Source organism: Anabrus simplex, chromosome 4 (genome assembly GCF_040414725.1).
Source record: "Anabrus simplex isolate iqAnaSimp1 chromosome 4, ASM4041472v1, whole genome shotgun sequence".
NCBI classification, from domain to species: Eukaryota; Metazoa; Arthropoda; class Insecta; order Orthoptera; family Tettigoniidae; genus Anabrus; species Anabrus simplex.
In genome coordinates this window covers 415,446,018-415,734,375 of record NC_090268.1, presented here as the reverse complement: position 1 = coordinate 415,734,375, position 288,358 = coordinate 415,446,018, and the positions used below count along the sequence as shown (strand labels likewise).

At 39.3% G+C, this 288,358-nt stretch overlaps 1 protein-coding gene across 2 annotated transcripts; it reads left to right on the top strand.

Moving 5' to 3' along the window:
- Positions 1-47,680: 47,680 nt before the first annotated feature.
- On the top strand, positions 47,681-211,703 carry simj (simjang). 2 transcript variants are annotated; one of them, XM_067145896.2, is made up of 9 exons: positions 47,681-48,024; positions 75,882-75,950; positions 97,076-97,376; positions 114,685-114,975; positions 129,354-129,480; positions 129,566-129,705; positions 164,438-164,533; positions 172,008-172,215; positions 209,020-211,703. In XM_067145896.2, exons 2-9 carry the CDS (start codon positions 75,901-75,903, stop codon positions 209,679-209,681), a joined length of 1,875 nt encoding a protein of 624 aa, XP_067001997.1. In that variant the 5' UTR covers positions 47,681-48,024; positions 75,882-75,900; the 3' UTR covers positions 209,682-211,703. The 2 variants fall into 2 exon arrangements, with proteins under 2 accessions (XP_067001997.1, XP_067001998.1); XM_067145897.2 differs by lacking the exon at positions 164,438-164,533.
- Positions 211,704-288,358: the final 76,655 nt, after the last annotated feature.

The window sequence follows — 288,358 nt, the reverse complement described above, 5'->3', positions numbered from 1 at the left end:
GTATCTTAGTAAAGTTGGGCCAGTAGCTCAAGGATTGTGATTGTGGGGCTCGAAGCCCAGACCTTGTAATAATCCCCTAACACTTGTAATTTCTTTGTATCTGATTTTGGCTTGTTGTTGACTTGTTAAGTTTTCGAATTCTATGTTACCATTGTTAAGTTTTGAAAATATAACCTTTATTGAAATTTTAATTCGCTTTTCGGACTTGTAGTTAGACCCATTCCAGCCCGCACCTTCTTTCCCATCTGCCTTCCACGGATAACTCCGTAACAAGTGGCAGCAGAGCGTGGTTGAATTGGGTCTCAATTTAGCACCTTTTGACGGCTAAATATTGCTTTTGATTCGAACTCTAACAATTTTCTCCGTCGCTGGAATTTTTCGATTTTTCTAAATTTGTAAAGTTGTGTCATCATGCCCGGCCCTCGCGATGTCCGCCATCCCGGCTATTTGCGCAAGGAGGAATTGATTTATGAATTAACAATTAGAAATGTGCAATCTGGATGCACGGTTGCAGTAGATAGCAACAAGCTTAAAGAGTCCCTTGATTTGCCTATTTCCATCCCCAGTTTGGGAGAGAAAGAGATTGACGACGCTCTCTCCACGATCATTTTTAATAGTACTGAGCTAGCATCTGTAGTTAGTTTTTTTGAAGAAAATGATCTCTCTCCAAATCAACTTAAACGTGTGCAAGCTAGATTGTTTCATTTTTACAATAGGGTCACTGATCTATTGTCTCTTAAGTTAAATGACAGTCCAAGGAAGGAAGCTAGTGCAGTTCTCGAAAACCTTTCTGAATTGTCCAGTAAGGTTAGCCCATTGTTAACTGGGGCAGTCCCCCGCAAAACCGACCAACCCTCTCTGGTAAACATTGTAAGCGAGGAGCATTCTCCCACGGGGGAAGAAAGTAGGAAAACTGTAGAAGTCCGACAAACTTCTGTTCCATTAGAAACCGAGTCCATTCGTCGCACATCCGTTTCACCCTTTGTTTTGAATAATGCACCTTCTGAATCTGCTTCTCCGCCACTTAGGCCTCTACCTACTGTGTCAACTGGCTTCAGCAGTTTGCCCCATCCTTTAGCAATGTTGCTCAGAGGTATTTCTAAGTTCTCCGTCAATTCTACTAGTGATGTTATTGCTTTTCTAAGATTTTTCGTTGAGTTTCAGGATCATGCCCTTGTTTTTCTCTTTCTCCATGTCAAATTTTGCAGATCATTTACCCCTATTCAACTGGTGTTCTATCTGACAAGATAGTTAGGGCAATTGCCGACCAATCAACTATTGAAGAGTTTCATGCACACCTTCTGGCTAATTTCATTCCGGCTCGAGCTAGGTCATCACTAATTCAGAAGTACTATTGCCGTGTACAGCGGCTGGATGAAAATCTTGCCGATTTCATCCAAGACATCAAATTCTACACCAGGGTATTTGCTCTTTATTTTCCTGAAGACCAGATTGTGCAAGCCATTGTGGAAGGTATTTCCCCATCATACAGGCCATATTTGTGCTTTGCGTCGCGTCCTCAAACCTTTGCCGAATTAGAGGCTATGGCTGTCTCAGCGGAAGGAGTTAGATACGCCGACACCTTACGGGTCGCGAAAGAACCCCCTCCATTCTCTAGTAATTTTCGGGTTCCACATCGCCGAACCGTAACACCCCGCAAATGTTATGCTTGTGGGTCATCCGACCATCTTCGGAACAAGTGCCCCTTGATTAAATCCAATGGGACAAACAAGGGAGCAGGGTCATCCCAAGGGTGTTTTAAATGCGGCGCTTTCTCCCATATTGCCAAAATTGCCCGAATTCGAATAGCACTCCCTCCTGCTCAACTTCGGGTGCAACTTCCACCAACAATCATAAGTGACTAGTGGCTCCGGCTGAGTCGGCAGATTCATCTTTCAAGGCTCAGCCCAGGTTAAATCCGACGAAAATTCAGGGAAAAGTCAGAACTGTTCTACATTACCATTTGAATGTCCCAAAGAATGTCTTAGGATTGCGGCAGATTCACCCGCACCTGTCCCCTTTCTCAAAATTGAATTGAATAATGAGCCTGTAACAGCTCTATTAGATTCTGGTAGATTCGGCCGAGTGGTACTCCAAATTAAAATTTGTTTGTAAACTTCCTGATTATTGTTCGTCTTTGGTTCAATGGGTTTCGGCAAACTCCTCTCCATTAGAAATTTTAGGGTTTCTGTATGCCAAAATTAGAATTGCCAAATTTACTTGGAAATTTAAATTGTTTGTGTCTAAGCACTTGTCTTGCCCCATTATACTAGGAGCGGATTTCATGTCACACACCGGTCTTGTGCTCGACATTCAGAGCAAGTCGTGCACTTTCAAATTTGATAGTAAATTCAATATCCCTTTATTAAAATGTAGTTCTGTGTCATGTTCATCTGTTTCGCCTACCCAGGATGAGATGTTGTTAGATCTTAGACATCTACCTGAGGAGCAGGCTGATAGTATTCGTAAGTTGTGTCAGTCGTTTCCAGAGGTTTTCTCTGATACTCTCGGTGTTACTGACCTCATTGAATACAAGATTGAGGTTACGGATTCGATTCCAGTCCGGTTTCCGCCTTATAGGCTGTCTCCACCTAAAATGAAGGCTTTGAAGGAAATCATAGATCAGATGTTGAAGGATGGTATTATTCGACCCTCTAAGTCGGCGTATTCTTCGCCTATTTTTCTAGTCCCGAAACCCCAAGGTGGCTTCAGGCCTGTGATTGAGTATAGGGCTCTTAATCGGAAGGTGTTATTACAATCTGTGCCCCTTCCAGACCTTCACTCTTGTTTTTCATGGTTTCGAAAGGCTAAATTCTTCACCATCTTAGACCTCTATCAGGCTTATAACTAGATCCCTCTGGCGGAAGAATCCAAACATCTTACAGCGTTTGCCACTGATTGGAACTTGTATGTATACAACCGCGTGCCTTTCGGGCTCTCCACGGGAGCAGCCGTGCTTACGAGACTGCTAGATAGGGTCTTCTCTGACATCAAATTCGAGTACTTATATCATTATCTGGATGATGTCGTATTTTCTGAGACCTTTGAAGAACACCTAGATCATCTGAAAGAGGTCCTGAGTCGCCTTCGTAAGGCAGGGTTAACGGTGAAGTTGTCGAAGGTTGCCTTCGCTAAACCTTCCATGTCTTTCCTAGGGCATATTGTGTCGCCCGATGGTGTCGCTGTAGATCATTCTAGAACATAGGCCATCCGTGATTTCAAGCCTCCTAAGGACGCCAAAGGTATTGCCAGGTTCATTGGCATGGTGAACTTCTTCAGGAAATTTATTCCAAATTTCGCCAATAGAGCGGCGCCCTTGAACCTTCTTCGTAGGAAAGGCGTCAAATTTGAGTGGGGGCCTTTTCAACAAGCCGCTTTCGAAGACCTCAAATTAGCCTTTTGTAATGCCCCTGTCCTCGCTATGCCCGATTTCTCGAAGAAATTCATCGTCCAAACCGACGCGTCGTCGTCGGCCGTAACCGCAGTCCTTCTTCTAGAGACTGAACTAGGGAGGCGACCCATCGCCTGTGCCTCTAGGACATTATCTGCCCAAGAATCCAAGTATTCCATCTACGAACTTGAAGGGTTAGCAGTTTTGTTTGCTCTAGAAAAGTTCCGCCTCTATCTGAAACATGTCAAGTTCGACTTGGAGACAGATAACCAAGCTTTAAGTTGGGTCTTAGGTAGGCCGCGTCGTACTGGTCGCATAGCCCGCTGGGCCATCAGAATTTCTGCCTTCCAATTTGATGTTAGGCATATAAGAGGAACTGAAAATTTTGTGGCAGATGGTCTAAGCCGTATGTTCTCTAATGATGTAGAGCCCCTTGAACAGGAAGACTGTTCTTCACTTCCCGAGTCCACACCTGCGGGCGTAAATGCCATACTAACGGATGCTCCCATGTTGTTTAGGGATCTTGAAAAATATCAACGTGAAGATCCGACGCTTGCCCCTATCATGGAAACCTTTTCTTCTGGGGAACATGTCGTCCCTTACGTATTGAGGAATGATGTTTTATGTTGCCCGTCGGGGCATGATAAGAAGATGAAAGTTGTGGTTCCAGCTGTTCTCGTGCCCATGATCTTCAAGTACTATCATGAGACCCCATTAAGGGGGCATTTAGGTATCTTCAAAACTAGAGAAAAGATCCGCTCACTGCTCGAAACATACCGCTTAATCAAGCAGCTCGTTTCCTCACTCCCAGGTCTTCCCGGCCCAAAGTTTGAGACATTTTTGTAACACTACTCTTTTTTCGAAATTCACCCCAGAACAAATCGTGCTGCTCTCCTCTGGATCGGTTCCAGTTCTCGAATCAAGTAATCCTGGTGATGGTCCCATACACTAGAATCATTCTCTGAATGGGATCTTACCAGAGATTTATACGCCCTCTCCTTTACATCATTACTACAACCCCTAATTACGCTCATAACCGTATGAAGATATCTGTAACTTCTCTTTACAACCTCCATAATGTGATGACCCTAATGAAGATCTTTCCTTATATTAGTCTAATACCTAAGTACTTGCAGTGATCTCCATTAGGTACTTTTTACCCCTTGACCACAGTAAATACAACGTGTGTCTAAAGAGTACGGTGAAAGGACCGATATCGCAATGACCATGTGTGGTAACACTGCGTGCATGTGAATAGAGAGACATCTCGACAAGCCCCACGTAGTGTTGAACACACGTAGCTGAAACAGGTTTGTCTGCTGCGGCCATCGAACGTAGTGAGTGTGAAGACAATGTCATAGTGCAATGGAGCAAAGCGTAAACATCAAGTTTTGTTACAGTTTGGGACAAAACCGCGATGGAGACGCATGTGATGTTGGTGCTAGTGTACGGAACAGAAGCCGTAAGCATAAAATGTGGTGTACGACTGGTTCAAACGCTTTCGGGATGGACGGGAAACTCTTAATGATACTTCACGTCTTGAACATCCACCGGGCGAGTTGGTCGTGCGGTTAGGAGCGCGCAGCTGTGAGCTTGCGTCCGGGAGATAGTGGGTTCGAGCCCCATTCTCGGCAGTCCTGAGATGGTTTTCCGTGGTTTCCCATTTTCACACCAGGCAAATGCTGGGGCTGTACCTTAATTAAGGCCACGGTCGGTTCCTTCCCACTCCTAGGCATTTCCCATCCCATCTTCACCATAAGGCCTATCTGCATCGGTGTGACGTAAAAAAAATTGTAAAAAAAAAAAAAAAAATCTATTTCTCCGCTCGAGTGAATGCTGAAAGGCACACACTGTCCTCACATACCAGTTATCTAATGACCTTTAAAATCAGTGTTTCGATCAATTCGAAAAGACGCCTTGCTGCCAGATTCCAGCAGCTATATACACAGTGCCAAAAGTACGAAAATATTGTAACCAATGGACAGGGCTATAGTCGAGGGTATACGCGGGTATACGCCGTATGCCCTCTGGTTAACTCCATTCCTTAGAGTGTTCTGATTTCTTGCATATACCTTCTATTTTGGCCTCTTTTCTTTTTAATTTCGGCATTCTTATCAGTGAGTTTTAACTCTCCCGCTACACTCGTAATTGTGAACATCGAAGGCTCAGCTTGATGAATAACATTATCAGCCATCACTAATTTAAGGTCACCACTGCTCGTTGCTTACGTCTCCAGTCTTATGTTCATGCATTCAAATGTCTCACCAGTTGACCGATTTAAGCCTGAAAAATATATATGACAACGTGGCTGCAAAACCACCGTGCAGCAACGTACATCAGTTCAAGAGTTTGTTCCAGTGAAAAGTGTGATCGCAAATTAGAAAAGGCGCCTTGGATTGTTTTTTTTTTAATAAACAGCTTGAAGTAGGTCTAGTAAAAATTACAACAAATTAAGGTTTCCGAACTAGTGCATTAAAATATGGGTTTCTTCGTTGTCATCATAAAATGCCTGTTGTATGCCAAATTGAGAGAAGTTTGTTATAACTGTCTGTAACCCATTAATTTTAAACTTCAGGGTGATCTTTCATCCGGGATTTGTCATGCCCTGTCTTAGAGTATACCCTGTGAGAAGTTTAGTACTACAGAGCTGCCAATGGAGAGAACTTTGAAGACAACTAAAGGTATTTTGTTTGTAACTTCACTTTACTTTGTGTTATGGTATCATCAGCAAACTTTTTAGACGCAACTCGTACAATTGCGAGCTCTTTTCCTCTTGATGAAACTTATAACCTGACTATTCACCCCTCTACCATCTCGCCATGGTTTGCTGCTGTTAGCAGTGTGTCGTTCATAAAGGATGATGTTACAAACTTTCAGGGATGATCAATGAAATGGCGTATGGCTTCTAGTGCCGGGAGTGTTCGAGGACAAGTTCGGCTCGCCAGGTGCAGGTCTTTCGATTTGACTCCCGTAGGCGACCTGCGCGTCGTGAAGAGGATGAAATGATGATGAAGATAACACATAAACCCAACCCTCGTGCCAGAGAAATTAACCAATGATGGTTAAAATTCCCGAAACTGCCGGGAATCGAACCCGGGACCCCTGTGGCCAAAGGTCAGAACGCTAACCATTTAGCCATGGAGTCGGATTACGGATAATGGAGAAGAGCAAACGGACCAATTTGAGATAAAGAGCCGTAGTCCGGAAACGTTCGATTCAAAAGTTATTAATAATCCAAGTTGTTTAACGTCCCTCCGTTCTTAACGGACGCCGGGATGTCGGAATTTCGTCCCGTAGTAGTTCTTTAACGTGCCAAAAGCCAACGACATGGGATCATCACCTTTAAGCACTCTTAGAAGACACAGACCTCAATCGGGTTTGAACCCGTTAACTTGGGATTTGTAGACCAACGCCGTGTCCACTACTCCACTGCGGCCGGCAGTCAAAAGTTGAAGCAAAAATCGGTCTAATACCTCTAATACCGGTTCGATTCCCGGCAGTTTCGGGAATTTTAACCATCATTGGTTAATTTCTCTGGCACGAGGGTTGGGTTTATGTGTTATCTTCATCATCATTTCATCCTCTTCACGACGCGCAGGTCGCCTACGGGAGTCAAATCGAAAGACCTGCACCTGGCGAGCCGAACTTGTCCTCGAACACATGTAGTACAGTATACTACATGTGCTAACAATCCCGACGAGAAGAAGAGGTTTAATTTTCCATCCATCCATCCATCCATCCATCCATCCATCCATCCATCCATCCATCCATCCATCCATCCATCCATCCATCCATCCATCCATCCATCCATCCATCCATCCATCCATCCGTCCGTCCGTCCGTCCGTCCATCCATCCATCCATCCATCCATCCATCCATCCATCCATCCATCCATCCATCCATCCATCCATCCATCCATCCATCACTACTGTTCTGCATTTAGGACAGTCGCCCAGGTGGCAGGTTTCCTAAGTTGTTTTCCTAGACTTTTCTTAAATGATTGCTAAGAAATTGGAAATTTATTGAACATCTCCCTCCGTAAGTTATTCCAATCCCTAACTCCCCTTACAATAAACGAATATTTGCCTCAATTTGTCCTCTTGAATTCCAACTTTATCTTCATATTGTGATCTATTAAATACACCACTCAGATTTATTCGTCTACTGGTGTCGTTCCACGCCATCTCTCAATTGACAGCTCAGAACATACCGTTTAGTTGAGCAGCTCGTCACCTTTCTCCCAAGTCTTCTCAGCCCAAACTTTGCAATATTGACTCGATCGTTTCCGGAATATGATTCCTTATTTCATATTGCCACCTGTTGCCATTTCTTGATGGATGAAGTATTTTTGTATCCGTGACTTGGCACAGTCCAGAACAAAGTGTAGCTTCCACCGAAGTCCCAGTCTCATCCATGGCTGTGACAATATGGAAGCAGCTGGGGTATGGGTGGTGCTGAGTAATGACATTTGGAGCACAACTAGTGTCCGAGTGTTATGAAAGGTGTTGCTCATAGGGCCTGTCGTGCTGCAGGGGCACCTTCTGGTTCAGTGAGGAAAGCAATGGCAAACTACTTCACTCCTCATCTTGCCTACTACGCCTCATTTGGGCTCTGCCAGTGGTTTTTGCGGTTTCGCTGTAACTGCATAGCCTTTGGTGTTGTTAAATGAGGATCCAACCAGCCTTTGGGCTGATGACCTAACAGACAGACATTTCAGATTGTTCCATTTGCCGTCCTCCATCATCCCTGAAAGTTTGTTACATCATCACGGATACACCCGACCCAGCTTCTCAACTTTACTTTGTAATTGCATATAATGTTGCAAATTTTCTCATTCTGCAGCTCAGGTTACGTGACTCTATATTGATACCTTGTTGAACCATTTCCAAGATTGTTTTCGGAGTGATGGGAAAAGTATCAGAAATAATCATCCCCCTGTGGGTGGGGGCGGTAGAATAACACCCACGGTATCCCCTGCCTGTCGTAAGAGGCGACTAAAAGGAGCTCCAGGGGTTCTGAATTTTTGAGAGCGGGTTGGCGACCATGGGGCCCTTAGGTGAGTATTGGCATTGCTTCCACTTACTTGTGCCAGGCTCCTCACTTTCTCTATCCTATCCGACCTTCCTTGGTGAACTCTTGTTCTTTTCCGACCCCGACGCTATTAGGTTTGCGAGGGCTAAGGAGTCTTTCATTTTCACGCCCTTCGGGCCCTTATCTTTCTTTGGCCGATACCTTCAATTTTCGAAGTGTCGGATCCCTTCCATTTTTTCTCTGATTAGTGTAATAGAGGATGGTTGCCTAGTTGTACTTCTTTTAAGACAATAATCACCACTACCCGAGAAATAATCAGCTTACAAATTAAATATATGTACATTTCTCCACTATACGGAAAATCATAGAATCATGGACTTGTTTTGGGGGTTAGAAGACGAGAAAGCGAGTACAGATTCTTTGGTTGTTTCCCTTTTAGGGCCTAGTAGCCTCTCCAGTGGGTATAGATAATGAATGTATCCTTTCGCTCCACCCATAGGGGAGAGGAATTGTTCCGATAAATCGAAATAAAAATACCTTTCTCTTCCTTACGCCGTATTCAGAATTTTTACTTATGTTTTCCCGTTAAAATTATTATCAATTGCTTTCTTTACAACCTCTCTTTATAGGTCTAATACGTCCAACACCAACATCTTCCGAAAACATGCTTTTCCGTCCATCAGAATAGCGTCGTTCTTCCATCGATATGACGTACACTGGTTACCTGGTTACGGTGACGACGCTAAATTGCTTACGCTACTTCCAGATAGATCACAACCCAAAAACATTTCCATGTTAAAAAGTTAATTGGTCTGAATTGCAGTTAGTTGGGCAATATTTTACTGAATTACAATTACAAATTACCTAAGTCTGCAAAGAAAACTGTATTACATCATATTGTCTTTTTTATAACATACTGGCTGATGTACCCGTGCTTCGCTACGAAATTCTACATTGTATACAGAATTCTAGGTTAGGTAGTGTACACGTCGTGAGCAAGATTGTATTAAATTGCATAGCACTTAACGTTACCTTAGAAACGCGACGGGGAAGTCACCAAACGTCTTTTCTCATATGAAGACTGGGATAGGGAATTTTCATTGTAATGGTAGGCCCCCTTGCTTACCATCAGTCACAATCAGGTTGGAGAGTTTTCATTATAATGGCAGACACTTACTCTCCACCTGTCTTTTTACATCCTCAGAAAGACTGTCTTAGTAGTTTTCCAAACTGAAATAAACATAGGACATTACAATGACGTCAGTAGGAATGGCGCGATTAAAAGCAATCTTTTCATATGAAATATTCGATTAAATGAAAACCACACATTTTCTCACTTTTAACGAACAGTACTACGCTGCCGATCTAACAGTCCACGTTCCAGAGCTGGAATGACCAAGCAGCAGAAAGCCGTGATCCGTGAACATTCTTCGTATTTTTTCGGCGGGGAGGGGCGTCGAATAGTGGAGAGTCCCAAGGGCAAAAACTATGCCCTTTTACTAATCTGTTTCCTAGGAATACCCGATGAGTCGGAAAATCTCAATTCACTACACTAGCGGCGGAAAAATCTATCTGACTTCGAGGCAAATTTTTCCTCCAAGCTGGAGGAGAAACCCCCTCTTCGCTGCTAATTTGGAATAAAATGATTGTAAAATTTAACAAAAGTGAAGAGGAAGAAGCTTTTCTTAATAAACGGCTCTTTTCAGGGTTGAATTTTGAGTTATTTAGTGAATCGTGGTGCTATTATTTGGAATATGTCTAAATGGTAATTCTAGACCAGGTCATACAACTACTGCTGCTACTATTACTACTACTACTACTACTACTACTACTACTACTACTACTACTACTACTAATACTACTATTAAGTGAGCCTCTGCTGTAAGAGTGCACACTGCTCATTCAAAACGGCGCGTCAAAGTAGGGATCGAATAGGTGGAATACTATGATAAACCAGTGAGTTACGTACCAGCAGTACGGTATCAGAAAATGTACGAACCAGAGGAACAACATACTAAAGAAGAAAGTTTTCTAACTCCCCAGCTATTTCCCGCCAATATTCAGTCAGGCTGTAATACTCGGTACGCAGCAGTAATCCCATCTATCTGAGTTGAGCGGCAGCATAAGAGACAAAGAACAGCACAACAAACAATGGTCAATGTAATGTTATTGTTGATCAATGTTAAGCGCTTTCGATATTGTATGCCTTCACATTTAGTTTTCTTCCGACTCTGAAATACCACTCTTATCATAGTCGGTACGGTAAAACTGAATACAACATAAATGGTCGGAAATTGTATTATCTATAACTTTTGTTATGTAGTACTTTTCGACAGAACCAACAACATAGCTATTTAAAAATTAAATTTCAGGCGCCTCCCTAAACTACAATTTCATCCAGGGTGAATAAAATTGTTTGTAACTTAGACTGTAGTTTCTTATTCTCCGACTCTATATACCGACTTTCATTAAATTCTGTTAACCCATTTTCTCGTGGCTCGTCGTTGATATGGACTTGGCAACAAAAATACAAATTCATGAATATCTGTGTTATGAAAGCCGGTAGGGTAACAACGTATGACATAAATGATCGGAAATGCAATTCTATATAACTTTCGTCATGTAGTATTTATCAATAGGATCACTAGTAATATTAATATTTTGAGAATTAAATTTTAGGGTTTCCCGTAAACTACCATTTCGCTCAGCGTGAGTAAAATGATTTATAGCCTAGATTGTAGAGGCTCATCCCCCGACTTCACATACCGATTTTCATTAAATTCTCTTTAGCCGATTTCTCGTGATGCGTGTGTATACATACATACATACATACATACATACATACATACATACATACATACATACATACATACACACAGACAGGCAGGCAGACAGACAGACAGACAGACAGACAGACAGACAGACAGACAGACAGACAGACAGACAGACAGACAGACATTACGTAAAAGTAAAAATTGCATTTCCTTGTTACTATGGACATGACCGATACAGAAATACCATTCTTTTCGAATTATGAGCAATGTACAGACAAAACTCTTATTTTATATATATATATATGGACATAGATATAGATAGACATTAAGTGGCTATCATTACTAAGTGAGACGATACCTACCTTGGAACGTTAAAAACGATTATTTCCTGTTTTTTCTTTTTTTTCTTTTTTTGTGACTTTTCGCATTTCGTATAATTTGCTACTTATTTGACAAGATAATTGGTTCTTGAAATTCTCATCACAAAGCTGTGACATCCTGAGGGGGAAGTACTTATTTGCATTTGCTGACAGACGCTCTAGAGGGGCACTTGAAAAAATACTTATGTTTAATTGTAAGAACATCCCCAGCACTGGTGGATATTGTAGGTTAAGTTGAATATCATTGGAAGCAGAGGTAAGAAAGTGCAGCATCCAGCCCTGTTATAACAGAACTGAGAAATAAATAATAATAAATAATAATTTCAAGAAATAAATTATTAGTAAAACTTCTATTTCGACCGAGGGAATTGGCCGTGCGGTTAGGGACACGCAGCTCTGAGCTTGCATCCCATTGCAGCTCTGAAGATGGTTTTCCGTGGTTTCCCATGTTCACACTAGGCAAATGCTGGGGCTGTACCTTAATTAAGGCCAAGGCCGCTTCCTTCCCACTTCTAGACCTTTCCTATGTCATCGTGGCCATAAGACCTATCTGTGTCGATGCGACGTAAAGCAGATCGTAAAAAACCCTTCATTTTGTAAAAAAAAAAAAAAAGGTAACGATTATAAGTAAAAATTACCAAAATAAATATTCCTTGCAAATAATTCTATTACTTTTACTCAGTTACTTTCTATTTATTTCAAACCTTGCAACTCTTTGCTTCGATATCTTTCCTTGAAACTCTGGTGCAGGTATGTCGAGGCCACAAGCTAGCTAACAGCTCTGCGTGCATGAGAAACAGCTGTTGGAGCCCAGGATGTTATAGGGCAAGAAGCCTGGAAGGGTGTACATTATACGTTCAGCTACGGTACTCCGTGCAGTACATGTACTGTACATAACAATTAAAGGTGTTCAACATGGAGTTTGCATTAAATGTACGAAACAACGCGCTTTGTAATCACCGTGTACCAGGATAAGAAATAATTACTTCAAATAATTGCCTTAAGTAATGAGCCAACGGTCGTAGCCGTGTTTAAACACCGGATCCCGTGAGATCTCCGAAGTTAAGCAACATTGGGCAAGATTTGGATGGGTTGCCACGCTTTGTTGGTGGGGGAAAGGAATGGAGTAGCGGAAAGGAACTGGCCATCCTACCGTACGTAAACTCCGGCTCAGGCACACCTCTGCGGAGGTTTGGACCTGCCTTCGGTCAGAATACACCCTTACCTTTAAGTAATGAAGAACGAAATAAAAAACATGTATTGTTTTAGGGGCTTGTCATGCTCAGTTCTCCTGTGAACAATTATGCAGAATAATGCCGCTTCTGCATCATCATATTGTTATTAACTTAAACAAATAAAAATTGGCTTCGATTAAAGCACGTTGATTAAGGCTACGGCTGCTCCCTTGGCACTCCTAGCCCTTTCCTGTCCCATCGTTGCCATAAGATCTATCTGTCGTCGGTGCGATGTAAAAAAAAAAAAGTACCATCTCCGTGTCAATAGAAAAGTACACAAATACCAACACATTAACAAACTACTGTGTCAATCCTTACGTCACAGCCTATGTAGCTGTGTGTTTCAGCCATTAACTTACAGACCAAAACAGGTAACCGGAGCCCGTCACCGATAGACGTGCACAACCCTGAGTCAGGGGGAAGTACAAGCCGACTGAGGGGAAGAGACCTGCGTCCGCGTGCACAGGTATTTCTAGCACGGGCACTAAGGTTTGACACCCGTGCGTGTAGTGCCTGGAGACACATGTGCGATACGATCCAGTAGTGGCGCTAAGAAGCTCGCCCCCACTCTCCCTATGCAATAATTGAATATAGACCCCTCATTCCCTGACGAGGAAAGTTTCAAGTTTATTTCGTAGTGCAGGGTTTGATATTATTACACTGAACAATAATGACGCAACGATAATATTAATAATAATAATAATAATAATAATAATAATAATAATAATAATAATAATAATAATAATAATAGTAATAATAATAATAATAATAATAATTTAGTTTTCAAATTAGTAGGAATTAAAGTAATACACTTGTATGGTACAAACACACACACAAGAAATGCATATTCCAATTATAGTAACCAAATCACGCTGACTGTTACAATATTAAGAGATAATCTCGTTCCTAGGACCGAGTAATTCATAACTCAGCCGTCCATCGTAGGCCTACTCAGCTACACTGACTGCCGAGAGTTATAAACAGGCCCAAAACTTCAGTATTTGAAGTTTAGATCAGGAGGCTGTCCTTGTTATCGCATCTTCGCTAACTACTGGGTTCTCAGAACTGGCTAATTACTTAAAGAGCTTTGATTGTTGTGAGTGGCAGCAAGGGATGGTATTATTGGAACAGGTTGAGAAAGGCACATTCTTTCATAAATAACTACAGTACCATACTTCTATTGACGAAAGAAGCTCCGCACTACGACGGCCTAAGTTTGGAAAAACCCTCTGTAATACAACTAATACTGCGTTGTGAGCTCTAGCTTTATCAATATGTAAAATCACTCTTCAGCTACTGAATTAATAAGCAATCGTGCCCCCCCCCCCCACTCCGCCCTGCGGAGTTTGCGGGGCCCTTATCGCCGCCACTGACACAATCCTACAGCCGTAGGAGGCAACAAAACCTTGACCCTGATCTACGTAGTCCCTGACTCATTAGGAATCTCCAGCCAGTGTGTCTGTGGGAGTCCGCAGAGAACATTTTCCCACCAACTATCTTACGAACTAACTTCAGTTTTTTTAAATATTGGTTTTTCACCGCACAGATTCAAGCAACAAACAAGCTCGCTGACTGCTGATGTGATCATAGCCACGGGACCTCCAACTTTACGTGAAATAAAAACCACAGGGACGAGAATTTTATTTTCAAAAATCCCACGAGCATTGGTGGAGATTCAAACCGCGGCCACCTGGGTGAGAAGCCAGTGATTACGTCACTCGTCTATCACGTCCGCCTAGCACCGCCTGGACAGATCTAATAGCGACGATGGGAGAGGACAGGGCTTGGACTGGGAAAGATACAGCACCAGCGTTTACCTGGTGTGGAGATGAAAAAATACGGGAAACAATATTCAAGGCTGACAATAATGGGTTTCGAACCCGCCATCTCTCGAAAGCAGTCTCACAGCTACGTGAAACACAGTAAAAAACCAACTCGTTAATGACGGGTACAAGAGTTAGTATTTTATAAATCTAATGTGAATTCCTATGCGATTGATTGTTGATTATTATACTTTACCACTCGTAAGTAATCTTTAATTATGATATATTTCTTGTGTACATTTCTTGTTTGTTGAATGAATGAAAACCTACAAACTTTTTTTCCAGCCAGTGACCGGGTCAGGGATGGAATGAATGAAGCCCCCCATCTTGCGGCGAGGATAGGAATTGTGCCAGCTGCCGAAGCCTGTCGCACTCCCCTGGGGCAATGATTAATGACTGACAGGTGAAATGATACTGGAGAGTGTTGCTGGAAGGAAAGATGACTAGGAAAAGTGGAGTACCCGGAGAAAAATCTGTCCCGCCTCTGCGGGACCGGGATTTGAACCACGGAACCCAGCGGTGAGAGGCCGACCCGCTGCCGCCTGAGCCACGGAGGCTACTCCGCTTCTTTCGTTATCGTGGTTTTTATATAATTCCTTGTTATATGTTATCGTTCCCTTGCAAATGTTTAAATTGTATTTGATGTTACACATAATGAATGTTTATACCTCACATCATTGCTGTGATATTGTAAGCGATATCTCCCAACTGCAATGTTTTTTAGTGGTGGTGATTATTATTTATAGAGGACATACAATCGCTCAAAACCAACAATGAGCGCATGGTATTTTATGATATGATTATAAACGGAGTTAAAAGTCAGGTTGTGAGTTTCACAAATAGGAAAAGTCCTCTCAGTTTTAACTACTGCGTCAATGGGTGTGAAAGTTGCTTATGGGGATCACTTAGTACCTAGGTGTTCATATAAGGAATGATCTTCATTGGAGTAATCATATTAACGAGGTCGTTAAGAAAGGTTACAGATCTCTTCACATGGGTATGGGAGTATTTAGGGCATGTAGTAAGAATGTAAAGGAGAGGGCATATAAGTCTCTGGTAAGACCCCAACTAGAGTATGGCTCCAGTGTATGGGACCCTCACGAGATCTACTTGATACGAGAACGGGAAAAAAATGCAAAGAAAAGCAGCACGATTTGTTTTGTGTGATTTCCGACAAAAGAGTAGTGCTACGAAAATGTTGCAAAGGTGAGAGAAAGGAGGCGAGCTGCTCGGCTAAGTGGTATGTTCCGAGCTGTCAGTGGAGAGATGGCGTGGAATGACATTAGTAGACGAATAACTTGGAGTGGTGTTTTTAAAAGAAGGTAAGATCACAATATGAAGATAAAGTTGGAATTCAACAGGTCAAATCGGGGCTAAAATTATTTTATAGGAAGACGAGTAAGGGATTGGAATAATTTGCCAAGGGAGGTGTTCAATAAATGTCCAAATTCTTTACAATTATTTAAGAAAAAGAACTAGGTAAACAACAGATAGAGAATCTACCACCTGGGAGACTGCCCTAAATGCAGATTGATTGATTGATTGATTGATTGATTGATTGATTGATTGATTGATTGATTGATTGATTGATTGATTGATTGATTGATTGATTGATTGATTGATTGATTGATTGATTGATTGATTGATTGATTGATTGATTGATTGATTGATTGATTGATTGATTGATTGATTGAATCGTATTTGGTAAAACAAACAACACTGAAATGTGCGTTGGCACAGTGTGTGTACCATCACTACCCACACATTGTTCGTAACTTTTCTGAAGATTGTTGAACATATTGATGAACAAAAGTGGCTATAAGGAGACAACAAATGGTTTCTTTTTTACAAGTTGCTATACGTTGCACCGACACAGAAAGGTCTTATGGCGACGACGGGATAGGAAAGGGCTAGGAGTGAGAACGATGCGGCCGTGGCCTTAATTAAGGTACAGCCCCGGAATTTGCCTCGTGTAAAATAGGAAATCACAGAAACCCATCTTTAGGGCTGCCGGCAGTGGGGTTCAAACCAAGTATCTCCCGAATACAAGTTCACAACTCCGCGCCCCTAACCGCACGGCCAACTCGCTCAGTAGAAATGACATAACGCGGGAATACTTGTAGGTGATTCTTTAACGTGCTCCATGGTTAGGCATCTCGGGAGCTGTCGGACACAATTTTGACGATCACTGTGTACGAGACAGAAGTGTGATTAATCCCTAAAGATGTTAGTTTGAATATGAGATTTAATTTAACTTCAATGCTTGTTGTAGTTATGATGGGATAGGAAAGGGCTCGGAGAGTGAAGGAAGCGAACGTGCCCTTAATTAAGGTACAGTCCCAGCATTTGCCTGGTGTGAAAAATTGGAAACTATGGAAAACCATTTTTAGGACTCCCGACAGTGGGGTTTGAACCCACTATCTCCCGAATGTAAGCTCACAGCTAACTCGCTTGGTACTGTTCGAGTTAACTCGGAGGACACATTAATAAACGACCCATCTGCAGTTTTACCGGGATTTAAAATCTCGACAGTACTCACCTGAATGTATTGATTACTTAGATATTCAAGACATTCAAAACGTTGGTTTGAATTCGTATCATTGTTTTGAAGTATGGCTCCCTGTTCCTGTGTTGGTAATAATAAGAGATATTTTATTTTTTCCAGATCACTGACCTATCCTTCATCGCAAAGGCATCGCGTCACAGATGGGTTTACAAAAGAATATATGCACGTCTTCATTATAGACTGTTACGCCTTTCAGCGTTCCGACAGCGAGCCTCTTTGAATAAACTCCGCGCCTTCAAAATCCTCTCCTTGCAACTAGCTATGTAGCCACGTTTATTTCCACACGTATTGTTTACCCAGCATCGCCTTGGTCTCCCTCTCCTTCTCCGACTATCGACGGCCGAGTTCATTTTTCTCCTACGTAACACATCCTGCTTCATTCGCCTCTCATGACCCTGCCACTGAAGTCTGTCACAGAAGTGTCAGCTTCATCAGTCGAGTTCATTTCTAACTTACGAGGGGAACCCGCCAAGTATAAACAGTAGGGGCGAGTGGGGGGGGGCAAGTTCATTTACAGCAAGAACAAGTACCCGGGTTTGTTAATAATTAAAGAAAATACAGGAACGAATTAGCTGATAAGACAACAGGTCTTGAAAAAATTACTTTTTTTAATCATCATCATCATCATCTGTTTACCCTCCAGGTTCGGTTTTTCCCTCGGACTCAGCGAGGGATCCCACCTCTACCGCCTCAAGGGCAGTGTCCTGGAGCTTCAGACTCTTGGTCGGGGGATACAACTGGGGAGAATGACCAGTACCTCGCCCAGGCGGCCTCACCTGCTATGCTGAACAGGGGCTTTGCGGGGGATGGGGAAGATTGGAAGGGATAGACAAGGAAGAGGGAAGGAAGCGGCCGTGGCCTTAAGTTAGGTACCATCCCGGCATTTGCCTGGAGGAGAAGTGGGAAACCACGGAAAACCACTTCCAGGATGGCTGAGGTTGGAATCGAACCCACCTCTACTCAGTTGACCTCCCGAGGCTGAGTGGACCCCGTTCCAGCCCTCGTACCACTTTTCAAATTTCGTGGCAGAGCCGGGAATCGAACCCGGACCTCCGGGGGTGGCACGCTAACCACTACACCACAGAGGCGGACACTTTTTTTTAATAATTCCTATAATTCCTAGCTTTAGGCGGCTAAAATGGAGTAGAAATGTAATGTTTTCTCCACAAAGTGTCCCCTCCTAATCACCGCCACTGAGAGTGTAACAACCCGATTTGCCAGAAACGTCGCTCAGCGAAAGAAGAGCCGAAATAAGCGAGCACATATTTCGGCTTATCCGTAAATACGCGACCGTTTCCGAGAAAATGACGATCGAAGTTTTCGACGTACTTTACGTGCCTATTAGCGTGTAGTAAGGTCACCTGAAGCGGTGGCGCAGCGGCTTCATACTTTTCCGCCCCGTGTTCAAATCCCGATGATTTTTTGTTTTGTTTGTGTCATTTAGACACTTACGAGCTTTCTTATGAAAACAAATTTGCTCACTTCAAACACTGATATAGGAATTAGAAAGATGTTTCTGAAGACTTTCATCTGGAGCGTGGCATTATATGGAAGCGAAATATGGACGATAACCATTTCAGAACAAAAGAGAATAGAAGCTTTTGAAATGTGGTGTTTCAGAAGAATGCTGAAGCTGAGATGGATAGATCGAATCACTGATGAAGAGGTACTGAATCGAATTGGTGAGGGGAGATCGATTTGGCTGAATTTGACGAGAAGAAGAGATAGAATGATAGAACACTTAGACACCCAGATCTCAGTTTGTTTTTGAAGGAAGTGTAGGCGGTAGGAACGGTAGGATTTAGACCAAGGTATGAATATGACAAGCAGATTAGAGCAGATGTAGGATGCAATAGTTACGTAGAAATGAAAAGGTTAGCACAGGATAGGGTGGCATGGATTGCTGCATCAAACCAGTCTATGAACTGATGACAAAAAACAACAACAACTTATGACCACTGCCGATTACTACACGAATGTTTCTTACCAAGTTAGTGTATACAAGGGCGTTTTGCTCATGGTAAAATTACAACTGGGTTTCACAATAAAAGTGTTATGTATTTATTATGTATAGAATATATGGTATTTTTCAGGAATTACAATGTTTACATTCTTATATTAACGCTTCACTGATATACGGTGCATTCCCTTGGATAATACCGTTCGTAGTAAAATTCGAAACAGATATTTCGTACACCACGAGCATCGCGTGAAGGCAGGTTTGCCGCAGTTACTTTTCTGGGTGGGAACGTCACTCGGGAAAGAAACGAAGTTAGCATTTCACGTGTTGGCAATATGTTTGCGACAAGCCACACATAAGATCATTTTTCCAAAAAACTGGCGCTTGCAATTGATTATGAATCAATGCGTAGATTTTTATTGCAACGCGTCTAGTCGTGCCGCCGCTGTGGTGTAGTGGTTAGCGTGATTAGCTGCCGCCCCCCGAGGTCCGGGTTCGATTCTCGGCTCTGCCACGAAATTTGAAAAGTGGTATGAGGGCTGGATTGGGATCCACTCACCCTCGGAAGGTCAATTGAGTAGAGGTGGGTTCAATTCCCACCTCAGCCATCCTCGAAGTGGTTTTCCGTGGTTTTCCACTTCTCTTCCAGGCAAATGCTGGAATGGTACCAAACTTAAGGCCACGGCCGCTTCCCTCCCTCTTCCTTGTCTATCTCTTTCCACCTCCACCCCCGACAAGACCCCTGTTCAGCATAGCAGGTGAGGCAGCCTGGACGGGGTACTGGTCCTCCTCCCCAGTTGTATCTCCCGACCCAAAATCTCACGTTCCAGGACACTGCCCGTAAGGCGGTAGAGATTGAATCCTTCTCTGATTCCGCGGGAAAAACCAACCCTGGAGGGTAAAAAGGTTAGGAAGAAGTAGAAGAAGCGTCAGGTCGCGATATCTCTTTGACTTGAAATGAGTGTAGAACAACTGATGTTTTAAAATTAATTTACCAGACAGACCATTAATAGACGAAAACGGACGACATTATTTCAAAATACATTGAACAAAACCATTCGCGTATTAATAATAATAATGTTATTTGCTTTATGTCCCATTACCTACTTTTTACGGTTTTCGGAGACGCCGAGGTGCCAAAATTTAGTCCTGCAGTAGTTCTTTAACGTGCCAGTAAATCTAGCAACACGAGGCTGGCGTATCTGGGCACCTTGAAATACCACCGGACTGAGCCAGGATCGAACCTGCCAAGTTGGGGTCAGAAGGCCAGCGCATCAACCGTCTGAGCCATTCAGCCCTGCTGTAGCAATCATGAATGGACAATAGTAAATAAATTAAACAAAAAGACCCACTCATCGGGATTTGAACACGGGGCGCAAAAGTGTGCTGCACCACCGCATCGGTTGAATTTACCACGCGCTATTAGGCACGTAAAGCACGTCGGAAACGGTCGAGCTGCTTTCGCTTATTCCGCCCCTCTTTCACTGAGCGACGTTTCTGGCAAATCGGGTTGTTACACTTGGCGTTCTCCCTTCGTTAGACTTCCCTTTCTCCTTCCTGCTATGTCCGGCCCCGCGGTGTAGGGGGCAACGCGTCCGCTTGTCACCCGGCGGCCCAGGGCTCGATTCCCGGCCGGGTCAGGGAGTTTTTCATTGTAAATGATTAACATCCCTGGCCTGGGAACTGGGTGTTTGTGTCAACATTAACGTTCCTTTCCTCACATTCAACACTTTACACTTCCGCCAATTACAAAATACACGCAGGTTCCCCACATATGGTGCAAGTAGGGGCAAAAGATCTTTCTAGGACGACGCCCCGAACACAAATAGCATTTTTTTAAACTCCTGCTATTATTCCCACCTGCTTGTACCAGCAATCATTCTCGTTAGATTGATGCCTGTTACTTCTAATTTATGATTGATTACACTCAGATTCCATTCCTGTCAACCTGAAAGTAAAGACAGTTTCACCCGAAAACTCGCTTCTTTCCTACAGAATACAGTCGATCGCAACTGCGAGCTCTCTGCATTAGCTTTGCTTCACCTTGCTCCACTTTCACTTACCACATAGTTTTAAGTAACACTTCATACCTAGTAGAGTCATTAAGTTCGTGGACTGGCCGTCTAGTGTCACTGTGGTGCATTGAAGAGGAGAGTTTGCAGCACAGGATGATGTCGTGACAGTTAGTTCTTCGCTAATTCCACAAAGAGGCAGTTGCATGCAAACAGCATAAGCAGAACTACGGTCTCTGTTGTGAAGGGTAGTTGAATGTCAGTGGCGGAAGTTGAGAATGTTGTAGTCTGAGCAAAAAGCAAATTTCAAGTTCTGCCAAAAATTAGGCAAATTCCTAGCGAAACGTCTGAGATGATCAAGTCGAAATCGCTCGGATCACCACGACGGGAAAAAGTCGCGAAAATACAGGTCAAAAGACTACGTGATCCTTGAACTTTTAGCGTCAGTCCACGAATATATTGACTATAGTACGTGCATAGGTGTACTCTGTGTTGCCTACACTGTAAGCACCAGTCCACTGCAGTACGTATTGTACCAGGAAGGCATAGGCCCTGGCACATACGAGTTATACATTTTAGTTATGAGCATACAATTAGTTCCGATGCATGAACAGCTGTGTGAGAGAAGGTTCTCGTTCCCACTGCGCTGCACGAGGGAGAGCGCAAATCGAGCAATATCAAGTGACGTTACCGCTGCCTGTCGCTTACCTCCCCTCCGGAATTTTCTCGATTATTTTATGAACATTTTAACGCCTGGACCGATCAACACGAGACCAACTCTGAATTGTAGCTAATATTCTGGAAGTACAACCCTGTAAATTTGAGGTCAATCCGTCCAGTGGTTTCCGAAATATGATAATTTAAAGTTTGGAAGAAATTCTCGCCCCTTCATCACCTGATTCCGAGCGCTGCTCGCAAGACCTGTATAAATAGGTCAGTGGACAAAGGCCATAAGGAGAACGCTCGTCTTTCGTCAACATCTCTATATAGGAGGACTTGACTTCCACGATATTCCCTATTTTTTGATCGGCCGGGGTGACGCTACAACTATAACTCCGCACCTCGCCGAACCAATTCAGCATAACGGCTGGCACCAAGTTGGAAGCCGGCCCCCCAAACGCGAATGTATACCTGCCTTATTCTCGCCCTTTCTGAAGAAGACATTCTCACCGATCTTCGCACAGCCGGCGTCCCAGCACATGATGTTTTCAGGCTCTTGGATGACTCCACTTCCTTACCGTCAACGCAGATTCTGGTCTATCTACGCAGCGAGGACGAAATGCTAAGCCTCCAAAGCCGTCGGCGCGACTCTTCACCACAGATTATACGAAGTAGTGCATACTCCTTCGTACATCTTCGATCAGCTCTTCGCACACCCATCTTCTCTTCCAACCGTCAACGAATCTCAGCCACCATCGCCTTCCCTCTCCACTTACCCCACAACTACTTCGACCACCACCACGACCATTACTACGTCCGCCTATACCTCATCCCGTATTCCCGTCACCACTACCACAACTTGCCACCCTTCGTCCATCATGTCATCATCCCTCATATTTTCCTCGACTTCCGCACAACTTAGTCCCCAGCAACTCCCTACCACCTCCTTGGATTCGACCGCCGCAGCACCGCCATCGCCATCACCATCTTCACAAGAAGACACCGTAGCAGCCGCCGCCACACCTTAATCGCCCCAGCAGCCTCCCCCGTCATTCCATGCCATGTCAAATTGTGTTCTCCGTGGCATCGAACCTGCCATCTCCGAAAGGGACATCATACGCGAATTTCAAGCAGCAGGCATCCCCGCCCGTCGCACGTTTAGAATTCACAACGCCCACGGACCTACATATATGGTGCGGCTACACCTTCCTACTGAAGAAGATGTCCAACACCTGATTAGCACCGGCGCCCGTATCTACAGTCATCACTACAGAGTGGAGCCTTCTCGGTCTCCACCCCCAACTGTTCGCTCTCAACACAACACTTCCTACCGTCGCCCCCGGCCAAACCCTCCACCTGTTCCATCTGTTCCACCTGTTCCACCCCCTCAACCCGTTCGTCCACCTCTCCCCAAACTAGCTTCTTCCTCCCACCAATTCTGACATTAGACCTCCTTCGCTTTCTCGCAACTTCCCTATCTAACATCACAGCTACCCTTCATCTCCTCACATTGCATCTCCACCCTGGAACTTTCTTCTAACCTACACACCTCGCACACATCATCCCTTTAACCTCATCTACGTAGCCACGAGGCCCCATCCGTTATCATTCCACACTCCTTCTTTTACCCATCTTTCTCCTTCATCACACTTCTCTCTCTCCACACATCTCACGGCCCGAGAGAGAGCGTAACGCCCTATGGACGGAGAATGCAAACTTTCTCAGACAGACAGAAGGCCATAACCAGTATGTGTGCAGACTAGTGTGTGTGTGGGTGCAATAAATGTGCCGTAAGGACAGTATGCTCCGTCGCGATTCGCGAGGACATAGTAGTGGCCACACTCGAACGCTGTTAAATTAGTACAACAACGTCGTACCATACGTAAAGTTGCTGCCGCGCCGCGACGACGGAAACATTCTAGACATTTCTCCGGCTGAATTGTCGTGATATGATACTTGCAATTTTGTTAACTGAGTGAAGCTATAATTGGAAGTGAGAATTGAAGTGTCAAATATTTTACTGACCAGTATACAACATCGTGAACTTTACCTATTTCACGTAATTCTGAACTGTGATAATATTCTAAGTCATTGCGTGTGGTGAACTGAAACCCTAATTTGAGACCATTTCAATCAATCTAAGACGTATTTCTCCAACGATAGTATAACAGTGAACTGTATGGGACATTATTTCACTCGACATTCGTCCAATAACGGGGCTAGAATTGACTATTTTTGTGTGCATTTTCTCGACCTTTCGGTGCCACTGTGAGAAAACCAGTGAACATTAAGGACTTTTTATGACTATATTACGTAGTGCAGACTAGTGTGGTGTAAATCCAGCCATAAAATCGCCTTAATCTGTGAATAATATTATTTCAGAGACTGTGGTAGAGACTGTTATAAATAACATTTTTCAAGTGCTTATGGACTGTGTTCATTATTTTACAGTTGAATCTCAGACATAATTATTGACAATTATAAACTGTGTTAAATCTCAATTCTGTGTTAAATCTCAATTCCATGAACTGTGTATAAAACTGTGTTTTCCGTAGCATGGACTGTGAATCCTAATTCAACACCGTAAAATTAATATAAGGATAGAACTGTGCATTACAACTTATGTCGGTGTGTAGTATTAATACCCGTGATATTTGAGCTCCATTGTGCCAATTGAACTTTCCGTGTTCCGACATTACCTCCAAGAACAACGGAAATCTTGGCAAAATGCTGCGAGATTCTGCTACATCGAACGTCGCTTCCAACGAAGGATTTACGTGGTTTCTTCAGTTATGGTGCCCATCAAGGGATGTCGACGAGGGAGATTGACGTGGTATCTTCACTGAACGCCGCCAGTGCTGAGTTCGAGCCTTAGCTGCACTCTGCGGGATGTTCCAGACACCAAGTCGCCGTACAGCACAACTCCAACACTTGTAAGCAGATCTTCTCGTATTTTGAGTGAGTAATCCAACTGATTGACTTTTACAAAGCACTTAGTTCATTACAGTGCTCTAACAAGTGCTTCCTGTGAATATCAACTCGTAACTTATCATCATTCAAGAGAAGTTCATATTTTGCTTTTAAACTATAAAGTTCTTTTCAAAGTCATTAATTAATTGAATTCATTTTACCTATATGAACTTTAGGATTTACAAGTGCTCTATTAATTTCATTTTTTAATTCAAACGAACTGTAGAGACATACAGCAAGTGATCAAATATTTTATTTAATCTATCAAATTTTTCATGACAGTGTGTGTTCATTTTATGCTCTAAATATTAGAAAGACTGTAGGTAAGCACCGTAAGTGATGAACTTGATAATATTCAAGGTGCTAAGTGATATTTTTGTGTTTGCATTTATATTAGATGAACTGTAGGTTGTACATGATCTCTGAAAGAGTAATATTTATTTTGGACATCCTCAAGCAAATAGACGTCACAAAAGATAGTAACATCGGTCTTTTATTTTGCACTTTTTGGAAAATATTAGCTGGAAATTTAAATTTGAAATTCCAATTGCAGGGTGATATTTCTGTGAATATTTTTAATAAATTCTATCAAAAAGATTTACCATCTATTATTCGCCCTACGATACTATCCGTCTCTGTACCTGCTCCAAAATAAACCAAACACTACCTGAGAACCTTCCCATGCTCTAGCCCCACAATCATTTCCCGGTACATTACATATGTGTACACTGTGTTGCCTACACTGTAAGCACCATTCCACGAACATATTGACTGTAGTACGTACATAGGTGTACACTGTGTTGCCTTCACTGTAAGCACCATTCCACGAACATATTGACTGTAGTACGTACATAGGTGTACACTGTGTTGCCTACACTGTAAGCACTAGTCCACGAACATATTGACTGTAGTACTACATGGGTGTACACTGTGTTGCCTACACTGTAAGCACTAGTCCACGAACATATTGACTGTAGTACTACATGGGTGTACACTGTGTTACCTACACTTTAAGCACCATTCCACGAACATATTGATTGTAGTACGTACATAGGTGTACACTGTGTTGCCTACACTGTAAGCACCAGTCCACGAACATATTGACTGTAGTACTACATAGGTGTACACTGTGCTGCCTACACTGTAAGCACCATTCCACGAACATATTGACTGTAGTGCGTGCGTAGGTGTACTCTGTGTTGCCTACACTGTAAGCACCAGTCCACAAACATACTGACTGTGGTACGTCCACAGATGTATACTGTGCTGCCTACACTGTAAGCACCAGTCCACGAACCTACTGACTGTAGTACTACATAGGTGTACACTGTGCTGCCTACACTGCAAGCACCAGTCCACGAAGATACTGACTATAGTACGTACATATGTGTACACTTGTTGCCTACACTGAAGGCGCCAGTCCACGAAGATACTGACTATAGTACGTACATACGTGTACACTTGTTGCCTACACTGCAAGCACCAGTCCACGAAGACACTGACTATAGTACGTACATATGTGTACACTTGTTGCCTACACTGAAGGCGCCAGTCCACGAAGATACTGACTATAGTACGTACATATTAGGTGTACACCGTATTGAATACACTTTAAGCACCAGTCCACGAACATACTGACTGTGGTACGTACATAAGTGTACACTGTGTTACCTACACTGTAAGCACCAGTCCACGAACATACTGACTGTAGTACGTACATAGGTGTTCACTGTGTTGCCTACACTGTATGCACCAGTCCACGAACTTATTGACTGTAGTACGTACATAGGTGTACACTCTGTTGCCTATTGCTACGGGCTTTACGTTGCACCGACACAGATAGGTCTTATGACATTGCCTATTGCAAGCACTAGTCCACGAACTTATTGACTGTAGTACGTACATATGTGTACACTGTGTTGCCTACACTGTAAGCACCAGTCCACGAACATACTGACTGTAGTACGTATATATGTGTACACTGTGTTGCCTGAACTGTAAGCACCAGGCCACGAACATACTGACTGTAGTACGTATATATGTGTACACTGTGTTGCCTACACTGTAAGCACCAGGCCACGAACATACTGACTGTAGTACTACATAGGTGTACACTGTGTTGCCTACACTGTAAGCGCCAGGCCACGAACATACTGACTGTAGTACGTATATATGTGTACACTGTGTTGCCTACACTGTAAGCGCCAGGCCACGAACATACTGACTGTAGTACGTATATATGTGTACACTGTGTTGCCTGAACTGTAAGCACCAGGCCACGAACATACTGACTGTAGTACGTATATATGTGTACACTGTGTTGCCTACACTGTAAGCACCAGGCCACGAACATACTGACTGTAGTACTACATAGGTGTACACTGTGTTGCCTACACTGTAAGCGCCAGTCCACGAACTAACTGACTGTAGTAGTGTAGTATAGTGATCGTAGAATCACGTGATCAAGAGCTTTACGTCAATCTTAACACGGTGATCATGAGTTACGGGACCTGTAAATTTATGGTTCTTTATCGTGACCTTAATTAACGGAATCTCTAATACACGCTATTTTCAATGTCATTGTAAGCCAGGTGTTTATAGTTACATGCGTTTCTTAATATAGTAATCATAAGTCATGAAATCTCTAATTAAACGTATTTTATAGTGAAAGTGAGTCACGTGGAGAATAACTGGCTCAGGAAGAAAGAGAATAGAAGCTTTTTAAATATGGTATTACAGACGAATGGTGGAAGTGAAACTGACAGATCAAATCACGAACGAAGAGATATTGAATCGAACTGGAGAGAGGAAAACGACTTGGTGAAATTCGACCAGAGGAAAAGGTAGATTGATAGGAAACACCTTTAAAATACCTCAGGATTTGTTCAGCTGGTTTTTGAAGGAAGCATAGGCGGTAAGAACGGTAAGGGTAGTAGACCAAGGCATGAATATGTCAAACAGATTAGAGCGAAGATTACGAAGAAATGAAAAGCTTGGCAGAGGTTGGCCTCATGGCCCATCCCCCTGTGGATGGGGGCGGTAGAATAACACCCATGGTATCCCCTGCCTGTCGTAAGAGGCGACTAAAAGGGGCCCAGGGGCTCTGTACTTTGGAGCGTGGGATGGTGACCACGGGGCACTTAGCTGAGTCCTGTCATTATTTCCACTTACTTGTGCCAGGCTCCTCACTTTAATATATCCTATCCGACCTCCCTTAGTCAACTCTTGTTCTTTTCTGACCCCGGCGGTATTACGTATTGAGGCCTAGGGAGTCTTTCATTTTCATGCCCTTCGCGGCCCTTGTCTTCCTTTGGCCGATACCTTCATTTTTCGAAGTGTCGGACCCCTTCCCTTTTTCACTCTGATTAGTGTTATATATAGAGGACGGTTGCCTAGTTGTACTTCCTCTTAAAACAATAATCACTACCACCACCACCTCATGGCCCAAACAACATGAGTCACTGGATCTGTCCGGCTCCTTGGCTGAATGGTCTGCACCGTGATTTTCCGTTCGGAAGGCACCGACTTCAATTACTGGCCAGACCGGGGACACCGACATTAACTTTGTATGGTTATTTCCTTCGTCTTAATACGCTTATCTTCATCTACACACAACACTTCACATTACATCCATCACAAAGGCACGCACTAGTGAATACATTCCTCCACGTAAGGTGACGTCAGGCAGAACATCCGGTCACAAAGCTGAGTCTAATTCACACACAGTGCCGACCCCAAGAAACTGGGGGGAAATTGTCACAAAAAAGGAAGAACTAGAAGAAGAATAAAACGACGTCGTGGAATTGTAGTTATTTGCGATTGTGTATGTTGGAATTAAGCCTCATAATCTACAACGTATTAGACATGACTCTCAACACGGTTATTATTAAGTTATAATACCTATAACTTTATGTGATTACGCATCAAAAACTATAGTTTTATATGAACCTGGTGAACGCGTGAGTCAGGAATGCTATTCGAACCACAGGAGTGTGACTTCACGATTTTACAATCTCACATGTATTGGCTGGATCGATCGTCCCTTGGTGACAAATGAACGTTAATCTTCTAGCCAAGTAGTGGGGGACAGACTCTTAAGAGTTTGTAGAGGAAACATTGAACAGGTTCAGGTATATCTTGAACACAGTCCCTACAGTAGGAGTCAATGTGCTATTCCAGTAGAGTAAAGTTTGACTCGACCGGGCGAATTGGCCGTTTGGTTAGGGGCGCGCAGCTGTGAGCTTGCATCCGGGAGATAGTGGGTTCGAACGTCACTGTCGACAGCCCTAAAGATGGCTTTCCGTACTTTCCCATTTTCACACCACGAAAATGCTGGGGCTGCACCGTAATTAAGGCCATAGCTGCTTCCTTTCCACTCCTAGACTTTTCCTATCCCATCGTCGCCGTAAGACCTTCCTGTGTCAGTGCGATGTAAAGCTAATTCTAAAAATAAAAAAAAATAAACTGACTTGTGGACCATGCAGTTTATTAAGAGTCTCAGATCTGGCAACATCGTGAAGATGTTCTAAACTATTCTTGATTGAACTTGCTATCTCTTATATTCCACAAGTCCTCCGTTGTGTTAAAGAGAATGACTGAACCTTTTCCTATTTCTTAGATCAAAATTAAAATCGTCGGATCGATCAAGTTGGCAGCGTGTTCCGTGTAGATGTTAGCTTGCATTCGACAGATAATGGGTTAGAACCATACAATCGGCAACCCTGAAGGTGGCTTTCCATATTTTATCTTGTACACACCAGACAGATTAAGGCCATGGTTACTTCCTTCCCACCCCTAACCCTTTCGTATCCCATCGTCGCCAAAATAACTATCTGAAGTGGTACGACGTTAAACCACTAATTATGAGCAAACTCCTTGGATGAGTGGTGAATGGAAACAAAAGTTCTGCAGGACCAACTATGACGGCGATAAACGATATAGTCTGACACCCGGCAGTATCGGCAAACCGCCAAACGTTCCTGTGAAGCAGTATTGTATACTACAACCAAGTACGAATTCGGATGAGCCTGCTTATGCTCTTTCATTTCTGTCTGTGTGCTATGTGTCCCTGCTGGTCTCCTTAGTTTGCCGTAGTATCGTGCCACCATCACCACCACCACAAACAACAAAAACAACATAGTCATACGGTATCTTATTTATGTTTTAATTGCCACTACGAGAGAAATATTTTTTTACAAACTAGTTGTTCCAATTTTTATAAACTAGTCATTAATTTATATATAGTTACATTTTCTAACACAAAATATTGTGAGAATACAAAATGTGCAAGATTTTAATTTTTCAGAGCAAGAATAGAGCCCCCTTGCTTATAGCATTTTGCGACTAAATATTAGAAATCTACCAAAGTCCACGTTTTCTCCCCGTGTATTTATTTATTTATTTATTTATTTATTTATTTATTTATTTATTTATTTATTTATTTATTTATTTATTTATTTATTTATTTATTTTGCTAGTCGTTTAACGCCGCCCGAACACATCGCAGGTTTTCGGCGACGCATGAATGGGAAGAGAAAGTAGCGCCTGTGACCTTAATTAAGGTGGAGAAAATCAGAAATCACTAAAAACCATCTCCAGGGCTGCCGACGGTGAGATTCAAACCCAACATCACTCGAATGCAAGTTCACAGATACGTGACTCGCACGGCCAACTTGCACGGTCCTCGCTGTATTTGGGCACAATATTCAAGCAATTTGAATCGCACGACTAACAGCTGCCAATCTGCTAATTCCAAATTAAATGAACCGGAAACAACCCACGCCCAGACGTATACTGTTTCATCGAGCTTTTGAAATATATACAGAGTGAAACTTCCATACAGCTGAGGAACAGACCTCGTTCACGTCCAAATGCATCGTTGGTGAGAGAACATGTTTCAGAAAGTAAAATGACGCAATACATTGTATATAGTTAGTGTTTATAAAAGCTGTTTCTTATAAATTTGTCACTGAAATATCAGTACGTGTTGACACTTGTATTTACCACCCCCCTCCCCGACTAAAATAAATAAATAATGGAAATAAAAATCCACAGCCTGTTGCCAGTCATTCGACCGGGTAAGGAAAGGAATGAATGAAGCCCTCATCTAGCGGCGCGAGGATAGGAATTGTGCCAGCTGCCGAAACCTGTTGCACTTCCCTGAGGCAATGATTAATGACTAAAAGATGAAATGAAATGATATTGGAGAGTGTTGCAGGAATAAAATATGACAGCAAAAACCGGAGTACCCGGAGAAAAACCTGTCCCGCCTCCATTTTGTCCAGCACAAATCTCACATGGAGTGGCCGGGATTTGGACCACGAAACCCAGCGGTGAGAGGCCAGCGCGCTGCCGCCTGGGCCACGCAGACTTCAAAATAAATAAATAAATAAATAAATAAATAAATAAATAAATAAATAAATAAATAAATAAATAAATAAATAAATAAATAAATAAATAAATAAATAAATAATATCTGGAATCACAGATAAGGGTGTTTGCGGATGACGTATACTGTATAGAGTAGTAAATGAGTTGCGGGAGTGTGAGTGACTGCAGGGGGACTTAACCAATCTTGTGAGATAGACATCAGATAATAGTATGAATGTAAATGGGATGAAAAGTCAAGTTGTTTTACCCACAGGAAAACTCCTCTCAGATGATTGACATGATAGCATATTCCACTAACGAAAAGCGAGGTGTAATTGCGGATTCCACGATAAGGTTTCAGTTGGGAAATGAACAGGATACAGAGGTACAACAAGAAAAGAAGAGTATTTATGAAGCAACAGTAAATTTCTCCAAAGATAAATATCACTTGGAGCCAGTCGAGGTCAATGGTATTTTACTGGGAGCTCAGGGTGCCATACCAAGTTCTTTTTGACGATTTTTAGAAAGAGTTTCGGCTTACCATCCTGTCTTTGATATTCGAATGTAATGATGGTGCGGAAGAAATCCTGACAAATCTTAAATCACCAACTCAATCCAAATATTCGAGTACGATTTGCTATAGCTGTGAATGCACTGAGCCCTATGGGGCTACTTCATTGGGGAAGGCTGTTTTATAAATAATAATAATAATAATAATAATAATAATAATAATAATAATAATAATAATAATAATTTTTTACTTTCGATTTTTATACATTCAGAAAAAACAATATATTTACGAGTCCCCACAGCACACCTCCCCGTGGTGCCTCCTGGGTAAAGCAAAGGGGCTGCAATAGGTATATGGGACTAAACTAACTCGCTTGTTGGGACCAAACTGACACAAATTAATGCAGATGGGACTTACCCGACTGAGACCGCTAATCAAAGTCGAGGCCTTCATGCAACAGATAGAGACACTACTCCATTATGGGGATGGGAGTGGAGGAGGAGAATAGCATTTTGATGCTAGACCTATGGGTACGACGAATAGAACACTTCTACATAATCCCTCCTTGTCGCAAGAGGCGACTCCCCAGGAGCATTCCTCCCAACTCGAGAGCATGGAATGGCGGCCACGAAATCCTAGCTGAGTCTGGTAATGAAAATCCACAGCCTGTTTCCAGTCATTCGACTGGGTCAGGAATCGATAGGAATTGTGCCGGCTGCTGAAGCCTGTTGCACTCCTCTGGGGCAATGATTACTGACTGACAGGTGATATGATATTGGAGAGTGTTGCTGGAATGAATTATGACCGGGAAAACCGGAATACCCGGAGAAAAACATGTCCCGCCTCCGCTTTGTCCAACACAAATCTCACATGGAGTGACCGGGATTTGAGCCACGGAACCCAGCGGTGAGAGGCCGGCGCGCTACCGCCTGTGCCACGGAGGCTTGTGTCTGGTAATGCTTTCACTTAATTTTGTCAGATTTACCACTTTCAACACCCCATCAAACCTTCCTCGAACAACTCTTGTTCTGTTTCCACTTGCTATTTGTGTTATTGTGGAAGCCGTTTTATTTTTAATTTCGACTTGATTATTATTTAAGTTCGATTTTTTCAGACTGTTGAAACTAATACAAAATTAATAAAACTAGAAAACTATATGAAACAGAAAATATTTAGTTCATAACACAATGGGGTATTTCGTTCTTGAAAGAACATCATCAGAACATATCAAATCACATTTCTATTTTCTATTATTATTATTATTATTATTATTATTATTATTATTATTATTATTATTATTATTATTATTATTATTAATAATAATAATAATATTGGAGCCTCCGTGGCTCAGACGGCAGCGCGTCGGCCTCTCACCGCTGGATACCGTGGTTCAAATCCCGGTCCCTCCATGTGAGATTTGTGCTGGACAAAGCGGAGGCGGGACAGGTTTTTCTCCGGGTACTCCGGTTTTCCCTGTCATCTTTCATTCCAGCAACACTCTCCATTCTCATTTCATAGCATCTATCAGTCATTAATAAATCACTTTGGGAGTGGTGACCCCATCGTACTAATAGCCTATATCTGCTTCATTCATTCCATCCCTGACCCGGTCAATGACTGGAAAACAGGTTGTAGGTTTTCATGTTTTCGTTTTTCATATTATTATTATTATTATTACAGAAAAATTCAGCCTCCCCTTTTTTAATCCCCACTTGTTACATTTACCATGCGTGCTATCTAATGTAGGGGCTGCCTGGCCGAGGCGGTAAAGGCGTGCTCGGTTCGCCCGGAAGGACGTGCGTTCGAATCCCCGTCAGGAAGTCGTAAAATTTAAGAAACGAGATTTCCACTTCCGGAGGTGCATATGGCCCTGAGGTTCACTCAGCCTACACCAAAAATGAGTACCAGGTTAATTCCTGGGGGCAAAAGCGGCCGGGCGTAGAGCTAACAACTGTACCCCATCACGTGCCGCGGTTAACAATGGTGGAAGCCTTTACCTTCCACCCCTCCAAGGGCCTTTATGGCCTGTACAGAGGTGTATTTGTCTTTTTTTGCTATCTAATGTCCACCCTTGAAACCTTGTTCTGCCACGACTTGATCTACGGTTTTTCCTTGACATTAGTCTACCCTTTTTCTATCTTGCTCTACCTCTTAGAATTTCTTGCCGTGATAAATTTCGATTTCGGGATTATCTGGATTGTGAAGTTCGCACTGTGTCCAATCAGCGGTCGGCATGTGGAGTCGGCTTTATCCGTAACGGTGGCCCACGGCTGGACCATGGTTCTACAGCTCTGCATTCAGGAGACGGAGAGGGATTGGACCCCACAGCCGGCTGTCCTGAAAATGGATTTCCGTGGTTTCCCATTCTCCAACACTAAGGCGAATTCCGGAACAGTTCCTAGTACAGGTCACGACTGCCAACACCCTCACCTTCTCCAAGTATCACCTTCACCTCTCCAAATCGGTTGCCGGACAATTGCAGTCACGGACATTTGCGGCCACTGCAATAGGGCTAGGGCCTCATTAGCTTAATGTCGGGGTATCCCCGCTAACCTGCCTGAGCACCTGCTCGCTGCTTGCAGATCAATATTTTTCTCTCGCGGACATTATTTAGAGAGTGATACCTTCAGCCACAAACACCATTCTATACCAAAACTTCCTGGTGTGAGTACTGTATTTACTATTGTGTGCTGTAATGAAGATGACAGTTACTAATCAGGGAAATCGTTGTGCACTTCACAACGGTTATATGTACAGAAAGTACAGAGAGAGTCAATCTGGTATCGTCACCTGGGTGTGTCTGAAGGAGAACAAGTGTAAAGGACGGGTGAGGACCAGAGGCGAAGAAATACTTCATCAGTGTGGGCTACCTGAAGAAGCAGACGTCACAGTGAAATAGCGGGTTCAAGCGGCAAAGAAGAGAGCAAGAAAAGAAGCGACTCCACTATCACACATTTACGTGCACGAGTTGGGTGATCTGCATAACAGGGACTACGACTTTGTCACTGATATGCCAGCTCAAGACACTTTCAAAAGAACAATGCGTCGTCAACGAAATCATGCACGTGGGCTTCAAGTAGAGCCAAAAACAAGTGCTCAGATAATTCTTAATGAAGAGGCGTTAAGGATGAATAATGGCAGCCTGTTTCTTTTAGCTGACGACAACATAGGAGAAAGAATTATAACTTCTAGTGCCGAAAAGATAGAGAAAGTCTTAGGCATTGTGCACATTTTTTTTATGGACGCACATTCAAGAGTTGCAGCAAATAGTTCGCCCAGATTTACATCATTCACGAAGGCTGGAGTGATGAATCCAGTCGTCTTTGCATTCCTGCCTAACAAAAATAAAGAAACTTATATTTGTTTCTGTCACCTTATCTTGGAAGCGGTTCCCCAATGGAATCCTAAGAAAATCACTATTGACTTCGAAGCAGCTACGATATCCGCCCTACGAGAGGTATTTCCATAAGTAGAGTTAAGTGGCTGTATTTTTTTTTTCCCACATGAAGCAACGTATGTGGAGGAAAGTACAGGAACTTCGCCTGACGAGCCTGACAAGATGTACGTCTCCACATCTGAATGTGCGCTGCTCTGGCATTTTTGAAGCCAGATGACGTCAGTGAGGGATGGCTTGTGATACATTCTCAGGCTCCTTCTAAAGAAAAGCTTACTGGCTTCTTCGACTATTTTGTAGACGTATGGCTTGAAAACAGCGAGATACCAATCACTATGTGGAGCTGTTACAGAAAGCGACATCGAACAACAAATGCTGTAGAGGGATGGCATCACAAGATCAACTCTTTATTTGGAAATCCACATCCTCGATTCGACGATTTGGTGGTTTGTTTAAAGAAGGAAGCAGAAGCGACGAACTGCATGAACATGAAACTGGAGCTCAGTCTTGAAGGTAAGAGGAGGAAGACGAAATATGTGAAGAAAGATGACAGGATTGAAAGAACACTTAAGAAATATGAAGAAACCAGCGACATCAGGTCCTGCTTAAAGGCAATTTTTACATAGAAAAATTAGCGTAATGTTCTTGCTGCTTCAGGTATTTATAATGTAAATAGGTATGTACAAGGGAACAAAATTATAACGACGCTTACCTAAAGCCGACAAAAAAATTGACAAAGCTTAGTTACAGCTGATTTTAAACACGCCAAAATTGTTTAATACAATCATTATGCCAGTCCAAAGCTTGGATAAATTGTGATGGGAATTAGCATTTTAAAACATATAATTTAGTGTTGACCAAATTATTATATGTGCTCGCGGTATCCCCTGACTGTCATAAAAGGCGACTAAATGGGGTCTCTGGGCTCACATATTGGGAGCGTGAGTTGGCAGGATCGAACCTGCCAAGTTGGGGCCAGAAGGCCAGCGCCTCAACCGTTTGAGCCACTGAGCGCGGAATTTATAATTCTTTCCCATCCCATTTTCTCCGAAAAATGTGTTAGCGTAACGTTAGACTACCAGAAATAAATAAATTAATGAATTAACGATGGATTAACTTTTGTTTTTCTAAAAATGAAGCAGTGGTGCGGAATAAAACAGCGTCTTTTACCTTTTCCTGTCTTTATTTTATTCCACGATAAATAAACAGGAAACTTTTTTAAAAATTAGCCTCTGATGTTTGTATATAAAATTCACTTTGTGGTGCATTAGAGTTTTAATATCAAATATATGAGCTTGTATATCTGCGTGACTGTTTATATCGTGGTAGCCACAAGACCTTTTCGTGATGGTGGTGATTACTGTTTTTGTGATAAAGTAGAACGGTGCCACCATATTCCCTTAAAACTAACTACCGAGCTCGATAGCTGCAGTCACTTAAGTGCGGCCAGTATCCAGTAATCGGGAGATAGTGGGTTCGAGCCCCACTGTCGGCAGCCCTGAAGATGGTTTTCCGTGGTATCCCGTTTTCACACCAGGCAAATGCCGGGGCTGTACCTTAATTAAGGCCACGGCCGCTTCCTTCCACTTCCTAGGCCTTTCCTATCCCATCGGCGCCATATGACATATCTGTGTCGGTGGGACGTAAAGCAAATAGCTAACGAGGGAAACGTACCTGATAGAGGACCTTCGGAACGAGCTGATACTGCCAGTTAATGCGGCATACGAGAAGCTTCTACAAGATCTGAAAGCCAAGAAAATGGAAATTTGGGATTCCTTCTACACTACCGAAGCCATGATGGACAGAAGGTGGATGGGCACAAATTACCAGCTGCGCCACATCGCTACAAGAATGGCGGTCCATGGTTTCCATTTTAAGTTGTGCTCAGAGAAGAAATTCCATGACCCAAGTGATCAGTGTGTGTGCAAGCCTGATAGTGATAGTGATTTCCGCCCGAACTAAGCAGATATGGATGTATATATATGATTGTATTCTTATTTTATGGCCAGTGGCTGCATTAAAACATTATTATTAAAAAAAAGACTAACCAGAAAAAAGTCGAATGGGTCCGACTCTCTTTTAGGGAAAAAGAAGGCCACGAAGGACGTGAAAATGTAAGACTGCCTGGGCTTGGCAAACATCGTACCGTGGGATCGGAAAAGAACAAGAGTTGACCAAGAGAGGCCGGATAGACATAGAATAGAATTTATTTATTTATCATCTACAGAATTCTATGTTACCAAAAACATAACAGGACTTGTTCTTCTCCTTCAGGCACATCCAGGTGACGATTTCATGTTTACTTTCCCTATACTTCCCGTACATATAACCATTTGCCTTATTGGTAACTGTCAAATCCATAACAGCGCACAATAGTAAATACTTACACCAGGAAGTTTCGATATAGAAGTGTGTTTGTGTCTTGAAGGTATCAGTCTCTAAATAATGCCCGCGAGAGAAAACTGTTGATCTGCAAGGAGTGAGCAGAAGCTCAGGCAGGTTAGCGGGGATACACCGAGTTTAAGCTAAAGAGGCCCACCCCTTGCTGCAGCGACCGCAAATGTCCGGACACCTCCAAATCCTCTTGGTCTGAAAGAATGCGTCACCTTTTAAGAGGTATGGAATGAAAACTTTTTGTAGTAGTAGTAGTAGTAGTAGTACTTAGCTAGTGTCTCTTGTACTCCGTCGGATGTCGGGAACACACACACACACACTGCGCGTGTGACTGTGGAACCGCGCCATGTCTGGCGGACTGAAGAGACAGGCTAATAACGTTATTTGCTAACTACTTTTACGGTTTTCGGAGATGCCAAGGTGCCGGAATTTAGTCCCGCAGGAGTTATTTTACGTTCAAGTAAATCTACCGACACGAGACTGACGTACTTGAGCACCTTCAAATACCGCCGGACTGAACCAGGATCGAACCTGACAAGATGGAGGCAGAAGACCAGGCATTAATTATTACCTACGGCCTTTGAAGTGCAAGTATACTACAGTACATCCAATACATTTTATATCATTTCATAAAATATATTGCTCTTATAAATTTCATGTCTTTAATTAAGTGGCTCAGAAATTATAAAATACATGAGTGATAGCACACTGACACAATGGACAGCACAGAAGAATTGTAACGCGAGACGCTGGCACATTCATCCTTCCGCACCAAACAGCTGGGCACGTTGGACTGTGGCTCTAAACTAATGACCTCAGGCACATGCACAAGTTACCACCGTATACGGCATGGCTAATGCATCCCCTTATTACAAAAAAAGAAACACATTTTTCATACTTCAGCACATTCACCTTTTTCCATCTTTGGTCCTCAGTTTTAGAACAACAAACATCTCAAAAATGAAAACTCCGGCTTTTTCCGCGCAACGGGTCACATATATGGCATAAATATTACTATGATCGAAACGTGGATTTCATACTCCAGGCGACGTTATCAGCATCAAATGGATATCAGAATTGTTTTCAGAAAGGTAAGTAATTATAGTTGCATTAAGTGGTAATAAAGTTTCCTACTGAATACTTTTTGTCTTTTATGATTAAAAGCTTCCTATATTGTTCACACTAAAATGCACAGGACTGCATATGTACGGAGATTTTACTTGCTTGGCATATCTGCTTTTGAGTGTGCTTTTACTTCTACATTGTAGACGAACTCGCTAGATGTCGCTAGTGTAGCAAAAATGAACCATCTTTTATTTTGTGATGTTTCTTCCTAGTCCGCCTCTGTGGTGTCGTGGTTAGCGTGATTAGCTGCCACCCCCGGAGGCCCGGGTTCGATTCCCGGCTTTGCCACGGAATTTGAAAAGTGGTATGAGGGTTGGAACGGGGTCCACTCAGCCTCGGGAGGTCAACTGAGTAGAGGTGGGTTCGATTCCCACCTCAGCCCTCCTGGAAGTGGTTTTCAGTGGTTTCCCACTGGAGGGTAAACAGATGATGATGATGATGTTTCTTCCTAATCAGCTGGAGTGGTGCAAATTTTAAAGAGCTCAGGTGAAACATTGAAAATGTCATTTGCCTTAGAGAATTCATGAGCAAGGACATCCCTAAGACTTGGTCTTACTGGCAGACTGTGCTGAAAGCCTGCAGTCCACTATCTTGGAGCTTGAAAAGAGGTGCAGTGTTTGGGTCACGAGTCTATAGACTGATTTGATGCAGCATTCCACGCTACCCTAACATCTGTTAACCATTTCATTTCTACGCAACTACAGTAGAACCTCATTTATCCGCATCCCGTTAGCCCAGACTTCGCTTAATCCGGTCATAATAAAAATACATAAATGCAATAACAATTTCAGATCCATGATTTTCAGTTTCGCGTCTGCTGTCAATGATATAAAATCATCAACTTTGAGGAGCTGCCTCTGTGGATCCGTGGTAGAGTGTCGGCCTCCGGATCCCAAGATAGCGGGTTCAAACCCGGCATAGGTAGTCGGATTTTTGAAGGGCGGAAAAAAAATCCATTCGACACTACATGTCGTACGATGTCGGCATGTAAAAGATCTCTGGTGATACATCTGGTATTTACCCGACAAAATTAATTAATTAAATCTCAGCCATAGACGCCCAAAAGAGATCCGGTTTACTTTGCCATCTAGCGGACCTAGAGTAAAACGGAACGTCGAAATTGACGAGCAGACAGCCAGATGGCGTCAAATCGAAATGTCTGCAAACGGTAGCTGAGGCCATACGATTATTATTATTATTATCAACTTTGAGTAACTCGTGAAACTTTTAATAAATGAAGAAGCTGAACCAGATACGGCTGTGCTGGAAAAAGAGGATTTTCACAACACCCTCCACCAAGGTGGTGAAAATTCAGTCACTGGAAGACATTGAGTTGTGGCTAGAAGCAGATGAAGATGATCCAGGTAATCATATTTGAATAGAGGAAGAGATCGTTTAAAGTGTGATCGCTGCAGAAAGCTATGAAACGGATGAATATGACCAGAATGAAGCAGGTGAAATTATTAACGCTAAGGCAAAACTATTGAAATTGAAGACTATCTAAACATTGCCATTAACTACTTTGAATATAACAACGAATGGAAACATTCCTGCATATTATGAACATTTCAGGTATCTGCGTGAGAAATTAATGTCCAAAAAAGGAAGACAACAAAATATCGCAGTTTCTTCAAACCGGTAAGCGTGTCAACTGCGGTCAATGAAGGTGTGCCTTGATTGCCATGTTCTAATTCTGTACTGCACTAGTTATTCTGCATTATATCTTCTATACTAAATAACCTTTGTATTTCTCAAATTTCAAATACTGTACTGTACACGTTTTATTTTTTGTTTTTTACTGAACGGAGTATTTAAATATGTGCCTTGGTTCATTTCATAAGTTATTTTTTTAAATCCCGAATTGCAATAATTCGGACAACCGAGAGCCTCAATTAGTCAGGAATAATGAGGTTCTATTGTACTACATCTTACATCTACTCCTGTTTGTCATATTCACTCCTTGGTCTACCCCTACAGTTCTTACCGCCTACACTTCCCAAAAACCAACTGAACAAGTCCTGCGTATCCTAAGATGTGTCCTGTCATTATATCTCTTCTTCTAAAATAATAATAATTTTATTTATCTCCTCTTCTGGTCAAATTTCGCAAAATCGTTCTATTCTCACCAATTCGATTCAGTATCTCTGCCTTCCTTCCTTCCTTCCTTTGTGATTCGATCTACCCACCTCGCCTTCAACACTTGTGTAACACCACATTTCAAAAGCTTGTATTCGCTTTCTTTGTGGGCGATTTATCGTCCATCTTTCACTTCCATACAATGCTTCGCTACAGACGAAAGACTCCAAACATTTCTTTTCTCAAGAAAGGCCTTGCTCACTTGCGCTAGTCTGTATTTTACGACCTCATTAGTTATTCTACTCCACAAGTATCAATATTCATCTACTTCCTTCAAGACTTCATTACCTTTCCTGTTAAGTTACAAGATTGTGAGCAACTGCAACGTGACCTCGAAAATGTTGTGAGATGGACAGCAGGCAATGGTATGATGATAAACGGGGTTAAAAGTCAGGTTGTGAGTTTCACAAATAGGAAAAGTCCTCTCAGTTTTAATTACTGCGTTGATGGGGTGAAAGTTCCTTTAGGGGATCATTGTAAGTATCTAAGTGTTAATCTACGGAAAGATCTTCATTGGGGTAATCACATAAATGAGATTGTAAATAAAGCGTACAGATCTCTGCACATGGTTATGAGGGTGTTTAGGGGTTGTAGTAAGGATGTAAAGGAGAGTGCATATAAGTCTCTGGTAAAACCCCAACTAGCGTATGGTTCCAGTGTATGAGACCCTCACCAGGATTACCTGATTCAAGAACTGGAAAAAATCCAAAGAAAAGCAGCTCGATTTGTTCTGGCTGATTTCCGACAAAAGAGTAGCGTTACAAAAATGTTGCAATGTTTGGGTTGGGAAGAATTGAGAGAAAGAAGAAGAGCTGCTCGACTAAGTGGTATGTTCCGAGCTGTCAGTGGAGAGATGGCGTGGAATGACATTAGTAGACGAATAAGTTTGAATGGCGTTTATAAAAGTAGGAAAGATCACAATATGAAGATAAAGTTGGAATTCAAGAGGATAAACTGGGGCAAATATTCATTTATAGGAAGGGGAGTTAGGGATTGGAATAACTTACCAAGGGAGATGTTCAATAAATTTCCAATTTCTTTGAAATCATTTAGGAAAAGGCTAGGAAAGCAACAGATAGGGAATCTGCCATCTGGGCGGCTGCCCTAAATGCAGATCAGTATTGATTGATTGATTGATTGATTGATTACCCGAACTTCATTCAACTGCACTCCAGTACTTTTGTTTTGGATATATTCATTTTCATTTTGTACTCCTTCTTCAAGACTCTGTGTACATGTCATTCAGCAATTTCTCTAGATCTTCTATAGGCTCAGATAAAACAACATCATTGTCAAATGTCAGAGTTTTGATTTCCTCTCCTTGGATTGTGATTCCTTTTCCAAATTCCTCTTTGATTTCCTTTTCCACCTGTTCTATATAATCATTGAACAGGAGAGGGGATAAACTGCAGTCTTGCCTCATTCCTTTCTGGATTGCTGGTTCTTTCTCTAAATAGCCCTCGATTCTTATCACTGCAGACTGATTTTTGTACACAGCAGTGGCGATTGGGAATTAGAAGTAGGGAGGGGGGCACAAAAATCAAAACGTACCCGTGTCTGACAGCTGTGGCACTGTACGAATCGGTTAGCTGCAACAAACGACATTTTGTGCGTATTTCCGCTGAGTATTATTTTTAATAATTAAATAAATTAAAGGAAGGAATTAGCTGAAAAGTAATAGGGATTGAAAAGAAAAACAACCTACAAAATGGTACATTTTTAATGCCCCCTGAGCAAATTTCGATAGAGACGTAAAGGTCTTTAGTGCGGTAATAATAGTCCTATACAATAACACTCATCAAAGGGACAATAATTATACATGTATTACAATTAAATAGAAGTTTGGCGCGACTATACAATTAAAATATCATTTATTATTTGACAACACACTAACAAAGTAACAGACAATAGATAAAACTGCACAGACACATTTACAGAGTGAAACTGGCAAACTAACGAATGCGCGCGGCAAGCGGATGAATCATACCTCAGTGTCCATTATCTTGGCAAAAATACCCACCCCTGGTACCCTTAATCACAGTACATACTACACGCTGCCGCGCGAGTCTCCACTACTTGCTGTGGCGCTGTACGAATCGGTTAGCTGCAACGAATGACATTGTGTGCGTATTTCCACTGAGTATTTTTATTAATAATTAAAGAAATTAAAGGAAGGAAATAGCTGAAAAATAATAGGGACTGTACAAATTGCTTTTTCTTAATAATTCCTAGTTTGAGGGAATTTTTAAAATTTAATGTTAGGTTCTTCAGGCTGCCGAAACTTAAAAATAGTCAGGTGGCTAAAATGGAATAAAAATTATTTTTTTTCCTCCAGAAAGTGGGGGGATTCCCCCCCCCCCCCTGCCTCATCGCCCTTACTGTTTGTTCAGATTGTAGATACTTCTTCTTTCTCGGTACCGGTATCTGATCCCGATCATCTTCAGAATCTCGAATAGCTTGGTCCAATCAACATTATCGAGTGATATGAAAATGAGTGTTTGCAAGACGGGTGGCCATGATCGGTAACATGTTAATTCGTTACGTTCTGACATCAGGGTTAGCCGGTTCCAGTCTTGTTAGTGAAAATAAAAGAAATCTCCATCAGAAAGTTGGCCGGCAGAGTAGAACAGGTGTTGGTACACAATTTCTAATCACTACAATACACTGCGTACCGAAAGCCCGTGTTCAAATCCAAATCTCTTCGCATACAGGTATGTACTGTATGTTCAGTTCTCAGCCCGAAGGTTTGTTGGAATCTCAACAGCTCCACCACTAGCTGTCGTAGATGGCCTAGGCATCACTGAAGAGGCGAACTAGAGAATGCTATTTTTTTTTTTGCTAGGGGCTTTACGTCGCACCGACACAGATAGGTCTTATGGCGACGATGGGAAAGGAAAGGCCTAGGAATTGGAAGGAAGCGGCCGTGGCCTTAATTAAGGTACAGCCCCAGCATTTGCCTGGTGTGAAAATGGGAAACCACGGAAAACCATCTTCAGGGCTGCCGATAGTGGGATTCGAACCTACTATCTCCCGGATGCAAGCTCACAGCCGCGCGCCTCTACGCGCACGGCCAACTCGCCCGGTAACTAGAGAATGAAGTAGTTTCCCGTTGCTTTCCTCACTAAGCCAGAAGTTGCTATTACATATCAGTCTGTCAAGCCCACCGAAATGCATGCACCACCCGACCCTATGAGCAACATTTTCACGCCATTCATAGCAGGAACTGGCTGCATAAGGAATGGCTCGTAGCTCAGCCACGTTCATATGGTCAAAGCCAAGGATACGACTGGGACAGATCAATGAAAGTAACAAATTTGTTCTAGCCCATACGCCAGTAGTATAGTCAGAATCGACTGATAGGGGCGGGGGGTTATACAGCAGTTACAAAATGATGCCAGAACATAAAGTTGCTTGTGCGTGTTTACTGCGCGCATGCATGAGTGAGAGTATAAGGACACTATACTAGAAAATTGGCCGGCCCCACGGTGTAGGGGTAACGTGCCTGCCTCGTACCCGGAGGCCGCGAGTTCTATTCCCGGCCAGGATCTGGATCTGAGGGCTGGTTTCGAGGTCCACTCAGCCTACGTGATTAGAATCGAGGAGCTATCTGACGGTGAGATAGCTGCCCAGGTCTAGAAAACAAGAATAACGGCCGAGAGTATTCGTCGTGCCGATCACACAACACCTGCAGGCATCCGGGCTGAACAGCGGTTGCTTGGGAGGCCAAGGGTCTTCGGGGCTGTTGCGCCATGGGGTTCGGTTTGTTTTTATACAAGTAAATTATGTTGATGTTCAGATTGCAGTACCAGCACACTACAAAAATCTTACATTAAAATACAGAACAAGAACAATATGATCAAGGTGAATAGGTTTACGGCAAATGGTGTGTTCAGATTACACTCTAAAGTCAAACATTCGAGGCTTCTTAGAAAATAGATTCAAGAGACCTATTGGTTTTACAACAGGGGTTTCCAAATGGCGTCGAGGTTGGCAAGCAGTTCAAGAATTGGTATGATCCTATAGCCAGTTTTATAATGGTTAAGACCGAGCAGTGGCATTTGTGAGAGCACAGTTTCCGCCGAAGTTTGAATTTAATTTTTTAAAACCAAATTTTGCGGCCCAGGAGTGCTTTAAAAATAATATTTTAAGAAATGTGAATGAAATTTTCAAAAACTCTTTCATAGCTCGTTCAAAAATTTAATCTATTAATTTTTATACCATTTATAGGCGCAAGTCAGAACTAATTAATTTAATATTATTATTTAATTAATTAATATGTATTTAATAATTATTGAATATTATTTCCTGTTTTTAAGTATTCACTTGGTCGACTCTAAAACGCGTGGCTTCGATTCTATCAGTACACTGAACCATCGAAGTTGTCATAATTTTCTCCGCCGACCAAATTTGGTACGGGTATCCTAAATTGTACTTACAGACAAGACAAAACATGTAACATGACCCCGCCGGGAAGATATTTTCAAGAATTCACTGGTGGTAGTGATTATTGTTTTAAAGAGGAAGTACAACTAGGCAACCATCCTCTGTATAACACTAATCAGAGAGAAAAAATGGAAGGGACCCAACACTTCGAAAAATGAAGATATCGGCCAAAGGTAGATAAGGGCTACAAAGAGCGTGATAATGAAAGACGCCCTAGGCCTCGTGTGCTCTAATACCGTCTGGGTCGGAAAAGAACAAGAGTTGACCGAGGGAGGTCGGATAGGATAGATGAAAGTGAGGAGCCTGGCACCAGTAAGTGGAAGCAATTCCAGGACTTAGCTAAGGGCCCCGTCGTTGCCAACCCACGCTCCAAAGTTCAGAGCCCCTATTAGTCGCTTCTTATGGCAGGCAGGGGATACCGTGGGTGTTATTCTACCGCCCCCATCCACAGGGGGGCAAGAATTCACTATAACAGTAGGAGTAACCTATACCATAGTATCATTTTCTCAGGAATCATCAGAAGCTTGTACTCAGTCAGCAACACTGCATGTGTATGTTTCAAGCCTCCAGGTGAGTTGGTGAGGTAAACAGCAATATAATAATAATGCTATTTGCTTTACGTCCCACAACTACTCTTTTACGGTTTTCGGAGACGCCGAGGTGCCGGAATTTAGTCCCGCAGGAGTTCTTTTACGTGCCAGTAAATCTACCGACACGAGGCTGACGTATTTGAGCACCTTCAAATACCACCGGACTGAGCCAGGATCGAACCTGCCAAGTTGGGGCCAGAAGGCCAGCGCCTTAACCAACTGAGCCACTCAGCCCGGTAAACAGCAATATAGACAGCGAACACACTTTATGTGAAATGGACCTGCCTTCCTTATACTTCTTTTTTTACCGGGTGAGCTGGCCGTGCGGTTAGGGGCGCGCGGCTGTGAGCTTGCATGCGGCAGATAATGGGTTCGAGTTCCACTGTCGGCAGCCCTGAAGATGGTTTTCCGTGGTTTCCCATTTTCACACCAGGCAAATGCTGGGGCTGTACCGTATTTAAGGCCAGGGCTGCTTCCTTCCAACTCCTAGGCCTTTCCTATCCCATCGTCGCCATAAGACCTATCTGTGTCGGTGCAACGTAAAGCCACTAACAAAAAAAAAAAAAAAAAAAACAACTTATCCTTTAAAATTTGTCATAAACCTCAAAAGAAGAAGAAATACAACCTTGACCATCAACACCGTAGTTTTCCCAGCGCCCGTTTTTTTTTCTTTCGGAAAATGAGCCATTCAGGTCTCTGGAATGTACCGTATACTAGCAAAATTATACTGTACTTCACTCATTATTTACAACCCCTCCTTCAACCATCACTAATCCCTTGTTCAGATACAGTATGCCTCTATACAAACGAATTTACTTCAAAATTTCCATATCACTCTAAAGTCCACCTTGTAATTTACAAAGGACTTATCTGGGCTCGATGTTAGAAGAAGAAGCGGAGTGATATCCATTCCCTTTCCATTGTTCTCGGTTTCTGATCTATATAGGATGAATACACGTTATCACAAACTGACAAAATGACATCTTCCTCACGATTAGGACAGGACTGAAAGTGTCAACTTCATTTACGATGGAAAAGCGAGAAGCTTCTCGATAGATCCATTGCATAAGCGCCGCTAGAGGGGGAAAAGTCATTCACCTTCAATGTAGTGCATGCAGCGAAGCTACCGCTGGACAGCTGTGATGTCGGCGCGTGAAGCCAGCAGACCCAGTCGCGGCTTAGCGTGAAGTAACTGGAGGAGGTGAAACCTTACACCAGCTCGCTCGTAGCCCACTTCTGACGAATAGTGCTTATGAATGGATAGGAGCATGCTATCTGTATGGCGCCAGAGTTTCAGAATATTCGAAATGGAGCTCTAAAGACATTCGTAAAAAAATCATAGTAGCATACTTACGTAAAAATTGTAGATATTTATTTAATTAATTACTCTATATTTATTTGTGAATCTTCAATAGCCATCCTAAATTAAAAGCGCGAAATTGAACAGTATCGAGGTAAAATCTGTCGAGGATTACAAAGAACAAACAGTATGTGATACGGATCACTGTCAACCCATATACAATAGCGATGATAACAGAGGATGAAACATGTAGCCGTATTATACGTTCGCTAATTAATTCAGTGGTTAGAACTCACTGTCGAAAAGGTAATTGCAATAGTAATTGAATATATTTTAATTTAAAAGCTGTATTTCAAGGTACATAAGCCTACGGTTTGACGTCATGACGCTCCTTTTATTAGACCGCAGTTCGTGGGATGGGCCAGCTATTTAATTCTCTTTGGTGTGACATTTGACATACCCCCTACGGCTGCGGTCATTCTTCAATGCGAGTCCGGCGGAGTTATTATACTGACAAAAGTAGAGCACTTGAAGTAATTTGTTAAGACATAGCTAGGGTATGAAATAAGACTGGCAGACTATCGGCATTTAGTGAGTAAGTCCAATTTCGTAATATAACCAATAGAGCCACGTGCATTTGTTTATGTCAACTTGTTTACGGAATCCTTGTAGTACACAAGGAAGCCCCGTAGCATACAAGTAGAGACAACGCCATATTGGATCAGTGGTTAATTTTTGCGTGGATGCGTTAATTTTTTTCGTGGTATTTAAAACTTTTTAGGAATGTGAATTAAGTGTGATCCGAAAGTTGTTTTAAGATATGATTTTAGTGATGAGTGTTCATGTGAGCGGGAGTGTATACTTATCTCAGTGCTCCCGATAATTAACACCTTGTCGGTACTTTTGAAATCGATTTGTCAGGCAGTTAACAAATTTGGAACGTCCTTGATTGACCGCCAGGTATGTCCATCATTTAATATAAATATTGCATGTTGGGTATCAAATGAAACGCCTCGTTGACAGTAGTTCGCCTGTGCTACTTAAAGTATCGTGTTTGGTGACCGATTACAAATTATCTTAATTAGTTTCCAGCTTACTTGCCATGATAGCCGACGGACATTCGTAGGCCACAATAGTGTACAATGGAGTCATAAAGGATTGAGGGTGACAGTCAAGGCTAGTTCCTTAATATATACTTTCCACTGGTTATTTGTAGCATTTAATTGCCGTATGTCATCGATTGCATCTCTAAATGAAGTGTATGTATCTTTGCTTCGGATTGTGTTACTTCAACTTTCTTACCTTCATCGTTCAATAAAGTTAGTGTTTAGGCTATGTTATTGTTCAATGTGTAGAATAACATAGGTTTTAAGTCGAAAATTACGGCACTGTTATTTTTCCGATGGGATTGTCCTCATTAAACCTACTAATTATTCCCATCTAGATAGTTTTATTGTTGTGTTTTAGATTATGGTACTGAATTCTTGAATCACATCATCTTGTGTACGTATAATAAATGTCTCTTGGCTAGGCGACCAGTTTTGTTTTACTTAATTAGCTTTGCTCTTTCAAGGTAAACGTAAATTCTTTATTTTGGCTAGGTTATTGGATCATATTAATTTATAGTGGCGAATTTAGTTTGGAGCTATTTTCCAGTGTTCGTAATTACCAATGATATAATTGCACGAAGTGAGGTTAGTCGTATTAGTACCTTACCCTCGCTTAGGTTATTGAACCAACACATTAGCAAAATAAGAATAGTAGATCTATGTTGTATGTTTTCATCAGTTAGTATTGCAAAAACAACCTTGACTTCGTAAACTTCTTGATAATTGTTTCTTATTGCTTGGATTTCATTTTCGAATTCTGTCATATTGTCAGTTCAGCAGAGTATCTATTTGATGCAGCCTGTCATACCTTTTATATACATAATTAGAAAACTTCATTTGTTGTTTACCTTATTAAGATCACTATTACCGGATATTTATTTATTTACTTATTTATTTATTTATTTATTTATTTATTTATTTATTTATTTATTTATTTATTTTTGCCTTTCCCTCTGTTGTGGATGCTTCTCCTTTGGTTGAATTCAGGTTCGTTTTTGTATTGGTTTCTATACCTACCCAGTGATATAAGATAAAATCTTTGTTAAAATCTAAAGTATTTTTAAATTGTTTGTACTTAAATAAGGAAAATTATTTTTCTCTTTACAACAAAAGTAAAATTGCAGATAGATGATGTGGTCATGAGAACTTTAGAACCAACAAGTAAACAACAACAAATAAATCAACATTTAGAAGATAAAACCAGAAACAAATTCACTGCCTATCTTACACTGCCAATTGAAGAGATTAAATTTTGAAGAGAAATGATTCAGAAAGTCATTAAAATTACTAATTAAATCTTGTTTTATAGTATTTGTTGCTTTCTTCGAATATCTTTTCTTCGCAATACTGCAGGTTAGAAAGCAAATCTGGGATCTTATAGGGTAGAGCTTCTTCCGCCAACTTGGAAAACCTTAGAACAAGTTTTGTGACTGTTCCATCAGGTTGTTTCCAATTTTCGTAAGCTATTGCCATATATTCTTTTCCTCAAAGTGGTGGGCACAAACAGCAGATGATGGAGTTGGATGTCAGTCCTTTCGTGGAATGGCATGAATCTATGCCTGTTTTTTTATCTCTTCTTTAGGGAAGGAAAATGTGGACACGATGCCATTTAATTTTACAATGCTGTCATAATTTGACTTGCATCTGGGCACACAACACTTTCTAGGCCCCTGAAATGTTTTAAATAAGTTATATTTGACACATAAATTGGCAAATGTTACTTCCAGGCAGAGGTTATGTAAGTAACAACAGATGAGAAGTATTTACTTCTGCCAGCTTTAAGCAGGTCTCATTATGCCATTAATAATTTCACAAAAGATGAATGAAGGGCACAATTTGATTTCAGTACCCGTCGGAATCAAGTACGCTACAATTTAAAACAAAATATTAGCACATGGCCTAACATGTTTACATTCTGTACAGCCAGAGTACACAGTTGCCAATTCTCCCTCGCAGCTTGTAGTTACAGAGGGCGTTGCTTTAAACCTAAATATCGATCAATAATCAACAATTAAATAAGCTTTAGAAGTTGCACTTATTTTTCAAGGAAGGTTTGTGTTGTAAATCATTAGAGAGCTCATTCTTAACATATCTGCAACATTTAGAACAGTAATTATTGAATAGGGAAGGTTGTGCTTGGATTGTTTTATTTATAGAGATATAATATTATCAAAGGTTAGTACCATATCAGTCCTACACCCAGTGCGTGTGACTTCATGTTTGTTGGCAAGGCTTAGGTAGTTGCTAAATCTATCTGTATAGTTCATAACTTCGAAATAATTGCAGAACAATACTGCTTATGGAAGAGAGAACATTTATTGTTAGCCTAAGACGGGAACAATTCTTGGAATTATGCGAAGACAGCTAAAGCAAGTGAGGTTCTGTGTTAGAAGTTAGACAAACTGCAAATGAGTCCTAGAAGTTTATGAATACTTTCATCCCTGAATATTGCATGCATAGGGTTTTAATTTGGGACTAAGTAATGCGCGCAGTGTGTAGGGAAATTTTGTCTTCTATTTAAAGAACTCTCAGAACTACATTTTCAGTAAATTGCCTGCCATTTGGTTGGTGTATACGTTAAAACTGGCCTATACATTAAGGTTGACAGTTATTTTTTTAACAATTTCTGGGGCAGATACAAATACAAAATCTGCTTTTGTATTGTGTTGTAATTCGTCATTTGGTTACATTGTTTTATACACATTTTAAGGGATAAAATTACTCATTCTACTTACATACTACCTTGTCACTTCATGTTAATTTTCACGACTCCTAAGAACTTAATGTATTCTTGTTCCTATGTGTTCTTTTTCTTCTTCTTTTATGACCACATAGGATCACTTTAGTCAGTCCGTCGTTCAGGTCTCTTTGAAGGGATTGTTCGGGCTTTGCGGTCCTCCCAGTACTTCTTCAGGCGCTCTGATCTTCGTGCCCTTTCCTCAGTTGAAAATGTACGTGTTGTTGGTTTGTTTTGTGTAAGGGTAAAGCGGAGGTTTGTATTCTTGAGTTTTGTATTCATTTTTATCTTATTTGTGGTGTCTTCTGTTGTAAGGCCTATTTCCTTCAGATCCTCTCTTACTTCTCTGATCCATTTACATCCTGTTCTACAACAGATGATTTCCTGCTGTTCCCAACAGTAAAGGTTGTTTGGGATAAAGAACAAATGTTGACAGATGCTTTTATACCTCAACAGAGAAAGGGAAACTACTTCAACAGTGTTTGACTTAGTGGACATTTTCTAGACATTTTTCAAACTCTGTGAACTACTCTAATAACATTCATCACCACGCAGGTGTAAGCCTACCATGTGTTCACAGATACCATGAATTGCTGCAAGCTAAATGGAAATTACATGCTGCAGAAGTGGCATCCACTTGTATCCAGAAAGCACATTGCACATGATTGCAAGGAGTAGACCAAAGAGATCGCAAGCAGAGAGCACACTGATGGGTCACTACAAATTCTATTAGCATATTTTTAAAAAGAAAAATGACGAGTCGAAAAGTTATACAACGTTATTGTTCGTGTAAAACCATAGTAATAATGAACACTGAAAATCCTCTGATTTCTGGGGACGAGTGATTACATCCAAGGACAATCTAGGGACAGATTTCCTCTGGGGATGTCTAATAATCTTACTCTGCTTTCTCCTACCATCCCAGTTGAAGTTATTGAGATAAGAAACATCAATTTCTAAAAAACCAATAAGACTGGACTACACCATTCTGAAATGGTTATTCCCCTTATTTTTTTTTCTGTCCTTTTATTCCTTCCATGAGGATTTTCTGTCATTATCTCCAGGAGGATGCTATCCTCAGGTTCCAACTCCTATGTAAGAACCACAGAACTGAAGTTCCCACGGTACACAGCTTATTCGGTAGATGTTACATGGGAAGGTTCAACTATAAGTACATTATTTTGTTTTTATTTGCAAACTCTGTCATCATGGATACCGTATTTGACTAAATTGTTCATGTAGACTTCTTATAGACTATTGTTTTTTATTTTCTCCTGTTGTTGTCTCTTGTCTCTCAGTAGGTATGCATTAGTGTTGCCATATTCAATCTTGGTGCTTATAGATGACCATTTCACTTTGAGTGATTAAATGCAAGTAAGTTCGGAACTAAATATCTTCAGTGACAATCTAACCTCTTCATTTGTCTCCTCCTCCTCCTCATCGTCAACATCATCATCATCTTTTCCCCTCAATTACGTGGAGTTGCCACTTTGCGTGGACTTCGCCTTGTTTTATGGCCGAATGCCTTTCCTTGATGCCAGCCGTATGTGGAGGGATGTATTCACTTTTCGCATTTATCTGTGGTGGTTTGTAATGTGATGTGTTATATGCAAATGAAGATATGTATTATGATGAACATAAATGCCCGGCACCCACGCTAGAGATATTAGCCATTTAAAATCTCTTTGTGTTCAGCCAAGGAGCCAGACCTCTTCTGTATGAGTCGGATGGGAAAATAACCTACCTATCTCATCTCTTTATGGAAGTTACTGAATATTTTGTTTGTGTAGTATAAACTTCATAGAATATTTAAAACATTGAGTGTGTGACAAAAGCATCAGCTGGGAGACACATTACAACTTCGTCAAATGCTACGTATATTCAGTGCTGCTGTATGGTGCTGAAACCTGGACTCTGAAATGTAACACCATTAAGATAATAAACGCCTTCGAGATGTGGGTGTTCCGAATGATGTTACGGATCTCATGGACTGTAAAAAGTTTCAAACAACTGACCACGTCTCCAGTGCTGGCGTACTCGGATGCATGAGAAGGAAACGAATGTTGGTGTGTACAATCAAGAAAAGAAAGACAGCCTACCTTGGGCATATTATGAAGAATGATAAGTACAAGTAAATTGATCATGCAGGGTAAAATTGATGGACGTAGAGGTTGTGGCCGAAGGTAACACTCTTGGTCGAAGGTAACACTCTTGGCTGAGGAACTTACGGGATTGGACAGGACTGGATTCGAATAGACTGAGACTACAGCCGAACATCGCACAGACTTCACTGCGATTGTGGCCAACCTTAAGTAATGGAGAAGGCACTGCAAGAAGAAGTGGTTAATTTATGGTGGTGTTAAGTTCCTGCAATTCTTTAGTGTAGGTGTTTTGACATGCAGTTGCTTCAAGTTTCAGTTGAAAAGGCTGTAAGAACTGTCCATTGATCATACAGATAGGCATACTAAGAAATGTTATAGTTATTTTCAACATTGTTAGTTTTTATAAATGTAATTACCTGAATATGATATGTTTTAACCTTGAAGAATGAGATGTTTATCATTCACTGCAGAAGTAGTAATGCATCAAGCTTGTTGATCATTACATTTCAACATATTAAATTTTTACTTATGAATTAGGTGAATGAGATAATCACAGCACGTCAGTTACGATGTATTCGTATGCAGATGATGTAGTCCTGGGATCAAGCAACCAGGAAGAGTAAAAAAAATGCAATGGACAAGCTAGAGAACTATAGTACCAACAACGGTCTTGTACTTAAAAAAAAAAAAAGACAGTTCAGATGATATCCTGAAAACGGGGAAGAAGCCCAGCTAATGACAGAACGCAGTGTGGAGGGGAGGGCCTCTTAAAGTTGTGAATTCATTCTGGGCATCACAGTTCAACCTTCAGCTGTCTCTAAGGAGATCTTTGGCAGCCATCAGAATTATGGATGACATCAGGGTACGTCAAGCATAGGCATGATTTTATTTTATACTAAGATTCTAACAGTGCTAATCTATGGGCTATTGAAAATGTTAAAGCTAGGTTCCTGAAAAAAACTCTTGGAATCTCCAAGATGTATCTCTTTAAGATAGTCATATGAACTAGCTTCAAAGTCATTCCTATTGGAAGATCTGAAAACCAGACTGCAGCCCCCATCTACGAGACAGGAAAAGGAACTCCTTCGGATGAGATTATGGAAACGATCAGAAATCAATCCAGACTTTTACTCAACAGATGCCATACTCAATCAAAATTGGACTGGATCAAATAATATAAGAAATGTCTTAAACAGGTTGACGGTATATGGCTTTCATCATAAAATTAATAATTTTCTTCAATCTGGAAACCGGAAACTCCTGATGTCTTTGGTGTGCCATTACATACTCCTGTTGTAGTATTCATTACCTGCAAAATCACTAGTCATTTTAAAGAATCATTGTACATAATAAATTAGGATTATGGTATTTTTCTGTTAGTTGATCAATGAATCTTGGTACTGACATTATTCTTGATGGCTTCTGAAATTACAACCATTTCAAAAAGTGCTTCTAGGTATACTAAGATCTATTCATCAGTATTATTATGGTTGGAGAAACTAATCCATTCCCGTGCAATGACTGAAATATCTGTCATGCTGCAGAAGCTCTTCTTGGTTGCCATGGATACATATTGTCTTTCAATAATGTTCACAATGTACCTTGGAGATGTTGATTTTTGTATGCTTCAATTCCTACTTGTTCACAGCCTGCTTGATTGTTATTTCATTATCAAATAAGTTATGAAAGTTTGTCATGTCACATGGCACGAGAATGTAAACAAAACATCATGGCTAACTCGTGTGAAGTTGAGCGTGATAAAATATGTTTTTTAGAGGACATTGACTATAGTGACACTTTCTTTGAGGTAAGTGATGGTGAATTATCTTCAGCAAATGTTAGTGAAAGTTCTTCAAGTGAATTAGAGAGTGATAATAGAGAATTTGCATCAGTTGGTAATAAGCCTAACCTCCAAAAGTTGAACTGGTCACTGACGGACAGTTAGAGCTTCTGAAATAGGTTTGTGCTGTTCAGCTGCTGAATGCACTTGCCTAGTCTAGTTCTGTTCAGCTCTTGCTCAACATTAGGTATAACCTTCTGTGAGACGTGTAGTTAGCTAACGAGTTGCCTAAAGTTTACTCCAACTGAAAGACTGTTTTTCTACCTAGTATCAGGAGAGAAGTGACCGCTAACAAAGAGTGATACCATGTTGTATATCGCCGTTGCCGGGACAAAACCTCCTATATGATAGTATTTTTGGAGATATACTGACCTGCAGTATTTACATTATGAAGAGCGAGAATGCCTTGACAATATTGCACCTTAGAAGGCATAACCTTACCGGCCATGTTCTAATCTAAAATATTTCACATAGGAGGTTTTGTCCTGGCAGCGACGATATGATGCATGTTTATTAACTTCCTGAACAATGACTACTGTCTGGGAGGAGCTGTTTCCAAACATGGATGGATGTCGAATGTTATCTGAACATCTACCCGTTGTGGCGAAAAGAAATAGTATGTGGTATCAATAAATTATATATTCATAGGAATGACAAAAACGTTGTAAATCACAGCACAGGTAATGAAAAATGATCGACCCACGGCACAAAGGATCATCAAACAGTATACATTTCGAGCTACTCAGCACCTAAGGCAGGCAGGTATCATTTCACTGGTGGGAACTTGTCAGACCACGGAAGGCCGTATGTCAGATACCCAAAACCATACATCTCGTTAGGTTATAGCAACACAAAAACTAATGTGTTAGATATGACATTTATCAATCAGCAGAGTCAGTGGAACTTCGGCGGGCTGACCGAGAGGGCCGTCCGTGGTAAGTGCAGAGCAAAAAAAAAAACAAACAAAAAAAAAGAGAACAGAGGGGAGGGAGCACACAACAAACAAAAATTAAAGAAAAGGGAATCAATTTAAGCAAGTTATATTTCGACCATAAATGATCAGAACAAGCAGAGTGCAACAATCCAAGAATAGGAATCCCAAAGATTTTAGTAAGGGCTCGGCCCTCTTAACAGTAGAATGCAGTCGAGACAAATCTTGATTAAAAATTGTTGCAAATAACACCAATAAGTTTCTGCAAAAATCCAAGACCCGTAATCGGCAGAGAACCACAATTAGTATATTTTTAAAATTTTTTTTTTTTTGAAAATGACACTGCTTAAGAAAGAAGGGGGGGGGGGGTATTAATACAATTTGACAATAGTGATTAAAGGCTACGCTTACAATCAAATATCAAACCCAAAATGGGGTAAGTAAAATAGAGGGTTAGAGCACGTTACAAAACAGAAATATACGAGTTAATACCGTGGAAGAAAAAAGGAGACAGGCTGAGAAGGGAAGGAAAGGGAGGGGGATTTTTCCAGGCTAAGTTGGTAGTGTGAGCGGCCTCAAGAAAAGTTCAGGATGTGGCAACACTTCTAACATTTGTCCAGATGTAGTTTATCATGTAAAGTAGAAGATTAATTAAGATATCAGTCTGAAGGACTCTGTTAGAATGAAAGCCAGAAGTGCATAGAATAATCAATCGTTCAGTCTTCCTAACATTTGTCCAGATGTAGTTTATCATGTAAAGTAGAAGATTAATTAAGATATCAGTCTGAAGGACTCTGTTAGAATGAAAGCCAGAAGGGCATAGAATAATCAATCGTTCAGTCTTCAAGTCTTGATGAAAACACGAAAGATGAAAAAGTTATAACATTTGCTCACCCAGTCTGTATGAAGATTTTCAATGCAGCTTTTCACAGAATAAAAATGTAAAACATCACAACGGACCAGCCGCCTGCAAAATATTCTGTTCTCTCCACTCGGGGATAATTTCACTCGATGTCTGACCGGCGAAACGAAGTAATAGCACGCTTATATAGGTGGTGAAGTGAGTACAGAAATTACTCGAAGAAAAATACGTAGCGTGACATCACAGCGGAGCAGCAGCAGTGGAGTGGAACAGCTGAGTGAGCAAGCAGATGGTGAGAATATGGCAGCAGTAGAATGCGACGGATGGTGGACGGTAAGAGGAAAAAATCTTGATGTAATAGAGAGGCCATAACACCTTTGGGCACTTAGAAAGCTGGACAACTTGAAAAACTCTCAGCAGGCTAAGATCATGAATTGGCTGAACCAAGGACAACCTCAGAAGGTCGGGAATTTTTAAGTCTGACTGTGGGAAGTGTGACTGCAGAGGATGAAACCTCAGGGCACATGCTTTGGTATTTTCTGTGTCTTACATCATGCACATTCAATCAATACTGATCAATCAATACTGATCTGCATTTAGGGCAGTCGCCCAGGTGGCAGATTCCCTATCTGTTGCTTTCCTAGCCTTTTCCGAAATGATTTCAAAGAAATTGGAAATTTATTGAACATCTCCCTTGGTAAGTTATTCCAATCCCTAACTCCCCTTCCTATAAATGAATATTTGCTCCAGTTTGTCCTCTTGAATTCCAACTTTATCTTCATATCGTGATCTTTCCTACTTTTATAAACGCCATTCAAACCTATTCGTCTACTAATGTCATCCCACGCCATCTCTCCACTGACAGCTCGGAACATACCACTTAGACCCACCCTAAATCAACTGAATATTACAAAGTTTTGGGCCTGTATTATTTTACGGACAATGTTTTAATCTGTTCGTTAGTTTTAAGTTTTAGATTTTGATTTCATCCTAATTTATGATCTAAGAAAGTTGTAAATAAAATTGTGTCAACACAGATATCGCGAAGAGTTAGTGGTCATCAGCAAAATTTCATTACACCTGTATATCGATAATCATTGGCAAAGTTCTGGACCTTCTGCCAAACGTTTGACAGCCATAAGATGCTGTCAGCAATGTGGTCTCTATTGATTACAGCAATGGAGTACCCTACTGCTTGCAACACTGATGGAATATATCAGAAAATCTGATGCCTTGACGAGGATGTTTCAACTGAGGGAACAAATCAAAGTTGCAATGACTTGTGTTAGGGAAATATGGAGGATGCTCCAAGACTTCCTGCGCAACATGCCAGTCGCTACTTTTGCCACATGGCAATGCCCATTGTCATGCAAGATGCATTGTCCCACAAGAAATATGCACGTTTTTGCAGCATTGGGGGAAGCGAATGGTGCTTAAGGAAACTGCGATAGTATGCTGCTGTACGTTGGGGTACAGCATGACTAATGATGACACTTTCGGCGTTGTATGTAACTATCAACATGAACCTCATACTATTGGGTTCCTGTTAAATTTTCTTCGGGCAGAGCGATAATGTGTGGCACCATTCACTCGATTGATGCTTTAATTCGCTCCTATGCCCATGTTTCGTCAGTGGCCACAATACAGCTGGAGAAATGCGTCCCCTTCGTTGCGGTATCTGCCGAGGTGGTCACCATCTACAGTATACCGGTGCCATTTCTGTACGTCTGTGAGGTGGTGGGGAACCTAACCAGATGCAGTTTTCCTCAAGTTGAGAATATTCTCCAGCATGTGCCACACCGATTGGTGACTGATGACAACTTCTAAGAATAATTTGTGGACAGTCCATTGGCAGTCTGTGGAAATGAGGCCTGACACTAACTCTACCTGGTCATTGGAAATGGATGGTCGACCTGTGTGGGGTAAATCGATGGACACATTCCAACCCCTGCAGAGTGCACTTACCACATGCCAACCCTTGCAGAGTGCACTTACCTATTGTGCAACTGTACGATATGGTAATGGTTCATTCAGGTTCTTGTCAGCCTTGGTGACATTGCCCTGCAATTTTATCACGGATCACCTGTATTTTGTTTAACAGTTGCTGTTCTACCTTTGTAAACACGTGTTATAGCAGTATAGAACACGTTGCCCACTTTAGCAGTTCACACAGACACCACCACCCCCTACACTAGGGATGGCAAACCTTTTCCAACTAGCATGTCAATTAAGGTCTTGTTTATTAATTTTTACTGTCTAGTGTACCATCATTTATTTTCCTTTTAAATTATAAAACCCCCTCATTTGATTTCATGTAGATATTAGATTGCATTACATATAAATCCATTCGACTGAATGTTTCATGGTTTTATTTTGCAAACATCACTGGAAATTTCATTTTTAAAGACAGATGAATTTTGGGAATAAGATATATTTTTTATTTATCCTAATAAAATTTGTAAAAAGTATGACCAAAGCATTAATTGAGGGGTATAGAAGCAGAACTCGCATTGTCCACTTTTCACGATTTTCGGTAAAGCGAAAAAACTCAAATTGTGTACACCTGGACGAATCTTGCTATATACGTTTCAGTTTACATCTTGAACGTGATAATAAATGCTGGAGAACATCTTTTCTTGTGGAAAGTAAATGTGAAGACTGCAAATTACATTTTAAGTTTGGAGAATGTGAGTTTTGCTCCACGTATTTGGATAATGAGAGTTATGCATCACAGGGTTGTGGATAATGTAAGTTTTGGTATAAACACTCTTATGTTTAGTAGGCTATATGAAGCTAAGAAACAGGATTCAAACAGTGAACAGAAGAATATAAATAAAAGAAAAATGGACACTTGGAGGAGAATAATAATAAAAATACAGTTTATTAAACAGTAATGCGTATTGATAATACATGTTTACTAAAACGGAATTATAGTACTGTACCTCAAGATGTTAACATGAATGACCTACATTCCCACAAATCAAATCAGTTCGGAATAACTTAATTTCCTAGCGGAATAGATACATTGAAAGTTCTTAAACTATTTAAATGAACAGATGTGGAGCTTCTTCCTGTAGCTGGCAATGAAGAACATTGTCTTCTTGTTCATCCTCATTGACATCTGCATTTCCATCTGCAATGCGTTTATAAAAGGAATTCTGTCTCCCTTATGGTTTGGAATGAAATATTTTGTCCTGCAAGACTGAATATTGAATCTTTCTGTGGTGGGCCTCTTTCTTTTCGTGCCTACAGACTCCATAAATTTTAAAACATAGTTGTCTTGGGAAACTTTGTCCTTATGAAAATAGGATCTCTCATGAAACCCGCGAAGGACTTGAGCTCCAATTGTACGACATAAGAAGGCTCCCTGACGTTGTTTGCACTCTGGAATCTTTGGTAACCTCTTTGCAGAATATCTGGAAGAAAACAAATTCAAAACATGTAAATACAAAAACTTGGAATAGTGAAACCTTATCTTAATACTCCACCTCCAGAGCAAGAATGTGCACATCCAACTCGCCTCATTTGTTTAGCCTTGTTTGTTTTCCAGTTAGATTGATCTCTACTCCTCTTCTGACCTCTATCCTCTGGAGAACATTGTTTCACACTTTCTCGCATTTATAATAACCCTTATTTTGGGGAACTATTTATCTTAATTCAACAACTGATGTACTGATAAAGCCTTCATCTAACAATATGACATAGTCTGTAACCTAATGTAAATATGGGATACCCACAATGCACCCGGAAACTATTGTAGCAACACGATTGGTGTAACCGGAGAATGTGGCTTTTGCTTCGTTTGTGCTGGGAAGGGGATAATGTGAGTTTTGCAACTAACCCTGAATTTCAGAATGATTTTATACAAGTAAAATGTTGGTTTAGCTACAAGTATTTTATTGGAAATGATGCCCATTAAGGTAGAGAACATGCCTTCACACAGAACTCAATATGGAAAAAAATGGAGAATGTGAGTTTTGCTTCTGCACCCCTCAATTGTGACATACTTGTTTATTAAAGTGTAATAATGAAATATGCTATGTCGCAAGATTTTTGACCTATTTATTACATGTTAAAAAACCATTAAAATATGTTAGTATGCTGTGTGGCATGCCACAGAAGTTGTGTTCACATGTCACCTAGTGGCACGCGTGTCATAGGTCCCCATTCCTGGGGAAATGGACGGTCGACCTGTGTGGGGTAAATTCATGGACACATCCCAAACCCCACAGGGCGCATTTACCCATCATGCAACAGTACAATATGGTATTGCTTCTTGTCAGCCTGGGTGACATTGCCATGCATTTTAATCACGGATCACCTGTATTTTGTTTCGCAGTTGTTGTTCTACCTTTGTTATCATGTTAGAGCAGTATTGAACGTGTTGCCCACTCTAGCAGTATAATGGTCCGTTATTGGACATTATAAATTTCCCAGCTAACTCATTCTTGGTTGCCTGCATTTCGCCCCAGTGTGCTAAGTTGGTAAATAATACACCCACCAAGACACATGGCTAGTGCACACCATGGAGGCCACTGCATAGGCTATTAAAATGGCGGCAGTGAGTGTGTGATATATTAAGTGAAGTGACGAAAAAACAAATTTATGTGAGTGATATCCACAATTCTTTAGGAAGATACTGCAGATCAGTAACATTAATAACCCAGGAAACCATTAAAACAAAATCGAATTAGCACTCAAACAGCTACAACTAAATAAATAAGATAAACAACATCATGGTGTTCGTGTGCTCCCTGTGTGGCAAGAAAATAAAAAACAATCAACAAGCTGTAGGCTGTGATGGTAAATGCGAACGTTGGTTCCACGTAACATGTGTAAAAATGAACAAAGAAACTCTTCAAAATTTCCGTAAGGAAGAACAATTCCAATGGTCGTGTAAACGTGAAGACTGCATTGCACAACCTAACATAAATGAGGTTATGGTGAACTTTCCCAAACAACTTGAAGAGTCCCTCAAAGTACTAACGGAAGAAAACTAAGAATTACGGAAATTAGCAACTGTTCTTTCCGAAAAATATGATGACCTCAAGAACGAACTAGGCACTTTGAGGAAAGATAAGAAAAATGCGGAAATTGCGACAATGGCAGCCGTGAACGAGCTAGAAGATTTGAAGCAGTATCAACACAAAAACAATTTACTGAAAAGGATGAAAAAGTTTTCCAGAAAGTAACTGAAGTTGGTAAGGCGCTGGGAGTCGATTTAAAGCCCAAAGATATTGACGCTGCACACAGACTTCCATCCACGAAACCTGGACCACAACCTATCATCGTGAAGTTTATTAATCGATGGAAGAAAGAAGAAATCCTCAGTAGCAGACGACAAAAAAAGACACTAAAAACGAACAAAATCGGATATAGTTCGGTAAATAACATCTATATCAACGAGTACTTAACGCCTAGGAAGGAGACCCTCGCCAAAAAATGCCGCAAGCTACGGCAACAGGGGAAAATATTTGGCACATGGATCAGGGACTGTAAAGTGTATATCCGTAAGTTCCAGGACGGTCCTTCAAGGCTAGTGGCAAACCCTGAAGTTCTGCATGAACTTGCTCACTTCGGCTGATCTAGAAACAACGAGGTAACCTTTCCTTGTGTTGTACCCGCTTCAATTCCAAGCTTTCTTTTCTTAATTTCAAATTTTTGACCTTACATAACCAAACCTGGATCCTGAAAACAAATTTCTTAAAGTAGACGAATTTAAATGTGAAACCCTAAATAATTATATTAAAGATAGTTTTAGAAAGTAGATCATGTGATTTGAAAGGCCTACACATAAATGCACAAAGCATGAAAAATAAATTTGATGATATCCAAATTATCTTAGATCAGATTAAAGAAGTAGATATTCTTGCATTCTCTGAAAATTGGTTAACCAACAAACTAACCCACGCTTTTGAAATAAAAAAAACTACACTTCTCATCATGTGGTAAGGGAGCAGATAGGTGGGGGTGTTTCGCTTTATGTTTCAAACAAATGGAAAAGCAATGTCGTAAATGAAATAAATAAATCTCATAGCATACTGCAAGTCATGATTACAAAAAGAAATCAAAGATATGAAATCATTACCATTTATAACCCACAGGAAAGTAACTCGCCAAGTTTAATGTTTGATCTAGAAAATATCCTAAATAGTAGTTCAGGGCATACTTCAATAATACTTGGAGATACAAATATAGACTTGCTTTCAACCTCCAGAAACAGAACTTTGTATGACAATTTAATAACAACTTATGGCTATATAACATATAACAGCAAATACCCAACTAGAGTAACGAAAACAACCTCCACATTAATTGATCACATACTTGTCACAAATAGTAGTAAAAAATTTCATGTATTCAATATAACGAATAACTTAAGTGATCACTACCTACTGGTATGTGAAATTTCTAGTGAAAAATCAGTTCCAGTAGTACCAATAGTCAAAGATAGTGGTAAGCAATTTGTAAATTACAACATATTAAATCAGTATATCCTACAAAATAAATTTAACCGTGAGGAAATGGATATAAACACTAATTATAATAAATTTATTGAGTATATTAGCACAGGAATTGAAACCAGCTCAATTTCAATAAAAAGAAAGAACCCCAAAGACATTCCCCTAAAACCTTGGGTTACCCAAGAATTACTAACAGATAGTAGGTTCGAATCCCACTATCGGCAGCCCTGAAAATGGTTTTCCGTGGTTTCCCATTTTCACACCAGGCAAATGCTGGGGCTGTACCTTAATTAAGGCCATGGCCGCTTCCTTCCAACTCCTAGGCCTTTCCTATCCCGTCGTCGCCATAAGACCTATCTGTGTCGGTGCGACGTAAAGCCCCTAGCAAAAAAAAAAAAAAAAGAATTACTAACACTGATTCACGTCAGAGACTCACTGTTTTCAAAAACTAAAGTAAAAAACCTGTCTGCGGAAGTAATTGAAGAATACAAAAGAATCAGTAATAAAATAACCAAATTGAAGAGAGAGTTACAAAAAAGGTATTATGAACACAGGTTACAGAATTGCAAAAACCAAAAAGAAACATGGTATATAGTCAATGAAGTGTTAAATAGGAAGCTTGGACATAAACATGAAATCAGCCATCTGGTGGTAAATGATGTCAGCATTACAAACACAGAGAACATATGCAATAATCTAAATGAACTATACGTTAACAGCTGAAAATATAAGAAAAGGTCTTCCTGAAGATGAGCAAGTTTATGGCAGCACAACAGCTGAGAGTCAAACTAATAGTATTTTCATGTCTCCAACTGATGAATGTGAAGTGCTCAAAATTATCACTTCTCTAAAAAATAAAAATAATTTAACAGAAGATAAAATAACCAATGTCAAGTTAAAAAGCTGTGTTGAAAGTTTAGTGCCATATATTTTGGAAATTATTAACCGTTCAATTCTCAGTGGAGAAATACCTCAGTTACTCAAATGTGCCAGAATTGTACCTATTTTTAAATCAGGAGATAACACAGATCCATCCAATTACAGACCAATTAGTATATTATCTGCAATTGGAAAACTCATAGAAATGGTAGTAAAAATTAGATTGGTGAATTTTCTGTGTAAAACTAATTACTTTTCCAATAATCAATATGGGTTTCTCAGAGGAACTGATAATGCTGTATTTGATACAGTAACAGATGTTCAAAAGACCTTAGATGAAAATAAATAAGCAGCAGGGCTACTCATAGATCTTAAAAAAGCATTTGACGTGGTTGACCACAAAATACTTCTGAACAAGTTAAAATTAGCAGGAATTAGGGGTTTAGCACCCAAATAGTTCCAAAATTATTTATCAAACCGAACACAATATGTGATGATTAACGATACTAAAAGTTCTAAGCAGCAAACAAAAACGGGAGTACCGCAGGGCTCAGTACTAGGTCCTATTCTATTTTTGATTTATATTAACCCCTCAGCGTCGCAGCCATTTAAAGAGCTTCCTACCCCGCGGCCGGATGAGATTTCAACTACGCGCGGCTGAATGACATTGATTCACTTCAAGCGTTACTACAAGTATAAGAGTAGCCCGATATTCACGAAATTTGGAATTCCGTATGATAGAACTATGTACATGCAGATAATTGCATAATTGTTTCATATTTCCTTAGTAATTTAGTTTGATGTGATAGAGTTCGAAGCACTCTTCGAGACAGAGACCCAAGTCACACTCCTGGCAGCAGTACATCGACTTCTTCTTTTCGCCGTGTTTTGAACATACGATGCAACGTCTCTGAGGTTTGTATTTCTCGCTCTTGGGTGCTAATTTCCTAATAAAATGTCTTCCCTGCAACCTTGGAACTGTATTATCTGATGCGTGCAGGCCTTGAATATTTCGTTTCCCTCCGAGCGAGCGTATTTTGTAAACAAACTTTCCATCAGCTGAACCCGATAACTGCTCAATGTTTGTCCCTGTGACATATCTGAATATTATTAGAGAATTCAGGATTCAGAATTCACTGTTGAAAACTTCCCTTTGTCCTCTATAATTATCTATAATCTCCTACACGAAATCCAAGTACTGGTTCCACCTCATCGTCACTCTCATCATTTACCACTGCATCCGCTACAGCCACATCATCTATTTCATTATCACTGCTGGTAATACTGTCACTACTACTTCCGACTAAACTTTCATCTGAATTATACAATATTTCAAGCACGTTACTGTCAGTCAAACCACGGCTGGAACTAGACATTGAGCGCGGCGCGTCACACGGATTGATGAAGCTGCAGCGGGACCGAAAAGAACAGGATGAAACTGAATGAGGGGAATAACATTTATGACGAAAAAACCAACTCGATACATATATCAGATAAAAGGTCGAGACGTCGTCTTTCAAACGAGATATATATCATGAACAACTGGTTCTCGTATCGTATGACAGAAACCAGCACTAACTCATGCCTACACAGTGCGCTCGTGGAGAGTTACGAAAATATTACAAGCTGAGAATAAAGAGAAATATAACAAATAAACCGCACTCTTCATGTAAAATTAGAGCAAAGAACACGTGAAAAGACAAACTTCTCAGAATATCACTTCTTTATTTTATTCTGTAGGAAAGAATGAATAAAACAGACTATATAAAAAAGCAGAGATTAGTGCTCAGACTTACTTGACAAATACTTATCCTTGCAATAACAACTTCATTTTAACGATTTTCAATTCTTATTTACAACAGTGATAAACCCGAAAATGTCTTCTTGGAAGCAAAACAATTTGCATATCCATAACTCGAAAACTCTTCGCGCTATAGCCGTAAATGCGAAACCATGTATGGGTCTATACCACGTATAGAGGTCGGCGGCTACAGAAGAAAAGAGGGTCTATACCACGTATAGAGGTCGGCGCTGAGGGGTTAATGACATACAATCTTTAACACTAAGGGGAAAATATAAAGTATTTGCCGATGATATCTTAATAACTTACAAAGGACTATGTGAAACGCAAATTATGGAAGATATAAATTGTGACTTGGACAAGTTATCGGACTGGGCTTTATCTCAAAAAATGATCATAAATGTGACTAAAACAAAATACTTAATCTTTCATAAAACAGTCCATAAGACCACAGAGGATAACACTGTTACCCTAAAGGACCAAGTAATAGAGCGAGTCAACTCAACTAAGTATCTTGGTATAATATTAGACTCAACACTTTCCTGGAAAAGCCATATTGATTATGTAATCAGCAAAATTATCCCATTGATAGGAATAATGCACAGATTCTAAGATACAGTAATTTTTCTTATCAACAATTGAAGGGTATATATTATGCTTTATTTGGGGAAGATGTAACAAAGTTTACATTAATAATTTGGAAATCCTACAAAAAAGAGCCATCAAAATCATGTATGGATTCCCCTTCCTCAAACCGTCACATGAAGTTTTTTCAGAGTCAAATATTCTGCCATTCCTTAAACAAATTGCATTTTCATCAGCAGTCTTTATGTATAAGCTAGACAGGAAATTAACACATTCTACTGTTAACTTCTCCCATTTTAGTGAAATTCATGGATATGAAACTAGAGGATCATTAAGGATATATCCCTCTCACTCTAATTCAGTAAAGTATGGAGTGAAAGGCATAGAATCATCAATGTTTAGGGAATATACTGTGTTGCCTCCTGTTATAAAGAACTCTAAATCGGTTATATGTTTTAAGAAAAAACTGAAGAAATATTACTCTTTTACAGATATCTTAATATAATCTCTGTATAACTTGCTTTGATGATGCTTGTTGTTTAAAGGGGCCTAACATCGAAGGTCATTGGCCCATAACTTGCTTTAATACAATAATATATATATTGTCCATAATTAATATATTACAGCCATGCAATATCTGAATACACTTCTGAAAAACTATGATCCTAACATGTAAAAAAAAAAAAAAAAAAAAAAAAGAGGCAATGTCTTAGTTATCCAAAAATGTACTTGTCACTTTACAGAAAAAGCTATTGTATATGAAATATAATTATTGTGTCACCTTAAAAAAAAGTATGTAGGCCTACTGTATTGTCCCTATCACGAGCCAGAGGCTCATGGGACCTTTTGTCACCAGTAAATAAAAAATAATAATAATACTTGGAGCCATCAGCAGTGCCAATGTACTATGAGAGACTTTGTCTCATTTCCAAAAATTGATGCCTGCCTGGCCATCAGATGATATAGATGTTGATTCCCGTAGGGAACATGAAATATTTGTCCTGAATGAGTAAATTTATAATACCAATATAATGGTCCGTTATTGGACATTATACATTTTCCAGCTAACTGATGAGCCCAACTTAGCACACTGGGGCGAAACGCAGGCAATCAAGAATGAGTTAGCTGGAAAATTTATAATGTCCAATAACGGACCATTATATTGGTATTATAAATGTACTCATTCAGGACAAATATTTCATGTTCTCTATAAGAATCAACATCTATATCCACTCTAGCAGCTCGCACAGACACCACCACTCCCTACACTGACTGCTTCAGGCATTCTGTGCAACATCACAAGCTCCACTGTTCACTTCTTGATATAAATCACAGTGGTGTAGTATCATCCCAACAGTGCTGCCACTGTGTTATTTAAAACCCTCATATCTGACATGAGAGTACCCAGAGAAAAACCTGCCCCGCCTCCGCTTTGTCAAGTACAAATCTTACATGGAGTGACCGGGATTTGAACCACGGTATCCAGCGGTGAGAGGCCGACGCGCTGCCGTCTGAGCCACGGAGGCTCTAAATTATCATAGTCCTCCCAGAATTTGTGGGCGAAATGTCTTCAGCCTCACTTTTGCAGGGAGGCAACCTATTGGTTATCTTTCTGCAAATATGTTGTACTCTCATGGTCAGCGTGGTTTAGCAAAAAAAAATTCCAGTCAGTTGCTGCCTCACACCAAGCTGACTGAGATTTGGACACTGCCACAGACTCTGCTCATGCCACCGAACACTCTGGTGTATCTGTTGTTGTTTCACCTTTTCAGGAGAAATTTTACTGTCATAGTTCAGTTTCAAACCATCCTGTTTTGCCAACATAATCTTGCACGGCATGGCATGGGCCATGTAACTGTAAGCATTTGGGAGATGGTGGGTGTGAACTCTCATTTGGTAACCTTGAAGGTATTTTCCCATGGTTTCCAATTTTCACCACTGGCAGATGCTGTGACTGTACCTTAATTAAGGCAATATCTTCTTCCTTCCCCGTTGTAGACTGTTCCTATCCCTTGTTACCAAAAACCTTAGAGTGTGTGGGACGTGAAACCACTAGCAAAAATGTCTGGCTCCGTGGCTAACTGGTAAGTGTGCTGGCCTTTGGTCACAGGGGTCCCGGGTTCGATTTCCGGCAGGGTCTAAAATTTTAACCATAATTGGTTAATTTTGCTGGCAGGGGACTGGGTGTATGTGTCGTCTTCATCCTCATCATGACACGTACGTCGCCTACGGGCATCATTTTAAAAGACTTGCATCTGGCAAGCCGAACTTGTCCTCGGACACTCCCGACACTAAAAGCCATATGCCATTTCATTTCATTACTAGCAAAAAGGTAAAACTTTACCAGTAAATAAGATTTTCCCAATCAGTTTTACTCTAGAGATTCTGAGTCGCTGGTTGTATGGTGTATCTGTTGTTGTTTCACCTTTTCAGGAGAAATTTTACTATCATAGTTCAGTTTCAAACCATCCTGTTTTGCCTTTTGCCTTTTTATATTTTTCTCTTATTTCTTTTTCTTTACAATTACATATATTGGTTTCGCTCCACATCTTAAATCAATTTCTCACGTGAACAATTCTCAGCTTTTCTGTAATTCGACTTTTGTTTTTGTCCTCACTTTTCTCTCGCTGTCAGGATACGTTGTAATTTGTAATTAAAAAGAGAGATGGCTTGCAGCAGAAAATATTCTTTGCACTGGGATCTCACATTTGAAACGTACAGTTTAATGTATTAGTTATTCTGCTTGACATCTTTCTCTCTCATACCTTGCCTGATGTTCTTCTGCAATATACACTTTGTCTGCACTGCTGTCAAGCTGACTCTTAAAATAAACTTTCTCATTCACTTTTTCTTTGCTATTAATTGTTATAGTTCATTGTTTTTTTTTTATGTCACACTGACTCAGACAGATCTTATAGCAATGAGATGGGATAGGGCTGGGACTGGGAAAGAAGTGACCTTGTCCTTAAGTAACGTACAGCCCCAGCATTTGCTAGTGTGAAAATAGGAAACCACAGAAAACAATTTTCAGGGCCATCTCTCAAATGCAAGTATCAGCTGCACGGCCTGAATCGTGCTGCCAACTTGCTCAGTGTTTGCTCCTTCATGAATTCAGCCTACACATAGTTATTTCCCTTTCTCTTTTATGCAGTTATATTTTCCTACCTACTTCCAGGTTTTCTTTCACTAATCTATGATCACCGGACGAGTTGGCCGTGTGGTTAGGGACACGCAGCTGTGAGCTTGCATCCGGGAGATAGTGGGTTCGAACCCCATTGTCGTTAGCCCTGAAAATGGTTTTCTGTGGTTTCCCATTTTCACACCAGGCAAATGCTGGGGCTGTACCTTAATTAAGGCCATGGCTGCTTCCTTCCCACTCCTAGATCTTTCCTATCCCATCATCGCCATAAGACCTATCTATGTCGGTGCGACGTAAAGAGACTAGAAAAAAATCTATGAATACTCGTGTAACATGTATCAGTAAGTTGAAATTTGCTTTTCTTGTCAGCCTGTAATTGATCGTGGTTTTAATTCCTCTGTCTATGCATGTTTGTACAATTAATATATTCAGTTAATTTCTCTTAATGGTGCTTGAGTGCTTCCTTAATGTTGTTTTGAAAGGCTTTATGTATGGTGGATCATTTACTTCCAATTAACATTTTTCTTGTTATTTTCTCTTCAATCAGTTTACAGTATAAGTCGCTGCATGATAGCCTGTTTGAAGATTCATTATCTCTGTTGGCATTCAGGGCCATCTCGGTCCCCTCCAACTGTCATGGAGAAACCTAGCCTGTCTTTGTTTATGCAGCATTAAAAAGAAAATCCTCAATTCCAGCTACTTTCAGAATGTTGAACATCTCCCTCTTAGGCTCTCATATTGGGAGGTGAGCATAGCATTGCTCTCACTTGTGCCAGCCTCCTTGCTTTCATCTTTCCTGTCTGATCTCTTTTGTTCAACTCTAGTTCTCTTGGAATCCCAATGGTATTTTGTGTGTGAGACATTGAGAATCCTTTCATTTCGTTTCCACTGCTTTTGTAGTCTTCTCCTTTTTTTTTCTGATGCTTTCATTCTTTGAAGGGTTGACCCTTTTTCTTTTTCTCTTCTGGTTGGAATTAAGCAGGAATCGTTATCTAGTTGTACTTCTTCCTAAAGTCATTGCTACAACCAAGGTTTCTTTTCTTGGTTCTCTGAACATTATCAAATTCCTTTGCTAAAACTGAAGAAGCAATAACATTGGATTGTTCCTCAGTAGATCCTATACAACAACATAGTCAGTTGGCTATTATATTATATTATATTATATTATATTATATTATATTATATTATATTATATTATATTATATTATATTATATTATATTATTCAGGCTCTTTCTGAAACCAAACTGATATGTTCAATTCGGCTTCTGGGTGCCATTGTCACTGAACAACTTGATCCTGAGAAAGAAGTGAAACAGAGGATAGCAATAGCACAAAGAATATTTGCAAAAATGAAATCTTTCTTTTGTAATGACTGAATTCAAAACTTGGACAAAGGATGGTCAAGTGCTATAATTGTTCAGTCTTGCTATATTGTGTGGAAACGTTGACCCTCAAGAACATATCATAGAAACGCATGGAAGCCTTTGAAATGTGGACCACTGAAGTGAGGAATTGGTAGCTGTGTTGGTGGGTGCGGGTATCCTTGAAATATCCAATAACGGACCATTTATATTGGTATTATAAATTTACTCATTCGGGACAAATATTTCAGGTTCCTTATAGGAATCAACATCTATATCACAAAAGAAACATTTCGTTTTAACAGAGATATTGTTGCTTCTTGGCAACTCCTGTTGCTGTTTTAATTTGCTACACGACTCCAAATGTTGAACATCTACTTAAAGGGTAAAATTGTAAGAAAATGCTCATTCAGGGCCCAATTAAAAAACCCTGGTTTTTCAGAGAAAAGGTGTGATGTTAGTCTTACAGAAATTTGCAAATGTGTGCTCATTTTGATATTTTGTTTATAACATGCTAAATTACATAACTAGACAACCTAACAAAGATTACCGGTAGTTGTTTTTGAAAAGATGTGGTACGTTATTTAAAGGCGGGATTCCACTGAGGCAACATTTGGGCGACATGGAGCATGCGATAGTGAAGCATGCTGCAGTCGTCTTTCAATTGAAGAAACACGGCACGACATGTAGCGTGCGGCTGTGTGGCAGGAAACATGTTGCCATCTGTCGAACACTCTCTGGTGCCGCATGCCTCAAAAATATGCTTGACCGAGCTCGATAGCTGCAGTCGCTTAAGTGCGGCCACTATCCAGTATTCGGGAGATAGTAGGTTCGAACCCCACTGTCGGCAGCCCTGAAAATGGTTTTCCGTGGTTTCCCATTTTCACACCAGGCAAATGCTGGGGCTGTACCTTAATTAAGGCCACGGCCGCTTCCCACTCCTAGCCCTTTCCTGTCCCATCGTCGCCGTAAGACCTATCTGTGTCGGTGCGACGTAAAACAACTAGCCAAAAAAAAAAATGCTTGTCGAACAGTGTCGCCCGGGAATCGACAGTGTGTGGATCGGTGCGACAAAATGAATTGGGCTATTGAAAACGCTGCGAATTTAATTGGGGATTATCATGGGGATTATCACAATGCTCCGGAATTGCGGAATGTAACACTGAGTGATATAGAAATGTTAGCAAAGAAAGCATACGTTGAAACGGCCCCCGGAAAAATATGACTGCATTGTCCACGAACTGAAGAAAATTTAAAAAAGGCGTTCAGCTTTCTACCGAGAGCATAAAAGAATTCAGAAAATGAAAACTGGTGGTTTTTCTCCATTGAGAGGAAACCTGTGGTTCGCGTATAATCTACTTGCCTTTCTTCTTGATGTCGATGCTCCAAACGTCAGGTGACAATGAGGAACGTGAGGTGAAATGATTTTATGCCACTGTTTTCCTCTAATAAATGAAATAAGTTAACTGCTTATGAACTTTTGTAAATAAGATTGTAATTTATTCAATGCCTGCCAGGCTGGGTGGCTCAGACGGTTGAGGCGCTGTTTCTACTTGGCAGGTTCGATCCTGGCTCAGTCGGGTGGTATTTGAAGGTGCTCAAATACGTCAGCCTCGTGTCGGTGGCACGTAAAAGAATTCCGGCGGGCCTAATTTCCGGCATCTCGGCGTCTCCGAAAACCGTAAAAGACAGTGGAGCGTAAGCCATTATTATTATTATTATTACTATTATTATTATTATTATTATTATTATTATTATTCAATGCCTGGTTTTCTCGTTGTTAGTACTGGCAACAGTTTGCACTAGACATAAATAAATTAGAGATAACTATTAAAATAGAATTTAATGACATAGTACTAACTACTACAACAATAATAAACTTGGCAGGGTCGATTCTAACGCAGTCCGGTAGTATTTGAAGGTGCTCAAGTAGACCTACGTCAGCCTTGTGCCGGTAGATTTACTGGTACGTAAAATAACGCCTGCTGAACTGAATTCCGGCACCTCAGCGACTCAGAAAACCACAAAAGTAGCAACGGGACGTAAAGCCAATACCTTTATTGTACAATAATAATAACAATAAATTCTACATATCATTATCTTATGGCATTTCCATGCCTATGGATTTCTCGTAAATACGTCTTTTAATAGCATAACAACAAATGGTTCTCTTTTCTACACTGTTAACACACAACAATTAATCTATTTATTTGGATACCCTTTCGCCGCTACTCTATTTACGCAAAGTCTTCGAACACTGTTTCATCATAGTCTTTTTCTTCCTCACTATGTCTACTTATTGTCAGTCCCGTGGTGTAGGGGTAGAATGTCTGCCTCTTACCCGGAGGCCCCGGGTTCGATTCCTGGCCAGATCAGGGACTTTTACCTGGACCTGAGGGCTCCTTTGAGGTCCACTCAGCCTACGTGAATAGAACTGAGGAGGTCTCTGACGGTGAGATAGCGGTCCCGGTCAAGGGCTGTAGTGCCATGTTTTTTCTCTACTTATTGTCATAGTTGCCATAAGTTATCTTTCATTCTCCTAGTATAACTGTATTAGAAATGTGAACTACAAGGGGGTAAAATAATCAGAATAGGGTTAGGATATTCTGCTTAAAACTAACTTAATACATTTTAATTTTTAAAAATATCATTAAACTCCAGTGAACAATAAGTTCCTAAATCTCCCCTTACTTCTAGGCATACCGATTCTGCCATGGTACATGACCTTCATCTGACAAAGTACTCCATAAACTCATTACTCATTACTAATGGCTTTCGCCTCTTGAGAATTCCAACGTGGTTTGGTTGCCAAGGGCTCCATGCCTTATCAGTTTGGATCACTCCGCGCCATGCACATTTCCGGGATGATTCGTGAGATGATAGGTTGAGAAACTCGAAACAAGTACCGGTACATCAAGGAAGTAGCTATCACCAGCCGGTCATAGTTGAGTGAGGAACTGTTGTCTTGGTTGCCCTGATGGAATAACGTTTGTAGGTGGCGACAAGTTTTCACAAGTGACGCATGCTACACCCGGCAACACATGTAGCATACCACATCTTTTCTGCCCCACTGACAACAAGCCGCATGCTACAAAGAGCAACATTTGTTGCCAGCCGCATGCTCCATGTCGCCCAAATGTTGCCTCAGTGGAATCCCGCCTTAAGAGTGGCAAATCTCGACTGTTGCTTAATATTATCAAATACATAAGAGAGTTTCTTTGGAGAACCAGTGTATTATGTACCCTCATCAGGGACATAATTTATGTTACTCGCATAATACTTCACATCACAGACAAGTTAAACGCAAAGCAAGAGCCTTATGTAGACTTGCACAGGACATGAGAGCTTGCTCACAAAGGCCAAGCTCATCAGTCATTGGTACAAAATTCTTGAAAACAAGCACAGCAGTCGCATAAATGTTATGCACCAAAACCAGAAAGTTGTACTACTATAATCATTGAGACGGGTTGTGTTGGTTCTAATCAAGTAAGAAATGCAGCGATGTATTTCATAGATCGTACATTCAAAAACAATGAGAGTTGTATGTGCTACAAAGCTCATTTGGGAATTGGATTGTCTTTAGGAACTTTTTCTGATAGAATTCTCTAATAGTTGGTGACCTGCCGTTTTGACATTTCTGTGTGTGACTGGAATAATTTGAGTCTGGTTGTTTTGAGTTTCTGAGTTTCATAATGACTTTAAACTTGGGTCAAAAGAATTTGACTTAGTGAACGTAAGTTGTCAACCGAGACATCGTTTTAGGTTTACTGTTTGCTTGCTAACATCAATTTTAATTAATTGTTATATATTTTCTTATCTTTAAACTTGCATATTTAGTATTTTATGAGTGCATATATTATACAAGCATTACCTGCTCAAAGGATTTAAGCAGTCTATGGAGCCCCTGCTAACTACCTGCTTAAAGCCTTTGCTTTGGTTGTAATTGTATTTACCCAGTCTTACCATAAATATCGTTACAAAATTGTGGCACAGAGTTTTGGGGTCTGGAACCACTCTTGCAACTAAGGATCAGGTTTGTCATGGTGAGTTCAGCTACGGAAGAGAAAGTTTTAGTCGTGGAATGGGGTGATTATGAACAATGTTGAGCAGTAATAGCATTTCATAAAGAAGGCAGGATGTTTGTGCATTAAACTGTCAGGAGGTTCACAGAGATTGGGACTATTGATGACTGCTTGAGGCAGGGATGACTGCACACCATGAGGATAAGGAGGCTGAATCAAGCAGCAGCTTGCATTCATTGTTAGAAAGCAGTCTGTGATGGCTCACAAGATGAACATTTTGAAGATTCCAATATCTCATGTGCTAAGAAATGGTCTGGGGGGTGAGATCTTGCCAATGAAGTAGGGGTTGCTTACTTTGATAATGAAGTAGAGGCAGCAAAACTCAAAATGCCTTCTCCAGCATTATGTACAAAATGGGCACAGGAGAATTCTTTTCACAGACAAAAATTCACAATTGAAGAATCGTTCATGATGGTTTATGACTCAAACTCACTAGAAGCTTGTGATTAAGCCCTGAGGGATCATCACTCTGTCCCAGTCGTTGGCCATCCAGCAACCCTGACCTCAGCTCATTGGATTTCAGGTTATAAGCAGTGCTTGAGGGCATGGTCTGTAAGAAGAGACAGCCTGAAATGCTCCCTAGTGAAGGCAGTGCCAGATTTTCCAATGGAGACCATCATAGTGCATTGGACAATTGGTCATAGGGACTGAAGGATGGCCAAAGGGGGTGATATTGAAATAAGTATTATTGGTGTTTAATGTTCAAAATACTTGGAAGTAACCAATATAACTTAATAAGGAAATTAAAATAGCTTTAAAATTGTGCTGATAACTTTGTAACAGTATTTATGGTAAGGCTGTAGAATGCTGAAGAATATTGTTTAAGTATTTGGAATGTGCAAGTTAATTAGAACCTGCTTCTTTTCATAAATGTTATGCAAAAGATTGTAGACCTGCTGTACATAACTCATTGTTTGATTGCAGATTTTTTAAAATTGCTGACATGGAGAAAATGGATGTTGACGATGATGCTGTTGTGGATCTCAGTGTTAAGTAAGTTTGATGTCTAGTTAACTTCATTACCACCACACTGTATAGTAGTAGTAGTAGTAGTAGTAGTAGTAGTAGTAGTAGTAGTACGATGATTCACTTCTCTTGCACAAGCTGGCTGCAGTGCAATGCTAGTGTATAACTGGACTAGTCTATGAAATGTCACTTTCTTTTGAGCGCTCTGGTTATAGCCATAGTGATTTCAATTCTTCAACATAATGTTATATAAAATATACCAAATGAAATAGAAATTTTGCAAGTTATGAATTACATATTCATTTCCATATTGACTTGACAGTTTATGACAATAATTCTTTATAAGAATTTATTTATAATGGTCTACCTATTCAATACAGTGTTGGTGCGACGTAAAGCAAGTAGCAAAAAAAAATTGAAAAAATTTTCAATACAAATAACCCACCTAAATTTAAATGGTATATTTATAATCCTATTAAAAATTAGTACATGGCCAATGTACATTTGTACCTTTCCTTTGAACATATATATGAAACTTACCATCTGAACAAATTGAGATTTATGCATAATAACATTTAGATGATACTCAACAACCTCAACAAATTTCATTGTTGTAAACCTGATGTATGCGATTTTATCAAATTTTAAACGTAGCGATCAGTGTTTACATGGCTTTACATATCTTTATGTTTTTTCTGAAGTCTGCTAATTGTGGCAACTTTTATTGGTAATGTCAGGATATTGTTTACAAGAAGGACAAAGGTACATTTTGCGAAAAAAACCCAAATGTGTAAGTTGCGTAATGTTTGCGTAATATAGTTAAAGGCAATCGTCGCGTGTTTACTTGACAGCGTCGTGGGATTACACACGCAAATCAGTGCTATGGTGACATGGCATGAGGGGCTAATAAATCTTAAACTCCACATCAAATACGATCACTGAATGATAAAATGTATATTTAATATTGGTATATTTAATATCGCAGTAAGTAATAATAAAGAAGGGGTGTGTTGGCGCAGCGGTCAAGCTGCTTGGAACCATCAAGACGGACTGGGTTCAAGTCCTGATTAATGCATGTGTGATTTCGAGGCGAAAGTCACGTCCGGTGGTTATGATTTCGTGTAGAAAATGAGGTCCCATGCCTTATGATACTGAGATTCATTCCTCCTAGTAATAATAATAATAATAATAATAATAATAATAATAATAATAATAAACTTAATAAGGTATATAACTACAGATACCGGTACTGACATGTGGCCTACTTAATAAAGTGTTTTTATGAATTGTCACACATTTATTTAGCACTAATAACAGTGAATGTAAAATGAACTAAAATATTTTAAAATAACTGAATATTCAACGCTTAAGTAGCCTACAGTTTGAATTAAAGTTTGGTCAGGAAAAAATATAATAAAATGAAAAAACAATTATTGTTCATTCTGCTTTTGGTATAGGCTCATCAAAATACCATTTCCCACAAGTAAACCGAGTCACCAGTAATTTTCTTTCGATTTCACTTACATTTAAAAAGCACTCGTCCTTCGTCGGTGGTTAACAAAACAGATTCATCGTTGCACTTGCGAAAATTGGTTACAAAATAAATATCACCATTACTTTCAGTTATGGTACAAACATAATATTTTGAATGTTTATTCCACTGTATTTTCCAAGTACAAAGTCGCCCACTTCAAAAGCCGTATCAGGGTGGATTTTTGTCATCTGCTTTGATCTTGTAGTCTGGATGTAGAGAGTGTGTAGCAGTTTCAGAATATTATTTTCTTGCCTGAACTATATAATTTGGAATGGCCCCACACAATGAATATCATGTGTTCCTGGTAGTGCACAGAAATGTACTTTGGTCGAAGTCCACAAAAAGAAGACTGACCGATTGCGTGATGTTTTTCTTTGTGTGTGTCTTCTTGCATTGTGACGCACATGAATTTAAAAAAAATTTTTTTTGTCCAGATCTGACCTTTACGGAGAAAAAAATCTCTTGCTCGAGGAGATGGCCAACTGATACCATCTGGATTGATAAATATAAGAACTTCTTTATTTGGGAGTGAAGACTTCCTGTGCTTGCCGGAGGTAGATGGACTTAGGCCTACTCCAAATTTTACACTCAGCGCAGAAACAACAAAAGTTCCCCGCTGCCACAACACACTGCCAACAGGATTTAGCGGGGAACTTTCCGGTCGCCTGCTTGCAAGAACGCAGTAAACATGCAACGTATTTTACTATCAGCTTCGTATGAATCCATTTCAAATTTTAAACAAATGATATAGCAGCCTGAAAAGGTGTGCAGTATGACACGCCCCTTCACACAAGTGATTTCAAAATGATGTCCGGCTAGTGACACCATGGGATAAGTGTATCACAACAAGGAAGCAACAAAACCAAAATGCAACCAAAACACAAAAAATAAAATTAAAATAAATGTGGAAGAGAGAATATTTAACACGAGGGACCCATTTCCCAAGGAACAAAGGGTGGGATCAACAAGGGAACCAGAACAAGCATCTACAAGAAAACTTTGTACACCCTTTTCAAAACACTATACTATAATTAATAAAAAAATTAATTCAAACCATTACATCTTTAGTAGCAAATAAATAGGTGAAACAAATAAGTTTTATCTAGTTAGAGAAATATTGAAGTTTCGAGTAAATAAAAATAACTACATAATAATCCTGTTTCTTAAAAAAAAAGAGATTTGGGTAAATATGGTGCTTTTTAAATTAGCATAAATTATTTATAATCCTAAAGTGAGGTTTTTAACAAATATACCATCTCTTAAATTGAATAAATAAATAAAATAAATAAATAAATTATTTATGTAAATAGTAGAAAATTTAAAAAGAATATACATTTTTGAAAATGAAATACTAACCCTAGCAACCTAATTAATAAAGGAGCTCCTTGAATAAACCTAAAATATATTATTTTACATGCTATCTACACTTAAAAAAAAAAAAAAAAATGTCTAAGGACCATTCTTAATGGAGGGTTCACTACACCGAACGCGTAGCAGAAAATGATAAATGCAAAACGCGTCGCACGAATCAATCACAAAGACATCTCTGACGAAAAATATCAGTCACATAGCATACATATCCCAGAAATAGAACCGAATAGCATAGTAAAATTCAGCATCACCCGTATAAAACCACGAACAGAAAGAAACGAGAAGACATCGTTCATATGCCGTACACTTCAAGAGAGAACCGGTCAGGTAATACAAAATGTTAGTAATCACATACTCAAATACATGCTCGTAAGATAGCAACAACAATTGAGATCCATACACAACGGCATCCAGATGCAGACTACACACGCGATAAGATAACAATAATAACAATACAACAGTTATGTAACAACAAGCAAAGATAAGAACAGATAACCAACAATGGCAACCGACACGGTTCGAGGTGATAAGGCCACTCAACAAAGCAAGAATGATGACGCAAACGTATTAAAGCCCTCCATTAAAAATGTCCTTGCATTCTACAGAAACACTACTCGTAAAATGAATAATACAGAAATTTGTTGTCACCAAATAGCCCAAAATATACTTATCTATCTTAAATTACTTTTTAATAATAATAATAATTATTATTATTATTATTTGGGAAAATTAGTGTCAACACGGTGCACAATTCAAAATGTACTGTTAGAGAGGAGAAACTAACCCGTAATAAAATAAAGAAAATAAATAGAAGAAGATGTCACAATAAAATTTAACGTAAAACACCGGCAGAATTTACAAGTATGGGCAGCAATAAATCGAAAGAAAAACACCTGCTTGAAGGGAGCGTCACTAGAAACACACACAAATTTAGCAGAATAAAACTAATAATATGAAAAATAAAATGGGAAAAGACCAAAACACACAAAGGGTTTAACGGACGTCACAATGCACATACTACGGCTCCAAAAATACAAGTCCACATGACGAAAATGAATGAACATAAATTACGTCTCACCAAAATTATGAACGCAAACTACGATGCTCATACAAAATTTAGAAAAAACATATCCACAAATAAAGAGAGGCGGTACTTATGGAAATGAAAATTACATACCAAATAATCCATAATGAATTAAGCAACCGAACAATCACTATCACCCACAAGGTAACACGACACTTTAAAACAAATACCTCGCCATATTCATCTTAAACACTAATGTTATATACATTATTTACAATTCCCTATCCCTGAAAGGGATACAGAATGTTTTTCACCCAATGCCTGAACTAGGCATGTTGAATACGCCAGCTGGCATGAGACACCCAGTTCTCAGTGTCATGCTCCAGCGAGTTCAAAATGCAGAACGCCGTTTCCAAGCGCCCAGCACACTTCCACAGTTTAGTGAGTTATGCGCTATCTGTCTAACAGCGTTCAAACTCACCACAAGTTCCACAGCGCACGCATAGATGGCGTTAACGTACACATTTCAGGCAGTTGAATACACTATGTTACCAGAATAGGAGTGTCAAATGTGCCGTGCAAATGGTCCAACAACACATACGAAAAGTCCAAATATATTATACAGATATACGATGACGTACACCGTCAGATTTCAAGTTATTTATTAATTGTAACGCCACAAGTATTGGCTTTGCATACTAATTTTATTCAAATTGAGCCACACGCTTTTCGTCTACGGAGAATTTTATACCTTTTTTGTCGTGTGTTTACATGGCCTGCAGCAATACATTCGTCGTTTTATTACACCTTATATAAAATGTTAATAACCGAAATAATTATTTTACTGCGAAGAAAAAGAGCATTGGAATTAGCATTTACTATAATTATTTTCATAACTTTTCATCATAATAAACAGGAATTCCTGAAACTATTGAGAAATACCAAATAAATTTAGCCTCTACATAAAGGTTAAATTAAGCACACAATTAAAAACTGAAAGACATCAATAAATTAATACATATCATACAATTAATAAAATGTCATGTTTTATCTATCATAAAAACAAATTGTTGAATTTTATTTTAAACTTTACTTTTTCCTACTTGGGTGGACTATTCTCTGGAATCAGCCACATGTTTCAACCTTTCTTAGGTCATCTTCAACTAATAAACAGGTATGAAAGACATCTTAAAAAGACAAAGTATCAGGGCGGATCAAATATGAACGGGAATAATTTTTAAAAATTTATTGCATCAACCAAAAAAATACACATATAGAGATCACTTTTCTACATAGTGTCCTGCCTTCAATAAACATTTTCTCCATCAGATTGGTAAGTTTTTGATACCGTCCTGATAGAAAGATGAGGGGCGTGTGCAGATCCAGTTGCACACAAACTCTTCTACACTTGCATCATCATTGAACCACTGTCCTAGGTCTTGTTGAGTGGTCCAAACAAATAGTAATCGCAGGGCGATAAATCTGGACTGTACAGAGGGTGTTACAGAGATGTCCAGTGAATTTCCTCCAGTTTTTCCCACGTCAAAGCGGCAGTATGCGGCCTTGCATTGTCGTGGAGAAGAATGACGTTTCGGATTGGTTGCCGGCATCGCTTATTGCGATACACAGCTTTTGCTTCATCCAAAAGGCGACATTAATAGGCTGCATTAATTGTCCTTTGTTCGTGAAGAAAATCCACCAGCAAAATGCCCCTGGAGTCCCAGAAAACAGTTGCAACACCTTTCCAGCAGATGGACTTGTTTTGGCCTTGACCGGACTTGCTTCGTCTCTTCACCACCACTACATGCTTGTTTGCTTTGACTCTGGGGTGTAATGATGCACACAAGTTTCATCACAAGTCACGTTACGCTGCAAGAAATCCTCTCCTTGTTTTTCTTACAAAATTGTACAAAACTATTTTAATCCTCGTAGTCAGTAGTTTATATTTTATGCCCAGTTAAGACGAAACTTTACATATAAATAGACATGTTTCGATCCGGCATTGTCCTCAGTCAGACATGTAAATTGAATTAAAAACATAGGTAACACACAAAGTGAAATGTTAATTAAAAAGGTTTTTTTTTTTTTTTAAACGTAATGAAAGTTAAGAAAACTGTAAAATGTTGATCGTTAAAACAGTCTTGAGCTGGAGATCTTTCTGTTTCAAGGTTTTGTTATCCTTTGATGTGGTTCAATTGGTATTGACTTAGTTTGTGTTTTGACATGGGCTGATATACATAGGCATTATTGAAGTTGAACCGTCTGATTTTAGTCTGTAAAATGGATAATAAAAATCGAATTAAGGTTGAAAAATGGTGACTAAAGGAACTATATTTAGATAAAGTTATGAATAAAGAAAAATTAACTTAAGTTACGTGGCCTGCTTGTATCACCCTTGTTCTCTGACTACAGAGTCCAGCTCTCGACTGACTTGCTCCTGCAGTCGAGATGCAAGACGTGTTGCTACAAGGAAGTGGAATGGGGAAATGGGGTGGGGTTTGCGGGAGAGTGTTGAGTATGTGGCATAATGGAGGCGGTGACTGAAACTGAGTGTAATAATTGTGAGTTCCTGTTTTTTACTACAAATAATTGGAATGAAAGTTTCTCATAATACGTTCTTTATCTCGTTTATCTCGTTTAAGTTGAGGGCTGGGTTCTTACATTGATACATACTGATGTAAAAATTCTTTAAAATGTTGAGTAGTGGACCTTTTCGTTGATGTAGAATTTTTATAGCGATACAGGAGTCTCTGACAAACTTCCTGGTGTAAAGTTTTTTGTTTCTGGTTGAGGAGATGAGGAACCCACCTGGCAGACAATTTTCTGAAATGGAGTTCATCTTGGAGGATGGTTTGAACACTTCCGTAACTTATTCCTACGGCTAAAACAATTTGCAAAATTTTTATTCGCCGATCTTCACCAATAATGTTACGAATGGCAACAATGTTGTCAGCAGTGATGCTTGTCTGTGGTCACCTTTCATGCGGTTCATTTTCCACAGCTTCTCTTACTGCCACAATTTTTTTCAGCCCACTCATACACTCGTGTCTGCGAAAGTGTTTCTTCCCCAAACTGTGTGCGGAGCTGTCTCAAATTTTCGGAAGTTTTGGAGACTTTTGTCTTCGACAGTCCTCTAGTTCCAGCTTATGTGGCACGTTACCACAATTCCAACATAGCAGTTTCTCAGGTACAGCCCCAGCATTCACCTGGTGTGAGAATGAGAAACCACAGAAAACCATCTTCAGGGCTGCCGACAGTGGGGTTCGAATCCACTATCTCCCGATTATTGGATACTGATATAGATGTTGATTCCCATAGGGAACATGAAATATTTGCCCTGAATGAGTAAATTTATAATACCAATATAATGGTCCGTTATTGGACATTATAAATTTTCCAGCTAACTCATTCTTGATTGCCTGCGTTTCACCCTCGTGTGCTAAGTTGAGCTCATCAGTTGGTACTTAGCACACCTACCGAGACGCAAGGCTAATGCATACCGTGGAGGCCACTGCATAGGCCACTTGAACCCACCAGCAGTGCCGATGCACTATTAGAGACCATGTCTCACTTCCGAAAACTGATGCCTGCCCGGCCATCAGATGATATAGATGTTGATTCCCATAGGGAACATGAAATATTTGTCCTGAATGAGTAAATTTATAATACCAATATAATGGTCCATTATTAGACATTATAAATTTTCCAGCGAACTCATTCTTGGTTGCCTGCGTTTGGCCCTCGTGTGCTAAGTGGCCTATGCAGTGGCCTCCACAGTATGCGCCTGCCTTGCGTCTTGGTAAGTGTGCTAAGTACCAACTGATGAGCCCAACTTACCTCATGAGGGCGAAACGCAGGCAGCCAAGAATGAGTTAGCTGGAAAATTTATAATGTCCATTAATGGACCATTATATTGGTATTATACTGGATACTGGCCGCACTTAACCGACTGCAGCTATCAAGCTTGGTGGAATGCAGAGGGAGTGCCAGGGTTGTACAAAGTCAATGGTATCATTAAAGACCCCACAACGTCAGTCGAGGGTTTAGTATTAATTTGTTATTCTGGATCTCGAAAACGTTTTTCACAAAATTCTTCTTGGAAATCATACATTCACACACATACGTTGACCTCCAACATTGTCAGTACATTATTTTTTTTTTAAATTGTGCTAATTAGAGTTTGAATTTCTATCAAGAGAGAGCGAAAATTACAGATCAACTTTCTGTGCCCTTTCTTCTGCCATTTACAGATGTGCCATTTCCATCTGTAATCCTGCCTTGTCACAGAGCTGCACAGTTCAGTTGGTACATCATTCTCCTTGAGTACCGACGGAAAATGGTGTCATCGCAGCCTGAAAAAAGTCTTTCAATTTGTTGAACTGCATGAATCGTTCATGAAATCCTCTCTTCTACCCCATGGCTCTACAGCCCTTGAAGGGCCTTGGCCCACCAAGCGACCGCTGCTCAACCCGAAGGCCTACATATTACGAGGTGTTGTGTGGTCAGCACGAATCCTCTCGGCCGTTATTCTTGGCTTTCTAGACCGGGGCTGCTATCTCACCATCAGATAGCTCCTCAGTTCTAATCATGTAGGCTGAGTGGACCTCGAACCAGCCCTCAGGTCCAGGTAAAAATCCCTGACCTGGACGGGAATCGAATCCGAGGCCTCAGGGTAAGAGGCCTGCATGCTACCCCTGGGCCGGCTAATCCTCTCTCTTTAGTTGGTACCCAAAAAAAATCCTCTTCAGTTGATACAAAAAAATTATACTGCAATTTTTGCAATAAACTTTCATTACAGAATACCGAATGAAGTTGGGAAAAATGAATCCTGTCCTTCTTCAGGTTTTGAATGAAGATATGTAAGTTAGCATGAAAGAATTGTATATCATCATGCAGTCCATGCAACCACCTGGTCCCTGTGAAATAATAGTAAGATCATGTAAGTGGAAAAGTGGCTTAAGAAACTACCCTACTGGATTGTTTTTTGTCGTCGACGAAGTTGATGAATTGAAGTTTCTGTATACTGTCTTTAACGTCATACCAATTGAGAAAACTACTGATTTTGTCTTTCAGTTCAGTGAATCTGGAAAGTTTTGTATGTCAATGATAATTGCTCACGTAAAAACTTGAACCATGTGAGTAACTGTACTCATAACGTCACACAACTCTGGAGACAACTTACTGCACCATGCGGTTTGGAGAATTATGCTGCGTCAAAGCACAAAGTTATTGTTTTGATCTCAAATATGATGCATCAGGCCACTGTATCTCCCACCATGCTACTAGCAACATCTGTTGCCACCGATGACATTTCCCCATTTCATTTCATATCTTACTCGCACGTAATGGTGCATAATGTCCGATAAATGTCTTCTGCACAACTGCCTTGAAGCCAAGCAATATTTCCACAAATCGATCGCCATCAAAGAAACTAATACATCCCGTGGTTGAGCACAGTCAGTCAGCCCTATCCTAAGATTCATCCAGAGCCACAGAGTATACAGTGGCTCATTTCATGTTTGAATTTAGTATGAACATCTATTGGATAACAATTCTACCCTGAGCACATTTGTAGCAGCTGCCAGTTCATGACTTGAGTCACTTCCGCATCACTTGGAAATAACGTGCTGACCATTTCAACAAGATATTCTTTCACAGTTTCTGAGGTGACAAAATTCATTTTTTTCCTTACTTAAAATCCAGGATGGTTTATGGTGTGGATTACTGTAGACACGTCCTAGTTCACGAACCGTGACAACGGCTGAGTGGCGTAGTAAGTGGTCCTGAGAGTCGGGATACCAGTTGCTATGGAATGGGAGTGGCATTTCGGACATATTTTGAGCCATGGCCCTCCTTGTGCTCAAAAGGCTAGGACTATACAATCCACCAATGGTCCCTAACCCGTTAGAGGAGAGATCCTCACTTGGACAATGTCTAAGTACGGTAGCATCCTTCTTCATGAATTTACCGAACTCAGAACATTTTAAGCAAACCTCGGATATATGGGAATAATGGTGTCCCACTTCCATTTGACAGGCGAGGGAGTCCTTGGAAACAACTTGGCGAACAAAATGGAATTCGATGGGGAGCTATCAGTATTAATCGGGCTTATGGAAGAAAGAAAGTAGAACTGGTTGAAACAGCAAAGAGGATGCATCTGGATGTGCTAGGAGTAAGTGATATTTGGGAAAGTGGAGATGATGGAGATAAGGAAGAGATGGGACATTATAAAGTGTACTTGATGGGTGTTAAAAAGAGAAGGGCAGTGAGGGTAGGGCTTTTCATCAGGAATACTATTCCATGCAACATAGTTCCTGTTAGGCATGTAATTGAGCGAATGATGTGGGTAGATTTGGCAGTTGGAGGAATTAGGACGAGAATTGCCTCAGTGTATTCACCATGTGAGAGTGCAGATGAGGATGAAGTTTTATGAAGCATTGAATGACATTGTAGTCAGGATCAACAGTAAGGATAGGATAGTGCTAATGGGCGGTTTCAATGCGAGAGTTGGAACTCGAACTGAAGGATACGAAAGGGTGATTAGTAAATGTGGGGAAGATATGGAAGCTAATATGAATGGGAAGCATTTGCTGGACTTCTGTGCTAGGATGGGTTTAGCAGTTACAAATACATTCAAGCATGAGGCTATTCACCACTACACTTTGGAGGGTAGGGGTACCAGATCCTTAATAGTCTATATCTTAATCGACTTCGAATTCAGGAAATCTGCTAGGAATGTACGGGTTTACTGGGGATTTTTTGATGATACAGACCACTATCTGATCTGTAGTGAACTATCTGTAGTGCTAGGATACAGAAGGTGAAATCTGTCTGCAAACGAATAAGGGTAGAAAATCTCCAGGACGAGGAAGTTGGAAGTACATGGATATGATTAGTGGGAAGTTCCGAACAATGGACTGTAAGCAGGTTCAGGATATAGAAAGAGAATGGGTGACATTCAGGGATGCTGCAGTAGAAACAGCAAGGGAATGCCTAGGAACAACTGTGTGTAAAGATGGGAAAAAGCAAACATTGTGGTGGAATGATGAAGTGAGAGCAGCTTGTAAATGTAAAAAGAAGGCTTATCAGAAATGGCTCCAAACAAGGGCTGATGCAGACAGGGAATTGTACGTAGATGAAAGAAATGGAGCGAAACAGTTGTAGTAATAACCTGGAAAGGCTAGATCTAGCAACAGGGAAACCTTTCTGTTTTGGATAATTCAGGTGAACTCATAATAGATCTCAGGGAATCACTGAACAGGTGGAAGGAATATTTTGAAAATCTTCTCGATGTAAAAGGAAATCTTCCTGGTGGTGTCGTGAACAACCAAGCTCATGGGGAGGAGGAAAATGATCTTGGTGAAATTACACATGAGGAAATGGAAAAAGTGGTAAATAAACTCCATTGTCATAAAGCAGCAGGAATAGATGAAATTAGACCTGACATTGTGAAGTGTAGTGGGAAGGCAGGAATGAAATGGCTTCATAGAGTAATAAGATTAATATGGAGTGTTGGTAAGGTACCTTCAGATTGGACAAAAGCGGTAATTGCACCTATCTATAAGCAAGGGAAGAGGAAGGATTACAACAACTATTGAGGTATCTCGTTGATTAGTATACCAGGCAAAATAGTCACTGGTATCTTGGAAGGGAGGGTGTGATCGATGGGTGAGACAAAGTAGAATGAAAACTAGTGTGGTTTCAGACCACGGAGGGGCTGTCAGGATCAGATTTTCAGTATGCGCCAGGTTATTGAAAAATGCTACGAGAGAAATAGACAGTTCATGTTTCGTAGATCTAGAGAAAGCATATGGCAGGGTACCGAGGGAAAAGATGTTCACCATACTGGGGGACTATGGGATTGAGGATAGATTATTAAAATCAATCGTAGGCATTTACGTTGGCAATTGGGCTGCTGTGGGAATTGATGGTGGAATGAGTTTTTGGTTCAGGGTCCTTACAGGGGTTAGACAAGGCTGTAATCTTTCACCTCTGTTGTTCATAGTTTACATGGATCAGCTGCTGAAAAGTATAAAGTGGCAGGGAGGATTCAGTTAGGTGGAAATGTAGTAAGCAGTCTGGTCTATGCTGACGACTTGGGGTTTTAATGGCAGATTGTGCCGAAAGCCTGCAGTCTAATGTCTTTGAACCAGAAAATAGGAGCAATGAGTACGGTATGAAAACAAGCCTTCGAAGACTAAATTGATGTCAGTAGGTAAGAAAAATTCAACAGAATTGAATGTCAGATTGGTGATACAAAGCTGGAACAGGTAGATAATTTAAAGTATTTAGGATGTGTGTTCTCCCAGGATTGTAATGTAGTGAGACTGAATCAAGGTGCAGTAAAGCTAATGCAGTTGTGATCAACAGTATTCTGTAAGAAGGAAGTCAGTTACTGGACGAAACTATCTCTACATTGGTCTGTTTTCAGACCAACATTGCTTTATGGGAACGAAAGCTTGGTGGACTCGGGATATCTTTTTCGAAAGTTAGAAGTAACAAACATGAAAGTAGCGAGAATGATTGCTGGTAATGACAGGTGGGAACAATGGCAGGAGGGTACTTGGAATGACGAGATGAAGGCTAAGTTAGAATGAACTTCATGGATGAAGCTGTGCGCATAAACCGGCTTCGTTGGTGGGGTCATGTGAGGCAAAATGGATGAGGGTAGGTTACCTATGAGAATAATGGACTCAGGTATGGAGGGTAGGAGAAGTAGAGGGAGACCAAGACGACGATGGTTAGACTCAGTTTCTAACGATTTCAGGATAAAAGGTATAGAACTAAATGAGGCCACAGTACTAGTTGCAAATAGAGGATTGTGGCGATGTTTAGTAAATTCACAGATGCTGGCAGACTGATTGCTGAAAGTCTATAATGATGTATGTATGTATGTATGTATGTTAAAATCCAGGATACTCTTGAAGACTCCTGTGTTTCTTACTAATGTTTTATGGTTATTCTTCTCTTGTATTCTTGGCCGGTCTCTAATAAAGCTTTCAGCTGTTGAACCTTCCGGTTTCTTGTACCAATGCCAAGTGGAAATTGTTAGTCACAACTGAAATTTTATTATTTATTTATGTAATAATAGTAGCCTCCATGGCTCAGGCAGCAGCGTTGCCGGCCTCTCACCGCTGGATACCGTGGTTCAAATCCCGGTCACTCCATGTGAGAAATGAAATGGCGTATGGCTGTTAGTGCCGGGAGTGTCTGAGGACATGTTCGGCTCGCCGGGTGCAGGTCTTTTGATTTGACTCCCGTAGGCGACCTGCACGTCGTGATGAGGATGAAATGATGAGGATGACACATGCACCCAGCCCCCGTGCCAGCGAAATTAACCAATGATGGTTAAAATTCCTGACCCTACTGGGAATCAATCCCGGGACCCCTGTGACCAAAGGCCAGCACGCTGGCCATTTAGTCATGGAGCTGGACACTCCATGTGAGATTTGTGCTGGACAAAGTGGAGACAGGACAGGTTTTTCTCTGGCTACTCTGGTTTTCCCTGTCATCTTTCATTCCAGCAACACTTTCCATTAACTTTTCATTTCATCCGTCAGTCACTTATCATTGCCCCAGAGAAGTGCGACAGGCTTCGGTAGCCGGCACATTTCCTATCCTTGCCGCTAAATGGGTGCTTCATTTATTCCATTCCTGACCCGGTCAAATGACTGGAAACAGGCTGACGATTTTCATTTATTTAATTATTATTTATGTATTATTATTATGTTATTATTATTATTAATGTATGGATGTATGGAGATAGTCCCATCAAACTCAGTATATTCTCAAAGAAATTTTTTTTTTTTTTTTAGAATGTACATATTCTGTAAAGGACAAACAAATAAAGAAATATGTTCAAGATATAATAATAACAGACATGTGTGTTAGTATATTCAAGTCTCTCACTGAAGAGCACAGCCAGCAGCACTTTCACTTAACATTTGCCTGAATGAATTTTCACCAGCCTCATGGTGGTATGTGTCTGCCTTTTAACTGGAGACCACAGGTTGATTCTTGGCCAGCCAGGGATTTCAGTTCTGTAGTGAATGCTGGAACAGAGTTCATTCAACCTCATAAGACCAACTGATGATTGTAAACCCTATGTCGAAAGCCAAGGAATAGGCTGAGGATATTGTCATGCTGACCGTATGGCACTCCAGAATCCACAGGCTATGAAGCTGGGCATCAGTCATCGTGGCAAACCAAGTACACATAGTTTGCGCACTACTCGGCATCAAATAACAGTGGGCTGTATGTGCACAGACGAGAGTGGGGGGGGAGGGGGAATGTTTTGCTGTGGAAGTTAAAATATTTTATAAATACATAATTGTAGGCATCCATATAAGAACAAGTAGACATTGACAGAGGTACTGAAAGAATGTTGTTTCATCGTTAGCTATAAAAAGAGTATGAACAAACACTTTCCCCACAACAACAGGCTGCCTCCTTAGAAACAATAAAGGTAGACTTATTACAGTAGTTCTGGGTAATTTTCATGAGGAGGGAAGCAGGATACACACCAGTAGACAGAAGATAATCTGAAAATGTACTCAAAGACTCTAGAGCAATTTGTACTACTGCTTTGAAAATGACAGAAAATCATGGAAAGCCCATCTGCTTACAATGAAGAGTGACTGGATTCTGTGCAGATCCTTTATATAGGACACCAGCAGATGATGATTGAGGCTAGAACAGGACACTGAGGTCCGTTATGGTGATTTCATCTCAAATGATACAGGCCACTGTGTCACGTCAATATTTCAAAGTTTGCTGAAAAAAATATATGTTGAAGTTCCACAGGACGTCTATCAAAAAATGAAATATTTTAATTTTTTGTTGATTAGTTAAAACATTACAAACCTATTTAATGAGGGTATTTTCAAAAATTTCTTAACAGAAGGGGAAATTTTAAAAAACTGTAATTAAAACACTAAATGCAATTTAGATCTGAAATTATTTTTAATAAAAACCTTGTTCGCAGTTTTGTCAGACATGATTAACACATACACTCTTATGAGCTCTCTTTTCATCTTTAATTTGGAAAAAACAAAATCAAAAGTTTTTAACTTTTTACAAACTCAGAATTGTGTTTTGAAAATATGAGTAGTCATAGGCTGTTAACAGTCTTGAGAAATGATAGCTTGGAAAATCAACTAACTGTCAACAATGACTTTAATGCCTTAACTTCTTAAACTATCAGAATATTTCTTCTTAAAAATGAGAAAATCTCAATGTTTTGATTGTTTACAAATTATTTTCTCTAAAACCCCCATCCTAAACATTCTAAAAATTGTATGGGATGTTATTTGGTCATTGTACTTATGGAAGGTACAATCAGAGTGGGCAATATTTTTCTGTGCAAAATGTGCAGAATTTTTAAGTTAGGTCTATCTGCTGTACACTCAAGGTCAGAAAATCCTGGGCACTTAAATATTTCGAATGTTTGCTGATGATGAGTAAATGTAATGCAAGCTTGGTATTTCTGAGTCAAAATAAGTATGTTTTACAGTGCTATAAGAGAGTGGAAAAACAATTTTTGATTTTGTTCAAGCATTTTATAACAGAAAACAGAGAAAATGCACGTTAGCTTTATGCATTTTTCTCTTTCCGATATTTTTCACAAATATTTACTATCTTCTGTCTTGATTTTAATTGTTTTTACAACATTTCATGAAGTGGAATTGTCTACACTGGTTCAGGGTTTGAAGTTTAAACTTTACTAGGCAATCAATTGATTGTCCTGGATTTGAACTGTTCTTTAAGAAGTCTGCTGAAAGGGGCTCACACTGTAACAATCAACAATGCACTGCTGAAAAGAGTTCATTTCCTTTTTTCATCTGCTCCTCATTGCACTTGTCTAGCCAGGCTGAATTTGCATGTGGACTAGGACGATCCAACAAGAGCAGCACTTGGAAAATGGGAACTGCATACTGATCAGCTGATGATGGCCATTTGAAAGCATTTGCCGGACCATTAGGTGTCATAAAAGATGACTTGCAATGAATGCATGTGCATACTTCCTTGACTGGCTGGCATTTTACGTATTTTGGTCTTAAAGGGTAGAATTTCGCGAGACCAGTTTTTAAATTTGGGTTCTCCCTTTTCATTAGGAGATATACTTCTCTTATTGATCTTGTCATATATAATTTTACCTTTTTAACATTTTCACCATTTTCACTTGCAGAGATAACATCAGTAACATTCCTGCAAAGTTTCATGAAAATCCACAGAGCTACAGAGATAACATCAGTGACATTCCCGCAGAGTTTCATGAAAATCCATGCATTAGGTAAAAATGTATTTTTATCTCCGGAGTGTCGCCTTAACTAACCTATAAATGTGTTCTTGAAACCCACCATGTAAGTCACCGAGTTCTTGTCTCTCAAGGAGCACCTGTTTCGACTAATTTGCAGATTAGCTGACATCAGTCCTCCAAATAGAAATATAGTACATAATGTAGTGAAGAACAATTGCTAGTAGTGTGCTATGTAAAGATTGGAGTTTGGGGGTTATAAGTTCTCTCAGCATTATAGGACTTATATTTTTCCATGAAATTATAAATACTGACTGATGCCTAGACCTCATTTTGAGACCATTCCTTGAATAGCTGATGAACGAAGAAAGGGATCAGGTTCACGTCATGGAAAATAATGCAATTCAACACAGCTGATCAGTCCATGGTAGTAATAAGGTACGTTTTGGAGACCATGTGGTTGATCGTCCTGCTAAACACCCTGATTTAAACCCCTGTGATTATTATCTGAGGGGGATGTTAAAAAAAACAGTTTTTGCCAACAACTCTTTCACAACATAACAACAACAGCAGAACATTTGGCAAGTGATATTGAACACACCACAGGATGAATTTTACAGCATGTCTGAAAACCTGATAAAGAGGGACCAAATATTTTTGGGAGCTGAGAGGCAATTCCTGTAATGTCAAGTGGAGATTTCAGCCTATTAGTTTCATCAAAAATAGCTTTCTGTGACTGTTAATTAATGCTGAATAGTACACAGACACTGTGCACATTTTACTGGCTGGCAGACAAGTGTCAGTGCCGCAACTCATCGTGGCTTGGGTAGTGAGACCACACAGTTATAAAGACCCCATCATCATCATCATTTTCCAGCTCCAATTTGCCGGGTGTGGTGTACAAGCGCTCATTACTTCTTCCTGTTATAGTTTCTGTTCTTCTATGTCCTCCCACTTGAAATTCCTCTTGCTGACCTCCAATTTCACTGTACTGCATCTATCCATCGATTCCTTGGCCTCCCTGCAGACCTCTACCCTTTCACTTCTCTGTCAAAGTAATTCCTTGCCATTCTCGTTCTGCTCATCCTCACATAAATACCCTACATAAGTTAGAAAACACAGTTGTTTCTTCTCTGTCCAATTTCAGGCAAAGGAATGAGGCACAGGCTATGTTTGTAGTTTTAAACGTAGAAAAAGGAAGTTAAGAACATGGACGATTTGAAGTAGGATGGATTTATGCTACAAGCATTTTTATTTCTTTATAATATCAACTGGCACATAGTAACCAAGAGAATGCAGAAATTTTAGCTCAGTACTTCAAGAATTACTTAATAACGAAGAACCAACACAATACGTAGAGTATGACCTTCATTCAAAAAATAAAACACCAATAGAAAAGGTTATGCCACCAGATTACAATGAAGTGTTGAAAGCCATCGATTCACTTAAAAATTACAAAGCTTCAGGGGAGAATCAACTAACTGCAGAAATATGGAAGAATGCTAATACACAAACCATTCAGAATTTACATAAATACCTCATAGACATTTGGAATACTGAAAAAAATGCCCGAAGAGTGGAATATGGCGATAATACACCCTTTACATAAAAAAGGTGATAGATCAGATCCCAACAATTATCGGGGGATATCATTGCTAGATATCACTTACAAATTTTTTCAAAGTTATTATATATGAGAATTCAAGAACAACTTGACTGTGAACTTGGAGAATACCAAGGAGGGTTTCGTCCAGGGAGATGTTGTCCAGATCAAATTATCAGTTTAAAGTGGATTATGAAGCATCATAGGGTTAGAAACAAAAATTTAGTTATCACTTTTGTTGATTTTAAAAAGGCGTATGATAGTATCCATCGTGAGTCATTATTGAATATCCTAAAAGAATTTGGTTTACATCCAAAACTTATTTGCCTTATTGGAATTACCCTTAAGAACACTAAATCTAAAGTCAGATTTAGAAATGAACTCTCAAAGCCATTTGACATTAATACTGGACTTCAGCCGGGAGATGGACTCTCACCATTATTGTTTAATTGTGTGTTGGAAAAAATCATGCGGGAATGGAATAAGATGTATCAACCTAACATCAAGATTGGCAGAAAAATAAAACTCAATTGTTTAGCATTCGCTGATGATCTTGCACTACTTGCTAATGATATGGAAGAAGCTAAATTGCAAATAGAAGAACTTGATAACATAGCAAGAAAGGTTGGATTGCAAATTTCATATGAAAAAACAGAAATAATGCCAACCTTCACTGTTACAGCACCAACCATTACCTTAGCCAATACCAAACAAATTAAAATTGTGAATAAGTTTAAATATCTTGGTGAAATTATAACTTGGAACACCAGTGAAAAATCATCAATAGAAAGCAGAACATTTAAGTTAAAAAAAAGCACAACGAATTACATGACCAACGTACAAGAAAAAAATCTTTTTCAATAAATGCTAAACTTCAACATTACTGTTCCGTCATTAAACCTGAAGCGACTTGCTTGTGAAACACTATTTAAATTGAACACCAAAGCAACAACTGATACACTGCAAAAGGTTGACAGAAGGATACTCAGAACAATCATTAATAAAAAACATCAGGTGGATGGACAATGGAGATTATTGCCTAATGCAGTGGTTTATAGGGAAAGTGAATCTATAATAGATACGATGAGAAAAAGAAGAATTGCCTTTTTCTGTCATCTTTCTAGATTAAATGATAATAGGATAATAAAACAATTATTTAATTACTTTTGGAATAGTAAAACAAAAAATAATTGGTTTAAAGAAGTTCAGAATGATTTAGAGGAGCTGAATATTACAATGAAGCAAATTGAAAACAGAGAAGAAAAAAGGATTCTCAAGAACAAACGAATAAGATTGTCATTAAAAACTGTACAACACAAAAATGTCATATCTGATGAAGAAAGGGCAGCCAGGTCAGCCAGAATGAAGAGGTTTTGGGAAAGGAAGAAGATGATGCAAGCTAAATCTTCAGTTAATTCTTTGTTAACGTAAATGTATTTGGGTTTGATTTAAGTGCTCCAATGTGGGCGTAAACTATGTAAATAAATAATAATCAAAATATCACCCCACTTGTGCTGATGCTAGGTTTCTTCAGTATACTCCCAGCTCCTGAAATATGTAATTTATGTGATTTAGGGAAACCTTTTTTTAATGTTCTGGTGGTGATGGTGATTACTGTTTCAAAAGGGAGTGCAACTTGGCAACCGTTCTCTGTTAATACTAATCGGAAAGAAAATGGAAGATACCCAACACTTCGAAGAATGAAGGTATCACTAAAAGAAAGACTAGGGCCTCAAAGAAAGTGAAGAATCCTGAGGCCTTGCAAAAATGTATGTGTGTTAGATGCATTAACTGCATATATCATTTAATTTGATATTTCCTATACCTTCGCAGATCACGGCACTAAATCTCTGGTGAATCTACTGAAATAAACTCACATTGCAAAGTTCTACCTCACAAGTAGATGCTGCTGCTTCTCTATCAGCCCAGTACCAGTCTCTACTCAGATCAGACCACCACTCCTACACCTCTTTGACGATTCTTAGACCTTTTCATACACCTCTTACAACACTTAGACCACTTCTTAGCTCTGACCACCACTCTTAGACGGGCCAACTATTCTTACCTCAACTTTTATAAACTCGTTAATGCCACTCATCTCCCTGCTATCTGGTCATCCCTTCCACATCGACACACGATAGCTGGCGAATACGAACACACTATCAAAACCACGTGGTCACGCACTATACAAAAGTTGTCATGTGTCTAACTAGCTTCCTCACATGTATAAACCGTCACCACCTTAGATGTGTCAGCGGAAAATTTGCTTGCCTAATACCACCTCGGTTAAACATAGCCTTGGTTGCAAAATATCCTGCCAGCTCACCTACCCAAAGTTACAAGTCACAGCATGACCACTTCAAATCAAGAAATCTTCTCACTTATATGTACAGAATAATTACAAACAAAATTTCCTTATCCTGTGATTAAATGACATAATATGCGTGATACCTAATTATATTACAGTCTAAATGATGAAAATCAGAATATAAAATCTAATGAATCGGGTCAATTAATGATGATGATAATAATAATAAGTGCTGAATGAAATCTGTAACCCTATTATACGGTTACACAGTTTTTAAAATTTTCTATAATGTCCTTGTATTCTCCAATAATGTCCAAAAGCAGCACCTTTTCTCTTTCAGAATATTTTTGCCTCTGTTTCTTATCTGATCCATTTTTTCAAACAGTTCACAACAAAGAACTACGGTAATGTTATTACTACTTCTATATAAAACAAACCGTGAATGCCACTTAACTATACTAGCACATGATGTTACCTGTGTTCAGTGACATCAAATCCACAAGTAAGAAGTGTAAGTTCAAAAGGCCCCTCTTATTCTGCGCATTCATGCAAACACAAGTGTGAGAAGTGACAAATGAATAACAATCTGATTTTTGCTTGACACTTTTCAGAAGATGAAAATAATGTTAATTACACTGCTTACTCGATCTTTAACAGAAAGGGCTTCTAACGATCCGTTAGTTAACTAGGATGTTTCACACAGCAGGAGTTCAATAACGCAGTGTTAAAATGTCAACAAGTCATTAAGTAACGGATCGTTAAAGTATTTTTAAAGGAATGTTGATGAAACCAGCCTATCATCTCTCATGTTAACATTGCATCACCCAACTCATCTGCTGGGATGACGCTGCAGATAACTCTGCTGCCAGGCTGCATGTGGCGAGATCACGTTGTGCCTACAGTGCACTTTAAAATAAAAATGTTATATATTGCTATAATGATAACATGAAAGTAATTGAGATTTTATTTGTGATCCTAAATGTACCAATGTTTTGAATGATTTAGCTTTTCTGTACTATGTATGATTTTTAATTTTCTTTTTCTCTTTTTCCATAGACGAGATAGAGACTTAGTTAAAACTTCAACAGAGGCACCCCAGGACCTATCACGAGTTCACAGGCTTCCAGGTGTCGAAAATATGATACTTGGAGAAACTAGAAGCCTTATTCAACGGAGTATAAAAGACTTCGATGATCGTTATCCACGACGCAGTCTACGGCCTCGTACTGAAAGGAGTTATGCAGAGAGCCCAGACATAATTGTTTTGTCTGATGAAGAACCTAGGATAAATGGATACACCAATGGATATGACAGTGATACCGATGATGGAGAGATGCCACCATTGCCTCCTATAAAGGTATGAACATTTTCCATGCTTTGTTTTTTAAGATCATATTGTACATTCACAGTATTTTCTGGGAAATGTATGAAAGCTTGTAACTTATGTACTAATCTCATGCTACTGTGTTAATAAGTTGTGGATGTCCTTGCTCACTCTTATGATCCTATTCTTTTGATGTACAGCTCATGTGAAATTTTAATTTTAGTATAAAATCGAAGGGTAAAGTTATCACTACAGTCTGTTTCTGTGCTGTTATGTGATCATATCTATACATTGTTTGTCAGGGCTAATTTTGAGAACCATTGGACATTGGGCATTTCTTGAAAAAGGTTTATGTTTAGAAACATTATCTATGATGAAAGTAAGCCAAGCAGTAACAACTTAAGTGAAGCAAGTCGAAGAAAAGATGGGCCATCCGTGCACCTTTTTAGCTTATGTTGGCCAGACTGTTCAAGATCTATCGATACTATTCGGCTAAGAATGGATCAGCATAAAATGTTCTAAAAAAAGTCCACAAGAGCGTATATATCGCACCCGCAGAAGAATAGTGGCACAACTCAAAAAATGACATTTTTTAGTTATGACATGCACCATATGCAAAAATATTCACTCTTTCGATCTAGAAAACTGTCATAAGTGTAAATCCTTTTTTTCTTGCAATAAATCACAAATGCTGTTATACCAGTTCAGCATACTGAATATCGTCAGTTGAGAATATTGACTTAGTTTCATTGAAACTCTATGAAAATGTGATGCATGCTAAATTTTATCATGTAGAAATAATCTGATAAAATATTTTCCTTGATTTGATATCACAAAGTTTACACAATGAGTAATTTTAATACCACCTATTCAATACAATTTTTTTCCACTATTGTGTGGTCAAATACACATAGAAATTACAAGAATTTTAAAGGTACATGTTCCGCCCACTATTTATTGGGCATCATCAGCCTCGTTCAATCTTAAAACACACTCTGGTCTGAGGAATTTTAACAATTTACATGGGCATTAATCGGTTGTGTAGAGGTTATGCAACTTGATACCGGTGGCGCTAAGACAGGGGGGTGGTTTTGCACCATTGCATCAGAACCAGGTTGATTAACAATAGAGGGCTGACACTGAGCCTCAACAGAATTACCAGGTAGCACAGGAAAACTTGTATGGGTACCAACATACAAAAGAGATATATCATTAGAATGACTTACAGATATCCTAGTTCCAGACAATGAAACAGAAGATCCCAGGGCAGCATTATTCACCTCAGACTCCTGTCTAGGTGTCAGAATGCACACTTGAGCAGCAACAGATTCATCACCAGAATTAACACTTGTATTCATTTCAGATGGGATAGACACTTGAATTTCAGAAACTGTGTTATTTAACTTACTGCCTTCAAGCAAACCACTGATTCTGTCGAAAATTCTGGAAAACTGTTCTAGTAAGGCTTGACATTTCTGCCGCTCAACTTCTGGCAATTCGAGAGACAACAAATCCCTAATTCTGTCGAGATAATGTCGTAACTGCCCGTTAACCCGCGCTGATTGGCCATGCGAGGGCTTAGAAGCACCAAAGGACACAAGAATGGCGTTAAATTCAGGTAACCTATCTTTAATCACGGCCAAAGACTCGCGCAACTCGTCTGTAGTTAACTCAGGACTGTTTCAACAGTCTAGTGTCATCTCTGACATTGCCTGTTGAATTAATTTTTTGGATATGAAGTTCATAAACGAGTTCAGCTTTTCTCAAATGGAAAGGATTAGGAACAGCGGAAGCCATCCTGACAGGTAGAAATAAGATTTCAAGCGATACACGAATCACAACTTTTACGGAGTTTTAGGTTAGGTATGATCACGGTTCACCTTTCGTCGTCCGCAACCCAGCGCTTGCCTCTGCTTCTGCTACCAAATGTAACCGCTACTACAGTGGTTACACAAAACAAGGCACTAAAACAGAAAGGGGGGAAGGTAAGAGCAACTACACAATATCAGAAACCACTACACACTCAGAGAAACATTGGCTGAAATTACGCGGATCTCCGCCGACCAAAACATACGTAAATATCAGTAGGGCCAACTAGTGGACAATAAACCAGGAAAGTGGAACCAGCTAGGACCTAGCGAGGGCATGGACATGGCTTAGATTGCAGATTCTGAAATGAATCACCCGTGATCCTTAGATTTGAAAAATATTATTTACAAGTGAAATTTTACAAATACATTCCGAAACAAAATCCACCAACTTGCAACTTACGAACTATAAGCTCCGTGATACACATATCTTAGAGGTTCTTTGATAATGGCTTCACTACAAGTTTCAAACTTCAAACCAACTATACATCTAGTTACAAATCCAGTTGTACAATGCAATTTAGTAGGTTAAAAGCAACGAAAAAAGCAGTTACAATTTACAGTGAAGTGAACGTACTCTCCTAAAATCTAGTGTACATCAAGTGACACTGAACTACCAGAGGCAAACCCCCAGGTAAATATATTAAATTACAATCTACATATTTAGTGAAATAAGAAATGGGAATGCCTCGAAAATAAACAGGCAAGCCCAGCTGAAAAGCTAAGGCGTCTTAAATAATTAATTTGTCAAATCTAGGGTAGGCTAGGGCAGACTCCTATACGAAATAGCAACCGAACATTACGGAAATTTTAGCCGGAACGGAATCCAAGAGTACTTATCCGAAGGTGGCCCATCCCGGTAGCGAAGCGTCGCACACGACGTAAAACTTCAGACAGACTAAGACAGACAAAACAGACCGAATTATCACGTACGCAGCTTCACTCTCTATATATAGGTAAACCCTGGCCTTGGAGTAGCCAGTCAGAATGCATGGGCCGCCCCCCCCCCCCCCATCGCCCCCTAGATTCACCAATCACAACTCCAACTTTAGTCGCGAACTTAACCTACATTCTCGAATACGCGATCACGAACCTTCCACTTCCAGAACAGTTAGAAAATACATTCTAGAATACCTAACCAACAAAAGGCAACACACCCTGTTCAAAAATTCATGTAACTTTCTGGATACTTCCATTAAGTACAGCATTGAAATCTACTATTTACACATACCATATGTTACAAATATTACACAGTACAGGTTAGGTCATTACAAATAAAACATATTACCACACTTTACAAATAAAGGCTTCAATAAACATATTCCACTTCCACTACATTGTTCACCTGCGACAGTAATCTTAGTCAGTAATTTTTAATTTTGGTAAAAACTCGTTTTTATGTAATTTCATCTTTTTTTGAAATAAAACCTTTTTCTTTGTACATTGTTAAATAATTTACTTTTTGTAGGTTCCTTATATTTTTCCACATGGTATTTAATGGTTAGTATCCTTATACCTCACGACCGAGATAGTCTCATTAAATTTAGTTCTTTTTATATCTAAATTCGGTTTCAAATTACATTTAATTTCGAAATCAGTGTGCAATTGTTGTTTATTATGTATATCGGGACTGGTGGGCATGTTAATTACGATCGCCATCAAGTAGCTAGGTCATAATGACAATTTATCTTGTCAGAATTGAGCTTCCTTCCAACTCCTAGGCCTTTCCTATCCCATCGTCGCCATAAGACCTATCTGTGTCGGTGCGACGTAAAGCCCCTAGCAAAAAAAAAAAAAAAAAAAAAAAAAAAAAAAAAAAAAAAATTGAGTTTGTTCGGGTGTTTGATCTGTTAGATTATGACACCATAACGTGGGGCGCGAAAACCTTAATATAGGGAATGGCAAATCTGAAGATAGGGTCTGTGTTTTGTTAAGGGGCGAAAGTGCTATCAATAAATCCATATTTCAGTATAGGTTTGATGTTAGGGAATCATGGCAGATCAGACGCAAGGTATGTTGTTACGTGATGGTAGTGTGCTTAGAGGTGGTTCATCAACTAATGATAAAGATATGGTAGATGAGTCTCTGGAGGAGATGAGAGTAGATAAGACAGATAACCAGGCTCAACATGATGACTCGCAGGGTAATAAATTGGGGGGCGGAGCGGAGGTTATCCCTACCACCGAAGAAAATAGCATTGAGTTAAGAGGTTTTATGCAGTCTATGTTTAAAGTGTTAAAGAAAGAGTTGAAGGATCAGGGGAAGAAAATCAATGAAAAATTAAAGCAGCATGGGAGTGAAATTAAGGTAGACCTAGAGAAAACTAAGAAAGAGCTATGTGACGAACTAAGAGAGTACAAAGCAGATACTGATAAGAAAATGAAGGAACATAGGAAATAAGCGAGCTGTTAAAAAAGAGTGAAAATTGCGATAAACGGTTAGAGGAACAGAATGAGAAGACTGAACAACATAAGAGAGTTGGATAAGAAGTTGGTAGAGCAAAAAAGCAAACTTTTAGAAGTTATTGGGAAGGAAAATAATAAAACCACGGAGAGAGTAGAAACACAGGAAAGTGAGATTAAAGCGTTAAGAAATAAACAGACAAGCATGTTAAGTGAGATAGAAGGTAGAGATTAGAAAGTTGAGGAGAGAGTCAATAATGTAGAAGCAAAGTTGCGATGGGAGATAAGAGAGAAACAAGGTAGCTACGAGGGGGTGAAGCACGGAGGAAATTACGTAAGAGAAAAGAAGCTACCGAAGTTTAACGGGAGGCAAACCAACCCACTGGACTTCCTCAACCTTATTCAGAAGCGGTTTGAGCGAAAGATAAATGAGGGGTATATTGAACGGGAGCAGGTTTCGGAAATTATCAGCAGTGCTTTCATGGGAGAAACAAGATCCTGGTTCGTGGTGTACCGTAACAGTATGAAAGACCTCAATGAGTTCCAGAATAAATTTAAGGAAAAATACTGGAGCGAGACAATTCAGTCGTGAGAGGGAAAGAGTCATTTTTGGCAAGTTTAGGACGAATGAGGGGGGTATCCGGAGTACTTCTTGGCTCACGTCATGATATGCCAGAATTTAGCTGGGATAGCAACGGATACTGACGTAATAAGGCTACTACTCAGGCATGTTCCTGAACGAGTAAGAACTGCAGCGGTGATGCAGAAAACTAGCACTATTCAGGAGATGGAACAGCTGCTCACTAAATTTGCTGGGTTGGGAAATATGGAGAATAGAAACGGGAACGCGCAAGATTATGCCCTGCAGTATGAGCGCAGGGAAAACCGTAGGCAGCCGAACTACGAAAATAGAAATCAAGGTAACCCTAGGAGTAATGGGAACCAAGAACGAGCGGATCAGCAAGCAGGTAACCGACAGGCGGATAGGAATGTGAGCACTAGCAGGACAAATGGTCAAGGCCAAGTAAGACATTTAAACTAAGTACGGGCTGTAATTCAGGGTCTGTATTTCAGCTGTATCCACCGATAACCCAAAGTTGTGTTAAGGAGTTATCGTATGACCTAGATGTAAGAGATGATTTAATGTTTGAGCCACAGCAGGAATATATTAATAAACAGGAGCAAGTGGTTAATCCCATTGTTAAGTTAGAAGTATACCGGGCGAGTTGGCCGTGCGCGTAGAGGCGCTCGGCTGTGAGCTTGCATCCGGGAGATAGTAGGTTCGAATCCCACTATCGGCAGCCCTGAAAATGGTTTTCCGTGGTTTCCCATTTTCACACCAGGCAAATGCTGGGGCTGTACCTTAATTAAGGCCACGGCCGCTTCCTTCCAACTCCTAGGCCTTTCCTATCCCATCGTCGCCATAAGACCTATCTGTGTCGGTGCGACGTAAAGCCCCTAGCAAAAAAAAAAAAAAAAAGTTAGAAGTATGGGGGGGGGGGGGGGATGTTCAGGCACTTATTGACTCAGGTAGTCAGAGGTCATGCGTTAGTTATGAGTGGTATATCAGTTTTGTACGAGGTATTTATGTGGAGGAAATGCCAGTTAAGAGCATGTATATCATCACTGGTGTTGGCAAGATGTCCAAACAAGTATGTAAGCAGGTGGCATTACCTGTAAGTATTGCTGGTTCTATTATGGTTCAGATATGTTTAGCATCTTGTATTTAATATCATCTTGGGATGTGACTGGCTGACGTCACACTCAGCACAGTTAGATTACAAAGAAGCTGTGGTTAACTTAATGTGGAACGAGGCTCATATTAAAGTCAATCTTGGGGGTGACATTCAGGGGAAACAGGGTGATTGTGCCATGGGGTGCGTTGTCAGGGTTTCACAAGTTATCGAGGAAGCTAGAGAGAGCTTCAGGGAAGAAGAAGTTAGTGAGAACTTCGTTCTGTGTCGTGTTGTTGAATAAGGGTGAAAAGGACGCATTATGGGAAGCTGTAAGCAAGAGTTGTTTAGAGGAAGGACGGTAAGACGAGTTGTTGGCGGTGTTGCTTGAACAAGTCAATGTATTTTCAGTGAAACCTGGCCGAACTCATGTGTATGAGCATTTTTTTTCTGTACTGGATAGTAGCCTTTTTATGGCATTCCACACAAGTTTTCCAAAGCAGTAGATGAGCAAATACAAAGTATGCTATCAGACGGCGTGATTGAGCCATTAAGTAATCAGAACGTAGATAAGGGGAAGTCAGCCTGGTTATTGTTTCGAGGTGTTGGTGTGTTTGTGTATCAGCTGTGTGTATGTATGAAGTGGATTTTCCGGATTATGTCTGTAGACAGGTGGGGGGACGTGGTGTGCTGTCTGGAGTGAGCTCACTGTACTGCTGCGCACGTGAGTCATGTCAGTCGGTGCGTATGTGATGCCATGGGTTTTTTTGTAAATGTAAAAGGGATAATTCAGACTTGCCAAATGGGAAGGCCATATTTTAAAAAAAGTTTGTTTTTGTAAAATAGAGTCATCGCAGGCGGATATGTGTCATGAGAGGACTTGCGGTAGCACGGTTACATGTTCCAACAGCGTGTGGGTGAACGTGTGTAACAGTGTTTGTAGAGTCATGTGTGGGGGTACACTTGGTATTGGATGACACCATGTGAAATGAGCTCCCACATATTGAATAGCGTGTAGTTGGGCTATATGTTTTTTGTGCCATTTTAATCTGGTGAAGGCAATCTTAAAACTGATGAATGCTTCAGTGTGAAGAAATCAGAGATGTTGTATACAGTAAAACCTCGTTAATTCAAAGTCGTTGGGACTCAAAAATCGGACTTCGAATTACATGATTTCGAATTAACCGCCAATTCGCAATTCAGAAGTACCAACCATTGCCGCGTTACAAAATATTCTAAGGCCCGTTACTGCATGCAGTTAACCTTGATTCACAGTTTATACCTTTCAAATGCCATAAAAAAAAGAACTATTTCCAAAATGTATCCAAGAAGGTGCATTTACAGTATTCAAATAATGCACTCGGATATCTCGCTGGTAAACATAACCTCACGCAACGCAAGAAAGAAAAAAGCACGATTCAAAGGCGAGGAGAAATCTATGCTGGCTCCCATGTGCAAGTGCTTTATTAATTGGATTACTATACTGTATGCATTTTAGATGCCTTGTATTTACACAGAAAGTACGCGATGCCCTTAAAATCGAACTTTATTATGACTGTATCCTTGTACGATTTCTCGCCATGGCACTTCTCTCGTACTTCAGAAATGTAAACACTTGCCACGTCACAAAGTATTCTAAGACCCATGAATACATGCAGTCACCTCGATTCACAGTTTAAACCTTTCAAATGCCATGGAAAAAACTATTACCGAAATGTATCCAACAAGGTGCATTTACAATGTTCAAATAATGCACTTCGATAAATCACTGACAAACATAACCTCACGCAACGAAAAAAAAAAAATAGCACAATTCAAAGACGAGGATAAATGATGCCGGTTCCCCTGTGCAAATGCATTATTTTTTGGATTTCTGTACTGTTTGCATTTTCAGATGCCCGACGCCCTTAAAACATTGTGCTTATCGAACTTTCCTATGACGAGGGGATGAAGTTTCTCGCTTCCATGTGCATTGCAACGCACTACTATGACCCCCATCCTTCACCATTGTACGATTTCCCGGCTGGCAATTTCTCCTTTAAAACCATAAGACCATTTGGGCTCGCATTAAAATAAAGCAATGCAGTTTCACCGGTAATGACAATATTGTTCGGTGCCTACGAATCTACTATATAAGCCACGTTTTGTTTTTCAACTGTTGGCATCGCCAGCGTTCGCGGATTCTGTTTTTCCGCGTGATATTACAGCGTTCCTTAAAAGGTTGAATACAAAATAATTCCGATTTCATTCAACTTGGCAATCATGAAGCGCACTGTAGACCCACCAAAGTGAGTGTAAGTGCAGAAAGCTACCCCTCCACGTTCCGGAACGCGCGTTCTATTATGACGCAGAGCGGATAAATTTCGAGTTGAAATTACTCTGTAAAATATTGTTTTAAAATGTAAAGGCAGTTTCGAATTAAAAGTCTGAATTTCGATAATGGGGCCGACATTGTACTTCGAATTACGAATTATCCGTATTTCGAATTAAACAATTGTAATAACATGCAAAACTGTATCTCATGTTTCCGGGAACGAGAGCTTCTTCGAATTAGGCGGGATTTTGAATTAACCGATTTCGAATTATCGAGGTTCTACTGTAGTAGTATTTTTAGGTATTGATTTTGTAATTGTGTAATGTGTGAATTTTGATGGTTGTTGAAGGACAGTTGAACATTCGAGAGCGTGGAGGCTGAGATATTTGTATACATGGTTGGCATGTTAAAGTTGGGTAAATAATGTGTGTCGGTCTAGATAGAGGTGATACCACATGGTAGACTGATGCAACTGTATGAGACGTTGAGAGGAGTGTAAATTTGACAAGCTGTGAATGATGGTTCGATGTATGACAAACTAGTATGTTTTCTATGTTATATATAAATATGTTGTGAGTGATTCCGACACTATGCCGTACGCATGTCAGAATGGGGGGGGGGGGTGTGAATGCAGTATCATGGGCGCCACGACATTTACATAATTTGATTGCCCACCTGAATTAATTGTGTGTATATATATATGTATCATGTATCATATGTAATTTTATTCATTACTAACGTCCATCATCATCATTTATGTAATTGTACATAAGAACGAGAAATAATTTTTAATTGTAATATATTAGAATATTCCGTGGTAATGTCAAGACAGATCTTGCGCTAACAGGCTACTTGGTGTCTCGCAATAGTCCAGGAAGGTTAATTTTGGAAGGTTCTTGGAAACGTACGCAACAGCAAGAGGAAGATACATTATTTCATTGTTGGGACGCTAAATCATCCCATATCACATGCTCCTATCAGGAGGCCTTATTTTCTGTCAAGGACAGACACTTCATCTATGTATCGACAGGGTGGTGACGTATATCGGCTCTCATTGGAACGAGATGTCATGTGACATAAAAGGAGGAACTGGGAATATGAAGAGGATTTATATAGATCTACACGGCGTGGTGAACATCATTCTGCATTCTGCATCCAGCTTTCTTGAGTCTCCATTCTCAGGTAGTCCACGGGCTTTTAGAGAGTCACTCTGCTGTCTGAGTGCATCGCTTATGATGTGCTTATACTCAACATTTCGTATCGGCTCTGTGAGACTTACTCAGATTATTTAGAAAGACAAGTTCATATAATATAGAAGGACTGGATGTTTTCAGTCCTCTCTATTCAATTCCGATGTGGAATTTCACATTGTAAGGCTGGTACTATATTTTTGGTACTCAGCACAATAGGGAGTGATAGATTCAGGGTGGAATCCATTCCATGAAGCAGATGCCAAGGATGATGCTGTTGGAAGAGGGACGACAACGATCAACCACGGAAGCAGACGACGAAAAGATCAACCTCCGGTGAGCATGAGTTAGCCCTGTTATCGCAAGTCCGTGCGTGTAGTATTGAATTGTAATCTCAGTCAGCAATTTTTAATTTTGGTAAAAACTCATTTTTACGAATTTCATCTTTTTTTTTTGGAATAAAACCTTTTTCTTTGTACATCATTAAGTTCCCTATGTTTTTCCACGACCGAGATAGTCTCATTAAATTAAGTTTTGTACTTCTTATATCTAAATTCGGTTTCAAATTACATTTAATTTTGAAGCCTGGCATCCAGTGTGCAGTTGTTGTTAATTATCTATATTGGGACTTGTGGGCATGTTAATTACGATCGCCATCAAGTAGCAAGATCATAACGACAATTTATCTTGTCAGAATTTAGTTTGTTCGGGTGTTTGATCCGTTACATGATTGCAAATGTTTCTGCGGTAGAGATGGATGTAATTTGCGGAAGGGAAAACTTGTGAGGAACTTGAAGATCAGGTACACAATAAGCAGCACCTACACCCTCTTGAGTTTTTGGATCCGACAGTATAAATTACTAATTCCTGTCCTGGTGCAGATCGACATATTTTCTTGGGGTATAAAATGGGATGGGATTGTTGGCTAACATGAACATTTGATTAGACCAATTAATGAATTAATAATGAGTTCTATAAAAAGAAATATGATAGGGGAATGAATAAATAGGTAGGGAGGGACATTGTGAGATATTATTATATCTTCTTTTTCTATCGCTTTTTCCCACACCTGTGGGGTCGCGGGTGCGAACTGTGTCGCACATGTGGATTTGGCATTGTTTTACGGTTGGACGCCCTTCCTGACGCCAACCCTGTATGGAGGGATGAGATATTATTACAGTATGAAATCATATATTTTCATATGCATGCACAAGGACAAGTTTTGTGCCTATCCTTTTAGTTTAAAAAATAATAATATTCAGACAAGAGTTTTAATATAGAGAGTAATATATATTGTGCTAATGACATCTTTTTAAGTAAACATTTTTGGGCTAAGAAGTTTCTTCGGATACACAAAGGCTATTCTCCAGTTTCGATTAGGAGTGCATTAGTAGGTTAGAGGCGCGTGGCTGTGAGCTTGCATCCGGGGGATAGTAGGTTCGAATCCCACTATCGGCAGCCCTGAAGATGGTTTCCCATTTTCACACCAGGCAAATGCTGGGGCTGTACCTTAATTAAGACCACGGCCGCTTCCTTCCAACTTCTAGGTCTTTCCTATCCCATCGTCGCCATAAGACCTATCTGTGTCGGTGCGACGTAAAGCCTCTAGCATTAGTAGGTGTAGTTTTAATTGCACCAATACAAGGTCTGAGGGCACTAAGTTGTAGAATAACCAGAGGTTTCAGAGCTGTGATAGATGTTGTACCAAAAACAGGAACACGCCACTCATTTAAATTGCTATTGTTTGAATATATGTGATATGTGATAATATGTGCCTCTCGAGTAACAATTGGTTCTAAATCTATCAGATAAAACGGAAAGAGAAGACCACTGAGAATGTTACCTCGAGGAAGTCCTCGAAAGGCATCGGATGTTGTTGGGTTGTTGGAAAGCCTTGAACAGAAGTCTTCTATAAAACAGGAGTTGCCTCATTATATTGATGACGCAATCAGGTAGCTGCATTCTCCAAAGTCTAAGTAATAAAATATGGATGTCGACGTTATCGTAAGTGCCCCTAATATTGAGAAATACTCCTGTAGTATTGTTTTTACGTAATCGTGCTAAAGGAATGTCGGTCAGAAAAATGCTATGAGCTTCATAAGTACTCGTCCTTTTATAAAAGCATATTGAAATTTTGGGAGTAAATTATAGTGCTCTAGACACCAGAGTAATCGATTAAGGAGTATACGTAGGAATACTTTACATATACATGAACCTAAAGCGATACCACAATAGTTAAAAGAATTGGTCGGATCTGACTTCTTTTTTAGTATAGTAATGAGAAGAAATTATTCTAGTCCTGGGGAGTTTTAGCTGTAGAAAGTATGTTATTAAAAAATCGAGTAACGTTTTTGAGCTTTGTAAGGAAAGGAATTGATCATACTGGAGCTAGTATAGTCTGGACCGGGAGAAGAAGATATTTTTTCTGTGAATCATAGCATCAAATTCCTGAAAGCTTCTGGGTTGGATAAGGACCAGAAAACTTACATTATTTTCATGGGAAGATGGTATATAATTTGGTATCGCAAAATATGGGGTAAGCGTGTTACAAAAGAGGGTATCAGTATTGATAAGACCTAAATTATTTTTATTTTGGGTGTTACTTATTGATTTTATAGCTGCCCAAATATCCTGTGACGTAGTAGGTCAGTTCCCTACGTTTATTATTAAATATTTTCCTCATATTATGAGCTGTCTATTTTTTAAGTTGTATATAATTATGTAATGTAATCATCATCATCATCATTTCCCTCTATCCAGCTGTAGCCGGGTAGGGGCAAATATGGTTCCTCTCCACTTTCTTCGGTCTTTCCACCACTCCTCCTCCAACACTGTGTCCCAGTCCAGGTTTCTTTCTATAATGCTGCGTTGGATGGTATCCTTCCATCTCAATCGTGATCGTCCACGGCCTCTCCTTCCTTGGATTTGCATTTCCATCACCTTTTTTGGCATTCTTTCATCGCTCATTCGCTTTATGTGCCCAAACCATCTTAGTGGGCTCTTCTCTATTCTATCATTAATTTTTTCCACTCCAATTTCTTCCAAGATTTTCTCATTCCTTATTTTGTATCTTCTACTCTTCTGTATCATACTCCTCAAGAACTTCATTTCGGCTGCCTGTATTCGACTCTCATCCTTCTCAAATCAAATCAGATCAAATCAAAATCTCTTTATTTGCAAATGAGGTGTCTACCTCGGTGGCAAATGGTACACTAAAATACATTATTGTCAAGCACTAAATATTAAATTAACAAGAGAAGAAAATTTTTTCTTTTCTTTGTCATTGTCCAAGTTTCTGCTCCGTAAGTTGTTATGGGTACGTAATACATCTTGTACATAGTATCCTTTGCTTCCGTTGGCACATCTTTGTCCCATAACATGTTTCTTACACTATAATAGAAACAACTTCCAGCTTGAATCCTTTTACTAATCTCAGCATCCAGTCGAGCATTCTCCATTAATTCACTCCCCAGGTATTTAAACATTTCCACTACTTCCAGGGGCTTGTCTGCAAGTCTAATCTGACCTTTCCCTTCTTTCTCCCCTCTAGTCATAACAAGAGTTTTACTCTTTTCTACACTTATTTTCAATCCACATTCTTCAATCTTCCCATTCACCACATTCAACTGTCTTGAACCTTCCTATCGTCTTCTCCCCAAATCACAATATCATCTGCAAATAACATGTTCATTTCTCTTCCTCCATATGCTGCTTTTGCTGCTCTCATGATGTCATCCATTACTATTGTAAACAGGATTGGTGATAGAACACTTCCCTGTCTCAGCCCACTAGTTATTTTGAACCAACTTGTCCTGCCAACTTGTGTTTGCACTCAACTACAACATTCCTTATACAGTGCCATGATCATTTTTATTAATCCCTGTCCAATTCCTTTTTGCACCAGACTGTCCCAAACTTCCGTCCTGGGGACACTGGCATATGCCTTTTCAATATCAATGAATGTCATCACCATTATCATTCCCGTACTCCCAATGCTTTTCCATTAGTTGTCTCATAATGAAAATGGGCTCTATTGTTGACCTTCCACTTCTGAAACCAAACTGATTTTCCTGTATCTGATTCTCAACCGTCAACCTTATTCTACTTTCCAGTATCCTTTCCATTATCTTAGCAACATGGGATATTAGAGTAATTCCCCTGTAGTTCTTCAAAACTTTCTTATCACCTTTCTTGAAAATTGGGATGATTATTCCTTTTTGCCAATCCTCAGAGACCTCCTTATTCTCCCAGACATTCCTGAGAACCCGATATGTCCACTGCAGGCCTACAGCTCCAGCTGCCTTTATGATCTCCACTGAAATTTCATCTATTCCAGCAGTTTTTCCATTCTTCATCTTTCTTACTGCCATTTCAATTTCATTCATTGTAATTTCTTTATCCATTTCTTCATCAACTAATTGCCTTTCCTGGTCATCCATTGAATGACTGTCATCCGTTCTTATGTTCAGCAGCTTCTGAAAATACTCTCTCCATCTATTTCTTATTTCTTCTGGCTTTGTTAAAAATTATGCCACCTTCATCCTTCACAAATCTGGTGTTTACTTGATCTCTCTTTTTGTTTATTAAGATACCATACAGTAATTTCTTGCTGCCCTGCATATCATCTCTCAATTTCTGTATGAATAAGGCCCAGCTTTTCCTCTTTTCTTCCTCCACTACTTTCTGGGCCAAATTTTTTGCCTCCACATATTTTCTTCTACTTTCTTCAGTCTTAGATGTTTTCCATGCTTTCCATGCCATTTTCTTTTCCTTCACTTTAATCTTTACCCTATCATTCCACCAGTGTGTTTCTTTGTCTTTCACATTTCCTGATGTTCTACCACACACTTTTTCTGCGCATCCAACCAGTGCTTCCTTAAATCTTTTCCATTCCTCTTCAACATTCCCCACCTCTGTCCTGGGTACCAAGGGTATTATTTCCCTTTGAAATTCTTCTTGTATGCTTTTCTCCTTCAACTTCCATACTTTAATTCTTTTCTCTCTTCTTAATTGGGGTTTTTCAATCTTTCCAACTTTCAGTTTTCCTATTACAACTCTATGATCTCCACCAAAGGCTTCCTCAGGCATGGCTGTTACATCTACAAGGTTCTTCCGGTGTTCTTTCTCTATGATTATATAATCAATCATGGTCTTTGTTCGTCTGTCTCCCCAACCATACCTTGTAATCTTCTGACTGTTCTTCTTCCTAAACCAGGTGTTTCCAACAATCATTTGATTCCTCATGCAAAAATCCACCAACAACTCGCCTTCTGGATTTACATTTCCATATCCAAAGGGCCCTAAAACATCTTCCTTTCCTTGTCTTTCCATTCCAACTTGTGCATTTAGATCTCCCATCAATAGTAATTCCTTATCTTCTATCTGTCTCTCCACTTCCTCTAAGAAGTCATCTAGATGTTCATCTATACAACCAGTTTGTGGGGCATACAACTGAAATAGATCTTTCACGCCATTTTCAAACTGGAGTATCATCATCATCATCCTATTGCTGACGTACTTTGTATATTCCACATATTCTTGTATTTCTCTTCTAAGTATGATGGCCACTCCATTTTTTGCTTCAGGTCCTCCGCTGTAATACAGCCTGTATCCTTCTCTCAGAGGGATCTCCCCTGTACCCCTCTTCTTGGTCTCGCACAGTCCAAGTATGGCTATATCTTTTCTATCATGAATTCAACCAGTTCTTCTGTCTTTCCCGCCAGTGTCAGTACATTTACTGTTGCAATTTTGATGTAGTTTGGTGCTGGTTGCCCATTTTTCACAGTTCCCCCAGTACCTGAAGAGCTGCGCGTCGCTTTTAGCAGGGGACGCCCTAACCTTTTCCGAGGCACCATATCTGCTTTGTCCATATAGGCTATTGTTACGATGGGCTCGCCACACCCAAAGGCATTTTATACCTACTGCCAGGTTCAAAATTAGGCCGCCCCTAACATGGAGACAGACGCCTTTTGTAGCCACTCCTCTGGAGTACAGACGCTACGGGTATGCCCCTTCCGCCTTCTCCGCCGTAGATGCTGTTGAGGTCTTCACTCGTAACCCTGAGCTGGGACCCATACCAGATGTTACACACCGGGTCAGTGTGCTCTGGGACTCACATAGGCAGGGGCGCCACTCCCTGAGTAGGGCTGCCTCCGAAGAGGGTCCCTACCTGCTACCTGCTATGTAATGTAATATTATTTCTAAGTATTTCATTGTATTTTAGCTGACTTCAAGACAAATGAGTTGTGATGAATCTAGTTTTGTGAGTGTATTGTAAATACTGATTTAGTCATCACATTGCACTGCAGATCGCACCATCTGACGACAAGCATTTTATTGAGAAAAAATTGTTTTCATAATTTGATGGGATGATGAGCATCAGGATATTTGTTAATGAGATATATTAACACCAATTTTCTCATAACTTGCTTGGCAACTTATTCTGAACATAGTTCTTGGAGTCTTGCCATTCAAGTATCTATTCTTGAAATGGTTCACACTGTCACTGATAGAATGCAGATGTCTAGATGCAAAATTACTGGCCATTTCCACTTACACACTACATTCCCATAGGTACTGGCATAACTGGAACTGCTGTGGTATTAGTATGATGTAGGTCTACCCTTGGCTGCTATCAAAACCCTTACCCTACTAGGAAGACTTGCCACTAAGTTTCAATAGATGTTTGCAGGTATTTTCTTCTGTTGTTGCTGCAAGATGATGAACAGTTGTGTAGCCATTTTGGGGCAGTCTGGTCTGGCTGTCAGCTGGCACTTTTAGCTCATCTAAGTTGGGTTTAGATCAGATTTTTTCACTGGCCATTTGATTTCATACGCCCTCATTTCAACAAATTCCATGATTATGGCCTTTGCTTTATGAACAGGTTCATTGTCATGTTGAAAATGAAAAGTGCAAGTCCAGATTGTTGCCTGTGTATTATAGAATTGTCCAGTATTGCCTAATAGGCTTTGGTATTCATGGTTTAAGAAACTAAATCTAATGGACCAAGATCAACCCATGAAAAACAAGCGCACACTGTAATGCCACGTCCAGCCAATTTCACAGTAGAAAAAAGGCACTTGTAAGTAATGCTCACTTGGCATTCACCAGGTCCATACATGTCCATCATACTGCCACAACGTGCAGCATCATTTATGATTCATGTTAAGCTCATCCATTTTTAGACGACATGTTTTGCACCACTATAATCAGCAGCTTGCGTTGAGTTCAGGGTTTATGTTCCACAGCTCGCTCATGGAATCCAAGTGAAATTCCTCCCGGTGAATGGTACGGATACTTGCATTGCTTCCTGATACCAATCACAAGTCTAGCAAAGCTTGCCCGTTTTACTTCACCACACATCAAAGGCATTGACAGTTCCTATCTGTTAATTGTCTTTGCTTTCCTAGTTGAAGTGAGGGCTTATGACACCCTGACATTTCCATTTCACCAGTACATCACTCGCTGTTGAATGTGGTATCTGATGTTTTCTAGAAATCTCATGGATAGAATGGCCAATTGGTGGGTGCCTATAATTATGCCCCTTTCAGCCTCACAAGCTCTTGTACTTCCATTTCAGCTGCTGTAGCTAATAACCATTTCTACCAAACGCTCACAGCCTTGTGTAGGCTCGTGGCGATGCTAGAGTGATGTATGGGATCAGGGATTATCTGGTCATTAATGGTAACGAGTGTATCTGGTGCATTGTAACACTTTTTATCCTCTTCTATTTACTTTAAAATGTGACTTATAGTGATTACGTTTATAGAATTAATTATATTTTCATTGTATTTTAGCTGACTTCAAGACAAATAAGTTATGATGAATCTAGTTTTGTGAGTGTATTGTAAATACTGAAGCTATACTAATACGATTTTGTATGATAACTTCTCAGGAACTAACTCCTGCAGAATTAGAAGAAAGAGAGCGCACCTTGCGTAAGCTGCGAGAAGAACTGCGCAATGAAGAAATGAAGTTAGTGTTATTGAAAAAGCTTCGTCAATCCCAGCAGATGAAGGAGAATATAGCTGTCGGGCCTCCTAGCCAGCAGCCAGTAGTTACTAAGCCTTCGACCACGGGTAAACTACCTCCTCCACCTCAGCAGCAGCAACCACCACCTCCTCTTGTTCGGGCAAACCACTCCAAGCAATCCACGCCAAATGCTATTCCTCCACTTTTACGAGGGGTAAGTGTCTACATATTGCCGCCATTGTATGCAGCATTTTAAAAAAATCCTCCTTCATATTCTTCTCTGTGTAGATATTGTGTGTAATGTGTAATCTACTGTATTCCAGCATAATCTGCGTGTTTTGTTAAGAATAAAGCCCTATTTTCCAGTGTCAACTCAGTTAAATGTAACTTAAAAGCTCTTCAGTCTGATGAACACACAGGTTAAATATAAATATTATACCAAAAGATGTCTGTAAAAAAAAAACATTATAACATTATAAAATACACACTATTAAATGAAGAATGACATGTTTCGTTCTTAAAAGATCATCGGATTCTATCAGGTGGAGTGGAGACAAAGCAGGACATTATTAAGATAAATTCTAGAATTTAAGTTCCTTAATATTAAATAGAGATAAACATAAATATTATTTCTAAATATTTGAGTTTGATTTGATAGAATCTGATGATGTTTCTTTAAGAACGAAACATGTCATTCTTTGTTTAGTAGTGTGGATTTTTATCCCTTGTTTAATGTTTTTTACAGGTATATTGTTGTATAATATTATATTTCGTCTGTGTGTTCGGCAGACTGAAGAGGTTTTAAGTTACATATAATCTACATAGTCGCATGTCCCTAAGAAGTCTTGCCAACATGAAAAGAAACACAATAGGATAAACACAAAGACAGGTCATTTTCTGTTTCTAAGTTTGTTCTATGTTCCCAATCTTTACCACCTGACAGCCAAGATTTGAACTTGAGGCAGAATTTTCATATGATAAATATCTGTATCTGGACAGACATTTAGCCATAAATTCTGTACCAAAACGTTTCTGCTTCCCAGCTTCATCAGATGGGCAGCCTTCAATACTCGTTGAGGGGCCATCTTGATAGATCTTCCATCTTGACACTGGAAGTGTGGGACAAGAAGAAACATGGAAAAAGGGAAGGGACCTTGAGATAAAGACGAAAACAGGTGGTAAAGATTGGGAACATAGAACAAACTTAGAAACAGAAAATGACCTGTCTTTGTGTTTATCCTATTGTGTTTCTTTTCATGTTCCTGTATCTCTTTATATGACTTACATGGGTAGAAAGGTGGGGTCATTTCCAAAATTTAGTCAAATCGGAGAACCTTGCACTTAGCTTCAACCTGCCATCCTACAAATTGGTTGGAGGTAGATAATCTGTTGCCAGTTTGGTCAAGTGGGGTATAGCTCAAAACAGTGGACCGATGTCTTGTATCTTTTATGTCTAGATTTGATAACATGTTGAGCTGTCCCACCCTATACTAATTGCTCAGAATGGCCGTATGATAGCAATATTGCAATATTGGCAAGACAACTTTCATCCACTTGAAACTTACTGGAGTTTTTATTTCCAGACCAATTTTATTGAACTGTTCATGAATGGTAAGAAGCTGAATATTTTTGTATTTATTTGATGGCAAAGGTGGAAGTTTGATTTACATAACGTAAATAAATAAATAAATAAATATCACCTTATTTTCTTGACACGGCATAAGCCCAAAAGCCTATATCATGTCTATAAGTACGGGCCGTGAAAGCATCAATGGTAACATATTAAAATAAATTTTAATCAAACAGCGTGAATCTGAAAGATCTACAGTAAAACCTTGTTAAAATGTTTCTGCAGAGGACAAAGAAAGATAAAGTGTTTTAACAAGAAAACTTACTATTGAATACACGAATTAAATTTATCTAACAGTGATATGGAAACACTTGATACGGTTTTTGATGACATGAGTGCATTTTACTTTGTGTATGTATGGGGTGCACTGGAAGCTGTTATCTACTTTTTTTGAAAATGAGAGAAAAATATTAAAAGGTGTGAAAAACACAAGAAAACAAAACTGAAAACCTTTTCCACTGGGGCATATAAAATAACAGCACGGTATTTAGAGGTATGAAAAACACGAGACAAAATGTATGAAAACATTTGCACTGGGGCCCATAAAAGTATCAACATATTATTGAAGGTCACGCTCTTTCTAATATAAATATAATTTAATTAATTATTATTTTAATTAATAGAGAAATGTACACTCAAGTTTGAGCATCAAATAAATTTCACATTTCAGTCTTAGCTGTAGTCTGTAATTGTCCTGGTTCTTTTCGTGCATGTTATGATGTGATGTCTACTACACTTCTGTCCACACAAAGTGCACTTACAATCTTCGCCTGGCTCATGGAACTTCTGGTTTACGCATATCTTGTGGTGAAACCCATGTATGGAGAGTTGTGTTATCATGTGGCGCTGTGTGTTGCACTCTCTAGTCCATCTATCGTCCGTCATCGCTGGTGTGGCATAGAAGTCGAGGTCAATTTCACTTTTCTTCCTTTCCCTGATGTTTACTAGTGCCTTGCTTGCTTCCGGTGATTGTAGGTAGAATTGTGATCGTATGTCTTCTATGAAATACGTCTCCCGCATCATTTCGTATACCATCCGGGATGGCACTGTCTTTCCAACTTGGGTAATCCTCTTCATGAACATTGCTTTTATTATTTCTATTGTCATCAGATCTCCGATCTTCAGCTTTTCCCACTCTATCTCAATTCCATATGTTATCACTGGCGCTACTGTCGCCTTGAAAAGTCTCATCGCCGTGCTGATTGATAGGTTTGAAATGTTTTGGATGCTGTATGAGGCTCTGATTGCTGCTGCCGTTCTTTCTTGAATATGTATACCAAAGGACGCCGCCGTAGTATGTAGTGTTATTCCCAAATATTTGTGATTTCGTACCTTTTGTAATGGCTCTTGGTGTAATGTTATGTTGTCTTTGGGCGTTGATTTCCCACCTTTTCTGAAGGTCATTTGTAGTGTCTTTTCTTCATTTATCTGTAGGCTGTTTTCCTCCGCCCAGGTCTCTAGTCTGCGGACTGCCCCTTGCACCTCCTCCTTTTCTTTCGCTCCGATCAGCATGTCATCTGCTTATAGGATCAGCTCTGCTTTTGATCCTTCCTCTACTGTGCGGTTCACATCTGCTGTATAAATGTTGAAAAGTGTGGGACTCATGGAATCCCTTTGCATAACTCCGTTCATCTGTATTATGTCTTCAGAAATTTCTACGTTGTTGTTTATTCAGATTATGTTCCTCTGTAGACATGCTTCAACTATTCTCACTAGTGGGTCTCTGTCGCCGATTGTCAATTTCATTTTCTCGATTAGCTTTCGCCTGTATATAGGATAATATCTTTTGTTTATTTCCACCTATTCAATACATTACAAGAAGTTGGCATTTACTTTAAAACATTATTCAGATGAGACATGTTTCGCCTCTCACTGTGAGGCATCTTCAGTCATTATCAAAAACCTTATTATTTTACCAGGCATCTGGTTAAAGATAAGGTTTTTGATAATGACTGAAGATGCCTCACAGTGAGAGGCGAAACATGTCTCATCTGAATAATGTTTTAAAGTAAATGCCAACTTCTTGTAATGTATTGAATAGGTGGAAATAAACAAAAGATATTATCCTATATACAGTTTATGAAACTTTCAATACGGACGAAAAATGATTTTCATCACTTGTAATAGCTTTCGCCTGTCGATTGAGTCGAATGCCTTCTTGAAATCAACAAAGACTGTGTGATATTTCCCTCCTTTGTGTCTTAAGGCTTCTTCTACCTGATTTATTAGGTATTTCACTGCCTGGACTGTGCTCCTGCCTTTCATAAAACCGAATCGATTTTCTGGAATGTACCCACTGAAGGCTTCCATAAATACAATGTTAAAGCCTTATGTTTCAGACCAGTGGATTGTCAAACATTGTTTTCTGGGCACAGTTTCCAACCATGAATCATCTGGAGCTTACACTCACCCATGTGCGAGAGAATAACTTTGGCTGCCTGGCATTGGTTCAGGCAGACTTGAGTTAAAGATGTGTTTTAATATTCACGCCAACTGAATGCATTTAAGATGCTGATGCCTGTCCACTTCCTGAAGGATTTTAATTTTGTCTTCATTTCTAATCAATTTCATGACTTTTTCCATATCCATAACTAGCCTATCACAAGACAAAATAATTTACACCATGCCAGTCAACCTCTCATGATTATGTTCCTAATCCGTAGGTATGCTATCACACGGCAAATATTCACTACCCTTCACTGTACCTCTCATCATCAGAATATATTTCTAACTTGTCTAACTTCTAACCGAAACGCAAATACAAGCACAAACAGGCTAACTGGGTTATTCAACAATCTTACTGTTAACCAGCAAGCAAAATTGAACTTTGCTGAGGCTAAAGGCTTACTCCCCAAAGATGCAATTTTCCTCTGAAGTCCATATTTAGGGCCTTTATCTGGAGTTCGTAAATTAGGGCCTTTTCCCATTGTTGCACAAATTTCCCCGACCTGCCTCATGTGGCAAGGGTTTTTATCTACTTTGGAAATATTGTTCTTTTTACAAACGACATTTTCAGGGCTGGGAAAAATATTATCATACTAAGCAGTGATAGTAAATATTTGTGACTCTTAAGTGAGGTGCTTTTTATATAGATCTAGCACGATGGGAATCGGGGCTTCAAATTTATATCATACTGTACGAGAAAACATCTTAATGGGGAACGCACTAACAAGGCTTCACTGTATGTCTATTATTCCTGAGCTTGTAATGGAGTTTGAATAACTACTCGTCATGGTACTATGTTGTCTCTATTACATTCATGCCTTCACATCATTTGTCTGCATCTCCGAGTGTTGAATATCGTAACTGTATGGGCTTTTCATTAAATTGCTGATGGTGAGCCATCTAGTGGTGGATTTAGTACTAACAATTCGAAGTGAGTAGTTGGTGCTGCTATCTGGGCGCCAAGAAGATAAGCTTGCTTGGCCGTGAACCGTGCTCTAACAATCAACGTGAGCAGTTGTTCTGTTTCTTGGCTTTTAAACTGGAAGACGCGTTGAGCTAATCTCTGCTGGTTGTGCCTTAAAGATACAAATTATCTTACAAGAAGGGAAGATGGTGTGGATATTTGATCCCGGCTGATGGATTCTCCATCTGGCATAAGTGCCGAAGATGTGGTTTTTTTTTTTTTTTTTTTGAAACGATTTAATTTTTCGTAAACACCGACCTCGTAAGTAGCTTCATTGGATGTCATGACTGTTTTAACTGAGGAACTAATCCTGTTATTTTATGGTGCTAAGATGCTGACCACTTAAGTCTACGATATGTGAGAATTTCTAAAGGTGATGTTCGGATTATTTGTGGGTTAAAAAAAAAAAAAAAAATTAGAGTCGAAAACAGGTCATTGTCGTTAACTTGTAATGTGAAAATATTTGAGGTTTCAATTTAATTTAAGAAGATAATTATATGTTAATTTTTGCTTCTGCATTCAGTTATATTAGGTTTCGTGCACGAAAGGAATAATTATGTTCAAGGAGCTCCGACAAGATGGTGTACGAATTAATTGTATAACCTTAAAAGCCTGGTTTTATTTCTTTTCTTGTTTTAAAACATAATCAAATATTTATTATTTAAAATATTTTCAAACCATTTCGGGCTGTTAAAAGAAAACTTGTGCTTTAAATGAAAGCTGATCTAATGACTTACTCGGTACATCGTGTTCTCATTTTAATCATGGTGGTTGTCCTGTGTAACACAGCTGTGTAATAGAATGCAAACGCAATGGGGGCGTTGCTGTGTTGAATCTGACATTTGAGTGTCGGCTTATTATTGTGGTCTTGACGTTCATCTGTATTGGGAATAGTTGCGTGCATTGGATCATTTCTGCTGTATTTGACTTACTCCTTCGATTTTAGTTATCGTCTCTGGGGAATTTTGGATTATTTAATCCTACTTCTGTATTTTATTGCATGTTCGTGAATTATTTCTTCGATTTGTGATATTGTGTGTTTGGTTGATCCTTACTGTTTTCACGCAACCTCCGAAAACCGAGATAGTCTATTAGATAGGTTTTCATTCTCCATTCTATAATGGTGGATTTAATTATTTAATTTTCAACTGAACCTCGTTCATTTATTATTCTAAAGAGGACTTCTGTTTTCATTCAGCAATTATTGATATAAGGATTTTACTTTCTACTGGGTTATTCGTTTAATTGATCTAAATAGAATTCAGTATTTATCGTATTTTTAAATCAATTAAAAAAACATTAATTTTGAGGTCGGTAAATTATAAATGTTTTGGTATTATTAAAGTTTTCTTAAATGAATCAAGGAATTATTATTTCAGTCAATTAGTTAAGCTTATTTTTAGTTGATTCGCTTGGCCTCTTGAGTCCAGTGCTTCCTCAATCAGCGACGGCCTTTTGGTTGGGATAATTGTAAGTTTTTCCTTTGATTTATTTATTTATTTATCCCTGGTCGTGCTAACACTCTTGACCTTTACTTACGTTGTGAGAAGCTTTGGAAATATTAACCAACGTATTTTAAGTTAATTCATAGGCAAGAATAAATACGTTCTTTTCTTTACTAAACACCGGTTTGTCTAAACATTGTAAGAAGTTGGAACTTATTCTACTACAGCAAAAGGGAATTGATTATTTTTATGGCTGTAAATTGGAATGTTCTGGAGGATGTAGATTCTTCAACATTTAAAGGTATTCACTGAATTATTTTCTCTTATAAGTTTTATTTTAAAAGAACAAACAACGTAGATTTGGCGGAAGTAATAATAATGGCAGCTGGGCTGATTCTTATTGGCAGTTAGGTGACAGAGTTGCCAATGGGTATGTGGGAAACTGGGAGTGAAATTTCTAGATCCTAATGGGTGGGTAGGAGATAGGGATCTGCGCTCAGATGGCCTTCACTTAAACCGCAGTGGTACGTATAAGTTAGGAAATTTGTTTGGAAGGGTAATAGGGAGGTACATTCAGGAAAACGGGGTGGCCTAGGGAGCGGTGATAAGGGAACAGGGAACTGGAAATCAAGTAGGGATGACATAAAATTGTTAGTGTTGAACTGTAGAAGTATTGTAAAGAAAGGAAAAGAATTGAGTAATTTAATAGATGTATATCTACCAGATATTGTAATAGGAGTGAATCATGGCTTAGAAATGATATAATGGATGCAGAAATTTTCTCATGGAACTGGAGTGTGTATCGTAGAGATAGGATAGGAATGGTGGGAGGGAGAGTATTCATTCTGGTGAAAGAAGAATTTGTAAGCTACGAAAAAGTTAAAGATGAGTCACATGAAATTCTAGGTGTAAGGCTCATTTCTAAAGATAATAGGCAACTTGATATATTTGGAGTGTACAGACCGGGAAAGGGTAGAACTGACACGGATTCAGAATTATTTGATAAGATAATCAGCTATGTAGGAAACGACAAGGAAAGAAATGTGATTGTAGCAGGAGATCTGAATTTACCAGGTGTCAGTTGGGAAGGTAATGCGAATGACAGGAAGCATGACCAACAAATGGCAAATAAGTTAATAAGGGAAGGACAGCTGATTCAGAAAGTGATGGAACCAACCAGAGGGAAACATATCCTGGATGTGGTGCTGATAAAACCAGATGGGCTCTATAGAGAAACAGAAGTAACAGAAGGTATTAGTGATCATGAAGCTGTTTTTGTCGTAGTTAAAAATAAATGTGATAGAAAGGAAGGTCTTAAAAGTAGGACTATTAGGCAGTACCATATGGCTGATAAAGCAGGCATGAGGCAGTTTCTAAAAAGGAACTATGATCGGTGGAAAACGGTAAATAAAAATGTAAACAGACTCTGGGATGGGTTTAAAGAAATTGTTGAGGAATGCAAAAACAGGTTTGTACCTTTAAGGGAGGTAAGGAATGGTAAAGATCCACCTTATTATAATAGAGAAATAAAGAGACTAAGAAGGAGGTGCAGACTGGAAAGAAATAGTTAGCAATGGCTGTGGAAGTAAGGAGAAATTGAAGGAACTTACTAGAAAATTGAATCTAGCAAAGAAGGCAGCTAAGGATAACATGATGGCAAGCATAATTGGCAGTCATACAAATTTTATTGAAAAAACGGAAGGGTATGTATAGGTATTTTAAGGCAGAAATAGGTTCCAAGAATGACATTCCAGGAATAATTAATGAACAAGGGGAGTGTGTATGTGAGGATCTTCAAAAGGCAGAAGTATTCAGTCAGCAGTATGTAAAGATTGTTGGTTACAAGGATAATGTCCAGATAGATGAGGAGACTAAGACTAAAGAAGTATTAAAATTTACATATGACAACAATGACATTTACAGTAAGATACAAAAGTTGAAAACTGGAAAAGCAGCTGGAACTTATAAGATTTCTGGGGATATACTAAAGACAATGGGTTGGAATATACTACCATATCTGAAGTTCTTATTTGATTATTGTTTGGTCAGAAGAGGTATACCAGATGAATGGAGAGTTGCTATAGTAGCCCCTGTATATAAAGGAAAGGGTGATAGACATAAAGCTGAAAATTACAGGCCAGTAAGTTTGAGATGCATTGTATGTAAGCTTTGGGAAGGCATTCTTTCTGTTATATTAGACATGTTTGTGAAACTAATAGCTGGTTCGATAGAAGGCAGTTCGGTTTTAGGAAAGGTTATTCCACTGGAGCTCAACTTGTAGGATTCCAGCAAGATATAGCAGATATCTTGGATTCTGGAGGTCAAATGGATTGTATCGCGATTGACCTGTCTAAAGCATTTGATAGAGTGGATCATGGGAAACTACTGGCTAAAATGAGTGCAATTGGACTAGACAAAAGAGTGACTGAATGGGTTGCTATATTTCTAGAAAATAGATCTCAGAGAATTTTTTTTTTTTTTTGCTAGTTGCTTTACGTCGCACCGACACAGATAGGTCTTATGGCGACGGTGGGACGGGAAAGGACTGGGAGTAGGAAGGAAGCAGCCATGGCCTTAATTAAGGTACAGCCCCTGCATTTGCCTGGTATGAAAATGGGAAACCACGGAAAACCATTTTCATGGCTGCCGACAGTGGGGTTCGAACCTACTATCTCCCGAATACTGGATACTGATGCGGTAGGCTATATTAAAGTCTCTGTGGGCGTCATTAGACCATCATCTATGATCTATCAGAATGTAATTTTATTTGGTCAATTGCCAGAATGTACTGCCACCACTGCCATGATCTATCATAGATGATGGTCTAATGACACCCACAGAGACTTTAATATAGCCTACCGCATCAACATTCCCAATAAATATCATCTTAAAAAGGAACCAGGCCACAAAAAACAACTCTTCAAATCTATAGGCGAATAATGAAAACCAACAGTTATTAACTACAAGAACCAAATTTTTTTTTAACAATACGCCATATGACAACTAAATGGAATGTGTTTTCTGATTTTTATTTTCATTGTAATATCTTTTATTATGTCATAGTCCTCAGACGATTGGCATGTTTTGGACTCCAGTATTGTCACCAATAATGTCAAATAACAGCATACTACATTTTTTATTGTAATAGTTGTCTCCAATGTATTTTATACGACTTAGTTTTTAACAACATTCACAGATTATTTCCAATCAGGTACCTGATCTATTCTAAGGTTGAAAATATAGCTGATGATGGCCACTGTTGATGGGCGAAATATACTAATTTTATGTCAACAATTTTAATAAGGACAATGTCCTAATTTTTAAAAATTGTATTGTATTGAATAGGTGGATGAATATTAAAACATACAAGTGTTATTTAATGTAAGTGGTATGTTCCGAGCTGTCAGCGGAGAGATGGCGTGGAATGACATTAGTAGACGAATAAGTTTGAGTGGCGTTTATAAAAGTAGGAAACATCACAATATGAAGATAAAGTTGGAATTCAAGAGGACAAACTGGGGAAAATATACATTTATGGGAAGGGGAGTTAGGGATTGGAATAACTTACCAAGGGAGACGTTCAATAAATTTCCATTTTCTTTGAAATCATTTAGGAAAAGGCTAGGAAAACATGTAGGGAATCTGCCACCTGGGCGACTGCCCTAAATGCAGATCAGTGTTGATTGATTGATTGATTGATTGATTGATTGATTGAATGCACGCATCGCATGAAAATTTTATCTCTGTTCTAAATTATTCACCATGTTGTTGGATTTAAATCATTATACTTAATGGGTGTACATTTAGTAATATCAAATATTAGCAGGAGATAATTCAGACCAGTGCCACATGTTGTGTAAGTTGCGCCTACCAGTCCACGTATCATTGCTATAATATATTCAGTATTGTGCCCGGTTGTACCAGTTGATCAGTACAGTTTTATTTGCTTCCATGGTTTTATTATTCTGTAGTGTTTATTGTCTTGTATTATGACTTCACAGAAAGGAAGGCTGAGTATTCATGTCTCGCGAGAGACCCTATTTTAACCATGGTGTCACTATCTGAGGACAAGTGAGGGAAATGTTTTATGCTACTAGACAGTCCTCTGTGAAGGAAAATGAAAACATGCAGCGCACCAGTTCACTTGTAATTCTATTTGGTCAATTGGCAGAATGTACTGCCACCACGCTCCATCTAAAAAGATATACTGTTTTAAAAATTACATGAGAAAAAAAGATGATGCTATGGAAATTGGTACATCATGGTTATCAACTCCAGTTGCGAAGCGAGATGCCTTTCAGGAAGAAGCTATCTGGCAATTTGTATGGTTACTTCTTGATAAAATTCTACACTATACCAGAATATAAATTGTAGGATAATTTTGTTAGAGAGGGAAGATACTACCACTTCGGCCATGCACACTGAAAAGGCCGGACAGACAATGCTCCCAAGGGAAAGATGCCAGTACTAATTGAGAAACGAGGAAGATTCATTGTCCAACATGCTGGCATTGCTCAAGGCTTTGTCAACGATGGTCTCCTGCTGTTTAAAGTCAAAGAAAACTGGTGATTATAAGGAGGAGATGAATTACAACCCTTCTTTTAAATTAGAAACTCAGCTTCTGCCGAATATAAAGAAAGGAAAATAGTGTCGTTTTGGACAGTGCCTCGTATCATACCATGCAGACGACAAGGCACCAACAATTGCGACTAAGAAGGGTGAAATGATCGAATGGCTCCTTCATCATGGGATTCAGTGGATCACAGCATGACAAGAGGCGTTCTGCTCAACCTTGTAGATTAACATAAACCTAGTACTGCTCAGTACTATGTCGATGAATAGGCAAAAATACACAGCCCTGAAGTAGTTAGTCTTCCCCTGTATCTTTGCCACTTTAATCCAATTGAATTAATATGGAGTCAAGTGGAAGTCTGTGTTGCGAGAAGTAACAAGACATTTACAATGACACGTAGAAAATCTTATTATGGAAACTTGAAATGAAATTCAACCCTAAGTCTGGGCAAATGCTGTGAAAGACTTCCAGAAAGATATTAAAGCAGCTGTACAACACGAGCAAATTCTTGACTGTACTGTGGACGAACTAATAATTAATGTGCATAATTCATAAAGCTATGATGATGATGATGATGATGAACAATTGAAAGCACTGTGTTAAAATGTGTTGTGTGAAAGGCTGTTGACGTTCTTTCACTTGACACGTCCCCTCCACAAGTGATATCAAAATGGTGTCCGGCTAGTGACACCATGAGGTAAGCGTATCACAACAAGGAAGTAACAAAATCAAAATGCAACCAAAACACAAAAATAAAATTAAAATGAATGTGGAAGAGTGAACATTTAGCACAAGGGACCCATTTCCCAAGGAACAAAGGGCGGGATCAACAAGGGGAACCAGAACAAGCATCTACAAGAAAACTTTGTACACCCTTTTCGAAAAACAATACTATAATTAATTCAAACATTACTACAAACTATTACAATCTTTAGCACCAAATAACTGGATGAAAAGAATTAAATTTGCCTAGTTAAAAAAATATCTAAGTTTCAAGTGAATGAAAATAAATACATAGGGCTAAGTCATACCTACAATTCCTTTTATATATATATAATTTTGGTAAATTTTTGCTTTGTAAATAAGAAAAATATATTTTATAAATACTAAGGTGAAGTTTTTAACAACAAATATACTATCTCTTAATATGAATAAATAAGTAAATAAATAACTAATTTAAGTAAATAGTACCAAATCTACGAAAACATTAAAATTTTCTGGAATGAAATACTAACCCAAGCGACCTAACTGATAAAGGAGCTCCTTAAATAAACCTAAATATATCATTTTAGCTGATATCTACATTTAAAATAAATTAATTTTCTAAGGACCATTATTAGTGGAAGGTTCACAACACCAAACGCATAGTAGAAAATGCTAAATGCAAAATGCGTTGCCCGAATCAATCACAAAGACATCCCTGACGAAAAATATCAGTCACATAGCATATCCCAGAAATAGAACCGAATAACGTAGTCAAATTTGGCATCACCAACATAAAACCACAAACCGAAGTAAACGAGAAGTCATCGTTCATATGTCGTACACTTCAAGAGAGAACCGGCCAGGTAATACCAAAGTTAGTAATCACATCCTCAAATACACACATGTAAGAGAGCAATAACAATAGGTCCTAACACAACGGCATTCAGAAGCAGACTCTCCAGGTGATAAAATAATAATAACAATAATACAACGGTTACGTAACGACCAGACAAAGATAAGAACAGATAACCAACAATGACAGCAGATACGGATCGAGAAGATAAGGCGACACAGCAAAGCAAGAATGATGAATGTATTGAGCCTTCCATTAACAATGTCCTTACATACTGCAGAAACACTATTCGTAAAATGAATAATAAGAAAATTGGTGTCACCAAATAGCCCAAAATATACTTATCTACCTTAACTTACACTATAATAATAATAATTATTATTATTATTAGGGAAAATTAGTGTCCACGGAGATTGCTCGGTGCACAATTCAACATGTTCTCTTACAGAGGAGAAACGAACCTGTAATAACATAATGAAAATAAATAGAACAAGATGTCACCCAAAATATGTCGCACACCGGCAGAATTTACAAGCACGGGCAGCAATAATTCAAATGAAAACACTAGCATGAAGGGAACATAACTAGAAACACACATAAAATTTAGCAGAAATAAAATAAATAATATGCAAAATAAAATGGAAAAGACCCAAACGCACTAAAGGTTTAATGGACATCACAATGCACGTACTACGACTCCAAAATTCGAGTGCACGTGACAAAAATGAACAGACATAATTACGCCTTGCAAAAATAAGTACTTGCAACTACGAGGCGCCTACAAAATTTTGCAAAACATATCCACAAATAAATAAGAAGTACTACTTAGATGAATGACGAACACAATTACCTACTAATCCAAAAATGAACGGTGCACCGAGCAAGTACTATGTCACACGACCAAATTAATACTACCTTAAACACTACATCTTTTACAACAAATTAAATATAACTAAATTTTTATATGTATAATTAATCCCTGAAACGGGATGTACCACTACACTTTATCCTATTCCCATAGCAAAGAAATCTTCTTGCAATATAGCGTAGACGTTACAAAGCATCTAACTCCAGTCGGTTCAAAATGCAGACAACCAAGCAGACAGTCGTTTTCAGAAAGCCGAGCACACGGAGCACAGGTGTGAGTGCAGAAAGTTAGGCGCTATCTGTCCAACAGCGTTCATACTCACCACAAGTTCCACAGTGCGTGGATAGATAGCGTTAACGTACACTTATCAGGCAGTGGAATGCACTATGTTACCAACCTAGGAGTGTCAAATGTGCCGTGCCAGTGGCCCAACAATACATACCACAAGTCCAAATATATTATACAGGAATACGAAGACGTACACCGACAGATTTCAAGTTTATTTATTAATTGTAATGCCACACACTCTCTGCAGTGGAAATAATAGTCTTATTTAAAACTCACTTGTGACAGGTCATAGTGTTGGACATAGGACAGATAAACAATCTGAATAATTACCGGTTAAGATATCTGGTTATCAATTCAGTTTTGAAGTGGACTTGAACTATGAAGTGCCATTTCCTAAAGCCAATGTATGTTATCATTATCACCATCGTCCTATATTCAACAGTGTTGGAATCTTCTGCATTTGTGCCTGTACCTACGGTGAGTGTATTCATTAGACTTGGTATTGCTTGTAGATAATTTGCTAGAGCCTGGTGTTTATTGAATTGTAATGAAACAAAATAATTCCATTTTGATAAAATAAGTTGCAATATAGTCTTCTGTATAGTTGAATATTGAAGCAATGTTACAGTACCTCGTAGATCGCATCTATGGGTTATGGCACCGTCGTTCAAAACGTAAATCAGCTGATGCTGTTGTTGGCAGTGCACCTCAGTTGTTCCAGGCTCCCGCCAAATCTGTCATGTTTGTTCATTAAAAATGAAAACCATAGTTGCTTTACTGTTCCATATTTTCAAATTCATGTGCGTGTTATCTTTTTGTAGCAGCCACCTCCATCTAGGCCGCCAAATATTCATCATCCTCCTCCTCTGATGATGGCTCCTAGTGTTCGAAACTCAACCACTGGTCTGGCGCCCAACATGATGATGACACAGCCAACAATATCTCGTGGTAATATTATTGTGTGTTTTGTTGTTTGCATCCTGGGCTTGTAAATGTGAAACTCAAATTTTAGACAGATTTCTTCTCCTCTTAGGTGGAAGTAATACATTAACTGTTCGTCCGCCTGTGAATACTCCTCCGAATGTGGTGATGGGCTACCCTGTCGGATCAGGGGATCGTACAACCAAGGAGTCACACCATTCACCTGCGCCTTCCATCATTCCACAGCAACAGGTTAGAGTAAGAATAGTTATATTGAGTTAATTCTGGATGTCAGAGGTAAACTAACTGAGCAAGTTGGCCATGTAGTTAGGGTCACGCAGCTCTGAACTTGCATTCGGAAGATATTGGATTCAAATCCCACGGTCGGCAGCCCTGACGATGGTTTTCCATGGTTTCCCATCTTCACACCAGGTAAATGCTGGGGCTGTATCTTAAGTACACGACAACTACCTTCCCAATCCTAGCCCTTTCTTATCTGTCCTTTGCATAAAAAAAACTTTGATTTGTTAGTGCGATGTTAAACAAGTATTAAAAAAATAGATTTATCATAAATGTAAAAATGATAATTTTGAGGTATGTGACTTGTTTTGTTCGAGTCTTGTTATGGTTACACTATTGTATGTTTCACAGGAATGAAGATAAGCTATGTGATACTACAATTGTATGTGCAAGGAGAACCCAGTGATAAGCAATAGTAATTGATCATACAAGAGTTCAACCTTATACTGTCCACCGCACTCCTTATCGTATTGGCCCTTATGATAGTTTACCATGGTCAGAATTGTCAATTCAACCTGTTTTAAAGGTAGCAAAATATGCAAATCAGGAGCTGCTTTCTGCTTTCCTGTGAAGTAAGTGAAATGTCGCTTACAATAGTTTATCTCTGACATCCAAAATTGTCGTACTTATTTAAAATGTTCAAATGAAGGTCACTAAAAATTTAAACAACATTTGCTCATAATCTGTGTACAATTGCTACACTTTACATATATATACTAAACTAGCTTTGGTACCTGTCATTGATGGGACAACCACTCCTCATTGTTCCTCCAGATCTCAAAACACATCAGAGGGCATGCCTCTACCTGTCAGCGGTTTTTTGTAACTTACTCACTTTCTTGCCCTCTTTGGCCCTTTGAATTTTCATATTCTTTTGCATTATTGCTGATCTTGATTTGATCTCTTCCTTCCTATATAAAAGAAAGCCATGCATCGGGTTAATATTCAAAAACTACTAACAGTTTTACAAAGCCTCTAAAATGTTGCTGGAATGATCTCCATAGCAACTCTCTTTACAGTCTAGAGTTAGATTCTTGCTCTTGGACTTCAGTTCAGCACGACTGCCTCTGATATTTCCCTTATTTTTGGCTGTATCCCCATGTGCTATTTTCATGTAAAACGAACTGTATGAGAGAGATTTATACTCTAGCACCTCCTCCTGCTGAAATTCTTTGAACAACTTATAGCTAAGTTCTAAACAGAATACCAAGTTTCATTTAAATCACTTTACAATGGCGAAAAATGAGGGTATCCTCCTATTCAATACATCATATATTCCGTCATTAGACGGAGCAAACAAATTCAGACATGTTTCGGCTCGCTTGAGCCATCTTCAGTGAAAAAAATTAGGGGGGTTGGAATAATTTACATAATATAAGCTGAAAAAATGCTAAAAAAACATAATGAAAGAGTAAACAAAAAAACAAAAGGGAGCTTAGACGGAAAACAAAATTAGCACAAATATACAATATTTACATCAATATGCAGAGCAAAAAGCTTACTGCGACAAAATTCAGTGAAACAGGTGTTAATTTGAAATAATAATTGATACTAAAAACTGCGTTAACCTAAGAAACAAGGGAATGAGAAAACAAATGATGCAGATGGAAACAAATAATAGTAGCGCATGGTGAGGTTGTGGACCTCATAGTTTACAAATTATTGGTTTAAAAATGACAAAACAGTTTGAAATTGCTGTCAAAATCATCCTAGTGGAAACCCATCACATCAAATTGGTCAGGAGGAGAGCGGGAGCAAACATTTTTGAGAGAAACCAAGCCTGAATTAACCTGCAGGCGAAAAGCCTGTGACAAGGAGAAAAAACACCATGAAATTTAAGGCTTTAGAAATAGCAGCATTCTCAATATCTTCTCAATCTAGCGGTCCCTTTCTTCATTATTGTTTCATAATGTTGGCTGGTGTTTTGCCTTATTATAGAGGAGTCGGAAGGGCCGTATATAAAAATATGAGAAGCTGTGTTAGGTAGAAGACAGATGCATAGTAAATTGTAGTAATCTAGTGGAAACCGTCAATGAAGTTCTAATCTGTAATGGAGAAAAATGAGGTTGTATGAGAAACATGGGTTGATAAGTAAAAAGTGTGGAATGGTTGTGAAGAAAGCTTAAACTTACGGTGTGCAGTAGGTGGTTGTCCTCTCTAGTGGCCTGGCTTTCTCAAAGTAACGGTCTCGTTCGCGTGATCGAGTCTGTTGTTGCTAGGATGGAAGGAGCGGAGGGGGAAGGGGAGGTGCAGGGCTGGTTTGAGGAACGCATCAGTTTTTCCTGTGATACTCTAATAGTCATAGACAAATAAATAACTGAATTCGACATTGATCATTACAATCACATTAGTATTCTTTTCAGAGTACAGTATTAACCTACTGGAATGTCATATTTAAAAGCAATGTTATGAATAGCTCGATCAAATGAGAAACAGCGCGGTTTCTCCCTTTTCATGGAAAGTACTATTCTGGCGTTCTAACAGTGGCAAGTTCCAGAGCTGGAATGATCCCGCCACAGACAGCGGTGAACACTGCTCTGACGTTTTCCATTTGGTGCGCACCCTGGCCATTCCTATCAGCGTCTCCCAGCAGGAATCATCAAACAATTCTATGATGAACCAGTGTGTCATGTACCAGTAGTTATCAGAACATCTATGAACTAGAGAAATGGCATGCTGAAAAATCAAGTTATCTAACTCCCAAGCTACTTCCCGTCAGTATTCAAGCAGGCTGTTCAACTGGACATGCAGCAGTAATGCCATCTATTGGAGATGAGTAGGAGCAGAGGAGACAGAGCATATCACAACAGTAGTCAGTGTAATATTGTTGATCAATTTTATGGACTATCACTATTGTAGGCCTTCATATTTAGTTTTCTTCTGACTCTTTGATAGACTTCCTCCTTTTATGATGTTCCTTCACAATTTTTTCTCATTTTGATAGTCATCTTTACTATTTTCCTTGCTGCTGATATGGGCTGATGACCACGCTGTTTTCACCTTAAGGCCATCATGACAAAAATCGCTACCATTGCCAGTTAACACAATTGAACAATATTTCCATGTCAACAAGGCTCAGCGTTGACATGAATTTAACAACAAAAGTCTAAATTATGAAGATCTGTGTTATTGTGGTATGGTAAAAACAATATTAGACATAAATAATTTGAAATTGTATTATCTGTAACTTTTGTTATGTGGTATTTAGGTATTTGAAAATTAAATTTTAGGCCTTCCCCTTAATTTTCATTTCACCCAGCTTGAATAAAATTATTTATAGCCTAGACCAGTGCCCTATTCTATATCTGTTTTCATGCTATTTTGTTCGGCCATTTTTGGTGTGTTGATATGGACTAAGCAGCAGAAATCGAATTCATCAATATCTCTGTCATCATAGTCGATGCGGTAAAACTGTATTAGACACAAATGATCACAAATTGTATTTTCTATAACTCTTGTATTTATCTATATGACCACTAATTACAAGTGCAATTGTTATGTAAATAATATGTACTATGATTAATCCTCATATAGCATCCACTCAGAGCTCTGACTTGGAGATAGAATTCTTGGCTGATGCCTGCAATGCCAGGTGAAACATGTACCATACTCAAACTTAATGTAATGACATTGTTATAGTCATAAAGACTTAACTAGTATTGAATAGTGGTTTCAATAAATTAATTGTTTAACATTTATTAATGACCACTAATAACAAAGATATTTGAAAATTAAATTTTAGGTGTTCCCCTAAGCTACCATTTTAACCAGTGTAAATAAATTTATTCATAGCCGAGATGGTGGTACTTTATTCCCCAACTTTAAACATTGATTTTCATTACATGCTGTTTAGCTGGTTTCTCGTGATGCACAGACAGACATGATGGTAAATTGCATTTTCTTCTTACTGTGGACATGGCCAATGGAGGAATACCATTCTTTCTTAATTCTGAGCAATGTACAGGCAAAACTCTTTTATACATATATGTTGGGAGTTACAGTAATGCATAGCGAAAATCTGGAATAAAGAAGAACTATCAGAACATTGGACTGCAGCTATAATACATCCATTACACACAAACACACACACAAACATACACAAAAAAAGAAAAAAATCAAATCCAGATCCTTCCTGGAGGGTCGAACTCAGTGTGTGGTATACGGGGGGGGGGCTGTCACAACCTATCAAAGTGACATCAGGAGTAGCTGAAGGTTCTGTGATCGGTCCCCTGCTTTACGTCGTGTTTGTGCTCTATCTTCCAGATGTGTAACCGCACACATTGCACAATATGCAGATGACACTGTTCTGTATAAAAGTATAAAGAACATAGAAGAGAGCCGAAAACTACAATCGTACCTACAAAATTTATCTGCATGGTGTTCCATGAATGGGCTAAACATAAATGTAAATATATTAGGATAAGTAGATCAAGAAACTGCCGAGAGAACACATATGAACTAAATAAAAATGTAATACCGCAGTGTGCAAATATAAGAATTCTAAGGATTTGAAATGGAAGCTGCAGATGGAGGAAACAAGGCGAAAAGCGATAATAGTCATAGGATTTCGTAGCAGGAACCTAAAAGGCTTTGAATCAAGGGCCCTACAAACAGCCTACCTCAGTATGGTAAGACCCATACTAACTTCTGGTTTTCCTGCCTACAGTCCCACCACAGTCACAATTCTAAACAAACTTCAGAAAATACAGAATCGGGCGGAAAGGCTAATAACTTACCTTCATTCGGCTAACCTCCCCACAGTAGAAACCATTATCAAAAGAGCCAACTTGATCTTCCTCCGAAAATCCCTCGCCGGCTCCATTAACCTTGACTCGTTTTGCCGCCTTTCCCTATCCTAATGGAAAATTCTAAATTCCCATGGAGGGAATTAGATATTTTTTACCAATAGAGCATGTCAAAAACATATCAGATGTAAGGCTTTTCAGGCGTTTCAGTCTAGTGTCAGACCTAAAACGAAACGCTGGTGAATAGAGCAAATGCCTGAAAAGCTTTACATCTGATATGTTTTTGACATTTTTCCCTATCTTTTCGCTCTGTCCGCAGAGGCGTTAATCTTGTCCCTCCATTTGCCCGCACCACCTCCTCCCAATCCGGTTACCACAGCTGCTCCGCACGTATCTGGAATGAACTACCACCTGAAATAAAAGCCTTGCCTCTAACGCAGTTTACAAACCATGTAAAAAGATGTAAATCTCTGTGTGTGCATGGACGGGAGTGAAAGGGAGAGAAAATGTCGTCGAGTGAATGAATTACTGTACGAGTGTAAATATGTAAATAATGTAATTATTGTATGTATTAGATTAGTAGGTCTGTGAAGCAACTAATGTACATGGGGCTTGACCTTTTTCGCTAGACCATCCATATAATCTGTACGCTTTGTGGCAAATAATAATAATAATAATAATAAAAATAATAATAATAATAGAGGAATTTCTCTTTTGGATCACACATATAAAGTTATGTCAAGAATTTTATACAGTTGTATCAACTTGAATTAGAACTAGGAGAATACCAAGGAGGATTTAGGCCCTTAAGAAGCTGCCCGTAACAGATATTCACCTTAAAATTAGTAATGGATGTCTACAAAACAAGACAAAAAAAGCTGTAACCTTAGTAGACTTCAAAAAAGCTTATGATTGTATCCACAGATCTTCAATGATGAAGATGCCGGGAATTTCGGTCTTCGTCCCAAATTAATAAAAAAAGATAAAATTAACCCTAAAATACGCTGGATCTAAAATAAAATATAGAGAAAAATATCCGAGCTGTTTACAATTAAAATAGGGTTAACACAAGGGAAATGGTTTATTGCTATTACTTTTCAATTAGGTTCTAGAATACGAGGGCAGATCAAATATAAACTGGAATTATTTTTTAAAATTTATTGCATTAACTAAAAAAATACACATAAAGAGATCACTTTTCTACATAGTGTCCCCTGCCTTCGATACACATTTCCTCCATCGGATTGGTTATTTTTTTTTATGCCTTCCTGATAGAAAGAAGGACATATGCAGAGCCAGTTGCGCACAAACTCTTCTACACTTACATCATCATTGAACCGCTGTCCTATGTCTTGTTTAAGTGGTCAACACAAATGGTAGTTGCAGGGCGATAAATCTGGAGTGTACAGAGGGTGTTCCAGAGGTGTCCAGTGAATTTCCTCCAGCTCTTCCAGCATTAAAGCGGCAGTATGCGGCCTTGCATTGTCCTGGACAAGAATGATGTTTCGGATCAGTTGCTTGTTACGATACGCAGCTTTTGCTTCATCCAAAACGAGACTAATAGCTTGCATTAATTGTCTTTGTTCGTGAAAAAAGTCCACCAGCAAAACGCCCACAGAGTCCCAGAAAATGATTGCAAGTACCTTTCCAGCAGATGGGAGTGTTTTGGTCTTGACCGGACCTGCTTTGTCTCTTCGCTGCCACCCCATGCTTGCTTGCTTGCTTGCTTGCTTGCTTGCTTGCTTGCTTGCTATGACCCAAGTTATGATGCAAGGAATCCTCTCCTTCCTCCTCATAGCGATGCAGGAGTCTCTGACAAACTTCCTGGCATAAAGTTTTTTGTTCCTGGTTGAGGAGACGAACGCACCTGACAGACAGTTTTCTGAAATGGAGTTCATCTTGGATGATGGTTTGAACACTTCTGTAACTTATTCCTGCGGCTAAAACAATTTGCGAAATTTTTATTCGCTGATCTTCACCAATAATGTCACGAGTGGCAACTATGTTGTCTGCGGTGATGTTTGTCCGTGATCTCCTTTCATGAGGTTCATTTTCCACAGCTTCTCTTCCTGCCATAAATTTTTTAGCCCACTCATACACTAGACTCTGCGAAAGTGTTTCTTCCCAAAACTGTGTGGAGCTATCTCAAACTTTTGGAAGGATTGGTGCCCTCTTTTACGAGAAATTTGATAATGATGCATTGTGCAACAGATGTGTGCACCTCTTGCTCACTCTGGCGTACTGAAGCAGCCCAGCTCTTCACTGTCGTTCGTGCGCACAAACCCCTTCTCCGTACACCCCCACCAACATCCTGGCAAAGCAGCAGTGTATTCAAATTCCCATTTATATTTGATCCACCTTCGTACATGATGAGGGAATGGTACAAAGAAATTCCTAAGAACATAAAAACTGGATCCAAGAAAGATCAAATAAACGTAAATTGCTTGAGATTCGCAGATTACTTAGCGTTACTAGCTAATAACATTCAAGAAGTCAGAAATCAAATAACAAGTCTACAACATCTAGCACAAAAGTAAGACTCCAGATATCATTAAAAAATACTGAGATAATCATAGCAGATCCACTAGTAATAAACCACATAACAGTAAATATCAGGAAAGTAAAAATAGTGAAAATGTTAAAACATCAATCAATCAATACTGATCTGCATTTAGAGCAGTCGCCCAGGTGGCAGATTCCCTATCTGTTGTTTGCCTAGCCTTTTCTTCAATGATTTCAAAGAAATTTGAAAGTTATTGAACATCTCCCTTGGTAAGTTATTCCAATCCCTAACTCCCCTTCCTATAAATGAATATTTGCCCCAATTTGTCCTCCTGAATTCCAACTTTATCTTCATATTGTGATCTTTCCTACTTTTAAAGACGCCACTCAAACTTATTCGTCTACTAATGTCATTCCACGCCATCTCTCTGCTGACAGCCCATAACATACCACTTAGTCGAGCAGCTCTTCTTCTTTCTCCCAATTCTTTCCAGCCCAAACTTTGCAACATTTTTGTAACGCTACTCTTTTGTCGGAAACCACCCAGAACAAATCGAGCTGCTTTTCTTTGGATTTTTTCCAGTTCTTGAATCAGGTAATCCTGGTGAGGGTCCCATACACTGGAAACATAATCTAGTTGGGGTCTTGCCAGAGACTTATATGCCCTCTCCTTTACATCCTTACTACAACCCCTAAACACCCTCATAACCATGTGCAGAGATCTGTACCCTTTATTTACAATCCCACTTATGTGATTACCCCAATGAAGATCTTTCCTTATATTAACACCTAGATACAATGATCCCCAAAAGGAACTTTCACTCCATCAACGGAGTAATTAAACCTCGGAGGACTTTTCCTATTTGTGAAAATTACAGCCTGACTTTTAACCCTGTTTATCAACATACCTTTGCCTGCTGTCCATCTCGCAACATTATCCAGGCCACGTTGCAATTGCTCACAATCTTGTAACTTCTTTATTACTCTATACATCATAACATCATCTGCAAAAGGCCTTACCTTTGATTCCACTTCTTTTACACATATGTTTATAAAAACATAAAGGTCCAAAAATACTGCCCTAAGGAATTCCCTTTAATTATTACGGGGTCAGATAAAGCTTCGCCTACTCTAATTCTCTGAGATCTGTTTTCTAGAAATGTAGCAACCCATTCACTCACTCTCTTATCTAGTCCAATTGGACTCATTTTTACCAGTAGTCTCCCATGATCCACCCTATCAAATGCTTTAGCCAGGTCAATCGCAATACAGTCCATTTGACCTCCAGAATCCAAAATATCTGCTATATCTTGCTGGAATCTTACAAGTTGAGCTTCAGTGGAATAACCTTTCCTAAAACCGAACTGCCTTCTTTCGAGCCAGTTCTTAATTTCACAAACATCTATCTATATATATAAAATAAGAGTTTTGTCTGTGCATTACTCAAAATTTAAAAAGGATGGTATTTCTGTATCAAACATATCCATAGTAACAAGGAAATGCCTTTAATTTTCTGTCTGTCTGTCTGTATGAACACGCATCACGAGAAAACGTCTGAAGGGAATTTAATGAAAATTGGTATGTAAAGTCCGAGAAAAGGTCGCTCCAATCTAGGCCTTAAATAATCTTTTTCACGCTGAGAGAAATGCTAGTTTAGGGGAAGGCCTAAAATGTAATTATATTTAAAGTTAAGAACGTCATTTTGGTTCGTATTGAATCTAGATTTACACTATAAATTGAGGATAATTATGTCCACCTTTTCAATACAAATACAATGTGACATCATTAACACGTCACGAATTTATTACCTTTCAAAAAATTGGGACCGGTTTCGGCATTATTTGTATGCCATCATCAGCCATAGGAAACTTGTGACAAGGCTTAAGTACAATATTAACATGACATACAACATAAATATATATATATATATATAAATTGATCATATTCTTACATAACTATTAAAAATTTTTGGTGTACTCCTTAAAACTTTAGATTAAAATTGGTAGCATATTATATGCAACATATTATGACTTATTACTTCTATACAGTTTTTGACTAAAGTTAAAGCTTTTGTCAGGTTCTTTAAATACTACAAAATGCTGATTTAGCATCCAGTTAAAAAAAAAAATTCTCAATCTTTGAAATTTTTTTATAACTACTAGGCGTTTAAAGGCAGTTGTGCATTTTGGTAAAAAATACCTAAAACTGACATGTATTAAAATGAGTTCACCTATTATCAAATTGGAAACAGTAACCTATTTGTAGTAGGTGTAGAGATATGTTACAGTACTTTGGTAACTCAATGTCTTGCGTTAATGCAGTTTGGTTATTTAACAACAAATCGAGTAAAGTGATAAGTTTGGCTGATATTATTTTAGACTTTAAAACATTATTTGTCCATTATAGAGGTCCCTTGCAGTAAAGATTTTTAGTGGGCAAAACAGTTCATTTTAGAATTGATTACAGGTTCACTCTGTTTTGGGGTTTTAATAGAATGTAATTCTTATTTCATTATATAATGTTGTTGAGCAATATTCATATGCAGTTCTTAAAATATAGATCGACTTAATAGGAGTGGACTGGTGAACCGGAATTTCTTGGAGCATTACAGTCAAGGACTTTGAGGTTCTAGAAATATCTTGATCCAAGACAGACCTAGGAGAAAGATATATATATATTACATATTAGCATAAGAATAACAAGGTTTGAGAAGAAGGCACTATTTCTATTTAAATAGAAACTCACCCCAAGCACTACATTGTCGAGAATAAAGCCAGAGAGGAACTGTCTACTGGAAAGGCAGATAACAGACAACGAGTACTAGAAGAGGGGCGGAGCATGTGATGTAGGGGAAGGGGGATCGCGGTAATGCGAGGTTATTGGTCGGGAGGGCGTGGATTACGGAGGGGATGGTAGATGAGCATATTGCGCACCATTTTGTGTACTGGTTGATTTATTGGTCTTTTTAGATTGTTGATCACTGAAATGAGCGTGTCAAACAATATCATGGGTTTTTCGGATACCTCATTCAGATTATAATTAGGGTTAAAATACTGGTCCAATGACATGAAAAATTGTTCCGTTATATCAAGTAAGGGTCCTTTTCCCAATATTTCTACGTCAATATCATGATTGATGTCATGAAAACTATGTTTATAGTCATTTATGTGTTGTCCTATAGCTGAAAATCTCCTATATTTAATGGCGTTGAAGTGCTCATTATACCTAACCTTAAACGATCTCCCTGTTTGTCCAATCACAGCTGTTACAGTGAAATCTGTATACGCCCGATTTATCATATGGGTTTGGTGCGTTAACTAGTTTAGCATTATGAAATATGTCAAGATTTCTGTTGTTGGTTTTAAAAGAAATGTTGATATTTTTCTTGAATATTTTTGTAATTCTATATATGTTAGGATTATATGGAGGGAATTTGATCCCGGCCCTTATTTCTAATCCCGGGATTTTGGGATTACACTTGGTAAGGGTGTACACGGGATAATCCCGGGACTGAAAGTTACAAAAAAAAAAAAAAAAAAAAAAAACAAGATATTCTCACAGAATTCAGCTGTTTAATCAGAAAATCGAAATTTAGACAAAATAAACATATTTTACGGTATACACCTAGTTAATCTAATCACTATAACTAATCAGACTTAGAGTCAGACTAACCAGAGTTAAAATCACTCAGTCTCTATGTTAAAATTATTGTTTTCCAAGAATCAGTGAGATCTCTTTAAACTTGCATAAAGTTAAAAAACCCTTATGTAACAAACTATGCAAATAAACTTTAGAAATTAACAACAATCTCTCTGAACATAGACCAAATAGACGACTTTCATGTAACAACATAATAAGTAGGTAAAAAGTTTCTTAGCAAAAATTATTCAAGAATAACGTTAACCAGTCACATTTCACATTTCTCGTAAATATAAAGAAAACTAATTGAATAGCAACATTCTAGTTTGAATTGCAAAAGTATGATCTGAGAAATTACAACGCGTCCAGTGTCTCATCACCAAACCTGCTTCTCAATTTGTTGCACTTATATGCAATTGCTGAGAAAGCGCGTTCAGTTTCGATGGAAGTTGGAGGAATCGTTAGTAAATACTTGTAAGCCTGCTCTAGGTTATAGCTCTGAGTAGAATTTGAAGACTCGTATAGTTTCATTTCTTTCTTTACAATTCTGAAAAATTCATTTACATTTAATGCTTCAGGAGACATAATTTTCATGCTGTTTTCTATTTCCAGCTGAAGTTCTTCTTTGAGCGTCAAATCACTTTTTTTCTGTATTTGTAGGCTCGACTTGCATATTTTGTTCTTTCTCTTCGTCTTTTTTTACCATTTAATCTCTCAATTAAAGAAACAGTGTGTTTTTTATTCAGGACTTTGCTCAGACTTGAACGCCAACGCCACATTGTCACTATGAGGATTTTGGAGGTAGCATAACACGCCACTCAACTCATTTCTTCGGCGATCTTTCATGCGCTTTTGTAAATGTATCTTGAATTTAGAAGCCAACTCGGAGCTTTTGTCATTTAACTGCTTAAAAAGAAACTTTAGGCCAGCACCAGTTGTGAATAAATACGCATCAGTGCGACAAAGTGCTTCTACAGTTAATTTGACTGGAGCCAAGACTTTAATGATTTCATCGATGACCTCGAAATCGGACTCTTCCAACTACACTGGATTATTCAAAGCTAAAAGCGCCTTTTGACGCTAAATTTCAAGAAGGCACTCGCTCATCTCACTCACACGGGAGAGGCAATGTACCAATGCACGCAGTTGTGGTCAGACTTTCACGCACATAGGGGATGAACTCATGCGCTAAACGAGAACGGGCATTTACACACCGAAAAGACGCGTAAATAATGCACTGAGAATTTCGCTTCACGCAGTCTATTTTACAAATTTTTAAAAATGATGTCAATCCCAAAAACATAATCCCAAAAACATAATCCCAAAATCTACGGGATTGAAAAGCGGTCGGGATCCCGGGATCGAATCCTCTAATTATATGTGAATGTTGAGTAGACTTTTGATCTAGTTATTTCTTTTTGTAGATTTGATTTCGGTCTGTGCTTGAACTTATAAATTATTTGTTCTATGAAACTACGATTATAGCCGTTATGGACAGCAATGCTACGGATTGTTTTTAGTTCTCTATTTAAGTGTGATTTTGACATGGGAATACTAAAAGCCCGGTGTATCATACTATTATAGGTTGCCCGCTTTTGGCTGGGTGGGTGTATGGAGTCATTATGAATGGTTGTGGCGGTATGTGTTTGTTTTCTATAGATCCTGTATTTAAAGGAATGCGGGAGCCGAGTGATGGTCAAATCTAAGAAGTTAAGGACTCTGTTATCCTCGGATTCTATTGTAAACTTAATATCTGGATCAATATTATTAAGGTGTACCAGGGTGGTGGGTGCATCTGAAATGTGCTGGTCCATAACTATGAACGTATCATCAACGAATCTGGCCCACAAGAGAATGTTATTAAATTTCTTATCTTCTATTCTAGTATGTTCAAGGAAATCCAGATATATATCAGCCAAAATGCCAGATGCTGGTGACCCCATGGCCAGCCCATCTTGTTTGTATATCACTTTGTCGAATGTAAAGTAATTGCTATTAACTAACAGTTTAAGGATGGTTATAAAATCTGCTATTTCTAATTGACTGAGCTTGCTGTGGGTACATAGGTTTTTTAAAATAATTGGCAGTACTTTTTCTGGTTTTATGTTTGCATACATGTTGATGATATCAAATGAATGCATAGTATAATGGGGTTGCATTTTAAAGTTGTCTAGTTTTTTAACTAATTCTAGAGTGTTAATCACGGATTTGTTTGCTTGAAAAGTATAGTGTTTTCTAAGAAATTGTTGTATAAATTGCGCTGTCTTGTAAAGAGGGCTCGGTCTAAAATTTACTATGGGACGTATCGGTACTCCTTCCTTATGGATTTTTTGTTGGGCTTTGACCGTGGGGAGACCAGGGTTCATATTGATCAGTTCGTTTTTCTCCCTGGCAGTCAACAGGAAGGTTATGTTGTTTAGTATCTGTTTTAGCTGTTTTTGAATGGATTTAGTTGGATCTTTTTCTATTGTAAAAGAACTGTCTGTAAAAAAATTTTTTTTTTTGTTATATAAATCAGTTTTTTCCATTATAACAGTGGTGTTTCCTTTGTCTGCTTTGGTGATGATGGTTTTTGTGTCTTCAATCTTATTCTTAAGCTGTAGGATCTTTTTTTGGTTCTCATGTTGCGTTGAATTAGTATTGTCACATTGTATTTGTATTGAAAAGGTGGACATAATTATCCTCAGTTTATAGGGTAAAATGTAATTCTCAAATTTTTGTTATTAGTGGTCGTATCTTAATGAAAACCGGTATGTAAAGTTCTAAAATAAGTCGCTACAATATAAACTAAATAATCTTATTCACTCTGAACGAAATGATAGTTTAGGGGAAGGCCTAAAATTTTATTCGCAAATATTTATGTTATTAGTGGTCGCATCTTAATTAAAATAGGTATGCAATAAGTCGCTACAATCTACGCCATAAATAATCTTACTCACGCTGACAGAAATGGTAGTTTAGGGGAAGGTCTAAAATATAGTTTTCAATATTTGTAATTAGTTGTCCCATCGTAAATAAAATCGGTATACAAAGTCGGGGAATAAGTCTCTACAATCTAGGCCCTAAATAACTTTATTCACGCTGAGCGAAATGGTAGTTTAGGGGAAGGCCCAAAATTTAATTCTCGAATATTTGTATTATTCGTGGTCTTATTGACAATCTATATATATATATATATATATATATATAAAATAAGAGATTTGTCTGTACATTGCTCTAAATTTAAAAAGGATTTGTATTTCTGTGTCAGTCATGTTCATAGTAACAAGGAAATGCATTTTTTAATTTTCCGTAATTTCTGTATGTATGTACACGCATCACAAGAAAACGGCTGAAGAGAATTTAATGGAAATCGGTATGATAAGTCCGGGAATAAGGTCGCTACAATCTAGGCCATAAATAATCTTTTCCACGCTGAGAAAAATGGTAGTTTATGGGAAGGCCTAAAATGTAATTCTCAAATGTTTGTTATTAGTGTTCTATCTTAATGAAAACCAATATGTAAAGTTCTAAAATAAGTTGCTACAATATAAACTATAAATAATCTTATTCACTCCTGAAAGAAATGGTAGTTTAGGGGAAGGCCTAAAATTTTATTCACAAATATTTATGTTATTAGTGGTCCCATCTTAATTAAAATAGGTATGCAAAGTCGGCGAATAAGTCGCTACAATCCACGCCATAAATAATCTTACTCGCGCTGAGAGAAATGGTAGTTTAGGCGAAGGCCTAAAATTTAATTCTCAAATATTTATTAGTTGTCCCATCGTAAATAAAATCGGTACACAAAGTCGGGGAAAAAGGCGCTACAATCTAGGCCATAAATAACTTTATTCACGCTAAGCGAAATGGTAGTTTAGGGTAAGGCCCAATATTTAATTCTCGAATATTTTGTTATTAGTGGTCTTATTGACAATTACTATATAAATAAAGTTACATAGTATTAAATTTTCGATCATTTATGTCATACATTTTGACCGTACCGGCTATGATAACGGAGATATTCATGAATATGGATTTTTGTTGCTAAGATCATATCAGCGCCGTCACGAGAAAATGGGTAAACGGAATTTAATGAAAATCGGTATGTAAAGTCGGGGAATAAGGAACTACAGTCTACACTATAATTAATTTTATAAGACGGCCTTATATTACAGAGTCAAAAGAACTGAATGTGAAGGCCTATAACACAGAAGGTTCATAACATTGATCAACAATAACATTACTCTGACAATTGTTTGTTGTGATTTGCTTTGTGTCTCTGTTACCATTCATCTCCGATAGATGAGATTACTGCTGTATACCAAGTTTTTAAAAAAATATTTGCTCTATGTCGCACCGACACAGATAGGATCATGGCGATGATAGGATACGAAAGAGCTAGGAGTGGGAAGGAAGCAACCCCTACGTTAATTACGTTATAGCCCCAGCATTTTCCTGGTGTGAAAATTGGAGACAACGGAAAACCATTTTCTGGGCTGTCGACAGTGGAGTTCGAACCCACTACCTCCCGGATCCAAGCTCTCAGCTATGCGCCCCTAACCGCACAGCTAACTCACCCGGTCGTACCGAGTATAACAGCCTGCCTGAAAATTGGCGGGAAGTAGCTGGGGAGTTAGATAAATTTTTGATACTACTGATACGTAACAAACTGGTTCAGCATAGCATTCGAGCTATTCGATTCCTACTCTGAGGCACTGATTGGAATGAGCAGTGTGCATATTTAACGGAATAACGGCAAAGAAGTGTTCACGGTTGTCTGCGGTCTGGTCATTGCAGCACTGGAACTTTGGACTGTTAGATCGGCACCGTAGTACTGTTTCTTAAAAGTGAGAAAATGTGCGGTTTATTAATTTGATTGACTATTTTATATAACATTGCTTTTAACACTACATTCCTGATGACTTCAGGTAGGAAAACCACAAAGACAGTCTTTCTGAGATTCCCGTAGCGGAGAATGCCTTCCCAACGCTTACATGCAATGCATGTCAAACTTACTGGCCTGTAATTTTCAGCTTTATGTCTATCACCCTTTCCTTTATACACAGGGGCTACTATAGCAACTCTCCATTCATTTGGTATAGCTCCTTCGACCAAACAATAATCAAATAAGTACTTCAGATATAGTACTATATCCCAACCCATTGTCTTTAGTATATCCCCAGAAATCTGATCAATTCCAGCTGCTTTTCTAGTTTTCAACTTTTGTATCTTATTGTAAATGTCATTGTTATCATATGTAAATTTTAATATTTCTTTAGCATTAGTCTCCTCCTCTATCTGAACATTATCCTTGAAACCAACAATCTTTACATACTGCTGACTGAATACTTCTGCCTTTTGAAGATCCTCACATACACACTCCCCTTGTTCATTAATTATTCCTAGAATGTCCTTCTTGGAACCTGTTTCTGCCTTAAAATACCTATACATACCCTTCCATTTATCACTAAAATTTGTATGACTGCCAATTATGCTTGCCATCATGTTATCCTTAGCTGCCTTCTTTGCTAGATTCAATTTCCTAGTAAGTTCCTTCAATTTCTCCTTACTTCCACAGCCATTGCTAACTCTATTTCTTTCCAGTCTGCACCTCCTTCTTAGTCTCTTTATTTCTCTATTATAATAAGGTGGATCTTTACCATTCCTTACCTCCCTTAAAGGTACAAACCTGTTTTCGCATTCCTCAACAATTTCTTTAAACCCATCCCAGAGTCTGTTTACATTTTTATTTACCATTTTCCACCGATCACAGTTACTTTATAAAAACTGCCACATGCCTGCTTTATTAGCTATATGGTACTGCCTAATAGTCCTACTTTTAAGACCTTCCTTTCTAACACATTTATTTTTAACTATGACAAAAACAGCTTCATGATCACTAATGCCATCTATTACTTCGGTTTCTCTATAGAGCTCATCTGGTTTTACCAGCACCACATCCAGGATATTTTTCCCTCTAGTTGGTTCCATCACTTTCTGAGTCAGCCTGTCCTTCCCATATTAGCTTTTTTGCCATTTGTTAGTCATGCTTCCTGTCGTTTCATTTCCTTCCCAATTGACATTTAGTAAATTCAGATCTCCCGCTACAATCACATTTCTTTCCATGTCATTTCCCACATAGCTGATTATCCTATCAAATAATTCTGAATCCGTATCAGCGCTACCCTTTCCCAGTCTGTACGTAGGAGAAATTATAACATACAGCTGGGAAAGAGGACCTGCCTGGCAAGAAAGAAAGGATTAATGAACTTAACCATTTTCAGTTCCTGTTAGCTCTGTATTGACTACTAACGATTTAACAACCTGTGAGAAAATAGGGCTAATAAGGGTCCACCAGTCAATACAATTGCATTCCTGCTAAGTTTTTCGTATAATGTATGGATTTTAAGGTGTTTTTTGGTTGTACGGATGAACAACGTTATTGTACGGATTTTGAATATCCGCACTGGTTTTGCTTTTTGCCGTCAAATCAGATTTGTTTGACTTTCGATAGTAGCTGGTAATACGAGATGCATTGTTTGAAATTTGATTGGTAAATGTATTGATAATCACATTATCGATTATCACCGTGCTTTTGTCACCTGTTCGACCTCAACTGCTACTTCATTCAATGAGATGTTCCGAAACAAGTAGCAGGCTGCAGTTTTGAAGAAAAGAAATCCGTGAAAAATAGCAGACTGTGAATTCATATAAAACAACTTTAGTAACTGCGTCGTGCTTCGTAGCAGCCGAAAGGGTTTTTTTTTTTGTGTGTGTGTGTGTGTGTGTGTGTGTGTGTGTGTGTGTGTGTGTGTGTGTGTGTGTGTGTGTGTGTGTGTGTGTGTGTGTGTGTGTGTGTGTGTGTGTGTGTGTGTGTGTGTGTGTGTGTGTGTGTGTGTGTGTGTGTGTGTGTGTGTGTGTGTGTGTGTGTGTGTGTGTGTGTGTGTGTGTGTGTGTGTGTGTGTGTGTGTGTGTGTGTGTGTGTGTGTGTGTGTGTGTGTGTGTGTGTGTGTGTGTGTGTGTGTGTGTGTGTGTGTGTGTGTGTGTGTGTGTGTGTGTGTGTGTGTGTGTGTGTGTGTGTGTGTGTGTGTGTGTGAGACACACACACACACATTGGCTGTAGTTCTAAAACTCGTAGAATTGTGTGACGAATGTCTAAGTGATTTAGTATTTTTAGGGGTGTTCGTAATGATTTACTAAGGAACGATATTATCAGTCTTTTTGTGAGGCATATTCTGCTTAATTTTTTTTTTATATACGACCATGGAAAGTGTTCCCAGTGTTAGAAGTGAAAACAGATGAGCACTCATCAAGATGTAACATTTATTTAATTTCAGGGGTGATCATAACATATACAGTAAAACTTCGATGCATCGTTTTTCAGGGGGCAGGGGGAAAATGACGGATGTGGGAAAACTATAAATGCGGGCAATATAAAAAATAGGAAGAAAGCAAAATAATAAAATACGGGTACTGTATTGGGACATTTTTCGTTATATAAATATTATTATTATTATTATTATTATTATTATTATTATTATTATAAGAACAACAATAATGACGCGTTGCCTCCGGAGCTAGGTGCTGGTCTTTCGAGTTATCGCCTGATAGGCGATCCATGTGCATATGAAAATGCGGCCCTACCTAAGATGAATTTTAATGTTAATTCACTGAACAGATTGCCCCCAAACTGATGGAATTAACCAAAGAAAGTTAAAATCCTCGACCCAATCGAGACCCCTTGAGCCAAAGGCCAGCACATGCTAACCATTTAGCTCATACTATACATAATAGTATCAAAATATTGCAACCATGATATAGGCCTACGCGATGAAAATAAAACTCGTGACTTTTACGCCGTTTCGCTTCACTTTTCTTTACACGTTTCGTAATAATTGCAAACCTTTAAGGTCAGTTCTCTTATTGCAAATTAAAGATATGTGTGGATATTACGGCGATAACCTGTATCTAGTAAAAGATTCCGAAGACCCTTTGCAAACGATAGGTTAGATAACAAACACGCCGCGGCTCCCGCAGCGAGGGAGTAATCTACACTCCCTGCCCATAGCTCGGCTCAGACGATGTAATAGGGTTAGAAATTCAATGCTGCGCATCTCAAATTATGTCACATCGGCTTGTGCGAACTTGCCAACTTAGGAACTAATAACAAGACTAGGCTATGAGAAAAGATTATTAGTCTGGCTTAGTTAGGTCCAGCTTGTAACAAGACTATTGGGCAGAGGGCAACAAAACTGTCAACAGGCCTCTAGCATCCCACACACTCCACAAGGTACAATGCGATTAACCACCCTGTGAGTAATTAAAACAAATCTGGCACACTGCGCGATTTTCGCTTTTTTTTTTTTTTTTTTTTTTTTTTTTTTTTTTTTTTTTTTTTTTCAACGAAGTTGGCAGCCCTAGCCAGCCTATACCAACACAGAAAATGGTGGCAAATTTGAGTTTTATGCTGTCTAAGTTTCAATTCTTGTAAATAAGAATACTTTTAAGGGTTGGTTAGTGGGTCAAGGGGAAGCGTTGGCACCAGGCGGCTCGTAGTGAGGTTGCACGAGAATAACCTGCGCACAGCACTCCAGCATACAAGATCCTTGTTCAAGACTAGCAACTCCAAATCGCTCGTACGTTCTCGCGTAACAGGTTGCCGCTATTATATGCTAAGAGTATTGAGGAATCCCTCTAAATTCAATAATTTTTCGACGATCGCTGCGATAAAATGATAGAGAAATGATAGATGCGGGAAAATTTAACATTGGTTTATATGGAACATTTTTTGGGACCGAATAAATTCCACACTAAATACGGGAAAACAACAGTTCCGGGGGGCGATGCATCGAGGTTTTACTGTATTTGACTTGTATTAGTATTGTTTATAATCCACCCCCTTGCCATCCTTTTTCATTATGTCTCAAGACTGTTACGCATGCACGTGTTGTTTAAAATTTTCCGCTTAAGGATCTTCCGGATTTCGCTTTTCGAAAATTGGCAGGTATGCAATTGATTTAAGCCCACCTGGTGGCCATGATCGTTAAGGCATTGAAGTCTATACGGTCTGACACCGTAGTTAGCTGGTTCGAGTCCTGTTGGTCGAAAAAATGTCACCATCAGAATGTTGGCATTAGGTTAGGGGAGGTGGTGGAATACAATTTCTAATCACTAGATTGTGTGCCAAAAGCCTGGATTTTCAATTCCAAACCTCTCGGCAGTGCTCGTATGGAGTGAGAGTATATGATGCTGTTGATGGTGATTCGTCCGCCGGATGGTGACATTAAGCCTTGAGCAGATCCCTTGGGGCTATTCGACAGGAGTAGTCTATATGCCAGCACCGGGTTTCACAGTCACTTCCTACTATCATGTATCACATCATTAATTTCATCTCCTTAACTCCTCTGATGAGGTTGACATCGGAAAGGGCATCTTATGATAAAAACCCACCGCGGCAGATTCATCTCACCTCGTACCCTACCTCATAGGGGAATTGATTATTCTAACCATAATGGTTCAGTCTAGTCCGTATTGACTTATATTCAGTTTCTATGAAACACTTTTCCGCCTTGTCAGTACTTTTATTATAATTATCTACCGTACATGTTTCGAGAGCTCAACTGCTCTCTTCCTCAGCGATGCAAAAACATCAGACAAAATCCTTGGACTTGACACATTTGTACAATACAGTCATCAACAAAACAAATTATACATAAATCTTGAAATCATTAAAATATATATTTTGTGTCGAAACTGTTCACTTACACTTACTGGTAGTGTCATTTAGTAAAAACTTTAAAAATAGAATAATTTTCAAATCATAAAATGAAAAAACCTATTAAGTTAGTCACTATATACTATACTAAAATTTAAAATGCTGTCTGCTCTGTTCTTGTAAACTTCTCCTTTCCTTAAATCCTTATCTACACTGCTATAGTTCTAAGACCTTTCATATAGATCGGAATTTCTTCTCTTAATCTCATCCGACCATGCGAGCCATTTTTAACCGTCAAGTTCTTCAGTTTCAGCTGGTACCATATTTGTCAAAGTTAAAAACAAAATGACACTTGTCTGAACCAAACAAATATGTCCTTGCTCCTGTGCACCGAGACAGCTACGGTAGTTGTGAAGGCCCTACAGGAGTCCTGAAAAAGATGGCGGCTAACGGGGCTCTGGTGAAGTCATGACAGGCCTAGCAAGCCGGTGATGGTTATTAACTCGCTTTCAAGGAAACAAGGAACGATAAGTGGGACGGATGCAACAGACGACGACCGTGGCGAGGAACAGGATTACGAATTGGCCCACTGTATATACAAACATTGACCGGAAAAGTAGAAGAGGTTGTAGACATGATGGAAAGAAGAAAACTGGATGTACTAGGCAGAGACTAAGTGGAGGGGTGAGGGTAGGAGAGAGCTGCGGAATGGTTTTTGGTTGTACTGGATAGGAAATTGTGAGGGAAAGCGAAATGGAGTAGGAGTGGTAGTAAGAGATGGATTGAAGGAGGAAGTAAAAGGGATAAGTGACAGGTTGATAAAAGTCAAAATAACAGTCAAAAGGAAAATCCTGGGAAATTGTACAAGTGTATGCTCCGCAAACAGGATGCATGCAACAAGATAAAGATGACTTTGAGGAAGAATTGGAGAGACAATTGAATGGACAAAATAACGTGGTAATGGGGGACTTAAATGCCCATGTAGGCATGGAAAGGAAGGGTTATGAGAACGTGCTTAGAGCGGAAGGATGGTGGAATAGGAATAAGGAAGGAGAAAGACTACTGGATTTGTGCAAAAGAAATGGGATGATGGTCAGGAACTCGTGGTTCAAAAAGAGAGAAAGCCATAAGATAAGATCTACGACTGGGAAATGAAGAGGAATGTTATATATGTAAGCATAATACCATCAGAGGCCCTAGATAGTGACCACAGACTACTGGTAATGAAACTGAGAACAATGATGGAAAGGAAGAGAACAGAGAAGCAAGAAAGACATATCAAAATATGGAAACTGAAGGAAAAGGGAAACCAAGGAAGAATACCAGGAAAAAATAAGATTGAATGTACCAACAGATAATACAAAGACAGGAGAGGAGGAATGGGAAAGCTTCAAGAGGACAGCAGTAAAAACTGCAGAGGAAGTTTGTGGGAGAACTAGTGCCAGGAAAAGATGCAAGAAGACCCCATGGTGGATTGACAGAGTCAAAGCGGCAGTTAGGCAGAAGAATAAAGCTTTCAGAGTGTGGTTTTAACAGAGGACAATGGAGACAAGACAAGAATATAAGACGAAAAAGGAAGAACCTAAAAAGGTTGTAACAGAGGAGAAGAAAAAATGGATGGAAAAGTGGACAAACATGATGGAAAAGGATAGCAAAGGAAATAAAAAAGTACTGTATGGAATGGTCAAGATTGAGAGGAAAGGCAAGAGGGAAGATGTTGTAATGATAGACAAAAATGAAAATGAAGAACAGGAAATGGAGAAACTCAAAGGAATCTGGAGGGAGTATTTTGAAGATTTACTAAAACCAGAAGGATGAACTGAGGTGGAAAGTAGAAGCAGGGAGGAAGTAAGAAATATGGAAGAAGAAAAAAGGCAATGTAGGCAAAAGGGGAGCTTGCACTGGACAAGATAAAAGGAGGGAAAGTCCCAGAGTTAGATGAAGTGAGATGGTGAAGGCAGCAGGAGAGGTTAGGGAAACAGTGGCTTTATCGTGTGTTGAAAGTTAGTATGGAAGGAAAGGAAGACCCCTGAAGATTGGAAGAAGGGGGTAATCATACCCATTTTCAAGAAACGGAATAGAAAAGATTTTAAGAACTATAGAGGAGTCGCATTGATATGCCGCTGTACAAAGGTGTTTGAGAAGATTCTGGAGAATAGAATCAGAAAGAGGATGGAAGAAAAGTTAAAAGAGCAGTATGGTTTCAGATCAGGAAGGTCCACAGTAGACCTTATATTCACAGTAAGGCAGCTACAAGAGTGTCATTATGAATGGGGTAAGGATCTAGTGATGGCCTTCGTGGACTTTGAGAAAGCTTATGACCGTGTGTGTAGAAACAAGGTATGGGAAGCCTTACAGAAAAAAAAGTGTCGAGGAACAAACTGTAGAAAGAGTGAAGGAGGTGTACAATTGGGGTGTCAGTTGTGTGAAAATAGGAGGAGAGGGAAGAGGCTGGTTTGAGCAAAAATGTGGATTAAAACAAGGAAGTGATCTGTCACCTTTGCTCTTCGTAGTAACAATGGATGAGATAATGACAAAAGTGGCAAGGAAAATTGGAGAAGGAAAAATGAAAGTGATGATGTTTGCAGATGACCTGTTAGTCTGGGGAGAAAAGGAGGAGGATGTCCAGGAACAGTTAGATGCTTGGGTAGATGAGGTGGAACAATATGGAATGAAATTTAATGCCCAAAAGAGCGAGATAGTGATCACAAGTAGAAAGAAGGAGAGACCTACGAGAGGGATAATGCTTGGAGGGGAACAGCTTAGGAAGGTAGAGAGTTTCAAGTATTTAGGAAGTATCATAGAGGAAAGTGGAAGAAATGATGAGGAAATAATCGAGCGTAGAAGACAAGCAGGAGCATTCCTGGAAAGTTTCAGAAGCCTGGTTTGGAGCAAGGATGTTCCTCAGAGAAGCAAAAGGGTGATATACAGGATGATGTACTACTATATACCTATTCTGACGTATGCAGTTGAGACTTTGGTAATGAGGCAGAGAGCCATGAATAGAACACAGGCAAGTGAAATGAAATTTCTGAGAAGCAGGGTAGGAGTGACAAGATGGGATAAGATGAGAAATGAGAAGTTTCGAGATATAGTAAAAGAAGAGCCACTACAGAATAGGATAGAAGCATCCAGACTTAGATGGTGAGGGCACATGAAGAGAATGACAGAGAAAAGGATACCGAGGGAGATGCACGAAATAGAGATAACAGGTAAACGGCCAAGAGACAGGTGGATAAAAGGAGTGGAAGAGTGTGTACAAAGAAGAGGAGAGGACTGGGCAAGAGTGACTAGGGAGAAGTGGTGGGAAGACAAGAGGAGATGGAGAGGCTTATGTTCCAAGCAGACCCGGCCAACAGCTGGAAACTGCAGATGATGATGATGATGATGACATGTTTCGAGAAAATGGTCATTTCTCTTCGGCTATAATAGAAAAAAACCATGGCATGCCATGTGCCTATTGAGCCCACTTGACACTCAGTTGTCACGCATAGTTATGATTTTGACTTGGAAATGCTTTTAGAAGAGAACGCACCGCCCCGCCCCCAGAAGTACATTTACTTTTAAAACCAAATAGAAAGCAACATTCACCATTGTGTATTCCTGAAGTACGAACTTGCATTCCTATTGACAACCAATCCAGACCAATGGTATTCTGCACCCTACTCTAACCAGCACAGACCAATAGTATTTGCACACAGGAAACTAGAGGCCTAAGGCTGCTTTGCGGCTCCAACGTGGGGGCTTGTCACATCTTAGTACGTAACTCTGCCCCAACTATGTCCTCTGCGAGAAGGCCGCAAAAAGAAAAGAAAAGACGATCACTCCATGAGGACTTAATTATTGGAAGATGCCGGCTTAAGTATTGATAATGACATTAAACAGAATTGTAGATTTTAATGTATGCTTTTGTATTTATTTTTTTAAATTTAGATTTTAATGTGTGTGTTTTATATTGGATATTTTATGGTAAGGTCTTATGTAAGCATCTCCTTGGAGATTTTGACTGGGATTTTTTTCCTTTCTGTTATTGCTGAAGAAGAGAAATGATCATTTTCCTGAAACGTGTACAATAATGAAATGAATTAAATTGGAAATCTTCCGATACTAATTGTGTAAAATAGTTTTATTGACTGGCCGACCCTTATTAGTTCTGTTTTCTCACAGATTGTTAAATCACTCTTTAAAGTCACTCAGAGAAACAGAATCGACAAAATCCTAGAAATAGGAGAATAATAGCTAGTACATACATAAATAAAAAATATCAAAAAGATGGATAATGGTGAATAGTGCCAAATGAAGTAAAAACTTGTGTCCCCATCCCGAGGGGGTGTGCTCTTTTCAGGCACATCCCAAATTGAGGTGAGCTGCATGTACCATTTCAACCACATACCAGCTCTCCTGCCATTCTTAAATTTCGGACAGTACCGGGAATCGAACCTGGGCCCCCGAGGACGGCAGCAACTAATAACACTAACCATTACGCTATGGAGGCAGACGCCAAATGAAATGATGTATAGGGAACTGGAGCCCATCAGAGATATTATACGGAAGCTAAGGATCTCTTTTCTTGATCACATTATGAGGAGACCAGAAACCAGATTACAAAGAAAAATTATAGAGCAACTCTGGAAGCTAAAGCAACAAGTAGGATGGATTAAGGAAATTACAGAGGAACTAGAAATAACTCTGGGCAATTTGCAAAAGATTTAAGCCGAAAATAGACAGACGATGTACAATGAAAAGGGTATTTATGAATGAGGAACAATAGAAAAGATCAGAACAAATGAAAAGTTACTGAGCAATTCAGAAAGAAATATGAACAGAAAATGATTGACTGAAGTGATCCAATGAGGCCGTAAAAGCAACAACAACAGCAAAATAAGAAGATTAGGAGTTGTCAGCACAAAGCTTTTTTAATAAAGTTAAAATTTACCTTCTTTAAACATATACATGACAAGTAAAATTGTATCTCAATTTTTGGAGGAGGGAGAGAGCGAGCATAAACCACCTGCTGGTAACAATGTGGTGAACAAAAAGTCACATTCTCACATCAACGGTCTTCAGGAAATTCATCACAGCATTAAGTACTAAATTGTTTTGTCCTTGTAATACTAATGTAGAATTGGTCAGGAATGGCACTAGATGTTGCAATTCAGATTTTTTAAAAAATGGTATCGAACAGCATCATAGAAACTACATATTCAAATGGGTCCTGTTTGAGATTAATGTCCTCCAGATAGTGACATCAACAACGCAGTGAATCTAAAACTTCTGTACGATAAAGATGTGCATGGTATGAACCATGATTTAACCTCATTCGAATGAGTGAAACATCTAGAATCATAATCGATGAATTTTGGCATTGGTCAGGAACGACACTAGATGTTGCAATTCAGATTTCAGAAAATTGTATCGAGCAGCATCATAGAAGCTTCATGTTTTTAAATAGGACCTGTTTGAGATTGCTGTCCTCTGCATACTGACATCGGCAGCGCACGATAAAGATGTGTATGGTGTGAACCATGATTTAATCTCATTCGATTGAGTGAAGCAGCTAGTCTCTTGATTAATGAATTTTAGAAAACTGTAGATTTTAGGGGATGTTGGGTTGTACCAAGGCATAAGCTGTACCTTTGTGAAGCTGAGATGTTCAACATTCTGTAGAGCATGTGCAATAAATTTGTTGTTGAATGGTGGGAATAAAATCCTTTTCATTGCCTAAAATTCCACAACGCCTTTAACCCGAAGAAATGCTATTGAGCAACCTGAAGAGTAAATATTTAGTGCACAGCCCACAATGTCATACAAGTAATCATGCATTTGGAGATCCCAATGAAGATTTTGTAATTTTTGCACAATACTTCATGAGTCCATAATGAGAGCAGAGTTGCTTGTATTGACAAAATCGAAGTGCAGCATGGATAGCAAAAGTTTCTTCTTTATATAAAGAGGTTTCTTGTGGTAATTTGAACTTATCACATTATCCCAACTGTTGGCAGTAATATGCATATCACACCGATGGAACCGTCTGTGTAGATATATTGTAGGCCGCATGGAGAGAATCAGAGCTGGAATATAGTTCTATGAATGAGTCTCTCTGTTGAGGTAGCTAGGTAGATAGCATACAGGCAAACTATTTGTGGAATGCTGAAAGATGACATCAAAACTGGGCATGCTTCATGGTTAGAGAGTTAATAGGAAAATAGTTTTCAGTTTGTTGTAACGGCATAACAGAAGTTGTGACTGGTATCACGAGCGTCATCCATTTCTCTCATGGATATCGGCCAATTGTTGCTGCCCAGAAAGAAGGGGATGTTGTGATATAACCAAACAATGTAACAGAAATTTCTTGCCGAGCATATCTCAGTGTAGTTGCTAAGATATTTCACTTGCTTCTACTAGGAGCACATTTGTTGGCGTGGATCACACGGCACTCAAACAGCTACGGATTGCCTGAAGTTGTATAATGTTGAGTTTCTGTGTGACATGTGCAGGAGCATTCCCATACCAAAAAAAAGCTCCCATAGTCGATGACAGAGTGATACAGAATCAGTTGTGCAACAGGATCCTCTCCCTACCAGGTACGGGTCACAAAATGGAGAATATTAATCGCCTGTTCAGTTTTTGGAAGAACATGTGCAATATGACAACTCCCAAGTTTGCCGACTATCATTGTGCAGACCCAAAAGGTGTAATGATGGTTTCACTAGGAATGTGGATGGCCCTAAATGAATGTCCAGTAACTAAGGCACCGGACGAGTTGGCCTTGCGGCTAGGAGCGCGCAGCTGTGAGCTTGCATCCGGGAGATAGTGGGTTTGTGTCCCACTGTCGGCAGCCCTGGAGATAGTTTTCCGTGGTTTCACATTTTCACACCAGGCAAATGCTGGGGCTGTACCTTAATTAGAACCACGGCTGCTTCCTTCCCATTCCTAGTCCTTTCCTATCCCACTGTCGCCATAAGACCTATCTGTGTCAGTGCGACATAAAGCAACTAGCAAAAAAAAAAAAAAAAAGCTAAGGCAGAGTCCTCTTCCAAGTAAATATAACCACCGTTGATTTCACTGGAGACAATTTAAGTCCATTATTATGCAACCATTTTGCCAGATCATTAGCCACATGTTGTAAGCAAAGAGATGAGACATCGAAGCTGGAAGATGTGTGTTGATACACACGTCATCAGCATATTGTAAAATGTGAGCTGTGGAACTAAACAGATGCTCATGATCAGCGGTATAAAGTATGTACAGAATCGGGCTGAGCACAGCACCCTGTGGATGTCCTTTACTTAAAAGTAGTGGTGGCCATTTCTGCTCTTTTAGGAAAATGCCAACGTGCTGTTTGTTTGTTAAAAACAACTATTTTCCCGAACAGTTTGAAAACAACAGGTCATTTGTTCATAACAGGTCTCGGTGAAAGATGAGCGAGTCACACGCATAAGGAGGCTGTGAGATAGGAAAGGAGATCTTTCACCACCTTTCGCTGTAATTTATTTCATAATGTCTAGACAGACAGCACAGGCTGATGGCTAACAAAATACCTGTCTGAAGGATACAGGAAGAACGATAAGATACATGAAGACTCCACTCTTTTAAGCGAAGGATATAGTCTTTAATTAAAATAGAAGCTTCAAAGACATGTATTTATCATTAGGCAATTAACTGACATTAGCGTTTCGTGATCGCTGTGGTCTGTTCATCAATACGGTATCACAAACCCGGAGTTGTTAACCAGTCTGTTATTATTGAAGTATCTATAGTAGTAGCATGATTATACAGCATCCATGCTCTTCATATAACACTATAAGGTTATTGTTCAACAAGAACTACTGTAAGAAATAGCAGTTACAGAATTTCATTGATAAGACACACACAAAAAAAGAGGGTATTCATAAGATGCCCAATATTGGGAAAACACTTCAAAATTAATTATTTATATTTACAGTAAGGAACACTAATGTTTCTACCTTTTTTTGTGTGAGCTTAGTTCTTGGCATTAATTACTAATCCAGTTTGGGAAAATAAGTCTTCAGCATGGCACTGATGTGATCACTGTGCTACCCTTTATTATTTTGTTTGCATGATACTGGTTATGAAAAAATACTCAAGCATAAATTTTTCGTATTTACATTGAAGAACATCAACATTTCGACCTTTCTTGATGATATCCTTGTTCTCCTTTCATTAACAATCAGTCCAGTTCGGGAAGAAAGTCTTTCATACAGCACTGAAGTGGCCACTATATTGCACTTTCTTATGAACATTTGTGTGAAATTGTTGGTGATTTTTCCACCAGTCTAAGGGACAATTAGATTCACTTGCTTCATTTACACGAGATAAAATGTCATCTTTCAAATACAAATCCAGTTCCTTGATGGCTTGTGACAGAGGGCTGGTTGGAGGACGTTTATCTACAATAAAGTCGTTGAAAATGCCCCAAGCACTTATTGGACAAGAGGGCTGAAACAAACCAGTTATAGATGGAAGTGAGGACGGAATGCCACTGTTCTGCTTCTCGCTGGTCTGGGCGTTCCTCTCTATTAGGTCCACTACTACATTACGCACCCTCTTTTTGACGTTATCTAGTGCCGCAGGGTCTTGCTAGTGCACTTCTCCTGAAGTAGCTGACTTTTTTTTTTCTCAATGGTGACTTGCATTTCTTGAAGAGCACCCTGGACAATCAAATTCAATTTATGAGCAAAACAGCCATAGTGTTCCCACTTCAAATTTCCTCAAACGCGTTTGTTATATTACTAGCGTTATCAGAAATGGAAAAATTCACTTTGTCATTCAGCTTCCAATCGGTTAGTATGCACTTAATTTCGTTTGCTAACACAACAGACATATGGCTTCCAGGAAAAATAGAACATTTCAGTAAAACGGTTTTGAAGGAAAACTCCTTAATGCAATGCGCTCTTACGGCAGTCTAACTCTCTGCAACTAACGATGTCCACAAAACGGTTGTTATGCACACACACTCTGCTTCATTGCTCACTTTGTCTCTTATTAAAGAAAACTGTTGATGATAGAGTGCTGGAATCATCACATTGGAAATAGTCTTTCTACCAGGTAATTATTCATAGCCAGGGATCCATTTCATAAGTTAAGAAAACCCTCTATCCTCAAACAATACTAAAGGGCTGATAATGTAAAATAAATAAATCAAGTAAGTCATGATCAGTTAATTTCTTTTGGGCAGATGAAACATTTTTGGTGATGAACGGCCTAATTAATCTTTGTCTTTTAGGCGCGACACATGAATTACCCGTCGAAGCTTTGCTATCAGGCCTGCTAGTGCTAGTACTAGGTTCCTCTGTATCATCTGTAGGCCTACTTGATCGTTTTTGCACTGACGGTATTTCCTTAACGCTATAAGACGTTAGTTCAGTGATATTGCTATACGTTTTCTTAGCAAATGTCCTTTCAAAGTAGTAATAGTTGACTTGTAAGAAATAAGTTGCTTGCAAATGGTGCAAAGCGCCTGATCATTTTCACTTTTCGTGAAATAATTCCATACCTCGCTATAAAACAACTCTCTTCCTTCAGCACTCGGCAAACTTAATACCGTTCCATTTTAAAACTGTTTTGAGAACACTGGTGTATCACCCGCCAACAGCCAGCAATAAGCGAAAACGTTGAAGAACTGTTTGGCTAAAAACTGCTTTTCCAAACAGCTCTTGCATCACTACCTGCTAAATACGAGACAAACAGTTGATTTGACAGCGAGGGAATGGGAGTTGTTAACTACTGAACATTACAGATTTCAGCTGAATAGCTCCGAAAGCGCGGATAGGTTCCATTCAAGGTTACATCAGTGTCTACTCACTAGCGAACAGTGAAAGACAAACGTTGGACTCGTATTGAAGGAAAAACTGGTGTAACTTTTAAAAACAGTTCGTTCGTTTTCCACTGGAAAACTGTTTTCTCCAAACAGTTGGGCGTTCTTCTGTCCATAACTACTTAAAAGGCAAAGACGATGCAAATGACTGTGTCCATCTGGTAATATATGTCATTCAGGTAACGATGTCTGAAGACCATATATAAAAGCTGGAGGGATATGTAATGCTTGGAGCTAACTGAAGAGAACTGGTATATTGACGTTACCATAAGCAGAGCTAATGCCCACTGAGAGAGCTGTAAGTTATCCATTAATTGCAAAAGCAAGTTCTATGATATTAGTGGATATTTTGGGATGGTCCAAAGTTCCTTTTGCATGGTGGAAGCTGTACTGTGACTGACGAAGCAACTGATGATTTTCCAACCACCATTTGAGCCATGTTTTCACCATCCTTTTCAGAGTCTTTACCACACACAAGGAAAGAGCAGTTGCTCTGTAAGAAGAACGATCACTAGGATCCTTTCCAGCCTTCAGAATAGGGATGACAGTTTAAGTAATCCAGTCCAGTGGTAATACTTCACATGTCCATTTATTGTTAAAAATATCCAATAATAGCTCATACGCTGATTGGGGGATGTGTTAACATTGAGTACTGGATATAGTCTTTGCCAGGGGCTGTGTTGTTATTACATTTTAATGCCATTTGAAGTTCCAGGTATATAAATGCCCAAAGCAGGAAATGATTGAGATTCCAGATGGGGGATAGGGCTATTGTGGCTCAGACAGTGACAACTGTCCAGGCTGTAGTAAGTGGGGTTTCTCTGTTAATTTCTTTGCTGGCCAGATACCATTTTATTTTCTTTTAAAAATCGTTTGACTTGTGTGTTGATATGTTCATAGGTAGAATAATTTTCCCAGCTAGAAAGACTTTGATATTGCATAAAAGCAAATTTTCTTCTTGCAATCATTCAAGAGCATTCTGTGCCCTACGGCAGTGTAGGGGTATGTTTTGAAGAGCAGATTGATTGTTTCACTGGAATGCTAACATAAAACGCATTAATAGTAATATACTTTCATTATTTTTAAGTGGATCAGTTGGGAGAGTTGCTGTACGAAGATCATAGTCTATTTACCTGTTGAAGGCAATCTTAAGTTGCTTGTTTGGTATTCCATTTTGTGGTAGGGTTGAAAGTTGTAGGTAAGGCATGCCTATCCTTGAAATGTCAACAGGAAGATGATCAGGTCACAGGGAGTATAGTGTTTCCCAAGAGAGGTTGGCAGCAATTGCAGGAAAACAGATAGACAGTTACGTCCACTGCCGAAGGTCAATGTCCAGGGCAAAATATAGGGGTAGGATTGCTGTCGTTGAGTAAAACGTGGTGGTGGCTGTCCATCATATCTTGATGAAGGGTTGTCTGTCCCAGCATGGTTTGTAAAACCACATCCCCAAGCTACACTGTGCATTACGGTCGCCGCATGTTACGGTAAAATACCAGTATAACATTTTCAGGACCTCAGGAATTAATTTGTTATAGTGAAATTTTGTTATACTGAAATAAGTTGGTTCTTAAAAACTCACCTGTTATAAATATTGCAGGATCTACATTACTTCAGCACAAATATTAATTTAAAAAGCGTACTGCGTATTATTTAATAGGATAGGATATTTGTGCAATGAGTAATGATATACCGTAATTGCAAGAGGTTTTCTGTAAATTTTTAACATATCTGTGATATTCTTCTGAACATTCCTAGACACAAAATAACATTCAAGATGGTCAGCAATCACTGCACATGAATTCAAGACACATTCTGGCATATCACTTGGTGAGAGAAGAAAATCTTGAAGACTTCCTGAATGTGCCATATTTGTTGCCTGTAAAAGAGTCAGACTCTGTTGAACACTAAGGCCCAGTTGTATAAAGACATCTGACTGGAGATCAATTAAGAACTTAGTCCTGAAAATGAACTGAGATTACGACTTCATCGCGTTGTATAAAACTGAACTCGGTTTACACATGTGTAGTTCAAATGTAATCGGAGTTCAAGAAAGTGGACGTGGCAACACCGCAAAACAAATGAAATACGAAATAGCTCGGCCCTTTGGATAATACATACATGGCGGGATTGACCTGGCCGTGACTGTAAACAAATGAAATACGGAACTGCCGTGACTGTCGAAGAAGGAGAAGAAGAAGAAATATTGAAATCTCGCGAAGTAAACATGGAAGGAAATTCAAAGGAGCGTTCTGCGAATTTCACACCGAAATAAAAGGACGATCTGGTGGATATTGTACTATCGAGGTACAAACATATAATAGAAAATAAAAGAACCAATATGGTGACATCAAAGTTGAAAGAGAAAGCCGTTGACTTGTCAATTTAAAGAGATCTCCAACAACCATTTGAAAACTTCTTGTAGCATAAAACATACACATGGGTGACAGGGGATAATTTCTTTGATTAGGTTTTTGTAGTGTGTCCCTTAACTTCAGTTCCAATCGTTCCTCAACATCTTTCGAGAAACAAAATCTCATTTTGAACATTTGATCACTCATTTCAATCATCGGATTCTGTCTGTACCGAAAGACGCGAGGAGCTCATCGTAAAATTAACTCTTCTTCATCAAATTGTGAAAATTTAGATTTTATAATTCCACCTTTACAATACTGTAATTGTCTTTATTACAAAGACTACATTAAATTACACTCGTGAAACATGTTTCGTCCTCTTATAGGACATCTTCAGTCACAAATACATAACATTAAAAATAAGGCGAGGACACATTAAAATAAGTAAATGCAAAGTCTTTGTGTACTGTGACGCGGCGTGATGGCGTCTTCTCAATCTTCAATGTTAAAATGGTGCGGTGTGAACATGATATGAAGCATGAAGTGCAATTAAAATCATATGTTAAAACTGTTGTTCAAAACAACGAATTGTCAATTATAAAACTTCGTAAGTGGCTATGCAAATAAAATTATGTGGATGTTTCACGAGTGTAATTTAATGTAGTCTTTGTAATAAAGACAATTACAGTATAGTAAAGGTGGAATTAGTAAATCTAAATTTTCACAAGTTAATACTTTGACAATACGGGCTTTAATATGAAATTTATAACATGTAATCTTCTTCATCAGATAAAAAATCGGAATAATCTGACATCCCTGCTAAAGAAATATATATATATTACAGTTACTTTGTTTTGTAAACTTGAAACATAATTTAAAATAATTCATTATTGAAGCAGTATCATAAAACTAAGTAACAACAACATGTTGGTATGGCAGTAGGCTATTGTTTATATGATATTCACATAACCTCACTTCTGAAAAAATCGAGCGATCTTTAGCAATATTATTTAACTACTAGCATTCAAGATATTTATAACTCATCTCGATATTATTAAGGTGCGGTATTCTTACGCAGATACGATACAAGGAAACACTTCTCAAGTCTTCAGGGCTGGTTCAATGTTTAATATGAATGATAATGATCTAGGTTCGAGGAGATTAACTGACGAATATTCGCCAGTCAAATCTGAACTTTGATCGAGACGAGATGATCTTAGATTAGCATTTATACAACGGAAAATCGAAGTTCAACTTGACTGGCAGCCATTTTTCCTTGTTAAACTCAGATCAAATGTTTTATACAACCGGGCCTTAGAGGCACATCTTCCTCTTCCACCTCATCTTCACATGGATTTATTGTATATCACTCAATATCTGCTACAATTTCATTATCAGTGATTTCTTTTTGCACTAGCAGATCACAATCCAGGTTGACGTAGTCTGTAAGATCCACACTTTTTGGCACATCCAACTTTTTGCACAAACCCCTCCAGCTTTCAGCTGTTTTTGCGTCATCTAACATTTCATTTTCTGTGATGTCTTCTGCATAAATCACTCCAGTTTTTCTAAAACATTTTGCAATGATTTCTTTTTTCGGTGATCTCCATGCAGCATAGAACTGCATTGCTTCCAGTATGTTGACATTTAATGTCTATTTTATGTTTAAATAAAGTCTGATAATTTGGGACATACTGGGTTTGAAACCCATTGTTGACAGCCCTGAATATAGTTTTCTTGGTTTCCCATTTACACTTGACTGCTGGGGCAGAACCTTAAAATAAGGCCACAGCAGCTAACTTCCAATCCTAGCCCTTTCCTACCCCAGCATCTCTGAAAACCTGTATGTATTACGGTAGTGCAACGTTAAACCACTAACTAAAAGTGATCCTACTTTTGAATTCACTTTCAGGAGAGAGTGAGAGTGGATGAGACTCAAACTCCAGCACAACGTCAAGCAGCAGCCAAACTAGCTCTCAGGAAGCAATTAGAAAAGACTCTCTTACAGGTGAGGTAGATCTTTTTATAACTACTGTGAGATAAAATGCATGCTTTGGTACCGAGATGAGAACATTATTACGTTTATTCCTATAATGGATGCCACCATATAATGGATGCACCTCAATATTCCACTGAAAATTTTGAAAACAATTCCCCACGCAATGGATGCATTTCATTTTCAGCTAAAATTGTCTTAGTAATATTTAAAATTGTAAAATTGGATGCATTGCAGTATGCAATAAAACTAATAAATGGATATCAGTGGTTGCCGATTTAATTTTGTTGACCACAGACTAGACTTTCTGTGAAGTATAGCAAGTGTTCCCATAGCATGTTTACAAAAGGGATGACAGTGCACAGCATTTTATTGGCAATGATGGGAAATGAAGGATGGAGTAATATTGTTCAATTTTTTTTAAACAACTATCTGTGAAAACTCAATTTTGATGCAGTAGTCAGAAATAAGTATGATTGCGTTGACAGTAGCAGTGAAATGTTAGTAATGTTTTGTCTTACTAATAGTTACTTGTGTACTTTATTTCTGTTTATAAGTAGTGTGCACTGTATGTCATCTGTTTCATTAAATGAATTACTCAAAGTCCCAATTCTCATCGTATTAAATTTATATAAAAATACCTCGCTTATCATGTCACAAATTTTTGCTATTACCGCTTAGTACAATCACGTTTCCCCTGGCCCTGAAAATGTTATTTGTCACCCCTTGTGAAACATATGATTTCGAACTCAGGTGAGATCCGTTGCCACAGTTGCGTGATTACAAAAAAGGGCCTTACATTCCTGAACTTTACAGGGTAAGTTACACTTTCGGGAGAGCATTAGCCTCACGAATGTTCAGTTTTGTCTGCCAGTTAGCAGCAAGATTGCTGAATAACACAGTGAGTCTTATTTGTGCTTGTATTTGACATTCCATTCAGAATTTAGAAATTGATTTTGTGTTGAGTGGTACAGTGAAGTGTAGCGAATATTTGTTGCGAGATGCGGTAGCCTAGATCTGGATTAGGAACCTATAAACATACCTATCATATTATGAATTTTTGCTATTACCCCTTACTAAAAGTACAATCACATTTTTCCTAGCCCTGAAAATGTTATTTGTCATCCCGTGGAGAAGAAACGTGATTTACAACTCGGGTAAGAGCTGTCACCACAGTTGTGTGTTTATGGAAGAAGTGAGCCTATTTGCGCTTGCATTTCGCATTCCACTCAGAAGTTAGAAATTTATTTTGTGTTGAGTGGTATAGTGAAGTTTTCATAATCTCACATATCAAATGCAAATCAACCACACCAATAACAATAATTATAACATCACTGCACAGCTACAGATGGGGAAAGGAGCCACCACTTTGAATCCAATGCCACTTAAATTTTACGGGTGTCACAGGACAACATGATTAAATGTTAACATAAAACAACAAGATTCGACATACAGCAGAGCTGAATATACATATTTTATCCTAATTGTATCCATACGCCTGGCACTCTTTTCAAACTTGGAAAAGTGTTTTATTCTATGTATATATATATATATATATACATACATACATACATACATTATCATTATCATTATAAACTGTTATGCCTTTCAGCGTTCAGTCTGCAAGCCTCTGAGAATTTACTAAACGTCGCCACAATCCTCGATTAGGAACTAGTGCTGTGGCCTCATTTAGTTCTATACCTCTTATCTTTAAATCGTTAGAAACCGAGTCTAACCATCGTCGTCTTGGTCTCCCTCTACTTCTCTTACCCTCCATAAGAGTCTATTATTCTCCTAGGTAACCTATCCTCCTCCATTCGTCTCACATGACCCCACCACCGCAGCCGGTTTATGCGTACAGCTTCATCCATCGAGTTCATTCCTAAATTAGCCTTTATCTCCTCATTTCGAGTACCCTCCTGCCATTGTTCCCACCTGTTTGTACCAGCAATCATTCTTGCTACTTTCATGTCTGTTACTTCTAACTTATGAGTAAGATATCCTGAGTCCACCCTGCTTTCGCTCGCGTAAAGCAAAGTTGGTCAGAAAACAGACCGATGTAAAGATAGTTTCGTCTGGGAGCTGACTTCCTTCTTACAGAATACTGCTGATCGCAACTGCGAGCTCACTTACTATATTACCATCCTGGGAGAACACACAACCGAAATACTTGAAATTATCGACCTGTTCTAGCTTTGTATCACCAATCTGACATTCAATTCTGTTGAATTTCTTACCTACTGACATCAATTTAGTCTTCAAGAGGCTAATTTTCATACCATACTCATTGCACCTATTTTCAAGTTCCAAGATATTAGACTGCAGGCTTTCGGAACAGCCTGCCATTAAGACCAAGTCGTCAGCATAGGCCAAACTGCTTACTACATTTCCACCTAACTGAATCCCTCCCTGCCATTTTATACCTTTAAACAGATGATCCATGTAAACTATGAACAGCAAAGGTGAAAGATTACAGCCTTGTCTAACTCCTGTAAGTACCCTGAACCAAGAACTCATTCTACCATCAATTCTCACTGAAACGCAATTGTCAACATAAATGCCTTTGATTGATTTTAATAATCTACCTTTAATTCCATAGTCCCCCAGTATGGCGAACATCTTTTCCCTTGGTACCCTGTCATATGCTTTCTCTAGATCTATGAAACATAAACACAACTGCCTATTCCTCTCGTAGCATTTTTCAGTTACCTGGCGCATACTGAAAATCTGATCCTGAAAATCCTCTCTGTGGTCTGAAACCACACTGGTTTTCATTCAACTTCCTCTCAACAACTGATCGCACCCTCCCTTCCAAGATGCCAGTGAATACTTTGCCTGGTATACTAATCAATGAGATACCTCGATAGTTGTTGCAATCCTTCCTGTTTCCTTGGTTGTAGATAGGTGCAGTTACTGCTTTTGTCCAATCTGAAGGTACCTTACCAACACTCCACGCTAATTTTACTAGTCTATGAAGCCATTTCATCCCTGCCTTCCCACTATACTTCACCATTTCAGGTCTAATTTCATCTATTCCTGCTGCCTTATGACAATGGAGTTTATTTACTATCCTTTCCACTTCCTCAAGCATAATTTCACCAACATCATTTTCCTCCTCCCCATGAGCTTGACTGTTTGCAACACCACCAGGATGATTTCCTTTTACATTGAGAAGATGTTCAAAATATTCCCTCCACCTTTCCAGTGATTCCCTGGGGTCTATTATGAGTTCACCTGAATTACTCAAAACACTGTTCATTTCCTTTTTCCCTCCCTTCCTAAGATTTTTTATTACTGTCCAGAAAGGTTTCCCTGCTGCTTGACCTAGCCTTTCCAGGTTATTACCAAAATCTTCCCATGACTTCTTTTTGGATTCAACAACTATTTGTTTCGCTCTGTTTCTTTCATCTACGTACCAATCCCTGTCTGCATCGGCCCTTGTTTGGAGCCATTTCTGATAAGCCTTCTTTTTACGTTTACAGGCTGCTCTCACTTCATCATTCCACCAAGATGTTCGCCTTTTCCCATCTTTACACACAGTTGTTCCTAGGCATTCCCTTGCTGTTTCTACTACAGCATCCCTGTATGCCACCCATTCACTTTCTATGTCCTGAAACTGCTTACTGTCTACTGTTCGAAACTTCTCACTAATCATATCCATGTACTTCTGTCTAATTTCCTCGTCCTGGAGATTTTCTACCCTTATTCGTTTGCAGACACATTTCACTTTCTCTACCCTAGGCCTAGAAATACTTAATTCACTACAGATCAGGTAGTGGTCTGCATCATCGAAAAATCCACGAAAAACTCTTACATTCCTAACAGATTTCCTGAATTCAAAGTCTGTTAAGATATAGTCTATTATGGATCTGGTACCCCTAACCTCCCATGTGTAGCGGTGAATAACCTTATGCTTGAAGAATGTATTCGTAACATCTAAACCCATACTAGCACAGAAGTCCAGCAAACGCTTCCCATTCCCATTAGCTTCTATATCCTCCCCACATTTACCAATCACCCTTTCGTATCCTTCAGTTCTATTCCCAACTCTCGCATTGAAATCTCCCATTAGCACTATTCTATCCTTGCTGTTGACCCTGACCACGATGTCACTCAATGCTTCATAAAACTTGTCAATTTCATTCTCATCTGCACCCTCACATGGTGAATACACGGACACAATTCTTGTCTTAATTCCTCCCACTGACAAATCTACCCACATCATTCGCTCATTTACGTGCCTAACTGAAACTATGTTGCGTGCAATGGTATTCCTGATAAAGAGCCCTACCCCAGACTCTGCCCTTCCCTTTCTTTTGCTAATTGCTTTACGTCGCACCGACACAGATAGGTCTTACGGCGACGATGGGACAGGAAATGGCTAGGAGTGGGAAGGAAGCGGTCGTGGCCTTAATTAAGGTACAGCCCCAGCATTTGCCTGGTGTGAAAATGGGAAACCACAGAAAACCATTTTCAGGGCTGCCGATAGTGGGGTTCGAACCTACTATCTCCCGAATACTGGATACTGGCCACAATTAAGCGACTGCAGCTATTGAGCTCGGTCCTTCCCTTTCTAACACCCGTCAAGTACACCTTATAATCTCCTATCTCTTCCTCATTATCTCCCCTTACCCGAATGTCACTTACTCCTAGCACATCCAGATGCATCCTCTTTGCTGACTCAGCCAGTTCTACCGTCTTTCTTCCATAAGCCCCATTAATTTTGATAGCTCCCCATCGAATTCCATTTCGTTCGCCAAGTTGTTTCCAAGGAGTCCCTCGCCTGTCAAATGGGAGTGGGACTCCATTACTCCCATAGGTCCGAGGATTGCTTAAAGTGTTCTGAGCTCGGTAAATTCATAAAGCAGGATGCTGCCCTACTTGCACATAGTCCAAGTGAGGATCTCTCCTCTAACGGGTTATGGACCACCGGTGAATTGTATAGTCCTAGCCGCCTGAGCACAGGGAGGGCCACGACTCAGAATATGTCTGAGATGCCCACTCCCATTCCATAGCAACTGGTATCCTGACTCTCAGGACCACTTACTAGGCCACTCAGCCGTTGCCCATGGTTCACGAACTAGGACGTGACTACAGTAACCCACAAACATACTTGAAGACAAAATCTTTTATACATCAATCAATCAATCAATCAATCAATATTCTAAAGGCTAATACCTTGTCGATGCAACCACTCTTTTCTTTCGTTGGCTGTTCGTTTCAGTTCCATGTAATTGACACAACCTAACCTCTTCTTGATGTTGTCCAAATACTTCATCCTAGGTCTTCCTCCCCCTTTCTTTCCCAACCAAGTGTACAACTATGAAAATAAGACTTGAACACAGAAGTCAACCGATGAACTGAATAACACGCAAGACACAAACGTTCATTTGCATGAAGTGTTCCTACATATATTGTTTTTATCTTATATATTTATAAGTTAGTTTTAAGTGGAGATAGTGGTTTATAAACTAATTTTAAGACCTAAAGTATATCATTATAGACATACAATTGCATTGTCACACATAGTGACACACACGCCAGTTCCTGTTTTTACATGCCCCATTTGGACGTGACCAAATATTTGTTATCATATGGCATTCCCCAGACAATGTAATCTTAATCATAGCTTCATGATCTATATGTGAATGTATTGTTCCGAGAGAGAAAGCTGCTCCCCTGTGTCCCACCTCACGACCCGCTAGTCTTTTCTTCAGCTCGCATCTATACGTATGTTTGTTAGGAAAATTTTAGTACTTCATTAGCATTAGTCACCTCCTCTACTCGGGCATTATCCTTGTATTCAACTATTTTAACATACAACTGACTAAATATTTCTGCCTTCTCTAAATCCTCACATATGCACTCTCCTTAGACAGTTATAATTCCTGGAATGTCCTTCTTGGAACCCGTTTCTGCCTTAAACCCGTATGATTGTAAATTATGTTTGCCATCTTGTTATCTTTAGCTAATTTCTTAGCTATATTCAATTTCCTTGTAAATTCCTTCAATTTCTCCTGACTTCCACAACATTTCCTAACTCTATTTCTTTCCAACCTGCATTTCCTCCTTAATCTCTTTATTTCTCTCTTATAATATAGTGGATCTGTACCATTCCTTACCACCTTTAAAGGTGCATACCTGTTTTTACACTCCTCAGCAATTGCTTTAAACCCATCCCATAGGCTGTTTATATATTTATTTACCATTTTCCTTTGATCATAATTATGTTTTAAAAAGTAATTCATGCCTTCCTTATCAACCATATTTATGATACTGCCTAATATTCCTACATTTACAAACCACCTTTCTGTCACAGCTTCATGATTTATAATACCCTCTTTCACTTCAGTTTCCCTGTAAAGAGCTCATCTTGTTTTATCAGCACTACGTCTAAAATATTCGTTCCTCTAGTTGATTCTTTCACTTTCTGGTTCAGACGTCCTTCCCACATTAACTTATTATTTACCAAGTGTTGGTCATGGTTTATGTCATTCAATTTACCATCCCAGTTAACATTTGGTAAATTTAGGTCACGAGCTACGATCACGATCCTTCCAGTGTTGGTTTTCCCACATAGCTGATTTACTTATCAAATAATTCTGTGTCAGTCACCCTTTCCAGCTTGTACACCCCAAAAGATCTCTCTCCTTAGAGATGAGCCATACGCCTAGAAATGTTTCTCACCCTCAACTTTTTCATAGCTTAAAATTCCTTCTTTCACCAAAATGAATACTCCCTCTCCTTTTTAATCTATCCTGTCTCTGTGATAAACACTCCGGTTCCGGGAGAACATTTCCGCACCCGTAAAATTGCTTCTTAGCCATGATTCAACTCCTGTTACAATATCTGATAAATATATATCTATTAAATCACTTAATTTTATTCCTTTCCTTCCAGTACTTCTAGAGTTTACCACTAACAACTTTGTCATCTCTGTGCACTTATCACTGCTCCCTAGCCCACCCCGTTTACCTGTATATACCTCCCTATAATCCTAAACAAACCTCCTAACTTATACATACCACTACAGTTCAAATAAAAACTTCTGAGTATGAATCCCTATCTCTTACCAACCTACTAGGATGTACAAATCTCACTCCCAGGTTCCCACCTGTCAGTCAGTATCCCTCGCACTCAACATCCCACTGGCAACGCTCTCCACTCCCTTAAATTTCTTTCACGCTGCATTATAACAATGGAGTCACCCATGACCAGAGCCTTAACTTCCAATCATTAGATTCCCTCCTCCCCTGATCTTCTCTGATGACTGCAGATCTCAGTATCATAGAACCGTGGAAGTAATTATTGAGACATCAAACTATGACATTTATTAAACAAAGCATTATGGTATGCTGGCATTGGTAATAACATAAAAGAATTTGATTCCAAAATTGCTGTATGATTTGTAAGATGAAAAAAACCTTTGTGAAAGATTCTAGAGTATTTTGTAATTTCCTAATGGTAAATATATTTTGTCTTTCAGATTCCACCTCCGAAGCCTCCACCACCAGAAATGCACTTCATTCCAAATCCATCAAATACGGAATTTATTTATCTTCTCGGTTTGGAACATGTAGTGGACTTCATAACCAAGGATAATAAGACTCCTCCGCCCCCTGACGCATTCAAATGCTCGCAATGCCACACAGACTTCACACCTGTTTGGAAGTGGGAGAAAAATCCAACTAAAGGTAGATATCTAATTGTTTCAATGAGAAGGGAAATAGCGGGAATGTTGTTGATTATCTAGGAAAATCAGGGATTGCTCCATGACTGACATAAAAGATGAGATAAGAATATAGGAAGGAGTGCAGTAAGAAAGTTTTGAATTTGAAGGAAGGAGTTGGATACGATATTAACAGTGGTTAAGGTAGTGCCATAATTCTTTAAAATCCTAGTGTTATGGCAAATACAAGATTAATGTAGAAAATACTGCTTTAACACTATAGTCTGAGACAATGTAAGTCTGAAGGTCAACTGGCTCCCTACTCCAATTTCCACCCCACATCCAACAGTGTTGTCAAAATATACTTGAACTGTCACTTGCCTGCTTGATCTAAACATGAGAAGGTGTAGGTCATTTAACCCATTGATTTTGTTAATATTATTATGTACTTGAGAAAGTAACAATCTTGCATCTTCCAGACATTTATTATTATTAATAATTATTTTATGCCCACATTGGAGCACTTTAATCAGTCCATATACATTTAAGTCTTAAGAGCATTATGGTATGCTGGCATTGGTAATAACATAAAAGAATTTGATTCCAAAATTGTTTGACTTGAATGCCCAAATTTTTTATTTTTTGAAATGTTCAATTTTTCATAATAAATATTCTTAGCATAGGGTATTATTCAAGGAAGATCCATTATTTGGAAGCAAACATGTTTAGTTTCGGAAATATAGGGTGTTGCATATATGCAACGCTAGGCGCTGACGTCTGCAAGGTACCAACACGTATATTGTTTTCTTTGATAAAATAATGAAAATAAGAGGACAATGAGCGTGGAGGAGAAGATATTAGTTATTGTTGAGTTGATTATTTAATAAGAGACAAAATAAAATAGTTTATATACAATAAGACATTATTTACATTACCTATTATATATACGGTAATCAAAATAAATATATTTATTGGAAAATTATATTAAAAACTGACAGCATATTCAGAGTTCTTCAGTTTACTAGTGTGGTCATTTGCTGTGGGTTTCTCTGAAGACTCGGTGATCTGTATGTCCCTTTGTATGGAACGGAATGAAGCAACTTATGCAGAGCCCAACGTCACACTTTACACATGCTGTACGGACTATGCTAGAACATTTCTCATATGCACACCGTCTTATTTCATATTCAGCGATATACATCTCAAAGTGGTCTCGCCTGTTGTACCGTACAACTTCATGTACGTGACCTTTCTTCGCGCGCGATAGCGATGGGCGCCCTGCTCCCCTGGGCTCCGTGCCGTAGGATTTAACCTAGTATTGTGCCACTTCCCGTTCGAACTGGAGCTGCGTTATTTTAGGCTGTGACATGTTGCTGAGGTACCAAGCATTTTGCAGGCTGACATCTAAAATGCAGGAAAAAATTACCCATCACCATTTTTTGCTCCTAATTGCCACGCAGAATCTGTTGACGTTCTCGTCCATGAGATCTGTTCCTCCCATAAGTGTATTATAAATTCCAAATAGTGTAGGGCGTTCTACCATGATGACTTTCTTATCTGCCCTGGAACATCTCTTGACCAGATCTAGTGGGAAGACAGGGTGAACTGTAGAAGCAACATTAGTACATAAGGAAGTGATTTGACAACGAATCCACCTAGCGTTGCGAATATGCAACGCCGGGAATATGTGGATCTCACTTGCCCACGAGTTGAAAATGAAATGGCGTATGGCTTTTAGTGCCGGGAGTGTCCGAGGACATGTTCGGCTCGCCAGATGCAGGTCTTTTGATTTGACACCCGTAGGTGACCTGCGCGTCGTGATGAGGATGAAATGATGCCGGGAATCGAACCCGGGACCCCTGTGACCAAAGGTCAGCACGCTAACCATTTAGCCATGGAGCCGGATGCCCACGAGTTATTAATTGTAAAAGGAATCGTGCTACATTCAAACTTTGATGAATTTACTTCCTGGATTTCCTAAAAGAGGTTAATTATTTCCAAATCATAAAATTATATGGCGAATCTTACCTCTTACGGTATGCCATTGTGATAGCTGGAACACACAGTGAACTTCAAAAATACACCTCGTCAACAATCAAGCGGTGACTATTGATTAACCGACTCGTAACAAAGCACAAGACTTCCCTTTACCGAACACGCGCGCAATTTTCATTCTTTTACTGGAGAACAACTTCATACATTGAAAGAAAAGAGCACCGGCACGCCGTTGCACATATGCAACGCTAGGCGTTCATGGGTTAACTACAAATTTGGTTTATGTTTCTTCTTCTACTCCCAGAACTTCTTCATTCTTTCTGACCTGGCTTCCCATTCTTTGTCAGTTATGGTGTACCGCTTGCATGTAAACATTTTTATTTTATATTTTAGTTGAACTCCAAGCTGCTCCTGTGTACCCATTGTAGACCTGAACAAGCTAGCACTTGTCTTGGTGACCACACTTTGATAGTCTAATTTTATAAAATTAGAAAGATAATGGTGTATTTTTCATTTGTTCTGTTATTATTTTTGTTCATAATACAGTTTTTGGTTCATAAACTATCTACCCTCTTAAAAAGATGACCAGAAATGGAGGAAACTTTAGAGAAAACCCTATGCCTGTAATAATAATCACTAGACATTGAATTGATATATACTAAAAATATCTAAAATATGCATGCATTCCCCAGCTGTACTGGCTTGTGTGGCAGAATTCACCATGTGCATTGAAGCTAAGATCGGAGGTCACGAATAAACAAAAATTTCTGATCTTTGAAGATTTTTTCCAAATTTGTGGCTTGTGATCTATTGTTGCTTCGGTTCACGTCATTATGTTTACGCATTCAGTTTTTGTCATTGTACCAGTCATGGGTGGATTCATGTGGAAGGGAGAATGCGTTTGTCACTTCATGTAAATTAAAGACAGGAATTATGATCTAAACCTCAAATTCCAGGCATTACACAAGGCAAAACATACTAATAAAATACAGAATGCAAAGAAGTTTGGTGTTTCTGAGTGGAACATATGATGTTGGCAAAGGGATCAAGAACATTTTAAGAGATTGGATTGGATTGAGAAGCATTCAGGGGATCAGGGACAGCAAAATTTAACTAAACTTTGGCTTGTTACTGGATTTGTGCAGGAGAAACAGAACTGAGGTTATCCATTTATTCGTGAAGTTATAAGAATGATGGAGTTTGAAGTTTGCATAAGAGTTTAAAAGTTCCGGTAAAGACTACAGGTTACGGCTAGACGGGCGCCTTTAAACATAACATTTATTTGTTAGATATTACGTGAAATATGCACAAAGTGGTGTGAAATATGAGGCAGCTAGATGTTATGGAGATTATTATTCAATATCGGAGTACATTGCTGTCCTTACGGTCATAACACAAATGGATTGTGGCCCTTAGTTTTCCGGTAAAGGGCACAACTACTACTTCTTCTTTTATGACCGCATAGGATCACTTTACTTTACAGAAAAACAATATATATACAAATCTCCACCTTATCAATACAAATTTATTTTACATTAAGCAAGTAAATATAGTCAAATAGTCAAGACTAGTTTCGACCCCTAGGGGGTCATCCTCAGTTGACATGCAATAAAAATTGTATTGTTCATAAAAACATCACATATAGTGGTAAAAGTTTGGACTAATTTAGACTGATCATTAATGTTGGTATGTCTAATGCATGACTAGTGTGCATCGTTCATGAAGACACATATCACCTTACTGCTACTACCATCCAATTTTAGGTTATATAATATGGAACACACATATGTTTGTGTAACTCAACAGTGGCAAGTTCAACTATGTACACAATTGGCTATTGATTAGTCACATGAAAGTACAGAACACTGGCTTGAACATTTCTGATTGAGGTATCAATGCAACACCTTGCTTGCATACATCCTAGAAGCTAAATTCAGTTTGTAAGGCCTATTACTTCTGATTGAAACTTAGTATGAAGTTAAAATTTGAATAAAAATCAGTGTACATGTTGTACCGCACAGGTTACGGCTAGACGGGCGCCTTTAAACATAACATTTATTTGTTAGATATTACGTGAAATATGCACAAAGTGGTGTGAAATATGAGGCAGCTAGATGTTATGGAGATTATTATTCAATATCGGAGTACATTGCTGTCCTTACGGTCATAACACAAATGGATTGTGGCCCTTAGTTTTCCGGTAAAGGGCACAACTACTACTTCTTCTTTTATGACCGCATAGGATCACTTTACTTTACAGAAAAACAATATATATACATATATATATGTATATATATATATATATGCGTGTTGTTGGTTTGTTTCGTGTAAGGGTAAAGCGGAGGTTTGTATTCTTGAGTTTTGTATTCAATTTTATCTTATTTGTGGTGTGTTCCATTGTAAGGCCTATTTCCTTCAGATATTGTTTTTCTGTAAAGTAATATCCATCAATACGGAAATGAAACTTATAAATAACAGTAGGGTCACTTTAGTCAGTCTTATCGTTCAGGTCTCTTTGAAGGTATTGTTCGAGCTTTGCGGTCCTCCCAGTACATCTTCAGACGCTCCGATCTTTGTGCCCTTTTCTCAGTTGAAAATGTGCGTGTTGTTGGTTTGTTTCGTGTAAGGGTAAAGCGGAGGTTTGTATTCTTGAGTTTTGTATTCAATTTTATCTTATTTGTGGTGTGTTCCATTGTAAGGCCTATTTCCTTCAGATCCTCTCTTACGTCTCTGATCCATTTACATCCTGTTGTGGTATTTTTTGAGACAAGATTGTGTTGTACTAGTTGTTTCAGAAGTCTCGAATCCTGCATCCTCATGATATGTCCAAAGAATCCCAGTCTCCTCTTATGCATAGTATATGTAATGGGTTCTAGCTCTTTGTACATGACTTTGTTAGGTATTATCTGCCACTGTCCATCTTTCTGGTATTTTTTGTTGATGCACGTTCTTCCAGTCCTACTTTCAGTTTTCTGAAGTCTGTCAGTCTTTGATTGTTTATTCAGGTGAAAAAGTGTTTCTGCTGCATATGTAGCTTCCGGTTTTATAACTGTGTTGTAGTGTTTTTAGTTTTGCATTTATTGATAGACATTTCTTTTTGTAGATATCCCATGTTAATTTCTGTGCTTTAGCTAATCTATTTGTTCTTGTTTGGATTGAGATTTTTTCATTTAGGTTATATGTTATTACTTCTCCAAGATATTTAAATAGGTACTATTTTGATTTTATTACCATTTATGGTAACTTCTTTTAGTTGTGTTGGTTTTTGAGGCATAATTTCTGTTTGTTTGTTTGGGTTTTTTTTTTTCAAATGGTATTTTGAGGCCAATTTTATTTGCAAGGTTTTGAAGTTGTGGTATCTGGGTTTTTGCTTCTGCTAGTAATGCTAAATCATTGGCGGAACCCAGGCAATTTGTTTTGATTTTTTTGGCCAATCTTTATTTTTGGGGGACATTTCCTAAACTATTCCCTCATTACCATTTCTAGAGCACAATTAAATAGTGGTGAGAGCCCTTCTCCCTGCCGTAGTCCAGTTTTAATTTCAAATCTCTCTGATGTTTCACCCCTAAACTTCACTTTTGATTTGGTGTTAGTTTTATCATGTTTATTAGTTTGGGGTGTAGTCCAAGGTGTCTTAAAATTTTAAATGTAAGGCACAACTACAGAAATCAATTCCCGTAGGAAACCTGAAGTATTTGTCCCGAATGAGTAAATTTATAATGTCAGTCAGTATAATTGGTTCGCTATTGGAAATTATAAATTTTTCAGCTAACCCATTCCTATTGCCAGTGTTTTGCCCCAGTGTGCCAATTTATTAGTGGCAACATGTATGTTAAGTAATGCTGTGCACGAGCAACCAGTTCGTATTGGATGAATCTACCCACCACTTTATCTGTCATTTTTGTTTATGAAGTTGTTTCGGCTGTACAGAGCCAAAATTGCCCCCCATGGCTGGGATTCTACGACAGGCCCCCTTTCCTGCTGTCCATAGGTAAGAAGACACATGGGTAGATGAGCATAATTCTAAAAGATATATATTTATTAGAAATACTGTAGACAGTGGGAAAATAAACAGTACTTATTTCATAGAGTAGACACTAAACTTAGGCTTACAGTAAAACTTCGATTCTCCATTTTTGGAGGGACCACATAAAATTAAAAAATAATTTAAAAAAAGTAGGTACAACATAGGGAAACGGAAAATCTGGGAGCGAATTAAAACCACCAACAATTTGGCTAAACATTATAAAAATGAAATATGTATAATTAAATCTTACAAACACTCCTAAACCAAACCAAATTGCAGCTCTAATGGGCCTTTGCCTACCAAGCGAGCGCTGCTAAGCCTGCAGGCCTGTAGATTACGAGGTGACGCACGGTCAGTGTGTCAAATCCTCTCGGCCGTTATTCCTGGCTCTTTAGACTGGGGTCGCCATCTCGCCATTAATTATGGCTCCTCAATTAATTATGTAAGCTGAGTGGACCTGGAACCAGCCTTCATATCCAAGTAAAAATGCCGGACCTTCCCAGGAATCAAACCCGGGTCCTCTGGGTGAAAGGCAGTTAAAAATCTCAATATTTTACATTCAGTTTTACCAGGGAAGCTTTGTCAGTTTCCTGTGAAAACTTCTTTCATTTTAGCAAATTTGATTGGCCAAACTCATCGAAAAATCTAATAACACCAGGCCAAACAACAATCGACCAAAGTAGTTTTTAAATTCTCTAATCCATACCTGCCAACTGTACCGATTTAGGCGGGAGACTCCCGATTTTCGACAGTTTTTCCTGCCTCCCGATTATTCTATTATTTCTCCCAATTTTAGCTTATATTTTAGTGAACTTCAAAAAGAGATTTTAGGAGCTATTTGGAGACAATACTGACTAATTTTAAATCTCAGTATAAATAAAATAAAGAGTTTTGTATGTACATTGCTCAGAATTTAAAAAGAATGATATATTTGTACCGGTCGTAACCACAGTAACAAGAGGAAATGCACATTTTAATTTTCTGTAATCTCTCTCTCTCAAATATTTGTTATTATTGGCCCTATCGGTAAATACTACATAACTAAAGTTATATATTATTAAATTTCGTATCATTTATGTCTTATACATTGTTACCGTACCAGCTTTGATAACTGATATTCATGAATTTTGATTTTTGTTGTAAATCTGTATCAACACCGAACCACAAGATAATGGGTGAACAGAATTTAATGAAAATTGGTATGTAAAGTTGGGGAATAAGGAACTACATTCAACGCTATAAATAATTGTATTCACCTTGTTCAAAATGGTAGTTTAGGGGAAAGTGCCAAAACTTTAATTTTTAATTACCTATCTTATTGGTCATATCAAAAAGTACTACATAACACAAGTTATAGAGAATATAATTTCTGATTATTTATGTCTTACTGAGTTTTACTGTACCAACTATAATAATATTGATGGGGATGGTGATTAAACTGTGAAGATGATTATAAGAATGAGAAAAAAGTCATGAAGGAACGATCGCTTGAATAATAACACAAGAGGGAGTCGTGAAAGAGAGGACGACTCACTTTACATTAGATGCTCTAACATCACAGAGTCGGAAAAAAACTAAATGTGGAGGCCTGCAACATACAACCTGTGACAATAAAATTTGGTAAATGAAGTTAGAACGGTCGATCCGGCAACACTGGCGACACACAACGCTGCACCTGCATAGCAGCAGGTTTTGACCAACCACGTGCTCCCAACGTTATTCAGTTGAGCATCGTGTATATGCCGTGTAAGACCTGTTTGACACAGAGCGTGTTTAGTGCGTTGTTTCTGAACTGCAAACAGGAATATGAACGACCAGAAGATCAATGTACAGTTTTGTTTTAAGCTTGGCAAGACACCGAAAGAAACGCATGCGATGCTGGTACGTGTTTATGAAGATCAAGCACTGTCCTTGAAGTGTGCGTACGAGTGGTTCGCCCGTTTTAGAGGAGGCCGGAAAAGTGTTTCTGACAGCCCCCATAGCAGAAGACGGGCGACCGCCGTCAGTGACAAAAACATTGACAAGGTGAGGACATTAATCACAAACTATCAGTGATTAACTGTGCGCATCATAGCGGATGAACTGCAGATTAACCGTGAATCTGTGCGACAAATCGTTACCCAGAAGTTAGGGAAGAGGAAAACGTGTTCTCGTCTTGTGCCACATCACTTGACTGACGATCAGAAGCAGGCACGTTTAGAGGCTTCACAGGACTTCGTTGAAACGGCGGATGCGACACCAATTTTCTTAAACTGTATTGTCACTGAGGATAAAACTTGGTGTCTCAGGTTCTCTGGGATCCCCTCGTCGGAAAAAAAGTCACAGCTAGAAAGTCACGCATCAAACTCGCTTTGAAAGGAAAGAGATTTGACGATATTCCTGACATCCAACGAAATGTAACGAGGCTTTTGAACACCATCCCAAAGGAAGCCTTCTTGCAAAGTTTTCAGGACATGTATCACCGATCTCAGCAGTGCATAGTTATGGGATGGGACTATTTCGAAGGACAGTAAGGTCACTGTTGTGCATTGTTCATCTATGTTGACAGAACAGAACTATTCACCGATTGTTTCTTTTCTAGTATTCCCTCTACTTTCACCAAATCACCAACTTGATTATTTCCAAAACATCCCCACACCATCGCATTTCCTTCTCCAAGCTTCACAGGTGGAATTATACAGGATTTCATAACCCTAAGACATAAATGAAAGAAAAGTTCCACCTAATCAATACTATTTTATTGTCACATGTAGGACCGGTTTCGACCTCTCAAAAGGTCATCCTCAGCTACACTAGAATTGCATTTACATATTACGCCTCATATTGAGAGCTAGTGACATACTCTAGAGTTCAACGATTTTAAAGTGGTTATACCCATGCTGAGAATTCAATATTATACTATTACAAAAATTAATTGCTCTTATTACACTCAATGTACATATGTAAGAAACTAATATGAGTTCGTCTTTTCTATAATGTGATGAGTATGTCCGAGTATTTTTTAAACATAGGCATTTGCCTAGTCAGTTGAATTGATTTCCAATCTTATGAATATTTAGTCCTGTGTGAAATGAACTTAGTTGAACAATTGTAAAATAATCAGTATTATAGTCATTTTAACAATAAATTACACTAAATGTAGAGATATACATGTTGATAGTTCAATAAAACAAGTAACTAGCCAAAATAAAACATTAGTAAATGTAGTTTAACGTGCTAGGCTGCACTGTTGATTGTCTAATGCGGCAGGTAATAGTGGTTCTTGCGTTGTACACTTCATGTTATATTAGAATAATAAGAAGTTAGCACATAAACAAACAGTTAAACACATTAAAACAATAAAAGTCACAATAAAAATTAGTGGATATGGTTTAACTTAATTGCACTGTTGACTGTCTAAATCGGCAGATAATAGTAGTTCTTGCGTTGTTGGAGTGCGTATTATGTTAGAATTATGCGAAATAACTCGTAAGCAAAACACATTAAAACATTAAAATCACTGTAATGTGCGTTGGATGTAAACTTCAGTTGACAGTCCAAATTAATAAGAGACAGACACTTTCGTATGTTGTTTGCAATTTTTAAGCTTAAATTATTGTAACAATTGCCAATTTGTATTGAAAATTACTCAACCACTTTCCAATTTAGTATTTGTAACTTTTAGATAATCTATTTGTTTGACGTTGATTAATGTTCTAGAAATTGTTCACTTTTTGAATCCAAGGTCGTTAATGGTGGCTCTTTCCTTTCTTATGATGGTGAATATCTGTAAGTCGAAATGATTGAATTAGAAATTCTGATTGTAAATAAATAAATAAAAGTTGAATACTAGTGTGACTTCCATGAAAATTTACTTACTGCTATGGGTTGGTTGAGATGTTTGCTGTTTGGCTGTCTGTCGCGTATTGTACCTTGTATTTCTGATGATGTCGGCTGTTGTGGAGGGGTTGGAGGGGTGTGTGGGGGAAGCCTTGTTGTGTGTATGGGCGGGGCCGGGGGTGTCCGCTGTCTGCGCTATGGCTGGCGTATGACGCTGTTTGTTAACTAATTTGATGTAATCGTTCTTTACAATTGGGATAATTTTATTAAATAAAATGTTGGTTTTCTCAGTTAGTTCGTTGATATTATAATTGGGATTTGTATATTGATCAGATGTTATGTATAACTCCTCGTATATATTAAGCAAAGGGCCTGTCGGATTTGTATTAAATATTTTCAAATCATTTTCTATATCCGTAAAATTATGTTTGTAATCGTGCATGTGCTGTCCTATAGCAGAGAAATGATTATGCTTAATAGCGTTGACATATTCATTATACCTAATCGCAAAATTTCTTCCAGTACGCCCTATGTAACTTGTTAGGCAATTGTTACATCTAATTTGATATACTTCTGATTGAAAATATTTGTTGTTATTGTTATCAATCAAGATTTCATAACCCTTTCGCTGGGGCAGCGACGAACCTATTGGCTGTGTTACCATACATGTTTTTCAAAGCTAACAGGTAATTTCAGAAAAACTCATGAACAATCCAAACTTTTATAAACGTGTTTTTATGTATGTTATTAATGAAAAGACTGTATAGCAAGTTTCCAGTTCCACGATTGCCCCCAATCATGACAATAATTTGACATGTTATCGTCGTATAACATTCTTTGTTAGATCTAGTAATGTTTTACTTAAGTGCGGCCAGTATTCGGGAGATAGTAGGTTCGAACCCCACTGTCGGCAGCCCTGAAAATGGTTTTACGTGGTTTCCCATTTTCACACCAGGCAAATGCTGGGGCTGTACCTTAATTAAGGCCACGGCTGCTTCCTTCCCACTCCTAGCCCTTCCCTGTCCCATCGTCGCCATAAGACCTATCTGTGTCGGTGCGACGTAAAGCAACTAGCAAAAAAAAAAAAAAAAAAGTAATGTTTTATGATTGCATGATATGTTTTATGTGATTGTGTGACCAGATGAAGATGACCTCGAAAGGTCGAAACCGGTCCTTAAGTATTGATTAGATGGAAGTCTTCTCATTGTATGTGAACCTATTGGCGACGATTGGAACCGAATTTTTCAAATTTAGATTTGTCCGTCCAAAGCACCCTTTTCTATCATGCAGCGTTCCAGTTAGCATGCATTTTGACCCATTGTAGCCTTCTCTGCTTGTGTACAGTTTTCAATAATGGTTTCCATGCTGCTATGCGACCAAACAATCCCGCCTCAAGCAGACGATTTTTCACTGTTGTCGCAGAGCAAATATCTACTGCTGTACGCCTTCTGTACCACTTGTTGAGGATTAAAATACGGTTTTCTTCAATTTTACAAGTCTTCCTTGAGTGTATTTCTTGTATTTGATAACTTAAAGCCAAGTTCAAGTTATAAAATTCATGGAGACCTGTACTGCAGAAATACATGCACAACACCACCATGGAACAGCAAGACGCACTCACGAAACAGTCGACAGCTGGCGGTGAATCGCAGCACAATGAGTCGAGTCCAATTAGTGGGGTAGGCCTTAGGTAGTACGGTCATGACTTCCCCGTTTCTTTGAATTTCTTTGCTCACTGTCGGAAGTAGAACTTAACATACCCTGATGAAGGCCAATGCAATTAAGCTGAAAGCTCAGTTTCATTAAATAAATATAGTGGCCTTAATCCAGTATTAATTTATTTATTTACGTTAATACAATGAGTCATGAAAACCTACGTTCATTACTTAGTTGTTGCACTTCTTTGCTGTTCTTTCCCCAGATCACATCATCATCTGCAAATAGCAGTATCTTCATTTCTTTACCTCCATAAGCTTCCTTTCTTTCCTTTACAGTTTCGTCCATGACCATAATAAACAAAAGAGGTGACAGCACAGTCCCCTGTCTTAGTCCAGTCTTATTCCTAAATCATTCTGTCTTTCCAACTGGGGTCAGTACTCTGCTGGCACCGTTGTTGTACATTGCTTGCACCATTTCTAACATTTCTCTTCCGAGTCTCTTTTTAACCATGGTTTCCCAAACCTTCCCTCTGGGGACACTGTCATATGCCTTTTCTATATCTATGAAAGTCATGACCAGATCCTTTTCATATTCCCAGGTCTTTTCCATAAGCTGTCTCATGCTAAAGATTGGGTCCACTGTAGATCTCCCACTCCTGAAGCCATATTGTTCCTCTTGTAACTCTCCTTCAGTTTTTCTTCTCATTCTTCTTTCTAATATCCTGTCCAGTATTTTAACTATCTGCGATATAAGTGTGATTCCTCTATAGTTACCACAAACTTTCTTGTCCCTTTCTCAAACACTGGTATTATCCCTTTTTTCCAGTCTTCTGGTACACATTGGTGTTTACACATACACTTTAGTAGTCACTACAACCATTGCATACCAACAGCTCCAGCAGCTTTTATCATTTCCACACTGATTTCATCCATCCCTGTTGCTTTTCCCATCTTCGTCTTTTGTACCACTAACACCTCTAGCATTCTTATATTAGCCTCTGTTGTTGAGTCCTCACACTGTATTGCTTCCTTCTCTCCTGTACAGTTGTTCACATTCAATAGCTTGTCAAAATACTCCTTGCATCTTCACTTTATCTCCTCTGGGTGTTTTAACAATTCCTCATATTCCTTTTTCACTAGCTCTGTGATAACTCTTTTTGTCCTCTTACTTCTTACAAGTCCATACAGCATCCTTTTACTGCCACTTACATACACTTCCATTTATTGTGTAAATTCTTCCCAACTCTTTCTTCTTTTCTTCTCCTGCCACCTTTTTACATCTCCATTTGCTGTTGAGATACTTCCTTTTGCTTTCTTCTGTTTGATCTCGGTTCCATTCTCGCCAGGCTGTTTTCTTTTCTTTCGCCACTTTCCTCACTTCTCATTCCACCACAGTGTCTCCTTGTCTTTCACTCTGTCCTGTCCTGCCACAAGCACTCTCTGCTGCACTAACAAATCCTTTTTTTTAAATTGGCCCACTCCTCTTCTACATTTTCCACTTCAGTAACTGGGATTTATTGCTTCAGTCTCCTGAAAAATTTCCTGTACATTTTTGTCTTTCAATTTCCATACTTTTATTTTTCTTTCTCTTATCTCTTGGTTTTTCCATTTTTCCCAACCATAATTTTGCCACCACAGCTCTATGGTCCCCATCAAATGCTTTAACTGGTAAAGCTGTCACATCCATCAACTTACTGCGATTTCTTCTTTCCACCAAAAAGTAGTCAATTACTGATTTTGTTCTTCTGCCACTCCACCCATCTCATAATTTTCCTGCTGTTTTCTTTCGAAGCCATGTATTCCCCAATATAAGTCCATTCCTTTCACAGAAGTACTCTAGTTCCTCTCCTTCACGATTCTTTTTCCCATATCTATATGGTCCAATGACTTCTTCCTTTCCTTTTCTCTCATTTCCGACCTGTGCATTCAGATCTCCCATAATGACCTCTACACCTGAAATTTCTCTTTCTACTTTCTCCAAGAATCCTTCAATATCTTCTGCGCGGTTTCCCGTCTATGGTGCATACACTCATATGAAGTCCATCACTTCATTATTCATCTTTAGTCTAATCTTCATTATTCTGTCACTCACACATTCTACCACTTCAACATACTCCTCCAGTTACTTCGAAATGATTAGTCCCACTCAGTTCATTCCTTCTTGGCCACCACTCCAGTATAATGTGTATCCTTTCCTCAATTTCTTCCTTCAGTTACATTTCCCAGGGGTGCCAACAATTACGGATTGTCCATAATTGTTACAGATTTTACCTTACGATACCGGTCAAAGGGAAAATGATTACAGAAAAGTGACATTATCACGAAAAAAATTTCCGCGAAAAGAAGGAACGAAGAAGAACGTTCAATTCTTTGGAGCATACTGCTCGACCCTTCTCTTTTCAATGCTTGTGAGTCGGCAACTAAATTTATTCGATCATCAGTTACTTTTGCTACTCATGAGCGTTGTGAAATTCATCGTGAAAGGAGTAGTTCTAATCTACTCTTCTCCATTATAGAACCTTATGTAATCTATTTACAGCACAAAAGGAGTTTTCAGTGTTGATATGAAAAATCGTAACGATGATTAAGAAAATAACTGTAAATTTTTAGGAATAAATAAAGAATATATTATCATAATTTACTACATTTTATTTATCTAAAATTCGTAGCTCATATCCTTAGGATGTTTTCAACATTGAGTTGCTTCTCTGCAGGGCTAGAACTATGGATTTTTTCTTACCACTTTGCCTTTTAAGAGAGCTTCTCCCAGAATTCAGAATTTAGGCCTACCTTAAGCACAAATACACTGGAATCGCTCATGGTCCAGAAGATGAAAACGTCGCAGTGGGGAAGGATGCTTCAAGAAAACCTACGCTGAAAAGCAGCTGTTCGAGTGTGAAATAAGTTACAATTTTTTTTGCACAGTAGTAACAGGCGATGTGCAAATTTTATTTTGTAATATGATATACTTTAGAACACGTTGCTGTTGAGAAGGGCAAAGGATATATCATTATCAAGAGGAGAAGAGTAGGCTTTGGGTTTGACTCGAACTTTTTTGATGAAGGGGGGGTTGAATTATTGATAACCCACTTCAAAGGTTGGCACCTCTGCTTCCCATTTCACTTCACTCAGCCCCATCATTTCCGTCTTCTCCTTCTCCATAAAACCTACTACTTCCTCCGCCTTTCCTGTCAGGGTCATAAGATTTACTGTTCCTATCTTAATATTGGTTACTGGTCGCCCACCATGAACCTGCTACGCTGGCGTAGCAGGGGGAGAGGTGATACTCCCACGTGGCGCGTCCCAGGTGGCGGATAGGGGGGTCCTAACCGGCTTGCCGGCGGACTTGAGGGAAATAAAATACCTCTCGCGGACCAAACACACTACCCCCTGCGGGTGGTGGACGTACATGTAGAATACACTCGCGGTATCCCCTACCTGTCGTAAGAGGCGACTAAACGGGGCGACCAAGGGATGCTGGTATTAGAACCATGAAACTACTGTTGATTAGTACCATCACGCGGGGAACACCCTGGGTCGCCTTTACTTACGAGTAGTACCACTATATTTGGTACGAAATAGGTTTGTGATTAGTAGCAGTATAGAGCCTGGCCTGGTGGTTTTCCAGTACCCGTGTGTCGTACCCATGTGAGCAACACTGCGGGTCTGGACATTGCCTGTAAGTTGTACCACTATATGAGCGACACCGTGGGTCTGCTTTGCCTGTGATTAGTACCCACTATGTGAGGAACACCACGGGGCCCGTGGGACCAGCACCCGTGACTAGTACACCTAGGTGAGGAAACTCATCAGTTTGCGTTGGCTGTAAGTGGCGCCATTGTGTGCGAAACACCATGGGTCTGTGTTACCTGTGCGAAGTACCATACTTGTGAGTAGTACCATCTTGTGAGTAGTACCATCTTGTGTGGAACACCGTGAGTCTTTGCTACTTTTGATTAGTACCCCAACATGACAAATACCATGGTTCTACTTTACTCCCGACATGTACCATTCTGTGGGGCCTTAGTCGTGGATTTTGCACCCCTATAGACATCCAGCATCATTGTGCTTTATAAGTGGTCCCTTGGTCAGTAATACTATTATTCACGATCTCTTTTTGTGTGTCTGATCCACTGTTTTTGTTTGTTTGTTTGTTTTTTGTTTTTGTTTTCTCTAGGATTCATGTCCATCCATTCATTCTTCATGACATTTTTTTATTTTATTTTGGTCAGTGGATGAATTTGAATTTTTGTTATTTCATTTTGTACCATTAGGGGCCAGTGACCTCGATGTTAGGCCCCTTTAAACAACAAGCATCATCATCATCATCATCATCATCATCATCATCATCGCTGGTCACCCATTTTTCACAGTTCCCCCAGTACCCTGATAACTGCACGTCGCCTTAAGATGCCCTAACCTTTTCCGAGGTTGATTTACTAGTACCGTATCGTGTATAGGCTATAATTACGATGGGGTCGCCACTCCCAAAGGCATTTTATACCTACTGCCAGGTGTTATTCTAGGCCCCTCCACTGGAGTACAGCCGCCTTCTGTAGCCGCTCCTCTGGAGTACAGACTCTAGAAGTTTCCCTCTTCTACCACCGATGCCGATGCTGTACTGAAGTCCACCTTCTCCGCCAATGATGCCATTGGTGTCTTCACCCATACGCAGGGCTTGGGCCATCCATATTTGTGACCCCTGGAGAGAGGATGTCCCAGTATTTTAACACTAGAATCGTGGCTGGGTCATTTGGAGTTCTAGATTTTTGACTTTTCTCAAATAATGGTCTTTAACAACCCCACATAATTTTAGTTTTCAGGGGGCAACCCCCTGTTTAAAAAAATCCAGATTTATCTAGAACCGCGGCTGGGTCAGATTTTGATGGAACAAAAAAGTGGGATCCACCTATTCAATTGTGAGTCGGCAATTAAATTTATTCGATCATCAGTTACTTTTGCTACTTGTGAGCGTTGTGAAGTTCATTGTGAAAGAAGGAATTCTAATCTACTCTTCTCCATTATAAAACCTTAGGTAATGTATTTACAGTACTGTATTAAGTGTATCTCACAGTAACTTTCCCACAGAAGGTGGACCCCACTTTTTAGTTTCCACTAGATTCTCGGTTCAATACGGATTTAATATGAAGTTTTTAAACTTGAATGGGTCAGATTTGACCCCGTCATTGATAATAATGTGTTGACATCTGTTCTTCCATTTAGCTTCGTATACTTTTAGTCTGTGTGTCACCGGGATTCTCTAAGCATATAAACTGTGCCCAAATTGACAACATCGCATTGGCTGCGGAGGAAGGGAGTGGTACGAAACCACTTAGTCTCATCTGAACAATCGTGCATGGACACTACTCACGCTTTGTTTTGCAATAGGTTATTACTTTTGCAGTATCGGTGTGTAAATAGTGTGTGAATAGTTGACAATGGCCGCACATCAACGGCTTACTACTTAACAAAATATTATTGATGCCATAAATGACATTTCCGATGATGAATCTGAAGGGGAACCCTTGGATTTTTCGTCTGATGGAGGATCACAGCTCGTACCTTCAGATTCGTCATCAGAAGATGATGATGTCATGCCATTTGAAGTTATATACTTGAAGCATATATAACTGTTGACAAGCAACTCTTCCCTTCTTAATGCTGCTGTAAATTTACGCAGTTTATGGCCTCTAAACCAGACCAACATGGGCAGAAGTATTGGATGGCGGTAGACAAAGACTCCAAGTATGTTGTGAACGCTTTCACTTATCTCAGAAAAGATGATGCTAGGCCAGATAGCAAGCGCCTTGGTGGTTTTGTAGTAAAGAAGTTGATGGAACCTTATATGAAGAAGGGAAGAAATGCCAGATGTAACAATTTCTTCACCTCCTCATCTCTCTCCGAAACATTGAAATCGAATGAAAAAAATCTTGTCAGTACCTTGTACAAGGCTCGCAGGGAGGTACCAGTATGTGTGAAAAAGGCAAAACACAATTTGCACACTGCAGTGCTGCTGAAAAGCTATGATAAGTCATTGACAATCTATTAGGGAAAGAGCAACAAAAATGTTCTCGTTTTAAGCTCTGTGCACCCTGATGTGAAAATAGAGCGTGGTAACAAAAAAAAAAAGTCAGAAGCAGTCACATTTTACAACGGCACAAAATATGGAGTAGGCCTAGATGTGGCCAATCAAATGGCACGCAAATACTCAACCAAGGCACCAGGTCATACGTTCTAGCAACTTGCTGGATTTGGCAGGAATAAATGCCTGGGTAGTGTACAACGCACTGAACGAAAATAATCTAAACCACAGGGACTACATTCTGCAGCTGGGTGAAGAGCTGGCTGAGAAATATGCAGCAACTAGGATTGCAAATGCTCGCACCATTATTCCAGGTGAGATTCCTGAGAGACAGGAAAAGCACACGCGTTGTCAGGTAAAGTCCAATTGCAAAGGAAACAAATCGTTAGAAGTGCCATTACTGGGAAAAAAAAAAAACTCTTTGCATCATACTGTACATCATTGACATTCGCCAGTTAAGTTACACAATTGTCTAACTGTTCCTTATTAGTATTCTTAATATTCTAAATTTCAAATAAGTTATCTAGCGCATGTGCCAGTATATTCTTTTGTTACCAAAACCCCATCCATTCATTAATAATCACAAAAACCTGCGGTTCTAGGGGGTATACAGATCGCCGCGGTTCTAGGTTAAAGCCTCCTGGAACTGGCCTGAGGAGGGCTGGTATGTGGTTGAAATGGTACATGCAGCTCACCTCAAATGGGAGTGTGCCATGCAGCACCTTGAGATGAGGACACGAGTCTACTACTATGATCCCAAGAAAGTTACCATAGGTAACCCATCTCAGTGGCAAACCTCTTTCAAGTAGAAATGTAATCATATTCAAACTACAAATTAACCCATCAGTGCATAGTTATTTTTTGTGTTTTATTTCATTTTATCTACACATTTCTACTCTTAATATTATTTTGCAGAAACACATTCCAACTATCAGAATGTTCATACAAGTATTAATTTTATTTACACAGGCCGTCCGATATGTCGGGCGGTATGCACTCAGGTCAGTACAATGATACTAGTTACTCAGCATTACATTGTACAATAATGTTGCAAGCTAGGCAGTAATTCTCCAATTTACACTGTTACAATTTCCACTACAGACTTATCACAATACTGTATGTGCTATTTGTGTTCCACAGAAGCATTTCGGATGAAGTTCAAATCGATCAAGCTGATCCACTCATTGGATGCCACTATAAGAATTGAACAACTTTCATTGCGGTACAGACACTTAGCATATTTTTTTTACGCTGGACCACCTTGTTGCACCGCTTTATCTCCATCTGTTTGTAATTCGTACCAGCGATGCACCACCAACACTCCTATAGTCATATGATCCCCTTCTTTTTCCTGTCTACCTTTCTTTGAAGGGGGCACTTCTCTCTATGGTTTTCTTGAAATGTCCCTGTTGTACTCATTCCCTTTGAGGCCAGAAGTCTTACCAGTTTCAGGGATGTAAAGTAGTTGTCAAAGAATATTGTATGCCCCCTGTTTGATTCAGTTCCACCTGCATCAATCAGAGGTAGGACTAGACTACACATCCACCAAGTCCAAATTCTTTCAGCCTTTCATTTTATATTGCTGCATTCACTTGAAAATGTGAAAAGGTATCCCATAGCCACTGGCATAGGGAGAATTCTAGCAGAATTTCACAATTTTGTACATCATCTGATGTGTTTGTGTGTATGGGGAGGGGGAAGGAGGGAGGGCAGGAGAAGACATGAATACAGTCAGTCACTAAATAAGTTGTAGATTGTGATGTTGTCCACTTTGGGGTTGCTTCTTGTGTGTTACAATTCGACCTACTAATGCTTTTGAATCTTCTATCAGGGATATCAGAAACAGAGATACTGGCCCATTCTTATGTATGACTCTCTTTAATTTCGTATGACAGCTTCCTTTTGCACGGTTTTCTGGTTTTTCAGTTACATCTGTAGAACTTACCGTCATATTTTGACTACCGCAGGACCTAGCCTTCCCTTTTTCATATTCTGTTGGAGCAATTTGCCCTTCACAATCACTCAGAAGTAGGTTTCTACCAATGTCATTCAGATTACCCTAATACTCATCTGTCATGGTCATCAAACCGTTTCACATCCATCATTAAGAGGTTTGATGTGCTGCTCCTCTCCAAATGTCGGTTCTTCCTCCAAAATTTCCAATATTTGACTCACCATCGAACTAATAAGGGAATACAAATGTTTGAGACAATAGGACTCCCTGTGCATAGCGTCCGATTTTCAGGACAGCTATATTTACAACCCTCTGTTATATCAATAATAAGACATAATTGACATATTTGTGTATTAATAGATTCATAGGAGTGTCGACAATATGATCTGTCTCAAAGTATACAATTATTGGAAATATTTGTTAATTTATAAATAAAAATCTTGCCTGTGCTCACAACTCTGTGCTATCTTGCCGCCATGCTCGCAATAAGTGTGATTCAGCAATGACTGGTAAGAATGAAGAATGATGTATACTTGGATCTTGTTAGCTACAGCCTTTCTGAAGCATAAGGAAGTATCGCGGGCTTAAAACCATGCATAAATATCACACATTTTATTTTTCTCCGACTGCACTAATCTTCCTCCACTTGTCAGCTTAATTCTTCAGACTTTAAGGAAGCAAAATATCAACTGCGAAATTCTTAGTTAAATGTTCCTCCAGACCTCGCCACTTCAAATAATGTGCTTTATGGTTAACACTATTTTCATGAGGAGGTAATTTATCATACAGTCTCCCAAAAAGCAGGATGTGGAATGGTGCCATTTCTAAGAAGAAGAGATGCACCTGGATAGACAGAGATGGAGAGCACTCTCACATTGAACCCAGGCCACTGGAGACAGTTAAATTATGTTGATGTTTCATTTCTGAAAGAACATAACATACACTATCAAATACCTTTTATCATGTTGAGAGAAGCAGATATTATTAAAAATTTTACATAAAATGGTCTTGTAGTTGTTCATAATAATCACCGCCATACTTATTCAGCAATATTTACACAACATAAACAATACTGAAATTATATGCACATGGAAAAAGTTATTTAATAGAATCTATGTTCTTTTAGGAACAAAACATGCCACTTTATTTATTTATTTATTTATTTATTTATTTATTTATTTATTTATTTATTTATTTATTTATTTATTTATTTATTTTCCCAGATATTTTCTATTGTTTCCTTAATCTTGCATTAGTTTTGACAGACTGTAAAACTTACAGGTAATGTGTTAATCTAAACATTATCTGAAAGTATACTAATAATTAGGGAGCGGATTTTTATGTGCTAAAAATGTGAAAAATATTTATTTTTTATGTGCTGAAAAACTTTAAAATATGTGATAAAAAATTGAAATTATTTTCCTTTAAATATCACATAATTACTAGCTCTCAAGAAGTAAATAAGTATAATGTTTTGTATTAGAATATGGTGCTACCAAACGTGCTCCTTAAGGCAAAAATGGTCTGTGTATGGAAACATGCTGTATGGTATATTAATTTTTGATATGCCAGAGTAGATATTATGACTGGTTATTTTTTAAAGGTAATGTTTTATTTAAATATGGCAAAAGCAACCTATCATCTTTGAAAAAATAGTACCAGTTTGTACTCGCCCATCACACGCTGGAATATTAGTTGCTAGAAGTAGTCTCAGAATTGCAGTGAACAACAAAGGTCATCTCCAAATTGTCCATCACAAATGCATGCCGATTATCTCTAAAGAAAGCCTTATACTGCGAAAACGATCGCTCCACATCACAGGAAGTTATACGAGCATCGTTAAAGAGAGGAATGTCACCAACAATAACGCCATCAATTTCACCAACATGAGCACCCTCTAATACATAAGAAATTTGGCATATTGTTTGAAATCCTCTGTTTTTCCTGAACAAATTTTGATATTTGACCTTTAACAGTCCCTGTACCTGCGAAGCCGGGAGTGAATCTAATTTATTTTCAACAGCGCGCACTTCCTTCACTGTTTCGGACAACAGGTTAGTGGATTTTTCAAGTATGTCTATAGTTTTACACAAGAAGCTTAGATTGGCAGATATAAACGCCAAATCATTCTTCAAAGATCTGTCTTTTAGTATCTCTTGAAGAATCTCAATTGACGACGCGTCGTTTTTATCTAGCACGTTCACAACGGATGCAAAACTTTCGAAATTGTCTGCGTAGTATACCACAGCGCTAAGCCAAGTACCCCACCGCGTAACAATAGACAGAGGAGGAAGCGCAAGATCCAGGTTTTTCTCTTTAAAGAGATCGATTCTATAGGGTGCTTTTACGAAGACTTTTTTGCCATTAGACACTAATTTATCCACTTGAGGATACTGAGCCCGCACAGTTTCACATAACATGTGTAGAGCATGAACAACGCAAGTTACATGCATCATTTTCGGAAAGCTCACAGAAAGGCCTTCGGCTGCCTTTTTCATGTAAGCCTGCACTGTGAGTAAGGAAAAGCAATACACGGTCGTATTTTATACCTTTTGGCCAAAGTAAGTGCATGGCTTCATTGAATAACCTAGCTACAGTGACATGGTTTGCAGCAAGCATTTCTTTACACGCTAGCAAATAAGAATGTTCGCAAGCAGTTTTGTCATTCTTCAACACACCAACTACAACATTTCCTACTTTTCTGCCACTTGAATCAGTGGTTTCGTCAATGCTCACCCACAGTTTTTCGCTATCACATACTGTCCGAATTCTCTGTAAAGCTTTTTCGTAACATTTTGGGAGATAATTTTTCCTTAATGTGGATTCGTCTGGAGGCTCAAAATTAATGTACTTTTTAAGGAAATTTCTCAGTCCCGGATTATTTATTTTACCAAGAGGAATGTCGGCGCAAACAAATGCTCTTCACACATCTAAATAATACTGGGAATATTTAGATGGACCTGCATTTGAAGTAGCTGGTTCAGCTATTAGTAATTGTCGCGAACGCACACATGAAGCAGCCGCAGTACACTTATTTCCAGACAAATGCTGGGTTACTTGAGAACGATCTGCACGAACTGTTTTACCACACGGTTGGCAAAATAATACTTTTCCATCGGTAGTGAAAATGCTTTTAAATTCCACTACATATTGTTGAAGACGCGACCTTGTACTCGACTTCTCTTTTGGCATTATTTTGCAGGTTACGACACACGCATTTACGGTGAATCACTGTTTCAATAAAAAGAATAGCAGCGGACACTGAAGGAAATATTTCTTATAAATCCATACAAAATCACACGACCACGGGAATGATATATGGACCCGAACAGCTAACCTTACTCTTAGGAGTGATGAAATTCCACTACCTAATGGCGGAGCAATATTCTTCAGAGTCTCCCATGTCGTAACGGAATTACGTCACCTTATCTCTCCGTGATTGCCTTTCGCTGATATTCTATGAACAAAACCCGAGAGGGCTGACTCATAAAGAGCTGGAATGACATCATACAAGGAAACATCTTGTGCAGCAAATCAAATCGCTGTCTAAATGTAACGACATAGCCAGTGACCAGCAAAATATAGAACTTCTGGAGGGAGGTCTATAAATAGCCGAAACATTCAGATACATGATGTTAAATACACTGTTAAAAACAATACCGTAACCATAAAATGAAAATATGAGAGTAGTATAATACAGGGATTCTGCGGCCACCGCCACCTCCGGCTCCCAGTGGCCACCTCCACCTCAGCCAGTGGCCTCTTCCAGTACTGCCAACTTAACCTAACTAGCGCGACAGTACTGCCAACTTAACCTAACTAGCGCGAAATTTGAATTTGTAAACAAAGCCACGTGCTTTTTGACAGCTGTCATCGACAACAACGCATCGCTAACCTCAGTACTGCCATCTTGACGGGCCTAAACCTCAGTAGTGCCAACTTAACCTAACTAGCTCGAGATAAACAAAGCCACGTGCTTTTTGACAGATTTGTAAACAAAGCCACGTGCTTTTTGACAGACAACAACGCATCGCTAACCTCAGTACTGCCATCTTGACGGACCTAAACCTTAGTGATACCAACTTAACCTAACTAGCGCAAGGTAAACAAAGCCACGTGCTTTTTGACAGCCACGTGCTTTTTTGACAGCTGTCATCCGCCATCTTTAAACCACAAAGCACTGTGCTGCCCTCTATATCGCAGTAGCTGCAAAATTCGTCACCTGTCATCGGCAGTGCTGCCATCTTGACGGGTCTAAACCTTAGTGCTACCAACTTAACCTCACTAGCGTGAGATAAACAAAGCCACGTGCAGCTGTCATCCACCATCTTTGAGCATCGTGCTGCCCTCTTTAGCTACTTACCTTTGAAATGTGGTACGTTATCCGCCATCTTGCATCCGAAACCTCAGTGCTGCGCTCTATGTAGTGGCGGCAAATTCTGTGTGCTCTTGTTTGGAAACAAAGCCACGTGCAGCTGTCATCCACAATCTTTGAGCATCGTGCTGCCCTCTTTAGCTACTTACCTTTGAAATGTGGTACGTTATCCGCCATCTTGCATCCGAAACCTCAGTGCTGCGCTCTATGTAGTGGCGGCAAATTCCATGTGCTCTTGTTTGGAAACAAAGCCACGTGCAGCTGTCATCCACCATCTTTAATCACCGTGCTGCCCTCTTTAGCTACTTACCTTTGACAGTTGTCATCCGCCATCTTGCATCACCAACCTCAGTGCCGCACTCTATGTAGTGGCGGCAAATTCCACGTGCTCTTGTTTGGAAACAAATTCACGTGCTTTTTTGACAGCTGTCATCCGCCATCTTTGAGCACCGTGCTGCTATAATGCGGGCAATTTCGTTAGCTGTCATCCGCCATCTTTAATCCAGAGAGAACAGTGCTGCACTCTATGTGGTGGCGGTAAATTCCATGTGCTTTACAAACCTATGTGCTTTTCTGACAGCTGTCATCCACCATCTTTAATCACCGTGCTGCCATCTACGTGGTGGCGGTAAATTCCACATGCTTTACAAACCTATATGCTTTTCTGACAGCTGTCATCCGCCATCTTTAATCCAGAGAGAACAGTGCTGCCCTCTATGTGGTGGCGGCAAATTCCACGTGCTCTTGTTTGGAAACAAAGCCATGTGCAGCTGTCATCCGCCATCTTTGAGCACCGTGCTGCGAGCAATTTCGTCAGTTGTCATCCGCCATCTTTAATCTACAGAACACCGTGCTGCCCTCTTTATGGCTACTACCTTAAGCACGTAGTAGCGGGCAATTTGAAAAGTTCTGTTAGCTATCATCCGCCATCTTTAATCACCGTGCTGCCATCTTTAGCTAGATACCTTTGAAATGTGGCGGCGGATAATTTGAAAAATGCTTTTTGACAGCGGCTATCTTTGAGCACCGTGCTACCCTCTATGTGGTGGCGGCAAATTCTACATGCTTTACAAACCCACGCGCTTTTTTTTTTTTTACAGCCATCTTTAAGCAACAGAGTACAGTGCTGCCCTCTTTGTTGTGGCGGCAAATTCCACGTGCTCTTGTTTGGAAACAAAGCCACATGCTCTTTTTGACGGCTGTCACCCGCCATCTTTAACCAACAGAGCACTATGCTGCGGGCAATTTCGTTAGCTGTCATCCGACATCTTTAATCAACAGAGCACCGTGCTGCCCTCATGCGGGGTAATTTCGTTAGCTGCCATCCGCCATCTTTAAACACCGTGCTGCCCTCTTTATGACTACTACCTTAAGCACGTAGTAGCGGGCAATTTCGTTAGCTGTCATCCGCTATCTTTGAGCACCGTGCTGCTCTCTGTAGTAGCGGGTAATTTGAAAAGTTCTGTTAGCTGTCATCCGCCATCTTTGAGCACCGTGCTGCCATCTATGTGGTGGCGGCAAATTCCACATGCTTTACAAACTCACGCGCAGCTGTCATCCACCATCTTACATCGCAAACCTCAGTGCTACACTCTATGTGGTAGCGGATAATTTTAAAAAGAAAAATTCTACAGCAGCCATCTCTCGACGCTAATTGCACAAGATGGTAGCTATACATGACTCCTTAAAGGTGCTCATGCAAGATGATCGCTATACATAGACGCCCTTGGGATGCTTGCGCAAGATGGCGGTTATACAAGGCTCCTTATGAGGGATGCTTGCGCGAGATGGTGGTTGCTCTTATGAGGCGGCTCAAGGATCCATGGCTAGAGACGCCCTAAGGATGCTTGCGCAAGATGGCGGATGCAAGATGGCGGCTATACATAGCTCCTTATGAGTCAGCCAGTACAACATGTGATCAGAACATTGATTGATGTGTTCAGAACACAAAATAAGTAGAATCGAACACTGTACTCGATACAACATGTGATTAAAACATTGTGTGGTGTGTTCAGAACACTAATCGAACGCTGTATTAGGGGATACCTTTGTTTAGATTGAAACATAACAAGACTAGAATTGAACACTGCACATTGATTGATGTGTTCAGAACACAAAATAAGTAGAATCGAACACTGTACTCGATGTCGTTAACTTCAACATGTGATTAAAACATTGGCTGGTGTGTTCAGAACACTACATAAGTAGAATCGAACGCTGTATTAGGGGATACCTTTGTTTAGATTGAAACATAACAAGACTAGAATTGAACACTGCACTCGATGTCGGAAGATCAGATTGAAAACATAACAAGACTAGAATTGAACACTGTACATTGATTGATGTGTTCAGAACACAAAATAAGTAGAATCGAACACTGTACTCGATGTCGTTAACTTCAACATGTGATTAAAACATTGTCTGGTGTGTTCAGAACACTACATAAGTAGAATCGAACGCTGTACTCGATGTCGTTACATGTGACCCGATACAACATGTTAGGGGATACCTTTATCCTAAGAACCGAACACTGTACAACATGTTAGGGGATACCTTTGTTTAGATTGAAACTAACAAGACTAGAATCGAACACTGCACTCGATGTCGTTACATGTGATCCGATACAACATGTTAGGGGATACCTTTGTTTAGATTGAAACATAGCAAGCCTAGAATCGAACATTGTTTGATGTGTTCAGTACAACTTCAATGATTAACATACACACTGTGCACATATCGCATAGCTAAAAACACACTGTGCACATATCGCATACCTAACACTTCAAATGATTTGCTTAGTACGAAAATAAAAATAAAAAATCTATACCGCGTAGCTAACTCTTTCATCACACTGCTAAGACGCTTAGTAATTGTGAATACACTCATACGAAAATCAAGAAAGCACACTGCGTAGCCAACTCGCTCGGCACGAAAAAAAATCTATACCGCGTAGCTAACTCGTTCATCACACTGCTAAGACGCTTAGTAATTGTGAATACACTCATACGAAAATCAAGAAAGCACACTGCGTAGCCAACTCGCTCGGCTCACTCGCTTAGTAATTGCAACACACACGGATAAGAATGTTCCGAGATACTTACATGTTTTTTAAGGGGGGTGAAAGATCATAAATTATATGTACACACATGTTGTCTCCTCCAAGTTGTAAGATGAAATAGACGCAGTACTGCGAGTTTCCACTCTAGCTGGCGAACGGAAGTAGCATGATATCTCAGCAAAAAATAAAAATACGCGTGAGCTTGCAAGTCAGACACAATGATGGATACCGCGATTCAAATCCTGGTAACTTATGCCGTCGGGAAGGGCATCCGGCTAGATCATGTAATGATGATCGCACAGGTCCCACGCCTAGCATTTACAGCTTCCAGTTCGAACCCGCTATCATCCGAAGTAGCGAGAATGATTGAAGAGTGTTTTAGTGTGATTCATTTGTTGGATGGAGGCGTTAAGCTGCCTTCTTCGGTAGGAGTAGGCTATGATATAGATGTTGATTCCCATAGGGAATCTGAAATATTTGTCCTGAATGAGCAAATTTATAATACCAATATAAATGGTCCGTTATTGGACATTATAAATTTTCCAGCTAGCTCATTCTTGGTTGCCAGCGTTTCGCCCTCGTGTGCTAGGGTGGGCTCATCAGTTGGTACCTAGCACACCTACCAATACGCTGGCCAGTGCACACCGTGGAGGCCACTGCGTAGGCTAACTGGAGCCACCGGCAGTGCCAATGCACTAAGAGACTTTGTCTCATCACTAAAAATTTTTGATGCCTGCTTGGCCATCAGATGATATAGATGTTGATTCCCATAGGGAATCTGAAATATTTGTCCTGAATGAGCAAATTTATAATACCAATATAAATGGTCCGTTATTGGACATTATAAATTTTCCAGCTAGCTGGCAACCAAGAATGAGCTAGCTGGAAAATTTATAATGTCCAATAACGGACCATTTATATTGGTATTATAAATTTGCTCATTCAGGACAAATATTTCAGATTCCCTATGGGAATCAACATCTATATCATCTGATGGCCAAGCAGGCATCAAAAATTTTTAGTGATGAGATAAAGTCTCTTAGTGCATTGGCACTGCCGGTGGCTCCAGTTAGCCTACGCAGTGGCCTCCACGGTGTGCACTGGCCAGCGTATTGGTAGGTGTGCTAGGTACCAACTGATGAGCCCACCCTAGCACACGAGGGCGAAACGCTGGCAACCAAGAATGAGCTAGCTGGAAAATTTATAATGTCCAATAACGGACCATTTATATTGGTATTATATAGGAGTAGGCTATGTCGGGATATCGATTTAAAATCCTAGTCAGGAAGGGCAGCCGGTCGTAAAACTATGGTGTGAGGCGGGGTGTGCAAAAAAGCTAGCAATAAGTAAGGGCTGTTGATGGGGACGTTAAACCTTGTGCAGACTCCTTCGAAAATTATTTTTTGAGTACAAGAGTGTTGATGCTGATTCATTTGTCGGATGGAGGCAATAAGCCTTGTGCAGGCTTCTTCAGTCGAGTAGGCTATGTATCGGTACCGGGATATCTAGTTATAAAACCCACTACAACAAATTTATCGCGTATACTGCGATTTAAAATCCTAGTCAGGAAGGGCAGCCGGTCGTATAAAACTATGGTGTGAGGCGGGGTGTGCGAAAAAAAGCCAGCATTAAGTAAGGGCTGTCGATAGGAGGCGTTAAACCATGTGCAAGCTCCTTCACCAGGAGAAGCCTACATGCCGGTACCGTGCAGGTTCTTTCGATAGGAGTAGGCACTGTGTGTGTTTTAACCTCTCCGTACAATCATGATATTTTACGTTAGGAACTTACATAGGCTAAATGCTACACATTCCGTGTAAGAGGTTAGATACTACCAGTTTTGCGTCAGGAAGGGCAACTCAACAAATTCTTGCGATTTAAAATCCTAGTCAGGAAGGGTAGCCGGTCGTATAAAACTATGGTGTGAGGCGGGGTGTGCAAAAAAAAGCCAGCATTAAGTAAGGGCTGTTGATAGGAGGCGTTAAACTATGTGCAGGCTCCTTCACCAGGAGAAGCCTACATGCCGGTACCGTGCAGGTTCTTTCGATAGGAGTAGGCACTGTGTGTGTTTTAACCTCTCCGTACAATCATGATATTTTACGTTAGGAACTTACATAGGCTAAATGCTACACATTCCGTGGCAGAGCCGGGAATCGAACTCGGACCTCCGGGGGTAGCAGCTAATCACACCACAGAGGAGGACAATTTCAGAATATTTTACAACCTTAATTAGTACTGTGTTTTAAGAGCTTACACTCAGCTAAGAAGACGTTCGCGAGTTACAAGTCGCTTATCAGTGTCCTCGCTCAAGGTTGAGCCGGAAGATACGTGTACAATTTCAGCTAACACACGCATTCCGCTGCTCGCTCAGAATGACTGTGCCGATACTTCAAGGACTGTAGAACAAACCCATAGCCTACAGTATGCATGCCTCTCACCCGGTAGTCTCGGGTTCGATTCTCTTGGGAATAAAATGTGTTTAAATCGCATGAATTTGTTGAGTTGTCCTTCCTAACGTAAAACTAGCAGTATCTAACCTCATACACTATAGTTTTTTAACCGGTTGCCCTTCCTGACAACTCGGATTAAGAATCTGTTTTGTTTTAAGACTAGTTGTCCTTCCTGACGCAAAACTGGTAGTATCTAAGCTCTTACATCATATGCTATTGTTGTTAACCGGCTGCCCTTCCTGACGTCAAAGAACTCGGATTAAGAATCTGTCGAGAATCGGGGGTTTTTCAGCTAGATGCTCTTCTTAGATTTTAAATCACGAACTATTGTTTTACTGCCGGATGCCCTTCCCGACTAAGATTTTAAATCGCAAGAATTTTGTTTTAAGACTCAAGTCTTGTTATGTTTCTTTCGTAATCTGCAAGTCTAAACATGCATATCGCTGCACACTCCTGCCTTCGCGATGCGTGTTCGATAATTGTTGTTAACCGGCTGCCCTTCCTGACGTCAAAGAACTCGGATTAAGAATCTGTCGAGAATCGGGGGGTTTTTCAGCTAGATGCTCTTCTTAGATTTTAAATCACGAACTATTGTTTTACTGCCGGATGCCCTTCCCGACTAAGATTTTAAATCGCAAGAATTTTGTTTTAAGACTCAAGTCTTGTTATGTTTCTTTCGTAATCTGCAAGTCTAAACATGCATATCGCTGCACACTCCTGCCTTCGCGATGCGTGTTCGATAATTGTTGTTAACCGGCTGCCCTTCCTGACGTCAAAGAACTCGGATTAAGAATCTGTCGAGAATCGGGGGGTTTTTCAGCTAGATGCTCTTCTTAGATTTTAAATCACGAACTATTGTTTTACTGCCGGATGCCCTTCCCGACTGCGATTTTAAATCGCAAGAATTTTGTTTTAAGACTCAAGTCTTGTTATGTTTCTTTCGTAATCTGCAAGTCTAAACATGCATATCGCTGCACACTCCTGCCTTCGCGATGCGTGTTCGATAATTGTTGTTAACCGGCTGCCCTTCCTGACGTCAAAGAACTCGGATTAAGAATCTGTCGAGAATCGGGGGGTTTTTCAGCTAGATGCTCTTCTTAGATTTTAAATCACGAACTATTGTTTTACTGCCGGATGCCCTTCCCGACTAAGATTTTAAATCGCAAGAATTTTGTTTTAAGACTCAAGTCTTGTTATGTTTCTTTCGTAATCTGCAAGTCTAAACATGCATATCGCTGCACACTCCTGCCTTCGCGATGCGTGTTCGATAATTGTTGTTAACCGGCTGCCCTTCCTGACGTCAAAGAACTCGGATTAAGAATCTGTCGAGAATCGGGGGGTTTTTCAGCTAGATGCTCTTCTTAGATTTTAAATCACGAACTATTGTTTTACTGCCGGATGCCCTTCCCGACTGCGATTTTAAATCGCAAGAATTTTGTTTTAAGACTCAAGTCTTGTTATGTTTCTTTCGTAATCTGCAAGTCTAAACATGCATATCGCTGCACACTCCTGCCTTCGCGATGCGTGTTCGATAATTGTTGTTAACCGGCTGCCCTTCCTGACGTCAAAGAACTCGGATTAAGAATCTGTCGAGAATCGGGGGGTTTTTCAGCTAGATGCTCTTCTTAGATTTTAAATCACGAACTATTGTTTTACTGCCGGATGCCCTTCCCGACTAAGATTTTAAATCGCAAGAATTTTGTTTTAAGACTCAAGTCTTGTTATGTTTCTTTCGTAATCTGCAAGTCTAAACATGCATATCGCTGCACACTCCTGCCTTCGCGATGCGTGTTCGATAATTGTTGTTAACCGGCTGCCCTTCCTGACGTCAAAGAACTCGGATTAAGAATCTGTCGAGAATCGGGGGGTTTTTCAGCTAGATGCTCTTCTTAGATTTTAAATCACGAACTATTGTTTTACTGCCGGATGCCCTTCCCGACTAAGATTTTAAATCGCAAGAATTTTGTTTTAAGACTCAAGTCTTGTTATGTTTCCTTCGTAATCTGCAAGTCTAAACATGCATATCGCTGCACACTCCTACCTTCGCGATGCGTGTTTGATAATTGTTGTTAACCGGCTGCCCTTCCTGACGTCAAAGAACTCGGATTAAGAATCTGTCGAGAATCGGGGATTTACAGCTAGATGCTCACCGGATGCCCTTCCCGACGGCATAAGTTACCAGGATTTGAATCACGGTATCCATCATTGTGTCTGACTTGCAAGCTCACGCGTATTTTTATTTTTTGCTGAGATATCATGCTACTTCCGTTCGCCAGCTAGAGTGGAAACTCGCAGTACTGCGTCTATTTCATCTTACAACTTGGAGGAGACAACATGTGTGTACATATAATTTATGATCTTTCACCCCCCTTAAAAAACATGTAAGTATCTCGGAACATTCTTATCCGTGTGTGTTGCAATTACTAAGCGAGTGAGCCGAGAGAGTTGGCTACGCAGTGTGCTTTCTTGATTTTCGTATGAGTGTATTCACAATTACTAAGCGTCTTAGCAGTGTGATGAACGAGTTAGCTACGCGGTATAGATTTTTTTTCGTGCCGAGCGAGTTGGCTACGCAGTGTGCTTTCTTGATTTTCGTATGAGTGTATTCACAATTACTAAGCGTCTTAGCAGTGTGATGAACGAGTTAGCTACGCGGTATAGATTTTTTATTTTTATTTTCGTACTAAGCAAATCATTTGAAGTGTTAGGTATGCGATATGTGCACAGTGTGTTTTTAGCTATGCGATATGTGCACAGTGTGTATGTTAATCATTGAAGTTGTACTGAACACATCAAACAATGTTCGATTCTAGGCTTGCTATGTTTCAATCTAAACAAAGGTATCCCCTAACATGTTGTATCGGATCACATGTAACGACATCGAGTGCAGTGTTCGATTCTAGTCTTGTTAGTTTCAATCTAAACAAAGGTATCCCCTAACATGTTGTACAGTGTTCGGTTCTTAGGATAAAGGTATCCTCTAACATGTTGTATCGGGTCACATGTAACGACATCGAGTACAGCGTTCGATTCTACTTATGTAGTGTTCTGAACACACCAGACAATGTTTTAATCACATGTTGAAGTTAACGACATCGAGTACAGTGTTCGATTCTACTTATTTTGTGTTCTGAACACATCAATCAATGTACAGTGTTCAATTCTAGTCTTGTTATGTTTTCAATCTGATCTTCCGACATCGAGTGCAGTGTTCAATTCTAGTCTTGTTATGTTTCAATCTAAACAAAGGTATCCCCTAATACAGCGTTCGATTCTACTTATGTAGTGTTCTGAACACACCAGCCAATGTTTTAATCACATGTTGAAGTTAACGACATCGAGTACAGTGTTCGATTCTACTTATTTTGTGTTCTGAACACATCAATCAATGTGCAGTGTTCAATTCTAGTCTTGTTATGTTTCAATCTAAACAAAGGTATCCCCTAATACAGCGTTCGATTAGTGTTCTGAACACACCACACAATGTTTTAATCACATGTTGTATCGAGTACAGTGTTCGATTCTACTTATTTTGTGTTCTGAACACATCAATCAATGTTCTGATCACATGTTGTACTGGCTGTCTCATAAGGAGCTATGTATAGCCGCCATCTTGCATCCGCCATCTTGCGCAAGCATCCTTAGGGCGTCTCTAGCCATGGATCCTTGAGCCGCCTCATAAGAGCAACCACCATCTCGCGCAAGCATCCCTCATAAGGAGCCTTGTATAACCGCCATCTTGCGCAAGCATCCCAAGGGCGTCTATGTATAGCGATCATCTTGCATGAGCACCTTTAAGGAGTCATGTATAGCTACCATCTTGTGCAATTAGCGTCGAGAGATGGCTGCTGTAGAATTTTTCTTTTTAAAATTATCCGCTACCACATAGAGTGTAGCACTGAGGTTTGCGATGTAAGATGGTGGATGACAGCTGCGCGTGAGTTTGTAAAGCATGTGGAATTTGCCGCCACCACATAGATGGCAGCACGGTGCTCAAAGATGGCGGATGACAGCTAACAGAACTTTTCAAATTACCCGCTACTACAGAGAGCAGCACGGTGCTCAAAGATAGCGGATGACAGCTAACGAAATTGCCCGCTACTACGTGCTTAAGGTAGTAGTCATAAAGAGGGCAGCACGGTGTTTAAAGATGGCGGATGGCAGCTAACGAAATTACCCCGCATGAGGGCAGCACGGTGCTCTGTTGATTAAAGATGTCGGATGACAGCTAACGAAATTGCCCGCAGCATAGTGCTCTGTTGGTTAAAGATGGCGGGTGACAGCCGTCAAAAAGAGCATGTGGCTTTGTTTCCAAACAAGAGCACGTGGAATTTGCCGCCACAACAAAGAGGGCAGCACTGTACTCTGTTGCTTAAAGATGGCTGTAAAAAAAAAAAAGCGTGTGGGTTTGTAAAGCATGTAGAATTTGCCGCCACCACATAGAGGGTAGCACGGTGCTCAAAGATAGCCGCTGTCAAAAAGCATTTTTCAAATTATCCGCCGCCACATTTCAAAGGTATCTAGCTAAAGATGGCAGCACGGTGATTAAAGATGGCGGATGATAGCTAACAGAACTTTTCAAATTGCCCGCTACTACGTGCTTAAGGTAGTAGCCATAAAGAGGGCAGCACGGTGTTCTGTAGATTAAAGATGGCGGATGACAACTGACGAAATTGCTCGCAGCATGGTGCTCAAAGATGGCGGATGACAGCTGCACATGGCTTTGTTTCCAAACAAGAGCACGTGGAATTTGCCGCCACCACATAGAGGGCAGCACTGTTCTCTCTGGATTAAAGATGGCGGATGACAGCTGTCAGAAAAGCATATAGGTTTGTAAAGCATGTGGAATTTACCGCCACCACGTAGATGGCAGCACGGTGATTAAAGATGGTGGATGACAGCTGTCAGAAAAGCACATAGGTTTTTTTTTTTTTTTTTTTGCTAGGGGCTTTACGTCGCACCGACACAGATAGGTCTTATGGCGACGATGGTATAGGAAAGGCCTAGGAGTTGGAAGGAAGCGGCCGTGGCCTTAATTAAGGTACAGCCCCAGCATTTGCCTGGTGTGAAAATGGGAAACCACGGAAAACCATTTTCAGGGCTGCCGATAGTGGGATACGAAGCACATAGGTTTGTAAAGCACATGGAATTTACCGCCACCACATAGAGTGCAGCACTGTTCTCTCTGGATTAAAGATGGCGGATGACAGCTAACGAAATTGCCCGCATGATAGCAGCACGGTGCTCAAAGATGGCGGATGACAGCTGTCAAAAAAGCACGTGAATTTGTTTCCAAACAAGAGCACGTGGAATTTGCCGCCACTACATAGAGTGCGGCACTGAGGTTGGCGATGCAAGATGGCGGATGACAACTGTCAAAGGTAAGTAGCTAAAGAGGGCAGCACGGTGATTAAAGATGGTGGATGACAGCTGCACGTGGCTTTGTTTCCAAACAAGAGCACATGGAATTTGCCGCCACTACATAGAGCGCAGCACTGAGGTTTCGGATGCAAGATGGCGGATAACGTACCACATTTCAAAGGTAAGTAGCTAAAGAGGGCAGCACGATGCTCAAAGATGGTGGATGACAGCTGCACGTGGCTTTGTTTCCAAACAAGAGCACATAGAATTTGCCGCCACTACATAGAGCGCAGCACTGAGGTTTCGGATGCAAGATGGCGGATAACGTACCACATTTCAAAGGTAAGTAGCTAAAGAGGGCAGCACGATGCTCAAAGATGGTGGATGACAGCTGCACGTGGCTTTGTTTATCTCACGCTAGTGAGGTTAAGTTGGTAGCACTAAGGTTTAGACCCGTCAAGATGGCAGCACTGCCGATGACAGGTGACGAATTTTGCAGCTACTGCGATATAGAGGGCAGCACAGTGCTTTGTGGTTTAAAGATGGCGGATGACAGCTGTCAAAAAAGCACGTGGCTGTCAAAAAGCACGTGGCTTTGTTTACCTCGCGCTAGTTAGGTTAAGTTGGTATCACTAAGGTTTAGGTCCGTCAAGATGGCAGTACTGAGGTTAGCGATGCGTTGTTGTCTGTCAAAAAGCACGTGGCTTTGTTTACAAATCTGTCAAAAAGCACGTGGTTGTCAAAAAGCACGTGGCTTTGTTTATCTCGAGCTAGTTAGGTTAAGTTGGCACTACTGAGGTTTAGGCCCGTCAAGATGGCAGTACTGCGGTTAGCGATGCGTTGTTGTCGATGACAGCTGTCAAAAAGCACGTGGCTTTGTTTACAAATTCAAATTTCGCGCTAGTTAGGTTAAGTTGGCAGTACTGTCGCGCTAGTTAGGTTAAGTTGGCAGTACTGGAAGAGGCCACTGGCTGAGGTGGAGGTGGCCACTGGGAGCCGGAGGTGGCGTTGGCTGCAGAATCCCTGTATTATACTACTTATGAGCATTATTTTATAACACAGAAGCATTTCAAATTTTATTGATCAACAAATATTGCTGATTTATGTGCTTATTATAGATTTTCTTAAAATATGTATTTACATTTAAAAAATGTGAAAATATGTGTTTTTATGTGAAATAAGATTCAGTTTTTACACTTGGGGATGCACAATAGGAATAATGAACTTCGTAACTTGCGTTAAAACTTACGCAAAAAAAGTATGTAATTACATAAAAATCTGCTCCCTACTAATAATACTTCTATTGTATAAAAATACTGTTCTAAGAGAGCACTCCATTTATGTAAAGAACACCAGTAATAGTTGTTATATCACCGTTTCTGTAGGAGGACTTCGTCTTGTTCAACATCACCACCGGATCTACGTCCGGCTCCATGGCTAAAGGGTTAGCGTGCTGGCCTTTGGTCACGGGTCGCAGGTTTGATTCCAGGCGGGGTTAGGCATTTTAACCATAACTGGTTCATTCCCTGGCATGGGGGCTGGGTGTATGTGTCGTCTTTATCATCATTTCATCTACATCATGACACGCAGGTCGCCTACAGACGTAAAATCAAAAGACCTGCACTTGGAGAGCGAACTTGTCCTCGGACACTCCCGGCACGAAAAGCCATATGCCATTTCATTTTTACCAGATCTACATCATTCATATTTCCCATTTGGTTCTGGAAACTGTGTTTATTCATTTTTGTTGACAAATTATGTTTAGTGTTATAGAGCACATCTATATTCAGAATGGCTTTATAAGCTCCATATGTAGATCAGTAGTATATTGTTGTTACGTCCTAAATAATGAGCTACTGTTTTAGTTCATTCCCGTGCAATTGGAGCATGGCTCTGTTGAAAATCTACAGCCTGTTACATGGCTCTGTTATAGGCAATAAATTATTAACAACTGAACATAGCTCATTTTGGTTCCAGCTGCCATCTGTTTTTAATGTTATCCTGATTATCTTGTATGAACACAAAAATTAATGATTTACTTCTTGCTTTCCAGGTAAAGAACCCAAGGTGATATGTGAACAATGTGTAACTACAAATGTGAAGAAAGCACTGAAAGCTGAGCATACGAACCGCTTGAAAACTGCATTTGTGAAAGCTTTACAACAAGAGCAGGAAATAGAGCAACGGTTAGCACAAGTATCCAGTTCTGCATCTCCTCAGCCATCAGAACCCATCCATGCCCCCCCAGCTCCTTCACCGGTAGTAATGTCAGCCCCTACCCCTAAGCCTGCCACTCCAACAATGCCCCCTGCTGCAAGGCATGCACCCACACCTCCTGCGCCTCCACCTCCACCTGCTCCCACGCCGCCTCTTCCGCATCGAGAACATCCTCTTGCTAAGATGGCTGCGGAAACCAAATTTAACTCGCATCATGCAGCGGCTGCTCTACACCAACAACTGTTACGTGGTCTACCACCGCATCAACCTCTACCAGCGCACATGTTACCTTTCTCACCACTCTTATACCCTTACCAGCTTGCTATGGCACAGGCTGCAAGTGGTAAGGGACCCGTAGCAGCAGCTGCTGCTAACCTAGTGGAATTACAGCGCCAAGCTGCTGATCTGCAGCGTCAGTACCTGTTGGACATGATTCCCCCTCCGGCACCATCCCCTTCCCGCTCCCATCCCCATTCGCTCAATAATTGGAAGACATGATGGCAGGAAGCGAGAGCTGCTACGCCCACAGGCCAGCCTCTAGACCTCCCTCACCTGCCCTCCGCTGCCAATTGGGATCTCAATTGAGTTTGAGGTCTCAGGGATCCAACTCAATTGGTGCAACGTACCGGACTTCGGCCTACCTCACCAGTACTATCACAGTGTGTTAATGAGAGCATAACTGTGAATTCATCACTGTCGTAGGCCAGCTACTCTGGCTGACAGATGTAGCAATGCACTATTTATATATCGCCGTTGATGACTAAGATTTTTCGATTTTTTGAAATCAGGTGTCTGCTCATTATACTTCTCAGCTTGAATTTTACTCTGCACGGTTTAATGGAAGTGTGAATTACGGTCTAGGTTTTGGAAGCCTCTCTTGTTTTTCTGTTTTTCACTGTTACGGATGTGGTGCCCCTCCCCCTCTCCTCCTTAATAGTTACTGTGTTACTGGAGTGAATTTTGTTAAAAATGAACTACTGGAAATCTTGTATGTATTTTGTGTGCAAACTTGGAAGGATTTGTTTCTTCCGTGTAGAACTACTCCAGTTCAATAGAGCACCAGTTAGTGGGTAAGTAATGACGACTGATTGATAACTGTTCACAAGGGTTTATGCAAGTTTTCTAGACATGTTGTGGTAGTTCTCTGAATTTTTTCTACTTCTGAAGTGTAATAGAGATATGTGTTACTGATACATGTATTTCAAGAATGAATGGTAACAGTACCTGTTTTAGGCCAAATAATAATGTGCTTGGTAACCTTGTGTTTTTCTCATGATGTTGACACTTCCATTTGTAGTTAAATTCAATTTACACATTTTACAGTGGTTATTTGGAAGTTAAAAGTAGATGTGGATTTTATTATTTCCTCTAAACATATTTAATTCAAATGGATGAACAAGAAATGCCTCATACAAGATGTACTTTAGATAAGGTCTCCCCTTCAGTAATAATGTATATCCACAGTAATTTTCAGGCTGTGTTGCTATACCATTTGTTTACCTGCAAATTTAATGTCATGATAAACATTGTTAGCCGTTAGGAATTTTAAAATCACAGTATTGTTACTATGAAGTGTTTCAAGTATGGCAGAACAGCCTGCAGTATTATGTGAGAGGACTCAGGCCACAGATGTGAGTGATTAACTGTGTATTATCACATCAGCATGCAAAATAGTTATCTGGTGAGCATTGCAGAACTGTAACTTGGTGAAAATATATTTCAGTAAAGAATCTCCTCTTTGTCAAGTTGATGTATTGTTAAAGTGGCATGCCAGAGGTAGTCAATTAGTTAAATTGAAGGCCTTGGATGTCATTGAGGTAGAATGTGCATTTAATGTTATTGATGAATGAAAGGACGGGAATGACAATGAAATGAGATGCCTTTATTCGGCACAAAAGTTTGTAAGGGTCAGTTGTTTAAATGGTTCAGGTCCTACATCCACCGTCAATGGTGTCTTGTTCCCTTCCTCTGTGTGTACTTTACTTCATATTTTAATGTGCATTTGCCCCCTCTGCCTGACAGTAAACCGTGTAAGAAACTGAATAGGAGAGATTCAAGCAGACTTGCCTAATATTAAGTTTTGTTTCAGGACAGCCCTCTAAGTCGATAGAATGTAAACTTGATTTTCTTGATTGATGGTTCAGTTGAAGATGTATTAACATTAAGATCATACAGTACATTCCTACTATTATAGTTTGTTAGAACTAGAAGGAAAACTGTTGGCAACTGTTGCTGGTGACTGTCCTGCACGAAAGCAGCAGAAATAAAAAATTGTAAGTTTTTAAAAAGTTTAAATTTTGAGCTGTCCTGCACATGTTCACACACACACACACACACATATGCAGTAAGTAAATTTATTGCCTCTAAACCCTATAGAAACCTCCAGGCATGGAAGATTGTCAATCCACAGGACTCGTAGTTTCTAAACCTTGAGGTCTCTAGCGACATAACGGCCAATGATGGCCACTGTAGCAGTGTCTGACCAGTACGCGCCAGCTCTTCCCCGTGAGGCTCAAGCCCGGTGAAGTCACACAGTTTACATTCGCTGGCCCCGTCCAGCGTCGCAGGTTGAGAATGGCAGATGGAGAGGCTACACCTGTAGCAGTATTGTGCAATGTCCAGTGCACTTTGTGCAAGATGTTGGGCACAGCGGGCACTGAAGCATTTGGCTCGTGGTTTGTTCCGGTCCACATTCACATCTTGTATCACTTGCACTGAACTCCCATTTCTTCCAGTTATCTGTGGATCTTCCCACTCCTGATCTAGTCTGTTCAAGGACCTCCACACCAGCTAGCTTTCATTGTGCCCAGATGGTAACTGCTCAGCTGCTTGCATCCATCCGCGGAGGTGAGGGGTCGTCTTCTTCCATAGCTCCAACCTTGCCTTCCTTGATGAGACGGCAAGCACCTCAGATTTCCTCAGGAAGCTCTTCCAGGATCTCAGCCATTGCTGAAGAGGACTATGTCCACACAGCAGATGGGTGCTGTTCTATTCTTTGTCGATCATCATTCTCGTTAGCGTTGAATTATAGGGAAGTGCAGTTAGTGTGAGGTTTGTTGCTTGTACACTTTAATGTTGGTAATCAATCAGTCAGTCAGTTGCCACTTATATGCATTTAGGGCTATCACCCAGGTGGCAGATTACCCATCAGTTGTTTACCTAGTCATTTCTTAAATAATTTCAGAATTGGTAAATTATTCCAATCCCTAATTGCTCTTCCTAGAAACTAAATTTTTGCCCATTTGTCCTCTTTACTTTTAATTTTGATTGGTGCACTTTATCAAAAAGTTAAGTCTATATATCAAACATTCACAGCTGCCCAAATGTAGTCCAAGCTAAATTTGTGGATAATTTGGAAAATTTGTAAATGGAATTTTTAATTTTGTCATTCCTACTTTATATGGCATCAGATTGCATGCTTAAGTTCTAGGAAATATTTTCAGGGAGTATTTGTTTTCTAGTGAATGTGCCAATAAAGTGTTTGTATAAACTTCGGGACTTGTAGCCTGCTCTAGTGTAATAATTTTCACATCTACGTCGTGGCAAAACAACGCGAACCTGTTTTGGTTTTGTATTTGTCTTCTTTTATACTCATCATATCAACACTGAGACTCCCTCAAGAATATTATATTTCATCTTGATAATTGCCGCCATTACATAATAGTTGCATCCTTATTTGTTGTTAAACGGATAGAAACTTTAAAATTTCACTGCATAATCGTCGCCTAGATATTTCTATTTATCACAACCGAGAATTATTTAAAAATCTGCATTAGACCAATACATTTCTAAAGCAACCATAGGCCTATACATTTCCTCAGCTCTTCCACTGTCACTGCATCAGTCGGCATAAGGGTTGCCACAACAGTCTTCCACAAAACTGTAAACAAAAAGCCTAATCCCATGGCATTACAGCCCTAAAGGGCCTTGATCTACCAAGTGACCGCTGCTCAGCCCAAAGGTCTGCAGATTACGAGGTGTCATATGGTCAGCACAACGAATCCTCTCGGCCGTTATTCTTGGCTTTCTAGACCGGGGCCGCTATCTTACTGTCAGATAGCTCCTCAGTTCTAATGTAGGCTGAGTGGACCTCGAACCAGCCCTCAAATCCAAGGAAAAATCCCTGGCCTGGCCGGGAATCGAACCCGGGGCCTCCGGGTAAGAGGCTGGGACGCTACCCCTACACTACGGGGCCGATTCCACAAAACTGTGACACAAGCATATTCAACAAAAGTCTGTGGATTATCAACAGAGGAGCTTTATTTAAAGCAAGCCTAATATAATGACAAAAAAGCCCTCCTTCACACTAAATACGTCCATTTATCATTCTGTGGTACTTGTAGTTTTCAATAGTTAAAGTTTCTTACCAAAACATGCATCAAACAAAGAAGAAACAGAGTCGGAAGTGGTACTCTTAAATAGATCCAGCATTGGTATTTCTGCCATTTGTTGTTCAATATGGGAGTTATTACTCCCAAGTTAGGCAGGAAGCGACTGTTTGATGTCAGGAGTTAGAATTTATTTCAAGTATATCATAATACACACCTAATAAGTAAATGTAAAAAGAAAAACCCGAGGCTTCTACAGGAATTTCACAAAACAAACTGGGATATATTTCCGCCCTCGAATTCAGGACATTCCCAGTTTTCCAGGACATACAGCAACCCTAATCAATATCATTTTCATTGTTTGAGATGTCATCTGTTACTATTTCATCCAAAGCATTCTGTTTCCTCAAAAATTATTGAGCATTTAATGCCATCAATAATATACACAGGAAGCCATATTCAAACTTCCATAGCGTGTAAACAGAATCTAAAATTAGATTGTTAAATATATTAGAAAGGATATAATTATTTTAAACTATGACAACTTAAGTACAGCAATCAATCAATCAATCAAAGCTTTGTTGATTAACATAGCACGCTTGGTGCTTGTTCACATGCCTCGATTACATTAAAGCTGATCCCTGAAAATTCATACTATCCATCTTAAATATTTTAATTTATTCTTTACATAATACATTGTATATTTTCACTCGAAAAAAAAAAAGAGGTATTAAAATGCGACGATTATGCATTGAAATACTGTAGTTTTTTGTAAGTGTGGATGTCCACTTCTCTGAGAGAAAGAGAAACTAGTTTACCTGGCAGTGAGAAGAATTGGATCTGGAAGAACTGCAGTTGAAGAGGAAAGATCCCTTCTGTGTGCAAAGACGGCAGTGTACTTCTTTCTATTCTCTCTTTGCATACTCATCCGTCATATATGTTTGTATCCTTGTTCCTAGCTTTTTATCTTATGTTACAAAGACGGCAATATATAATTAGAGACGTCTGGAATAGGTGTAACAAGATATCAGTGGATCCAAATCATCTCCAGAATTTAAGCAAAGCATACTCTAAACTCTTGTCTTATGAGAAGATTCAAATGCATGGGTTGACTTTGTTTAACCAAGCATGCTAGGTGGTTATTGTTGGGAAAGCTGTGAAAGGAAAATAAGCACAAATAATTTTCAAACTAATGTTTCTATTGATAATGATATCTGTTTGTTCAAAACTTTTGTATACTCTTCTTTGCATTTCCTATGGCAGCTTCTGGAATTGCTGCTCACCTATAACTCCAACCCTGAACGACAGCATTAGTTTATCATTTTATATGAATATGAGAATAATCTGTGAAGCCTTCTGTATCATATAAGCTCAAAATTTACACTTTGTGCATACCATTTTCCAAAACACTCCTTCAAGATGGATGTAACAGATAATCTTTATTGTGCTTAGACCATGCTAGTAATGTAAACATTGGTGTTTTTTGTGAAAAGGAATGGCAATATTGATATATAAAATAGCTTTTATTTATTCCCAACCAAACACCAGTAAAATTATATCTCTTTTTGAACCATTGAGAAGTCTAGTTTTAAATCTGCTTTCTGTCATGTTAGTTTCAAATGTATATAGATCGATATATAGCAAGCTTCATTCTTATTCATCCATCCTCATTACAGTACACGTACATCTCTGAAGGCTTAGTATACCTCTTTTGTTGTACTATTCACGTGCAATCCGCTATCGATCAAATGCACAAATTTGGAATGTGCACATCTAGTCATGTAAATATCCTTGCTGTTAAAATGTTCTGTGCATGTTGTATTTATTTTGTTGGCTTTATGTTAGGAGAATTACTGATGACAGTATACTGCATATTTATATGCACTTAAGTCAATTAGGACATTGGTTCGCAAAGTTAGACATTGGGCGACTCGGGATTAATGCAAGATAAGTTCATATCCAGTTGCAGATTTTTTTCTCTTTTGCAAACGATTATTGCTATTCTTGGATCCTCGAGCACAATGGATGCAGATAGGAAACAAAGCTGAATTACAAAGTTTTTAAAATGAGCTAATTTGTACTTCCTCAGATAGTCACCTATTTTACGAGTTATTTGTAATATTATTTTTATCCCCTTGAATAATACCAGTAGCACTGTTGCCCAATAATGTAGAAGTTTGATGAGCTTGAGGACATACTTAGTTTTGTTATACGTGGAAGTGCTTGGATCTTTCCTTTGTGGATTGTAGTTTATCTGATCATGATCAATCATAAATATATAGGCCTATTCATAACATTGACATTACAAAAGAATTACTTTACTTCATCTCGTTTATAATTTTATGATACAAAAGTTTTAATATTGGAGTAGGAAGAATTGGGGGGGGGGGGGTGCGAGATACGTTTGTTTGGGGAACTGCTTTTGTAGTCCATTGTGTTAGAGTGACTATTTGAAAATTAGTTATGTAAATTAAATAAGTTGGAACTAAAGAAAAATAGCTTCCATTATAACAACTCGTTAGTCTTATCACAATAATTACTCTCATTGAGGCAGATGCTCATTGCAGTAAGAATCATAATATTTAAGAGGGTTACCTATTATTTGTATCAATACATTATATTTGATGTTAAATTAACACCCTCAGGGCCGAGCCCATATTTTGTGCTTGTCCCCAGAAACCAGTTAAATTTAGCGATTTTCAAAAATTCTTCCCCTGTATTTAATGGATCTTAAGTATGTTTATATTCCACTTACTGCTTTTGAATATTCTGAACAATGTATAAGTATTGCTTTATCACTATGTAAACCAATAAAATTACAAGTAATTTCAAGCTATTTGTTGCTCTGTTAATGTTTTATACACATTATAAAAGTAATACAAGCTACAGTAGATATTACTTCGTTCCAAATTATGGTATAGATATCACTTGATTATATATTGTCACAAATAGCATCCTGCAGTATGATTATTACTACTACATTGTTTTCATTCCTTCCCTGTAGGGGGAAGCAGGCCTCGTAGACAATAACGTTGTCTCTCAGGCCAGAAGATTTGTTATGGTAAAGGAGTTGTTCGGAGAAGGTGAGCGGTTTGGCGGCCGTGGCCTATACTAGGAACTGTCCTGGCATTTGCCTTAGTGCAGGAGAATGGAAAACCACAGAAGACCATTCTCAGGACAGCCAACGGTTGGGTCCACACCGCTGTGGCGACCTCTCCTCTCCTCGGTTAGTCAGTCTAGAATGCAGAGATGACGGACCAGCCGCAGCCACTTGTAGGCCAAAGCCCACTCTGCAACCACTGACGTATGATTACTCACACCTTGAATTAACAAGGTCACGTGTAATAATTACTTGAAATCTTACATTTCAAAATACATAAATTAACTTGTTCACTCCATAATTTAATAAATTTTAAGTAATATCAATATTATATTGGGTGAGTTGCATTGAAGTTTATCAGGTAATGCTTCTGAACATCTTTGTTTTCCCACATTGGGTAGCTTGTATGCATTACTACCGTGTTTCATCATGAAACACTCCATGCATTGCCGCAAAGTGAGAAGAACATTATTCAGTTTTTTTTTCTTTGGTAAGGTTGTTGAATGTTTCATCAACGCAGTCAATCAATTTTTGTATCATTCTTGGACTTTTCTGAAGTTGCAGAGGTTGGATTGCATTTAAAAAAATCAAAATTCAAGACGTTGAAGTCAGGGCTGTTGGATGGTTGTCTCTCTGGGAAAATATTTCATCCATTTTTCTGGACTGTTAAAATAATCGCAGAAACTTGATCAGAACAATGGAGTTTTGCATTGTCCTGCTGAATAATGACCAACTTCTTATTTGGCAAGATGGCTGAACCTTCGTATTCAACCCGAACACTACTCATGCTCAACTGTAACTAAGTAAATATGATGCTGCCAGGCTGAGTGGCTCAGATGGTTGAGGCGCTGGCCTTCTGACCCCAACTTGGCAGGTTCGATCCTGGCTCAGTCTGGTGGTATTTGAAGGTGTCGGTAGATTTACTGGCACGTAAAAGAACTCCTGTGGGACAAAATTCCGGCACCTCGGCGTCTCCGAAAACCGTAAAAGAGTAGTTAGTGGGAAGTAAAACAAATAGCATTATTAAATATGATGCTTGTGTTCAGCAGACTGCTAATGGTCACATCCACACAGTGGAAGCCTCTGATAATACTAAACATAATGCTGTACTGTAATAGGTTGCGCATGTGCAATAATCCCATGTATAAACTTGCATCTATATCATAATTTGGGATGGAAAGAGTCGCCATTAGATTTCATTGTAGGTAGGGCTCCATCCTCGGAAACGCACAGGGCACCCTTGAACTACAACTTAAAAGACCTGCACCAGACCTTTCCAGAAGTCACATGCCATTATTATTATTATTATTATTATTATTATTATTATTATTATTTTATTAATTATATGCTGCCTACTAAATAATTCACAAGCTGTTGTATTGTTTTTAGGCGTGGTAATTTGTGTCCCAGAATTTTCATAACAAAGCATAGGCCTAAACTTTGAAAAATTATTTTCGAAACATTACATTTTAGGCCTACCCAAAATTATTTATGACACATAACCTTCAAACACACTAGTATCTACTGTATTTTACTATCAAAGTCATCTATGTTGCTTCTACATTAGCTACTGTATTTCTTATTTACTTTTTTTTTTTTTTTTTTTTTTTCCTGCCATCATAGATGAATTACATTCTTCTGCTTCTGTGCACTGTATCCTTGATTTGTGAAAATATATCAAAAATTTGTATGAAGTGCAATCTAGTGACAACATTTTGCTGCATAGTACTATGAACATGTAGCTGTAACCTAGCCTGTAGCATATACAGGATTGGTCGCTGGAGTGTTAATGGGCAGAATATAAAACATAGTTCACTCTTTTTAGACACTTGTATAATTCAACTTATTTGCCTTTAAACCAATATTGTCATTCCTATTCCTTTAAAAAAAAAAAAAAAAAAGAGAGAGAGAGAGTATATTGACTGACAAAAGCTAGAAATATGATCTTTACATACTTTCCCCCCTCCACTTTTTATTGCTTGAAATCTGTTGCTTTAGTGTTTGGAATGGAGAACTCAAGGGCACTGCATCATGATCAAGATGCCATTTTTTTAATTCTTTATTTGTTATTAAATATATTGGGGTTTTTTCCCTCACTGATGCAAAAAAATGTTTGATTTTAATTTGTTACAATCCCCTTGTATACTTTTCTTTAGTAAGGCAGGAGCTGTGTAAGTTCATAGTGCCTGTTAGTTATTTTGCTGCAGTCATTCTAACAGCTCTGTTCATTATCATTGTAATTGTCTGTACATGTTGTAAATTAACATTTATGAATAGTTTGTTTCAACAGTTATGAATGTACTGTGGTCGAGTCCAGGGACTTGTAAACTTGGTGTGTTTTCTAAAGTAATGTCAGAGCTAGGGGAAACACCGTCTCGTATCATTGTGACTATAAAATCAGGTATTTTAAAACTGGTGCTAATGTAATGTACTTTTGAGTATGCAATACTGAAATAGCACATTTTAGTATTAAACTGCCAACAGTTAAGTTACAATCCAGTGTTCATACTTTAAATGTATAGTTTATTGCAATCATCTTTGATTATTCTCATGTTGTATATATTTAATGAATAACATTATACGTTATTTATACAGTCTGCATGTTTTTACTTTTGTGTTTGCCACTCCTTAAAACACATTCTGATGTAGCTGAATATTTGATATCTCAATGTCATTGAAAAAAGTCTGTGGACATTTAACTGGTTTACAACTCAAAGTTACTGTATTTACTGTACTCTTGTGACTGATAGATGTTAGCAACCACCATCAGCCATCATGATGGGATGGAACTCCTTCATAGCTCTTCTACACTTTTTCGTTAAGCATTTTGAGTTTTGGTTTCTTGTCACATTGTGATAATAATTTTAGTCAGCACGTATGGACTTCTTAAGGTTTGGTTTTATTTATACATCACTTTGTAAGAATTCCATTTCCAATAAAGTGATTCAGAATTGTCAGCCATACTTGTGACCTGCAGTCCACAGTTTTGTTGTACAAATTATTTATAAACTGAAGAAGAGAATGCAAATATTTGGAAAGTAGGGCTTGTTTCAAATAAACACGATGTTTATCTGAATGGACTTTTATTTTGTTTTGAGTTCAAAAATGTGTATTATGACTAGTGCGTTTTGATGTGACATTTCACTCTGCAGCCTGCATGGAAGGTGAGCGTTACGAAAATCAGCCTGTCTATCGCAGGCTGTTTCTGTAAAACTATAAGTGAAACATTCGATATCCAGTATTCCTAGGTAGCTCGAGGCCTCAGTAACCTGGCCTCATGCTTTGAGTGCTTGTTTAAGCTCACTTGGTACACTTCAGAGTGCTGTGAACATGTTGACCATTTAAAGATTCTGGTATTACTTTGTTCACAAATCAACAATGTAATAAATGGCATTATAGCATGTACGAGTACAGTTTATGAATAAGTTAACCGTGAACATTGAATACTTGAACCAGAATGTTGAAAAATCGGCAATTTGATCTATTAAATATAAATTCCTACCCCTCAGGTAGGATAACATCAGAAAGCTCTCTCTAAGCCTGAGATGATTGTACCACATTGTCCCTATGAGTCATAGCATAATCAAAGTTATGTAGGGTCAAAAACGCAAACATTTCTTATTTTGTTTCGTATTAACTTTGAATGTAAATTCCGGCCCATAAAGTGTGCATCATTGAATAGATAATATGTCCAACTTAACTTACAAGGAAACACTTTGATTTCGATAAGTCTACGATCTGATTGAGATTTGGTACGATAACTTCAGGAATGTTGTATTCAGCCATATCAAAGTTAGATGCCCAATCGTATATTTAGCACCTGTTTTGGAGTGTCAAACTTTCCTCATTTGAGCACCGTTTGAGCACCGCAGAGACAGGAGTGAGTGGCAGGAAACAGGTAGATTCGGCGTGGCTGGCCAGTTCATCTGTCACATTCTCACTCTATCTTTTACACACCCACACCCACACACACACACACACACACACACACACACACTACTTTCCCAGCCTCGGCAATGGCTGCCCCTCCACGATGTGAACGGTCCCTCAATGCAATATTTTGCAGTACTCTTGAAAATACTCCATCTTTACAACTATATACAGTAAGTTTTCTGTACATATTAATTTCACAAAAACATGGGGAAAGACCCCATGTTAATTATTTATTAATTTATTTATTTGAGGACATATCATCGCTCGTATGCCAAAACCACAAATGTGACAATGCTCTTTCGATCCATTGTTTCTCTTAAGACTGGTCATGCCACCCAACTACATATTGATATGCAGTCCATCAGAACAATTTTTGTTGAGTTCATTTTCCTATGTGCATGTGTAAAGGAAAATGAACCTTAAATACATCATACTCTAGAAGGAGGTAAATCTGTCATGCAAGCATACATTCCTACAGTACACTAAGGTTCATTTTCTTTTACACACGTGCATAAGAAAATTATCTCAACGAAAATTGTTCTGATGGACTGTATATCAATATGGGGCTGGGAGGTGTGACCAGTCTTAAGGGAAATAATGGATAGGAAGAGCATTGTCACATTCGTGGTTTTGGCATAGGAGCGACAGTATGTGTACGCAGGACCACATTGAGTGGTAGCAATAGCAGAGGTTAGGGAATTGTTTGTGTGTGTGAGAGCATGGCAGATGAACCAGCTGACTGCGCCACCTCTACCTGCTTGCCGCCGCTTACTCCTATCTATGCAGTGCTCAAGTGGGCAAACTTCAACACCCCAAAACAGGTGCTAATTATAAGATGGGGGATCTAGTTTTGATAAGGCTAAATAAAACATTCCTACTGAAGTCGTCGTAGCAAATCTCAATCAGATTGGAGACTTACAGATGAAAGGGTTTCCTTGTTAGGTCATTTGGGACATAAGTTACTTAGTATTCAAAATTTTGTAAATTACAAAGTATATTGAAACCTAATATGCTTGGGCTATATAATTAGCCATCTGTATTGTTAGGTGACCAGCCAGATAAGTTAGTTCATAATAAGTAACGGAACAGCTGTAAAGATAAAATGACTGAGCGAGTTGACCATGCGGTTAGAGGCGCACAGCTGTGAGCTTGCATCCGGGAGATAGTGGGTTCGAACCCCCTATCTGTATCGGTGCAACGTAAAGCAAATTGGGAAAGAAAAAAAATGGATAAGATCAGTTTATCGGAATTTATTTACTTAGATGACAGTTGCTTTTTATGTTATCATCAACACTTGTAAATGAAATTGTATTGAATTCACTTTCTAACATGTCGTTCATTTCACCCAAAGTTGGACTTGCGCCAAGCAATGTTGCGAAAATCCACCGGGACAGTCCTTCACCTGTTCCCACCAGTGTTTTGTTTTACTGTGTGTTGGATAAGAAATGCAAAGGAACATAATAGAAAGTGGATAAACTTGTGCTGTAAATGTTTACAATAAACAAGGAATTGCTCTATAGAGTATCATATCTACACATTGGTTGTAGAACTTGAAGAAGCTGCTAACAAATACCACATTCTTTCATAGGCTCCTTGCATTTTTTACGATTCTACTGCTATTATCATAATGAGATTTCTAAATAATTAGATGCAACATGGTTCCCCTAGGCTAGATGGTCAGAATTTCAATGAAACCATTTTAAATAATCTTGAAGCAAAATTACATGAAGTGAGAGTTGAAGAGGTCTTAACTTTCAGTGTGCTACCCGAAGATGTGTGCTTAATAAAAATAATAATTTCCGTCACTGTGACAGCATTAAAATTCATCAGCATAACTTGAAGCATTCAGACTGAACTGCTCAAGCCAGAATGTTTAAATTACCAATTTTAAACTTGTCTTTCTTGTATATTCTTTCTACACATGTTCGGACTGTTTTATGCTTGTTATACCCTCAACTGATATAAACAATAACAATAATTGGTATCTCCATATAACAGAAAGCAAGAATAACACTAGTTTTGATGTTAGAACTTCAGTACCTCTTTCAATTTTCATTTTAAACTCTTTGTGTTTCCAGTCTGTAGACTGTAAGGTCATAATAATAATAATCATCATCATCATCATCATCATCAATATCCCACTCCAGTCGCCCGGGTGTGGTTAACAAGCCTCCTCCACTCCTTTCTATCCTTCCACTTTTCCTGCTCCATTACTTCCGCCACATCCAATCCAGCTTCTCTAATGTCCTTCCAAATCTGATCCATCCACCTTCTTCTCTCTAATGCCTTGATTTTTTCTTGATTTATTCTTTATGATTTTATTACTCTATATAATAGTTTCTGATTTCCTCGACTATATTGCTCAATTTTGTTAGTAAACTCTCCCTAACATTTCTCCTTTTCTTCCTTGATACACCTCTTTACTTGTAGTTTCATTCTTTTGTATTCCACATGTAATTGTCCCACTCTTCTTCTCCATTTTGTATTTCTGTGTTAGGCAACTTCCTTTTTATACAATCTTAGAATGCCATTCTTTTATCCTCCTCCTCCAATTCCCAAATCTTGATCTTTGGTTTCTTCTTCAATACAATTTTAGGGATTTTTACTTGTTTTAATTCCACAGTCAATAATCTATGATCACCTTCCATACTTCCACTGGGGATTATCTTCGTATTCATGGCGTATCTTCCCCGTTCTCGGTCTGTTGTTATAAAATCGATGAGTGTTCCATACTGTCCATCCCAACTATATCGGCTGATCTTATGGCTATTCCTCTTCATAAACCATGTGTTCTTTATTATCAGAAGTCCAAAAGTTTCTCTCCATCTTCATTTGTATTGCCGTACCCATGTGGGTCCAAAACATTCTCATAGGCCTGTCCCATTCTATCAGTTCCCACATGAGCATTCAGATCTCCCATTATCATGATCCCATCTCCAACAATATGCATTTCCAGTAAGGTAAGAAACAAAGTCCAATTACAATGGTTACTGTTTACTAATTACATAATACAATGGCTGGAGAAACCCAAACATCATTAGTACAGTGAGAAAAGAAACTGAAGCTATTTTGCAATCAGGTTCTCTCACAGCAAATAGGTAATCAATATTGTCCCAGGTAAAAAGGCAAAAGATGTCACAGGGTAACGTTTATTTAATTTATGGTATTTTCATATTCAAATACATGGCTTTCTTCACTTATTTAGATATAAAATAAGTGTAAATGGTCTAGTTCTATTCTCTTTGAGCCGTTACAAAACTGAGAAATGCATTGTCTTCAGTTGATGTGCAATCATACTGCCAGAAAAAATACATGCAGCATCCACAAGGACAAGGTCATTTTATTCACAAACGATGTGACAGGTAGTTCATCATTGCAGGAGTATAGGAGTATATAATAACAAATTCAGACCAAATGAAACACGCGTCATAGCAAAGGGTACCCAAACAGTTGCATCAGTACACAATGTATCCCTCTGGCAGCAATGCCATATATGTCCCAGCAATGCCATGTATGTCCCATACGTGTTCAATTGGCGAGAGATCTGGTGATCTTGCTGGCTAGTGCAGTTGTTGTACAGCATGTAGAGCATGTTGCATCACAGCAGCTGTATGTGGACGTACATTGTCCTGCAGAAAAAGCACATCACCTTCCTTTCGAAGAAATGGCAGTAGGACAGGGACAACAATCTGTGTAATGTAGCGGGCACTGGTTACATTACCATGCAGAAACACCAACTGTGACTACGAGTTGTAACTGATGAAGCCTGGGGTGGGACATGGGTGCCGTAGGTTTTCACGATACCAGAGTAGTTGTGCTCAGCCAGAGGCACATGTGATCGTAATCCTGCTGCAAGCAGACGGTTCCCAATGGTCCTTGGTGGCACAGTAGGTGCAACATTCAACCAAATTTTGTTCCTGGGATGATGTTCCGTCAGCCACCGCTGCTCTCACAATGCGTCGATCTTGGCGTGCGTCTGTACTACGCAAACGTCCGGCGCCTGGTCTACAGGTGTGGGAATGTTCCACAGGCCACTGCTGAAAGCAGCGACACACCACCAATACATTGTGCCCAACATGTGCAACAACCCGTCGACACGTCCATCCAGCTTCCCGCAGGCCCATAATGCGACCCCATTCAGATGGCTGCAGTTGTTCAACAGGAACACCTACTTGTTGGTGGGGCATGATTGTACCCTAGAATGAATGTTGCAAACACTGTTCGCCTCTAACCTTAGCACAGTTACCTGCCTGCAGAGTCAAGAGTGCACACGGACAGGCCTCTTGAGTGCCATCTGATCGCCGATGTCCGCGACAAATTAATGTGTAATGTAGCGGGCACTGGTTACTTTACCGTGCAGAAACGCCAACTGTGACTACGAGTTGTAACTGATGAAGCCTGGGGTGGGACATGGGTGTCGTGGGTTTTCACGATACCAGAGTAGTTGTGCTCAGCCAGAGGCACATGTGATAGTAATCCTGCTGCAAGCAGACAATTCCCAATGGTCCTTGGTGCCACTGAACATAGTCTTTGAGGATATTGGTTTTGGTTTTGGTGGTTTTTTTTTTTTTTTTTTTTTTTTTTTTTTTTTTTTTTTTTTTTTTCCGGTGGTGTAATTTGAAAGTAGTGAAAGGCCTGGGTTTTTTTTTTTTTAATTTGTCTTAACTTTAATTGAAAAATTATTGAAGTAATTAAGAGTAGCATTAACAGATAGGTAGCATTACTTATATATTTGGCACTTTTGTACTAGAGTTCTACTGTCAAGGAAGGCAATCAGTACCTGGAAGTTTCCACAGACCAGTGTTTACATACAGATCTAGTACATTAAAAGTAGTAGCATTTATCTTTCTGAGAAAAAGTAACAATCTTTTTGTAGACTGATATATGCAGTATAGTATTCAAATTGTGAAATGCCCAATCACTTTTTCTAGGTTTAACAGTTTATTAACCCTTTGAGCAGTGAGTTTTTCAGTTGCTACTGACCCACCCGTAGTGTGGTTGTTTTTGGAATTTTAAAAGTGGATAAAACTATTATTTTATTTTGTACATAATTTCCATGAATACACTTTCACTTCCAAGCTCATCCTCAGACTCTGCATTCATCAATATATTTGATATCCCCTTTATGTCAAAACTCCTTCCACAACTAGTAGATGCCATTTTCATGGGCTACTTGTGAAGAAAGTAAACGACTGTTGTTGGTAGGAAACAGCTCAGAATAAAAATATACCAACTCTGTTCCAAGGCCACTCATTATCTAAGGGAAAGCAGTCAAGAATACATAAGAATACCTATATCCAAATACCTTTTTGCTGCATGCAATTTGCTTGTACAGATTGCCCAAGGATGTACTTCAGGATCATGAGAGATGGCAGTAGAAGCTTAGAAAGAGGAGAATAGCACTTGTTCAAAGAAAAAATAAATAGAGAACAAAGTTCCACTATGTGGCCGATAGATGCCAGCACACTTGGAGTTAATTTCAAAACCGAACGTCACTTTACATCAGTACTGCTCTGGTACAAAAATAAAAACGTACATGTATGTCCGTACTACACTGGGCCAGGTCAACAGATGACATAAATGTACGTCCGTTCTGTTCAATGGGTTAAGGAACATGTGGTTCACAAAAACTGTTATTATTTTGTCATAAGTTTGCAATCTAGCTCATTTTTGTATGTATGATAATCTAAGGAGGTTGTCTCATCAAAGCTATGGACTTGTGGATTCTGTCCCCAAAGGATGGAAATAACAACAATGGCGTATGGCTTTTAGTGCTGGGATGTGTCCGAGGACTTCGGCTCGCCAGGTGCAGGTCTTTTGATTTGACGTCCATAGGCGACATGCGCGTCGTGATGAGGATGAAATTATGATGACACATACACCCAGTCCCCGTGCCTGGGGATTTAACCAGTTATGGTTAAAATTCCAGACCCTGCCGGGAATCAAACCCGGGACCCCTGTGGCCAAAGGCCAACATGCTAACCATTTAGTCATGGAGCCGGACAGGATGGAAATGGTAATACAAGGCTAGAAATATCATATTGGTAATAAACAAATGCTTGATACCAGTGTGGCTTCTTCTTCTAACCACCTTCTTGATTGGACATTGCAAAGTGAAATACGGCTGCTAAGATTGCTCCTAATTTTGACATTTGTTAACATAAGAAAATGGGAAAAAAGATTATGGATTGGGAGTGAAGTATTATTAATGTCATTCTCTGAAAAAAAGCCTGCTGATTCAAGTTATTACTCTGTTCTAATTATATGTAAAGATGTATATCACATGGTTCTCTAAGCTTATTTAGATTATGTTCTTGAAGTTAAATGAGAGGACTAAATTTCATTTGTTGTCTTAGATTGAATGGGCGGGGCAGATATAGTTTGATTACATTAGCCTCTTGATGCATCTTGGGCAGTGTTTATTCTCATGTTATGTCCACAGTGTAGTGTTAATTATCAATAGTTACTGCTGTTGAGGCTTGGTTGCTTTTTTTATAGATGTGTCTACTTGTTACGACTTTGAATGATGAGAATTATAGTTAAAAATTACACAGTTCAGTTCAGGTTTTGGTCTTTGTGATATTAATTACCTATTAACCGAGCAGGATGCGCACGTTTTCTGTCAAGGCACAAGGACGCGCGATGGGTGAAAATGACCCACAAGCAAAAATTCTTCTTAATTTTAAATTGTAATTATTGGAAACCATGTAAATAAAACATTTATATAGTAAATCAAGTGTAATAGTTTCACAGTAATTATGGCAATGTGCAACTCATGATAATAAGAATGGATATTGAGACATTAATGTTCTCATAATGCTTACTCATACACTGGCATCACTCAGTTGTTTTTATTACATCGTTTATATTAGACACACATTTTCTGTATCAAAAGTTGCATATACAGGGAAGAACAGAGGGTAAGAACTGTAGAGGATGTTTGAAGGCCAGATTTGATTACACTTCACTCCTGGTCCATTACTTCCTGTTGCTCGTTCACTTGTTCAACACATTTTCCACATTCTGACTTCCACATGTTCCTGGCAAATTAGTTTCTTGCACATCCTCTTTACTTCCACGGTCTTTGCATCTTCCTGTGTGATGTTTCCTGAGAACAGTACTTTTTCTTCCCTCAGATTTTCCAGAAAGCTGCTGAACACGACTTTGGAGATTTGTTGGTGGAGTCAGTACTTTTACTTCTTTGTGCCAAATGTTCCTTTGTGAGATCCAAGGACAGCATTTTCAAGCAATTTTGACGGAACGTTGGTTCAGAATTACATTGATTGTTTGCTTTATAGATGACTTGAGAATTTGAAATAGGATACAATTGTTAGTTACTAATTCCTAAAGAGAAAATGAACATATTAGGAACATGCCCAATCACTTCTTCGACATTGTCAATTTCTCAGTCATCACTAGCCGCAATGTTGCTTTATTCCTTGGGTCAGCAGGTTTATAATTTTGTTCTGCGTCATTGAGTGATACATCTTCAGTTCCTAAAATTCACTAAAATTTCGCATAAACTTGCCGAAAAATGCACAAATACTATAGAGTACCGGCACCCTTCTCTAATAATAATTACTGGACTGTTCGTCTGTAAAAACAAAGCATTTAACAATAAACAAGAATGGCCTCCTGAAATGTATGAGCACACATACGGGTGAAATTTACCAATTTGATGTTTCTCTCACACTATAAGCGGAACTGACCAAGCCACACAGCTGATTCAAGGTCATGACATTTGAAAGGATTCGCTCGAAAAGTACTGACCTTCTGACCTCAGCTTGGCAGGTTCGATCCTGGCTCAGTCCGGTGGTATTTGAAGGTGCTCAAATACGTCAGCCTGGTTTCGGTAGGTTTACTGGTACGTAAAAGAAGAACTGCGAACTAAATTCCTGCACCTCGGCATCTCCGAAAACCATAAAAGTAGTTAGTAGGACATAAAGCAAATAACATTATTATTGAGGTAGTAAACCCACTTCCAACACAGCTAGTCCCTGTGATGAATGTTGTGAAAGTGTTGCCCATGGGGTAGGTTGGTATGTGCATGTCAGTGAGCTTGGCTTGGTGAGGAAAAGCAGTGGGTAAACTACATTATTGTGCATTGCATGCATGAAATATCCTGAATATGCACATTGTGTAGGGTCTCAATTAATCTCATGGGATAGCTAATAGTCGAGCATGTCTTGAGACATATTCAATGACATATTTTTTCATCTTGGCTTATTGTATTCATTTTGTTACTTTTTCACTTCTTAGTTAAATGAAGGAATACTGCCAATAAGCACAGTTTATCTTTTATCCTACATATTTTTAAAAATATTTATGGTCGTGTCAGTACAAACATCCTTAAAGTCAGTAGTATTTACCTTTTCTGTGTGCTTGCAGTTTCACCCTCATCTCTTAACACTTTAAGGCCTGTAATTTTCCTCTTCCTGTTTAACCTGAAATTTTTTTCCATACTCCTTAATTATACTGTTTCCATTGTATCCTGAAGCCTAAGAACAGAAATGTAGTTGACAGCGGAGATGGTGAGTAATATACTGTATTTGCTTTTATCCTTTCTCTTTCATTTTTTTTAATGAAACAAATACTCTGTAATTTTAGTTGTCCTATTTACTGCTTTTAAGGAACTGTTTTACCTGCTATCTTGCCTCCGGAACGTACACAAATGTTTTATTTTGTACGCTCAGTCTATTCAGATTGCAGGTCTCTCTTCTCTATTTACTAATTCTTCAGTCACCCTTGTCCAGGGAGCTTCTGGGTGGACAGTGATCATTGATCTCCATTTCATTCTCTCTTTCCATCATTCTTCTTTGTATATTGTTTCCACCTCCACTTATAGTCTCCCAATATCTCCCTTGGCCCCACTCTTGACATCTTTCCCTTACATCTCTGCTCCAGACTTACTCTTGGAATTCTGGCCTGCTTTCATTCTTTTAACATGCCCAAGCCACTTAAGGTGAGCTTTCCCTCTCTGGTCTCCCAGTCTTTTGACATCTGGCTTCTTTCTGAACTACAGATTTGTGATTTTGTCGCTTCTTGTTTTACCTTTCATATTTAGTGTCAAGAATTTCATTTTTTGGGTCCATATTGAATCTAGATTTACATTCAAAAATATTTAAGTATAGAGATCTACCTGTTCAATACTAAAAATGGTGATAATTATTAAATCATCACATATCTTTATTTATTCACATTTATGGGACCGGTTTTGGCAATAAGGTATGCCATCATCAGCCTAGGAAAGTATAACAAAGACTGTTTAAATATTTAGTGTACACCTCTCTATGGAAATTCTCTTACAACAAATCTTGTAACATACTCAAATGTTTCAGTTCGCATACGAACACTTTAAAATTATTTGTATATATAATTTTTAAGAACCTATGTTAATATAGCTTTTTAATGTCTTTGTTATACTTTCCTAGGCTGATTATGGCATACCTTACTGCAGAAACTGGTCCTGCAAATGTGAATAAATAAAGATACATGAAGATTTAATAGTGTTTACGATTTTTATTATTGAATAGGTGGATCTCTATACGTAATATTTTTTTATGTTATCTTTCATACTTCTGTGGTACTTTATTTCCAATCAATACCTTTTATCTACGCTCCTCCCTGGTGATTAATGTCCATATCTCGGTGGCATAGATCAATTATTGGCTCGTTATACAACTTGTAGAAAGAGGGTTTTCTTACACTTAATTGGAACATCATCTTTACATACCAAATCCTGTACCTTTTGGAAGAAACCTCTAGCTTTCTGAATTATTTTAACAGTTCAGTCATTCAGAGATGTGCAAATTTATATTTGACTTTTGAAAGACTGCTTCCAAAAGAAGGAAGAAATGTCTGAATAACATTTTCCTGTTTACCCATATTTTCTTTTGTGAAGAAATCTTGGTTGGATTGATTGATTGATTGATTCTAAGGGCTTTATACTAGTCCATCAAATCAAAAACTTTTTGAATAATAAAGCTTTAGTTCTACCCAAAATCCTGTGAATTTGGAATTCTGTTTCTGAGAGTAGGTGAATTATACGTAGGTGGATCAAAAGATTAGTTGCACTAACGCGCCGCAGCAGCGCGCTGTTTGTCGCAAACGTGGGCACAGCGGAGAAAGGGACAGACACTGCCCACACGTCTGTTAGGCAGATCGCTGTGGTGTCTCGTCTAGTATTGTGTGAATAGCGGCCAAATGCAGTGGCGCGTCAACTGGACGTTCACTCCAAATATGAGGTGCGTGCAACAATCCGATTCCTATGGGCCAAAAGGAAGAATTGCACGGACATTCATCGTGAAATTAATGCTGTGTATGGGGAGCAGGCCATTTCCCGGCAAGGTATCGTACAGTGGTGTCAGCAATTCGAAGCCGGACGCACGGATATCACGGACAACCATCGCTAAGGCAGGCCCGCATCGTCTAGGACCCGTGCAAAGGTCAGCAGTATGAATGCGATCATTAGACAGAACCGGCGCATTAAACCGAGAGAAATCGTGACGCAGCTGAACATGTCGTATGGCAGTGTGTTCGCCATTGTTCACGAAGGACCTTGGATATCATAAGCTGTGTCAAAGATGGGTCCCACGTCTTCTCACCGATAAGCACAAGGGACAACGTTACCAATCCTCCCTGGCATTTTTGCAACGCTATGCCGCAGACGGCAACGGGTTTCTGTGGCGAGTCGTCACAGGCGACGTAACGTGGGACCACCACTTCACCCCCGAAATGAAGCGAACATCATTGGAATGGGTGCACCCCTCATCACCACAAGGAAAGAAGGCCAAGGTTCAACCTTCAGCTGGTAAGGTTATGGCAACAGTGTTCTTTGACATGGAGGATTTGCTGCACGTGGAATTCATGCCGAAAGGAACGACGATCAACGTGGCGTCGTATTGTCAAACGTTGCACCGGTTGCATAAAGCGATTAAAGAGAAGCTCCGGGGGAAATTGAGTGCCGGTGTGATTTTGTTGCACGATAACGCAACACCTCACAAGGCCCGGCAAACAAGAGAACTGCTGCAGTGTTTCAAGTGGGAGGTCTGGCAACATCCACCCTACAGTCCCGGCCTAGCGCTATGTGATGTTCATCTGTTCGGTAAGCTCAAAACGGAGCTCGGTGGTCGACGTTTCCAGACCGATGAAGAGGTGAAGGCCGCTGTCTCCGAGTGGTTGCAGAATGCTGGAAGAAATTTCTATGCATCCGGCATTGAGAAGTTGTGCGTTCGCAGAAATGTTTGGAGTCTCTTGGAAACTATGTGGAAAAGTGACGTTACAGTGTATGTCATTATAGTCGTGTTGCTGTTGTATAGGTGGTGTAATAAATGGTCATAACTGGGAGGTGCAACTTATTTTCTGATCTGCCCTCGTAATTTTGTGTGGCTATTGCTAGTTGGAGACCTTGTAAAGCGGACTCTCCGATGCGGATGGACACCATCTACTGTGGATGGGAAACTGCATGTTAGTGTGTGAGGTGGATAATGTTCTGTGTGGTGAGAGAGTTAAGGATAGCTGAGAACAGCACAAACCCCTGGACCCTGAGCCTAGAAAATTGACCATTTTTATGATTAAAATACCTCAGCCTGGCCAGAAATCGAACCTGAGGATCGAAGGCCAAGACCCTGGCCACTCCGCCATGGAGCCTGACTATTGGCTGACTCACTCACCGACTGACTGACTGGCTTGCTTGCTTGCTTCCTTCCTTCCTTCCTTCCTTCCTTCCTTCCTTCCTTCCTTCCTTCCTTCCTTCCTTCCTTCTTTACTTACTTCTGATCTATCAGATCTTAACTTTTACTTTTTTTCTAAATGTACAGACATTAATTTTTCCCAAATTTCTATGAATTTGGAATTCTGTTGTTGAGAGTAAATTTGGTAAATTCATAACACTTCTTTGTCAAAACCAAGTAAGTTAAATTTGGTTTTGTCCAATTTCACCAGTGGTTTGCCAGGACAATTACACAAAAGAGAAAATTTGCCTTGTAGCTACATATGGCTATGAAGCTCACCTTGTTATGAGAATCTGAAGGGGACCAAGGTGTTCTGTAGGTGTCGAGAGCATTAGAGGCTATTGATCTTGTGAACAGCCATTTCCACTTGATTAGGTGTATGTTAAAGGGCTTCCAAATTAATATTTGCATTCATTTAGTAGAAAATACATTAATCTGTATTCTAATAATAATAATAATAATCATAATAATCGTGTGGCCTCAGCTACCGTGTGCAGACATTTCGATTTGACGCCATCTAAAAACACAGCATTTGAACAGACATTTAGGTTAATGGAAAATCCACAAGAACCTTGTTTATCCAGACTAGATGGAACTGGAAGTGATTTGGATTGACGATAATCTGGAAATAAACTAATAAATTAATGTAAACTACATAATCTTTATTTTGACACAAACAAGAATACAATACTTTTTAGGCACTTGCACTCAATACTGTACTCACTTTTATTTGCTGAAGTAGTGAGCATGTAGTAGAAAGGAACACACAAGTGCAAATAATGTCATATACAGAAAGATAGAAACTTTGAAAAGAGCACACTGTAGGATAAATACAATGATACATCAGTGTTGAAAGTGGGATAAATAGAAAGAAAACACAAAAGGAAAAGGATGATCTCCACAGCTTCATACACTGCTGTCTTCAGATCCCTTGTCTATCCCATCTCTTTGTTGTAACTACAATGACACACACACACACGTGATGCTGTCAATTGTACACACTTTTATTTACAAATTATATACTCATTATACACACATGATCCTTGCACAAATAAACTGCCATCTTGAACAAAACACTGCTACAAAGAAGAAGACTGCAACATTTGCATGTCAACCTACTACCAACACAACAAAATCACAACATAAGTTCACATACTTGACTAACAACTTTCACTAGCAACTCTCGCTAACAACTCTACTCCTACTCCCAAAACTGCCGCTTGATATACATTGCTTGGCCAGGCTTCTAGAAAAGTATGATAAAACATGTTTTCTCATAATTTTTAGAGTCTCCAATAACCTATTTACAAATGGATCAAATGTTCTGTAACACTCTAGTGTCAAGATGCATGGTTCTGGACTATTATCATGTGTTGCACAACATTACACTTCATTTATACATCATATTTACAGGTAATAATAAATTATATACTATTAATTATGTGTTCGTACATTAAATAAACTCATATTAATATACATGCAGCAGACGTGTCGTGGCATAACCTCATGTTTTGTTACGACCACAATTTATACCAAATAAAATCTGTACACTACATAAATAATAATCATAATAATCAAGCTCGATATTTTGCTTATTTACCCATGGGTTAGAGAATTGTTTTCCAACTTATACTACTCCATTACACTTGCGTCATCTTTTCAGACCCTGAAAATCTTGGGTTTTCCTTCCCAGCTTCAAGGGGCCATCCATCTGGATGAGGAAGGTATAGGCATAGGTTAAGAAGAAAGTCTGATAAACATGGGAAGAGGAGACGAATACAGGCAGTAAAAGACTAGGAACATGGGAAAAACAAAAAGGAACTCGATTGGTAATGGAAATGAACAAACAAGACTGAAGATGTGCCAAAATGGCCCCTTAATGAATATTGAAGCCTGTCCTCATGATGAAGCTGGAAAGTTAAAACAAGCTTTTCAGGGGCTGGGAATCTGTGGGAGTGACGAGGGATTTTAGACGGCAGTGGATGAAGATATATCTTTTTGTGTTTTCTTTCTATTAATCCCTCTTCTCCTTGTGTTTTCTTTCCTTTAATCCCTCTTCTCACACTGTCCTGTCATTGTATCTATCCTGTTGTGTGTTCCTTTCAATGTTTCTGTCTTTCTATATATGACTTGAAATAGTCTGCAGGTTTGTTCTGTTTCAAATTTGTGTTGTATTAGAGTGCAACATGTTCATGTAGGCATTTCTCCAACATTAGTTCTGCTGGAGTTGTCTCCGTCTGGCTGTCTAAGTAACTAGTCTTTTCTAGTTGTCTGATTGCTTCTGCACAATTAATTACTACTTCTGCTGGAATGCCTCTTTTGTTTTCCATTTCACCATCACTGTCATAGTTACCTATAGAACAAGCAGCAGTAATTTTGTCATCCAACATGCCATCATCATTTGTCTGTCATGTACATCTGAGCAACCAGGAATATTTGCAAATGTTTCAAGAAACTCTGAGGGGTCTACAACTTCACAAATATCAGTAGAATCACAAATTGCTAACCATATTGTTTTCCATAACTTCTTAATTGATGGGTCAGCAATGTGAACCAAATATTATGAAATCATATACAATAAATCACATCTTTGATATTTAACAATTTCAGTTAGATAAACCAGAAATCTGAATAACAGGGGCTGGATAAATACGGTTCTTGTGAATAAGCGAACATTGAGAATCCTTCACACAGTCTTATTGGCCATGGTGATGTAAATATGTGATTTTTCTTCTAGTCTGTGATGTTACCACAGTATCTCCAAGAGTAATGTGAGATAACTTCTTCATGCATGAGAGGAAGACAAAATCTAGTGAGATTATATGAGTCATAAGATAGTTTTTTAAAGTCATAAAGAAAAAATGTGCTTGTTTCTGTTAAGATTGTAATACAAATGAAAGTCAGGTGAAAATATGTTTCTGATGTATGTGGACATTCCAGAATTATTTCAAGGAATCTGATGCAAATCATAGAGTATGCTACAAAATATCTCTTACTACCACAACAAAAAGTACACAATTTCTAAAACTGTCTTTATTTGAAAAGTAAGCATTTTATGGATGCTGTAAAATAAAGTTATTTTACTGCCCCTTCATGACCTGCTCTGATCCATCAACTCGGGTAAAAAACCTCATGTATGGTCCTTGTAACGTAAATAACTATCCTATTCTTGTAGGCAATTATTCATGCATTACTCTACATCTTAGTTTCTCCATTTGCTTCAAATGACGAGGCGTTATAACACACAATTCCAAAGAACTTGCTATAACGATGTAAAGAAAGAAATTCAAGTAATTCTAATGTGTTATATATAATCTTACTTTTTAGTATGTATGTTTCCATAGAATTGATATTTTTATAATGGTAATGGATTAAAATCATGCACATAATTTGTGCAGCATGACTTTTTTTGCACTCATGTAATTTAAGCACTTGCCTAACACCTCATTTTAAAAAAATATTCTACTCGTGATCTTCAGTTGTTGTAGTATGAATGAAATAAATGGATCTTGCGTGATTTGCACATCCTGAATATGAGAGTAAAATGTTCATAACACATTGCATTCTTAAGTTATAGACATGCACTTTATGTTGATAAATAGTTGTTTTACAGCCTTGAAACTATATTGAGCTATTAAGAATTGTATGGCCTCATCTGTCGTGTGCAGGCATTTTGTTTGATGCCATCTAGGTTCCCTGCACATCTGTACTAAATGGTAGAATAGACTGGATCTCTCTTGGATGATCTATGGTTGAGATTTAATTCATTTTGTTGGATTAATATCCAATGTGTCACCAAATATCTTTTATATGACAACATCTTATGACATGGCGTGTCAATTGGACTATCTCACCCTTCACCTCTACCAGGTTTGAGTCCCATAGTCTTGCCCTTAGCCAGCTCAGTTGGTTAGTGTCCCAGACAGTTTCTTCTCCAGCTCAGCTTAAACCATTGTGCTTGCCACCTCGGTCCATATTGGTTCACATACATGCTGTGGGCTAGTTTGAGATATAACAGCAGTCAAGGATGTATGCACATAGGAGCCTGTGTGGCTCAGACTGATGCACCATGTATGTGTGTAGCACTGTCCAGACCTTATGTTAACATCAGTCTACACAGGCAGGAAGTAAATACTGATATTAGACAAGGCAGATCATGATCTTCTGGGAAAGCGCAAGATATATGGTAAATAAGTGTGATTTGCTACACAATGAATAGATTTTATAAACGTAAATCAGTTGCCCCTCCTAATACATTAAAAAAATCATGAACTCTGGAACTTGCTAAAAAATGTAAATACTTTTGAAAACATTATGTATGTACTGAAATCAGTGTACATATAAATAATCAAGTTAGTTTTTTCTTGTGTAAGTAAAACTGAAAACTCTTCCACCAGTAAGCAAAATTAGTGTTTCCTTCCACAAGGACAAACCTTGCATCACTGAAGTTACTTTCACTGGCGGCAAGCATGCATAATACTTTATGATCAATGCGCCTCAACAAAGAGAACCGATAAGCATTTTGTTTGTTAATACTGCAAAACTATCTGCATCAGAAGAACAAAACATTTTGTATTTTTCCAACTCCACCTATTCAGTAAGCCAAGTCTGCCCATTTAACAAACTGGCAGTATCATTCTGTAAATGTCTGTATAGTTCTGTCTGTTACTTTGTTAGTGTGTAGTCAAATACTAAATGACATTTTAATTATATAATCACGCCAAATTTCTATTTCATTGTAATACATGTGTAATTATTGTCCCTTTGATGAAAGTTTTATTGTATAGTACTATTATTACCGCACTAAAGTTGGTAGACTCAACATTTACGTCGCTGTAGAAATTAGCTCAGTCAGCATTAAAAATACTTACCATTTTGTAGGGGTTTCTTTTCCATTTTTATGTCATCCCTCCTCCCACCCCCACTACTTTACCCCTTAAACCTGAGTACATTTTGCTGTCTAAGAATTCCCCCCCCCCCCCGGCACTTATAACTCCCAATCGCTGCTTTTGTATTTTGACACCCCCTAGCATCGCTTACAGCCTCAAAAATGTATAGCCTAACAAAGAAAAATGAACAACATTAAAGATCATATAGACAACCCACAAAGGCCAAATTTATAGACACACGTTGAGTGCTATCTATTAATGTCATTGTTATTTTCTGTCATTCTTTCACGTAACTGTTGCAAGGGGTGTACTACCATATGGATTACTTATTGTTGGTAATATTATAAATCTATAACTCATCACCGGATCTCTTGATAATATACATCGCTGTGTTGTCCTCCAATGTTCAGACTTTATTTTTTCTCCATTAAGGATTAATGATCATGTGATTTTCCCCACTCTAGAATCAGAATGTGTAGCATATGGGTATGAGTTGTCATCATTGATTCAGATTTTTATGTTGAGAGTTAACGTCATACATCAGAAACGACCTTTGTAAATACTTGTGTGTTTCCTTTTATGCCTCTGTGTTTCCAAGAGAAAGATTACTTTAACAGCTCACATATGAAAAGTTGCTCAGATTAGTTTTAGTAACTAGTTGTAAAAATTTGCTGCTCGTCATCTTGAAAATATATTGATATCTCAATAGCATGTACAATTGTTAAGTTTCAAATTAATGTTTTATTAAAAGCTTCTGTTCTCTGCCAGTAACATGCCATTTGCTCATATCTTCAAACATATAGCCTATTGCTTAAGAAATTCTTTTCAGGTTCAGTCTTGAGTCAAGTAGTATTAAAGCACTATTGAATCCTTACCAAGTAACGTACGTGCTTTTCAAGGATTTAATATAATCCATTCAGTAAAACTCTTTGGGTATGTGTATGGTGATAGCATAAAGTCAGCTTTATGATTTCTGTTTCAGGCTATGGATTCTGTACGAGTATATGGTTTTTAATTTAACTAAATTTGATAGAATTTCTTCCTTATCTGTGTCATTCTTTTCCATTACCAGGTCATCAGTATAGGCATTTTTTATTGATTCTGTAAAGTTAAAGAAGCAGATGTTGGTAATAGTGTGGATTTAAAGAGGTGGTGCTTCCTAAAAAGAGTGATTCAGTAATTGAATTTTAAATTTGTATTCAATAGCTTGAAGTTGGTTATTTCCATCTCAGATGGGTTTTTATTTAATTGGGAAATAGTTTCTAGTGGTGATGCATTCAGGTTGAGTTTTAAAGTCATATTGGCCAAGTCAAGGTCGTTCATTTGCAGTGCTAATGGGTTTGAATTTGCTTACATAAGATCTATTTGTATGAGACATACCAAATTTTATTAACATGTTACTTTTACTGACTACTGCTTTTGGAGTATTTTTCCATGTTATATTGCCAGATAATTTAAACTAACATTTTCCACCTTCAAACAGACAAGTGTATTTTCAAAACCATGCAACTTTAATTATTATTTTTTAGTATGTTCATCTATGCATATTTTGTTTTATAGTATTTTAAAATCTTGTCTCTAGTCATTACTGTGTTTAGTGGCAAATCTAGAGAACAATAAGAAAATCTAGCTTATTGTTATGTTGTATGAAATTGTGTTTATAAAATGACTGTTTTTACAGAGGTTGGCTGGTCCCCAGTGTACTATTCAGCATTGTGTTCCCTGAAATTGACTAGTTTTGTTGTTGACTCTTCCATAGCAGATCTCTTCTTTGTGTTAAAATTAAGTTTGCTATTGATCACATAATAGAAATTATACTGAATTGTTGTAACATTGCTTTTAGAGCAAATGCAGCTTCTTTAATAAGTTAAAAACACTAAGTGATGAAGCTGCAGAAAATATAATTTTTGTGTAATGTGGATTACGACTAAAAGCTAAAATCTAAACTGATTGCACATTTTACAAATTCTTGATTTTACAAATTCTTGTTTGGCATCAACTCTTTGATTCTTTCTTAGTGACTTTACAAATTATTTATGAAGGTATATATATTTATTATTCTGCAAGCAGTTGAATAAACTTTTATTTCAAGAACATCATATGCATATGTGGAAGCTTTCATGTTCTTGCAGCTTGTGAAAGACGGTGAGCATACAGCTTAAAGGCACACACTGCCTGATATCACACTATAATTCAAGCCCATATATAATACTTTTCTTACCTCTTGTTTATATTAAAAAGAACACCAGAAACAATATTAATAAAGCAAATTGTGGGTACTAGAATATCTATTCAGGGATATCATAGTTGTTGAAATGGTGTTCTATATGTTCTTAATGTGCACTGAGAGAAATGTTTCAGACATACTGTAAGAGGAATAACTACTGTCAGCTAAGCAGCTAGGATGTCATTTCCGAATTTGAGGGATTTGTCTATTCTGTAAGGCTGCTTGGTGGCTCTTCGCTGTATCCCTGTTAATCTGGCTTTCTTTTTTTTTTTTCTTTTTTTTTTTTTTTTTTTTTTTTTTTTCATCTCCCTTTCTCTCTTTCCACTCCAGCACTTCATCGTATCTTTACAATATTGGTGTTGCATTGAACTTCTCTGATATTTGTTCCAGGTAACTTTCTAGGTGTGATTTCAATGCTCCTCAGTGTTATAACAGTATTGGAAATTTGGAACACTCAGAGAAGTTTTGCGTTTTAGAACTCACAGATGTTGTAAACCATTTTTTAAACATTTGAAATAACAGTGGTGTTATCAAGGGTACTATGTAATGTATGGCAGGGAACATCAGGGAATGACATGAAATGGGTAATTACATTCAGTATACCTATCTCAATGCTGAAAATGCATAATTTTTATTATTGGTATGTATTAGATAAGCTCAGGGCTTTAGGTTCTCTATAAACCTGCTGCATAAGTATCTCTACTAATGTATTAATATGTACAGGGTTTTGAAAGAACAGGCTTAATTTCAATGCTGTTAAATCATACTAACCTGCGGCAACTAATGTAACAATCCCAGATATTGCCCTTCGATCTGCAATACTAGCAGTAGGATGTCTGTATGTTCCATGTACCGTGTAGACCCCATATCTGAGTGCAGTATTAGCCTAACAATGCAGAATTTGTAACTTGTTGGGACATCGGTCTGATATACAAGAAGGCCAGCTTTGAATTTTCTGTTACAAAAATAAATTGCAAGTTTTATTATACAGGGTGTCAGTTCAAATGTTCACCTCAAATGATTAATAAACTGTTAAAAATATTGAAAATTGTTCTCACGTTTAGTAACGTTACCATAAAGTTATCATAATCAAACCTACGGTACTTTTGCTGAGTTTAATATACTGGTAATTCTTGAGAAAATGATACTACTATTTTTTTTTTAATGAACTACACTGTTGTCTGCACTGATATAGCATTGGAGTAATAGATGTTACCAATTCAGAAGTATGATTTATCAAAATCCTAAAAGTAGTTCTCGCGAAAATGTGATGTCTACAAACAATACTAATCTGTGGCAACTAACTTAACATTCCCAGATGTTGCCCTTTGATCTGCAATACTAGCAGCAGGACGTCTGTATGCTCCATGTATCATGTAGTTGTTGTATTTTGAAAATAATCACACTCCTGAATTTACTATGTCCGTAACTCTAATGCTAGGTGTAGAAAACAATGTAGTTCCATTTTAAAATAAAGCAAATACAGTATCATTAACTTGGCAGATTTTGGCACTCTGGAAAAGTATTTCCTGTTTATGAGTCCTTTAGTAACATTACTAAAAGTGAAAGCAGATTTTCAATATTTAATAGTTTGAGTTATTTGAGGTGAACATCTTAGCTGACTAATCCTGTATATAATTCAAGAGATACGATATATCTTTCTTAGTGACTCTTTACAAATTATTTATGAAGGTAGATAAGGTATAGTTAAACATGCAAATCCATGTGAAATCAGCTCATTGTCTTACGAGCTAAACAAGGAAGGCCTGGATATTCCAGTTGCATTTCAAGCAGCAGAAACCGTATCAATGCTACCTACTAAGCACTGTACATAGTCCCTTAATTATACTTATAGTTAAATTTGATTACAACATCAAAATCCTATTGTCAAAGAAGCTAATTATTTCAAAACCCTGTTCATTAATGTCGGAAAAATTGTAACTGGGATTATTTAAAATTTATTGCATTTAATAAACCTGGAGGGGAAAAGCCATTTGTGGCTGTTTTGCAATAATAGTTTGTTGATAAAGAGTGAAAGAAATTGTTTTTAATGTGTAAATGTCCTGTGACGGATGCTAAAGTACCACTCTAGCTCCAAAGTGGTACAGTGTCATTATTATATTGTGTAAAAATTAACTTTCATAAATACATCCTTGTGAAATTAGTTAAGAATCTCTAATATTGTCTGTAATAGTCATTGTGTCTTCCCTGTCTTACTCAAGGATTGCATGCTTCTCTTGAAATACAAAATAATCCTTCCCCCAGGTGTAACAAAATTCAGTACCGAGACTTCTAGGAACGATACATTAGAAGAAATAAAAGTAAATACATTTTATTAAATTACCATAGGTCGGAGTTAGATAATTGAGGTACTTACAATACCTCACCCTACTTGACTTTTTATTGTAAAGAGCCTAGTGTATGAGACTCCAGTTGGGTTGGAGAAAGGACTCATCGCTCAGTTGCTTGCACTGTTCTCAACCATTGACAGGCTGCAGCCCAGTCATTTCTTTTGCTGTAAATGGCCCGGTCCCAACAAGTGTACTCTTAAATACATGTCCATATTCTCTTTGTATCTTCATGTTCAACGAAAAGATTTACAATCCACGCGTTTTAATACTACCGGGCATCCTTATGTTTGGGATAGTAGGCCTGCTTTTCAGATGATAATATCTTCAAGTGGGCTGCAATAATATCTGAGACTGAATCTTGGGAATTGAAGTCTTCGGCTTCTATAATAGAATCTGAGCGCAGTTGAAATATTTCCTTGTTTTCTTCTGCAGTCATATTAATCAAGAACTTGAGTTACCTTCTTGAATGATTTGATTTTGTTCTGAGCATTAAATGTCTGGATCTCAAAGTTTTATATTAACTCGTTTATGTAAGAAAATATTTCTGGCCCCAGTAAATAAGCTGGTAAGTCATATATTGAACTTATCTGGTTAAACACATAATCAGGTATCTGAAATGTAAATATGTGCTTATACACATTCTTTGAATGTGAGAAGACGGGTCAGTGCGTACCTGTTTATGCATGAATATGGAGAATGTATAGGAGAAAAAATTGGTGTAGATATTTCATTTTTGTTAACATGACTTATCAGCATATTCACTGGGGTCAGAGATATATCGCTGAGATAAGCATTTCATATCCTGGATATAATGGGACAGGTCACTTTTGTTATTAATTAGAAACAGCTCAACTTCCTTTCATAGTTCACAACCCTCTTCAGAGCTGTACAGTGAGTCCGCCAACACACTTCCATAGATGATTTTGATGATCGGAGCACATTTCATAGCATAACACTTGTGATGTTACAGAAGAATTCTGAAGGTGAGATGGACAGATCGAATTACGAATAGAGAGGTACTAAATCGACTTGGTGAGAGGAGGATGATATGGTGAAATTTCACCAGAAGAAGAGATAGAATGATAGGACACATCTTAAGACACCCAGGATTTGTTCAGTTCGTTTTGGAGGGAAGTGTAGTTGGTAAAACAGTAGGGGTAGATCAAGGTATGAATATGATAAGCAGATTAGAGTAGATGTAGGATGTAACAGTTATGTTTTATATACTGTAATTATTAAATTTTACAGATTGAGATACAACTTCATTAAGCTCGGATGTTGATTTTGGAGGCACAATTTTGTCTATGAATGAAGCAAAGTGGTGCCAGCAAGTTATTTCCTGTTATATTCGTAATTTTAGTTAGGTAGTTACTAAACTTGAATTTTTACTTGTGAGACAGGAAGTACCATCGGGGCTGGACCTGGGAGCCTATGCTGTTTTCCATGACAGGTAGTCCCTCCCCTGACCTTATCTCATGAAGAGCTAGCTACATTTCCTCCTGTCTCAATCAGCTGTGGCATTACAGTAAACACATTGCGACATGCCCATCACTGCTCAGTTACTGAATCATCCATTACATTCTCTAGTAATATGGTATTTACAAAAATAACTAATTTCTCCCCATATGAAGCTCTCTTGAACTTGAATACGTCTCCAACTATACCATCTGTTCTTTAGATATATATTATTAATCTCCCAGATGACACTTAATTGCAGATTAATAAAATTAAAACCAAATCAATCCATATGGCACAACAGCTCCGAAGGGCCATAGCCTACCAAGCGACCACTGCTCAGCCCGAAGGTCTGCAGATTACGAAGTGTCGTATGGTCGACACGTCAAATCCTTGTGATTTTTAGACCGGAATGAAATTAAACATGCTAAAAATCCAAAGAAACTCATTTCTACTCAAATTATAATGCACTGAAAATTGCTTCCTATCCTAATGACTATATATCAGATCTTTAGGTTTTACCTATTGTTTTCCGTAAAACCCTATCAAGCCTGTGACAGTTATCTGTATTATGTTCCTACTGTCAGAGTAAATGAAATTTTATAGTGCCTATACATGCCTATTTTGACGTTACGGCCTACTTTTGCCTTTGAGTCTATAAAAACCTTTTTTCGCTTTAATCTTATAAATTTCATAAAATAAACACTAAAGATACTTTCTTCTTCTTTCCGATGAGGCCTGCTGAGGACCACGGGTCAATTTCAATTCAATTCTTCATACTTTGTTGTTTTCTCTTCCGTTCCTTCCAATATTCGTTCATCCTTTCACTATGCTGTTTCTTTCTGTCCTCGGACCACTTTGCACCTGGTTTCTTGTTTAATCTTCCTTGGAATCCTTCTATACTTACTACCCTCTTTCTAAAAATCTCTCTATCCATAGCAGGGCCTCTCAAACGCCCAAAATCTCACGCGTGCAAACTGAGGCGCAGAGGTCCTGTGCACAGTGCGTTGGTCCAACTAGACTCGGACCAGCGCGTCGTCTTGGGATGATTGGCTAAGCTTGGCTTGGATTTGGAGTGCTACGGAGCAAGTGAGGAAGAGGGAGATAGGTGGAGCGAGCGAGACAGGCGTGGGGGGGGAGAGAGAGACAGCGCTATTGCTCTAAATCGAGGAGTGGGGGTCTGCACTCTGGTCAACCAAGCGAAGTCGTCTTTTGCATCGTGTACCGCGCAATGCACTGGTGCATGCACCCTGAGAGGCCCTTACCCATAGTTTCTACTTCTCTTATATTATTTCTTTAGCTAGTTGTTGCCTTTTTGTCTCAAAGGTACTTGCTGGAATCATCCATCCTGTAAGTATGTCCAAAAAATTGCAGTCTCCTTTTTCTTATGGTTTGTGTTATGTTTTCTATGTTCCTGTATATTTCATTATTAGATCTTAATTTCCATATTGTCCGGCTTCATGGCTAAATGGTTAGCGTGCTGGCCTTTGGTCGCAGGGGTCCCGGGTCTAATTCCCGGCAGGGTGGGGAATTTTAACCATAGTTGGTTAATTTCGCTGGCGCAGGGGCTGGGTTCATGTGTCGTCTTCATTATAATTTCATTCTCATCACAACACGCAGGTCGCCTACGGGAGTCAAATCAAAAGACCTGCATCTGGCGAGCCGAACTTGTCCTCAGACACTCCCAGCACTAAAAGCCATACACCATTTAATTTATTTCAGTTTCCATACTTCTGTTGTTTTCACAGGGCGTAAGATTTTTCTCACGACCTCCTCTCTAGTACCTCAAGTTTATCTAGTCTGTACCAAGCATTCACTTGCATATAGGCATTCCCGTTTCACCACTGTAGTGTAGTGCCTTAATTTTTTAAGATTTTTAGATAGATACTTTTTGTTAAAAAATTCTTTGTGATACCATATGCTTTTTCCTTCTTGTGTACCCTTTCTTCTACTGCAGATTTGTCTAAACCATTTTCTTGAATTATTATTATTATTATTATTATTATTATTATTAGCGTATGGCAAGGAAATGATGTACATAATATACAATATATACACAATAACAAAAGCATTGATTCACTTCAGGCATTAGTGTTATCTCTTATATCTGAATGTCCAACTTTTCAATCCACCGTAGTGCTTCCGCTGTTGGAGATAGGAAGTCTTTCAAACTACCTAGATAAGCCCGTAGTTGACACTCGTGTACAATGTGGGGAATAGACTGGCAAGGGGCTCCACAGTCACATTCTGGAGATGGTACAAAGTTCCACTTGTGTAGAGCGTTCCAACCTTAAATTGCATAGATGGAGCGCGCTGTTGCGAAATCGACTCGTGAAGATCACGCTCGAGTGTGACTCAAACAGGACGTCTCAGTTCCACATTTCTCGTTTGTAATTTCGTAATTTTAAATTCACTCATGAATTAATATTTGTAGGATGGAAAAATAAATACAACACACCTTAATCATTGACGTTGCTCTCAGACATTGGACGTGCACCTATCATTTCTGCAAGGCCTGATCTTCACGCTTTGGATGAACCAGGTTCGGGAGATTACCTTGAGGATGATCCGGACGATGAAGAAAGTCGTATTAAAAACTTTTCATCGTCGACATCGTCCTGTAATTCGTCTGTTTTCCACAAATCTCTCTTCATTTTTCTTTACTTCCTTCACGCAATTTGCCCGATTGTCTTATGTTTTTATGGCATAAAAATGTTAGTTCAGCATTTGGAACAAAACCATGTTCATTACCCGCGTGGACTAAGGCAAATCACGGTCCTCGGCTTTTCGGTGGCCTAAGTCCCGAACTTACCCCTTCAATGCCGTCCTGCCGTGCACTTTTCACTGTCGTATCCTTCCATTCTTTTGTCACTGTCTGTACAATATTTATCCACGATTCATCTGTGTAAATTATAGCTTTATTTTGTGCCCTCAAATGTTTTATCTCCCTGAGATATCTGTGCCTCCAATTAATAATTTCATCGGTTTCAATGAAAGCTGCTTTATTACCCCGTCTTAAATAACGGAAGCCTATATCATGTAAGAAGCGATACAACGCAGTTTTGGAAAATCGTGGCAAAGAAACTTCTCCATTTACCCGACTCAAAATCACGTTCAATGTCGGTGGTATGTTAGCAAATAAAAGAGAGTGAACCACTCGACGCACTCCACTTCGCACAATTTCATCATATTTAATTTTCCTTTTTCTGCCGTCTTTCTGTTTTTTTTGCGGGAGTTCGCAAAGGACCATGTGTGTGTTCCTTCCTTATAGCATAGATTGTTCTTTCGGAACAACCTGTAGCTTAAGCAGTTTCACTAACTGCGCTGCTCATATTCATAGACTTTAAAAAATAATCCAGGACACTCATTAAAATATTGCGTTCTTTTCCCCTGAGTTTACCTACGGAACGTTTCTTTTTAATTTGACGTTCCACTGTACATCCTTCTGCACTTTTTCTTCGAACTAAGAACCCCCCCGCACGAGCATGAACTGACACTACACACTACACAAACACAATCCACTTATCCTCAAGAACTATACATTTATCACTGAACTTGTCCGGCTCCATGGCTAAATAGTTAGCGTACTGGCATTTGGTCCAGAGCCCCGGGTTCGATTCCCGGCCGGGACGGGGATTTTAACCTTCATTGGTTGATTCCAATGGCTCGGGGGCTGTGGTGTGTGCCGTCTTCAGCATTATAATTCAACACAGGTAGGGCCCGATTCTTATAGACACGCAGGTCGCCTATGCGGCGTCAACTCAAAAGACCTGCACTCGGCCTCTTCGGAGGCCACATGCCATTAAATATTATATATATCACTGATCTTTATTTAATCAATCTTATAATACTGATTAAATGAACACCACTGCACACGGCTGCCAGTATATTTAAAAGCTCAGCCAGCCGAGTCACTCGTGAAACGTAAACAAACGAGACGTTCTCCCTGTCATATCAATAGGAAAGACGCTGGCCAGCGACTGACTTTTTCGTGCCTGTGCATAAAATTCCCTGAACATGACTGAAAATAAACGCATATACTGCATTTTGTTATCATTTAAATTTAAAAATAAACTTATCTACATCGAGCTGAAATGTTTCTTTACCAGCAGTGAAAACATTATGAAAGTAATGGATATAAAATAGGAGTTATGACATGATAAGTTCTATGAAATGAAGATTTTGCATTTGGCGAAACTTTCCATTATATTACCATTTTCACACTAAATTTTTTTTTTTTTTTTTTTTTTTTTTTTTTTTTTTTTTTTTTTTTTGTTAACGGCATCGAATGCGCCTTGACATTCTGTACATAACACGATATTTACCCATTTTAAACGATAACATTCTGATTTACGGATATTTGGCAAACCCGCTGCATTAGAGTAGGACAGCGCTACCCGCAAAACATGGGAGAAGGAAAGAGACGGAATTATCCCATTACCGCTGTACTGCAATTTAAGGTTGGAACGCTCTTTTATAGAGAGAATCCCTGCACTTTACATGACCTGTCTTGATCCTGTTCAGTCTGAACCAAGTTGCACGTGGCAGTGGGGATCCATTTGCAATATTTTCCCCTCTGAAGATGTTATGCAGGGGCACGTCGGGAGAGTTATTCCAGCGGCCTTTCCACTCCTCCAAAGCATTGAAGTTAGTGGACGTCTTCAGAGCAGCATCACAAAGGGGTGGATGTCGTGATTTCAGTCTTTTGAGACTAAGAGCTGGTATGTCATTTAGAACAGGTAGCAGAGGATTCTTGAAGATCTTGTTGTACTCTGGAACAAGAGCTCTGGATCTTCGTAAGTCAGGTGGCATTATTCCTGACAACAGTGGGAGCCAGTGAACTGGAGTCGATCTAATGGTGCCAGATATAAGACACATGCTGGTATTCAATTGTGGGTCAATATACTTTGTATATGGACTATTAATCCACACTGGAGCACAGTAGTCAGCAGCAGAGAAAATAAGTGCTAAGGCTGAAGAGCATAGGATGTTTGCAGTAGATCCCCAAGTACAGTACCAGTTAGCTTCTGAATAATATTGTTTCGGGTTTTCAATTTCTTCGACAAGTTCAAAAGATGTTGTTTGAATGATAAAGTCCGGTCCAAGGTAACACCGAGATATTTTGGATACCTATTGTGATTGAGTACTCGATTGGAGAAGGTAATATTTAGTTTTAAGTTAGCGAGCCGGTTACTCAAATGGAAGCAAGAAACTCTGTTTTGGCTGCACTGGGTCTGAGTCTCCATTTCCTGAAATATTCTGCCAATGTGGATAAGTCCCGAGTCAAAATGTCTTCAATTTTCTCAAAGATCTTGTGTTGTGTGGCCAGGGTCAAGTCATCAGCATAGCAGAACTTCCTGGATATTGTTTCTGGAAGATCAGAGATATACAGATTAAACAGTAGTGGCGATAAAACTAATCCTTGGGGCAAACCATTATGCAGTTTTCTCACTGAGCTTTTCTTTTCATCTAAACAGACCTGGAATTTCCTGTTGCTGATCATGTTGTTGATAAGATAATCGTTCTGTAGGGTATAGCTCTGAGTAATTTATAAATCAATCCTTCCTTCCAAACGGTATCAAAGGCAGCAGTGAGATCCACAAAGACAGCAGATGTTTTAAGCTTTTGCTGGTATCCGGCCTCAATGTAAGATGTTAATGAAAATGATCGCAGCAGTTTCGGTTAGTTCTGAAGCCTGCCTGATCCACAGGAATGAGTTCTAAAATGGTTGATCCAATTCTGTTGTGATGGTTGATCCAATTCAAAGATTTTGTAACAACAGCTAAGGAGGGCTATTGGTCTGTAACTTTCAGGTTTTCCAGGCTTCAATATGGAAATAATTTTAGCTTTCTTGAAGTCAGGTGGAATTTGTCCAGTCTGAAGAATGTCCGTGTAGAACTGTGCCATCCATCTCTTTGCATTGTCTCCCGTATGTATGAGGAATTCTGGATGAATTTCATCGAATCCAGGTGCCTTACCAGGTTTTAGATCTTTGAGGGCCTTTTGAACATCAAATATATTATTTGTCACACATTTACTTCACTTTTGTTACGATGATAAATTGTGTATGCTAATTGTAACAGTATTGTAAAATACTATTTATAATTATTATATAAAGAGCGTGATTTAGCCGGAAATTTAATTTCCACGTGTTTGCTCCACGGTGCTCCTGGACAATTGAAAATTGAATTTCTCCCAATACTTCTCTGCTACTTGCCACATTTCAGTTGTAGGGTTTGGAAGGTCAAAGGTATTTTTGTCATTCTCAAGTAATCATAAAATTTATCGCGATAAAGTCTTGCATCTCTGTACAAACGATGGAATTCTCCGAAAGTAATTCGTTCTTCATTAAATTCATGAATCCACTTTCGATTCTTCTTTCTAATTTTTAATTTTAGGTAACTGTTATCCATCAGTAAACTGTTTCTAGTGTACTTGGATAACGGCATTAGTTTGTGACGACCCTAAAACGCCTCGCGGCAAACTAAGCTTAGATCACGGCGTAGAGTTTTCGATGTGAACAGCAAGCACGCCTTGCGCTATGCATAGCATTTCACGCTACACGCGACACACTATGCGAAGCGCGCTCGGTGTGCACGCGGCCTTTAAGTCTGGGCCCACACGTGGCCACCGCTGGTCCGTGGTCCGACAGCTCTGCACTCTGACCGGCCAATCGAGCAGAGGGGGGATGGCCACGGCTCTACGCCCCTGTTTTCGGGAGACGGAGGGGACTGGTCCCCACCTTCAGCTGTCTTGAAAATTGTTTTCCGTGGTTTTCCATTCTCCTGCACTAAGGTGAAAGCCGAGACAGTTTCTAGTATAGGCAACGAACGCCTACCCCCTCACTTTCTCCAAGCATCTCCTGGTCGGAGAAATGGCGTAGCCGTCTAAGATTCCTTGATACGAGTACCAGTGGAACCGGAATGTTTGGCCAGTGTATACCTTGCCGTAAGTACAGGGAATTTTGTACACCCCAGGGTGTATTTTGTATGGCTTATTACTAATAGTAGTGCAGCCTTTGTAAGGCAGACCCTTCAAGGATGACGGGCACCATGTGTTATAAGTACAATGTACCTTTAATAAGGAAACAAGATCTTGCACGGAGCACCTTTATTTTACAGGCACATAAAAGAATGCATAGTAGTACACATTGCTATTCAACATACTCGCTATTCTTATCCAAGCTCTTGTTCCTCTACATCAAGACATTGATGTTGGCAAGACACAAATCTGCTTCCAGTTTCTGAAGCCACGTCATGACGTTTATCCTCGTGCTAACGGTCCAAAGAGATGGAAATCACTGGAGGCCTGGTCGGACGGTCATCGCTCAGCCCAGCTCGACAAGGTTTACCTTTTTCTAGGTGAGATAAAAGAGAATAAAGCCGTGTTTGTATGCGTCTTTGGGGGAGGGGGCGTGAGGCTCCGCCCCGCCTCACAGCCCGTGATGACCTACCTTATTGGACAAATGACCGACAAGCGAGTACTAACGCAGGAACATAGCCTAGTACAAAAGTACAGAATAACTTGAGGTGCAAAGTTTTTTTGCCAGCCACTTCCACCCCTCCGTAAAGGAGAAGTTATGAGAAACCTCCCTAAACCCACCAGGCAATCCCATATCTCCTTTCGGCACTGGTTACCTTGTCGCGGTCATACCAAGACATCCCCGGCGCTAGACCACTGCCGCTCAAGAGCCATGGCCGCCTGCAAGGCTTTCAAGGTAGAAAATGGAAAAGATAATTAAATGAAAAAGAAATTTTGACGCGCGGTCGAGGGAGAATAAATGAATAAAAATTGATCTTGCAAACGACCATGCGGATGGCCAGTAAAGCGAAAGCTCTTCCCAAAGGAGCTACTTCACATACCCCCTTCAAATCAGGATATTATTGCAGCCACCACTTAACATTAAGGACGGACCGCATAGAGAATGTGGTGCAGCACCATTGTTGTCATAGCGATGGTGGTGAATATTGTTTTAGTGCACGTACAACTAGGCCATCATCCTCCGATAACACTAATCAGAGGGGAGGGAGGAGTAGAGGGGATCCGACAATTAGAAAATTGAAGGTATCAGCCAAAGAAAGACAATATCTACTACGGACTTGAAAATGAAAGACTCCCTAGGCCTCGTGACCTAGTATCGTCGGGGTCTGAAATGAACAAGAGTTGATCAACTGAAGTCGGGTAGGACAGATGAAAGTGAGGAGCCTGGCACAAGAAATGCCAGGGCTCAGCTAAAGACCCCGTGGTCGCTAACTCACGGTCCCAAGTTTAGTCCCTGGAGTCCCTTTTAGTCGCCTCCTACGACAGTCAGGAGATATCGTGGATGTTATTCTACTGCCTCCACCCACAAGGCAAGTTAAAGTATATAAAAGCTCTCCCATAAACTTTACGTCTGGTTGAAGGGAAATAATTGGCATGGCGAGCATCACATCTCGACTAGCATTCATCTCTGGTCTTCTGGAGGTAGGCCTAATTCCCCGTAATATTAACATTGGTTGTTTGACTAAAAACTAACGAACAGTACAGGGCAAGGTATATTGCGGAAATCATATTAAGGAGGTTGTAAAGAAAGGTTACAGATCTCTCCACATGGTTATGAGAGTATTTAGGGGGTGTAGTAAGGATGTAAGGAGAGGGCGTGTAAGTCTCTGGAAAGACTCCAACTAAAGTGTGGTTCCAGTGTATGGGATTCTCACCAGGACTACTTGATACGAGAACTGGAAATGTTTCAAAGGAAAGCAGCACGATTTTTTCTGAGTGTTTTCAAAGGAGTAGTACTACGAAAATGTCACGAACTTTGGGCTGGGAAGACTTGGAAGTAAGGAGTCGAGATTCTAGACTATGTGGTATGTTTCGAACTGTCAGTGGAGAGTTCGCATGGAATGATATAAGTAGACGAATAAGCTTGAGTTGTGTTTTTAAAAGTAGGAAAGAAGTATGAAGATAAAGTTAGAATTCAAGAGGAAATTGGAGCAAATATTCGTTTATAGGAGGAGGAGTTAGGGATTAGAATAATTTACCAAGGGAGATGTTCAAATTTCCAAATTATTTGCAATTATTTAAGAAAAGACTAGGGTATGTGCCACCTGGACGACTACCCCAAATGCAGATCAGTGGTGATTGATTGGCAGGCAGGAGATATCGTGGGTGTTATTTTACTGCACCCACCTACGAGATCGATCAGTTGATTGATTGACTGACTGACTAGTGGCTTATGCTGAAATCAAGACGTGGGCTACCAGTAGACTTAGGTCACCCCTTTTCGATGGTAGGTTTAGTGAACGCCAGTCTTCAGCGTTTTGAGCTGCAGACAGTAGTCATCGGAGAAGCCTGTTGTGTTGTGAAATCTGCTTCACAAGCTACTGCCCTGGCCTCTGGTGCTGCCAATGCTCAACCCCTGACCACTGGATATGGTAGCCGAAGGTTTGGCAAATTGAAGTCCGGTTTTGTGGCTAAATGGATAGAATGCTTGCCTTTGGTCCGATGCCCCCGGATCAATTTTCAAAATCCTCATACTGTTAATTCCCCTGGCTTGGGGACCGGATGTTTATGACGTCTTCGCCATTCATTTTATCCCCATTAAGACACCATCAAACCTACACATGCCATGCACCATTATTATTAAATAAAATACTCAATATTACAGCGGCCGTACCCATTGTTCACTGGTTTCTTAGCTTCCTCGGGAGATCAGTGGTGGTGTCTGACCCATGATCACGGGTTCGATTCCAACTAACAAAAGAGAACCTGAAAGATTGCATTGCATTTTAGCAGCTGTGCCAAAACGATACCGGTATTGCTCCTACAACAGCAGCCCTGCAGTGTTCTCGTACAACGATGTAGAAGGAAACGCGAGTTATCCATATGATTAAGTCAGAAGTATGAGATGAGAATGTATACACGATGAGTAACGCATGGTTGATAGTAGTGGCGATCTGACGGACCGAAGCCTAGCACACCTATATCCCCCCGGTCGCTGCCTCTAGCCGATATACACTGACTGAGCAAATGTCATGGGATAGCAGAGCACTGATGTGCAGGTGTGTTGTCTGCGCACCACACGCCCCCTGTGCCAGCGGCAGTTGTATAGGAGACCTTGTGAGCATTGGCTGTGCATGTGACAGGTGTAACATGGAACGTCGTCGTGAGCTGACACCGTTCGAACGAGGTATGGTGGTCGGTGCCCGACGGATGGGAAGTGCGATTTCGGAAGTGGTGCGGGAATTCGGCTTCGCACGATCAACCTTGTCCAGGGTGTATCGTGAATGGTTGAATGCGGGTGTGACCGTCCACAACAGACGAACGACCGGCCGTTCAACCACCCTCGATGACCGTGACCGGTGACATCTGAGACGGATTGTCAATAGTCACAGACGGGCAACCGTGCAACGAATCACGGCACAATTCAACACAGGCCGTGCTAGACACATCTCCCAGTGGACAATCCGTAGGAACATGGGTTCTATGGGGTATGGGAGCTGGCACCGCACACGGGTGCCACTGTTAACACAGCGTAATCGGGCACAATGACGTGCATTTGTCGCCAGTCACCAGGGATGGACACTGGAACAATGGCGTAACGTGATATGGTCGGACGAATCACGATTTCGACTGCACCATGCCGATGGGAGGCACCGTGTATGTCTCTGTTATGGTCTGGGGTGCATTTTCCTGGTATGGAATGGGCCCCCTAGTTGTTCTGGAAGAGACTTTGAATGGTACGCGGTATATTGTACTGCTCGGAGACCATCTCCATCTATCTTTGGCCTTCCAGCGCCCAGACGGTTTTGCGGTGTTTCAAGATGATAACGCGCCGCCACATCGCTCCCATGTCGCCCGGGAATGGTTCCAGGAACATGCAGCGGAGGTCCAACGACTGCCATGGCCACCCAGGTGCCCCGATATGAACCCTATCGAGCATATCTGGGATGTCCTGGAACGCAGGCTCCGTGCCATGGATCCTGCACCCACGAACAGACCAACATTGGCGGCCGCTTTGCAAACGATTTGGTATCAGCTGCGTCCAGAGGACTACCAGGAACTTGTCGACTCACTTCCACGGTGTCTCACTGCAGTTCGCAGGGCCAGAGGAGGCCTCACACGCTATTAGGTGACTATCCCATGACATTTGCTAAGTCAGTGTACAGCAGCAAGCCGCTGTGGGTGAGTAGAGGGGAGAGGAATGAGAGTCTGGGCTGCGATATCAGTCTCCGATGCTTAGCTCTCAGAAATACGTACGACGGTTTTTCTCACTGCTTTTAAGTTTTGAAAATGGAACAATGTGTCAGATACTTACATTATAATGTGCTTTAAACTTCCATCGTTCTCAATTGAGGTTTGGGCTTCACCGATAGCCTTGGTAGCCCGCAGTATACGCCACTGGTATTTACAAATTTACAGACCTTGCATTCACAAGCTATGTAATAATTTAAGGTGTACTTATCCTATGCCTGTGTTTAACTTAATTCGAATCTCCGGAGCTTAATTTGGTGATTTACACCTATATCGGCTGCGCTGGATACTGGAATGTCCAAGCTCCTGGGTTCGGTCACCATCTGCTAATCAATGCTGCTGGGCTGCTTCCAATGGTAGTAGCTGTTGCAAAGGAACATTTCATCAAACACAACGTCTCTTCCGGTCAGAAACACCACTGGCACATACAACGATATGGGAGTTCACGTTTACGGCACTGTTCATAGTTTGAAAACTCCTGCATTTCTCTGATACAGCCTTACTTGCTTATTGGAACTAATATCCCTACTTTACTTTTTTCTTAAGCCCACGGCGTAAATTTTCCTGTGACTGTTTTTAAAATCACGTTTTCTCTTCACGACTGGGCTACTAATATTCTTACTACCATTGACATTGACGTTTCCAGTTCTGTTCATACTCCACGTTCACATCACAGAGTCTCCTGGTAATAATAATAACCCATACGATTGTCTCGGAAAATTCTCCAAGTTCATTCGCGGGACGCGCAATTTCAATACGGGAGTGTATTAAATCAACGCACAGTTATCTTGATTTACTTGATGGTTATCGCTTTTACAGTTCCTTTTACTACTGCACAAAAACAAATATATTCACATGGCGCGAGACACTATCCGTTCTTCTGAACGACTGGAGCACAAGTTGGTGAAGGGGTGGCTTTCTTAATTAGGAAGAGTTTCAGGTTACACAGATCAACGGTGTTTACAGTCCTAAGAAACAAAACTCTAATTCAGACTTAAATTCTCAAGAAGAGTGCATAGCAAATGTAAAATGAGCGGCTACCAGAACAATGGGGGATTCCAAAGTTCTGGAAAAGGATTGGGTTTGTGAAGCGTATGCATGAACATTTTATGGTGCCATGGGTACTGGTAATCAAACTCGCCGAACTAGATTAGAATCATTCTCAGAACACATCACAAATTATCTGAACTCTAGTTACAATATAATAAATATCAAGAGCGATATAAATGACCACTATATACTGATATTTACAACTCTGAAACACACTCCAAGCATCACCGAAAGTAGAGGAGCTGTGGTGATTCTAAATACGCAGAGTCAGCACTTTTTCTGCTGCGTCAGCACCCGAGGTCATTGACCGCGGGTGACCAAGTGCTCTTGTTTGTTAACAAAGCCACGTGCTTTTTGACAGCTGTCAGCTGCCATCTTTAAACAAGAGAGCATTTCTAACCTCAGTGCTGCCATTTAAGTTGATAAGCCGATGGATCGCTTTCCTCAAAAGCTAACTACAGAAGCTAGCTCGGTGGTATTATCCGTAATCGTGGACAGAGCCTCGTCATTTTTTTCTCCCCGAATACCGGGATGCAAATAGGAAGTTCTAAAGATTTCTTAAGTTTTGCAACATCTGCCACAACCGTGCCGCCAGATTGGATCTTCCTAATTAGGAGCTCATAAATCAGTTACTCCTTGCGCAAATACCCGGGTGAAAAGACTTCACGAGGACCAGACATAGGAATTTTTGAAAATTTCCAGCAACCGAGAACATTTTTAGAGTTTGATGTAGATTTCTGTGTTTAGCCGTCAAAAGGGGCTTTATCTAGGCCCATTCAACCACGCTCTGCTATCACTTGCTACCGTGTTTTTTGTGGTGGACAGAGGTGAAAGAAGGTGCGGGCATGAATGGGTCTATCTACTACAATCAAAAGATAAATTAAAAGCTTTAAAATTAAAGTAATATTTCTTTTCTCCTTTTTTCAAATGCAGAATATTAACAAAATAAGTCGCTCAGCGACGGAACAAGATTTCAGGTACAGTAGTTTAAATACAAAGTAGGAGAAATCAGAAAATCAGCCAAAATGGGTCAATTAATCCTCTGAGCTTGAAACTCCCGATTTTACAAATGTTCCTTGAGCATCATTGCTCCATACACTCAAGAGTCAAGGAGACAGGTCTCCCTCTTTCCTTTACAGAGTTCTAATAACACTTCTACCAAAATAGAAAGAGCGTCTATGCTCTATGAATATCTAGGAGGCTACGCTCCAAAGTTTATACCTTTACTGCCTTCTCACGGCAACCTTCAACAACCAGAGCATATTTGCTCAATAAAATTTACACTTTCAAGTCTCTCGAATCACAACCTAAATTTTACAATACAAACAGAATTCACTGTCTTAAACTCTTACGGTATAACCACTTAACAGAAATAACTAAGTTTTACAGGAGTATCAAATACTCATTTTACCGGGCCTTTGTGGAAGAAAAACACAGGTTAAAGTTACTGGCCAAAAAATCAAAATGATGTGGAGGCAGACACTTGCACTCCTTGAAACTGGCACTTAGAAATTCAAAACCCTAGCAGGGCTCACTGCCCGACGTTATAGAGGCTAATCCTATACTACTGAGGTGACTATATGGAGAAGATTTAAGTTACAAGGCTACAGACAGAAAACGGTTACAAAACATATTCACCTCAAATTCAAGTTGATAGGGAACTCGACAGGGTGTCACATTCCCTACTCCCGAATTTCATTTAAGTGCTTTTAGGCTTGTTTGAAATTAGCAGAAGAAAGTTACATTTTAGATGACTGGAAATTTAAGGTTACATTATTGAAGATAGGAACCTTCCCACGAGCTAGCTTTCAGAGGCTATCACCTAGTTATTAAATGGCTGCCATTACCTTACTGCGCTGGACTGCTCGATGAAGGGCGAAACGTCCCCGCCTCCACTATTAGCACACACTCAGTAAACTTGCGATCAAGAAAGTCAAAAATTTCCCGTTTTTATTCACGAGAGCAAGGTTCAAGGGAGATTAGACTAAGGCCCGACACACCCCCATTTTTTAATTGGATAATTACATATGGAGAAGAAAACGCTGATTGGTTGGAAATTAAATGCCAAAAATTTTCGATTGGCCAGCATCACAAGTTGGCGGGAAGAGATAGAAGTATTGACAACTTTAACATACCAAAAACAAAAGGTAATCAACTCAGAGTAGTAAACCTAAGAATACAAAATGACTTTATCACTTTAGTAGCGACATCTCTTGACCAAAGTCCAAACTTCTTTCTCTAGTTGTTTAAAGTGTAAGATGCCATTTCACAAGGCGCTTGATTTAAATTAACGGGGTGGGTGTACCCTCGTGGTACAAAAATAAAAGGTACAGTGAGTATATTTACAAAGACTTGTAAATGAATAATATATTTCAGAGTCCAAAAAATAAAGAATAATGATAGGTGAGTTGTAATAAAGAGAAATAAGATATTTGCGTAATATCATAGTAACGTTGTTGCGTTAGAAAATGAGCTATGTGATAAATAGAACACTGACCAGAAAGGTTTTGTAGTCTAAGGTTGAGTAAAAACCTATTGAAATTATTTAAATTTTGTGTGTGTGCGTTCCATTTAGTGCTATTTGTATATTGGTGTTTAGTGTTTGTTGGTAGAAATTGGGAGTCGTGTTATTTATTTGAATTTTATAACAAGTAATTCATTCGGTGTTCAGTAGGTTACGTTTTCTAGGTTAAGTAGGCTAACTAGGTGTACTTTGTTTCGAATTTAGGTTTAGGAATTACTTTAGGTGGTAATACTAACTTTTATAACAATATTTTTAAATATCTGTAGGTTCGTTGGTATTATACTGCCCCACCAGTTAGGTTACCCGGTGCCAACTTAACTAATCTTTGAGTACAGTAGTTCTTGCAAATTTCATTTCTGTTTGTGCTTAGTAGTGACATACGGTACCGGTATCGTAATTAGGATGTGTCTGAAAGTAGTTTAAAAATTACTGTAGTGTACTGTACAGTAGTATACGAGTAATTTAGAATTTAGTGTCCTTATTTTATTATTGTAAAATATTTGTGTAGTACTGGTGTAGTAGAGGTATCCGTAGAAACTCTTACTAAAATTCTGTTGTTATAATTAGGATAGGCTTAATTGCAGTTTGAAATTGTGTAGTTCTTGTGTATTACTTTCGATATTCAGTAATTAACATCAATTTTTATCCTGTTAGGGGTTCTAGGATAAAAATAGATTACGACTAAGTAGTATTGTAGTGTAGTCGTATATTAATTACCGTATTGTTGTGTGATCTTTGAGTACTATTCCAGACAATATATCCCTCCGTTCTTTTATTTTTTTCCAAATACAGTAAGTTATTTTATTTTTATTTTCATTTTTTCCGTAAGAATGGCTAAGGAGCGCGAATGTACGAACTGTGGGTGTGGCGAGGCGTTGAGGGGTATGAGGGAGAAAGTGGAGAGTTTGAGGGAGATAATTGGGATTCTCACAGAAGACAGGAAAGAAGATAGGACTCCCTCAAAAAATGTACTGGTTACAGTAGGTGTACAAGAGGGAGGGGAAGGAAAATGGGGAGTTGTAGAAGACAGGTGGTCTAATGTTCTAAGAGGAAGGAGATTGCAGGCTAAGGGCTCTATTCAGGATCAGAATTCAGGACAGGTGTCTGTGCGAAATCGGTACGAGTCACTCCAGGTAGAACAACAGAAGGAAGATGAGGGACAGGGAACTGTTGGTGAGATGTGTGGAAGTAGGAGGAAGGGAAAAGGTAGGAAAGGGAAATGTAGAGTAGAGGATAGGAAAAGAAAGGTGGAACAGGGTCATGGGAAGGAGAAAAGGGAGGAGGAAGTAGATTCTGCAGCTATCAGGAAAGATAGGGCTGACCAGGGATCAAACGAGGTTGGTAAGGTTAAGGCTCTGGTTATGGGGGATTCCATCGTTAGACACGTGGGGAAAGTGTTTGGAGGAAAGGGAACCAGGGTAGAATGTTATCCAGGAATTAGGTTGAGGCAGATGTTGAGGAAAGTAGAAGAGAGGGAGGAGGGGAAGGAGAAGGTGGTAGTGTTTCACGTTGGTACCAACAACGTAAGGCAAGCTGATATAAGTACCAACATAGTTGGGGATGTGTGGGATCTGGTAAATGCAGCACGGGTGAAGTTTAAGAAAGCGGAGATTGTTATTAGTGGAATACTGTGTAGAAGGGATACTGACTGGAGGGTGATTGGGGATTTAAATGAGACTATGGAGTGGGTATGTGGGAAACTGGGAGTGAAATTTCTAGATCCTAATAGGTGGGTAGGAGATAGGGATCTGCGCTCAGATGGCCTTCACTAAAACAGCAGTGGTACGAACAAGTTAGGAAATTTCTTTGGAAGGGTAAATAGGGTGGTACATTCAGGGAAATAGGGTGGCCTAACAGCGGTGATAAGGGAACAGGGAACTGGAAATCCAATAGGGATGACATAATTGTTAGTGTTGAACTGTAGAAGTATTGTAAAGAAAGGAATAGAATTAAGTAATTTAATAGATATGTATTTACCAGATATTGTAATAAGAGTTGAATGGCTGAGAAATGATATAATGGATGTAGAAATTTTCTCACGGCACTGGAGTGTGTATCGTAGAGATAGGATAGGAATGGTGGGAGGGGGAGTATTCATTCTGGTGAAAGAAGAATTTGTAAGCTACGAAAAAGTTAAAGATGGGACACATGACATTCTAGGTGTAAGGCTCATTTCTAAAGATAATAGGCAACTTGATATATTTGGAGTGTACAGACCGGGAAAAGGTAGCACTGACGCGGATTCGGAATTATTTGATAGGATAGTCGGCTATGTGGGAAACGGCATGGAAAAAATGTGATTGTAACGGGAGGTCTAAATTTGCAAGATATCAATTGGGAAGGAAATGCGAACGACAGGAAGCATGACCAACAAATGGCAAATAAGTTAATATGGGAAGGACAGCTGCTTCAGAAAGTGATGGAACCAACCAGAGGGGAAAATATCCTGGATGTGGTGCTGATAAAACCAGATGAGCTCTATAAGGAAACTGAAGTAATAGATGGTACTAGTGATCATGAAGCTGTTTTTGTCGTAGTCAAAAATGAATGTGATAGAAAGGAAGGTCTTAAACGTAGGACTCTTAGGCAGTACCATATGGCTGATAAAGCAGGCATGAGGCAGTTTCTAAAAAGTAACTATGATCGGTGGAAAACGGTAAATAAAAATGTAAACAGACTCTGGGATTGGTTTAAAGAAATTGTTGAGAAATGCAAAAACAGGTTTGTACCTTTAAGGGTGGTAAGGAATGGTAAAGACCCACCTTATTATAATAGAGAAATAAAGAGACTAAGAAGGAGGTGCAGACTGGAAAGAAATAGAGTTAGAAATGGCTGTGGAAGTAAGGAGAAATTGAAGGAACTTACTAGAAAATTGAATCTAGCAAAGAAGGCAGCTAAGGATAACATGATGGCAAGCATAATTGACAGTCATAAAAATTTTAGTGAAAAATGGAAGGGTATGTATAGGTATTTTAAGGCAGGAACAGGTTCCAGGAAGGACATTCCAGGAATAATTAATGAACAAGGGGAGTGTATATGTGAGGATCTTCAGAAGGCAGAAGTATTCAGTCAGCAGTATGTAAAGATTGTTGGTTACAAGTGTACCAGGAAAAGTTCTTGGGTAAAGGGCATGAGTAGGACCTCAGGGAGTGGAACTTGGTTTCGGAGCCGATACAGAGTAGGATAGACTCGCAGTGCGAATAGTAGATGGTAAAAAAATTTTAAACGATTTATTAATTCTTCACCCTGCAATATGATTATTGGACTCGAATCTGGCATTGAAATTAAAAGTTTGAACGTAATCTTCCTGAATTCTGTTCATGAAAATTAAATGAATATCACTGATTCCAAAGTCTTTCATATGTGAGAATACGAGGTATTAGATTTCAACCTAAAGTCTTTTTAAATATGAGCACACACTTGTAATTGCAAATTGACATGAGAATTTAAATTTCTGTTGAAAGTTTTTCAGTTTGTAAACCTTGTTGTATACCACACTTGAAAAGCCTAAAGTTCTTTTATGAGATATGAAAATTAGATTTGAAAATTAAATTAATCACAAGAGATGAACTTCTGAGAAATTATGAGAACTCTGAAATATTTGTTCACACGCGGCACTGAAGTTTCCACTGTTCAAAATTAATGAGAAAATTTTAGTCAGTTTGTTACTACTCACATAATGAAAGAAATGTTGCTACAAATGTTGAAGGATGGACATCTGGAATGTTCCGTGGAGAATCAGGATCGGCGATGTTCCCTTAACACACCATGTTGACGTCCCCCGATGAGGTGATGATAGCTGGAACTGGATCGTGTAGAATTGCAGCTCGTTAAGGTGATTTTTCGCACACGGTAAATTCACTTGGTGCGCGTAGTTATCACTAACACTGTCATTTACTGTTGAACACAGTTTATGGCGTAATTGAACTTTAAGACGTTAAAAGAATAATCACAGTCCTTCTTGTATGAAATACTATTTGAAGTCGTTACTGAAAACGTCCATAATTACACAGTTCACACTTGAGAAAGGCAAATCACAGTCTATAATCACAGTCTTTGAACACGGTCATTAAGTCACTAAGGATTATTTTCTGATTATCTTATTATTATAACGTCATATTATTTGACTTGACTTATTTCCTGTATCTCCTAAGTGGAGCATAGGGCATCAACGAACTTCCGCCACCGGACTCTGTTCTGCGCCATCGTCCTGATCTCTGTCCAGGTCTTTCCTCCTTTCTCCATCCCTTCTGCTATTACACTCCTCCTCCATGTGTTTCTTGGTATGTCTCTTCTCCTGCTACCTTGTGGGTTCCATTCCAGGGCTTGTCTTGCTATGTTGTCTTTATCTCGCCGTAATGTATGCCCGATCCACTTCCATTTCCTACGACGCATCTCAATATCAATGGGTGTTTGATGGGTTTTTTCCATAGTTCTTCATTGGAGATTACTTGTGGCCACCATATCCTCAGGATATTCCTCAAACTTCTGTTCACAAATGTTTGAAGTCTGCTAATCAGTTGTTTGTTAGTCTTCCATGTTTCACACCCATAGAGCAGTACTGACTTGACATTTGTATTGAAGATGCGTAGTTTGGTATAGGTGTTAAGTTCCTTAGATTTCCAGATTGGTCTCAGCATTGCAAATGCTCCTTTAGCCTTATTTATTCTATTTCCTATATCCTCTATAGTTCCTCCCTCAGGGGTGACTATACTTCCCAGGCAGCAAAGCTGGTTGACTTGTTCGATCTCTTGGTTTCCTAAAAATAATAGTGCCTTGTTTCGGTTATTATAACGCATCTCCTTGTTTTTCTTTCCATTTATCTTCAATCCCACCTCTGATGCTTCGGTTTTAAATCATTCAGCTTTGCTTCCATATCCTTAAAACTGTTGGCTAACAAACACAAGTCATCCGCAAAGTCCAAGTCCTCCAACCTGCCTGTCAGTCCCCATTGAATTCCTCTTCGGCGATTCATTGCCTTCTTCATCATAAGATCCAGCACCATCAGAAATAGTATTGGTGACAGCAAACATCCTTGCTTAACCCCTGTGTTTACTGGGATGGGCTCAGACAACATCCCCTGATGTAAAACTTGGCATGTGTAGTTCTCATACATTTCTTGGGTTATCTTTATCATTTTCTTTGGAATCCCAAATTCTTTCATGGCTTTCCATATCTTCTTCCTCATTACATTATCAAATGCCTTTTCAAAGTCTACAAATAGCAGATACAGTGACGACTGCAGCTCCGTGGATTGTTCTATAATTATGCGCAGTGTGTTGATCTGGTCTGTACAGGAGTAACTTTCTCTAAATCCTGCCTGTTCTTTCCTCAGCCTTGAGTTAACTCGTTTTTTGATCCTTTCTAAAATTATTCGTGAGAGTACCTTACTTGGTATCGAAAGGAGGGTAATCCCTCTCCAGTTATCACATTCCAATAAATCTCCTGTCTTCGGAAACTTAATCAACAATCCTTTCTTCCAATCTGTGGGGATCTTCTCTTCTTCCCAAATCTTCTTGAAAAGTGGGAACAGAATCTCGACTGAAGTACCCACGTCCACTTTCAAGGCCTCCGGTGTGATATTGTCCATACCTGCCGCTTTGCCATTCTTTAGTTGTTTAATGGCCCTTTGGATCTCTGTTCTTGATGGCGGTTCTGTACTGATAGCAACATCTTCCTGCTCTTCTACGGTCATCAACTCTGTCTCTTCTTCCTCGATTGCTTCACGATTCAAGATCTCCAGAAAGTGTTCTCTCCATCCTTCTAGCTGTTCTTTTTGTGTGGACAATAATCTCCCATCTTTGGCTTTCACTGGCTTGTCAGATCTAGAAAACTTTCCTGTTAGTCTCTTGGTAATGTGGTAGAGGGTCTTACTATCATTGTTTTGTGCTGCCGTCTCAGCTTTTGTTGCAAGATTATTGATACATTCTCGTTTGTCACGTCGAAATCTCCTCTTCACTATTTTGTTAAGTTCATTAAAGTTAGTTCTAGCTTGTGCCTTCTCTTCTTGTGTTCTTGCGGTATTGAGTCTTTTCTTACATTCCTTCATTTGATTTACGGCTTCCCATGTCTCAGAAGTAATCCATTCCTCTCTTCCTCTCTCCCTTTTGCCTAAGACCTTTTCACAGGTATTAATGTAGGTACTCTCTATGCTCTTCCAATTATGTTCAATATCCTGTCCTTCTTCCTCTCTTAGCTGTTGGAATCGGTTATTCAATTCTAGGGAAAAATTTTGTTGCACCTCCTTGTCCTTCAGTTTATCCCAGTTATACTTTATCCTCCTCTTCTGATGAATGTGCCTACTACAAAATTCAATAAGCCTTTCACCATTCTCATTTCTATTACCTATACCATGTTTTCCCATTATATTTTCTATTCCTTGGTTATCATTGCCAACTTTCGCATTCAGGTCTCCCATCACGACCATTATATCCCTTTTCTTTGCCTTTAACAGGGTTCGATGTAGCTGACCATAAAATTGCTCTTTTTCTTCTTCTTCCCCTGCCTCTGTTGGTGCATAACACTGCACCACTGTAATTGGTCTTACTCTTGATGCAAATCGAGCTACTAGAATCCTTTCTGAGGCTGGGTACCATTCTATCAAACTCTTCCTTGTCTTTTGAGTGATCAATAATCCAACACCCTCTCTATGTTCTACTTCTCTTCCTGAGTACAGCAGCGTGTCCACTTCCTGGGTCTTTATATCACCAAACCCAGTCCATCTCATCTCACTCAAGCCTAATATGTCCAACCTGTATCGCTTCATCTCCCTAGATAGTTCAGCCAATCTTCCTGCCTGCCACATTGTCTGTGCATTCCACATTCCAATTCTCGTGTCCGATTTCATGCTAAAAGTCAAATCCATTTTATCCATCCGGCTTCTATTCGTTGATGTTTCTGTAATAGGTTAATCTCGGGTGTGTAGGTTATTGGCCTTCAGCACCCAAAGCCTGGTGAAGGGGCTGCCTTCTAAGTATCCAGGCCTACTGATTTTCTGTTGGGGTTTCTTCCCTTAGCCTTTGATGTTCCCATTTCTGACCACAAGGCAGCAGTTCCTATTCTATTTTCCCCGCATAGGAGGGTTGCCTCGTCCGTCAGTTCCACCGTTCCGAAGTCCGTCTTCTCCGCCTTCACTGCCGTTGAGGTCTTCGCCGTAACCCTGGCAAGGGACCCTTACATGGGACTACCAGCCGGGTCAGCTGGACCAAGGTTTCTTAAAGAGGTGTTACTCCTCTATCACTCGCCCTTTGTCCTGACTTGTGACAGGCAGAGCCTGGCTTCCCAAACATTGGGTCCAGGTTGGTGGGTTCACAACGTCATATTACCTCAGAAATAATTCTTAGTATTCACCCAGATTACTACTGTAAGTCGTATACTAATATGGCATGAACACTACGTGAATAAAGAAACACAGTTCAATACTCGAAAAGAAATGAGTTCTGGTAATTCTACACATTAATTTCTGTTCATTGTAGAAGTTCAATGTCATGTGAAGTAAACTAAGTCTACACGTAATGATATATTCTGTGAACGTTAAATATTTGGTATTTGTACTTCAATAAGTTCACTCGTATTATATTTTCAAATGTCTTTAGAATTAGACTGTAGTCGCGACGCGATATACTAAATACAGTCCGACGTCTTTTATAATTTTGTCGGCGATATAACTTCGCATTCCGGAAACGCGACGGCAAGTACTTTCACCGTGACTGCGCGGACATACTGTACGAGGGTCGCTATCTCCTCTGTCTCACTCACACACATCTGTGTACTCGTCCTTGTACTGCGCTGCTCTGCTTGTTAGCCTTGACATATATACCGGCGCTGTGAGGGGTGGTTCTCTTGGCCATGTGACCGTGAGTGCATAATTTTCTTAGATTTTAAATTATTATAACTCAACAACCATGGGATAGATTAATTCGAAATTCACAGGGATTGGCTTTTATGACGTCCGCTACAATTCAGCGTTTGTCCCGTTGAAATTGGTTAAGGCGTTGAAAAGCTTGTGAAAAGAAAAATTATTTTCGAGAAATATCTCTAGGGGAGGTGAGCTTCGAGCGACAGGTGACGTCACTTGACTTCGCCTAGTGTGCTCGTGGAGTCTGGCACATGCTGGAACATTCCTTTACTTAAATGTTCGTACGTCCGACGGATATTTTATGCTGGAATAACGTTTCTTTCGATTGATATGGGCCAAGACCTAGGCTTCCCTGATACACAAGGAAAATGTCGAGATAGAGGAGGAGACTAAGGCCAATGAAGTATTAAAATTTACATATGCTAACAATGACATTTACAATAAGATACAAAAGTTGAAAACTAGAAAAGCGTCTGGAATTGATCAGATTTCTGGGGACATACTAAAGACAATTGGTTGGGATATAGTACCATATCTCAAGTGCTTATTTGATTAATGTTTCCTTGAATGTGCTATATCAAAAGAATGGAGAGTTGCTATAGTAGCCCCTGTGTATTAAGGAAAGGGTGATGGACATAAAGATGAAAATTAAAGGCCAGTCAGTTTGATATGTATTGCATGTAAGCTTTGGGAAAACATTCTTACCGATTATATTAGACATGTTTGTGAAATTAATAACTGGTTCGATAGAAGGCAGTTCGGTTTTAGGAAAGGTTATTCCACTGAAGATCAACTTGTAGGATTCCAGCAAGATATAGCAGATATCTTGGATTCAGGAGGTCAAATGGACTGTATCGCTATTGACCTGTCTAAAGCATTTGATAGAGTGGGTCATGGGAAACTACTGGCTAACATGAGTGCAATTGGACTAGACAAAAGAGTGACTGAATGGGTTGCTATATTTCTAGAAAATAGATCTCAGAGAATTAGAGTAGGTGAAGCTTTATCTGACCGTGTAATAATTAAGAGGGGTATTCCTCAAGGCAGTATTATCGGACCTTTATGTTTTCTTATATATATATATAAATGATATGAGTAAAGGAGTGGAATCGGAGGTAAGGCTTTTCGCGGATGATGTTATTCTGTATATAGTAATAAATAATTTACAAGTTTCTGAGCAACTGCTACGTGACCTCGATAATGTTGTGAGATGGACAGCAGGCAATGGTATGTTGATAAACGGGGTTAGAAGTCAGGTTGTGAGTTTCACGAATAGAAAAGGTCCTCTCAGTTTTAATTATTGCGTTGATGGGGTGAAAGTTCCTGTTGGGGATCATTGTAAGTATCTAGGTGTTAATATAAGGAAAGACCTTCATTGGGGTAATCACATAAATGGGATTGTAAATAATGGGTACAGATCTCTGCACATAGTTACGAGGGTGTTTAGGGGTTGTAGTAAGGATGTAAAGGAGAGGGCATATAAGTCTCTGGTAAGACCCCAACTAGAGTATGGTTCCAGTGTATGGGACCCTCACCAGGATTACCTGATTCAAGAATTGGAACAAATCCAAAGAAAAGCAGCTCAATTTGTTCTGGGTGGTTTGCGACAAAAGAGTAGCGTTACAACAAATGTTGCAAAGTTTAGGTTTGGAAGAATTGAGATAAAGAAGAAGAGCTGCTCGACTAAGTGGTATGTTCCGAGCTGTCAGCGGAGAGGTGGCGTGGAATGACGTTAGTAGACGAATAAGTTTGAGTGGCGTTTATAAAAGTAGGAAAGATCACAATATGAAGATAAAGTTGGAATTCAGGAGGACAAACTGGGGCAAATATTCATTTATAGGAAGGGGAGTTAGGGATTGGAATAACTTACCAAGGGAGACGTTCAATAAATTTCCAATTTCTTTGAAATAATTTAGGAAAAGGCTAGGAAAACAACAGATAGGGAATCTGCCACCTGAGCGACTGCCCTAAATGCAGATCAGTATTGATTGATTGAGTATTGCATGAACTATATCAACGAATTTTCATTCTAAGTGATATATGTGCTGCGCTTCATTATCACATTATCACATAACGATATTTCGAGGTGCAACGACGATAAACTATCTTAAAGAAACAAAGGAGTGCATTTTATAAGGTAAATAAATAAATAAAATGAGCGCATCCTGCGCACGAAAGTAATAGTACTTTTATAAAATGGAAAGTAGAGTATAATCTTAAATAATGCACTAGTTTTCCACAAAATAACCATTTTATATCGATTCAAATATTTGGCGTAAAGTAATCACGGGAAAACAGAAACTGAATGGTTCTTCATTACTTGATTTAATAGGAAAGGATTTTCATTTCTGGATTCTAAAATAGCGCTGTCCTGCTCCCTAGTTGTCTTCTTAGGTTCTAACGATTTCCTTCGTGTTTTAAGGTTCACCGTGCCCTCTTCCTGGTATCTTCTTTTACAAAACCGAACTGTCTTCCGAGCGTGACCGACCGCTTCAGTAATATCTAATATCGGACGACCACATTCCCCCGTACCGGCAATGCGTCTCCTGGTCATTTTCTGATATATAGGGAATGACGGATGATGTGTAGGCTGTGGTAGGTGTAACGCATTCAAACCCCATCCAGTTGAAGGAGGAGGGATTGTTATTTCAAACTTCAATTTCTTGCGGAGTTATGACTTGTTCATATACTTTTCATGCGGTAGGTTGCGCCCGTGACTTCCCACACACCTTTTGCCTTACGCACAGACTGTCAAGGGGGATGGCATTAAAACTGTAGAGTAAAAGCACCGAAAACTTTCTACAGTCGCCGACTACTGAAACATTTCAAAGACTGTAGGCAACTCCGATATTTTAGCAGTTTGGAAACACTGAATTACATCCGTATTCTTGCGAGGCTGATCATGATTAGTATTCGAATGGGCCACAATCATCACTGGTCTGCATTTAGGGCAGTCGCCCAGCTGGCTGATTCCCTGTCGTTTGATTTCCTAGCCTTGTCTTAAATGATTTCAAAAAAATTGGAAATTTATCGAACATCACCGAATATCTGCCCCAATTTGTCCCGTTGGATTCCTACTTTTAAAGACGCCATTCAAACTTGTTCGTCTACTAATATCATTCCACGCCACCTCTCCACTAACGGCTCGGAACATATCACATAGTTGAGAAGTTCGCCCCCTTTCTCCCAAGTCTTCCGAGCCCAAACTTTGCAACATTTTTCTGTGTGCTATTGCTATATTGCCGCAAATGCATTACAGGTCTAGAAGTTATTCACAGGTGAAAACGTGCGAAGTAGGTCACACTTTAGTTTTCATTTCTTTACATGAACTGCCAGGTGGTATAAAAATATAAAACCAAACCCCGTGGCACTACAGCCCTTGAAGGGCCTTGGCCTACCAAGTGACCGCTGCTCAGGCCGAAGGCCTGCAGATTACGAGGTGTTGTGTGGTCAGCACGGGTATAAAAATATTCGTTCTCATTATGACCATTTCTTCCACCTTTGTAACGCGGTTGATATTTTAAATAACTGCTGAGCTTATTTCCGAAAGGCTGTATTATTATTACACCTATTATTATGGTTATTTTATTATAATTTTTATTAATGTTATAATTTATCCTCAACAACCAATGAAAAAATAACCTTGCCGTAAATACTTATGATCATCAGAGATGAAAGGGTGTTTGAGAAACTGTTCCTATAAAGATATTATCAGTGCTGATCAAACACAAAATTTCATACGTATTGGGACGGGAGTGCATCGTGCACATTTCTTCACAATGAAATTACAGTGGATTGCGTTCATTGATTGGGAGAAGCCAGCATAACCAGAACGGGTAGCCTGAGTGCAAAACACACAGTGTGGTTTCATGAACAAAGAAGAAATGAAGGGGAAGTGGGTGAGGGAGAAGAGCACAAAGCTACACCTCCTGGAAGACGAACACATATGATGTTGGCCGATCTTGCCTCTTCTCCATAACCTGGTTTTATCACAATGTACGCCCAAAACGTTACCTCGTTCCCTTTCCGCCAGGAAGTATTCTGATCAAGAGCGTATCATACAAAAGACATCCTTTGAAAGTGGTCGATTGGATTTCACGGAATTCTCCTCACCAGAAAAAGCTCACGGCAAGCAGCAGCGCGCACTCACACGACCACCTCACTTGACAGTAGAGTTGCCAGGTTGTACGTTTTTCCGTGTTCTTACGTATTTTACTATTAAATTAGCCTTACGTTTTTTATTTCCCCGTATGACACTTTCTTCCGTTTTTTAATATTTGGCACTGGCTTATCGTATAACCCAACACAATACTTCCCCTTATTATGCACATAAAAATGTACATTAATTTTATTATATTTGTTATAATTACCGTTCGGATATAGACTTTACGGTAGTCAATATTTAGGTTGGTACTTCTGAAGATCACTCGATCGCACAATCGATAGTATTGTCGATATAGTCCATTTCATATTAGCTGCTTTACATACGTGCGTAAATTACATTGCAGTGATAATTTATTGATCCATACAGTTCCCTTAGTTTTGTTCGAGAATCGTAATGAGTTCACCAGCGAAGAAGAAAAGTAGTATAATTGGGGGATTCCGCCGCCTCCTCCTCCTCCCGGGGGGCCTTCTCACGGGCCTCCTCCTCCGCAGCCAGGGGCCTCTTCCAGTGCTGCCAACTTAACCTTAATAGCGCGAAAGTTGAATTGGTAAACAAAGCCACGTGCTTTTTGACAGACAACAATGCATCGCTAATCTCACTGCTGCCATCCTGACGGCCCTAAACCTCAGTGCTGCCAACCTAACCTTACTAGCGCGAGATTTGAATCGGTAAACAAAGACACAGGATTTCTTGACAGCTCTCATCAACCATCTTTAATCAACAGAAAACCGTGCTGCTCTCTTTAGCTACATACCTTTGAAATGTGGTGGCGGATAATTTGAAAAATGCTTTTTGACAGCAGCCATCTTTAATCGACAGAGCGCAGTGCTCCACTCTTTAGTTGAATTGTGGTGGGGGCAAATTCCACGTAAAAGCAGCCATCGTTAATCAAGAGAGCACCGTGCCGCCCTTTTTAGCTACATACATTTGAAATGTTTTGGCGGCAATTTGAAAAATTCCACCTGCTCTTGTTTGAAAACACTCTCACGTGCTTTTTTGACAGCTATCATCCGCCATCTTGCATCACAAACGTCAGTGCTGCACGGTTTAGCTATACACCTTTGAAATGTGGTGGTGGCAAATTCCACGTGCTCTTGTTTGGAAACAAACAAACGTGCTTTTTTGACAGCTGTCACTGCCATCTTTAATCAACGCAGCACCGTGCTGCTATCATGCGGGCAATTTCGTCAACTGTCATCCGCCATCTTTAATCAACAGAACATCGTGCTGCCCTCTTTACGGCCACTACCTTAAGCATGTAGTAGCGGGCAATTTGAAAAGTTCCGTTAGCTGTCATCCGCCATCTTTAATCAACAGAGCACCGTGCTGTCAACTTTAGCTACTACCTTTTGAAATGTGGTGGCGACAAATTCCACGTGCTCTTGTTTGGAAACAAACTCACGTGCTCTTTTGATAGCTGTCATCCGCCATCTTGCATCACAAACCTCAGTGCTGCACTCTTTAGCTACATACCTTTGAAATATGATGGCGGATAATTTTAAAAAAAAACTCTACAGCAGCCATCTCTCGACGCTAATAGCATACGATGGTGGCGATACATGACTCTTTAAGGGTGCTTACGCAAGATGGCTGCTATACATAGATTCTTATGAGACTCCCTTGGGATGCTTGCGCAATATGGCGGTTATACATGGCTCCTTATGAGACATCCTAGGGATGCTTGCGCAAGATGATGGCTGCTCTTATGAGGCGGTTTAAGGGTCCTTGCACAAGATGGCTTGAGACTCCCTAAGGACGCTTGCGCCTGATGGCGGACACAAGATGGCGGCTACACACGACTCCTTATGAGACGCCTTAAGGGTGCTTGCGCAAGATGGCTGCTGCTCTTATGAAGAAAGCTAGCTTCGAGTCTAACGTGTCGTACTAGTTCGATTCATTAAATTTGGGGATTAAATGCAAAATTTTAAATATCTCGAAAACGGTGAATCGTAGAGCAAAACGGACAAACTTTTTCTGCCCAATACCTACGTTCGCAGTATGAGGAACATGATAGCATAGGAAAAACATAGTCTAATCATGAGATCAGCGGTTCGGTTCCTACTTAAGCCCTTTGGCATTTGCTCTGTTTTAGCTTGTATTGAAGCAAGTCTTCGTAACATGATCAGGTCTAGCTATGGTATAGAGTATAACGTGCCGTGCTGGTTCGATTCATTAAATTTGGGGCTTAAATGCAAAATGTTAAATATCTCGAAAGCGGTACGTCGTAGAGCAAAACGGACAAAATTTTCCCGCCTATTACGTGGGTTCGCAGGAGCAGGAAGGCGATAGCATAAGAAAAACATAGTCTAATGATGAGATCAACGGTTCGATTCCTACTTAAGCCCTTTGGCATTGGCAGCTACCTAATTCTACAAGATGGCGGCTATACATAGCTTCTTATGAGACATCTTAAGGGTGCTTGTACAAGATGGCTTGAGACGCCCTAGGGATGCTTACGCAAGATGGCGGACACAAAATAGTGGCTATACATAGCTCCTTATGAGACAGTCTAGGGATGCTCGCACAAGATGGCGGCTACTCTTATGAAGAAAGCTAGCTTAGAGGCTACTCCGCAAGATGACGGCTGCTGTTATGCATGCGGTGGAGGGCAATTTGGAATTCTAGGTGCATAATCAACAGAGCACCGTGATGCTATCTTTAGCTACTACCTTTGAAATGTGGTGGTGGTAATTTGAAAAATTCTTTTAACAGCTATCATCTTTAAACAATGGCGGCTATACATAGGCTGTTAAGGTCTCATCATTATCCTCCTCCTCCTCCACCTCCTTCTCCTCCTACTTCACCTCTTATGTCAAGGCATAGCTTTATATCTCTATCGAACAAGTTTAAACCTGCATCACGAAGGCAAGAGTGTGCAGCGATAACATCATCGTGCATGTTTAGACTTGCGAAACATAAAAAGACGAGAATCGATGCCGATAACCTCAACATGTGATCAGAACATTGATTGATGTGTTCAGAACATTACATAAGTGATTAAGACTAGAATCGAACACTGTACTCGATACAACATGTGTTTAGAACATGTTAGGGGATACCTTTGTTCTAAGAAGATCAGATTGAAACATAACAAGACTAGAATCGAACACTGTAATCGATGTTGTTAACTTCAACATGTGATCAGAACATTGTTTGATGTGTTCAGAGCAAAAGTACAATCTCAATGATTTGCCTACTGTAAGAATCAAAACACACTGTGTATATATCGCGTAGCTAACTCGCTTAGTAAACGATATTGCAAAAATACAACTTCAATTATTTGCCTAGTGTAAAAATCGAAAACACACTGTGTATATATCGCGTAGCTAACTCGCTCAGTAAACGATATTGCAAAAGTACAACGTCAAAGATTTGCCTAGTGTAAAAATCAAAAACACACTGTGCACATACTGCGTAGTCAACTTGCTCGGTAACCGATATAGCAAAAGTACGTCTTATGATGTTCGTCTTGTGCAAAAATCAAAAACTACAGAATAACTATTCTGCGTAGCCAACTCGCTCGGTAAACGATAATCTGATTTAGTTACAATAGAAAAACATAGATTTAAACCCTGTTCTATTATCGCAAACACTGAGAGTAAAATTAAACAGAACGATGGGTGCTATAAGAAATACATTGATTACATTTAAGTCCCTGGCAGTCGAACAAGTTATCGCATATACATGCAACATGAAATATCAGTCAATCTTTTGGCATGGATTACAAGCATGTAGCTCATGCGGAACGATACAACATGTGTTTAGAACATTGCTTGATGTGTTCAGAACACTAAATAAGTGATTAAGACTAGATTCGAACACTGTACTCGATACAACATGTGTTTAGAACATGTCACGGGATACCTTTGTTCTAAGAAGATCAGATTGGAACATAACAAGACTAGAATCGAACACTGTAATCGATATTGTTACTTCAACATGTGATCAGAGCATTGTTTGATGTGTTCAGAGCAAAAGTACAATTTCAATGATTTACCTAGTGTAAAAATAAAAAAAAAACACTGTGCACATATCACGTAGCTAACTCGCTCAGTAAACAATATTGCAAAAGTACAACTTCAATGATTTGCCTAGGGTAAAAATAAAAACACATTGTGCACATACTGCGTAGCCAACTGGCTAGGTAAACGATATAGCAAAAGTACAACTTCAAATGATTTACCTTGTATCATTCGTCTAGTGCGAAAATCAAAAACTACTGAAAAACTATACTGCGTAGCCAACTCGCTCGGTAAACGATAATCTGATTTAGTTACAATAGAAAAAACAGATTCAAACCCTATCCTATTATTGCAAACACGGAGAGTAAAATTAAACAGAACGATTGGTGCTATAAGAAATACATTGGTTACATTGAAGTCCCTAGCAGTCGAACAAGTTATCGCATAAACATGAAATATCAGTCAATCTGTTGGCATGGGTTACAAGCACGTAGCTTATGCGGGAAGTAAAATTAAACAGAAAGCTAGTGCTATAAGAAATACTCTGCTTACATTTAAGTCCCTAGCTGTTAAACAAGTTATTACATAAATATGTAACATGAAATATCGGTTCGGAAACATATTGTTTCAATCTGTTGGCATGGGTTACAAGCATGTAGTTTGTGCAGGCGGGGGCTACTATGCAAAATGCTGAGTCGAAAAATAATCGTGATATAATGGAACCCAGGGGTTACGTCTTATCATAAGGGCAAAAGGACCCTTCCTCTACCTCCTCCTGACTGCGTTATCCTCCCCCTCCTCCTCCTAGGGATAATGGGCTAAAGGGCCAAAGGGCTCCTCTACCACATCACCACACCCTCCACCTCCCTGAAGTAGTTAGCTGAAGTTGATACCTTTTACCTTAAAATCCCCGAGGTGCGATGAGTTGCGTTTACCTAACAGTAATCAGTATCTGCTTCATTGTTTTAAGTGTTTGGAACACTGAACTTTTCAAAAGAGCACCAGTGAGGTTAGCGATGTTCTGTTGTTGGATTTTAAATTCCGTGCTACGACATGCATAAGGTGGCAGCCTTGAGGTTTAGCGCCGTAAAGATGGCAGCAGTGAGGTTAGCGATGTTCTGTTGTTGGATTTTAAATTCCGCGCTACAACATGCATAAGGTAGCATCCTTGAGGTTTAGGCCCGTCAAGATGGCAACCGTGAGGTTCTATTCTAGTCTTGATCACTTATTTAGTGTTCTGAACACATCAAGCAATGTTCTAAACACATGTTGTATCGTTCCGCATGAGCTACATGCTTGTAATCCATGCCAACAGATTGACTGATATTTCATGTTGCATGTTTATGCGATAACTTGTTCGACTGCTAGGGACTTAAATGTAATCAATGTATTTCTTATAGCACCCATCGTTCTGTTTAATTTTACTCTCAGTGTTTGTGATAATAGAACAGGGTTTGAATCTATGTTTTTTCTATTGTAACTAAATCAGATTATCGTTTACCGAGCGAGTTGGCTACGCAGTATAGTTTTTCTGTAGTTTTTGATTTTCGCACAAGACGAATATCCTAAGTCGTACTTTTGCTATATCGGTTACCGAGCAAGTTGACTACGCAGTATGTGCACAATGTGTTTTTGATTTTTAAACTAGGCAAATCATTGACGTTATACTTTTGCAATATCGTTTACTGAGCGAGTTAGCTACGCGATATATACACAGTGTGTTTTCGATTTTTACACTAGGCAAATAATTGAAGTTGTACTTTTGCAATATCGTTTACTAAGCGAGTTAGCTACGCGATATGTACACAGTGTATTTTTGATTTTTACAGTAGGCAAATCATTGAGATTGTACTTTTGCTCTGAACACATCAAACAATGTTCTGATCACATGTTGAAGTTAACAACATCGATTACAGTGTTCGATTCTAGTCTTGTTATATTTCAATCTGATCTTCTTAGAACAAAGGTATCCCCTAACATGTTCTAAACACATGTTGTATCGAGTACAGTGTTCGATTCTAGTCTTAATCACTTATGTAATATTCTGAACACATCAATCAATGTTCTGATCACATGTTGAGGTTATCGGCCTCGATTCTAGTCTTGTTATGTTTCGCAAGTCTAAACATGCACGATGATGTTATCGCTGCACACTCTTGCCTTCGTGATGCAGGTTTAAACTTGTTCGATAGAGATATAAAGCTATGCCTTGACATAAGAGGTGGAGTAGGAGGAGGAGGAGGTGGAGGAGGAGGAGGATAATGATGAGACCTTAACAGCCTATGTATATCCGCCATTGTTTAAAGATGATAGCTGTTAAAAGAATTTTTCAAATTACCACCACCACATTTCAAAGGTAGTAGCTAAAGATAGCATCACGGTGCTCTGTTGATTATGCACCTAGAATTCCAAATTGCCCTCCACCGCATGCATAACAGCAGCCGTCATCTTGCGGAGTAGCCTCTAAGCTAGCTTTCTTCATAAGAGTAGCCGCCATCTTGTGCGAGCACCCCTAGACTGTCTCATAAGGAGCTATGTATAGCCACTATTTTGTGTCCGCCATCTTGCGTAAGCATCCCTAGGGCGTCTCAAGCCATCTTGTACAAGCACCCTTAAGATGTCTCATAAGAAGCTATGTATAGCCGCCATCTTGTAGAATTAGGTAGCTGCCAATGCCAAAGGGCTTAAGTAGGAATCGAACCGTTGATCTCATCATTAGACTATGTTTTTCTTATGCTATCGCCTTCCTGCTCCTGCGAACCCACGTAATAGGCGGGAAAATTTTGTCCGTTTTGCTCTACGACGTACCGCTTTCGAGATATTTAACATTTTGCATTTAAGCCCCAAATTTAATGAATCGAACCAGCACGGCACGTTATACTCTCTACCATAGCTAGACCTGATCATGTTACGAAGACTTGCTTCAATACAAGCTAAAACAGAGCAAATGCCAAAGGGCCTAAGTAGGAACCGAACCGCTGATCTCATGATTAGACTATGTTTTTCCTATGCTATCATGTTCCTCATACTGCGAACGTAAGTATTGGGCAGAAAAATTTTGTCAGTTTTGCTCTACGATGCACTGTTTTCGAGATATTTAAAATTTTGCATTTAAGCCTCAAATTTAACGAATCGAACTAGTACGACACGTTAGACTCTAAGCTAGCTTTCTTCATAAGAGCAGCAGCCATCTTGCGCAAGCACCCTTAAGGCGTCTCATAAGGAGTCGTGTATAGCTGCCATCATGTGTCCGCCATCTTGCGCAAGCATCCTTAGAGAGTCTCAAGCCATCTTGTGCAAGGACCCTTAAACCGCCTCATAAGAGCAGCCGTCATCTTGCGCAAGCATCCCTAGGACGTCTCATAAGGAGCCATGTATAACCGCCATATTGCGCAAGCATCCCAAGGGAGTCTCATAAGAATCTATGTATAGCAGCCATCTTGCGTAAGCACCCTTAAAGAGTCATGTATCGCCACCATCGTATGCTATTAGCGTCGAGAGATGGCTGCTGTAGAGGTTTTTTTTTAAATTATCCGCCACCGTATTTCAAAGGTATGTAGCTAAAGAGTGCAGCACTGAGGTTTGTGGTGCAAGATGGCGGATGACAGCTGTCAAAAAAGCACGTGAGTTTGTTTCCAAACAAGGGCACGTGGAATTTGCCGCCACCACATTTCAAAAGGTAGTAGCGAAAGATGACAGCACCGGGCGAGTTGGCCGTGCGCGTTGAGGCGCGCGGCTGTGAGCTTGCATCCGGAAGATAGTAGGTTCGAATCCCACTATCGGCAGCCCTGAAAATGGTTTTCCGTGGTTTCCCATTTTCACAGCAGGCAAATGCTTTGGCTGTACCTTAATTAAGGCCACGGCCGCTTCCTTCCAACTCCTAAGCCTTTCCTATCCCATCGTCGCCATAAGACCTATCTGTGTCGGTGTGACGTAAAGCCCCTAGCAAAAAAAGATGACAGCACGGTGCTCTGTTGATTAAAGATAGCGGATGACAGCTAAGGGAACTTTTCAAATTTGCCTGCTACTGCATGCTTAAGGTAGTGGCCGTAAAGAGGGCAGCACGGTGTTCTGTTGATTAAAGATGGCGGATGACAGCTGACGAAATTGCCCGCATGATAGCAGCAGGTGCTCTGTTGATTAAAGATGGCGGATGACAGCTGTCAAAAGAGCACGGGAGTTTGTTTCCAAACAAAAGCACGTGGAATTTGCCACCACCACATTTCAAAGTTATGTAGCTAAAGAGTTTAGCACTGAGGTTTGTGATGCAAGGTAGCGGATGATAGTTGTCAAAAAAGCACATGAGTTTGTTTCCAAACAAGAGCACGTGGAATTTTTCAAATTGCCGCCAGCACATTTCAAAGGTATATAGCTAAAGGGGGCAGCACGGTGCTCTCGTGATTAACGATGGCTGCTGTTACGTGGAATTTGCCCCCACCACAATTCAACTAAAGAGTGCAGCACTGCGATTTGTCGATTAAAGATGGCTGCTGTCAAAAAGCATTTTTCAGATTATCCGCCACCACATTTCAAAGGTATGTAGCTGAAGAGGGCAGCACGGTGCTCTGTTGATTAAAGATGTTGGATGAGAGCTGTCAAAAAAGCCTGTGGCTTTGTTTACCGATTCAAATCTCGCGCTAGTAAGGTTAAGTTGGCAGCACTGAGATTTAGGCCCGTCAAGATAGCAGCACTGACGTTAGCGATGCGTTGTTGTCTGTCAAAAAAGCACGTGGATCTGTTTACCGATTCAAGTCTCGCGCTAGTTAGGTTAAGTTGGCAGCGCTGAGGTTTAGGCCCGTCAAGATGGCAGCAGTGAGGTTAGCGATGCGTTGTTGTCTGTCAAAAAGCACGTGGCTGTCAAGAAAGCACGTGGCTTTGTTTACCAATTCAAATTTCGCGCTAGTAAGGTTAAGTTGGCAGCACTGGAAGAGGCCCCTGGCTGCGGAGGAGGAGGCCCGTGGGAAGGCCCCCCGGGAGGAGGAGGAGGAGGAGGAGGAGGAGGAGGAGGAGCGGGCCCCTGGGAGCCGTTGGAGGCGGCCGAATCCCCCAATTATACTACTAAGAAACGCTACAAGCAACAGCAATACAGTCAAGTGTACTTGAAGAAATGGGAAGATAATTTTATATGGGTTAGACCTAGTTCAGCTAAAAGTGTCTGTGATTTTGTTAATATTCTAAAATCCCCTGAAAATAGTAAGTTTTTCTCAGTAGGAACAAATCCTTCCAACAGAGGCAACAAAAAGATGTTCCCAAATTGTATAAGATACTTTGAACCGTTAGTAGGCGTACAGAACAAACTGGCGACATTTTATTGAACAGTCTGATGAATCTTCAAATGCAATGGCAAAATTAATCATTGAGAGTCTTTAGAGCCATTCACTAAATATTAATAATTTAACAGCATATAGTTCTGACAATGCTAATGTGAATTTTGGCAGGGAACAGTCTGTTTATCAGTTGTTGCTTTCTAGGAATCCCAACCTGCAGAAAGCCATTTGTTCAAATTACATGATTCATAATGCAATGAAGCGTGCCATGGAAGAGCTGGAAATGGATCTAGAGAATCTTCTTTTGAAGATCTATAATAATTTCCCTGTATCAGCTAAAAGGCGTGAGGAATTGAAATCATTTTTTGAATTTATGGATTTTGAGTGGTATGAAATATTAAGGCATGTGCCCACAAGATGGCTCTCGTTAACTCCTACCATTAATAGATTGATTGAGTACCGGCACTATCTTCGGAGTACTTCACGAAGGCAGTTGTACTGGCCAGCTATAGAGAGCTATTTCAAGGGCATTTATGCCTGTCCAAAGCAACTTGCATCAGTATTTTTAGCTGAATACCCGTAGAAGGAAATTATTCCTGAAATATATTTGCAATTTGTATCAAATATAGGGGATCAGATGCAATCAGTATCAAAATACCTGGCAAAAATGGAGCTAAGTATCGTTGAAGCCCCTAACAGTCTGTGCATGATCTATAACAAGAACACACAAAGAAAGAACGATAAATTCTATGGGAGTGAAACTAAGAAATTAATGAAAGAGATTTCATCAAGTTCCCTTAAGAAGATTTCATGTGAATTTGATCGTTTCTATGACACATTGCTGAAATATATTTAAAAACCATTATGACTTCTCAGCTAGTAACAAGTTTGCAAGGTTGGAATCTCTTTCTTTGAATGGGGAAATACAATATTGTGACTTTGAACTTGCAGTTGAAATACTCAGTCTACAAGATCAAGTCAACCTGGACCAGCTATATGAAGAATTTTGTGAGGTGAAAGATAACTTTACTGACTGTATCACTAAGGATGGTGAGGTTGTGTCTAAGTGGGTAAAATTCTTCACACTAGCACCTCAACAAAAAGTGACAAATATCTCTCTGCTCATGTTTTATACTAAACATACCAGGTTCAAATGCTTTTGTGGAACGAGTGTTTCCGATGAAGAAGAACAAGTAGACTGATGTTAGGAACAGTCCCCCTGTGGGTGGGAGCGGTAGAATAACACCTACGGTCTACCCTGCCTGTCGTAAGAGGCGACTTAAAGGGAGTCCATGGGCTCTGAACTTTGGAGCGTGGGTTGGCGACCATGGCCCCCTAAGCTGAATCCTGGCATTGCTTCCACATACATGTGCCAGGCTCCTCACTTGTATCTGTGCTATCCGATCTCTCTTGGTCAACTCTTGTTCTTTTCAGACCCTGACGGTATTACGTATGGATGCCTAGGGAGTCTTTCATTTTCACGCCCTTCGTGGCGCTTGTCTGCCTTTGGCCGCTACCTTCATTTTTCGAGGTGTCGGACCCCTTCCATTTTTCTCTCTGATTTGTGTTATATCGAGGATGGTTGCCTAGTTGTACTTCCTGTTAAAACAATCACCACCACCAGCATTATTAGGAACAGGGGTTCACCAGAACTCATAAAATCAGAGCTTCAAATTGTAATAGATTATGACATGTCCTGCAAAGAGTTTTATAACTTAGTAATGAATAACAGTAGATACCTAGATAAAATTTCAAAATACGAAAGTGATACAAAGCAGTAGGGTTTAAGACGTAAATGTGAGTGGTTTTTGATCGAAAATGGCATTTAATAAAAATATGAATGCATGAGTCATTAAAAATATGTCCATGAAAAATCTTCCTTCTTTTTGTGAAGAAAGTGGCAACCCTATTTCTTGTAGGTAGTGTATTAAAATAAAATTACCAGAGATGTTTTTCAGTAAGTCATAAAATCTCCCTTTTTTCCTGCCAAAACCTGAAAATCTTCCTTTTTCCTGAAAAACCTGAAAACTTCCTCATTTTTTTTGCTGGCCAAAACCTGTAAATCCTACTTGACAGCATCAAGTTCCAGGGCTGGAAGGTAGGACGTAACTGTTTATATTCATTTCCCACGCATTTTTATTCCACTTTAAACGCGCAGGGGTGTTTAATATTCAACTTCCATTTCCCTTTTCATTTTAGGTTTTGCAAATAGTAAGAAGAGTATTTGAAGTCACCCAATTTTCAAACATGTCATTGACTTCCAAATCGGCTATATAATCTTAAACATTGCCACAGGCAGCTTGTCAAGGTCCTTAAAGTCAAATACTTCCAGTCTCATGACGACCGGCACAAAACAACATGCCAGTATTTTATTTGAGCGACTTCTTTACATTGGTCGTTTGATTTGATAAGAAGAAACCGCTTGAACATTCTCCATCTTACAATCAGCAATGCAGCGCCCGTTAAAGTGGATATTTTTAATTGCAAAATCATTGTGTAGTTTTAGTATGTTTTTAATTTGTTCTTTTAACATATATCTTTGAAATGACACTGTTTTAAAGTGTATAGATTAATTTTGAGAGCTGCTGAAGATGACCAAACATGATAGGCTGAAATATGTACTGACGTAGTATTTTTTAATATAACACGGCAGGTATTAATAGGTGGACTCATTAACAAAATACATTTATAAGAATTGAATTTATGTACATCAACAAAATCAACTATATTGATCATAAAGAGAAAGGAACCAAGTACGGATCTCTGAGGAACCCCATATTTCACGAAATACACTATAGACAATACTGGACAATTCCCGATTCTCCCGTACTAAATTGAGAGGAATTTTGACAGTGGCGCACTTGGCAGCCCCACCTTAAACATCAGGCGGCAAGATTGAAATTACAAAGTTGCATGTTAAAATTAATAGAAATAATAAAACTACGGGAAAATAATGGATTTTGTTTTGTTCGACTACGAAAGTTGAATGTTTATACTGATAGAAATAATGAAATTAAAAAATTATTTCATTTTGTCCGAATTCTTGGCAGAATGGTCAGCAATGAGGCCTTCGGTTCAGCAGGTCCCGAATTCGATTCTTGGCAGTATGGGTGATTTTAATCGCGTCTAATTAATTCTTCTGGATCGGGGACTGGGTGTTTGTCTTTGTACTGTCCCCTCTTTCCCGAATAGGCTCAACCGGTGCATGAGAGTCCCAGAGGTGGACCGTTCGTGTACTGGTTACGCTTAGTTTTAGGGACAGTTTAAGGAACAAGGACTACGATAATAGAAAGACACACAAATAAAAACACTAAGGCTTGACATTTATTACAAACTAGCAAGATACCCGTTTTCGCTATAGTATTATACTGAAATTTATAATTGAATGCTTATTGTTTTATATATAATCCGCCGAAATTCGCGGTCTGACTCGTTTTCTAAGAGAATCCACCAAAATTCGCTATCTGACTCGTTTTCTAATAGATTACGGCAAGTTTCCTCCCATTTTTCAATCTTTCTTTCAAGCAATCGATTTCGTACTTCCCGGGCTTGGTCCAGTCACCTGGTCAGTTGGGTCCCTACATCTTTGCCATCTTTTCCTATAAGCATTTTAAATATGGATCAAATCCTTCAGGAGATCCGGCGTGGTGACGTCTTGGGTGCCTTGGCGGTACTGAACCCGCGGCCGGACTGCATTCTTAGTCATTACCCGTCCAGGACCCGTTTCCAGCGCGGTCCGCACATTATTATTATTATTATTATTATTATTATTATTATTATTATTGTTATTAGGGAGGGTGGTATCATTTGTATTATTATTATTATTATTATTATTATTATTATTATTATTATTATTATTATTATTATTATTATTATTATTATTATTATTATTATTTATTATAGATGTTCTGGACCCCACAGCAAGATGCAAGACCGCTACTTGGCGGTAAATGACATCTGCTGCCATTGTCATTGTTGACAATGTGACCAGCACCATTGTCGCGCGTAGGCAAGTGTGCGGGATTTCTGGCGATACGAATGACATACTTCCGTGCATTATTTACCTTATTATCGAGGTGAACAATTGGACAGTCAATCTCATTCCCATCTTTTATTTCAAATGTGTTTATATTTTTATTTATATGCCAGGAGAATCTGCTGTAATCTAAGAACGTTCTCCGAAGGAAAAGATGGCTCTTGAAAACGAACCCAGGAAAGATTAAAAATGATCGGTTTATGATCAGAATAAGTACACCGAAAATCTACAGCCTGTTTCCAATCATTCGACAGGGTCAGGAATGGAATGAATAAAGCCCCCATCTAGCGGCGATAATAGGAATTGTGCCGGCTGCCGAAGCCTGTCGCACTCCTCTGGGGCAATGATTAATGAATGACAAATGAAATGAAATGATATTGGACAGTGTTGCTGGAATGAATGACGACAGGGAAAACCGGAGTATCCGGAGAAAAGCCTGTCCCACCTCCGTTTTGTCCAGCACGAATGTCACATGGAGTGACCGGGATTTGAACCACGGAACCCAGCTGTGAGAGGCCGCCGCACTGCCGCCTGAGCAACGGAGGCTCCTTATAAGTACATTATGAACAGTAAAATCAATTGGTCTCACCTCTTTTTACACACCACCGCCGTTAAGTTTATTTTGCCTCCCCCGCCCAAAAAAGTTAAAGAAGGCGTGTTTCTTTATTTTTAAAGGAGACTCCAAACACCAATGCTCACGTCCAATACCTTCAGTTTTGAGATATAAGTAATCCCATAAAAATAATTAACTTTTTCTCACTCCTTTTCACCTCCCCCCTAAGTGAATTTTCTGACAAATAACACTTGTCTCTTTAATAGTAAAGGATCTTCTAAATACCAATTATCACGACTCTAACTTCTTCTGTTTTTTATTTATGTGTCCTTATGAAAGGAATTAAATTCCTTTTCACTCCCGCCCCCAAGTTGATTCCCCCCAAAACGCATTTTCCTTTGTTTTTAAAGGAGGTCCAAATACCAATTTTCACGTCTGTAACAACTTTAGTTTTTATTAGAAGTGCGTGTTTTCATACAATTAAGTCAATTAAATTTTCATTACTTTCAACTCCCCCAACCCCTCCAACTTCATTGGATTTTCCGAGAATACGTGTTTAAAGCAGATTCCAAATATCAAATTTCACATCCGTAACATCTTCATTTTTGAGACATCAATAGCCTAATTAAGAGAATCAAACGCCATTTTCAGTCACTTTTACCCCCCTCTACCCAAGTGGTATTTCCGAAAACTAAAAATACTCGTTTCTTTATTCTTAATAGAGATAAAAAATACCATGTTTCACTTCTGTAACATGTTAAGTTTTCTAAGATATCCTGTAGAAATTCTCATTTTAAAATTTCACCCCCTTTTTAGTTCCCCTTAAGTGGAGTTTCCAGAAACAATCACCGTTGTTTATTTACATTTACAGGAGATTCCAAATACCACTTTTAACGTCTGTAACATTTTACGTTTCTCAAATATTCTGTAGATATAGTCTTTCAAAGAGTTCATTCCAATTTTTCACACCTGTTTGATCGCCGTTAATTGGATTTTCCAAAACAAAAAATAAAGAAACACGTATTTTTGAAGGAGATGCCATATACAAATTTTCAGTTCTATAATATCTTCAGTTTCTAATATGTACCCTCATTAAAGGCATTCAACCCATTATTCACCCTTTTGCACCCCTCCTATTAGCATTTAAAGAAAACAAAAAATACGTGTTCTTTTATTTTTTAAAGGAGATTTTAAATACCATTTTTACATCTGAAAACTTTTAAAGTTTTAAGATGTAGATACACTCATTTTAAAAATTAACTCCCCTTTCCACACACCCTCCCCATTATTTGGATTTTCCAAAAAGGAAAAATACCTGTCTCTTTATTTTTAAAGTAGATCCCAAATACCAATTTTCAGGTCTGTAATATCTTCAGGTTCTGAAATATAAGTAGCCTCATTAAAGGCATTCAACCAGTTTTTCAACCTTTTCTACACTTCTTATTAGGATTTTCCGAAAACAAAATATACGTGTTTCATTATTTTTAAAGGGGATTCTAAATACCAATTTTACATCTGTAAACTTTTAGAGTTTTAAGATGTAGATACACTCATTTTAAAAATTCACTCCCCTTTTCACCCCCCCCCATTATTTGGATTTTCCAAAAACGAAAAATACCTGTCTCTTTATTTTTAAACTAGATCCCAAATACCAAGTTCCAAGTCTGTAATATCATCAGTTTCTGAGATATATGTATCCTCATTAAAGGCATTCAACCCTTTTTCACCCCCTTTTATCCCCTCCTATTGCGATTTTCCGAAAACAAAAATTACGTGTTTCACAATTTTTAATGAAGATTCTAAATACCATTTTTTTACATCTGTAAACTTTCAAAGTTTTGAGATATAGATACACTCATTTTAAAAATTCACCTCCTTTTCACCCTCCCATTAATTGGATTTTCCAAAAACAACAAAAAACGTGTTGCTTTGTTTTTAAAAGAGATCAAAAGTACCAATTTTCAGGTCTGTAATATCTTCAGTTTCTGAGATATAAGTACCGGTATCCTGATTAAAGGAATTCAATCCTTTTTTCACCCTTTTCATCCCTCCTATTGGGATTTTCTGTAAGCAAGAAATACGTGTTTCTTATTTTTAAAGAAGATTCTAAATGCCAATTTTTACTTCTGTAAACTTGTAAAGTCTGGAGATATAGACACATACTCATTTTAAAATTTCACCCCATTTTCACCCCCTTAGCGAAGGAATATCCAAAAATCTTCTCGTAGCGAGCACCCATATGTTAATATGAATGTATCCCCAAAATTTAATTTCCTTATGTCCATTAGTTTTGGCTCGGCGATGATGAGTCAGTCAGTCAGTCAGTCAGTCAGTCAGTCAGTCAGTCAGTCAGTCAGTCAGTCAGTCAGTCAGTCAGGACAAGTTATTTTATATATATGTATATAGCACTACTTTGAAACACATAAAATAATTATTTAACAAAATCTTGATTATGGAATTTTAGTTCTTCTCTTAAGATCGTTTGAACAATTTCCTCCTATCTGCTCCTTCCACACTGAAGCATTATTTAAACTGAAAGGTAAATAAATTCAAAATTAGCCTAGTCTAGCTTGTTGAAGACAAAGTAGTTTGATGGTAAACCTCATCCTAACGTTATTGAAATAATTCATTTAACATATGGGCTATCGCAGTACAATATTTTCACTTCAGAAATATATAACTTTCATTTAATAAAAAATGATTCTGAAATGCTAACAATGTCTACAAAATCTCATAAATAATGCTGAAATATTTATCTCCTAATCTCGTCTCAATTATGATTAAACTCGTTTTATACAAGTAATTTTTATAACTCAAATTTGAATAAATTAGATTCTTTGAGAATTCGTTTTAATTAATATGATTTAAACAATTGAGTCGATTCAAGATAAATTATTTTCATACCATAAACAAGCATTATTCTTTGACTATCCTTCAACATGATTCAAAATAACACTGTAATTTATAATTTTACGTTGCGCCACGCAAATAAAAATTTTACAACTGTTTAAATATTCCTGTCAATCTAACTTTGTTCGTACGAGGTTGAAATAATACGGGCCTATTCATTTTAATGGCACGTTACAAAATGCATTTGATTATCCTATAAAAATTCCTAAACATAATAAATTCAACCAGTAACTCAGCACGAACAACGCCGAAATAAACTAGACCCGCCATGATGAACATGTGGTCAGGTTAAAACAACATTTAATAAATCGGTAGAAAATATTTCTAGCTACTACACACACACACTCTCTCTCTCTCTCTCTCTCACACACACACACACACACACACACACACACACACACTTATGATATACGAATTTATGTACAGTTTTTACACTCGAATTCTAAGATTTAGTATTATAATCTGACTTTTAATCTTTCTCCTGTCAGTGGAATGATCAGATGATAGTAGATGATAACACATAATGTTCGAAAGTTTGTAGCACGTGCTTAAATATAGGCGGTCGTTTTTGAAAGAACTAGTAGGATTTATACAACGTTGATCACACAAAATTCAGCAATGTACCATTCAGAAGAAATAGACAACAATTATCACACCATTAATCTGGATAAATGTCAATGTCATCGGACATGTGGTCTATGAGTAGCAATAAATTATTCTTATCCCTAAATCTCATTAATAATATTCTCCATGTGCTCAAAATTCGCAGAATGTATGGTAACCCAAGACGTATGCTTCTCGAAAATAAATCTAAAATTAAACCCGCAGGTATCAGTCATATTCCAGACCCGTATTTCACCAATAGAGCACACATCAACAATATCCCAAAAACAATAAACATTACTGTACCGAGAGGTCCACCTCAACCCGTACATTAACATGAAGCGCCTTGAAGAACGCTATCATATACAAATTGAAACATCTAGTACAAGAAGTTGGGACGTTGATTAAAAGACGTCGCTACTAAATGATAGAGTAATATGTTATTTTAAAGTTTCCTAAACTGACTGGATTTCTTTGTTTTGTTTTGGTTTATCACTGGTTGCAACAACTATTTCAAGAAATTTGGACCTTTCTCCATAGATTTCTCTATGAAAGAATTGAGGCCATTCACTATGGTGCAAAGTGAAATACCTAGAAATTTAAAGAAGTTATGTGCTTATAGGTTTTCTGAACTGAATTGACTTTCCTTACTTTTGATACTTCAAGGTTTGCAACACTTCTTACTCATCCCGCCAGCGTTAGAGTCTGGGCAATCACAAATTTTCTGTATTTATTTTTCAGCCAATCATAGGCTTCTTGTAACTTTTTGTTTATCCAATAAAATGAGAGGGTGTGTCCGGATTTAGTCCAGAGACTTCTCCAAACTTCCTCTCGGGTATAAAAGCTTTCGCCTTTTCAAGTTAACCTGTCTTTCTGATCGTTGTCTTACTGAGGCCAGTTAGATTGCATAGCCATAGATTTTTCAAAGCCTTTGATAGAATGGAATATGGAATATTATTAAAGAAATTGGAGGGAATAGGATTGGACGTAAGGGTTATAC

Excerpts from the sequence above, each read along its gene's own strand:
- simj (XM_067145896.2), top strand. The coding sequence starts at position 75,901 with ATGGAGAAAATGGATGTTGACGATGATGCTGTTGTGGATCTCAGTGTT. Across the intron at positions 97,377-114,684 it reads CACCATTGCCTCCTATAAAG|GAACTAACTCCTGCAGAATT; the intron begins GTATGAACATTT and ends ATAACTTCTCAG. Across the intron at positions 129,706-164,437 it reads CCATCATTCCACAGCAACAG|GAGAGAGTGAGAGTGGATGA; the intron begins GTTAGAGTAAGA and ends ATTCACTTTCAG.